The following is a 288,358-nucleotide window of genomic DNA, read 5'->3' on the forward strand; positions in this document are numbered from 1 at the left end:
TGGTGGAAAAAATGGGGTGTACTTGAAATGCATGGGTGTTTCCCAAAGGTGGGACCAAATCTGAAATTCTAACTTAAGGACAGACAGGTGAATGTGACAGTGAGTACTTGGTATTGCTGTGTTTTTCAATATTGTCAGTAGGGTCAAGGGAATCAAAATCCATTCTAGCTGGCAACAACTTTAACTTCATGAGAAAGATCAGGGCTGCTTTGGCATTAGACTTCACTTCATTTGCTAACTTAGTTTAATTATGAATCTAGTCTCTAGTTCTTTTAAATAAGACAGAGTAAAGTAACTTTTATTCTGTGTTAACTGCTCTGTGCACTTTTCATCTTGAGGACAGAAGTTAATTCTTTTCCCTAACACACAAGTGAAAATCTGCAGTAATTCTGACACGTCCCAGCATTTCTAGAGTCATCCTACGCAATTCTGGAGGTGAACTAGGAGTGTTTGAGCAGCAATTCATGCCAAACTGATTTCCAGCCGTTCAAGAATGTGTGTCTCTTCATGTAAGCCTTTATCTGCTAGAAGAACTCTTCACCTTGACTCTGGGTTTTCTGCTTTGTTTTGTTATACCTACACATATTATGAAAAGTCTCTGCATTGAAGAATCTTTTTAGTTCACTGCAGCTCATACATTGCTCACTATTCCCTCTGTCATGTTTCTTTTTTCTAATGTATCAGTTTTGAGCTCCATCAATCACACTGACGTGGAAATTTCAAACACGTCCAGTATTTCTGTAGTTAAAATTAGTACAAAAACATGAATATTCCTCTTAACTCAAATTAGTTCTCTGTCGTGAATGTTAGTAAGTATGCCAGAAACTTGAATAATGCTTCTGGTAAGCTTACAATTTATAACTGCAGTTGATCACTTTTCTGAAATCAAAGGCTTTGAAATAATTACCATCAGAATTGAGGGCGAAGTATTTGCCGCTTTGCTCTTCATTAAACTGAAGAAGCTCATCTTTTAATGACTTATCTCCTTGGTTTGATCTCTATTTGAAGCTGGAAGAAAGCTAAGCTGTTAGATTTTTTGAGGTGTTATCCACCACCTTTCTACCAGTAATGTTGCAAAAATAGTATGGTTCTTGGCTGCACTAAATATAGTTAGAAGAGGAGGGAGCAGGGAACTTCCATTTCAGCTTTTTTATATTACTTGTATTGAAGGGCTGAATATATATATTCTAGAAATATTTTAACAGTCTCTAAAACAGTCAAGAAACAGGGGAGTGAAGGAGTAGCTGCGAGGCATTCAAAAATCAACCTTCAGTTCTCCATTATGAATAATAAAAAAGCCTAGTGAAGCCAGCTTTAATCTGGACTAGTAAAATATTACAACTCGCAGAAATGTGTCGATAGTTGTAAACATGCACCGATAAGGTCTTGCAACTTCAATATTGTTTTCTTGGCTCCAGCGTATTCCTAACGAAAAAAATAACATTGCTTTTAATCGGAGAGGTTTCTGATTCAATTTTTCTATTTTTATAGAGTAGGTGTTGAGATTTTCAGCCGGATGAATGTCTCTATTCACAGTATGTCCAAACCTGTCGTCTTTAATTGCTTCTTACTCTTAAAATGCTTACTTGCTTGTTCCATGATTTTTAGGTTAGGTGCTGAGAGCCCTGTCTCTGTGTACGCTCTGCGCATCTTAATATGTTGATCATGTCTAAAATCAAAAAGAATCAAGGAACTCATGCCAAGCCTTCAGAAAGAGTTTGTCTGCCTTGTTCTGTACTGCACAGGAGCACTCCAATAGTATTCAGCTTCCTATAAAGTAGTGAGTGCTAAGTTGTGGAAGATACGCTTCTGAAGTGAGGAAGGATTTGAACTGGAGTCATCCACGGCCTGCTCAAGGGCTCCAACCTTTAACTTTCTTCACGGGGCAGGGAGTGGGGAGTGAGGGGGAAGCATCAACATCACTGTGTTGTTTGCCATCCTATAAGAGAAATTTTACCTTGTCTGGCTCCTTTAAAAAGCCCATTTGCACAGTCAATTTGCAGTCTATCCTGAATGGATAGTGGTTCATCTTCTCAGGCTGAAGAACTAGGAAACATTTTATACCTTTCTGGTATTTAAGTTGCTTGTAAAGACTGTAATTTTTTAGTACATGAGTTTCCTGGGGTACAACTTTGAGGAAGTACAAGTTCTTTATTATTTATTGCTTTTTTTTCTGTTAGGTATGGCTACCTCTTTTAGGACTATGGAAAATACAGAACAGGGGGTACAATGTGCTTACCTACTTGTAAAGCACCATGCAGTAAATTTAGTCCAGGCTTGATTATCAGATTTTGAAGTTTGGCCTATACTGGAATTTTGGGTTATGTAAGTGAAAAGCTTTTTAATTGGCGTCTCTTTACCTTGTTGTTCCATCAGTTCTTCAATGCTGGGGTAAAAAAAAAAAAAAAGCCAACAAAGAAACCCTAACCTCAGAACTCTCTCTCAGAAATTTTGAATTCTTATCAGTATGATAATGCTGATTATGTGGTGCTGATAGCTGCCCTTCGTGACCACAGTAACTGTCAGGCAGTCTGGGTAAGCTGTTTTCTGTTTTCCAGGTCTCTTCTTGTGTAAGGAAAGATGACATAAATAATGAACTGAATTGCACCTTTCCTCTCTTATTTCATAGCACGGGTTTTGATCTGCTACAGTTAACAGTGTAAGGAATCTATGCTGTGTAAATTTGGAAATTCAGGAGTACTTTACGTGAACCACAGTAACTCTGAAGCTATTTTTTTCAAGTGTGCTCTTGAGAGTTTTGCATATGTTTTCTCTTCTGAAATTTTTATGTCATTCTTATGACGTAATAGGGAAAGAAATGTTTTGGATGGGATGTTGAATTAATTTCCTATTAAAATACCTGATCCCAAATAGTTTATATTGTTCTGGCTCTTTGAGAAGTGGAGGAAAATATTCCGTTCTCGGATTCATGATGTATTTTCTGTCTCAGTTAATAATTTCTCAGTGTTCCTAACGCTATGTTGGGTAACCATGACAGTTGCTCACCAGTCCTCATACATTTTACATTGTAATGGGTATGTTACCCTCAAGTATTAATTTGCATTCAGAAACCTGGCTACATCTTATTTTCGTTTTCCTTTGATGCAGTACATGGCTAATGAAAATCAGATCATTAGTTGGATTTATAGACCAACAGCTCTATCTCTTAAGGCCAGAAATAAATCTTTCCACTTGCTCTTTTGAAACCGGGTTCTCTCTGAGCAACTTGAGTACACTCAGCTAAAACTATCGATGGAGATGACTGGTCATCAGGCTTCTGGTTTAATTTTGGAGGTTGTTACTGAAATAGTTAAAACAGACTGATATCTGAGAAAGCATTTCAGTACCCTATTGCTAATATGGCAGTTATTTAAGTAAAATTTCATGGTGGCAGCTTTCTGTAAACGAATGACTCCTACATCTATATTTATTTTAAAGGAGTTGAAGGTCTTGTCCAAAGCACAAAAAAAGTTTAATAAAATAAAGCTTGTTTTCCACATCTGTAGTTAGTCCTCAGCACATCATGAGTAACAGACCAAAATTTGTTGCTGTTACTAAAGGACTAAAGGTGCAAGTGTTTAGGAGGACTACATGCTGAACGTGAATCCTTCTAATGTGTCATAGGAGGGATCTTAGTGTAAGAAGGAAAAAAAAGTCATCTTGCCCACTTGCATGCACTTGCATTTGTCAGTGGAAGAGCTGAGAGTAGAGTTGGTAAGGATTTCTCCTACCTGACTGTACTGTGCTACATCATTCTTGTGGGATGGTACTGAAAAGCTGCGTGTTTTAGAGGTTGTAAACAACATAAGCTAGCCCAAAGTTGGCGCAACTCTGAATAAATAGCTGCGTAAATTAGGCACTGATCTAGCAATACACAGATGGCAAAGGATACCAGAGATGTATTTTCATACTGGTCCATGGACAATCTGGATTCATGTGCAGTCATCCATGAAGTCAAAATTAGGGTTTTCTTCTTAAGTTCTTCAACATTAAATTTTAGATTTCTTGAAATACCACAGGTATGCATGCCAAAATAATCTTTATTTAGATGTTACAGAGCAAAGGCAGGATTGCAATGAGATGTTTGTCTGTATATAATAAGCAGCGACAGTGGCTTGTGGCTTAAGTTGTCGGGGGCACTGAATTCACAGCTGGATTGTTAACCCCCTGTGCAGCAGGATGATGATAATGCTTTTGAAATATTGTCTTTGCTACTAGTAAAATGTGTTGCTAAAGTCAAGTTTTCCACACACAAGAATAGAAAGATTTGTGTGATAACTTGGCAAAAAAAAAGGAGTGTTAGCCATAGACAGACTGAAAAAGCTCCTAGTATCCTTATACATAAGATTTCTGAGGAGAATAGCAACTGTTTTCTAGGCTGTAAGGAAATTAAGTGACTAGGGTTGTCTATCTGCTTTTTGCTTACCAATGCATTTAAAGAAGTAACTGCAAGATGAATATAATTGGATGGCATGACAATGATATTCATACAGTCACCTGACAGATCAGAACATGTAGTAAATACTATAGACCTGATATTCATCACCTAATCTGGTATGCAGATCGCTGACTCTTTTGAACGCTCTTCTGATTTAATGTGACCATTATTGTAAATAAGATGAGGATAGAATTATTACCACCACCAATTTTAAAAGATGCTATCACATGAAATATCACAGCTGTCTATGTTGTTTTGGTTTTTTCTATTTTCTCAAAGTTAGAGAGGCTGAAAATCTTAACTTATTTCAAAAATTAGCTAAACTGAAAATATATGCTAACATCAGTCTAAGGTATGTTCATGGACTGATATAATCCTATTTCTGTAGGGAAGGCAAATATGCAGTATGATATCAGACAGAATCAAATATTAATGATGGAATTACTCTATATTAAAACTGCTGTTTCTATCTAGAAAGACTCTGTACCCGAATAAGGCAAATAACTCGCACTGACAACGTGAGAAATCTGTGCCTAATCAAACATAAAACAACAAAAAACCTCGATATGCCAGTTTTTGCAGGTAGAAGAGAATGGCTTTTATAAAAGGATCTTTACAGGATCTGAGAGAAATTATTAAATTGCAACCTGGATGTTATGAAGGTCTATTCTGTAGGTATTAACAGTTATAATTTTCCACAAAGGAAGTAGCCCTATACTTTATTCTATCACTTGAGTCTCTATGTAATACACCAGCAAGTATCCTGGTGCTTCTTGTAAAAGAATCCATGCAGAATGGGTGAAAATTGGTGCAAAAATGGGAATTCAGCTTACTGGGTTAATTTCAAATTAGTATAGCACTTCCTTCTTTTTTTGGAGGTGAAATGCTGTTAATAAAATAATGAACAAGGAATGGACAGTCCAAACAGTTGAGAGGAATTTGTGAGAACCACTATTTCATGATGCATCTTTAATGCATGAATGTTGTGAGCCACATTACTAACGTGGTCACTTGCAACAAATGACAGAAAGCTGCTTAGAGCATAAGGTAGAGTGATGTTCCAAGCAATATCAAGTGTCTCTTGAGTTCTTCAAAAACACTTTCATTGTTTCTCCAATACTTCAATAACTATGAACCAGTAAGGTTGAAGGAGGAAAGCAGAACGAAGTGATGTATCCACTTCACAGATGAATAGGCACAGCACTAAAGAGTACGTGATGTACTGGAGAACCCTGTACAAGCTGGTACACGGACAAAGTTGTTACACTTGGGTTGCTAACCATGCTGCATCTCAGAACTACTTGTTCTTAGCATGGAGTGTGGGTTGGTTCTTTGCACGTTTTTTGTTTTAAAAATTATATGGTCTCCCAGTCTTTTCTAAATAGTTGTAGCAGGATTATACCCTCTAACGTTTCTTCACAGTGACTTATTATCTTTTCATTATTGCTAGCTGTCAGTGTTGGGGTTTCTTTCCATGTAGCTATTACGCTAGGAAACTGGCATAGTGTAGGAGCTTTAGATGCTATTATTTTTATGTTAGAGTACATAGATGCAGTGTCATGTACTTAATATCTTTTATTGACTCTGTCTTAAACCCTAAAATTGTTATCTGTATAACTAAATATAAAAGACTGTATTGAAATTCAAGTGTAATAAAACCTGGCAATCTAAAAATTCCTTCTTCCTGACTGAAATACTTTATCAGATTATCTGTAAGAGAAATAAAGAACATCCTCTTGGTACTGCACTGTGTAGTGAGGGAGGAATGACTAAAACTGGGAATGTCTAAGAGTGGTTTTTGCCAACACTAAGTACTCATTTGCTGCGATGGTAGCTACTGCATGCAGTGCAAGGTACTTAAAAAAAAAAAAGTAAGAAATGTACTATACAGTGCTGTATAAGTTTGCTCTCAAAAGCAGCTTGATGCTTCTTAGGGAACAGTACTGCAAAAGTGGCTTCTGTCAACAGAAATGAAGCAAACCTGAGGGACAAATGTGGGCCCAAGTAACATCAAGCAAAGTCCTGGCTATAGCTGAAAGCATTGTAAGGTGGGCCTTGTGCCTAACTGCTGTGCTTCTGTGTAGCTAGCAGCTCCTCTCTTTGATGGGTAGTCAGGGTCCATCTCGCAATAGGTGACTGCAGCGGAACTAGAGTAAATGGAAGCATAAGCAATACCTGTCTTGTTGGAAAATCAATCCAACAAGGATAAAAGTCTGTAGGTTCAAGGAAGCCCTGGAAAAGCTGTTGCAAGAGAAACCCAGTGAGGGCCATGTAAAGACCTAGCAAGTCTGTTCTTCCCAGCTTTCAGTGGCTTGCACTTAAGTTGGGGGAAGTTCTTAAGCGGTCCTTCTTCAGATGTCCGCTCCCAATCGCTGTCAGAAGCAGGGATGGGCTACGTGTCTGTGGAACTACCCTTATGTTTTCATGACCTGTTTTGTGTGCTGGATTTCTGTGTTATTTAATAAAAAATGAAAGCAAAACCCAACCCCCCCCTAATACTGAGTAACTCACGGAAACATAGAAGTGATTTAAATCCATGAACAGGCAGTTAGTCTAATGTACTAAAGTAGTACCGAAGTAGGAGTGGAACTAACTTTGGATTTCATGGAAGAGAAACTAATTTTTTTTTAATCAGAAAGTGTAATGAAGTGATTTGTAGCAATTTTGCAAGAGTTAATAGTCGTTATCTACTGTGTTACGACACTAAGGTTTTTTTGGGGGGAAATGAGTAAATTTAGATAGTGTATATTTAACTATACATTAACTATATATATTTAACTTGATTTACACTTTAAACACTCCATAGAAACATGTTAGAAGTAATTGTGCTCTCTATTGTTACAACAGTTTCTTTGCTTTATATTCAGCTTTATTAAAGTGAAGTCCTCTATACATTTTTGTGATCGACACAACTTAGCAAGTTCTGATCTTAAATGACAGCATTAGTAAATCAGACCTTTCTCTATAGCGAAGAACAATTTGACTTTTTTTCAATGACAGGAGGAAAAAAAAAGTTCCTCTGAATTGCGGAAAAAGTAAATGAAGTATCTGTGCACTATGGAATCAGTTAAAAGCACAAATTTGATCTAAGTACTCTCTGATCAACTGACATAGTATACAACAGATGAGTTGAAAAGTATGGGGTGTTTTTTTTTTGGGGGGGGCATATTGAACTTTTTCTTTCTTTTCGTATTATTGAATATATAAGTTTTTTCCCTTGTAATTTGTTGGGTTTTTAACTTAATCTACGGTAATTAGCTTTGAATGAAAGATAAAATTAAATTATTCACACTTTTTGAAAAATTGTCAATGGAAATTTATAACTTGTTTCTGGTTTAGTGGAAAATTTTTGTCATGGACTGAAGTAGTGGAGGAAAGACATTTAAATTCTTACTGTCGTATTAGGGATGGGAAATTATTTTCCAAGCCAGCTGTACTGCAGTACACTATAATAATATTTCTCAGAAGTATGAGTAAAAGAGGATGACTGAAATGGCAAAATTACAGCATTTTTAATGCAGAGATCTCAATGTTTTATAAAGAAATCTGCTTGGAAATAAATTAAATGTAAAGCAAGGCTTGCTCTAAGATGTACAGGAAGGAAATTCTCTGCTATTCTCAGTCTCAAGAAATCACATCTACTGAGTCTCTGTTGAATTAACTCTGTGAAGGACTTGATTCTGCACACAGACTCTAACCGCACCAAGATGCTGCCCGGTAACTCGAATAAAACCTGCTGCCTATTCTATGCAAGTTTGCCACTTACACATCTGATGACTCATCTACACTACATGGAATGACGCATCTGATGATGCATGCATCTGATGACTTAGTCACATCACTTGAGTGTCTCTGTTGTGCACTAGCAGACTTTATGTGAATGCCTCCAGCTGTAGAATTTGGGAGTTGCAAATTCCCTAAGCATCCTGATAGTGATTCATGCGGTTAGTGTTGGTACCCTCTTATAGAACTTCATTTCTAGTGTCTAGCTGACTAATATATATGTATCACTGGGAGCCGGGGGAGAGGGGTGGGGTGGTGGAGTAAAATTGCAACACCTTCTTTTATATCAAGTGTTCAAACATAAAGAACAGTCCCTTTTCTGAAAACTTGAAAAATGTATGGGAAGTTTCAGACTTTTCATATCAACCTCAGTGCTCTCAAGCCAAGCTCATCCTTGTTTTATTTGTGGATTGGTCAGCAGGGATTTTTATTCAAGATCTGCCACCTAGTTACATGAAATAAAATATAGAAAATGCCATAACTGAAGAAAAAATGTTCTGCTTTTCCCTTCCTTCTCTGTGGAAATAGTAAAGGGATTAAGGTTATGAGGTAAAGAGAACACATTGAAACTAGCATTTAATTTTTTTTGCTTTTTTTTTTCTTGTGAAGAAGCTGACTATTGTACCTTTAAATTGCAGTTTGCAGAGGTTTAAGTAGTAGAAAGCTTCTGAGACTTGGACAGGAAGTTAGCATTGTCACGTATGGTTCACACTGTTGTAAATTAAATAGACTTCAGGTTTGTAGTCATCAGCAACTTGATCTAGTCCCCGTGGCAGGCAAAGTGCATGAGCAGAGCTTCAAAGCTTTTCTGTTGGCACTAACTCAATCCGATCCTGAATGATAACTTGAACAAAAAATAAGATACTTAAACAAAACAAAAAAATCGAAGGAAGTATCAGCTTGGAGCTTGTGCTCTCTTAAGCAAGGAGGCTCTTTTGAACAACTCCCCATGGCCCCCATGGCAATGATAAATTTCAAAATATCCAAACCCACTTTGTAACTTTAGATTATCTCCTACCTTTTGGAATATGAATATCCTGAGTAACAACTGCTTCTGCAAGTCTCTAAGTGCTTGCGATTTCCTTAGGCTGATTACAGTTCGGTGATTTTTATTTATTTATTTATTTATTTTAATTTTTTACCTGATGACTGGGATTGCTCCCCCAGAAGAGGGATACGTAGGTGGAGAAAGAGGAAGAGCTTACTTACAGCAAAGAAATTTCTCTGTATTGTTTCAGGTTACATGATAATTGAACCAGCAATGTGCATTTATTTTCAGGCTAGTAATTCAGGTGTAATTGCTATTTTTTCCAAATATCCACCCTGGATATTGGGGAACAATTCTAAGTTGGCAATTCTTTCTGGTGACTTACTCAGGTTTTGTGTTAGCTGTTTGCAAGAGATTGACAACTACTGGAGCAGTCGAGAGCCTGTTCCTTAATTGCTCTAGACTGCACATTAGAAAAATTCATCACTAGCTTGAACAAACTGCTTTTGGAAGAGAAGCTGCTTATCATGTCTCGTTGTGCAACAACACAGCAGCGCTAGAAGTGATCAATAGTGAAATACACTGTTAAATAAAGCCAATTAGAACCCATTAAAACATCATTTTACAAGGAAAAACCTATCGGTATTTAAGTGACGATTGGAGGTTTCTTTCTTAACTGGAGCATTATTATTCAGAAGGAACAGAAACATATGAACGTAGTTCCCTATAAAGCCTTCAACACATGCATGCACAAAACATTCACCTGTATTGGAGTGGAGGTGTAGTTTAACACAATCCACTAAACATTTCTATTATACAGGTATACAATACTATCACATAAATGAACCTGTAAATTTGTTGGCTTTCCAAGTCTGGCGGAGAACTTGATTTCTGCTGAGTCTTCAGGTTGTGTTACTTGTATACAAGTTGCATGCTGTGTGGAGGTTCAGGTCACCTGGGGGTGGTGGTTATGTTTCAGTGCAGCAGAGGAATGCTTCAGGTAGTCTGATGCAAAACAAGGAATCTAGCATGGAGAGACATGTTTCTAAGAGCGATATATGCTCCTACAGCAAGGTAGATTTTGAAACCGCTTATGCAGACTGCTCTGTGGGTGGATCTGAATAGATTTGATGGTGAACCTGGATAAAGGCTGTCTTTGGAGGCTGTGGAACATGTGAATTGATATGTCTGGTACGTTCTAAAAGACAAGCTTCCCAGAGACATTTGAAAAATCTCAGGTTTGGGAGTGGAGTGCCTCTACTGAGATCTAAACCTAAATGGTCTTGTCTAATCCACTGCTCAACAAAGTATCACAGAGAATCTTTTGGTTGCAGACAGTCTGTAGCTAGTCTTCTACTCTCTCCTCTCTGTGAGGAAACGAGTAATGACATAAATTTGTCATAGCGAATATTCTAGTAATTGCAGAGGCTAAGTGGCTGAATGTTTTAGCCAATGAGATAACTGAGGGGCATGCAACTTTCTTCTGTGGATAAAATTTAGTGAGTAGTTTTGTGATGCTGTGGTTTTGCTTTGGCTCACTGCTGAAAAAATGATATATTTAGAGTTGGAAAATAGAGTACCCTTTCCAGTAAACATTAGCGATTCCATCAAACAGATGTCAATAGCCATATGTAAAGAATAAAAATCTTAAAATGAATGAATAAATTATCCAGCCTCATAATGAAAGGAAGTCGTTACTTCGTTACTTATTTTTTCTTTGTTGTCATTGTCTGATTTGTGGTTGACTGGAGGTGTAACGCTTACCTGTTTTGACACGTAAACCTGAACTTACCTCCTCAAATGGTGGAAAAAGGAGAAATACGAATCTACTTCTGCTCTTGTGTATGGAGAATAAATAGAGATGAGACAAAATCCAGTGCGCTGTGACTACCACTGTAAGGCATGATGAAGCAGTAATCCCTGAATTAAAACTTGTACCTGTAACATAACAAAATCTTTTAGATCAATACTGGAAACTATCAAAAACATAAGACATGATCACTTAAAATAATGGGACTATTGCTCTCCTTTTACAGTGAGAAGTTGTCTGATGCTTAGTTTTTGTTGCCTTTGCCAAAATGATACCTCGGTTATTTTGTCAGTTTAATTTTAGCAAGAATCAGTATGGGGACAGGGTAGCCCTGAGGTCAGCCAGTTCTGCCTCCAGAACTTCCCATCAGCTTTATACAATAGTTAACTGTGCAAGTGTTTATTCTACCTTGTGGTGGCTCTTCTAGGCACAACAAATGAATTCATTTGTTAAGTCTATTGAAAACAAAACTTTCATTCCTTCTTCTTTTGAAGGAGCACCAGTTAGTCTTAGTCGTGTTGACAATATATGCAAACACAAGATTAAAAACAAGGGGTCTGGTGGTGTTTAAAAGGAAGAACTGACATGAGGAAAAAGCTGGTACATCCATTAAGTAAGAAAGAGGATGAAAAGGAGAGTAGATGATAGATTAAAGAATTTATATGCTTTTAAAAATGGAGCCAAACACTTTTGTTAGAATGGCATAAAGTTATTTGTAAGTTTGAAATTCTAACTTGGAGAAGAAGTACTAAGTTTGGGGGTATCAGAAGGTGAGGGATGAGTTGTCTTGCAAAAATGACTCAGGGATAAAATATACTTTACATATCTCTCCTAATCAGACAATGAGAGTCCAGATGGACTTGATTACAAGCAGACTATAAGGTCCTTTTCTTAACAATCCATAAACAATGAGCAGTAGCTGTTCTGTCACCTTTCCACTTAGTCGCACATATCTATATATGCATGCATTTCTAGCTATAGATAAAAATGTAGACACATTAAGAAAAAAAATTAGAGATATCACCCAACTATTCTTTCAAAAATAATTCTGTTTTCTTAGGGTTTATAGGCATATACTGCAACACCTCAAAGCAAAATACAAGCTAGAAAATGGTTTCATATACCTATGACGTAACAGATCAGTAAGTTTTTGAATTTAAGTGTAGTTGCAGCAGAAAGTGCTTCAATAATCAGAGCAAATGTTATTATTGATTGATGTTATAACTGTAATTTCATGAAAACGTTTGTTAAAGATTTTATCAATTAACTTCAGGAGACCAGGCAGATTGTTGGTCTCAGTTAACCAAAGAGTTTGGAAATAATTACTTTTTTTTTACATAAGATGTCTGAGACTGATAAAGTACAAGGAAAAAATACATCACTATGTGTCAAAGGACTTGGAATTTAATTAAAATGAAATAAAAAAATACAGAAATAGTAATGTACTGAAACTGAATCCTGACAGCAAACTCACAGTGGTTTATGTAGCCATGAAAGAAATCCACATTCCCTTAGGGGGGGGGAAAAAAGTGGTATGAAATAGACAAGTCACTAATAGTGAAGCTTGCAATTGCTTTCCACCTACTTTTGTGAAGTCCACTTGATTTCCATATAAGAATTTAGAGGGAAAGATATCTCAGAAAGCGAAGTTTCAGAGGCTCTTTTTTTATCTGACACTTCAGTCATTTCCTCTATAGAACGGATGTTGGGTTACTGTATTCTTTTTAGCTGTGTGGGTGAGTAATATAGACTAAGTCAATGAACATATTGACATGTGTTATGATTCTGGCTCACAGTAGCTTTTCTCCATTGGGTATCAGAGAAGCTAATGCAGCGCGCCTTACAGGGCCTTTCAGTCCTGTAAGAAAATCGAAATAAAGGATGAAGTAAATTGATGGAGTAGTTTTGACAAACTTAGTCTGATGTTTTCTATGCTTAACCTTATGAATAAGTAGCAGAAGTATTTTTGAGAGCAAGGCCAAATGTTTGAAAACTAGAAATCAAAGATAAATTTTCTATAGAGACCTTTTCCCCCTCACAGGTTCCCTTTGGGTTTTGAGCACAAATTCTCCATTAATTTCAGTAGGCTTAGCTTCTTAGGGCTGCCTTCTGTTCCTTTTTAGTAGCTTCCTGGCTAAGAAATGCAAGACTTCTTGAGCCCAATGGTAACCAACAAAACCCTCACTTGAGATGCTGGCATTAATCATGTGTTTAAAAAGAAGACTTTACTGAAAATCATATTTAAAAAATCTTTACAAAACATTTTAATTTGAGGCTAAAGCTACTGAAATACTACTATGAAGAATTTTCTCCTTTCTCAGGCAATTTATTGTTGAAAGAAATAAAGTTTGAGGTTTTCAAGTGAGCTTTAGGGTAGGTACTTCCCTTAACCTAAATTTTAACATGATTGGAGCAATCAACTCCTCTGAAGTGCCAACAGTGTCCTAGTGTAAACATAAATGATGAGACTTTTAAGCCCTCAAAGTCTGCTCTGGACTAGGACTATAGATTTTTCAGGGAGAGCGTGAAGCCAGCTACTTTATGGCATTAGTAGCATGGAGTGCAACAGGATGGTAACAAAAAAAGCACTAAACCTATTTTTCTGAAATTGTTTCTTGTAAGGCCAAGCACTGTGTTCGTCCAAGCTAACTAAATTACAGTTATTGTAAATGTGTCCTTCAACAGCATTCACTGACTGCACATAGCAGTCTGGCTACCTCCCCAGTTGCAGGCATCCCAAAAAATTAAGTGGATTCACCACAAACTAAATCATAAATTTTAGTCCAAAGTACTCTAGAGTGTTTCAGGGGCAGCACTCTTTCCCTCCTTTCTTTGAAATTGAAGATGACATTTTCTTTCAGACATAAATGACTCGTTTCTTCTTCCAGTTATTATCTTTTCTCATGCACAGAAAATGAGGATGTCTACCTAGGTTTCTAACCAGCAGAAGATGAGAGTGGTTTTTTTCATTTGGGTGGGTTTTTTGTAGTTTTGGGGTTGTTTTGTTGTTGTGGTTGTGTTTTTTTTTCCCTTCCCTGCTTTCTGGCAAATTCATGGGAGTGAATCCCCAGCATTCCTCTTTGCAGTATGATGGTAATGGGTATAAGTAAGACCCATGAAATGGTGATCAAAGTTGTTATTGGAATACCTTAGATACGTAACATTCTCTGCAGTGTGCCATCTGTGCTTGAAAACCATATACCTGATTATTAAATCTAATAAAATGCATAATGGTTATGTTTGTATTGTGTGACAAGGATCAAAGTAGCCTGTGCATGTGTGAGCCTGCCAGAAATAACAACCAATTAAATTTTTTATAACACCTTGTAGATGAAGCATGTTGAACTAATAATAAAATTAAGTCAATAAAAGAAGCCTGCCTAGTTCTCTGTAAACATGAGTCATATTAACCTTGTAATTCACATGCTGTGAATTACTGATCTTTTGTCCCTGTATCTAAGAATGGGTAAATTAATTTTTATTATTGGGTTTGAGAATTGCTAGAATAATCAAGAAAATACCTTTTCCCATCTCCTGACGACTTAAGGTAGACTGAGAATCAGGGTTACGAAAATATCAGGAATGAACAGATCCTACTCTTCTTCCACTGAATAGCTGTGGCTCATGAATACAGACGTGACGCTATTGGAATCTGTTATCTTTTGAAGCTAAATATCCAGCACTGCTGCTAGTCACCACAGCTTCGTGAAATGCTGATGTATGTTTCTACAAAAAAGAATGCTCTTAAACTCAAAAGCTATGTTTGAATTAATTTTCAGAGGTTTTCAGTATTAGGAATTTAGGGGTGTTTTACAATTAGCAGTTTTTTGTCTTTGCATTTGTAGGAAGGCATTTGCAAATCCTGATGCGATAATTCGTGCTGGGTTTAAGGGTGAAATTTAGTATGGTAGTCAGCCTAGGAATTTTAAGTCATGTCACCTTTTGGGGGCTATTTTTTACGTGATTCAAGGACCTGGATCCTTCAGGGTCCAATACAAAGGATGATCATCTCCAGAAGACGCACTTGGAAGACAGAGGCAGATTTCCCTCTTCCTCCTAGCCCTCTTGCAGCTGTCTCAGGGTCAGTAGGTGGAGAAGTCATCCTTAGCATTCTCCCCCTGTCCTGGGCCACTCTGTATTGCTCAGCCACAACATGAAGCCAGTATCTCTATTAAAAAATAAAATTTTTTTAAAAATTAGATAAAGTAGAAGATAAATTATAATCTTAATTTCTTAAAAGTGTTTGGCAAAATCCCTCCAAGTGGCTTCAAAGGCAGAAAAAAATGAATTGACTTTATGTGAGAGGTAGGTAACTTACATGGATCAAAAACAAGCTAAGAGAAGAAGACTTTATAAAACCGAAGAGTTGATTACAGCATGGGAAAAAATATTTTGGAATAGGACTTAGAGCACAAAGATAGATTTATTAATGATTTAGGAAGGTGTATTAATTGGTGGTAGAAAAATTGTCATGGTGGGTGACAGACCATTTGGAAAGAATGGGGAAGGTATTCTAGAAGAACTCAACAGAGGCACATGTCTAGCAGATTTAGGGTTGAAAATGGAGATCAAAACCTGGGTGGTAAAATTGTATAAACTCATAAGTAGTAGGTCTGATACTGACTACCAGAAAAGGACATACTGCTACTGTAAGAGAGCAGTAGTTATCTCAACCGCTCACCAATGCCCCTAGAAAACAAGGAATGGGTACAAATGGAGGGGGGGGTGGGGGTGGTGGATCTAAATAATTAAAATTACTTTATAAGAATTATAGTGGGAGTACACCTGTGGTACTCCTTGCAATAGCATAAGAATAGTAAATCAAATATATTTAAAGTCAATGAGTTTAAGAGATGAGTTTTAATACTCATTTAATTAATTTGTTTTCTTATACAAACTTTTTTAATGGAACTGATTTCCGAAGAATGTCAGATGTTAAGGAACCGATTAGAGGGGGGAAAAAAAGGTCTGAGCACAAATGAATGTAGCTGTAACCAGATTAGGTTTAAAAAAAATACAAGTTTTCAAGTTTGTTTTACTTAGACATAAACAGTAAGCTGAAGAAAGGAAATTAACTGTTGACTGAAATTAACCTGCCTTGGAATCTTGCATGGGGATTCCTGAATATGCTGCAGTGATACCTATGTTTTTAAGTTCTATTACAATACATTATGCTCTACTACAATTTCAAGCTTGCAGAATCCTGGAATAATTGGTTCAATTTGATTTTCATCTTGCATGTGTTTGGCCGTTGTGAAGTGCTGAATATGAGCCAGCAGTGTGCCCAGGTGGCCAAGAAGGCCAATGGCATCCTGGCCTGTACCAGAAAGAGTGTGGCCAGGAGGAGTAGGGAGGTGATCGTGCCCCTGTACTCGGCGCTGGTGAGGCCGCACCTCGAATCCTGTGTTCAGTTTTGGGGCCCCTCACTACAAGAAGGACACTGAGGTGCTGGAGCGTGTCCAGAGAAGGGCGACGGAGCTGGTGAGGGGTCTGGAGCACAAGTCTGATGAGGAGCGGCTGAGGGAGCTGGGGTTGTTCAGTCTGGAGAAGAGGAGGCTGAGGGGAGACCATACTGTTCTCTACAATTACCTGAAAGGGGGGTTGTGGGGAGGTGGGTGTTGGTCTCTTCTCCCAAGTGACGAGTGACAGGACAAGAGGAAATGGCCTCAAGTTGTGCCAGGGGAGGTTCAGGCTGGATATTAGGAAAAATGTCTTTCCTGAGAGAGTGGTGAAGCACTGGAAGAGGCTGCCCAGGGAGGTGGTGGAGTCACCATCACTGGAGGTGTTCAAGGAACGTGTGGACGTGGCATTGCGGGACATGGTTTAGTGGGCATGGTGGTGTTGGTTGATGGTTGGACTTGATGATCTTACAGGTCTTTTCCAACCTTAGTGGTTCTGTGAGATGTTATATAGCATTAGATCTTTTAGATTTATATATAGAATATATTTATATAGGTATATGGAATCCTCGCTAATGGTTACTTTCTATGTTTTTACAAAGTAACAAATACTTTCTGTACATGTTCTAAGATGATCAAGGAAATGTGTTCTTTGCAAAAATCTTCCTGGGAATTATTTATCTGCTGGGGAGGGGGTGGGGGGTGGAACAGGACACACATGGACAGGATGAATGGAAGAGGAGAACAACAGAAGAATTGACAGGCAATTACATTGATGTTTGATGGAGCTGTATTTGTGTTAGTACAGCCTAAAGAAAGCTAAATTGGAGTGGTGGGGGGGAATAAAACCTGTATGCTACCCTGATAGTCTAGTTACACTAAAACATCTGTCGCTTGCCTAGATGCTATTTACAATGAGATTTTTGTGCAGATGACTAGTACAGAGCTATGCCTCTTCTGAGGAAGTTAAGCAGCAGTGTTTATTCATCACCACCTGCTGCTTTGTGAGCAACAAGATGTATAGCCGGTACATGTCTGAGGAGAACAAATCTCCAAAAAAGAGAATGACTGAAGAAGGAGGGGGGAAGGCATAAGTCACACACACAGACTTACCTTCTGTCATCAGTAACGCGTCATTGGATTTGGAAGGTACGCTGCAGGGCTGTATGGAAAATATAAGCAGCATCACCTTGTTGAAAATTATGTTAACTTCTGCAATCTGCATTTCTATACAGAGCTTAATAAGTTAAGGCAAAAAGTGCCAAGGTTCTACATAATTTAACAATGGTTACATACGGAGATCACTGGATTTTGCTATAGGTTGTTTGGTTCTCTTTTTTTAGCTTTTTTTAAGACTTTACTTCAAAATTTATTCCTTCAAGTCTTCTTTTGTGCCCTTGGCCACCCCCCTCTTAATCACTTAATTAGAAAGCTTCTGATCTTTGGCAAAGCTGAAACACTCTTGTTACGAGAGATACTGTTCATGAGTCTGATAAATGGCATAACACTGCCAATTTTTTTGTTTGGAATTGGGGCTGCTAGTTCAATGGATGCTGTGGGGTACGCTTTTTTGAAGTAAAGAACTTGTAGCTTTGCAGCATCTAAAGCATGTGTTAGACTTTAGATATTTTTCAGCCCTGTCTGCTTCTAGCAAGAGCTGTAGACTGAAATGCAGCATGAGTATCTGAATTCCAACGAGGTACTGTTCTGCATGTGATAGAAAATAAAGTTTAGAAAACCTCAATTTGTAGAAACTTGAGCTAAGTGGGTAGGTGATTTCAGAAAGGGCTTTCTAACTGGACAAAAGTATGCAGGAGTCTCAAACCTAAATTACAAATGCTTGTGTTAAAAGCAATATTCATCTGTGTTCTGTGTATGACCTTCTTTGCAAAGGGCTAGATCACTTGTCACTGCAGGTTTCGAAGTTACAAATAGTAACTCAGGAGATCAAAGAGCTACCCAATGGAGCTTAGTTTATTGTGTTTTTACGTTAGTTTATTTTTCTCACTTGCTTCATAAGAAAAACAGTGAATTTAATGTAAAAAATGTCACTTTTTATTAGAGTGGAATTAAGTGCTGCTTTAAAGTAGAATAGTAAAATAGCAGGGTTGAGCTGTTTTGTTTTTAAGGCGTTGTAATCATCCTCAGTGTGAGTATATTTAGACAGATAGAATGGAAAAATGGAATGAGTACACTAGTTCTGTCTCCTGTTATATAAAAGCCACTGTGGTTACCTCAGCTATCTATTATTTACTTGCCTCAGAGCATTTCTGCAATCAGGCTCAGCCAAGCCTGCTGAAATGGTGGTTCTAAAGGTTTGCCCAAGGTTGGGGAGAAACAATAACATAGTATTTGCATGTTGAAGATAATCTGTAAGCGTAAAATGCGTTTTGAAGACTTCTGTGTTCAGTATTATTAATGATTCTGAAGGAGGCTGAGGAGTTCCTCGTGTGGAAGGATGCAAATGGGGAGAAGTCTGTGCTGGCTTTGAAGAGTCCCAAGGTCAGTAGAGTGATATTTTGAAGGCTTCGGTATAGAAGGGCATCTTCCCCAGAGGACAGCAAACAAAAAAACAGAAGCTAACTACCCTAAATCCTATATATTGTGCTTCTCACTCATGTAGTCCGTTATCAAATTAACTTTTGGGTGGGCTTCACCTTGTCATTTATAGTGCTGTACCAGATTGTACAATTAACATTTTTGTGTGACAGGCAGTTGCCAGAGAGCTGGGGGTGGTAGGGAAAAGCAGATAATTGTATGCCTGCTTTGTGACCTGCAAAACCTCTTCTTTCTGTTAAAATCTATGACAGAATCAAGCCCAAATTAAGAAACTACAATAGACTTGAAGCATCAAACATTAAAGGTCATTTAGTACAAAACCATAAATGTCAAAGAAGACACAGGAATGTTGGTTGGAGAGAATTTGACTACTTGATGTGGGATCTTTATAAGTTGTGATGTTTCTTAGGGGAATGAGTAAACTAAAGAGGACCACAAGGTATTAATTTGCATTTTGTAGATACGTACCAATTTTTAAAATTATTCTTAGCTTTTATGGAACTTTCTGTGGTTAAATAATGATTTGAAAAAATTAGCACTTTTCTACATTAGCTTTCACTAGCTAATGAAAAGTGATTAGCTGAAGGATTATATAAAAAATTCTTCATAAAATAAGATGTAATTTAATAGATTTCACAGGGTATCTGGGGTGAAGATTTTAAATGTCATGGTTTGTCCTAGATTAATAACAAAGCTCAGTAGAAATGCTCAAATAATATATTGAGTGAGTTAATCTTTCAGTCACGCCTGTTCTGTTATGGGTAAAAATCACCAGCCAAGAAAGTCTCTGTACAGTATGAATTACATGCTGATAATTCTTTTATTCTTCAGAAATGGTAAACAAACCCTTTCATCACTTCCTATCCCTTTATCGGACAATATTAAATACTAATATATTGCTGCATACTTTGATTTGCATGAGCTTGATAATAGACTTATCTTTTGGAGAGTCACAAAATAAAAGTCAGTACTGATGACAATTTAGCTATAAGCTTGATATTTGAGAAGGGATACAAAGACCGTAGTGTTTAATTTTATTTTTAATCCTACAGTAACATGTTACATCAACCTTACTCTCCAAGAATCTCAGCCATCTCCTTCCCGAACTGCTGCCTTGTTTAAAAATAAAAAAAACCAAACCCTAAAATGAAATGCTCCATTATACCTTCCAGCATAGACAGAATACAAGACTAGGAGATGAGCAGAAATATGTCACAATAGGTTTGCAGACAATGTGATCTTTTACTTAAAGATGTTATTTTAAAAAAATATAAAACTTATGTTACTGTTGGATCTTTTTTTCCTGTTTTCCTTAATTTTTTTTTCCCAGGTTCAGCCCTCTTCATATAGGCCAGCCTTATGCTGGCTACCTAGGCTAAAAAAAAAATGAGCCCCATTTTTGTGGTATGCCTCTTGCTTTACCAGTCTCTCAGCAGGTTATTTAAAAATATGAAACAACATGCTGCCTTAAATTCAGAGGGATCTGCCCTCTGAGAAAGACGCAGAATACGACTTCGGAAAGATGAGGCTGGAAATGTCAGCGAAATGGCTGGTTTCTTTTCCTGTCTTCTTAGTGAAGGTGGTGTTAAAAAGTGAATATAATCACAAATTCGGGTGAAAATGTAGGAGCAGATGGTTCTGAACACATGATTTCGTAATTGTATATTACGTATTTAACATGTGCAGAAGCTGAAATGTGTCTTTAAGCAGATGTTTAGGAAGATCAGTATCAGTGGGTTTAGCAATGGATTGTCACATTTGGAGTTCTGCCTGAATGCATTCGGTCTCTATTTTAGACAGAGGCAGCTTAAATGTCTCAAGTGCCCTCAATGTATAGTGCTCTGTGTCATGGTAGGTACTCGCTGGTTTTTCTCAGCTTAGGCTAGAACAAAGACTCAGGTTTTTTAGTGAATTACACAGTACAATGCATTTTCTAGAGAGTTTTATTGAAATGCCAGTGTACTCGGGGCCAAATCATCCTACCTCATGCAGAGTTCAAATAATTGACTTTTAACCAGAATAGGTTCTGTGGAAAGAATGGGATTTGAAAGCTGCGTAGTTACGTGTGTAGATGCCATGTTGCATGCTGTGCTTTGATGCTGACCTTCTTTGCATGAGCTTTTTGTGACCCGGTTCATTGCTTTGACAAAAAAGTCATATCCCTTCTCCAACCTTCTTGTTGAATAACCACTGGCTAGAAGAGCTGTTAGATGTATTCCCCATTGCAAGAATCCACATTTCCTGAAAGACAAGTGGTAATGCACCCAGCCATAAGGTGACTGAATAGAGCTTGACTTGTAGCTCTGTGCTCTGCCGGACAGTCCTTTGTCGTTCTTTGTTCCCCCCAGTTGAGCTTTCCGGCCATTAGTACTGGTACCTCTTCCTTTTACTTCTGCTGGTAGAAAACTAGATGAGAGGGAAGAGATGGGAATGGACAGAAGTTCTCTAGAGACAAGTGTTGTTCCTGTGTTATTGTTCAGTGATTCACCCATGAATGTTTTGATAGATATTAGTCCTAATATCTGAAAAGACAGCTCACCAACAAGTGCAAACTCATATTTATGAATGGAAGTAATAAAGTGAGAAGTCTGTTGCTCTAGAAAGAAAATGTGTCTATCTAGAAGAAGAAGAAAATCTGTCTATATATCTATCTAGTTGGCTGTCACAGGGTTTATGTTGCTGTCATTTTAGCATCCATTCAAGCACAGGAAATAATTCCAATGGGATTTTGGAAAATATATCTGAACTCTGCTTTTCATATCTTGCCTACTTTGATTGTTTAAATTTTCACAAAATGAGTGTGCATGGGATGGAGCCTTTCACATTTCTGAATGTGTTTCCCTTCTGTCCCTGCAGGAATCTCTATGTGGCAGGAGAGGGCTCTTCTCTTTTGCTTTTTTTGGTATGTTCATTCACGTCAGTTTTTCAGCTACCTTAAAAGCAGACTTATTAAATCTTCTTTTTAAATTACATTTTTGCATTTATAACAGGTTTTGCATTTATGAGAACATAATTTTGCATTCTGCTCCATCTAAAGAAAAGAAATTGGGAAACATGGTTTGGAAGCATGTTCAAAACTCCCATATCACTTCGGTGGCCAAGTGAGTTGGAAAAACAGAGAGCCTAAGGATTGCAGTTTTAGCCTCTGGGCTCTGCTGAGATCCATTCATTGTAATCGGGGTCTATTTGATGCTAGACTTCATAGGTGACATATGGCACACCCTATACTTGACCAGATTCTTAGTAACGATGATAAAACGCTGCATTCTGTGAAATCTAGTAATGATATGAGAAGGTGAATAGAACAAGAAATCTTCTGTTATGCCATTGCTTGGAAATCCGAGTTGATTGATTGCTTTTGTTTAAAGATGGAGAAGAAATTCTTGTAAGGTAAATAACAAATTAGGGCTAGTATAACTTTTTGTGGTTTTGCCCCTTTTGGTAATCAAAAATGCTGCAGTAAATGTGAACATTTTGTGGTTATTCTACACAATTTTAAAACTACCTTTTTTCGCCCCTTTGAAGTAGCCTTTTTTTTAGTGGTGTTGAAAAATTGCACCAGTGGAAGATTCTTAAACAATCGTAATGTTTTTTGAAATTAAAAAAACCCCAAACCATTAAATAATGGAGAGTGTTCAATTTTTTGTACTAGTACTTTTTTTAATATGGTTAGTGTTTGCCACTTAGGTGTCTAATTTGATACACATACTGGCTTTAACTTGAAACTGCAGATCAGTGAAGAAAATATGAGATAATTATTAAGTATTATGAAACCTTTTTAGGACATGTGTTGAGAAAATATAAAATAGTGGTTTCTCTGAAATCAGTGGAATCATAAGCGTTTTTGTGAGCTCAGTATTTCAGCTCTGAGCTTAATTTTTTTTTTACTGCGTGTTTCAGTTTTCGCTGTAGACAGGATCACAGATGGCTGTGGAGAAGTACAGATGCTGTTTTCCTACTGTGATTCCCAGCATTGTATGGGGAGACAAAAGCAATGAGTTAACATCTGAAGTTTTTCAGGTAAACAGAACAAAAGTCTCCTGGTCATACTTGTTGGCTCTGCTTGACCGAAACTTTACTCTGTTCGTTACCATGCATTTGTGTGGATGGTACATTTTACACCATAAATGAGACGGGATAAAATGTATATACAATTAATATGAAAAACAAATGTAGTGACATGGTAGTCTGACATGACTGCTTCAGACTACTTACTTTGTGTTTAAAAAAAAGTGCAATTGTTCCATTGTAATGCAGAGATCTGCAAGATTTTCAACTATGCAATTATAACATAATATTAGTGTGACAATCTTACTGTTGATATAATGTAGCAATTTTCACTGAGTTCCCATTAATTCTGTATTAATGACATATTGATATGATCTTGATAGCATAATCCTAATGCATGTCATATCTAATAAATTTTGAATTAGACCTGCACTTCTGCGAGCTTTTAAAAAAATTAGGTTTTTAAGAGGGCATAGCAGAAAACAGTTGAAAATACTAGGAAATTCTCATTATTTCATCAAGGAAATCCAATTATCAGTTAAAGCCTTACATTCCTACTTTATGTTATGCATATGTTACTTTATGTTATGCAGACTTCTTTATGCAGAGGGGAAAAGGCACATAGGTATAACCCTGGTGTGAATAAGAGCACGCAACATCTTCTTTTGGTAGCTTTGTAAAGAAACCGTGGAACTTTCTCCTTGGCTCGCAGTCTCTTACCATAACCTCTGTTTGGCCATAAAAACACTGTAACAACTTTTGTTATGAAACAACACAGTAAAGCAGGCCAAGTATAGAATGAAGTGGAAAATGTATTTATGACCATCATAAATAGCTATAGCAGTTTCAGAATGACACGATATAGCTATGGCTGATGCGTGTATCTCCTGCGCTACTTGTCATTATATTGCATGTTACCTGACTCGCCATTTACACTTTTGAGACTACTCCTGATGCTGTTTAACGTGAAGTCGGAAATAGTTATAATAACACAAGATTCCTTATGAAAAGCTTATTAACAGTCGCTTCTCTGTGTGATTTCCACCCAACCCCACCCCACCAAGAGTCTCAAAATATTTCACACCATAGGTTCCCAACAGGTAAATGGTGATCAAATTATATGTGGATTTATCAAAAATGCTTGAGTGCTTTGGGAATAGGAGTCCGAGAAGTATGGATACCAGCTCTGGTATTTGGATCATCTGGATTGGGATGTTTGTAATGTTCAAGACTTGAAATATCCTAATGACTTTGTTGTAATAATTTACTCTTGGATCACATTCAATCTCATTATAGCTGTAGAAGGCCAAATGCTTTACAACAGATTTAATTGGATTTAATTTCTTTTGACACATGGATCTTTTTTTCTATTTTTTGTTTTTGTTTTGAAAACTGGTGGTTAGTTAGGATCCAAATATATTGGGAGAGCTCATCAGCGTTACATCTAAGCATAGTTACCAGTCTACCTTTACTGTTTTAAATTAAGGAGGAGGAAGGAGGGAAGGGAAGCAGGGAGCCAAGTTTTAAATGACGATAAAGTTTTAAAGAAAAACATTAGTTCATCTTTTCAGGGGACCTTTAACCAGTGTCTCATTTTCTAAGGGAAAATTTTTGGGTGCTCTAATGAATTGACAGTAACAGAATTGGTGCTAAATATACTATATTCTGACTAAGAGGAAGGAATTCTTTCAAGACTTTTCTTCCACAAAAAACCCTGTTGTTGTTATCAGACAATTTCAGCCTTATTTGATGTACCAAAAAAGCATTAGAAAAGTCCTCTTGAACGCCAAACTGATTTTAAAATTTAAAAAAAAAAAAGGACTTTAAAATGGAAACAAGTCCTTAAAGCAATTTTTAGCATGCTTCTGAGGTCTGTTGAACCTGATACCTGGAATAAGTCCATCCACTGTGAAACCAGTGAAACCATTCCTGACCTCTCCAGGGCTACTCAGATGTGATGGGAATTTGTTATTCTTTTCTTGTTTTGTTAAAAATGTTATTAAAATACTGTTGCCTAGCCTTTTTAGTTTTTAAACTGATTAGTCTCACCGAAATGGATAAAAAAATCTTTTCTGAGACTTGATTTTTATTTTGTCTGGGAGGATTATCAAGTAGCTTTTGTTTTATAGAAGTCAAACTTATCCAACTTAACACAATAGTTATTAAATTAAACAAAATATTTCACAGTTAAACAGTAAATAATTCTTTAATGGACTTGTATGTAGATTGTCAAACCATCTTGCTATGCACATGTTCCTTCTGCCTTCAGTTTTGAATGAATGCTGACTTCAAGAGCATCGAATTTCGGTATGAGAAGTCAGATTTGCCCTGAGGTGTCTGCTGGATATAAGGAAACCTCAGCTCTGAGATGCTAAAAAAGGCGTTTTAAAGTCAATGACTGCTGACTGAAGCACTGTTTCTGATGATGTCCTAACTTTTTTTTTTTTCAGTGACCTTGGTGAACCTGGTGGCAGTTTGATTTAGGTCTTGGTTTGTGTGGCTGCAGAATGAAAGAGGTCTCTGGGAGACCTTGGACTTGAAGTGCTTGGTACAGTGGAGTCTAAATAAGCACCACATGTGACAGCATCTACAAGTTATCAGGGATGACTTGTTTTAGATATATAAGGAGAGACGTTTGTAACAGCTTCTGAATTAGAAGCTTCCACAAAAAAGTTGTTTCAAGTTTCCTAATACCAAGTAATAAACTGCAGGTCATTTGTAGATGTTGAGGGTTGGTCTGGTTCTTGTACTTGCACAACTTCTGCAGCAAGAAGTAGAGGATCAGATTTCCCTTGTACTGTTTTCTTCTCCTCCTCCCTTCCCTCTATCACATCCAAATTTAAATGTAAATTTATGGATGAAGGTCTTCAGCACTGCTGCCTCTGTGGTCAGTATAGGGAAGTCCTGAAATTCCCAAGTGAGTTGGTTTTCTTGTTCTGTTTTCTGAGATCCTAGAACTGCTTCTTATTGTATAGTAGTAATTGGATCAAGTTTTCTTGTCAAGACCAGAATTACTGCAGTTGTAATATTACGTAAAATGCAGGCCTTTGGTGTGGAATGAAGGCAGGTAACCCAGATATGTTAAACAATAAATACATAATTACTGCTGGTTTGGACTGTGGAAAAAAGAGGTGATTCGCAGAATGAAATCAAACTTTTTTTTCTGTAATCACATGCTCATGAAATTGCTCATTACTCTGTACTTTAACAGCAAACCTACGTGGGCTGCATATATTTGCTAAAGGTTTGAACAATAATTTGAATTGGAAGTCTAACCTGCTAAAAGCAGGTTTAACAATGAGGTTAAATTCACTTAAATTGACTTCTTTATTATTTTAATGACCTTGCTTCTGATTTGGCTGGTTCTTAAATTTAAAAGGGGTTACCCTGGAAATCTCTTACAAAGTTTAAATGACCTTCAGAGGGACCTTTGCAGCAGCTTTTACTCGACTCTGATGTTTAAGCCATAATTCGAGCACTGTGGTAGCTAGGATTTTTTTTTTTTCTTTTTCCATTTGTTCTTGGTACTGAAATTAGTTAGGTGCTATTCTTTGGGCAGTTGCATCTTTTTTTTTTTTTTTTTTTAGCTGAGTAGAAGTGAATATGATGTATCTATGCATTGTGAGCTAGTACTGTAACGCTGTTTTGTTATGTGATATGGTATTTAAACTTAATGCTAGAAATTTATTTTTTAATTCTTAGAAAAAATTGAGATGATGGCACATCAGACATCCTCTGAGATGCTGTGAAAGTTGAATTGGCTATGTGATACTGAATATTTCAGCTATATGCATACTTGTAAGAGGTAATAATAAATATTCTGTCTCACCTGAAAAATATACTTTTAAATGGAAGTGTACTCTACAGTCCTAAAGAAGAAAATGCCAGAAACTCTTCCACACTTTTTGCACACTTTTGCCATTCATAAACTTTCCTCTGCCATGCGAGCAAGCCTCCAGGGCTTCACCATTCAGAGCAAGTGGATTCCTGCAGTGTTTATAAAAGCATGCGAGTTGAAGATTGAGTTGGGAATCAGTCACCTCAAACCTATTATCTCACAAGGTGGTGTTGTTAATGTGTCAGGTTTCAATCAAGAACAGTAATAAGCTGCATGCATTAAATCTATGTATGTGTTTATGCTGATTGCATTTGAAAGTGTAGTTATGAAATATTAGGCTCAGTATATTGAAATACTTCACCCTGAGACTTATGCTTTGCCTTCCTATTTTGGTAAGAAAGTTTTGCTCTTTAGAAGCTTAACAGATCTGTTAAGACTTTAGTTAAACCAAGGAGCATTTCCAAAGGCAGAGAAACTCTCTACTGGGGGGAGAAGGAATGAGAAGAAGGAGCGGGAGTAGCATGAGAAAAATTGGGAAAAGGAATGCTGAATCTATTTTCAAAGTTCAAGTGAAATCTTTGAGGGGAGAGAGAAATATGAGTAAGAGCTGAAGAAGGGTCTCCTGTAAGTCACTTCTCCCTTCTGCTCCTGCTCAACCAGTACCGTTGTCTCAGAACTACACTTACGCTGATCTTGCATCATTAACGTCTGCAACATTAACTAGCTCACAACAATTATCATGTGGTTTTGTACTCCTTCCATTATTTGAGATGCCACTTATCATACTGTATTTCAGAGATTATGTTATTACTTGGGAACTCAGTGTGTCTGACTAGCCTTTTTAAGTCATAGAAATGCAGTATGTTGTATAGAGTGTAATAATGTATCAACTTACTGTTCTAGTTGTCTATAATGGTGCTACAATTCAACAAAAGTATATATACATGTACATTTGTATGTCTGTATGCATACACATATACACACATGTACAAAAACATGTTAAAAAGGCTGGCCTTCTCTGCACTGCAGTGGTGATAGGATATCTGCGTCATAATGTAGTCTGCCTCAACAGAGCACTGGACGTAAAATTGGGATAGTTGAGTTCTACCAGTAGCTTTGCCTCAATTGTAGGGTTTTTTTCTCAAATAAAAATTTATCAATTGCATTTGTAAAGCATTCTGAAATAAAATGCATTATGTTTTTTTCAAAGGTTGTGCCCTTATTCTTCTGAAAGTCTTCTGTGCAAAGTCTTACGAAGGCTTCAACATTTAGAATCTTCGTATTCGACAGCAAGATATGTTAATGGTCTGCTTCATTAAGTATATTTATAGAAATTTCTCCCTATTAACACATATGCATTCAAAATAACTGAATATCATATACGCCATCATTTCATGATTCCTTTTTCCATTACCATTATTTCGGAAGAATGAAAATAGGACCACTGCTATAGTAGTTACTGTATAAATACAGGCATAAGTGGATGTCTTCCTGCTCTGGCAATCATAAGCTTGTGCTGTATTTCGCAAAGGGAGACAGTTGATCCATTTTCCTCTCTAAAGTAGGCAATGATATTCCTACACTACCAGTGTGTTTACCCAAACTTGCAAGAACCTCTGTGACAACTAGTGTATGAAATGCCTCGGAATTTTGCATTAATAGTTTCATTGTTTTCTTCTTATTATATTTTCTGAGCATGGCTATTTGTAAAAAAGCATATATATTCACCTTACTTCTGCTTGCTAAGCTAGGAGTAATTATTTATTTAGTAAGACTGTCAATAAATTTGAGCCAAGAAGTGGAAAGCCTGAAATTATAAGAATGAAAATACGATATTTCTCAAGAGTTCCACATGTTTAATGTGTTTATATGGAATATTTCTATCCAAGGTCTTTGAAGATGTTATACATTAATATTTGATCTCGCTTTAAGTGTACGCAGCACTAAACAAATTAACTATACAGTCTAAGTCTAAGAAAATCTGCAAACAATTATCTCCCTTTTTTTTGTATAAATGTTATTCTTTTCTTAAGATGCGCATTGTGCTGTTAAAATACATCTCCTCTAAAAAACAAAACAAAGAAACCCCAAACGCTTCAAAACAATAGAAAGCTCCAGATCAAGGTCTGTTAGTTGAATATGAGGGGAAAAAAGGATTCTGCTTTTTATGTCTTTGGGCAAAGAGCTTGAGCACCACCAAGTCTGACAAGAGTAGTGTTTCAGATTAAGTGCCCAATCCTTAATTATAGAAGTTTGCCCCTAAAAATGCATGTTTTCCTTTTGTCCTGCCTGTATTTGCTGCTGAGCATTTCTCTTCACAGTAATACAATTTTATCTGTGCATATCTCAAGATTTAGGGTTGCAATTGCTGCAATCCCTGCTTAGCCACTGCTGCCATCTCCGAACGGCCTGGCTGCGAGCAGGCTCTGCCCGAGTGGAGTGAGAGCCCCTGCTCCCATGTCCTGAGGTGGGAAATCTGAGCCCTTGAGGTCTTCATACTCAAAGTGAGCTGTGACAGCCTTTATAGGGTATTCGCATCAGAGCAGGATTAAAGCAGCAGTGTTGGTAAGCATGAAAGCTTCCTAATTGTTCAATCGGTTCTGATCAGGATGGAGAAATTATGCCAAGAATGACAATATGATGTCTGGGTGACACAGGTCTAATGCTGCAGACTACCTGTACTGGGGCCACTCAACCGCTTGTGGAGATGTTCTCCCACGCAAGCATGGTAAAACACTTGAGAAGAAACAAAGAATTAGTAGCAGGCCTCGCTATTCCACCCCCGACCCTCCAAAAAAGAGGCAAAGCAGTAACGGAATTAAAAAATAATTCCTCACGTTGCAAAATTTCACGAGTGTTCTCAAGCTCACTCAGCATCATCAGGCATAATTTACGCCCTTGATGCACCAGTGCCTTCCCCCTCATTCCACCCTATGTGCGTGCACATGAAAGGACGATGCAAAAAGTATGAGCTGCTGATACACAACTGTGAGGTGCCTGGTAGCCTGGGAAGGTTGGCTTTTTCTGGAAGAGAAAATGACAAGCTGACTGCACTTTTTATGACCTTTTTACTATTCTATCATAAGTATCCATGGTAACATGCCTGTTTCTTTCATGCTGGTATGTACCATCAAAATAACAATAAATGCTGATTTAAATGAATGTGGTTGAATAGAACTTGCTGTCAGGTGCGCTGAAAAAAATACTACAGTTGGGACACAAGGAAGAAGAGTCAGAAATACATGATTTTATTTCTTTTTGGCTAGGTACATTGCCTTTTCTTTTTCTTCTTTTCTCTCCCCTCCCTCTCACTTTGTTACTGAAGAAAGTAACAAATTTATTGTTTCTATTTGTCTGCCATGTGAATGTCTTATTAAGGGTCAATACTAATTTCAAAAAGGTTTCTGTTCATTTCAAACAGTGCATTTCTGTTTGCTCTGGTGGAATCCAAAATTACTCCTCAATGAACAGTTGAATGCAATGACACACCGGCTTAACCGATGGAAACTTTTATTCTATGCGTGTGATGTATAATGTAGTTTCTGGATGCCTGCCTTATGACCAGACAAGCACATGGATGACCAAACCTCCTTCTTGTAATGATCATACTTCATTCACTTGTAGACAAGTTAACGGTTTGGTGGTGTTTTGGTGGTTTTTGCATTGCATACAAAGATGATTCTTGTTTACATGTTATACTTTCATATGATTTGCCACGAGATGAGCTTTGCTTCTGGCAAGGTAAGGGATACTTAGCTTCTGAAAACATCTTTAACCAACACTGACTTGTTTAAATCAAGATTAAGACCTGGTGCAATATAAACATGGGAAGCAGGTAAAACAGTTGTAATGGCTCTGAAGGTCTTGCCAGTTGCTTCAGGTGATGAAGGGCTTCTAGAGATGACATCAATGTTACAAAATACCTTTTTGGGAGCTGTTTCTGCTCTTACCTTCAACTTGGCGTGGCACTGGGGTGAAAGAATACCTAGCTGAAACGGTAACTTGTGAACGCGCGCTCTGGGGCAATGACACCTTTCCAGATGTGGTGGCTGGCTCACCTGTAGCTTGCCGCCTCCTTGTAACACTTCCCGCCTCTGTATCATCAATCTTGCCTAGATTCGCTTCCGCTGAAGACACTAATTGCGATATACCGGTGGTGTTTCTGTTGTCTGTTTTGGGGAGGTGTGTGTTTTTTTTTTTTTTTTTCCCTGCCGGGAGGAATGTCTCCGCTATGCTCTGCCGTAACCTTCGAGCGAAGCGCCAGGCTCCGCTCGCCCGTCCCTCCCTCCCTCCTTCCCCCCCTCCCTCCCCCCGGCGGCGGGGCCCGGCGCACCCCGCAGGACGCGGCGGGGGCCGGCTCGGCTGCGGGCGGCAGCGGCAGCTCGCGGTGCCTCTGACGTCCCCCCGGCGCCCCGCGCCCCCGCCGGGCTCCTCTCCTTCCTCGCTCGGGTGCCTGTCTGCCCCGCGGCGGTAGGAGCCTCGGCGGCAGGGCGGGCAGCTCCCCAGGCAGGGCGAGGCTCTGGAGGAAGAGGCGGGGAGGGGGAAAGAGCCGGTGGGAAGAGGGTAGTGAGGCGCGGAACAACGGAGGAGCTCCAGCATGAGATTCATCTCTGCTTGCTACTTGCTGCCTCTCTTTCCTGCACTGGTCTTCAGCGCTAGGTGAGTACCCAGAGCTACCTTGGTTAGAGTTCTCCTGTTTTGTTTGCTTTTAGATTCAGTGCTCTCAAGAGAAATAATACAGATTTCAGCTTTTACTGGGTTAGTAAGTTTAGAGCGTGTATCTTCCCTGATTCTTCTCTCTCCCCTTCCCGATCCTCTGAGAGATACTGAGTCTTATCTTGGTCTTTCTAGGCTTTGTTTTTATGATGTAAAAGAGCTGCTCCTGTATAAGTTGATCCACAGCTCGTGGGATGTAGCAAAACAATAACAAATATAAGCTTTATGTATACAGCAGTAAGAACAGATAGACTCTGCTTCATTAGAAATAAGGAAGCCAAAAGCTGAAACTGAGAACATGCTAACGTCCTCCCTTATAGAGCGCAAAAAAATAAATGCTTGAACAAGCTCATCTCATGAGAGGTTTCTATACCTGAACACGGACCGTGGGCTTACCTTTTTTTTTTTTAACTCTGAAATGCAGGTGAGATGTTGCAGTGTTACCTCAATGCCAGGAAACGTGTTAAAAAGTTGCTGCAATCTAGAAGCATTCCTTTCTGTGCAAGTATAATAAATCACTGCAGGAAATATGAACAAAATCTATTGCAGCTTAAAAATAAAGCCTGTTCTGACCATGCAGTGTTCTGATAAGACAATGTGTGCTGCTCAGTTGCTCACAGATAATATTTTCTCCATGCTGTAGACTTCACATGTTCAGCAAAGACAAGATAAAGCTGAGACACTCCATCCCGTTGTCTTGATGTACACAGATGGAAAGTTAATGCTGGGTACAGAGCAGATCTGTTAGAATGATGCTGCTCTCAGTTCAGACTTCTTAACTTCTAGTCCCTTACCAGAAAATCAAGCCCAAATTTTGACTGTGGTATTTCTCTGCTGTGTTAGAAGTTTATAGGGTGCTTAGTAGTAAGTCTGTAAAGCATGTTATCAGAGGATAATATGCGTGTACATTTATCCGAGAAATGTGTCTTTCCCCTTATTCTTGGTCGCTTCCTGTAAAATCAACACCGAAGCAGCTTTTTGCAGAAGCACTGCATGTTTTAAGCCTTAATTGTTCCCTGAGATTTTTAAAAAAAAAAAAAAAAAAGAAAAAAAGAGGCAGGGGGAAAAAGTGTGTGCCTGCGAAGTACTCCAAGTCAGGTACAGCAGGAGCACATCTCTGTACATACTCCAATACAGGTAAATAATAACTGAAAATCTTTTATGTGGAAAAGGCCCGAATGCAGGGAGAAATCAGGAATATCTAAATGCTTCAATTACTCAATTACTTCACTCCTTCGGAGGGGGTTGTTATTGGCGAGGGAGGGGTACCATTTTTTGGTAACACTTTTGATTTAGGGACTCTACAGTGCCGGTCCATACGAAGCACTCTGATGCTCTTTGAAATAGAAAACTGGGAGGAAGGTTGTGATAGATTGTGTTTCAGTAATTATCCCTTCTGATTTAATAAGTGGTCTAAGGAAACATTCACTAGCAGCTAAGTGTGAAACTTCTTGTCAATTCAGATTAATAATTTTACACTCATTTAAGAGTGATAGATTTTTTGCTAAATTATGCCAGAGTTAAAAAGGGGAGGAAGCACCAAGCCAGCTTTTGCAGATGCAGGTTTGGATCTTGTATGAGCTTGTGCAGATTAAACTGTAGTGAAGAGAGATCTGGAAAACTATTCTAAATTTTACTATTTCATTGGGTTTATGAAGTGTCTTACAACTACTTGAACATTCAGGGGATTAACTGGGACAAGGTATCTAGTGTAAAGCCCTAAAAGCAGGTGCCTCATCTTCTTGAGACAATATTACCTGTGTGAAAAATGAACTGTAGCTTATTCTTGATAATTGTAAGAAAAAAAATTCAAGTCCCTCCCAACCTTTCAAAATATAGTTGGAAAGAATATGAAGAAGTTGAGGTTGGCATGTGAATACTGATTATGAACAGTATGCACTGAGGAGTAGACATACTTTCATAAGAGTAGTATTTTGTGGCACACGATGATTTATGTTCATATGTAACTGAGGGATGAAAATGATCAATGTGAGAGAAATTCCAGTTCAGATTCCACCCAAGTACAGTATGTGTTGCAAAGTAAAGTTTTGCTTTTGGAACCAGATTGGTCTCCCTGTTAAAAACGAGACTGAAACTGTACTGTAGAGTTGGAGACTTATAAAAGTCCTGGACTACTCTGTTCAGCGGTTGCTTTCAGTCACTTGATTTTTAACTGGCTGTGTAGAACACAGTAATTTTTCAATAGCACATGATGGAAGTTTAAAAAATGATACTGCGCTATCAATATGCCATCTACTGGAAAGAGATTATGCTTTAATCTCCTTCAGCAGAAGGCAATGCTGTCTGTGGCAGTTAGTATTTCTTGTAAACATATGGTTAATTCATTGGTTGGACCCAAACAGAGTAGGCTTGCAGGAGCAGTCGTGTTTGCAAAAAGCGGGGTCTAATATCCTGCTGTGTGAAATTGCTTCGCTAAGGCAAAGCATCAGCCTTGCAGGACAGAAAGTTGTCTATCATGAGGATTTTATTTTATTTTTAAAGTTTGTAGAGAAGCACAGTATCTCCATTTCATACATTGGTGCTGAAATCGGTGAGCATCGCACTTGCTGCAGAGGTGGACAGCTGCTGCTTTTTGTTCCTCGTCATGTGGTGATACCATCTTCTTTGCATCGTGTCAGTGCTGATAGTTTTGGAAGATCTCAGCATACCTCCAAGCCTAATTGGAAACAAATGTTGAATTGATGAGTTGAACTATGTTAACACAGCATGTCGAGTTTTCTTATTTTACAAGTACTGTTAAAAAGAGGAAAATGCACATCTGTCACTTTTAAGACTTTGTTCATCATTAGCTTTTGATTTTCAGAACCATATGCAGCTAACTTCTCAGCATGGTCTAAAATCATATGTATGAACCAAACGCCTATCAAGTTGCAAAAAGTCACGATTTTGAAACGAACAACACTTTCTGTATTACCTAAACTTACTTTTGTTGTGGCTTTGAGACACAATGATGTCTCTTAATCTTATTTCCAGTTGGTTGTCGTGCCGAAGAAGTAACAAGATTGAGGTGTATTTGCCTGTCGAGTTAACTATGTATGTTTTGATGGAATAAGTAAGAACTGCTGCTCTAAACTCAGTCCCATTAAAAAGTTAGGGTGAACATATTTTGACGTTGAAATTAACTTCATAAAACTACTCTGAAGTTGGTGTTTTCCTGTCCGCTTTTATATTTCCTTTGCCTACTTGGTTTTAGCAGATCTAATGAGATGGTTATGTACATGTTACTTTTTTCATCCTACGCTTGATAGACCTTCTTCAGAAATGAGTCCCACTGTACTGAGTGCTCAGTGAGTGCACATAGCGTATAATAGGCTCAGGGTCTGATTTTGCAGCTGCCTGTTTGCTTTTGTGGCCCCAGACACCTAAATATTCTGACTAGAAACCTTTTTGTTAGAAGGGAATGCTTGCATGAAGTCAGTCATTGGCGTCAGTAATGAAGATCTGCGGTCTGGATTACCTTTTCTAATGACACTTAGCTGCTTTTAGCTAAAAGGAGAGTTTTCTGAATATTACTTCAACATTACTATTGAACAGCTGGATACTTTAATCTCTGCTCACTGGCAAAATAGCAAAAATTTGACTCCTTAGAAGCAGCTTGATGTGACAGCAAATTCCTTTCTGTCCACATGTGAAATGTGACAAAGATGCGAGACACTGACTACTTTGATTGAAGTAGAATTCTTTATAGCTGAGAACAGGACCATAAACCCAACAAGATGCGCTTCAATAGCGGTAACAATATTACTAGTATAGCAACTTATTAAATGGATGTACAAACAACAGGGCTGTAAAAGGCAGAACTTAAATTATTTTAATGGCAGAAAAATGGTTGGTGGTCATTTTTTCCAAAAGTGCAGTTCACCGGCAATCGTACTACTCTGATGTTAGCAATCTGCAATTCATTGGCTTCAGAAGAATGCCACCTCAGTGTTTTATACAGGATACAAGTAGTGTGCCCATTTCTGGTAGGTGGATGTTGCTTAATGAAGGTATTGGTTTTGATCTGGTGTCCGTCTATCGTTGGAAAAGTGATAGAAATATAATGAATTCACTTACCTTATTAAACATGAGAACCTGACTTCAATGCTTACTCTTTCCGTGGACGTATTTTCAAGGTCTACTGTTTTCTTTACATTTGTTGGGTTTGGTAATTATTTCTTAAGGAATATGAAAACACTAATATCTTTCTGTCCTCTCAGATAAAGATGTGTGAAGGACTCAGTATAATATTTGAGGAAGGATAAAGGGGAACATCTTTGACATTCTCATACTCATGGTGGGGAGGGAATGTTGAAAATACTTGTTTCTAGTTCTTAAGCTCTTTCCCATCGTAGAAACACTGTTTGGGCTATATTGATGTTGAAAGTAACTGTTTTTCATTTCGACCGATATGACAGTGCAGGGAACCCTGCCCCTTCCTAGATTTTGAGGTGGAAGAAGGAGGCTCACTGTGTGCTTATACCCTCGGCTGTAGCCACACCGTTGTTAGGTGCTCCAGCAGGTAGCCAAAAGCGATTGTCACTTTCGAGATCTCGGGCTGAGGTCCAGCAGTGTCCTTCCTTTTCCCCATGACTGAAGGTGAACTCTGTGCTGCAGTAGTAGATGACTACTTTAGCAGAGAAGAGGACGGATTTTTGCTGTAGGTTTGGTGGATAACTGACTGTCTTTTGGACTGTGCTTTCTGAATTCTTCCAGAAATGCAGGCGCATTAACGCTATCATTTGTCTCCTGCTTAGAATTCCTTTCACACTCACTTTTGCTGTCTGAGTTTTCTGGGCCGTGAAAGCTTTCTGATTTCTATCAATGTGGATGATGATGCATGTTTGGTTAATGGCTTGTAAGGACTTATGTTTGAGGTACAGAAGTGGCGTTTAGCATATGGCTTGCGACCTTACTCTACCTGAAGAAGCATTCGCTTTTTTGTGGACTGTGTTTAAACATAATGGGACAAATTTACCAGTGGCACAACTCCGTTATTTCAAGGAATGTGTTTAACTTGATGGCTTTATTCTGATGACTTATAAAGCAAGTGCCTAATACAGCAAACTAGAAGCTACTTGGTGAAACAAAACCTTTTCCTTCTTCTGGGAGAAAAGTTTTGAGCTCCAGTGATATATTTAAAGAGAACAAAACCCAAAAAAACCCAAAAACCGCCATTCCCCCAAACAAAAAAATCCCCGACAAACCAACCAACCAACCAACAAAACCAAACCACCAGATGCGTAGGCAGGAGGAGCTACATGTGTTTCTCCTTCTCCCCCCTGCCCGAAGCCCATGGCCTCAGGGGTGCAGGTGCTGGATTACAAAGCTGGCAACGGAAAAATGAGAGACCCTTTTCTTGGCATGAGTGCAGTTGCCAACCACACCGCCTTAGAGCGTGCAGCCGCGCTGAATCTGCAGGCTGTCGTATAGTGCGGAGATTTTCAGGGTAGCTTTGAAACAAGGTGGGTAGGGTACCTCTATCTTGTGTAGAAAAGTAGACAAGAGCCTGCTGTAGGTGGACGTCTTTGGCATCAGAGTGAGATTGCTTAAAGCAAGTTTGGGAATCCCTGTGCTTGAACTGCACTGTATATGCATATAAGAATACGTGTGTGTATATACACCTATATTCTTAATGCTAGCCTCACGTAATAGACTTGCTTCTCCGTGTTTGCAGCCCTTCTATAATAGAGCAGCCACACGTTTATTCTACCAATTTGTCTTGCACTTGGGTGGGGGAAGAAGTTTTAATTTTTGTGGGATTTTCTGCTATTATGATAGGGCTAATTTTTGGTTAAGCATGATGCCCTTGGAAGTGGTATGCTTGCTATGTTATCTTACTATCTGGGCTAAAACATTTACAAAGGCTCCACATATTTAAGCTCAGCAACCTAAATTAGAAATCCAAAAAGAAAGTCTTTCTCAGTTCGGCCAGAAATACTAAAAATAGATTCTTTTGTCATGTTTTGTCATTTATGTTTCTGATTTCTGGAACCTGTAAGGAAGAGGAAGAAAAAAAAAATGAGGGGAGGGGAAGAAAGAATGCTGCTAAAAACTTCTGTAACTTTCAGGAAAGACTTATTTTAGATTTGATCTAACCTATAGTTAAAATACTCTTGAAGTTCCATGTGATCTCAGGTAAACCTTGAGGTTTTCTAGAATTCAGTCTTAATGTAATAAACAGTTGGGATTCTGCTTGTTATGCTATGTGTAATGCATCTCTACCCAGGCGATTTGTCATGGAGTTAATTTTGACATTTTAATGTATTCTTTGTGTTTAGAGAAATTATAATGTTGATGCTTTCCTGTTTCTTTCTCATTTATTAATTTATAATTAGGGCAGATTATGAGGATATCTTAACCTAAACTTGTAATCCCTCTTCCTGCGAGATTGTGGGTTCGCTATTATTTTCTGTATCTAACAGAAACCTGTTCGCAGATAGTAATCCTTACCGCTCTCCAGACAAATAAATCTCATTTACGCCACTTGTCAAAAACAGTGTTTCTTCTCATTGTCTAGTTTTGCACAATGGGTGTGCCAGCTGTCTTGTAAGGGTCAGATCTGTAAATATTCTCTGTGTGGAAGACAAGTAATATGTTTGTCAGAAAGAATAAAGATATTTCATACCATCCTTCAATCTTAATATTGTGTGAAGGTTCAAGATGTGTGTTGTTATATTTGCTATTTTCAAACACATCAGAGTGGCAAGTACCTTTTAGAAATGCTGAAGAATAAATACGACATTACATCAAACAGCAGTTTTTGTGTGCCGCTATAGATTTTTCTCCCTTTCCTTCTTGTGCTATTACTTACTCATCTTACCCCTTACCTCATATCACTCCTGTGTTTATTAATCTTTACTTTTACTGCGTATTATCTTAGCAATGCTTTTTGTAATGCTCCCTCTGAAACCTCTGCTGTATTTGTTGAAACAAACAATGTTTCGGTGAATCATGAGAGAAATCAATGTGTGTGACTCTTACAAGCTGAAGAAATGTATGTGTATAGAATTTCTCAATATCTTACTTGTCGATATTGATTGATAGCTTCTATGGAAAGGAGTAGAGAAACGTCAAAAATTCTGGTGTGTGTTGTCTCCACGTGCTATCTTAGGAAGATAAGGCTGGTATGCTGCCAGCTGGTGCATTTTACCCCAATTGTTAATTTTTCCAGCCGTTTACATATTATTATTGTTGTCACTTAAGAATGCTTATAATTTGTCAGTTTATGGTCACAAAACGGATTTACCCACTGTTGGACAAACTGCAGCACTTAGAAAACCAAGCGCGTATTTGCTGAATCCCATCGAATCACAGAACTAACACCTTTCCCTTTTAGTTGGAGATGAAGCTGCAACAGAACATCCTTCTAACTTCTCCATATGAGCTTCTTCCAGGCCACCACACTTACACCCAACAATGTGTGTTATCACTGGCTTTGCTACTGTCTTCTCACCTAGAGAGCGTCAAAACACCTTCTTCTGTGAAAGGGCAGGAAACAGAGGTTTGTGATGGGATACAGTCTCTGTAATTTCACTGTAATATAACCCTTTAACATATTTCTAGCAGCTGTTAGGGGTCTTCACAAAACTTGGTTTGGTAGTAGGAGCGGGGAAAGAGAAATTTCCTGGTGCTATAAGTGGTAGGCAGAATGTGGTTGTTTACTAGTACCATATAGTTGTTGGATTCTCAATAGTTGATAATGCTTTTCAGGTGCTTCTGTGATTTTGTTGACGTGAATGACTACAGAATTAGGAGCTGTGACTTCGTACCTTGGAATTGCTTGGCGAACCGGGGGACCTAGGGTGACGATAACCACAGTAACGCACTTTGTCCACCTGATGGATGCCATCCTCATCAAGTCTGAACGATTTTGCAGTCACGGGTTTGTTTCAGACTAGCCTATGGCAGCAAACAAGGAAAAAAAGGAAGGAAGTGAGATTTTGCTGAAATGTGGAAGAGAAAAGGAAAAAATGTGTGGTAAAATTGAACTGACAAGACTGAAAAGCAGCTGTGCTCTGGGTGGCATTAGATTGTTGAGGAAGTTTCTTCTTCCTGATGCAGGGTAATGAAATGTGTGCTCTATGTGCAAAGAGAGAATGTCTCTCTCGAAAATGGAGAAATAAAATCAATTTTACTGCTGTTTCACTTACAGCTTTTTTGTAAAGAAGTATTTTTTCAGGATGGGGTGAAGCTCAGCCAGGGTGCAAATCAAACAACTGTGTTTAGTAAGTAGCTGAACCTTTGAGCTGCTTTGCTGAAATGGATCAGTTGGTGATTAATTCTTATTTTCTGTGCCAAAATATGCAACATAGCCATTGTATTCTTACCGCTTATTAGTGACTGGCAGAGTCCATCAGCCCCGCTGCAGATCTGCCCCTCTAGTCTGTGCAGAATACACAAGTTCCTGGCATGTGCTCCTCTGAAAATAGGCACTGTGGCTTTTTTGTTGGTTCTGTTTTGTTTTCTTCTTCCTTCCGTGAAGGGAGCCAAGGTTTGCCAAGGGACCAGACATTTTAGAAAGGCTTAATACCTATAATCTGCAGTGGATTTTCTTTAAGTGAGCCGAACGACTTTAATCTGATGCTTTTTGAATTTCAAAAGGGGACAGCATGTTGGCTGCACTAACCTTGTGAAAATCTGAACGTAAACGAGAGCTATATGCTTTTAAAATTAGACTGTTATTTAGCTGCTGCTGTGTATGGGGGATACCGAATAGTCGTGATTGTTAGCAATCCATCCTGACCTCTTTTAGAAAGTCTAGCCTTGCAGCTTGCTTTGTTCCCCTCTCAGTTGAGGAGTAAGGTTATTTGGCTTCATGCAAATGGTAAGGCTTGGGAAATGAATCTGTAACCATGGTGCCTAGATGACAATGGGACGAGGGGGGGTCAGAACCCACGGCAGCGTTGCTGCTTCCCTTCTGTTTCCTTCACTAAGCATCTCTAACTTTGCAATCAGTGCAACCCGTGCTATTTAATTTGGTGAAAAATCAGTCTCAAATACTGCTTTCTGTGAAATCTCTGCATTCATACATGAATGATGTATCGAAGAAATAGACTCCTCAATTGCGCAGACAGTGAATAGAGACTTCTCTGCAGTTGCTTTTTTATTTACTTGTCAAACAACTCTCTGCTGTTCAGTATACACAGATGTGCTGTATTTGGCTCAGGAAAGAGTATGAAAGCAGACATTTAAATTAATATCTTTCGTTAACTCATACTGCTCCTTCTGTCCCCATTTCAAACATCCTCATTCCTTCCCTAATTTCTACTTGGCTGGAGCTCTTTTGGCTCAAGGGAAGATTGTTATCTGTTCCTGGAAACAGAAAGAATTAAATTGCTTTAAAAACTAAATAGTAAATTTTGTTTTAAAGAAATAGTAATCAGTTCATCAAAGGGACGCAAAAACTTGCATTTCTATCTGTTTTAATGTGGTAGTATGTGGTACTGCCTGTTTCATATGTACCTAGACTGACAAAATTCAAATAGCTTCTGAAATAGCTAGGAAGAAATACAGGACACATATACCAGAACGAAGTGTTTAGGGAATATATGTTCCCTTTGTATGAGCTAAATCCTCCGTCACTGGCTTATAAAATGTAATCTGAAAAGCTTAACCCATTTCCATCAAATAGGTGATGTACAGAAGTTGATACTGGGTTAAATGTTATAACGTTCACTCTTCTTTACTGTAGGGACATCAGAAGTTTCTTTGCTGCTTAAGCTTGATGATTGTACCACATGTTAAAATAGTACTTTTACGTGTAATGGAAAACCTTTCCCAATAACATTTAGTCATTACAGGAATATGAAGTTTTTGTCACACTGGATCAAACCTGTAGAACAATGTGCTGTTGACAAGAATGGTCGCTACCAGAGGAAGGTGAATAAACCTTGGAAAGCAGCAGTATGGAATAATTTCATCTGCCTTAGATCTTTCCACATTCTAGGGAATGAAATGATCCTTAAGGTAGCATGAGCCATTCCTGTAAAAGCATATTCAGACAGGTAACAGGATCTTTGTTCTTGTGACTATTTGCAAAGACCCATCTGGAGAAATAAGTAGGTGTGTTTTCAGGAATTCAGTTGGTGACTAAACTGGAAACAAATACACATAGCCGAGCAATCCCCCCAACAACGTGATTTGCAGGGAAACTGTTGGGAAGTTTCACTATACAAAGTCAGAACTGAAAAATTGCCATAGCCATTCTGCGATCTGATAAGATGAGATGCGATATCGGAGGGAGATGATGGGAAAAGAGGCTAGTTTTTATATGTTAGGAGGAGGGTAGATAAAAAGGGACATTAAGTGGTAAATGAATAAATTGGGATTATTGATACTATTCTGGAGATACTCTTGTTTACCTGTACCTTACCAGAGGCTAGCTACATCCAGGTGCTACTCTTTCTATACAAAGATGAAAAAAAAAAAATGCTATTTATGTAAAGTGTGAGAAAACATTGGAGGGAGGGAGACTTGTTCTGCTCTGCTTGTAACTGCTCATGACTTAGAAATTATGGTATTGGTGTAGGTTTAATTTTTTAAAATAAAAGCTTAAAAATAATTTAAAAATATGGCTTAAAAGTCTCCTAATAAGAAAGCAGTAACAAGCTAGCACTTTTGCCTGAATTGTAGGTCAATGGAAGAGATTCCTCTTGTGCTACAGATACCGATGCTCCATATACTTTAAACAGGATAAATGATGTACACCTAATGCTAACTTAAGGGTAAATCTTTCGGTGTTCTACAGCTAACGCTGTTTTATAGAGAGTGTGTGTGTGGAAATCTCCTTAGTGCTCATTACTTACCACACGCTAACAAGGATGGAGAGAATTCTTACCTGTTTCTTGTTAATTTAATGAAGAAGAGCGGCAGTGGGAAGGTCTCCTCATCTGGAGTAGATGCCAAAACATCATTGTGGGTGCTAATAAAAAGAAACTAAAGACTGCAAAATTGTATCCAATTCCATTAGGGTATTTTTTTTGAATGTAAAAAGATCTCTTTTGCTCAAGGGAAAATACATAAATATGTATAGCGTATGTGCCTCTGTGTAAAGGATTTCTACTTGTAGACACATAATGAAGTATGCAGAATTGATTTTTGGCTATCTTTTCTCAGTGGCTTGAATAGATATGTATGCTTCTGCTTGTATAGAATGAAATGCTTCGAAACAGCTGCATTTTTTCAACAGCTAAGGCATCAAATTTGGATACACCTTTTACAGATAAAAATATCAAATTATTTCTACAGATAACACAGGGCTTTAATTTTTTTGTATCCTGCCACTTCCTTCAAATGCAAGAAGTTATACTAGAGACCAGCACTGTTCCTGGCAAACACGTTGATCTGGAATTCTGCTAGCTTCCACTTTTGCAGGCTTCTGGTTGGACAGTCTCGTGCTTCAGTGTAAAAAAGGTAAAAACTTTCTGTAGATTCCTTGTATTTCAACAGAACATTACGTTTATGTTGATAATGCCCGTTGGTTGCTGCTCTTATGGCATATAGGTCTAACACTGCTGAAAAAGTAACTTCAGAAATTGGTGTTGCGGTGAATGCTTACTCAGCAATCTGTTATCTCGGTGGGTTTTTCCCAGCGAGGCTGAGTTATCAGTGCAATCTCCTCTTGCAGCAGCATCTGACACATCCTGAGGGCTGTTCCAAGCAACTCCCTTACCTACGTGAAACAGCGGGTGCTTTTGCATATGCTCTTCTTAACTGGCTCTGAAACTTTTGCGAAGTTTGCATGGCAGGTACCCCTCCAAATCTACTTCAGAGAAAGATCTGAACCTTTTCAGGCCTCAAATCCTTTTATGAACTGGCAGCATTTCACATAACCTCTAAATCCATGCTTAAAATGTTAGTTGTGCTTTTGAAAATGGCTAGGCTTGTAAAATTGGATTTCAAACATGATTGGACCAATGGGTGGGATGAGCAGAATCCTGCATCTGCTTTTGAGTAATAATAAAAAGAAATAAACTGAGGTAAAATTTCTAAAAAAAAAAAATAAAAAATCATACTTACACTACTTGGGGTAGCTGGGCTTCAAGGTGTCTCTGTACGACCTTTGATAAAGAGTGAAAATGTCAGTCTTCATACAACTTTTACGTACAGAGATGACAAGGCATTAAAAAAGGGATCTGCGATCATAGATACAGAACTATATAAACGACAAGGCAATGGTATGATGGGGAAAAAACGGTTAATAAAATTTAGGCAATCTATTCTTTTTTGGACAGATATCAGTTGTTATAAACTGGTTAACTCTACACTTAATCAATATGCATTTCACTACTTATTTGCTTTCTTGAGAGTTGCTGCTTTTACCATACAGTAATCATACTATAATTACAGAAATAGTAACTTCCTATGATTAATATGTTTGTATTTATGCTGATTTATAATGGCTGAGGATTTAATACTGTCTTTGAATGGATGTTTTAATGATTATTTTCTCGTTGCAGTACTTTAGCCTTTTGACCCATGTTATGGCACACTGTTCCTCAAAGGAAGAGTGTAAAGTAATGGAAGCTTTCAGTCAGCATTTAGGATATATACTTAACAGAATCCACTGGAATTAGAAGATCTTGATCTATAAAATTGTATCAAACAATAGCAGTAGTAACTTCTGCCAGACAGGTGACTGGGGCAAAGAACAGTGTTCATTCTTTTACCATCATTACTATGCCTTGCAGCATCGTTGTCAATTGAGATAATTTGGAATTGATGAAGTGATCTGTGTTAGGTTTCAAATTTTTATTTCTGTGGAGGAGAAAAGTGGGAAGACTTCTTTTTCTATTTGCTTTCCTTTATTCTCTTTCTCCAAAAGCCTGTGTGGGAATTCAGATACAAAACTTGATTTAAGTGGAAAAATGGATGGAATCCTGCCTTCATGAAAAGCAGCGATGGGTGGTTTTAGACATGGTTAGAGTCACTACTGCTTCATTTGATTTGGGTTTTCAGCTCGGCACTAGTCCAAGGATCATTCTTAATATGCTCACGTAAATGCCTGTTTCTTAAAATATTCAGATCATCTGGATTTCCGTTACAGCTTCATTTGGAGTATTGGAGAAAATGAATGGTACACAAACAAATGAATTGGTGGTTTTGGTGCATTTCTGGCTAAACTAAACAGAAATTCTCCCTGGTTAAACCTGTATAATGAATGTTTGCTGCTCCAACCTAGGATATTTATAAGGAGTTGGAGGTTGGTTTTGGAGGTGCAATTGCCTTCCAAAATAACAGAAGAAAATAACTCTTCCAGTAATGTGTGAAAGCATATAGATATTCATAGTGAACATCAAGGTGCAATCTTTTGAAGATTAAACTTAAAAAAAAAAAAACCAAACCCACCCCAAACAACAAAACAAAACCAAAAAAACCCCAACAACTCACAAAGACTTCAAAAATGAAGTGATTACGTAAATGGAAATTACACTGTTAGAAACATGTTCATTCTGTCTCACCCTTAATCTTTGTTTGCTTAACAATTGCTTAGACATTTTAAAACTTCAGGCCGTGTTCACAAGACCACTGTGTTCACAACTATAGACCTCTTCCCGTGTGACCATGGCATACTTTAACAAAATCGATTTCAGAGTAAATAAACTTTCAGCCTTAAGTGAATCCATTCATAGACCCTCACACCGCACCGGTCCTTTGCCCAGTTGTGGTTTGAATTACTATTTTTGTGATACTGAATAAAGGACTTCCTTTTATATATGGAAACCATTTTGAGCAGCTAAAGTGCCTGTATTATAGTGTATGTAAGGCTGAGCTTGATACCTGGTTTCAAAATACTAGTGGAACAAACAATATAGAACTTGTTCTGTTATAAGAAATAGCAACAGATTTCTAAGTGTGTCTTACCAATGAGGGAGGACCATGGACAAAGGTATTTTAGCTTAAAAAAAAAAAGCCACCAAAACTTTGTTGTTTCGCAGTCTTTATGGGTCAAGGTTATAGAAGTTTGCCTTGTTCAGCAGGCACGTAGCCCTGGGAATATTAACTGGCTTGGCAGCATTCCACTGGAGTAAAACTCCTAACAGACGTAGCTTTAAATCAATTATTTGCTCACCTTCAGTAATTACTGACAAAACCACCCATTTGACACCTTTGGGGTCATTGTACCATTCACTGAGTTCACTGAATCACCATGACTCTTAGGATAATATAAAGCTCCCAGAGGCATCCTCCTAGCACGTATGGAAAGAGAGTAAGAAATTGGCACTCAGTTTAGCAAAGACAGAACCAAGACAACACTCAAAGATTATTTTTTTTTTTTTAGTGGAAAATTCTTCTTTTATTTATAGACGAGATGGTTACAGGTTATTTTTCAATTTGTCCTTTGATATTTAGCTCTGATTTCCCTAAAATAGGAAATCTCACTGGGTTAAGGCTTCTTGTATGAAAGATGGTCAGCTTTTTAATTCGTGTTGTTTTCATTTATCCCCCACTAGAAGAACATAAGTATGAGGTTGTACTTAAATTTGCTTCATGATTTAGATCCTTGAAATACTGACATACAGTGAATCCTGTTTTTTTTTCCTTCTTTAAGCCTTTTTTTTTTTTGCTAATGCACACCTGATTTACTACTCACTTTAAAGTCTATGAAACCACAGTAAAGGAGGAATACATAATATACAGATCAGTCTCCTTTTTTGTTCAACAAGTTTCTTGTTTTACAACCTGCTAGTGTATTTAGTCTGCTGTTGTTTGTTCAGCACCTATGGAAAAAGCTCATGTGTCTTGTTTACTTGATTCTGGGGCTATAAGGAGAAAAGGCAGACTCTTGGTATGGATCAGAGTGACTGTCACTCTTACTTGTGGCATGTTTGGTATCCTGAAGGATACTGTTCTTCAACAGTTTAATAACTTTCTGTTTGACTATAAAGTACAGGAATTAACTTTGTGGCATCCTGCTGCCAAACACACAAAGGCGCTCAGGTATACTAAGCGATTTTTCTTAACTTCCTTTTACCTTTCTCTGAGAGCCGTCTAATTCTGTGAAATATAAGGCGTTCTGCTTTCAAGTTTGTGGGGTTTGTTTTTATTTTCTGAATTATATTTATGACTGTCTGATATGTTTGTCCTTAATGGGTATTGAATGGGTATTATAGTAGTTATGAAACACCTATCAAATCTACAGCGTCCCAGATACGTCTATAACAACTCTAGTTTGTTTGTCATTTGAATATTTTAAGCCTTTGATGCTTTAAAAGTTGTTTTCCTTTTGTTTTTCGTAACGTTTGCTACTGAGAGTGGTTCATAGGAATATTGTTAGTCCTCTGCATAACATGTGTAGTGAAAATGATGATTGAAAGTTCCGGCACTTGTCAGATTAGTACTGATCAACTTCACAATGCACCTTCTAACGTGCAAAAGTGAAGAATGCAGGCGTGACATAGGCTGTACTTCAATTTATCTTAGAATTCAATAGGCAACTCAAAAGAATAAAGGCTGTATCTGTAAGTAATTGGACGTTGCACGTCAACAGGAAGAGCTGTACATCATAGCTGAAGGATGGCTCTGTTGAAAACAGAATCTGGATATTTTATTGTTTAAATTGTGGCTGGATCTGTGCCACCAAGAAAAGAAGAAAACAATGCTCCCCATTTAAGAGCCACTGTCTGAGGTCAGTGACTACACTGCAATATAAGAATCACTGTAGTCCCTTCCAATGTATAAGAAAGAAACGCAGTACTGTGTTTCAGAGTGGAACTGGCTCAGATCATTAGCTGGCATCTGCAACTTTATTCCAGCTATGGATCTGGCTACTAACCAAATGGAGACATCTTTTAATTGTGAGCGTTGTATCTTTGCCAGTTCAATTAGCACTTCCAACGTTTTGATCCAAATCGGTATTTAAGACTTGATTCTTAGGCTGAGCTGGGTAAGAACAGCCAGTGTTTAACGTCAAACATGAAAACCAACAATGTTAGATGACCTCTTCTTTCCAAAACTAAACTAGCCCCTTTGAGTTAACTGTAGCGTATAAAACAGAGCTCCCTCCAGACTCTTCACGCAGGAATATGTTCTAGCCTGTGTGCAGTTTTCCACCCTTCCAGACTGGACTCACTTTGTGTGTTATTGATCGGTCTACCTGCCTTCCTCCCTACTCACCTACACAGCTCCTTCTGAAAGGTTCCATGTTTCTTCTGCAGCAGGCAGAAGAGATGGAGAAGGAAAATCAGGTATTTATGTGGGGTATAAGGGTATCTAATACATATGCTTCCAGTCACTCATCTTTCACTAAGAGAGAAAATTTGTGCTAAGTAAGAGTAGACTGTTACTTTAAGTAAGCTGTAGTAGCTGAGAGTCTAGTTTTGTGGGTGTTTTTTTTCCTTTAGCTGCTTAAATTGAGAGGTTTAAATATTTATAAAAACTGGAAGCATGATTAAGCTGTTGGAATTATTCCCTGATGCTAAATCAGTGGTGAAGATGGTAGAAAAGCACTAGGAGCAAGTATTTCTCCTGGCAACTTTAAGGTGATTTGGGGTAGAACTCTATTTCTGTTTATTCCAGCAAATGATATGAAGACTTAGAGATTAAGAGGAATTTACTTTATAACCTCTTATTGCTGTTACTGTTTTTAATATATTGAGCACTAAAACATATTCCTTAGTGTTTTCTGAACTTAGTCTACACATGGTATGGAATGCTTAATGTTCGCTACTAATGAAGCAGTGACTAAACAAGCAGGGCTGTAGGGGTCTGGATTGAACGTGGTTTGAAGCTAGAAGCAAGGCTGTGTTTTAGCACATAGTGTTTTACCCCCATACTCTGGTAAGTTCTCCCTTAAGGTTCATATCTTTTTAGGCTTCCTGTCTTTTTTCCTTTGTATTCACTTCGTCGCCATTTAAAGGAGCTAATAGCATTTCTTTCTTTTTCTTTGAGTGAATTGTGCATGCTTAAGCTTATAAGTATTGCCATCAGTGGGCTTGTGCCATCTTTTTTTTTTTTGTGGTGGTGTTATGACTGATGCTGTGTTAGTTTTCAGTCTGATGTACTTGTAATTGTTACCATGCCTGCCCTTTGAATGTCAGGAAAGACAGTATACTCTTCAAATCAAAAACATTGCTTTGAGTTGCCATGTGAAAATAACAATTTTCAGATTTCCTCTACTAGTGTCAGAATGTATACAGATATATCGGGGATAGTGGAAAGTAGATGCAAGATGCAATGCTTGAGGGGAAATAAAAGGTAGGATGGAGGTAGTTGAAACGTAGTATATAGTGAAAAATGCTGCAGTACTGCCTACGGTACTACCTTTTGTGCTACCTTGCAGCCTTGCACAGCTCTGTGCTGTATTACTCAGATTCAGTCTGCATGCCTTTGCCTTCAAATCTGGCTTTGGCTAGGAGGAAAACATTTTTTATGGGTGGTTTTTTTTTTTTTTGGTGGGGGGGCGCCCCCCAGCCCTGGACAATATAGTAGGCATTATTGTCCACTTCAAGTCCTTGGCTCTTAGAAATGTACAGGAAAGAACTGCATCATTAATCATTAAACTAACTTATATTCAGGGAACTGAGTTGAAAATATTTCTGGTTTAGCTTTCATTATAGGAGGAAAGGAATAGGGATAGAAAATCAGTTCATCTTCAGGAAAGAGGAAGAGAGAAGGCAGGTGACGGAGTGAGAAAGACTGAGATTGAAATCCCGTTTATTTCTCTAACAGTGCTATGACACTCAGTGATGTCATATGTATTAAATACCAGTGTCAGGAAAGATTCCCATGGTTTCACCAGCTGACTAACATGTTGGACACACTGCAGTAAGAATGAAACAAATGTTTTTCTCGGAAGGCAAGACTGTAACTTTGGATTTTAATTCCTGCATGAGCTGAAGCATGACTTGTTGAAGAACTCAGTAAATGAAGCACAACTGAAACGATGGGGATGCAAAGGAATGTGTCCTGTTTGTTGCTCTCCCGTGGTTTAAGCGTGGTGGTTTATGCAGCTCTGAAGAGAAACAGCACGTCTAGGACCTGTGCCTTTGGAGACTCTCGCAGGGGGTGTGAAAGATCTGCTCAGATGTTGCCTGGAGAAGGAAGTGATGCTGAAAATGTGACTTGCAGAAATACAGCTGTTGTCAAGCAGTGGAATTATTTCCAACAGGTAACAGAGACAAAGTGCAGTAGCACTTCTGGAGGAACCGATAAGTAGTGAAGGATGAAGAGGAACATTGCTCCACAGAAAAATAGAGATCTGGAAACAAGTGACTTTGTAAAAGACTGAGTTATAGTATTGGAGTTTCCTTTGAGACTGACCATAAAATTTATAGGAAGAGTTGTAGAAATAAAATAGAGGAACAATTGAAACATGAAGTCATATGCATGTGTTTCTCTAATTCAAACAGCGGAGGAATAAATGCCTTGAGTTTTCCAGTAAAATGGCAGAAAAACCAGTTTATTACTTTCTTATGTTTACCTTATGAGTGTTGAAAATTAGGTTAGAAATGTACTTGCCTTAGCTATAGAGCATTGTCTGGATGGATTTCAACCCAGGATCAGAATCATGCAAATACAACTGAACCAAGGGAACTGGATCTTGTACCCATGCATTTGTTTTGCTGTGCTCCAGCTTGTCAGATGGTCTTAAGTTTTGTCTGTTTGCACTAGAATCCCTGTTATCCTTATGGTATTTAATGTCATGCTGCTATTTTTCCCTCCAAAGGAACTTCTGGAAAGGGGACAGGGAAGAAAGGTTTTGAATGAGCAGAATGTATGATGGAAATGATGGACTCATCATAAAAATGCTGAGAGGGACATGCTGATGAAAAAGAATCCTTGTTTTCCTCTTGGATTATTCCACTGGCCTTAGGAAATGACCTTTCTAAATGTTTTTTTTTGGTAAATGCTTACAGAATAATCTAAGCAGTTTCATTAGAGCTGTGCTTTGAAGTATAATGAGCAAAACTTGTAGAGAGCAAGGCATCAAAAGTTATGCTATTTAGAAGCAGAAAAAAAGAAAATTATGCTCTTGTCTTTTGAGATAAAAACATCAGGGAGATATGATCTGCAAAAATTAACAGAGGAGCAGAGAGATGCTGCATTTTAAATGGATTTTGAATCAAACCTACACAAGATATTGTTTTGGAGTAGTTGTTACTCCATGACATTTCCAACAGTTGGCAGTACTGTCCAATTAATGCCTGCCTGGGTGAAAGAGGGAAGAAGTCACTTGCTTCCTTAAAGGTGGTCAGTGTGCGTTTGCCTCCCTGTTGTGCTTCTCAGCATTATGCTAAAGTCAAAAGCCGCTCCAGCTCCAGTCTCCCTGTACCCTTGCACCCCCTCGCCCCCCAAAAATCCAACTCTCTCAAAATCCCACTGTGACGAAATGGTAAAGAAGCTGTTGTACTTCAATTACTTTGTCATGAGAGCCTGTGCTGTAATTGAAGGACATAGTTTTACCGTGGATGCAGTCCTTTTCAGAAAGCCTTTGGACCAGTTGAGTTGGCATTTTTTGGAGTGTTGTAGGGGAAATGCTATGGCTGAAATGTTGCCTTTCAGGTACTGATGTGTCTTTGTAGGAAATATTTCCAAGAAAACCTGTTTCTCTATTTTATAATGCCCTAACTATGCTCAGCTAAAATAAGAAGTGTTGCTGTTGACACTGATGGAAGTACAATCAGCTACCTGGTGCTTTTCACGGGCCTTCCTCTTGAAGGGCTGAACACGTTGAAGTTAATACTTCTATCATATAAAGTAAGAGATTGCAGACACTGAAAACAAACTGTGGTCTCCAACCAATACATTTTTAAATAGTGGTCGGTTAAAACTCATTGGGGGTGGGGGTGGGGGGGTGGGTGGGGGGAGGGAGGAATTTAATATTATGAACTTAGAAATTTTAACAGTATTAAGAGTCTCTTATTTTGTGAGTATAAAATGTAGTATGAATACAGTCATTAGCTATTCCTTAAAAACAGTATTCCTCAAGAGGTGTTTTCTTTGAGTTACAAAGAATTGTAGGAGAGAACTGAAATAGGTTTTGAATTTGCCCTTGTTCTTCCTGAAGAACATTAGTAGACTTTAGATTGAAATGAGGTGGATCTTTCTGAAATATATATTGCTTACCTCATCTTTGTTTCTTTCTGTCACTTTATATATACACAAGATAGTGTAGTATTTGTAGCTTTGGATCATAATTTATGTTACGGGGTTATGATATTTAACTTTGAGTAACCAGATTTTTTTAAAAAGAGAAATCAATAGTTACCTTTTCCAAGTTTTGATAATCTGATTCCACTGAAGTAGGCAATAATGAAAGAGCAGCTAATTTACATTTCAAAACAAAAGGCTTTTTTTCCTTCAGCCCTAAGGATTTTTTTCTTTTGAGGTATTTTTTTTTTGGAGGTTCAGTAGGAAGCTGAGGCACAATGACATGTAGTGACTTGCAGCCTGGCGTAACGCGCAGAAAGGACTGGCGCCCATCTCTTCTAATCAGTCGCAAATGTTTGATTGTTCACTAGTTCATTCCTGCAGCCTCCAGTTTAAATCAGTGGATTGAAATGGTTTAATAATACATGCCTTTACAAAACACTGATGCACAACATGTTTTAGTGAAATGTGGTTTCTGATGAAATTCAGTGGTAGTAGGTTACTGCTGAATTCTTTAATAAAAAGCCATGGTAAATATTTCTTACAAAGGAAGCAATTTTGCATCAATTAACATGCAGCGACATCATGTAACTTTTCTACAGCTCATCAGTTGGAACTTAGAGACATTTTAGATTAGGCATATAATTTTCAGGACAAAATATTGTATTAGAATTACGTAATTATTTTTACTTAGCTAGTGTATTTGTAGAGACTGGTAATGTATTAGCTGCTGCTTCTTACAGTATTTCAAAACTGTCCCTGGAGTTTTGTAGTTCAAAATCATATTTCTTTTAAGCTGTTATGAGCCTATTATAAAAAAAATCACCCTTCTTGTCTAGCTACTTAACTTGATTGCGAACAATTCAACATTTCATTAAACAAAAGATGGTCTCAAATAAATATGTAATAGAAAACTGGAAATATAAAATAATAAATGTGGTTAAGAAAGCCTAGGAAAAGGTAGGACCTGATCCTGTATTGAACATGGCTTTGTTATTCTTCGTTTGTTAAATATGATCTGTTTGTACTTTTAAAGCGAGGTGTTGCAGTTGTAGTACGCATTTTAATTTTCTCTTTATAGGCCCTATGGTGAAACACTTACGTTGGTATAACAGAAAGAGAGGATCATGAAGTATTAAACTATCATATTGGTACAACTCTTAAGACTTCATCACTTGTTTCTTTTCTGTTGCATGATTACTTGACTTAGGAAATACTCTGCCCACCCTTACCGAGGGGGAAAAAACAACAAACAAAAACCCAAACAAACCAAAAGCTTTGGAACAGCAGTAACTGGTGATGTTTTGAATTTGGCAGATTAATAGTTTTTAGAGAGACTCTTATGCCTCTGATATAAGCCCTCATATATGCATAAATAAAACCAACATAAATAATGAAACTACACTATTACAGTAATACTTTGGTCTTACAGTTTGTGGACTGAATGTTGCTCTTGCTTGAAATCAGAAAGAAACCATGTCATTTACTTGTCTGAAATCAGAACTTGTTCCTATTACCGAGAACTGTGTGTAAACATTTATTGGATGAATCCTTCCTGACAACACTTGAGAGTAATAGCAAAATAGAAGCTTGTTTCTTGTTTTACTGAAGACAAAACAAGGTTTCTGCTTCAGTGATCGAGTTACATTGCAGATAGTGAAATTAGACTTCTCCATCAACTTTCCTGTTGTGAATTAGCATCTAGATGTTCCAGGAAGTTGGTACATAACTAATCTCTAAGGGAATGTTCAAATAAATACATTTTAAAATGTGCTTTCCAAAACAGCAAAATATGGTTACGTTTGCTATTAACAGAAAAGCAAGCACGTAGATAAGAAGTAGAAGTACTACTATGCAAATTAATGTTGAACTGCGTTCTGATGCTGTCGTGGATAGAGTGAGAGTGCGCTTCACTTGCAAGAGAGAAACAGCAATAGGTTTTATTGATACAAACCAGTGAGTTAACAAAGTTCAATGGTAAATGCGACAGTGGTTTATCAAGATTCGATGGCAAGGTACACTTGATTATTTACTGAATAGAGGACAGGGTCAGACAGAACTGTTAGGGACACCCTCCCGTAGAGTTGTGAGGTTCAGAGAGGGACCCCCTTGTGTTCTAAACTCCTTTTCAGAGAGTAGTCTAGGTGCAGCTGGATCCAGACTTAGTCCCAGACTTGGTCAACGGTTTATGTCTAAAGGATTATATATGTGCAATCAATCCTTTATATCACCTAGCTAAGATTACAAAATTCAAGCGCGCTTATTCCCAATTCACCTATCGAGTATCTGATGCGAAAAGAATTCTCTCAACCCTGAGGAGTAACCTTGAGAGGAGTCCCTGTTCAAGTGGAGATTCTGGCATGCAGCCCGCTGCCATGCAGGAGAGCTCAACGGGCCCTGAGCTGTCCACTGTTTATGGAGTAAGATGGTTGATTTGTAGTCGTATTTGCATACCGATTACAGATGTTAGTTTCTTCCAAATTTGACTTGAGTCGGGCATTGACCAGCACTGTGGTTAGGTGGGCGCATTACTCAAATTAGCCCTTGGCTGTTGTGTTGTTACTTACCTGTCTCCCCCGAATCCACTTGGAGCTGAGTGCCACCATCACAACCAGGTGCATCCATTACAACCACCACTGGTGGTTATTGCTTAAGCAGGGTTATGGGAAATAAAGGTCAGGTTGGGGTGGGGGGGAGCCCACTGTCACAGATGCAAGTCATGAGGAAAGTTGATATGTAAACTTTATTGCATGTAAGAGTCCTACCACAGTTAGGAAATCCCGGTTACGGTAGTAAAGTTCAAAATGAAGAATATTTGCAACCATTCCTAGTGAAAATGGAAAAAAAAAAAAATCTTTACCCAATATTGGTAGATCAAGCAGGCTGGGGACCCTTGAGTGCAAACATTAGAAAGGTGCCATCAGTCTTGACAACTCTTGATGTGAAGTCCAAGTGCTACCTACAAAGTGTGGGCATGTCTGATTGAGACAGAGTTATCATCCAACTGACTCAAAAAGAGAGGTATAGCAGGTCTTACTTGTGATTCAACTTGCTTGAATTACTTGTACCTTAAACAAGAGTAAACCTATCTCCAAGGTCTGTAGAGACCCTCAGTGTCTCCTGTTATATCTATATCTAGCTCATAAGATATTTTCTGAAGGTGATGGCATCAAGAGAAATTTGGTTATTTGGAGTCTTGCTGATTTTTTTGGCTACTAGTTGTATATAGTCTCTGAGCGGGCAGAGACCAGATCTGCTGAGACAAAGGTTTATTTTTACTCATGTTATTGAGAAAATCATGATGTTCCTGAACTGGGGAAAGTTATCCTAACTCCTTTGTCTGTTCTGTCTGTAGTATGTAGCAACCTGAGATAGTTTCCAGGTTTATCTGCACAATCCTCTGCTAAAAATCCTAACCAAACTTAGTTTCTCCTTTTTTAAGAGATTCTGTCTATGACTGTGGGCAAATTTACCGGCTCTGTTCCTCAGGTTTCTGACAGTAAAATAATGGTAGGAAGTACCTCTCCTTCTCTGTATCTTTTAAATCGGAAAACCTGTCTGATAAACTCTTTGGTAACTGGTGTTTATTCTGCTTCTACAGTCGTCAAGTCAAGAACTCTCCTATCACATGTAGTTCTATGTACCGTAGAATGATGTGAAATATTTTTGTAAAGTATTGTTTAGAATGCTTACAGTTTAAAAATAAATTTATAAATATTTTTTTTACTTTGATACTATGATGTTAAACCAAATGGTTAATGGTCCCATAGTGTAGCCTTTTTGACTTAATGCATATTCTTCTGGTGGAAGTATAAAATTCATTTTAGTCTTTTGTATATATAACCTCTACCATGTTGTAGTTTGACTACAAATCTCTTACGAAGTTATTTATTTAAAAAGTAACAGTAAATAGACCTCAAAAATCAGCATTAGATGAGAGAGATGTTAATGTTTGAAAGAAAAATAAAAAAATTGACAACATACTAGCAAAGTTTGCAGATGCAATTGTCACATTTATGCACATAGTCTATGTAATTTTTTCATTGATAGTATAGTATTAGAGCTGTGAAATTGCTACGGAGGTCAAGTCAAGGAAAAAAAATAGCAAATCAGTCAAACTCTAGTACTTGTGCTGTGCATTTAACCTGCACAGAATTCATGCAGTAATGAGGATGGGGTAAGCCTTTTAAGTGAGTTCACCATGGAAAAGTCTGCCTTTTAAACTCAGAAATCCAATAATTTTTAAATCATTCACTCACCTGGTTAATTTTAATGCAGATAGATCCCAGCAAAATAGCCAGCAGTCAGAAAAGATATCTTTTCAAGCTCTATTAATATTATATACGCAACAGTATGCATTATACAGCTTCTCCGACAACACGTAAATGGAAAAACTGAGTGACAGAAGCAGAATTACGCACTGTGACTTTTCAGGCTGCTATCATACAGAAGAGTAGTTCAGACCTGCTTTCTCAGGTTTTCGGCATAAATTAGGAGCCCCTTGGTTTTGGCCATGGCGTATGGCTAACGATCTTTGATGTTAGCAAATTAGCTTTGGGTTTACTATGTGCAGTGCAAGTAATTGGAATCTTTTTTCTAGTGAGTGCAATAATTCCTTTTCTTAATTTAAAATCATGACATCGGTGTCTGTCCAATGGAAATAAAGGAAGGAGTAAATATGAATCATTTGTTCTCTCTTTGTTACTTTCTAATGTCACATCAAAGCTATTTTTCATCTCCTTCTTTCCAGATGTAATAAATTCAGCTTGAAAGAACCATTAAGGAAAATGTATTTGTATTTTCTTGAGTAAAATGCCACTAGATCGATGAGTTATATTTGTTCGGTAGAAATGAATAGTTACTATTTAAAGGACTGTATGAATCAGACTTTCTTGCTTCTTTCCATTTCACTGCAGACTTAAATGATACTGTACAATATGGTATGTGTTACATAAAAACCTATTTGGTCACAAGAATATCCAGCTGATACTTGGGCAGAGGTTTGGCTCTAAAATTGAAGTTGATTTGAGGTAAGACTTCAGGTTAAGAATTCATGGCAAGAAAAGTATTTGATTGTTGTTTTGACTTTCTTTTCCGATAGAATGCACAGTATAGCAGAATACTCTATTTTGTTATTTTTACTTGGTATCTTGAAAGTGTGTGCCTAAATCTATTGTATCCGCCTATATTATTGCCTAAAAGGAAACTGATTTGTTTTCTCTTCAGAAACTACATTCCCATTTTAGAAAAAGAATCGTTTAGACCAACTGAAATGAATAGCTATCTTTTGCCAAAAAGTGTAGATGGCTTGTCTGTGCTGATGGAAATTTTGAAGTATGTCTAGCATGAATAGGCTAATGTAAATGTCTAGTGAATTAGGAAGTATAAACCAATTAAAGCTAGTACAGATTGGTCCTATATCTTTCAAACGTGCATGGTTCTTATTTTTAAAAATAACCTGTTGGGTACGAGTATACCAGATGACTGTTCTAAAAGGATTGCTTCTTATTGATTGCCAGGAACGCTAGCAAGTAAAATAAAAACAACAAACAGTAAACGCAATTTCATTGACTTTCAACCCCATTATTGTAGCTTTAGAAAACAGGTAGAGAGTGATAGTAACATCCCATACCAGTGACAGTTTGCTTGATTTTTATCTACTGAAAAACACTAACTTCAAGGAAGACTAATTTTAGTGAGTGATAAGTGACCTTAAAAATAAACTTTCTGTTTGGGACTTAACCACAGTCTTCTGTGTTGGCTGTTTAGCAATTTGGTCCCATGTAACAGCTTTAGTGGCTCACACAGTTAAAGCAGAGAGGATTCTATTTTCTTTCTTTCAGCGCATTATTCTCTGTGGCCTCTTCCACTGGCAGTTGAAGCATTTGAAAGGACCTTTTCCTAACTGCAATTGCCAAGTCACAAATATTGTGATCAAAGGTGTTCAAATCGTGTCAGACTTATCTGGCCTCACACATTTCTGTACAAGATTCATAATAGGCTTTCGGGAACAGTGGGAGGAAGACGGAACTTGATTTCAGCTCCCAATAGGAGAACTAGACTGACACCCAAAATATATCAAATAAGAATACTTCTCCTTCATATCAGTAAGAAATGATAAATACAGAGTTTTGCAATACGATTTTTACTCCCTGTGGTTTCATTTATGGATGGACAGAGCCCGTAAAATACACACGTACACTTCATTCTGTGAATTGTTAAATTAATTTTCCTCAGTCAAAATTACTGACGATCACCTTCTTATATTTTTTGAAATTATTTTGTAGAACTATTTTTACTAGCCCTAATGCTTATAGATAACAGAATTCACATTTGAATATGCAGAGGAAGTGAATATAAAATGTATTCTCCATGAACATTTGCAGCAGAGAGTAAGAGTAAGATTATTCTACTGCGGTCAGAAGGGAAGAAGTCCTAACATGAATGGTTTTCTCTTGGCCGAACTGTAAACGCACGTGTGCGTTTACTGCATGGAGAAAAGTGGCGTCATGGTGGTGTGTTAAATAAATGGGTCTGACTATCTCCGAGAAATAAATGGACATAGCAGAAACAAGGTTTCAGCTGTCCCTGAGGGGCCTCTCACATGCCTGTGACTGTGAAGGAGAAGGTAAAAGTGAAGGGGTTGGAGCGTGCAGGACTGCGGAGGCTCTGGACAGCATCGTGGGTTGTTATTGTGAAAGCGTGCGTTACTCTAGGGATCCCAAGAGACCTGAGTTGGGCTGGAGGCTCCGCTAGTTCATGGAGAAGACTCATTAGGGAAGGGAGGACTCTTTCAAATCATTCATATGGGACAACCGCATTTCAGTAACAGGGTCCAGATTCTATGTTGCAGATTTGAGAGTACATATAAGCACGAAACAAAGCAAATGAACTTTTATTGGTAACAAAAATGACGACATAAGAACAGAATAATAGTTGAAAAATACCGTATGTACAGATGGAAGTCCATTTCCTGTATTCCACACTGGGATAGATATTTTGATGATGGGATTCGGTAATACTTCATAGGGATGCTGGTACTTGTGTGCTGCTGATGTCGAATGATGGTCTTCTGTTGCTGCTGCTTTTCATACCAGATTAAGTTTTGTTCAGACTTGTTATTCTCACTGCATATTCCTTTTCTTTGTCCTAAAAACCTAACTGCTTTCCTCTTCTGCCACTTGTCTGCTTCACTTGCGATGCCTCTGTTTGGTTATTCACTAGTTAGGCATAATAAGGAGAGGCTACTTGTACAATCTTAGGCAGCTCCTTTGAAGGGCTCATAACACATATAAGACAGAAGTCCAGCCAGGAGCAGACTTACATGTAGACAAGCACGTAGAAACCACGGATAAAGGCAACTGGCAGATTGGATGGTTTTGACAAAGACAAATCATAGAATCATTAATTAAAATGATTATTCATAAAACATCAATTAGATGTTTTATTTCTTTTCTTGGGCTTGGCCTTGAATAGTCGATTTGGAATTTTACAGAGAGTTAAGAGGTTTGCTTCTGTAGAAACTATGGCGTGAATTCACATCCTTCTGTTTTTTTAATGTCAAAGATATCTTGTAAACCATACTTCCAGAATCATAAAGTATGTTACGAGCTATTTGTACAGTCTTAGGTGACTTATAACTTCATATGCTGTAGCTGAGATCAAATTACTTCAAACTTTTTTCTAAAACTGTTTCAAAGTAGGCTTTTAATTTTGTTTGACTCTTCCTCTATTGGTGCTGTTGTATAGGAATGCTATGTGATGTGCACATGTAGTTCCTCTAGACTGCTAAAACTAAATAAAACTAATAAAAGGTATAAAAAAAAGCGCAAAGTGCAAAAGAACATTGTTATACTTCATCAGACTCGTTTGCATTAAGGATCATTTAGGAGTAGTTTCAATATTACCTGAGACTCAGAAAATGGTTAAGAGAGTTCTAGTGTGCATTTTATTAAGATCTAGTTACGATTTTAAGATCTAGATTTTTATTAAGTTCTATCTAGAAAAGCTTTATGTAGATCCATTCTCACATAAATATGCACTGGAATTTGTACTATAGCTTTACCATAAACATCTGCCTGTCTCAGTAGCTGTGGCATCTTCCTTTCAGCCCTGTTCTGGACTGCCTCTCACCTACTAGTTTCACGTACTGTGGGTGCTGGTGGGTCGCACAAACATTACACGCGGTTAGCAAATGAACATGAGTAAACATGTCACAATATTTAATGTTGATTTTTCTATTAAAACTGTTAACCACCCAAGAGCCAGGGAAAACAAATCTCCAGAACATTACTATGTATTTATCATTGTGCTATTTAATACAGAGCATAATGATTTCAGCTTATGTGCACAAGGATAAACTAATCCTCAGGGTTAAAGTCACATCATTGCCATACTATACTTGGTATTGACTAAGCAGTTACATTGCCTGCTTCTTCAGCATCAAGCAGAAACAACTTGCTAGACTTAAAAGTGTGTATCTCAGTCGATTTTTGTTTAATACATTTTGATTATTAAGCAATTACCAAGATTGTAGTCTTTGAAGGATACCATGAGAGCATGCCTTACTTTGAAATTTGATTTAGACTGGGAGACCCATATTTATGAAAACAAATTATGCAGCAAGATTCCCCCCCCCCCCCATACTGTTTTCGTAGTAGACCTCCTATATTCAAGCCTTTTTGTCAGAGGGAACAGAGCAACAGATGATTTTTGTAATTTCTAGGAACATGTTTGGCTAAATGTATTTATATCTAGAGAAGAAAGGATTAAATATATGCAAATTCTTGAAGAGAAATTATGGAGAGTACTTAAAAGTTGACGAGAGAAAATATGAAGACTACATAAAAATTTGAAGTTCTATTTGTTGCTGTTGGGTCCTTGGTTATTTTGGTCAGTACCTCACTTGTCTCAAATCAGAATGTTGCTCTTTGTGATCCACAGTGGATTTGGCTGCTGCTTTTAATAATCACTTCTGAGGGCGGGGTTATTAATCTTTCTTCTGCTTTGGAATAAAAATTTGTCTTTAATTTTGCCTATAAAGGCATCCATATTGAAACATTTGTGCTGAGAATTAAAAAAACCTCAATTGTTTGAATTATTTGAACAGTTGATAACTATTGATTACGTCCCCTTGTAACGTTTTATTAATGCTCTTATCTGTAGTGGGAGTAGCGATACTGACCTGAAAACGAGAATAGATGTGCAGGAGTTTTGTATGCATTAGAAAGCATTTTTATTAATCGTATATTAGTAACAGTATTAACTTCCAATGGGTACTTGGTATTCTTTGTGTTTTTTCATAAGTAGGTAATGCAGATTATTGTTGCCATGGTGTAGAAATGCATCAGTGCTGCTTTCCTTCATTGCAAAAATGGGTCAGCTCTAATCCTTTTCCTGTCTAAGTTGTAGAACAGGTTGACTCTTGCAAATAACATGCATCATGTTCCTCCGTTCCTATGTTTCTTAAATAATCAACCAGTTTTGGAGGAGAGAGGGCAAGGAAAAGGGCTCAGTTGTCAAATTAACTGTCTTCAGATAGATGCTGTGAGGCTAATAAAAGTTTAAATGGGGATTCTGACTTGGCACGAGAGAGGCATGATGTAGATAAACAGCTTTATCCACGATGCCTTCCTCCTTTCCATTTAGTGCTTAGTTGTTTGGTCGAGTAAGTCTTGCTTGTTTTCAGAAGTGTTTCCTAGTTACGATATTTTTCTCTAAGCAAAAGAAGGGAATTTTTGCTGGGTTAATGAACTTTGAGGATGAAAATGCACTCACTTCAGAATAAAATACAATACACAAAACTTGGCAGAAACTTATACTCTGGTGGGTGAGTAGAGTATTATTGGTGGGTTTACCAGTGAGTGGGTTTTTAGGTTGGTTGTTTTTTTGTGGTTTTTTTTTCTTTAGAGGGGGTTGTGTTGTTTCTGGCTTTTTCGGGCTTGTTTGGAGGGAGCTTTTTTTGCTGTGTGGAGGGAGGGGAGAGGTTGCTCTCTGGAGGGTTTTTTTTGTTAAGGAATTCTTATAAAATGAATGGCTAACAAAGACAATGATCTCTGAAAGTCAAATATTTTTTCTTTTTCTTCCTTTTCTGCAAAGGTATTAATGCAAGTGGTTTCTGGAAGTAATGTAGTTCTCTGAAAGTCCGTTTGTGAGTTAGTATAAGGCCCAGTATATTTAGGGCCCTCACTGAAAGCATAAGCAGCTGGACTCTTTTGAATCGGTGAACTTATGCTAGAAAATTGAATTGAAACAGTTCAGGTACTTGTGCTGTTTTGGTACATTGGAAGTACTGGAAGTGTTCAGCAGTACATCTGTGATTCTCTGGTGGCACCTGCTCTTTCTTTGGCTTTCTGTGTGTGTGATTTTATCTTGTTTATGTTTTCCATGTTAGCATTAATTTTACTGTAAGAATACTCTATTAATGTAAAATATGCTTAGGCTTTCAAAGTCATATATGAGAAATAATAGAAGGCCAACCAGCCAGTTCTGCTTTTATCTGTTTCATTCTGTATGCTCTTGTTCTGCACTTCTTTTTAGAAAACCACCTTGGACAAAATTAACTTCATAAAGGACTGGAAGCATTTTAATCTCTTGAGAGAATAATACAGTACAGGAAAAATATTAAATAGTACACAAAACAAAAATTAAAATGATGTGGGATTTATTACCAATTCTACTTAATTTTGTTCTATGATCTTAGTAATATCGCTTTTGGTTTTGTCATACTTCTGCTCTCGTTTCTTCAATCCTTTAGACTATGTCTCTGAAAAATATTTGAGGGTTCAATAGTGTTAATAAACTAGCCAAAGTGCTTCACAGAGGAGAGGACACGGGTATTTTAGAGGTAAAACAGGAGCTTAGCAGGCCAGTTGAAAATTGAGCTATGAAACTACCTGAAAGACAGTAGGCTAACTGCAGAACTAGAAGCTAATTGCTGCTTGGGTCAGGGGTTAGTCTGAAGCTCTACATATGACTGCAAAAAAATAGTAGTTACTGGTCCAGAATCCATTCCCAGTACTTCTAGAATACATCTGGATGGAAATAATAGTGAGAACATAGTGTACTTGAGCAGAATGGTCAGTCATTTTCTTCATACAGAACAAAGTAAGAAAGCAAATTCCAAGAGGCTTAGTGGTGATTTCTATGCACGATTACCCACCTTGCATAAAGCGCATAATTATGCAAACCAGTGTGTTCTAAAAATGAGGCCTATAGTGTTTTCCATACAAATGTGTTTTAAAGACCTTCAGAAAACCAGTTTGCTGAGTAGGTGGAATTATTGCTCAACACTACCTTCAGACTTAAAATTTAGACCTTATTTTATTCTCAACAAACTTCAAAAATTAAGTTTTGGAACTCAAAGTGGTTTTGGTTAAACATGAAAAGTGAGGTTTTACTTTTTTTTATAATGAATGTTAGTAGGGAATCAAATTAGTTATGCTTTCTTAGCAAAGTACTCAAACCCATACAACAGTTGGTTTACTTTGTATATGTATATTGTATACATACGTGAGAAATGAAAACATCAAACCTCCAGAAATTGATTTTGCTCTACCCATAGCAGCTGGTGCAATGCTTTTTACATTATAATAGAAATACATGAAAACTCCAAGCCTAAAACCTTGAAATGAGAAAGACCTTGGATTTTTTTGTTTGAAAATTGACATGTTGAGTACAAATTTGATTGTGGAAGCCAGTGAAACATGTTGAGTCAAAGAAAAAAAAGGCAACCTCTTATGCTTTACCATTGTCTTAGAAGAAAACTCATTGTCAAACTGAAGGTGTCACCAAATCGGTCATAGCTGGTGTGTGTTTGCAGGGATTTATCTTGTGCACTGGTTGAGGACGGTGCCATGGTGAAGAGATTAAGGCAGAATGAGGAGACATGAAGATGATCAATGCAGGCATCAGAAGAGTAATAACTAGGTCCGGAGCCTCAAGATGAAGCATGCGTTGCTTTGAGCAGTAAAAAGCTATTTCCAAGTATTTCTGGCCCTGGACAAGCCAGTTCAGTTTCCTAGTGTTGATTTGCTGAAATGACACTGTGAAGCAGTTAGAAATATTTAAAATATGGAACAGTACTGCTGTCAAAACCAATGGATATCATCAAACCATCCCATGAAATATGCACGTTGCAAGCCGCCTTCCACAGTTCTACCAGCTGAAGGATATTTAAGTAGTTTGTGTGTTATATGAATAATGTATCCCCCTGTGCTAGAAAAAATGCTAAAGCATAGAAAAAAGTTAATTAAAAGTGACAGTGCAGCAATCAAAGTAGAAGTAACTTCTTGCACAGTTGTTGCTGTTGACAGCAGGAAGTCTTGATGAAATAGAGCAGACTGCTTTCTAAACTCCTCTTGAATAGTGTAAAATCTGTATTAGAGAGTCAAACAAGAAAGTTGGAAAACATAAGAATAAGATTTATGTGGCAATATTTAGCAATGGCTCTCTATGAAGTACAAAAAATACGAAGTGTAAAGCTATGACATTGACAGTTTCAGGGAAAGAAGTCATTAACTATCTAAAATCAATAATGCAACGGAATTTTTTTCATTTATTAATGAGCACATCAAGCCAGATGGCATGAGTAATGACTACAAATATAAATGTATTGGTCAGAGACATGCTAGATTAGAGACAATCACCTTGACTGTTTTCTTTGATTATGTTTAAAATTCAGTGTGCACTTGAGATCTTCAACAAAAGAAATTGGCAAAGGAAGCTAAAAGTACTTAGATTAAAAATGTTGAGAATGTGTACTGTAGAACATAATAATTTGTTGAATGTTTATACTTAAGAGGTGATTAATGCAAAGTAAAAACAAATCCCCAACCTCCCCCCAAACACATTAATTTGTTTTAAATGTTGAATTCCTGCTTAGTGTCAAGTTGCATTCTGAAATCTTCCGTTTACAAAACCTCAGCTAACGCAGAAATCTACTTAAAAACCCGATTCATGTAAGTGTGCACAAACCCCGCTTCACTCTGATCGTTGCTCTTCAAGCAGAAATTTTGTACCTATAGATGTTATAAACTTGTAGTGCAGGTAAATGTTAAGATTCAACTACTACTTTCTGTAACTAGATGTGAAAGATGGAAAATAAGTTTGAAAGTTCATTTTGAGAGATTAATCACTGTGTATTTGTAAGAAACTGAAAAAAGAATTTTGTTGGAAATAGAAAGATTTGGTAACAATTTGATTCTATACTTAGAATTTACTGGATTTGCTCTGATTTAAGTGTGTATGGTCACTGAACGCAGGGCTTCTTGAAGTGGACTATTTGGCTCTAAAAAAAGAATAAATAAAAAAAATTTAAATCATGCTATTTATTCTAGCAATGTACCTCTAAAGTGATGTTTCGGCTTTAATGTGCAAATGAATTATGTTCTAAAAAATTTCCCAAAAGCTGGAAATCACTCAGTTCTGTGGTGACTTTAGTGTTGTAATATTAAATATGTATAGTTGAATATCAATTCTTTCTGGTCTCTTTCAAGAAAGCATACTTAACTTATGTGATGCACAAACACTTCGGTCTCTTCTACCCCTTTCTCCTCAATGAGCACTTAAAAAGGTGTATTTGTAGGTTAGATGGAGCAAACTCCTTAGAGCGGTGTGCTCTGGGTCACAGGGCTGTACGCTACAGAAAACGTTTATTCTAGCCGTTCAGCCAGCTTATCTAGAAGCTGCAGCCAGTCCAGAATCTGGAAAATAGCCAGGATTTTGTGATTTAGTCTGAGGTAAAACAGTAACTTCATTTTTTTTGTCCAGCACAGCTTTCACTTAGAACTTCTGAGAAGTACAAGTTACTTTCCAATCTAGAGATCTACAGTGAGGGCATGTTTGACCCTTGAGCAATCGTTGTTCATGAACCATTAAGGGGGGGAAAAAAACCCCAACAACAAAAGCAGAACAAAACCACACAAAAATCAACCCAAAACAAAAAAAAAAAAAAACCCAAACAAGCAGAGGAACTCATAAAAACTAGATGTTTCTCTCCTGGAGTATTTTGAGATGCCAACTAAATTTGCTTGTTATTTTTAAGACATAAGCTTGTATTTCAAGTGCAGTATTAAAAATTTTGTGGTCTGACTGGCGATTTCAAACGTCTCATCTTTGAAAGGCATCTTTTATACACATTACTATTTGTTTTTATTTGTTATTTTTTCCCACCCAGGAGGTGTCAGATGTCATGTCTGTACTTCAGTAACTGGTATTAGCATATTGAACAGTTTAATTAGGACCACACATATATATGTGTACTAGATGGGTATTTGATTACATGTATTGGTTTCCAACTCTTTATGGCTTCTGTGGTTCATTGTACTAGTAAATTATATTGCTTGGCCAATAAAGAGGGTCTTTATTGTGTTACTGGGTTTTCTGGCAATAGGAAGTCACAAATACGAAGGATGTACTGATGGGAGAAATCATTAGAAAAATGGCACAAGGACCTATCTGTTTGTGGAATTTCCTATGCTCATGCTTTTGCTTCTTCTATGAGGGTGGAAGAGTGTAGCAAAGAGTGAAGATTTCAAAGTAAACTATTTGCAAATGCTTGCCACTCTATCCCTATTTTGGGCACCAAGACCTTCAGTTTGTGTGACCCTGTAGAGCTAAATACAGACACACAAAATATGCAAGCACGTTGGATCTTTTAGCAGAATTATTTGTATGGGCAGTAGCTGAGCAGGTTTTATCTTTGACTACCAATGTAAGTAGACCTTTAAGTTGAGTACAACTTGTCAGGAAACTACTAGGTATGGATGGCCTGCCACATGACTAAACTAGAAAAGCCCTATGCTAGCTCTTTCTCCAGGGGGGTGGAGGAGTAGAAATATCTTGTAACTTTGGAGCGCATGCGTAGTAAGGTTTTGCAGCTATAAGTAAATGCCTATTGTAAACACACACAAAATTCCTAGCCTGCTTGTTCACTAGCACATCTCAAATGATGGGTTTTTTTCTGTCTTCATGCTGACAGAGCCTGTTAGGGGTTACAGGAATTGTACTCTGTGTTTTAATAAATAAAACTGTATCCTGATTCTAACGGTGCTACACAGAGAAGTGAAAGTGCTTTGCATTCAAAAGACTGTCTAGCAGGCAGGAAAGTGAGTATTGCTGAAATGGGCAAACAAATGGCAGAAAAATCCACACAAGCAGTCTGCCTATTCAGTGCTGCTCTGTAGGAAGGAATGAATAATGTTAGCATTTGGCATAATCAAGTAGGTTTCTAAATCATGTGCTACTTAGGAAAGCGGACAAAACAAGAACTGTAGAAGAAAAATAAAAACACTGGTTGTGTGAGTTGACACCAAGGGTTTTTTGACTTGAAGTCTGCACTGGGATTGTATGCCATTTAGTTTTTTAAAACTTGTTATTCCCTGACAGACAGTCTCAAAGGAAAAGATAATCTGTTATTTCCTCAGTTGCAGTGAGAAATCTAATTACATGAACCTGTAATTAAGTAGGAGAGAAAATACTTCTCATGGTAGAATAAAATAGGAAATAAAAAATGGTCTCTACTTTCCTTTGCTCAGGTTTGTTTTTATTGACATCAGTGGAATTGTCCTCATCTACAGGGATCTACATCTCTTTACCTAGTACCTGCATTACAGGCGTGAAGTACCACGTGAAGAAACATTAAAACAGGATGTTAAATATTTTTATTCCAGCCTCAGTGAAGTAGAGAGCGGAATGCCTTTACTAACAAGTACAAATCACAGCTAAGAGAATGTAAGGTTAAAACCTATATATAATGTTTACACATCCATTTTTCATTTTATGTTTTAGCCTTTGTAAGGGGAATAGATTCACAGAACTGTACAGGTAGGTAGTGCTATAAATCAAACAAAAGCTAGGAAAGAACATTCTCAGAAATGCTCAAAACTTCAGAATCTGTTTTGAGATGACTCTACAGCAGTTGCAGGACATGCATTACTCCTCGATTATATAGCTTCTACACGTAAAAGCTCAAACCATGTTCTGTGCAAAAGGCATTTAGGTATTAGTATAGTTGGACCCCACAATCTTTTTTTTGGATAGATACCTAGACTTGTAAAGGTACAGCTTACCCCAGTATAGAAATGTGTCCTCTTATGTACGACACAGCCAGCTTCATATTTAAGTTACAGTTTCATGCTAGCGTGGAGGTTTTGTCCAAGTACCTTACACTGGTAAAACCATACTGAGCAAGCAGCTGTGCTGGCTGAGACACAATACCTAATTTCACCTGAATATCTTCTAATAGAAAAGCAATATAGGTAATTTGGGCTTCCAGAAATTTTGCCCAGATTATCTTTATCTCCTTTGTCCTTGTTTGTCTCAACTTCCCTGTTTCAGATAAAACCTCAGTAGCTATTAATACAGATGTTAGCTTTCAGGTAAGTAGTACAGCTATGCAAGTGAAGTAACTTCTTCTGTTTATCTCGTGATCTCAGTGGAGTAGCAATATTCCTAGGTACTAGTACAGCATCTGGGGAAACCCTGATCCTGGGTATAATAGCACGCAAGATTTCCATAAATAGTAGTAGTAATATGTGGGGTTGAGAGAGAGAAAAGAATAGCTGGAGATGGAACTTGACTTGTAGAGATAATTATATTTTTTTGTTTATAATTGATACGCACTCAAAGAGAACAAATTAACTTTCCTTTGTAACACTAAGGTCTAATTCATACAAACCCGCCAAATAAAAAATTAGCTGCACAATGGAATACTGACTTCCTTAGCAAGGCACATTCTTTGAAGATTAGATTGCTAGTAGAGAAGTGACTACCCCACATTTTCATCACTCCCAATATTATTTTGGGATAGAACTACAGTTGTAGCTATATGTTATGTACATGATTTAGGAAAGAACTGTAATTTTTATACCTGCTTTATAAAAGAGAAGCCTTCTTATCTGGTGGAGCTGTCGTTGCGCCATCAACTTTCATAGGCTGCGTAAAGAATGATTACTAATCATAAGCCCATTGCTGAAATGTTTATCTACTTACCAATAATTTCATTATAAAAGGGACATATTCTTTTTATCACACGTGATCAGCTTATTGTAGTAAATAGGGTACTCCAGTTGATAGCAAGAGACCTGATTCCTACTCTTAGCTCTACTATGGACCAGCTCTCTGACCTCAAGCAAATTACTGCACTTGTGTATGCCTCTCTTGCCCCACTGGCAATTTGTGATTTTTCTGTTATGCAATATAGGACAGATATAGTTACTTTTCATAGTATTTGGATTGTGCCTTTCACATAAGGGCCTCAATATCAACGTCAGTATTTCAATCCTCTGGGCACTACTGTTACACAAGTAAATAATAGACTATAATAATAATTGAATTTTAGATGGTAAAGCAGAAAAAAATACTTGAGTTGTTAGTTTTTAGCAACGAATGATAATGGAGCCTTTATCTTGCTTCTGCTGTGAATATTAGAAGTAGTTTTCTTCCACCTGTTTATCTGCAAACCGTGATTATAGGAAAAACAAAATCAGAAATTAATAGCTTTAATCTCTAAGGCTTGGAAATAACAATACCTTTATTAATGGACACCTTATTCCATTGATGATTGCACTGCATTTGTCCAATTAGATTTTCCTTATCTTTTGAAACAATGCAAACTTTGCTTATCTTAAATCATAAACTAGACGAGCGCAGCTATATTACAACTGCTCCTTTTTCTCAGCGTTATGAAACACAAACTCTTTAAAAAACATGAAAACTCAGAATACGTTTTCAGCATACACCGAACGTTTTCTTGCTGTATTTGTCTTCAGCAGAGTATCCTGAAAACCCTTTGACTTATAGCAAGTGCTTGTTTTTTAAATACAAACTGTTTGGTTGGTAAGAGTAATGCGATAAGACTAGTGGGAAGTAGTTAACCACGGTATTTCCTCAGTAACAATTTTGAATAGAGTTTACATAGCTTACAAATTAATGCGACTTCCTTATGGATTTTTCCCAATTAAGTTCCACCCCTGTTTTTCCGGGATCTAAATGTTTGAGTGTTACTACAGGTAATGCTGTTTCCCAGATAGTAGAATAACACTGATTCAGTCACACTTATAAAAACAGATTTAATTCTACAGGTGTGTAATAATGTAGAATTATACTGTACACTCTTCTTAAACTCAAGGTCTGTCCTATTTCCTCTTTATTCTACTGCATAGTCTGTACTGTCTGCATCAAATTAGTCATACCAGAATTTCTTAGAAAAAGCAATCAGTGAGTGACAGAAAGTCCTTGTTTACTTTGAGGTGCTCTCTGATGTGCATTGTCTCTCTCTGGGGGATGTCGTTAGACACCTGCATAAGCACACCAATACTGCAAAGTCTTTGGTCACTTTGTTCTTGACGTTCTTGAGTGAGAGCAGAGGGAAATAACATACGCAAACGAAATACAATATGGTAGTGAAGAGTCTGTGCTACCTGTCACTTAGCTGACAGAAAACTTCAGCTTAAAGCATGAAACCCATGCAACACAAAGAAAAGATTTTCATTCACAAGCAAGATGATCTTCATAGGTGGCTGAGACTGCTGCATGTTTCTGATCCAGCATGGATTCTAAAATGAAAAAACCAGCAGAAAAATGAATTTAGTGTGACAAGAGAAACAGCTTCCAAAACCCCCACATAACTAGCTCGTATTGCTGACCTGTTAGTGATGCTGGAAGTTAAGACCAGTGCTCTGAGTAGCAGAGGTGAAGAAAGAAAAGAAGCAACGGAGAGCTCAGAATGCGGTGTTTCATGAACAGTAAGCAATTAATGAACAGGATGGGCTTTTAAGAAAAAAGCTACCTGAGAAAGCCATGATGATGTCAGAATAGAGCATCCAGGACCAGACACTGCCAAAAGTGACAAATGCAGGAGTTAAACTGCCTTGGCCATCTGAAGGAGGTGTCTGAAGAGAAATTACAATTCTCATAATGTACCATCACCCTCCAACAGAAGAGAGAAGGCATCAGTTTATTACTGTAAAAGGGTTAAAGGGAGCTACAGATCTTTGTCATATGTATTATTTAGTGGAGGTAATATATTCTAGTTAGGGATAATGTGAATATCTGAAAGGTTGTCACTTGCTGAAAGTCAGACAATCTGGATTTAAAAGCATAATGCTTTTTTCTTTCTGTTTTTTTGTGAAGGATAACAAAATTGAGTTTGACCAAAAGTTAGTAGTACACTAGCATTATCAGTGTCTTAATTGATTTTTGTTTAAGAATATGTAAAGTGAATAACACAAGGAGAGGGGAAAAACAAAGTGAAAAGAGAAGTCTGTCATGCTAATAATCACACGCTGCTGTAAACAAGGATCAGGAAAGTTGATATTGTGGAAAGAGAGATATAAAACTGTAAGCATAAATGTATGGTGCTGTATAACTATGAAAAGCATAAACATTGCTAGGGAATTTATACCAAACTACCAAGTAAATATTGCAGTGTGTCTGTCATCCTTCCAGTCTGAAGACTTGTGTTGTGCATTTTTCATGAATGCTTATTAGTCTCTGAAAAACATCACTTACTAGGTGGAAATCCAACAATAATGTTTTAATCACTTTGGCAAATTATAATTATTTGTCTTATTTCTGTACGTGCCTACTGCAAAACGCAGCTTACAGAGGGTAAGCAAATTGGAACTTGTGGACTATTTCTAGAAACACTGGGTCTCTTCCAAAGGTCCAATTTATTTAATTTCAAGGCATGATTGACGATCTCTTTTTACAGGAATGCCTCAGCGTCCTCTAAAAGCTATTCTAAGAAAAGGGTCGGACACCCTGTCCGACCATCTATGATGCGTGATAAAATTTTTCTGTGGGTAGTGTAAAAGGGAGAGGAAGCTTGAAGAGATTTTGCGGGCTAACAGCATTTTCCCAATGCCTAGTGTTTTGCCCCTACTCCATTTTGAAAGCTGGAATCACTGTCATCTTGTAGCAAGTTTGCATGAAGCCCACAAAATCTTAGTAATTTTGTAGTTTCACGTAAAGGTGATGTGTAGGAGAAACGCAGTAAGCACATCCATGTGCATTTAACATTTAGCAGGTATTGAATGAGTTTATTCTGAAGGGAGTGGAGGACTGATCTGGTTGGAAGATATTTTCATTAGTGAGGATGGCTTTGAAGTATTGTCCAGCTGATAGCAATAACAAGGAATAATTACCGCAAGGTACATCAATTAACCAAGACAACAGTTGTATTTATAAACCTGAAAACTAGGCAAGCAGCAGTTCATCTCTGCGTATTCAAGTTACACGAAGCATGAATTCTCAAGTTTAGCACAGTAATGTATTTTTTTTTTATTTTAATTGTGAGTCTGGCCTTGAACAGGTCTCTGACCTTTCTTGAAACTATATATAGTGTATTCTTAGCCAAATAACTTTTTTTTTCTTGCTCATAAGCAAACATACAATTATTTTACCTTCTGCTGGTAACAGTTTTTGAAGTATATTGGCAGCACCTCATGTGGAAGTTAGGAGTTAATTTACAAAAAATTAATCTTTAACGATGGAACTTTAATAATTCAGAAGCCTGCAGGCTTGCTATATTGACTACATATGGAGATGATTGAGCAAACGTGTTATGAGATTACACTTGGCATCAATATCATAAAATAAAGGCAAAATTTAATGATTAAGTATTAATCATTTCAGATACAGATGCTTAGCTAATTTTTAGTCTTAATTATATGTTATTTATATCCTTACTAATATCTACTGTCAATCTAAGAGCACTGTTGGGCTTCTGCTCTCCTTTTTCTTCCGGTCATTCGGAAGGAGGGTGAGGAGCGCAAGAGATTTTATTATACAAAAAATTGACCATCTTTAATGTACTCTAAACTGACTGCTTTGTTTTTATTTGATTTTTTTTTTTTTTTTTTTGGTGAGAGGAGGGGTTGATTTCTCAAGTGAAAGGACAGCTATTTTGATTGAAATTACTTAGGTAGCAGCAGTGCTATTCTTTTGAGTCAGTAATTTCGTGAGCAGCCAGCACTTAATCTGATCTCAAAATAGTGTCATGCTTCTCCTGTTTTCAGATGTACATTTCCTTATATATGCATTAGTGTACTTGCTTATGAGGCGTATCAAGGAAGTGATCATGCTGAAGCTTTATTCGAACCCTGATCCTTGCTCTCTATGTGACTGATTGTACATAATGACTGGTGCTGGCAAGAACAAGGAGAGGGGGGTCACGTGGTGACCGTCTGTCTTAAACTTACTGCAGGGGAAAAAGGAAAGGAAAAGATGCTCCTTGCTGTCGTCTTTAATTCGCTAAGCCAGCCGACTTGACATTAAGTTCCACGTACGGAGCTGGCAAAAAAAAAAAAAAAAAAAAAATTTCCAGTGCTGCATATTGTGATGTATTTTATCTGAACTGAGAGAGACAAAAACTTTCGAGATATCTTTAGCGTGTTGTAGCTACTAGGGCATAGTCGTGTGTAGTATTATATTCCTCCTTTCTGTACCTGCTGCTGTGTTCGGCTGCGGGATCTCTGGGCACAGCAATACGATGTCTAATGTTGGTCGAGTCTTACGAGTTACCCCTTTGCATCTGCGTATGTGTGGCTTTGGTCTGAAACCAGGTCTGTTGGCTGCAGCTTGCATGTGGCCATAGCTAGACTGTTGTTGGGGTGGTTTCTTGATGGCGTGATGGTCATGAGCTTCTCTGGCGCCTCTGCTCAGTTACGATAAAGGGTGTTGGCAGTCTGCAGTGATGAAGCAGTTTTACTTTCCTAGATATCTCTTTTATGTGGGATTTGGAGCTCCAGTGGAGAAATTGAAGTAGAATTTCTAGACCTATGTTGTTAATTGACTTCATAATTTTTCGTATTGATAACTTTGAAAACAGAATGATATGGGCATTTGGCAGTTGCAAGAAACTTCGAAACGTGAAGGAACTTGCAACTGAGTTCATTAAACTTGTACATTTTACACTAACTGAATACCACCATCTAGATGATAATGCCCAAATAATAAAGGTTCACTTAGAGATAAGGTTTCATTTAGATACTCTACAGCCAATGTCTTTAGTTTTAACACTCTTCAGACGTGGGTTTCTAAACTTAAATGGATTTTTCTAAGGTTTCTTACTTACTAACAGTCAGCCTAACAACACTGAAATATGTGCAAATCTTTGGACTGATGCTGTCACATAAGCGAAGTATTTAGTGAGGGATTTTCTTCTTCTCACTTCAAACTGAAAGCAGCGTTATTAAAACCCTTTCTAATTGTTCAGAAACCTGGAAAGCTACAATTAGTAGTAAAAGACCTGTGTATCTGTTACACGCAATACTGTAAAGATTCATTTTCCTCCTCCATTATCTGTCAGCTCAAATTACCAGCCTGTTAGTTTATATATGATAAATGCACTGTATTTAATGCAATGGGACAGTCCCTTAATTTGAGCACCTAGCATGGTGTCAGCCTAAATCTCCTTCAGCTGATTTAATTAGCAAAGCTCCACGTTAATCAATTTGCAATTAAACTTTCAGACTTGTGCTAGGAAAAAAGAATCCCTTCACAAAACAAAAAATTAGAATCAGGCCAGTGATAAAAGTAATTTACATAGTTTTTTTAGTGAATGTGTTAAACAGTTGATGAATTATTCAACACTAGGTGTCTGTAACAGATTTACAGATTTTAATGAGCTTTCCTAATTTGACTTCCCATACTAAGTTGTACTATTTCTTGCATATTTATTAATTGAAAAGGATTCGTATTCATTAGCAAAATACATTCACCGATATATTATCTCTTACTAATAATGGCATTATTTTTTCCGTATTCAATGTCTTGTTACCTCAGTGATACAGAAAAACCTTTTTTTTTCGATGGGCTAAAATAATGTAACTAGTTTGCTCATTGCTTTTGAGGAGTAAAAATGGGATTACTTTGAGTCCTGTCTTCAAAGTTCTCGTCTGGATGTGTACAGTGTTCAGGAATATGGGAGCCAGTTGTAGGTGCTTCCTCTTGGTTGCTGCTCTTCCAGCTTGAAGATACAAAGTTCTTCATATTGCTGCATTGAACGATAAATTTATGAGGGGACAGAAGACCTTTCCTGGGATGATACTTCCCCAACGTAGCAGAAGTCGCATTTTCTCAAAACCTGCCTTGACTTTCTCAGTGAGACCCTCTTATTGTAACATCTAGGGACTACAAAGCGTGCATTCATGGGGGGGGTGTATGTTCCTGCACAATACTTGGCAGTGTTGGTGCTTTACTTTGCCCCCGGCAAATTCTCTGCCAGGCTGGAAATGGTATTTGCTGGTTTATTGACCTTTTTCTCTTTATTCCAACCTTTGCAAATTCCTCCCTAGGTGGGTTTTTGTTGCTTTTCGGGTTTATTTGCTACCTGTTGAGTGACTTGAATCGCTCTTGGCTGAAGTGTGCAAAGGAAGCTAATTCTGTTTGCTTTTCTGGAGATTCTTTTCTTTTTCTCTTCAGGCGTATGGTGTATAAGTCACATATGTCCACATATAGTTCAGATGAGAAAATGTCCATTTTAAAATGCAAATTCTTTGTGATGTTGGAAAGGTTAGTGTTGCTTTAATCCTCAAGTAAATCTGGACTTCTAAGCTTTTATCAGTTTCAGTAGAACTAATTTGAGAAACTTGCTCCCACTACTACCTCTAAAAGAAAATAAACTGCAAAGTCCTTGTGTTGCATGTGATTTTACGTGTTCATGGAAACATGAAATATCAAACTTATTAAAATAACATAGTGTAGCTTTTCCAAGTTCCACTTTGATCTTCCAGTTCAAGTGAACATGTGAAATAATCCAGCCCCTATATTATTGCATAAATTTGTTTCAGCAAGTTAGTAACATTTTGTAAACACTCCGTGTGTTTGTAAATGGTGGGAAAGGAGATAAGTGAAAGAAAATAACTCATAGAAAATAATAGAAAGAGATGAGAACAGAACCAGATTTCCTCTGACTGTTCTGCATCCTCTATCTGGTATAGCCTGTCTTTGTTTTTCAGCATATGTTCCTCTAACATTAGGGCACTCATAACTACTAGGATGTGCCACATCGGAGAGGTGAATTAAGGCAAGCTTGTTGCGTGTGAATAGTGCTGATATTTGGAGAGCACACAACTAAGCATGTGCTAACACGGGATGTTCCAATAGATTAACCGTATGCTTATTATTTTGCTGATCTAAGATTTTGTGTGAATTGTTTGATTGGGGATTTGAATATAACTTCGTTTACAGTCAAAATAAATCCACTCTAGTTTAAAGACTGCATGTGCACGTGTAAAAGATGAGATTTTTTTTTTTATTTCCTTAAAGGATGACTGTACGTACGTATCTGAAATATGAAGAAGTAGGCTAAATGTATACAGGTGTGAAAAAATAAGATCATTTGTGCAGCTCATACAGCTGTACTTGCTCAGGTTTCTTGGCTTTCCTTGGATGTATACAAATCAAACTAGGAGCTTGCTTGTGAATCAGTAGTGAGAATCAAAATCAAATAAAACACTACTCCTAAGATTTCCTGCCATCTCACATTTCACCGCATCACTCAGATAAGCAGATTTCCTCACTTAAGGTTTATATCTCTGGTTTGCGATTGTTCTAAATCCAGGGTTCCCTGTGTGGTGAGCAATGTTTCCTCATGAGTTGCCATGATCTTTGTCCCCTTCCTTAGATCTTGGTGGGTTTTTTTAATTTTTCCTTTTGGCAGGGGAGTGGAAGGGGATCTCTTAGACACATGAATATGCTGGTAATACTAAGCAATGCCTTCAAATAGGTTATTCGTATGAATTCAGGGAAAAAGAACAGGAGCTCAGCACTTTTCTGGAGAGTAATGAGGCCCTGTTTAGAAACTCCTTTCTAGCCTTTTACAGCCACATGGGTATTTCAGGGGTGTCTGTCCTCTCCCCGCCTCACCCTCCCTTCTTTCTGATACCTGTTTCTGATATCTTCTTTTCTGATATCTGTTTATCACAACTGAGGATTTTAACAATTTGCAAAATACTTAAGACTCTTCCTGTTTCTGGAACTTAATGGTTTTACCCAATAGCATGGGTGGATGAGAAGAGGAATAGTAGGCTAAACAATGATATTTATTAATTGAAGTACTGTAGGTGCAAAGTCTTAAAAACTCAACCCTGTATTCTTCTTGTACTGACTTTAATCGTTATCTGAAGTTATTGTTCCTTCTTATAAATATCTTAAAGCTACCAGGGCTGTTTAAGGTCTTGATCCTGTTTGGATGGCATGAGATCAGATGTCATTTTCATTGAACACCTAGCTTCAAGCTTTATTGTAAAAGAACAATCATTTCCTGTCTTCTTTTTTTAAAAATTAAAAGATCCAAACATCTCCTATAATATTCTCATCAATGTAGCTTGCTTCATTCTATTCCCAGTATCGTGCCTGAAGTACAAGAGGAGTTTTGTTCATTAGAATTACAGCCACTTCTGAAATACTCCCAAACCAGTCCCGATTCTTGTCTGCGAAGAGATTTTATGTATTCACAGAATTATTCACATACTTTTTTTGCTGTGTGAAATGCACATCAATGGTCCCAGTGCTATATTTATAATGCTCAAACTGTAATGCTTTATTAGTCTGATCACTTCTTTTTATAGGAAGTAGGTTTACGTGCCCATTCTAAAAGGTCCTGGAAAGTTGGGACTTTCTATTTTCTTTGTGTGTTGTCCGTCTTTTGCTATTCGTGTGGTTGTTAATTTAAACTGTGTGGGTTTTGTTCCCAGATTGCACAGCATCATTAGGGTAAAGATTAGAATAATTAACTGTGGTTGACAAATGACACAATGTTCTATACAAATTTTGAGAAAAGTGATGCTCTGTTTCAAAATAGTGTTTCATTTCAGAAAACATTGTTCTTCAAAAATATTTGTACCTGTAGCCTCCAGGTGCACAGGTGTTTAGAAAAGGAAAAGATATAAACTTTAGCAAGAGGTTAAATATATCATCTTAAAGCAGAAAATGAACGAAACATCCCAAATTGTTGTGTAACAATAATCAAAACATGTCTGTCTGTCTTCAACCAAATAGACACTACTTTTCTTTTCATGAAAATAATATACTCCAGATATCAAGAGCTCTGAGACTTTATTTTTGTTAATATAAGTCCTTTTTCACAGAATAGTAGTATTCTTCAAGGCCACTTTCCTAAGGTTTGATATGAATTTTTTTAGGCAACCTAAGCCTTTTTTCCAAAGCTCAGTATTTTTAAAAGAATATTATTTTTTTTAAGCTAATAGATGAATGAGGCACTCCTACAGTAATGGAAAACCTCTTACTACATCTCAGTGCAGTCCTTGAAAAAGGAGATGGATGCTTGAGCGTGCTGGAGAGGAGAGGAACTGCTTTCATGTTTTCTTGAAAGTTATGGGGCAATCAACTTCACAAAAGTATACTGAAGTTAACATTTAGGAGAAGATATACATTTCCCCTGGAATTATCTGCTTGGAAAGGGTGAAATCTGAGCTGATTATAAAGTAGTACCTACTTCAGCAAAACTTGAAGTTCTACTGGGTGTTCTGGAACCATAGTCAAAGACAGTCTCAGGCAGTTTGAGATAAATACGCGGGATCAAAACGTGGGGTGAAAACAGCCCAGGCATCAGAGCCATTTCTCTTAAATACTGATCCATTGTTCTGTTCAGATGGCACCATTATTTCCTTTTCCTCCTTGAATTTACTCTCACTTCTCCATGTTTCATTCACTTGCACACCATCAGACGAAAAATGAAAGCAAAATTCTGAAACCAAGACTCCCAGAAAAATAACATTTCCCTGAGATTAAAAACAGTAACTTCTGAGTAAACTTGCTCTTCTGCAGTTCAGACATGGAAAAAGAAAATATGAAAAATAAGTGCCTGGGAATCAGAATATAACTAGCTCTTACATAATAAAAATGAATCCTGTTGAGTTCTGAGCGCGGCGGTGGCCTGACTGTACAGAATTTGCATTAAGCGTGGAGAGGACACAGGGAACTTCCAGTTCTGTCTTTGTTCCCTTCAGAATTCAGAGCACATGCTGAGGCATCTCTTCTTTCTAATGCTCTTTAGATACTAGCTACATAGGAGAAGCCTGTGGATTTGCTTTGAGTCATCACAGTTTGCTGGTTATAATAAGTTTTTTTGCCTAGACTGTATATTACTTGGATGAGAAAATGAGGCAGTTTAGCCACCAATGCCAGTTTTCCCGTTTTTTTCCACACAGTTGAGATTTTTCAGAGTCAGTTTTTCAGAAGAACTCAGACAGAGCTATCTCTCTGTTCAGTAATCACAGAATCACAGAATCACTAAGGTTGGAAAAGACCTGTAAGATCATCAAGTCCAACCATCAACCAACACCACCGTGCCCACTAAACCATGTCCACAATGCCTCAATGCTCAGTATGCAGCAGCTACAGTTATAGAGGAGCAAAGCTGATGGATGCTGACAACAAAATGGGGGGGAGAAGTCCCAAATGCTGATTCTGAGACGCATCTTGCGGTGGGTAGGAAGGTGCGCTTCCTCCTTAGTAGGCTCGCATGCTAAAATGAAAGCATTGAAGATATTCTATTGTTTATTCCATTGATAAAAATGACAGTGTGTTTAATTTTTTCTCAAAATGATTTGTTGCTCGCAAATCCTTAGCTGAAGTTCACTCTTAGTTTCTTTTCTGATCTCAAAAAAAAAAAAAAGCCCATTTCATAAAAGCCCACCTAGTAATATATATCATGCATTGTTGAAATTGCTGAAATTTTACTGCAAAGTCATCACTAAAACTAGAAGATAATGGCTGGAAGCACCGTAACTGACCTTTTGGCTATTTACCTGTCGTGCTCATAGCACGCAGAAGAGAGGGAAGTGGTGAACTAGGAAGCTCCCGTACCATCCCTTTTTCACTGAATCAGTGACAACAGCCTGTGCTGTGACTCAGAGCATTGTGCATCCACTGAGATAGGTCAGTTATTATCAGAGTAGTTTGATAGGGTATGCTTCTATATGTAGTAATAATGTTTTTATCTTAATAATAAGGTTTTTATCTTACTACTTAAAATAATGACTAGAGCAAAGTCAGAATGAAGTCACATTTGTGCTAACTACTGTGCAAACACAAAGTAGTAGCTTCTTCATCTGTCTGCTCCGAAGCGAAATGACAGAAAGAAGGAAAAGAGGCAGAGCAGCTAGCAGGATGGTAGTATCATGCCAAAAATCAATTCTGCTATTTTCTTGGAGGAGGGGGGATAATTAACTTAAGTGATATAAGAACTCAAAGAGACAGTGTACCACAGAAGGTAAGAGAGGTAGAAATGATGTTAGAAATTTAGGGATGTCTTATCTGTGCTTTTATACAAATGATTCTGTTCATGTAAAAGAAAGCACAGTTCTAATGATTAGGAAGTGTTTAAGAAATTTTTATAGGTCCAGGAAAACTTACGACACTGCTGGAATATCTTTCCTGTATAATTTTTTTTATTTGTATTCATTTAATGAAAAAGCAATTAAAAGGCTGAACCCTGCAACTGCTGTTTAAAAAAAAAAATAAAAAATAGGTGGCAAATGATAGTCGGCTATTTCTCTCGCTTGCCATGATCTTAATTTTCTTCTCGGGTGTTAGAACATGAACAAGCGAACAGAGGAGCTAGTTGTGGATTGCAAAGACGTGCTCTAAGTACGAGGCTGTATCGAGGCCGTAAGACTATCCTGGAAAAAGCAGTTAGCATGGTATGTTGAGGTGTTGATCGGGAAGAGTGCTGAGAGCAACGCAAGCTTCCTGATCGTGAGTCTCTGTCTGCTAGGTAGGACCACATTGCAGCTACCAGCTGTGGGTCGCATAGGTGTGCAAACACGTACCAGAGGGAAAGTTTTGGCTGTTACTGACCCTTGCTGTAATTTGGATCTGTTTCAATGAGGCAGAAAACCATTTTACTCTCCCTGGTGACATCTCTGCCATTCTTTTTTTCACTTCTTAAAACTGTAGCTTTTGAGAACTAGTAGAATATACCCACAAAACAAGATACAGCGTAGTGTCAAAACAACAAAACCAGAAGGAAATAATCAAGAGAACCTGAGGGGAAATTAATGCTTGTTTTTGCTATGTGATAAAACAGTGCTGCAATTCCTAGGGAACCTTTGGAACCTGTTGTTTGAGGGGCAGGGATGCTGACTAGGGTGCGGTGCTTTAGAAACCACGGTCCTTATATTTGCGTGGTGTTGTATGCTGTTGTACAAGGTCTGTATTCAGAGCTTATTTGGCCATAGGGATCTAGGCAAACCTTTTGAAGTCTTGTGCATTATGTGTTACTTGCCTTGCTTCTGCCCTCAGGGACCAGTAGCCTGCAGTCTTCCCTGTTGAGGGCAAGTGGGATTGTGCTCTCGTTGTGGAAATATTGGCTTTGACGGATCTTTGTGTGGGTGCCAGAGTCTAATCTTCTGACCAGGTTCTTCTAGATATTCCATATGCAGATGGTGTACTGTTTAATGTCAAATTTACTTATGTGAAAATATTTGCTATTACACGGGATTTTTGATTTGGCAGAATGATACTCCGATATACAGAAATCACAATACAGGCGTAAGTTATACTTAGCAAAATACAGCAATTGCAATATATAGGTTAATCACAATACCAATGTAATCTCTATTACCGATCTCTATAATATGTTCACTGTCATGATGCTGTCAGTCCCGTCACTGAGAATGCCTTTGTGGGTTGAAGCCAGCTCAAGCCCTTTCCTCCTTTTGAAATTCTTTTATTAGTTGCTCAGTTCTTATACTCCGTGTTGGGCTGAGCCACATACTCGCTCCCCCCATGCTGGTCTGGCTAACTCAGGCATTCACATACTTTTGATGAACTCAGGGAGAAACATTTATCCCACTCAAATGTGATATAGTCAGTTGATCCACTCAACTGTTGATAGCTGTTTATCTAAAACAGAAGACCACCCTCTAGTCCCCCTGGTGCTATGATAGTCGTCTCTCTTAGCAACAGCTATTGTCAGTCATACCCATATTATTCCCTGAGCTTCATGGGTGCATCACCCTTGCCCATCTCCTCTGGGCCTTCTCTCATTGTATGGGTTTATTGTACAGTCACACTGAGTCAAGAACTATTTTCAACCTGCACTCTTATACCTTATTAACGAGAAATAGTATGTATTTGTGTTTTCCTCTGCTTGTTTGGTTTTGCTACAGTGGTTTAATAAATGCCAGTAATTGAAGAGGTTGATTCCATATTTTTCATGGTGTTTCTGTTGCTGTTCTCTAGCAGAAAAAGGAAATTCTGCTATCATTTTTATGGCTGGTAATAGAGGTGAGGTCGAGCTCTTGTTGATAAAATTTGATTTGAAATTTCCCTAGACTGTAACTTCTGATTTAATTGAGTCAAGCCACGAAAAGCACAACCCTTTACTCCTCTAAATTATATTAACGTAACTGAAGAAAAGGCATTCATTTTCTCAAAAGGTTTTACAACCTATCTTCCTTTGTACTTTATACACTTAATGTATTTTAATTATTCATTATTACTGTTTTAAATTCACTTATAATTTTCAAAATTACCTAGGTATTGTGTAATTACATTACTTTTCCATTTCTTTGACGAAGGTTGTACTCAGATGATAATACAATTTTTCCAAACTGTTCAGGAAAAATAAGTTCCTAAATATTGCAATGAAATGTAAGTTGGAGTGTAAAGTTAAGTTTACAACGCTCTGACACAGTATTCAGTTTTTTTCCACTTGTGGTAAATGGCACTGGGAAAACATTAAAGGAGGCGCCTGAAGGTTGTTGTAGCTTTCATGGTGCAAAGTGTTTTAGGGACACCTTTGTGCAGAGGGAAGTAGACCCGTTCCATCCACGTGGCTTCTGCAGATAAAAAGGCTCTGGATCTCCTGGAGTTTCATGTATTTAGGGGGAGTTTTCTAGTGGTACCTAGAGACCAAGTCAGTCAAGTGAGCCAACACTTCTGAGCACATTTTCCCATTCTTATTCCCTTGCTAACACTGTTGACTGGCCTTACATGATATCAGAATTAATCAGATTTTTGTTATCTGCACTTTTATGTGAATAGCTTGGAAATGTTAATGGAAACATGTCCTGTTGGGGAAAAGGTTAGGTGCAAGTTACCATCACTGATAAAGCAGTCGCTATAGAACAGCAAGTTGCTAAAGTAGTATACCAATAGAGACACTTTAGGCTTTGTTCCATTTTTTTTTCTCTGTCTTTATTTTTAAACACATTTTTCATGAAGATTTGACCTCTTTTAACCATTCCTGTATTCCTGTGATGTTTTCCTGTTTCATTTGGGGTCAGTTATATTTGTATCATCATCTGTTTTGGTAGTCAACCAAAAAATGGGATGTAATTAGTGAGAGAGAACAGTGCTGCGCATTCCTGCGTGGAAGAAAGAATCATCTTCAGTATTTTCAGGGTGCTCAGGACCTTTTCTGAGCTGCTTTTCTTCTCTGCATCTATGGCAGAAATTAACCAACTAAAAAAGTTCACGCCTGTTTCCCCTGTAATTAGCTGTGTAGAAATATGAATAACTTTGCTTTTGTTTTTGGCTTATGCAGTAGCTTTTCTTCTTTCATTCTCTCTTTAGCCTTCCTACTGTTTCATTACCTCTCAGTCTTTTTTCCGGTAAAAGTTGCTTTACTTCTCCAGGGACATGTAGGTCATGTTCCCACCCAATACCATGCTCTGTGTTCTTGGCACCAGGGCGCTCTATTCTTTTGGCATACCTGGGTACCACGTGTTCTATGTCCAGGGACTTGTGGGAATGTCGTTACTGGTTTACAGACAAGTACCTGAACGGGCACCCAGCCGTAGGGCAAAAGGCTTGGACCATCCCATTCCAGAGCAATATAATCAAACCGCTGCTTCTTTTATAAAGCAGCTGATAACGGGCATGTATATATTTGCATAGTGATGCTTACAGGAACCAATATTATTGGGGGGATACCCTCTCTGAGTTTGAGAAGAACATCAAGATGCCTCCTACTTTCACTATTTTTATTCATGTCAGTCAAACACAAACCATTTAAACCTGAAAATTTGCCAGAAAATGCACACAAGTGTAATTATTAAGCGTGAGAACATGGAAAAAAAAATCAAACTTCCCTCCCTCATTTTGTTCGTTTGGCTCTAAAACATATGAACATCCATGGTCATCAAAAATTGTGTCTAAAACCTAAGATTTGCTTACACTGGACAGCTCACTATTTCTGTTTTAGCTTTGTCACCATTTCTGGAGTGAAAAGAAACTAAACTAAAGAAACTGAACTAAAAAGTGTCATGAAATGCTGAATCAGAAATGCCAGAAATTTTACTTCAGTATTTTTGATCAGAATGAAAACCTTCATTCAGGTGAGATTAACATTCATTATGTGTGGCTTCCTTGCTTTGATACCTTTGGGAAATGAGGTTTGGGTTTTTTTTTTTTCTTGTAAGCGTTATTCTGCTGTTAGCTCATTTAGCTACTCACCCAGAACTATTAATTCTGGGATAGTTGAGAGCAGCAGGGTGAATGAGATGTCTCATTTTATCTGTCGATGCTGGTATTACACTTCAGCTGTTGTTTTCTGGAAGAGACTGCAGTCATTTTTTTAGTTTCAAATGAATCGGAGAGAAACGTCCATCATCTATAGCAGCTCTGCTGCTGTATGTTGCTCCACAGCCCTGCTTGAATTCATTTTATATGAAAAGGGTTAAAAAAAAAAAGAGAACAGCAAAAAATACCCAATAGGTCATATGTAAGGTTGATAGCTCATATTTTGGAAGAAAGGCAATGCTGCTATGCTTGGACCAACATTATTCTTTCTATATTTCTAGTCTGAGATAAAACAGTAGTTATGAGCTCCTCAGATAAGATCTTCACTTAAAATTTCTTATGTAGATGATAGATTATTTTAATAATATTATTTTTGGTTTTTTACCACTTTTTTATGGTGGTGTGTATTGGAAGGTGTAATGATAAACAAAATTCTATAAAAAAAGAACCGGTACTTCAGGAAAGAGGTTTTTCACTTATACGATGCAGTGAGGTGAGAATACCGTGGCGAGAGAATGTCTGTATCTTGAGCTACTTGTAAAACTTGCATCTTTGAATTTATGCTGAATGCTTTTTTTGTGGGGTTTATTTTCATTGTATTCCCTTAGTAACCATTTCTGTTTCCAATATGGCATCCCAGTTCTGTAGAAGAGGTATCTGTCTGCAAAAGACACATAAGCCGTTTCAGACCCATACCCAAGGACCTTTTCCTGAGTCTCTTCAGAAGATAAAGTGGACAGTGCTGCTCATTCTGATCACTTAGCTCTGAGAAGTATGAGCAAGTATGCCTTCTGTTAAAGTTCAAGTTTTGGCTATATAACTTCAGAGTGGGAGAGAATTATTATTATAAACCAAAAACCCTTTCATGAAGCATTTAAGCAAACTTAAAATGTCTACCAATTTTCAGTGAGATGTGAAAAGAAATTCATTATGAGTCTGTTTACTTCCAGTGTTTTGCTTTTTTATCCTGTTCTGTGGAAAAATTTCTCGGAAGCAAGATTAGAGATGTGAGTGTTCGCTGAGAGTGGAAATAAAAATATAGCACTATGGAATATTTTCAAAGCTTTCCATTTGAATCAGGAACATCACTTTCTTGATTTATTTTCTTATCCTAGTTTTCTGCCTTGCATATTTTCTGGAATGACTAAACGTTGAAGACGGCTGTTTTTGAGGCAAATTCTATTTTGTAGTCATAAACCCAACACTTTTAAAATTTACAGATATTTAATGACTAAAATCTGTTGAAGGGACTTGCAATTCTTTTCCACTCTCATTGATCTGTTACTGTTTCTCATTTCTACTGCAAATTCTTGGAAATGCTGATCAACAAGATGAACAGGATGGCAAATGAAATATTTGTTTCCTGAGGCATTACCTTCAAATTTCTGCATCGATGAGAGATACGTGCTTGCATAGGAAAATAAGTTTCAAACCCCCCAAAACCACAAGAACCCCTGAAATTTGTCCTTTAGAATGGAGCACGATGTCTGTGTCTCTGTTTTTACTCTCCCCTAGCGCTCTTTGGCATTGCTGTACTGCTCGATCTGTGTTACCGTATCTGCATTAACTCACTGGCTGTCTTTAAATGGCAATCCTAATCAAAGATGAGGTTGAATTTTTATAGCTTCTGAAAAGTAAAAATGTCTATTTTTGTGGAGATGATTTCTGTACTTATTTATTGACTCACTGTCCCTTATACTTTACCTTTTAGTTATAGTGTGGTCATGTGTATCAGAGTATTTAACTTCTACTTACTTGTGTGTCAAACATCTGGTACTTTACAACTCTGACCTCCATTTTTGATACTGGATCACGGACTGTTGCTGCAACTATGCAGCTCATGCATATGTATGATCTAAAAATAGTTGCGAGATATTGTCAATTATGTCATTTTCTTGCCCTGGAAAGAATGGGATTTCCTATGTATTGTTGTTCTTCATTGACTTGGGTATAGAAGATCTTTATCTGACAGATAAAGAATGTCAAAGATCCCTTCTGCTTTTCCAGGTGATAATTTGACAAGGTGGTTATTGTCCTGTATGTATATTAATTTCAACAGGAATTTATAAATATTGCTATGAAGTTCTCAGGTTATGATTAAAAAGTTAAATAACCAATTAAAACCAAAGAAACCTTGGAAGCTTGTTTCTTTTTTTTTTTAAAGATAATTCTGTGGGTATTTTTTCTTTTTTTGCACATAGGAAGAATAACGATATTTTCAATATTGTCCTGAAACTAAAAAAGACAGGACAGCATTATGTTTCTGGTTTATTTATTTAGTATAACTACAGATATTCTGACTCTAGTTGTTCATAAAATGTATCAAAGCTTTTCAATACCACTGTACTACTTTCTATGGCACGTACTCCTAGATGGTGCTATTTTTAATTACTTTTAAAAATAATATGAAAATATGCAACCATCATCATTGGCTGAAGGACATTTGTATACATGCCATCCTCATACTGCAAAAATCAATATCCAGCTTTTAATTTAAAAAGCCTTAATGAGAGCTCTTCATGTGGCAGGGTTTTCATTATTCTCTCTCACATGCCCATCACTGTGCAAATAATGTGCAGGCAAATTCCTCTTTTGGCCAATAAGCTCCTTTTTATTAAGAGTAAATTCCAATTAGTATTCAGAATAGGCATATCACTAGAAGTGAAAACAGATTGTCTTCTCTAAGATGTTATTTTGCCCTACTGTTACTGAAGTTCTGTCGAGACCAATGCGAGAAGGATAAGATGTGTCAGAGCAGTAATTGCTTGTATTAGTACTTCTGAAATTATGTCATGTACAATCTGACATACATCTGGTGTGACTAGATGCAGAGTTGGACCTTACGGACATTCGGAGATGTAGACATTAATCTAGATACTTTTATGGTACGATCACCGAGCAGCTCAGTATAGATCTTTACCAAAGTGATGAGTAATTCCATATGGAGATCTCTTGCGTGTCTAGAGATAGCGAACGTATTCAGTTCATGGGATTTCACAGTAACCAGAGCTTTGCAATTTAATGTTTCCTTTTAAATGGATGCTTACTTTGAAAACAAGGAAAATGTAAACAAAAAAGCTCAGTACTTGTGGTACTTAGTGATATTTTATTAAAAGCTATGCTTCTGATGGGAAGCTGCAGCATCATACTGTTGTGATAGCATTGTCCATTTACATGGTTAAAGGATCTACATAAAAAAGGGATTTATTACCTTGGGCTGTCAACTGCATTAAACTAGTAGCAGGAAAACGTTCTTTAATGTACTGTCATTAATTTATTTAAGTGTTACACAGAACAGATTTTCTTAGAATTTGTTTTCTGCAACAAAATATTGTTTAAAAGCCAGAATCGTTACGAAAGTCACAAACTTGGAAAATTTGCATTTTCTTCTTATTGTAATTTATATTTAGTATGGAAAGTATATCTGTAACTTGGTTACATATGTCTTTATGCATTTTTTGCTGCAGTTTGTTTTTAAAGTGTTGGTGAATATGGTCTAATGATAGTACTTCAGTAGTGTATATGGGTCAGTTGATGTACTTTTTAATACATGTGAAATTGAGGGTTTTATAGCTTTTTGGGAATGCCGTTATGAAACACAAGGATTTAATTCCATTCTATTCTTGAAGTTTTATCTGTGCCATTACTTCCACCTTTGCTCTTCTATTGACTCATTGAACTTACTTTTATTAAAATGAGAAGAACGTAATTTCAGTCTTAATATAGCTTACAGAGTCACTATTGACTTCTGCCTGTAACGGCTTTTGACGGAAATTCCTCAGAGCGTAACTTTATTTCCTGGTGGTATCAAACGTTTTCACTGCTTTTTCATTTTTCAAATAACAGCTTTGATGCCTTTCTTGAAAATGGAAGGAAACGGATTTTGAGCCTGTTTGTTCTTATATAGCACTTCCTATCCTCCCTAAGGGTGTTGTGTCACTGCCACAGTTGTTCTTCTTAGGAGTCACAAGTTGTAACTGCTTGGAGTAATACTTTTCCTATAGGAATTTGCTCTCACAAGAGTTAAAGATTGTTTCACCTACTCTTTTTTTTTTTTTAATGGAAAAGTAAGTGTTAATTTTTCCAAAGGTTATTCATTTCCATGAGCTTACGATGGGTGAATGCATCTAACCTAAAGGGATAATGTCACAGATTGAAAATAACCAGCCAGAACGGGAATATAATTGCTTTGATCTGTAAGGAATTTAAATAGATGTCTGGACTGTAGCATTCTCTGGGCTTGTTACATAGTAATTTTATATTTGGAGAAGCAGGTTGCCTAATGTTCCTCAAGCATTCTGCCATATCTTTAACCCATAGTGTTACAAGACATATAGTATGTTGTACACAGAGTGGCATGTATTGAGATTGTCATAAGCTTAGCAAAATTAAAGGCTGCTGAAGTTAGAAAAGTAACCCCCTAAGCACTGAAACTCTGGCTAGTCTATTGTGTGACTTGAAGTATTGTAATAATAAACAAAGAATATAGCTTAGACTCTTCTTGAGTGTTAATAAGAAAACTATCAAAGCGTTCTTAGTTCAGGCGAGTGTTTTTCTGTTTGTTTTATCCAGCATGCATTCAAAATTGTGTTAATGATTTCAGAAGAAGCTTTAAGAAATGAATAATGCCAAATAGTAAATGATGCAACTGGTTTTGTGCTGTGGCAACTCATAGTGCAAGAGTGAGATATGAGCCAAAATGATTAACTCTCAAAGCAGACGCGGCTTTACACTGACTGCATTTGTTTAACGTAAATAATGAAATGCTAGCTAATGGATGAAGTAGCTGCATTTTAAAGAAAATGTTAAATACAGCAAGAAATATGTCTACTGTTGACATCCAAATTGCTGGAAGAATATGAACTTATGCCTAATACACAGTACTTGGTTTTTAATTGATGAAAAGGCGGACATTATGATCTCTCAGATTTGTTTATCTGGGAAAAATATAAAATACTGCATCAAAAATGGAGGAGTAGCAAGGGCACAAGTGCATGTTAGCAGTCCTTGTAAATGTGAAAACTATAGGGACTTGAGAAGCTTTAAAGTTTACAACCTTTATAGGTATTCATTTTGATGATATTTGGAAATATTTGTTTAAAACCAAGAAAATAAACTAGGTTCTTAACAGGAGACAAAAAAAGGAAGTTGATGAAACTTCCATTCTAAAGATATTCTACTATGTACCTGTTGCATTTCGGTATAATAGTAAAACAAGTTTAACTCTGCAGAGGACTTAGTTATGAAAGCAATGTCATTAAGACATTGAGAGCCATCTGTCATTTAACAAAAAATAGCAGAAACCTCTTGAGTAATCATCTGCATCATATTCTTAAAGTCTATTTTTCGAAGCAAGTGGGACAAGACTAGGAAAATAGAAACAAGCTTCCAAGTTGTAGGATCTATATGTGGAAATGTGTGCGTTTAGGTGTATACCTAAAGAGATGATCAAATATCAAATATATACCTCTGGGATGATCAAAAGACTTAGGAGTGAAATTCTCAATGCACTTTGTCTTCTAGCCATTTAGGTATTTTTGAAATAATAAAAGTATCCTTTCTTCATTTATAATACAGTTGCAGTAAGTATTGGTGTGAATTCCTACAACTCTCTTAATTTGTCAAATCACACTAGAGTTTTATTTGCTTAAAAATGGATCATTGACTTTTAGGGTGTCAGGATGTTCTGATTGACTTTGGTTGTTTCCTGGGTATAAGGCACCAACCAGCTCAAATATAACCTTGGCAAAGAGCTTGAGAGTGCTACAGCTCAGTTGTGCTTGGTGAGCATCCTAGGAAAAGATCACAGTTTATAAATAGCTCCAGATATAATTAGCACACCTTTATTTCCCTAAGAGGAGGAAGTAGCGTCAGTATAAAGTAATGTTGTTGGTTGTGTGGTGTAAGGCTTGGTCTGTTGAGGTTGTCACTGGCCAAAGTGTCAAAGGAAAAATATTGGAATCATGTAAAAGCTGTCATATACATCCTATTTTTTGAGACTTGCGGGGAGTGTTAGGTTGAATAGCTGTACTGAAATGTGTGTGAAGATGTAGACTACTATCTCTACGAAAAAGATATTTAGAGATATCTATGTACAATCTTGCTTTTAAAAAAAACCCCAACACCACCACCTTTTTGGGGCTCTTAGTTTAGTCCCTGGTTTTGATTTAGTCCCTTTCTTCTCTTTACTTTCATTTCTTTATCTCTTTTGGGCAAATGGTTTTTGTTACTCAGGTTTTCATGATACAGAGCTTGGCTGAACCATAGCAATGTTGTTAAAAGTTCTTCATAGGCCTTCCTCTTTCATTTGCCTTTAGAGAGTCCTTTAAAACTTGAAAAGTATGAATACCCCTCTCTGATCAAATCTGAAATGTCAAGTGCAATTTCATAAATCACACTTCTAAAAGACTAAAAAGGGGAGAGAAACTTGAAAAAATTAAAATCAGTAACTCCAGTTATGTGTATCTGCAATTTGTTTCTCCACATACATGTTAGAATTGTTTGAGGTTTTATGAGACTATTATAAATAGTTGCAAATGCTCTGTGCAAGGACGTCTTTCTCCCTCATAGTCACATTATCTTTTATAATTGCTATTAAAGAGAATCAGGGGTAGCGTGCATCTGGAGAAAGACTGGGTCCAGCACAAAACCTCTGATTTGGAAATAGTTATAGCTTTGCTTAGCTTGCTTGAAGTGTTTGAATAGTGAGGATGACATTTGCAATGAACAGCGTGATTTTCTTAGACCCTTTTTCAAAGAGGCATACTGAGCTAAAGCAGACCTCTGTCAAAGTTGCCTTGAAGTATTTGGTGGTGCTTTTATCTGGGGAGCAAGCAATGTCAATTAAAACATACATGAAATTTCTGACTTAAGATCAGTGTTCCATTTAAATAGGTGAAAATGTAGTGCCCTAGGACGATTTCGCTGAAGAATTATGTAAATGCAATACTTACTGTGACTGTATCATGCAGAAAGAAAAGATACTGTCATTATTATTTGAATAATATAGAATAAATTAGTATATTGATTTAAAACAGTGTGTGTATTATGGGTGATAACTGCAGGCAATTATATGAACATGGTTGGCTTATATTTGCAGTAAAGTCAGTCATTGATGGAAAATCACTTTCAAATGACCAAGGTCTGGCATTTCTGTATATTTTCCGTTTTGCCAAGTGTTTCAGGAAGATTAATGTATCCTTTATTAACTAAATTGTCATATTCAACAAAGTGTCGTATTTTTTTTCCTCTCCAAATGAGGGAAAACTGCCAAGGATTTTTTCAACTTTCTCTGCAAAATTACTTTTTTTCCTTTAGGTCAGGAAAGTGTCTGTTTCTGTACAGATAAAAAAAAAAAAATAGCAAGCAAAAACTTTACCCCCCCCCCCTTTTTTTTTTTTCTTCCTCAAGTATCTAATTGTTTTCTCTGTCTGTATTTTCTGTTTCATATCTTGGCTCTGGGTTTTGCAGGTTTTTTATACAAGTGAAAATCTTGTCATGTCAGTAAATTCCATCAAAATAAGTTGTGTAAGAAACTGATTTCCTACTGCAGTAGAAATAAAATTTTAATCAAATGTCTTAAGCCTCTTTCAATTGTCTTTTGTGGAAGTATATCTGCTTAGTGAAACAGTGCATAAAAATGTAATGAGTATGGGAACCCTCAAAGGTAAGGTTCTGGGCATTGAAATATATGGAGGAGGGAACCTTATTCTGCGAGCACTACTTCAAACTCTGCACGTGTGTGGAAAAAACAGGGTGCATGGCAGTAGAAAATCCCTTCTTGAATTTGTCTGAGTTGCTGTGATAAGCTCTACAAAATCTTGTGGAAGCTGGTAAATCTTTATCTCCTTGAGAGTATTCACAGAATCACAGAGTGGCTGAGGTTAGAAGGGATCTCTGGTGATGGTCTTAGTCCAACCTCTCGGTCAAAGCAAGGTCAGCTGGAGCAGGTTGCTCAGGGCTGTTTGAGTATCTCCGCGGATGGAGACTCCGCAAGCTCTCTGGCAACTTGGTCTCTCTCACAATTAAAAAGCTTTTACTTATGTTCAGCTGGAATTTCCTCTATTACAAGCCGTGCCCGTTGCCACTTTTGTCCTGTCACTTGGTACCGCCGAGAAAAGTGTGGCTCGGTCTTCGTTACACCCTTCTGTCAGGTATCTACACACGCTGGTGAGATGAGCCTTCTCCAGGCTAGACAGTCCCAGCTCTCTCCGCTTCTCCTTCTATGACAGATGCTCCAATCCAGTGGAGCCCTTTTCTGGACTTCTTCCAGTATGTCCATGTCACTCCTGTACTGGGGAGCCAGAACTGGACCCAGCATGCCAGTTGCATCTCAGCGGTGCTGAATAGCATCGTCCTGCTGGTGACGCTCTCGCTAATGCAGCCCCAGATACTGGTAGCTGTCTTGTGCTCCAGGGCACATTGACAGCTTGTGAGCGACATTTGGTGTCCATCAGGACTCCCAGGTCTTGTTCTGCAAAGCTGCTTTACAACCATCTTCATAAAAGACAGGAAATCCTAAATTTTGATGTTCCCTCTTCACATAGCTATTTTCCCCTTGCTTTTGCTAAGGATAATTTGAGTATGCTATGAGATTATTAATCTAAAGTGCTGCTTATCAAATCTTGAAGAGGCTGTTTCTCCATTCAGACCCCCACAGGCCTGGGCTCTTCAGCAGACTCCGTTGCAGAACTGATGACATTTGCTTTGCGTTAACCCTAACCGCCAGTTCTGCAAATCAGCCTTATAATAAATCTGGTTGATTCTTGCATTATATGAAATGCGTTTAGAAAACATTGCAAATGTCTTCTAAAATATTTCCTCACAATAATAAATTTTTATCCATTTTCTTGTTGTAATTGCCATATAGTCGCTGACCTGTATTCTTCCTAGGGAGTGAAAAATGATTCCTGCAAAAGGGCTTAAAGAATACTAAATCTCATTTTAGTCAGCATTGATAAATAGGGCTTGTATGCTGCACTTGTCAGAGGTGTACCTATTAATGCAGCCTCTGATGACTGTCAGTTATGGTTACCTCCTCAAGAGGGTCCGGTAAAGGCACTTAACTGGGAGCTGTGAATCCTGAAGTACTTGCCTTCATACTTTTAGGCCTGCCCCCAGCATGTGTGCTCTACTAGGTCTTGTGATAGTGTTTCCTATTTTCAGCTCTCTTTGTAGCGAATCAAAGAAGTTCCCATGCAAAGTTTGTTCTGGCATTTCTAACCACCTCTTTTTCTGAATATCATCAGTATATGATTAGGCATCATTGAATTTAAGATTATGTATTTTTTTAAAAATGCTATGATTATTACCCAGGTATCTCGATTACATTTGGATACTTTGTTGATAATGTATAGCACTTTCTTTAGGGAATGCAAGTATTAAGAACTGTACTTCAATTCTTAATATAAGCAAGAAATTAAATCAGATGCTAAGCATGTTTTATATGTTCTTGACTTCTGCACTTGCAGCTATTGCTAGGTTATGACTGTCGTGACACTGATAACGAGTGTAATGTATTGACATATTAGGAAATGTTAATTGCTAATTTTTAATTGTTTTAATTTTTAATCAGTGGAATAATTACACCCTTAATCTAGAGCTGATCATCATTAAGTGCATATACATATAGGAAATACAAAACAATTATAGATCTGAGCATCTGTGTAAGTGTCACCTTGCAGTCTCTTCTAAAATTCTGGCCAGAAGTCCCAGGTGCTTGTGAACTCTTACTAACGTAAGAAGGTAGAAACTGCCGTTCTGTAATGATGCAGATGCATCTAGTCCTGTGTTCTCGATTTCAGCTACTTCAGAGGAAGGAGTATCTGTAAAGATATGTAGAATAAAATAATTGTAATAATCGCTATTATTTTGAATTTAGATGTTCTAATCCATTTATTTATCTGTATTTTTGCCATTCCGTGAACTTTCAGGAACATCGTAAAATGTGAGAGAAAATATGACAAAAATAGAAGCTTGCAAAGTTCTGAGTAGAAGATCCCTTTTCCACTCTGTAAAACTTTACACACTTTTTTTCTTAAAGCATGCTGAACCAGCCTAAAGCAATGGTCTCTTTCTCTCCAGCTTTCATTTTGAAGGCAGGTGAAATATGTAGAATAAGCGGGCATTTACATTTTGCAACTATTGTAAATTAATGAGTCAAAGACGATCTTGTTGATGTATACTGGTGGAATAAGTGGGGGCGGCGGGGAAATCAAGAGGAATCTTAATTTCCTTCTAAATCTAGAAGGATTTTATCTTTCAGAGAAGCTCTTCCTGCCCCTGTCAAGAGAAGGGGGAGGGGAAAAAAAAAAAGATAGGGGATATTGAGAGTTCAAAAGAATATATTCTAGGGTTAATCATTACTTGCTTAATTGAAGCTAGCATGTTGCCTTGCCTACTGGGCAACGTGAAGGACTTCAGGAAGCTCTACCCAGTGCCTCTTATTGCTTTAACTGGTTGTGTGGGACGTGACCTCAGTTTGCAGCCAATCTCTGTAGCTTCTATTGAACCTCTATAAACCAAAGTAGCAAAATGCACGTTATCTCTTTTATTATATTGTATTTAGTCTGCTTCAGAGAGACCTTATGTGTCCGTATGTTTAAACAAATGGCAAACCTATTTCTAGTGAATATTTATTAAACTCTTCCCAACTTCTCTGGGCATATTTGGCAGGGTTTTGGTAGAAGAGCTGTGCAGGAGTGCCCTGCATGGGAGGAGGTCATGAACTCCTCTGTGCTGCTTTTGCTGGTTCTAGTTATCTCCGAGACTGATGTAAACACCCCATCACATGCCAACACTGCAGCCTCTTAGGGGAGTATGTGGTGCCCCCGTTCAGGCGTATTTAAGAAAGAGGGGCAGGAAGATGCTGTTGAAGATGTAGAGGAGATGGTCTTGGAAAGTTCACTGTTGAAGATGAGCTGTTGTAAAAGTGGCTGGAAATGTGCTCTTGGAAGGAGGTGTTCAGTGCCAAAGCGGGTCGCTTCTGAAGGGACTATAGCCATGCGTCACCCACGCTAAGGCATGGACCCCCTGAAGGGATGGCAGCCTGTGGGCCACCCATGCCAGAGCAGGGACACCCCTGAGTGACTGCAGCCCGTGGAGGACTGATGCTGGAGCAGAGAAAAAGCACCGAGAAGCAAACAGCAGCAGAGGAAAACTGCTGCGTGCTGCCCCATATCTCCTGGGATGGCTCAAGAATAACCTGTCATGCACGTGAGGAAAGTTGAGGTGAGGTGTGGGGGAAAGAAGGTGTTTGGTGGAGGATGAGTGTGGGGAAGGGGGAGGAAGAGTGTTTACTGAAGTAGTTGTTTGATTATTTTTTTCATGCTCCCCTCTTTTACTAATACCCAAATCGGTGATCAGAAGTTGGTGCTGATGAACAGTAAACTAAATCAAGTAAAAATTTTCCAAGTTTTGTCCATGACAGACCCTAGCAAAAGAAACAGCAACTCTTTGATTCAGTTACTTGAGAAGTGGAGTTCCCGGATTCTCTGCTGAACATGCAGATCTTCCTGACTTAAACTTAGATCTAAGCAAGAAAATTATTGATACTGTGGTACCTTTGAGAGCTGTAGAAATGAAAAGCCAACTTCAAGGTCAAGCTTTCAGTTCAATTTCTGATTCAATTTATTTATTTAACCTGAAGAAAACTCATGAGATGTAAAACATTTGACTTCTAATGTGCTTCTTGAAAGACGTGATACATTTATACTTGTACAAAAACATTCAATACAAAGGGCAGCTGTCAAAAAACTGTTATGTAGTGAAACCAGGTTTAAAAGGAAAATTCTGTGTTCAAATTCAAGATCCCAGTCCATTTAAATGACAAATACCCTTGAACTCAATGGCTTTTTCAGTCAAGTCACCTTTCTGGAAGTTCTTAATTTCCATGACGAAACACAAACGTGTGAAGTGATGCTCAAAAGTACAAAAAAAAGTTGTGTAATTCAATTTTTTCCATTTAATGTGTATAATATTTTTACATTGTGCATGCATTTTTATTCTTGCATTATGGTAAGTGTCCTTGCAATAATGGTGGATCAATAAAAACAGTGGATTTTTTTTCCAAATGGTTCTTTTTTTTTTTTTTGAAAGGGAGGCTGTTAGCAGGCATTTGTCTTTCATTTCAGAATTGCAAACAGAACAGCTGAGAGAAGTATTTTTAGCTAATAGGAAAGTCAGATTCAGGTCTATCAAAATATTTATTTTTCTAAGTAAAATTGTCTTGGCTATATTCAGTCTAGATGCTTGTTTGGTGTTTACCACATCTTTTAAGGCAAATGTTAAGAAATGGATTTCACTTAAATACGTAACTTCAGTTGAAAATCTGGTCCATTTCTTGCTTCTGCCCTTCTTAGAAATTTCATAAACAAGGCAGTATCTTACCCTTTGTGTTTTCAAGGAAGGAGTGAGTCATCAGGGCTTGTGAGATCATTTACTTGTGCACGAGGTGGTTCATATATGTCTGAAAAGATAAATAGGTGTGTAGAAATGACGGTTCAAAGTAAGCAAATGCTGAATGGTTGCTTGCCTGAAACAGCCAATATGGTATTTGCTCTAATTTTTTTAAACTGTAAATAGACATACAGGAATAATAGGGTTATAGAAAAAACATTAACAGTACCTGACCTTCTCTGGCAGAAGATAGGGAACTAATTTTTCTGATATCTGCAGACACACAGCTAAGTTTTTTGTTTTTTTTTTTTTTTTACTTGGCTTGGTTCTACTTTAAAGACTCTGAAATGCTTCCTCAAATACTGTAGCGTTTTTTCTTCTTTTCTAAATGCAGAATGAGTGTTTAAAAGCCAAGTCTTGTATTCCTGTCAGCAAAATATGAACTGAGAATACTCATGAGGTGAATAGCAGGGTAGCAAGTGAAACCATCAGAACTTTACAAAAACTGATTTACTAAAAATGCAAAAAGCTCTGAGGGATTCTATGATGTACCTAAAAATCAATGCAGAAACAAGAAAAATATTTAAGACAGTTGGATGGGAAGTATGCGATAGCAACGGTGACGCTTCAAAAATACTTTAAAATTCTTTGGCATAAATGTACATGTACATGCAATTACTTGTGTGGTTTCTTCTGTATGTATACACATACATATATATATATATATAAAAAAAATCTGTGTTACCTGGTAGGGAAGAAATCAGGAATTACAGGAAACACCAGTGCTTTTAAAGAGGCTACGTGAACTATCATGCATTAAATGTTCAGAAAATGCACTAGCTGATGAATGGGTGAGCCAGTTCAGAATAAAAATAGGAAGAGCTGGATTTTCTTTGTATGTATCTTTATAAGCAAAACCCAGTCATCCCCTATTTATGGACCATTAGGAAACATGTTTTGTCTTCACTTCCAGATACTGTTTGAGGCCAGTTCTTCAGCTTGTGAAGATGACGATCTTTTTTTTTTTTAGTGCCAAGTTGAAGTTTAGTCCATTGAAATTATTATTCAAGGTTTTGAGTGCTTACTCAATTAAAGAGAGTTTGATCTTTAACCCCTTCAAAAGTTTGCTCAATACAGTTTTTTGTTATTGAATTTCAAAGAGGGCTTAAAGGTGGGATTGCAGCATTCAAAGGGAACGCTGGCGTGACTGTAGGGTCACGCTGGGGCTTAAGGGCTGAAGGCAGGTCTCTTTTAGTGACTTCAGGGGGGTCACAGGATTTTATAGCATACAATTTTCTGAGATTCTACGGCAGAAAAAAAGCTTTTATTTTATTACGTACTTGATACTCAATAAATTTGAGTGTCGTCATTTTATTTTTTTTTTTTTAATTGGGAAACCATTTCCTACTTTCAGAAGCTATGTATCACTTGTACATTTTGTAAGAAATAAAGTGTGTCCTAGCAAAAATATAACTGTCATAAATACATACCAATGCCTGAACGTTTATCAGTCTTAGTAGCCATATGAAATTCAGTAAAGGTAAGTTGCAGCTATATATATTAGGTGCAGTTTTGGTGGTGGTGAACTCGGTCAACTCATGATATCAGCAAGCTTTAGCATTCACCATGTGAAAGAAAAGTGATTCCAATCAGAATTATGGAATATTTATAATATTGTAACTAACTTTTATGTCATGCTGACCACTCTTATCAGTGGTAACATGGTTCCAGGTCTTTTTGAGACACAGATGACAGTCCCTCTTGTAAAGTGCTTGCCTTTCATGTAACCCATCAGGAAATGGCCAAGCACAAGGGCAGCCTTTCTAAAGGCTTGTTTAAGAAAAATGAAGAGTCGTCTTGTTAACATTTCTGATTGATGATTTCTGACTGATTTTTATCTTGTTTTGTTTCTGTACTAAACTGTAAAAGTGCTATTAAGTAGTGGTGAAAGATGCTGTTCCTTTATGTGGCAGTGATGAGAGCAGAAGTCCACAAGACAAATGGAAATTTTGAGGGGGGAAGAAAAAGACACATGTAATTTGGTGTTTAGTGAACACTTTATGCACTTCTCAGAATTGAAGACCATCAATGACAGAACAATTCTTGCTCACACTTTACAATCAAACCTGAGTCTATAAACTTTTTGCTAAAGTAGAATTTCAAAGTTTAGTAAAGCAATTAATTATTAGCATATGTATTTCTCCCATGCCATCCTGCAGAACACCCTTCCTAGAGGTTGGCAGTAGGTGGTCATGTTGAATTCAGAATGTCAGCGTACTCTAAAAAAGGAAAATTAGCGAGATGGACTGAGTACTTGAAACAAGATTCTTCTGTGGAAGGCCAGAATATACATAAGTAGGGTATCCTGTTAATTTGACTAAAAGAAAAAACGCAACTGTTTTATGCATATCCAAATGATATATTCATAAGTGAGAATCAACATAGGCGAACTTCAGTACTTCTGACAATGTGTTCATTATTGAATTTGAGAGTGTTTCTGCTTCAGTGTGTTATTGAATTGTCCAAAGAGACTTCAGTTTTCAGGGGCCAAGTGCTGTGTGAAAGTCAGTTTTCTTTGGGCTTTTTTAAAACCTGATTCTTTAATAATCTGTACAGTAGGTCCAGGTCAGTTTTATAGCTCCTAACTTTACAGCTATTTTCAGAACAGCTGTTGCTGTTGAACTTTCCGTTCAACCCCTTATCCTCCTCTTGCTGTTGCAGAAATGTGGAAGGATTGTTCAGGGAAAAGTAACTGTTCATATACATCTAATATTGATATTACTCATGCCCATAAGGGAAATGGAGGAATGGGATATGATAATTTAGTGATGATGAAGTATTACTGGGGTGTCTTTGGTTCTTAAATTTATGTAAAAGGATAGTGAAAGGTGTTACAAGACTGGTTCTTATGTATTGAGGCTTAGCGTGAGGACTTAAATATTTTTGAGGTGTGTGGTTTTTTTGTTGTTTTTTAAAGCAGCTAACAATTTTAGCTGTCAGAGCAAATATGTGTTGGTTTATGTAGCTTTGTAGATTAAACTTCCCTGTGGTGGTTTGGTGGGCTTGATATTTGTATTTACAAAAAGTAGATGTCAGTCTTGTATATGGTCTAGTCCTGATTATCTCATACAGCAGTTTAATTCTGGTGCACATTCACTAACTTAGTAGTCACTTATTTCATTCTAGCATAGAGCAGAACAGAACCAGGACAGACTTTTTCCTTTACAGCTCACTATAAGAATGTGCTATCAGTATTTTGTCATTTCCAGTGGCATGTCAGTTCTTCTGTACTTGAATGTAGCTCACGAGAAACTACCATTCTGGCTACTTACTGAAGTTAAAAAAGAAAAATCAATTGCCTGATCAAATCATGCCTGATAAAAAAATGGATAAATGGAGCAAATACTTATTGACCTTGCAACTTTGTTCTCGGTTTTCTCAAAGGCAGTTGTTTCCCCTCATTGTTTAATTGAGAGAAATGAGGAATATAAGTGACATCACATGGGTATTATAAGCATACAATTGATTTTAGAGTGATAAATGTTATGAAAATAAATGATTAGTGTTTTGGGGAGAATTTTTGAACAAAAACATTTTCAATAGGTGAAAGGGGAAAAATACGATAGTGGGAGGAGGAAATTAATAGGGTTTCAGTTAGAATTCATTGAATAAAACTTTATATATGTCTGTTCTGTATAATTTCTGGACCAATTGAATTCAGAAGCTAACAAAAATCTGTTCATTTGTTTTAACGGTTCTAGCACAGTCCCTGAGGGTTGAGAGGCTTGGGGCAGAGGATAGTGCTGGATGTCAAACTTGGTACACTTCATCTGGTTCTCTTTGAGGTTTATCATATCTTTCATAAGGGGAGACCTCATCGCTCTCTACAATTACCTGAAAGGGCGTTGCAGAGAGGTGGGTGTTGGTCTCTTCTCCCAAGTGACGAGTGACAGGACAAGAGGAGATGGCCTCAAGTTGCGCCAGGGGAGGTTTAGACTCAATATTAGGAAAAAATTCTTTACTGAGAGAGTGGTAACACACTGGGATAAACTGCCCAGGGAAGTGGTGGAGTCACCATCCCTGGAGGTGTTCAAGGAACATGTGGACAAGGCATTGTGGGACATGGTTTAATGGGCATGGTGGTGTTGGTTGGTTGATGGTTGGACCTGATGATCTTGCAGGTCTTTTCCAACCTTAGTGATTCTGTGATAATCAGATCTACTCATTAGGAATAGAAAGGGTAGGTGGTATTTGAAAGAAATTGATAAAATCTTATGTTTGTAAAGGCAACTTCTTACTGTGGCATCTGGCAAGGCTTTGAAAAGCTTGACAAGTTAAGTTGCTTCATCTAATTCTAATGAACTTCTTGAGCTAACTAATCAAACCTCAGTGTGCTCTGTGTTGTCGGTTTTGGTTTGTGGGTTGTTTATGGTTTTTTTTTCACTCTAGTGTTTCTCTATTTAGATTGTTCATCCTTTCTTCTGCATGTCAAGTCCTGCCATATGAATTAGTGTCTCATTACAGGTTGGAGGGTGTGCAAGGAAAGCCTCACAGCAGGTGGCAGAGTGCCCTCGAGCAGAGTTTGCTGTAACGCTGCCAGTAGTCTTCTTAGGTATTTTAATAAATGAGGGTTTCCTCTGTCTCTTGCTGAAACACAAGGATGAAAAGACTATAAATAAGGAGAATATTTGTACTCTATTTTGGTTAGGAGACTTTGCAATCTCTTGAAACTTTTTTGGGTGAGATGAAACACTTTTCCTTTTAACTAGGTGTTAAACCCGTTATTCTGCTCCTGCTTCTGCCTTCTTTTAGTTTGCTTTCTTTTATTTGATTACCTGATAGATGCTGCTCCTCTTTCCAGTTAATAAGTACTGTGTTTATTCAGTATGGAGTAGAAAATAAAGATTAGATTGGAAGATAGATGGTATTTTAAATGAATGCTTCTAGGTCAATACTGGGATGGAGATGGTTGTTGTTACAGGTTACAGATCCGTAACAGAGTAATTGACAAATCTACTCTCCCCTTAGTTCAGAGTTTAGGTATGCCTTAGAAATCTGCTTTATTTCAGTAAAACTTGTTTTCCTTGATCAGTGTAAGTGCTGAGTATGACTGCCATTTTAGTGATGCTTGTCATTGTTAGATCTTCATTTTTATTTGGAAACAAACAGGTTATACCACTCTTTTTTTTTAGAGACCGAAGTAATACTGCCTACATTTCTTCCTGCTGCCAATCTACAGTTTTCTAAGTTAAAACAACAACAAAAAAAAAGATTGAGAATGATACAGATGTAAATTTCATACCTTGTTCCCACCGTAATCTGTTGATCTTAAAGCAAGCTTATAGAGTCATAATTTGCATGGTATCACATTAGTCTCCTTGGTTATGTTTGGTATTTCTCTGAAGGCAGGATTCATTACCACGGAAATGACAACATAGTCTGTTTTCAAGCTAATTGCTGTATAGAACTTAAAAATAAGTTCCCTGAGGTTTAAATCGCTCATACAATTCATATTGGATGTCGATCTATGTTTGCCCAGTGTACCTGGAATACTAATTATAACAGGAATAAAAAAGATCTGCTCGTACCTTAGGAGACAAGCTGCTTGACTATCAGGAACCTGCAGGCTGAGAACATCTGGAGTAGGCTTATGTACAAAATATTAGACAACCAGGGTCTGGATGACAGCATCAAAAATTAGCCTTTGAGCCTTTCAGCATAAAGCTAATGATAATAAATTTCTAGCTCCTGGGTAGAGTGCATTTGTATTTTCTGTTTAGCTGCTGGAACCCTGAGGACAACTAATTTCTATATACATTCCTTGGTAGTGTTATGTACCTTCATGAGTGGGCTGTGGACGGCAGAGCACGTGCATGACCTGAGCACAATAAAAAGAAAGCGCAGAAAACCTGCTAAGCGCGATGATCATCTATTGGTCTTTAAATGTATCTTTGGGATTGACGGCAGCATTGCACTCTGGGGCTTATAAAATGAAAATGGACCATGTTTGCTAAAAAGAGCCAGGCATTGCATTGTTTTTTAAATGAGGATTCATTTTTCTCTTTTTTCCATGGTGTTTACATCAGTGATTTGCCTGGGTACTCACAGTTCTGCTCCACTGGTGTGTAAAGAGAGTAGCTGCAAAAAAAGACCCCCAGGCCTTAGAATTCTGCTTTCTGTATGTATCGTCCTTCTGTGTACTTTAAATATGATGCTTTCCCTACCACTTGACAGTTTTCACCTTCCAGAGAAAGCATTTTTAAAGAAGAGGATAGGAAAGCACTGTGGGTGTGGACTTACTTGGCACCGGCTGCTTCACTGGATTTGGACTACTGTGGAGGTCCTGTGAGTTCAATTTTGCAGGAAAAGAAAATAGATTGTAAGCTTAACAAGAGATTATGGGACCAGGGATAGGTTCTGTCTTGCATTGGCATATCTACATGTGACAGAGCAAATTAAGCTTGCTATTTGAGTTTGATCACACAAAAGCAGTTTCTATGGAAGTTATTCTATGTTAAGGTTTCACCGTTAAAGCCATCAGATCCAGATGCTTCTTCTTTCCACTCAGTTTTGTGTGTTTAATGTAAATATTTTTCATCCTGTTCTAATTAAAAACCTACACTCCATAAGGTAAATAGCTTTGCCAAAGATAGCTTAAGCATAAGTTGTAAACAGGCTTTACAGGGCAAAGCTTAAGTACGTAGAGGAGGATATTGCAGTTATTAGGGAGAGTTTCAGTTAACTAGACGACTAGATTGGTTTCTGCTGGAAACGATTTAAAACATAGCTCCCTGCCTCCCCCCACCAAAAGAAGAACTGCAGAAGTACTAGTTTTTCCTTTACTTTTCTTTCTTTCCCCTGAACCATGTTTGCTGAAGAGCCTTAGCTTCACAGGTTATTTCAGATATGCAGTAGAAAATGATGAATTAGACATCACTTTTTGAACACCTAGGGTCCAGTGATCATAATTTCTTCAGTTTGGCTACATTAAAAATAGTAGCCTAAAAATACATAAACTAGGCTATATGAACTTAATACTGGACTTTATCTTTCACATTAGAGTGAGTATTTAATGGATGAGAATTTAATAGATCCTTGGAAACTGGCAGTGGGGAACTATTCAAAGACCTCTCAGGGAAGCATATAGGCTTTCTGAATATAACACTAAAGGAAAGGTTATAAGACTTGGAAAAAAATACACATGACGTTAAAATAGAAATTAACACCTTACAGTTGTCTTCCTCTTAAAACAAGACACTCTCCTACACCCCTTCCCTAATTCTTGCACGTGTGATACCAGCCAAAGGTACCTTCAAAGTGTTAAGGTATGAAAATCTGATATTAGTGAATCCCTTTTGTGCAGTCTTTATTTAAAAATGCTAGTATATCGCTGGGAGCAGAGTGCTCATGACAATCGGTGTCAGCCCTTCCTTCCCCAAAGAAATCTATATGCTGTATAAATTATGTTGGAGGAACTCTCTAAGAAAATGCATGTGAGGGACTCATTCAGAATCTTTTACAGAAGGTGAAGGTTACTATTTTATGGCCAATTCTGAACTATACCAAAATCTGGATTGTGGATTTTATGACAGACATCAGCTTCAAATATTGCTCTCCTGTAGCTGTTAATTGATGAGACAATTTGCTTTCTAATTTGTAGATCTGAGTATAGAATAGTGCCTTTTGAGCCTAAACACTTTATTTCCTGATGTAGGAGAGAACTGTGTTTCACTGGGAAGCTTAGCAGAAGCTGGAGGTGTCCCACAATTAAAATCCGGACATGAAGAATACTGTTTTGCATTTGGTTCATTCTCAGAATCCCCTTGTCTGTCAGGGGTAAATGCATGCCTGGAACATCTTCAGCATGGAGCTCTTCAGTGCTTCCCGAAGTTGGGAATAATATAGTAATTAAAAAAAAATTTGACAAGAAGATGGACAGAAAAATAATTTTTATCTAATTGAATTTTCTTTTAAATTTATTATCAGTATTTCATGGTTTTGCAAAGGTTTGTCATAGTAATGGTGAGTAATGAGAAATCTTTGCAAGTGACCCCATAAAAGCAGTGTGTACCAAGAAATCGGCTGCAGTTAAGGAAGAATTCTTGCTTCAGGCTTGTGAGCATAGATAGACATTAGGCTGCAAACACTAAATAATTGACTGCTCCCAGTCCACCTGTCCTTTCTCCTGCCTAGTCTTCTATAGCTAAGCAGCAAAGGGGAACTCATTTGAAAAGAACCTAGAAAATGACTTATCTTCAACAAAGAACTTTTTATCAAATTAAGTATGTGACTGCAGGCGAGCAGATGTGCTGCGTGCCAAACGCATTCCCTTCGACAGAACTGTGCCGTCTTATGCTAGTGCATAGACTAGGCTTAAGGGCTGGTGTAAAACACCAGCAGAAAATGCCCAAACTATCATTCTCCTAGCGGTATGTCTAGTGAGGGTCCTAGGGAGGAATCAGTATTACTACTACGCTTGTTTCTCAAAGCAATGTTAGCAGGGCTCTGCATACCAATGCAGTCTGCCATTTTAACAGATGTGTTCTTAGGGAGCTGAGACTTCTTTCCACTTTCCTCAGAAGTATTTTGCAGGATCTATTGTGAGTTGGCTGTTGATTTCATAAAACTTTTATCCCAGGCTTACTTGCCTAAAGAGAGAAAGGTAATTGAGCCCAATTCTTTATTAACCAAAAAGTGACATTCATTTTTCTTACCCTAAAGGTGCGTTGGACTCTTGACGTTACCACATGCAATGAAATGAATACATTTCTAGGGTCCTCCTTTCTAGGGTTAGGTTTTTTTATGAATAATAAGCTGTATTAAGCATCTCGTATTTTTAAACGTAAACTTCTGAATAGGGCTTCTGAATATGGCTCAAAAGTGATGAGGTAGAATGAATAGTTATTTTTTTTTATTCAGTTGCCAAACAATAACAACATTGAAATAAATAATATTTATTTTTTCCTAACAACCCCCTCTCCAATGTTATGAAATCCTTGGAGTGTTCTCTGTGTTATGCAGGCTGTTGATTTGTACTACCTTTGAAGTTTAATATATAAAATATGAAGCTAATTAGTTACTCTGAAAGGTGAGAAGGTGGAGTACCCATCAATCCCTTTATTTACAGCTGGTTTACTTTGTGTAAAATAGGCTAATAAATTGAGAATGGTTTTATTTTTTTCTTTTTGAAAGCATCATTCACATGAGGGATGGGATCATTGTACTCCTAGCATGATGAATACTTAATTCTCTATAAAGCATGAACAACATCAGCGAGAAATTCTGTGTCACCTCTATGTGCTTTAAAACCTGGTTGCTTTACCTTGTTGTCAGAGATAAAAGCTAAAGTAGTTGGAAACACGAACCAAACTCACGTACTAACTGGTCTGTTGAATATGGGGGATGTTGTCCTTCCTCCTCTGATTCTGTAGATTTGTTGCTACTTTTTCCTTCCAGCAAGAGCCGCTTTGTAAATCAGATCAAATTAAAACAATTTTGAAATTATTAAAACTGCATTATTTAGTATTGTGTTCTCCCTCCTCTCATATTTTTCCAGTTTGAAGTAAAAATCTAGGTAACTTCGGAAGATGGCCTATTGAGTGCAGTATGTAGTTGTCTTTGGAAAATTTCTAGTGATCCAACATGGCAGAATGTTGCATCAGTCCCTGGTTTCGTATGCACACGCAGTTCTAATAATAGTGAGAATGGCTTTAGTAACAATAGGACTTCTTCAGATATAAATAGTTAGAAATTAATAGTTGTCCCTTTAAGAAAGGACATGGTGGTTTAGGCTGACGTGCATTAGTTTAATAGGTTGTGTAAGGAAAAAGCAAGTGAAATGCCCTCATGTTTTGGGTTCGTAAAGTCAAACCTGTGTAGCTGATAGAGGAAGGCACACTTCTAATGACTATTCCGTGTCATGAAGTGCCGTGAGGAAAAAAGTGAACGAATATTAAAATTACCACTGTTTTCTCCCTTCCCTTCATAAAATTCATCGCAGAAGAATTGTGAAAATAAGAAATCAAAAGTGTTATTTATAATATAAACAAAAGATAGTAAGATAAACAGCAATCAGAGTTGTGTAATGGCTACATAATTCTTGATAAGTTTGCTACTAGGTTTATATCATAAACACTAAATGTTACATTACCAAACATTTGGATCTGTTTCACTGAAATAGATTTCAAAATATACTGTCCTTTCAAGCCTGCAAGATGTGTATATAAACTTCAGATTGTCTAATTTTGTTACTGGAAAACTACAGGGTTTTATACATAGCGTATTTTCTGTAGAACTCCATTAAATATTTAGAATCCTACTGCTCCTAATGTGTTGAATTATCTGGGAATTTTCTTATCAGAGTGGAAGCTCTTGACTCATATCAAAACATTTTCCATTACAATGATTGCCACAAAATATTTATTATGAGGGTGTGTTGCCCAACCAATTTGACTTTCAGGCCTTACTTTGAGTATTACTTAATAATCAGTTTTAATATTAAGTGAACACAAATTTTTGACATGTAAGTATTCATCCAAACAGAAGGATGTAGGTCATTATATAGCTCCTAATGCAGTTTCCACTGAGGTCAATGTGAACCACTCTGTTGACGTAACATTAAGTTGGCCTCTTTGCTGTAATTAATGTGCTGCTACTCTCTCTCCTATTTTCACGTTTGCGTAGTCTTTGAAGACCTGATATATGGGTAAGGACATACTGTATGCAAATAAAAATAGTCTCTGTTTGTCCAGAGAATAGTCCTGCTGGCCTGGGATGGTCTGCCACCTGTTTTTGCTACTCTTGTGCGGCAGCTACTTGATCTTAATAAAGCCTCAGTAATTGAACTGCATGCCATAAATAAGCTCTTACAGACAAGCGCAATGATTACTTCCTGAAAAATGTGGGTATCGGCCAAGTCTTGCAACAAGAACAGGGAACAAAAAATACAGGTGAAAGACATGTTGGGCTTTGAGCAAGGCTGTAAGAATTCGATTCTTCAAGTTTTGATTGTAATAATGCTTTTGAGTTCACGTCTCCGAACTCTGGCATTTTTGTGCGTACATGAGGACACAATTGTGCTGGGTGTTGCTTGTAGCATAAATGGATGTGTGAAGCTTGGGAGTTTGAAGTATGACTACCCAAAGTCTCTTATCACAAATATCACTTTCGATTTCTGAGCTACATAGGAATGCGTAATTTTGTACATGCAGGCATTTTTTCTAAATTCTCCCAACTGGGAGAGTGTAAATATATCATCAAGGCTCTACATCACCTCTGCTTCTCCGAAGTTACTGAAATAAATACAAGATTCTTCCCATGATAATGATTAGTACGTATAACTAGAAAAGTGTGGTTTGGTAAGATTTCACATGTTTTAAATTTTGTCCTCAAGAAAAAGAAATATAGAGGAAAGTATTGTATATTGACTTGGTACATTTTTGGATATAAATATGTACTCTTGTACGTGCAAAGGCTTTTTTCCCTTGTATACAGTTCCTTTCTCACTTTCATGTAAGAAGGTGCACCAGCTGGAAGGAGTAATTGATCTGAAAACGCAACTGTCACTTTCTGATTTTTGGTTTTTTTCAGAATAGTAAACCATTCACTGGGGGAGGGAGCGAACGATGGTAGAGTTATCAGAAAGTCAATACTCCAGATTTTGTAGTCAGCACAAAACATAAAATGTTTATGTTAAATACAACTCTCACCCCGTAAGCGACTAATCCTTTGTCATATCTAGTAATAGCATAATTCAGTATAATTAAAATCCTTCATGCATATTTACTTTAGTTAAACATCTGGGTATAAATACTACAAGGTAAAATACATCACTGCAAAAGGGTGGACTTGTCCTTGATAAGTGATCTCATATTCTAATTCCCCTTGAGAAAACCATTTTACAGTTCAGGTACAAGCTAAATCAATAAACCCTTTAAATTGCTGTTGGGTTATATAGGTTATACTAATTTTCTAACCTTCTTGGAGTGTGTAGTGGTAAATAGAAGTGTCTCCTTTACAGCCTCCTGAAAGACTGACTACTGTTCACTTTTATTGTGGGAATTTGTAACTAATCTCTGCTAAAGCTTGAATTGTTTCTCACAGTCAGACTGCTCTTAAGTGATACTTCCAAGTGTAGTAGGAAAGGTTTTTCAAACCAAGTACTCGTACTGGGGGATAGGATCTTCCCCAAGAAGATGTCTGCGTTATCTGAGGCTCAGCAATGCAAAAAAGCTCAGCTGTTTTAAGTTCTCACTGTTTCCAGAAAAGCAATTAACATTTTTAGCTCCCTCAGAACTAAGCCGCTACCAGAGAGAAGTTGCGTATAGGTTCAAACTAACCAATGTAAGTTATTGAAGTTACTTAACTGACGAGAGATATTTAAGTGCAGTTTGACCTTCACCTTTTTCCCTAATGTAGGTAAATCCTTGCACACTTACTGCACAGCAGCACAGTTTTCAGAGAGATGAGAACACATGCAGACTACCTGTCTTAGATATTTCCATTAGGTATTTTCCATAGATATCCATAGGTATTTTTCTTGGGTAAGGAATTAGGATTAATTTTAAATTGTGGCTAGAGTTGTTCAAATGTTAATTCCTGAACAGTTTCTGAATGGAACTCTTTACTTTTTATTATATTAATTTTATATGTGAAAACAAATAATCATCTGAATGAAATGATGAAATCTGATACTTTGGACATTTAGGAAAATTTAAATTCTGCAGTAATATTTGTAGACTGGAAGTTGGACAGCATACATGTATTAGTATGCTGATAACCTGGGAAGTCTCTCCAGCAGGAGATGTGTGAATTTATGTGATGATAGCATTGCTATAGTAGTGCTGCAAGCCTGCTCTTTCCCATTTCGCTATGCTTGTTTTTCTGTCCCTTGAGTGTGGATCACAAAAGACAAAACTTATAAAAATGTATGAAAGTCATGCTGATAAAAATTGCAAACGTAGACGATTTCATGAAGTTATGTCTGTCTCAGTTCTGATCTAGTAAAAATGAGCTGAATACAGACTGAAGTAAGCTCTTCTTTAGGAGAGAAACAATACCCAATACATTGAACCATCCTCCTTGGTTTGCACATATGGTGAATTACAGGCATGTTCATGTACCATTCTCTAAAAGGAACTTTGATCTCCCAAAGTGTATTGAGGAAGAAGTTAGCTATGCAGCATTTTCCTCCATTGATCTTGAGGAATCTGTGCAATGAAAATGTCATTCAAAGCAGATACGGAACGAGAGGAAAAAACGAATGTGTGGTCACAGCTGTTCTATGTCAATTAGATATTCTCTGAGCAGATTTAGTTCACATAGTTCTTGATGCAGCTGAAGAAGTGCTTATATCACTGGGAATCTGATAAAAATAAAAACTTTGGAGTGAAGTTAGGAGGTACATTTTGTTCCATCTACCAGACATACCAGGTGCTGGCTGCTGACGGAGGCATATGCTGAGGGAAGAGTTAGTATCTGAGAAAAGGAAAGTCTGTAGGAAGTGAGAGGGGCATTTGTTTTCAGCATTTGCTTTTTTTATCTGCTTATTAACATAGCTGCATTTCAGCAATCCAGAAGGATTTTCTCAACAGCAAACACAAATTTGCATGAAACTTGATAAGAATATTGTTCTTTACCACTTGATTTGCATTCTGTACGTGGTAAATTTAGCTGTTTCTTCCCTCCTCATGTAATTGTCATTATGATGTATTGAGAAAATAAGTATTTTCAATGAATTAAAAAGATTATAGTGGGAAGGGATGGAAACATTTATATCTGCACTTGATAATACTTATTATAAACTATGCTGTGACCTTTGAAAAACCTCTCCAATATCTGTAGTTCCCAGAGAGTCTTTAAAAAACAAAGGGAAAAGTTGTGAAGTTAGTGATGTTTTTGCACTGTTCCAAGTCATTTAAAGATTAATCTGCTATGGAACCAGTGTCCAATGGAACGTACTGGCATTCCCCTGCAGTTTGTCTTCAGTTTTTCCTTCCTCCTTGTCACTTGACCATCATGACCTTGTCTTGATCAAGAGTTGATTAACTGAGTGTAGTGAGCCCTGGCAAACAGGACAATTCAAACAGGAACGGAGTGTGACGAGCCTTGGTATGGTCTGTGGATCGACAAACGACAGCAGAGTAATACCTGAAACTGCTGGAAGGTATGCCCACAGTGTCATCGAGGGCTGACTTGATTGTAGGCTTGTACTGACACCCGGCTATAAAACCACCCAGTAGCAGAGACTGGGGGGAGGCAATGTAAAAAGGAGGGGGGGAACTGTCGTGCGTTGGTGCCCGTTGCCACCCAGCACACAACACTGAAGCCCTTTGGAGAAAGTGCTGCATTTTCCTCAGGTGCGACTGTGCCAACTCATTGGAGTGACAATTGGGGTGCATCTCAGGGAAATGTATGGGGTGTAGGTATGGCTGTGCGTGTGAAGCTTGTCCTGACGCAGTTGGTCCCTTGCTTAGTCTACTTAATAAACTGAGGTTAGCACTGTCTCGTCACCCTGTGTTCCTTTTTCTCTTGTGGCGTTCTTGTCTGTTCGCTAAGGACGTTTACTCCAATGAAAAAAAAACCCAACCCAGTCATCATTCTGGATCATTCAGATACTAAAAAGAGAGACGAAAATAAAAAAAAAAAAAATCACATTTATGGAGTGCTTTAGGCGTTGGATGAGTAAACACATTGGGAAGGGAGCAAATTGCCTGAATGTTTTGTCATAGACCCTAAGTGTTTTCTGAAATAGAAATGTTAAGTGAAAACCACCAAAGATTTCATTAAGAATTTATCCAAATCTCACCAAAGTCCTACACACTAGTAAGAGAAGTTTCAGAATGGATGGATGGCATGGTGATTAGTAAGTGTAATTCCTACTAACCTAAAATTTCTATTATAAACATAAAATTTTTATATTCAAGCTTTTGGAAATACAAATTTGTCTTAGAAGAAAGTATATAAGTAAACCTAATGCAAAGAAGTAAAGCATGCCTGTTTTGCTGATCTATTCTAGCGCGTTATCCATTGGAGTCTATCCATTCACACATTATTCTGTTTTTTCAGCTATATTACTGATGAATCATCAAGCTATAAATATCACAGGCAGGTTTTATTAGACAATTACTTTTTATTAAGCTTAATTGTATGAAGACTAACTTCCTACAGACTTTATAAAGAGAAAAATCAATATGGTTTTAGGTATTGGTCCAATGGGAATAGCAGCTGTTACTTAACTTTTTATGTATCACTTTTTTTTTTTCAACTTGAGTTTCAGTACATTTTTGAGGGAAACAGGAAGAAGCATTTCACAGGATAAAGAAGTGTTGAAAAAATATACATAGCTCTGTATATCATCTGTTAAAAGGAGAGCCACAAAGTAGATGGATATTGTGACATATTGCAATGTTTTCTGCATACAGCTATTTCTGGATAACTTTCTGTGGTTGAATTTGAGAGGACTGTATCTCTGTTATACAAATTTGCAATATTTTGGTAAGTGCTAGATAGAGAAATAATTTTGCTTTTATGTCCCTTTCATTTATTTTGCATTTCTTGTTCTTTAAAATCTACTTGATTTCTTTTTTTGTTTTCAGCGTTTCTCTTTAATGTTTTGGAAGTTAACATCTTTTTGAGATTGCCAGTTCTCTTGCTTCCGAAGTACTTGTGTCTATTCCTCATAACTTGTATTCACTAGTTGTTTTACATTTTGTTACTCCAAGTTTCCCTGATGTAAATTAAGCTGAAAGCAGTATTTTGTTGTTAAGGGGTCAGAGACACAGCAGTGGACCTCAAGTTCTTTATTTAGCCCTCTTCATCGCTTACCCAGGACATGCCAATTCTTTTGAGCTCTTCAGATATTTATGACTCTCGTTTAGATTTTGGTTTGCTCTTCAGAACTTGATATTTATTTTCTGCTGCTTCTACATCTTCTTTTCCACTCGATGACTTTTGTAGAAAGACAGAAACAGGACAACCCACATTCTCTCCTATGGGGCCATACCTTGATCCTTAGCAGATACAGCTGTATTTTTTTCTCTTTAGCTTGCCTGCCTTTCCTCTTTATTTTCTTTTTTACCTGATGATCATATCACATTGAGCAATACAAATGAAGTGACATTATGGCTAAAGTCCAGGTAACAGGTTTGGTTGGTTGGTCAATACACGACCTAACAAGCAGTACATTTTGGGGCTACTATTTAATTGTATTTAAAATAGAAATTCAGTGCATCTGTACAATTCAAGAAAAAAGCCTAATATAGTAGCAACAAAACCAAATTAAATTGCTTTCAATAGACTAGGGGCCTCCAGTTAAGTGCAGCTTATAAGAACATGGATTTTCATCCCGAACAGCACTTATACATAATTAGGATTTATAAGTATTTTAAGCAAGTGTTTGAAGTTTAGTGAGGACAAAGTTCAAGATGTGGAGAATAATTTTTCAAAGTTTTATATAATCAGAAGTGAAAAAGACATCCTGAATGTGTTAGTTGCAACGGCATCGTCACTGTGCCAATACAAACAAAAAAGTAACAAATAATTATTTCCATTATTTTTGAATATATTGAAGATCCTAAAGAAATGAGTCGCGGCATGTGTGGTCCTGTTTTTTGTACAAGCACAGGATAATAGTATCCTGAGATAATCTGTTTTCATAGTGGAGTGAATGAAGTTAAAAGTGGTTTGATACCATAAAGACAAATTTAATGGTAAATTGTTCAAAGTTGTCCTTTCTGGCAGAAAATTAACTATACAATTGCTTCTGTCTTTTCTGCTTATTGTTCTAATGCCACTATAAAGGGGTGAAGAGCAGGCACAAGGACAGACCTGCTAACAGAATTGCTGAGCCGGTGAATTATCCATTATAAGGAGCTTGGATTTCACTTTTCTCATTTTGTGCCAAATGGAGTAAAACAAGTATCTAGAAATCCTTCTGCTAGGTAGAACAGAATATTCCTACTGTGTTACCTTAAAAAAGCAGTCTTCTAAAGGGATTTGCAGGATTTTTCTTTTGTGTAATTATCTGGCCAGATGGATTAAAAAAAAGAAAAAGAGGAGGTTTACTGCAGGCAAGCTACCGCCAGATAGTTTTGAAAAGTTTACCAAGAGTCCAAGAGAGATTCTGGTATTCCCCGGGATGAGGCTTTAATATTGTAAGACCAAGGATGCGATGTCAGAAGAGTCAGCTAAAACTGACAAATTTTCTACTGCTGTCTGGGATACGGGATAAGAACTTTTATACATTCGGCATATTATGTGGCTTTAGTAACAATTTCTATACAGAAAAAGGTGGTTTTATCAGGTTATCGATATTGTCTGTTTGAGACGGACACACGCTTGCTTTGCTACCGCTCTAAACTAGTCAGAAGATGACTTAACGTGGTGCTGGCCGCCAGGTAATATGAGGCAGTCCTCAGAAGAGCTTGGGCTCAACGGTGTGCTATGATGCCTTTTTTGGGGGTTTGCCAACAATGTGTTGATAATATCTATGCTAGTCTTATCCTTTATTTTATCTTGTTAATTTAGTAGCATCGATTATGCAACAAGTTCACCTCATGCTCTTGATGCTTTTTTTTGTTCCAATTCTTTCTTTTTATAGTTGTCGGACATCCATAATGTAGCACACTTGACACCCTATCATTTGGGAATCATATAATCAATATGCAATTAATTAATATCTTGTGGTAATAATAGTTTGGTTTGGTGATTAATTGACATCTTGAAGGAATATTTTCAAGTGAGGTGTCCCGATTGATTGGAAAATTGAATGAAAACTAAGAAATATTCACCTTCAAAGCAAATGATATGCAGAGCTACCATTCTGTGATTATAACTGAATAGACTCAGTCATTCCAGGTCAGCCAGGTTCAGTAGCAGATAGGACTCTGGTACTGGTGATATTCCTTCATCTCAGATGTCAAAGTGCATAAACAAAAATCTAAGTATTAAACTAGCCATATGGCTTGCCAACAAGACACAGTAAGAAAATAAGTTGTTTACATTTGATGCCTTTCTAACCATGAGGTTTTCCTTACTCTTTATGTGCCTAGCGTATTTTTATTCATAGCACCATGAAGGGGAAAAAGGAGACAGTAAAATTGGATGTGACAGATTCGTTGACAAGAGTTTCTATGACTCAGGGGGAAAAAAGGGAAAATATAGGCTGAACGTTAGGAAACTTTTTTTAATATTCTGATTTTGGTCGACTGTGGAAATACCTCCCGGGGTGGTGGCAGAAGATCCAAGGCTTTGAGCCATTGTGAAACTTAAAGGGCTGAAACACTATAAACTGTACAACAGAGAACAGTAAGGTCTCAGCAGGAGAAGTTAATAGAATATTCAATAAACTTTTTCTTCTTGAATTTCTAAATTTCTATAAGAATGTCTGGAACAATTTTAAGCAAATGGAGGGGGTTTTCCTTTATTCAGTTGAAAAATATTAGTATTGATTTTTTGTAATGATCTAAGCTGAATCACTTTAGCAACAAAGCATGTGGAAGAAGAGTGGAAGAATTATACTGAACAGACCGTTTTATTCACAGTTGAGCAGAACTAATTGGAAGTTAGGATGCAATAGCCATTTTAAATATTTGGAAATTGGAAAAATGAATAATTTGGAAGTTGGGAATATTTGGGAAAAAATTTGGGAAATTTGTTGATACAAGACAAACCTAATATATTAATATTTTGTAATGGTAAGAGTTTAAAGAGCAAGGAAATTTCTTTCTTCCAAATTTTAACATAGATACATCTCTGTGGCTAGTAACCCAATTATTTTGTTAATAGCTGCTATCTCAAATGTGTGAGACAGATGGACTAGAAATGAAGGTGCAGATACATCCTCTCTAAATTCTTAAGCAGGGTAAGGATTTTGAAAAATCTCTAACTAAAGTTATGTTCAAAGGTGATGCGTTTCTAACAAGTCACTAGGCTTTGGCAGCAGAGGCTGCTCGGCGTGAGTGTGCCCGCATTGGCAGCCCTGGTGTGAGCGGGCAGTCTGCCATTCTTCATCGCTATCGCCATTCTACTGTCAGTGCGACAGCTATGTCTGTTGGTTTACTGTTGTGACCTGGGTATTTGTGCAATTACTACTGCCCTGGCTGAATTCAGTTGTTATATTCAGCACCTTTGTTCCATCTTCAGTCTTTCACAGCAAACATTACCCTGATGACCCTTGTCGCTAGGCTTTCTCCACAGTCAGTGGGAGAGACAAATCTTGCTAGAGAGTGATTCAGTCCCGAGTCACTGCGTTCCCTGTCTGAAGGGGTTGCTCCTCTCCTTCAAATATCACAGGCTATAAGGGGGTTAGCCCATGTCAGGCTGGAGTTAACTTTTGTGAATAAGCTGTGTGAATGGGACAGCCTTGGCGTTGAAGGTCTGCAGAGGCAGGCGGTCTGGGCTGCCGTGTTTGGGAATCTTTGTGGCATTCACTTCAGTGAAGGGACTTTAGATTTCCTTAGCAGAAATCAACTATTTTCTTATTACTGTTTATATTATCAATACAACTTCCAGGCCCTCCCAAGTCTCTGTAAGTGCAGAAGAACACTTATTTTCACACTGCTCATTGCTTTGGCTTTTCTCCCTGCCCTAAGAAATATTCCCAAGATCAGCACTTGCATTGTCCGTAAACCAGACAAATGCTTGGTCACCAGGCCATGGATTCAAAGTCGTCTTGTTCTGTTCTTGGTGTTTCTGAGTAATTTGGCAGTGTCAGGATTTAATTTCTAGTAGCACAGAAGATGCTTAGGTGCTTGTGGTGCTGGGTAGCAAGTGGTGAGGAATTTAGGATCTTATGACCTTTATCCTGAATTCTTAAGATGCTAATTTGAAAAATTATGTACTTATATATTTTAAAAAGATCATGATACGGTTTATTAATGCAATAGATCTAACTTAGTAGTATTAGATTTTTGAGAAGTGCCACGTGACACAAGGTGGGTAACTTATCATTAAGACAAGTCACATTTATTTTTAAAAATAGAGCAGGGGAAGTTAATTTAGCTAGCTAACCTTATACCGTGGTGTTTGCCCTTCCACAGCCAGTAGAAATGTTGAGTGGAGAACTCTAGATCACACTGCCAGGTGATCTCACTACGCACGTTCCTAGCATGATTATAGGGTTCCAGCTTGAATTTGAAAAGAACACTCCTGTGGCATGTCTCTGCCTAGAAATGCGTTAGCCCTAGGTTTATACATCTCATTTCTGTGCACATTTATATATGTGTACATTGTGTGTGTGCGTGGTTACGTATATAGAATCAAATGATCTGGGACTAATTTCTCATCTTGTTGCCACTGGGTTAATTAAAAAAAAAAGTTTTACAGGTTCCATTTCTCAAACTTCATTATAGCTGATCAGTGAACTTTACTAAACCAAGTTATTAAACAGTGAAATAGACTTTCAGAGGATACCCATTGACACTTTTGTCAGGTGAAGTAGAAATATTTCCGTTTGATAGCAACTGACATAACAGCTTAGAAAGAGAGAGTGAAATTTCCTATAGATGTCATGATGTTGGTAGGTTCTTTTTTTAATTAAACAGCAGAAATAAATGTAAAATTCCAAAACAACAATGAGATTAAATTATACAGCTAGCTGAGACAGAAATATTAGCCTGTCTGTATTGTAAGAGATGTTAGAAAAAAGGATTGCTGGTTATCTGAGGAGGCTAGTGTAACAGTGCTGTATTTAAGGGTAATAACATTGAGGTCATAATCAAATGTTTTAGATATGCAGTAGAAAATCAGACCAAAGGCAGTATTAAGGACATAAATGATGAAGAATATCAGAACTGAAAAGGGTAATGTTAGCTATCACAAAAAGAATGGTTCTGGGGTGAATGGATTTCCTATTAAAGACTAAATCCTGTAGAAGTGATGTGAAAAGTCAACTCTACATACAGAGGACAAGTCTGTATTTATGCAGTCTATATTTGAATAGTTGTGAAGAGTTTAATTAAGTTCCTTTTCAGAAGATATCTGTTCCATAGTACAACTGTATAAATCCAGTAAGGATTCATTGCTCTAGGTAGAGTGCCTACTGAATGATAGCTTGAGGAACAAAAAAAAGGCTCATCACACCTTTTTGTATGTTTGTGAGGAGGGGTTATTTTTCTGTGGGGTCAGTCACAGGGTTTTGTACGGTCCTTCCTCATGATGATAACTCTTTGCTTTTGTGCCTGTGCGCTTTTCAGTGGATGAATACAAATTGTTATTTTCAGTATCCCGTTATGCACGATGATTCGACTTGCTGTGTCATCTCCCAGGGCCAGGTATCCACGCCAGCTGCAAGTTTTCAGAAATCTCCTTTTGCTCCTTTATTCATTGATGGGAACTGACAGTTGCATCTTTTCCCTGATGAGTCATTGATTCTACAACACCAAGAGTCTGCCAAAAAGATGCTACATTGTTTTCGTTTATTTACCATGAGTGCGGTAAAAAGTAAGAGGGAATAGACGCAAAGGGCCTGATTCTCTAGCTGCTAGCTGTGTAGAAACCAAATAAAATGCACCAGCACTGCTACCATTTTGTGGGCTATTGAAGTTAGAATAGGTCAGGCACTTAAGTCTACTTAAGCGGTCATAACCTGCTATAGTCATATAAGTACTGACAATGTGATTTTTATTTGAACTGTTAATAAATCAAGCCTGGACCACAGGATCATACATTATTTTCAGTAGCTAGGGGTGAAACATTCCAACGAAGTATTTTGCAGAAATTATGAAGGTCAGATAAATAAAAATTTTCCTCGGCTCTCCCTAAATCAAATATAAAATCAAATCAAAATACAAACCACATAATGGAAGTGCCATTTGAGTACGGAAAATGGTTATATCTGACAAAGGCTGGATTTCAGCAGGAGCTTATCTGCTGATCAACTTAATGCTTATATGATTTTTTCCAAATGTCATTGTTAAATGAGAATTGACTGAAATCAGATAAAATTAGGTTCGATACTATTATAGTGTATTTTACATGCAGACACTATAATTATATATAGTATATATTGTATACTTTATTTAGATAACCTGATCATTCTGTTTGTTGATCATTAATAAATGACTTTCCTCCTACTCAATTTCTAGTTAAAAAAATGCTCCTATTTAGAAAGAGAGAGAAAAAGCAGCATTGCAATGCTCTGTTATCATTGTCAATGATTTCTGTCTCATTTACCGGTTTTACAACTTTAAAGATTCTTATCTTCAACTTCCAGATATGTTGATTTAGAATCGTGATGAATCTTTTTCTCACTTGAATGTAAACCACATTCATGTGTACACATCTGCCGCCAAGAATATTTTTAAAAAATTGCTTGAGAAACGCCTGGGCAATCATGCATTTTGCAAGTGTACTTTGTAAACAGAATTTACTGTTTATGATGCATGAAAAGAAAAGAGTAGACTGTATTCCTTAACTATTGGTGCTTTAAAAAATAGCCAAACCCATGAGGCTGTGACCTTCTCATCATTTCACCTAATTTTCTTAGAATTTACAGTAGGATGCCCTAAGAGATTACCTGCAATTATAGCACAAAAGTTTTTTAAAAAGAGTGGTTTGAGGAATATAACTGACAGCAGATTTGCTGAAAGAGATATCTATCAAAATTTGTCTTAAACTGCAGACTGTATGCCAATTTTCCCTTCTGTTTATAAGGGTTGGGGTTTTTTTCAGTCAGGGACGTTTATGTACCATAAATAATTGAAATCTTTATAAAAGTTTTATTTCAAAGACAGGCTTTGTAAACCTAGTGGGAAAACAATATCAATTTTACTTTGTCCTGACATAGTACATATTATTCAGTGAGAAATAAACTCAATCCTTATTTTGAAGATGAAAAGCTTAACTTCCAATCTTTAAGGAAATAGCAGTCAGAGATGGAGTGATCCCTGGGGCACGAGTCTTTCTAGTTACCAGGCATTTGTCCCTGTTGCATTACTGAAAATTTGAATCTGTTGAAATGTTTACTATAATCTATTAAATCGTGTCAGTAAGAATAATAGAAGAGTCAAAAGAGCTGACTAAGCTTAAAACTCTAAGTGAATATCATTCCCTGAAAACAAATGGTATTGGAATTTACGCTGATGCTACCTCAATAAGCTGATGGTAAAAGCGAAACAACTTGCAGTCGGAGTACTACAGATGACCTCAACATGCAGAGTATTGCTAAATTGTTCTGTTTCATAATGAACATTTGTAAAAGCACATGCATTTGCTAAAATGATAAATACACATTTTAACCCCAGGTGGATGTGCTGATAAGGACGCTTTATTTAGCAGAATGGTGTGACTGGTGTAACCTAATATTTGGAGGACAGATTTAATCTGTGTATAATGACTTATTGGAGTTACCTAGCAATGGGTTTAACTTATTTTGGCCACATATAATTATACAGCAAAATGAGTAGAGAACCCTGACAGTTTTTGAGGATTGGAAGATTTCAGAAAGTCACAGGGATTTGATGATGTTTATGGCAGGGTGGCACAGTGTTGAGATGCCACATTCACCAAGTCAACGTCTTCCAGAATTGTACTGTAGTACAAAACTGGTATCCAAGTTCAGCATAAGCAAATTGTTCAGCTTAGAGCTTGTTTTTCTGGCTGCAAGAATCCACTCTCCCTCCACACCCACATAATTTGTCATTAAGTTTAACATTTCACTGTTTTCCTGCTAAAGTTCCTTCTCCTCCTTTCTCCCACATGGTGAGGGATGATGCCATCCTTCTTAAAGAGCCGTACATTTCATTCCGGTTCCTAGATATAAATTAGGTGTTCTTTCAGTTTAAGTCTTCTCTGAATTCAGAGGAATTCTGCTGATTAAGTCTTGTTGATATCTGGTCCAGTTGCTTTACATCTTGCAGTTTTTTTCTTAATTAGACAAATAATCTTCTTGTTAGTTAATCAAATTCAGAGGAATATGCTGATGTTCATCAGGACAAAATTCTGTATTTGTGACTATGTATTTTGTGATATATATGTTTTCACATATGAAAGGAATATTGCTATGTCACAATGGAAATAATGTTTTACCTAACATGAGCTTCAGAAAAAAAACCCTATTCTTTTAATATAATAGCACAGCTGCAGAGTGTGGGCATGCTGATGTGGAAAAGTGATTTTACTTCTTCTAGAACAGCTTATCGATGTCCACTTACAATTATACTGCATACGTGTGTGTGAAACTTTCCAAAGAGTGCTTATCAAATGTTTGGGTCTCCCAAGGTTTGGTCCAAGGGAAGAATAAGAAAAACAATAGACTGTGGATCTTTCCTTAAACCCAGTCCTGAGAATCTTGTTAATAGTAAAGAAATGTAAAAGTGAAGATATATGCAGTTTTGTGGGAGAATATGAGAGTTCTTGAATAATCTAAGTGATTCGTGAATAGACCACCGTATTTACCAATTTACCTTTTTTCACTTGAATTGCACTTTGCTGGTCTAAATGACACATGTTTACAGCTTAGAAATGGAGGTCACTAAAACAGACGGGCTAATCTGAGGGTTTGCTGGCTGTCACACAGGCGCAGAGTTGAATTTTGTTGTCTTCAAATACATGGGCACTGTGCTTGGACACGATGCTAAGAGTGAAAGCTTGATATCAGAGATGATATTGTTCAGAATTAAAAACTTTTGAGGATCTAATAGTTAATAGACCTGATAGCTATGTCTTGTATCTTCATTCTTCTTTCCTTTTTTTTTTTTTAAACTATCTTCTGACAGTTCCGAGGGTTTGGTTTCTTTAGTGCCTCACTGTAGTAAGTTGGTTGTTGGCTTGTCTCTTCCTCCCTGCCCAGTGTGTCATAAAATATAATATGAAGGAAAATATAAGCGTGTGCATAGTTTTATATTAAACTCAATTTAAAAATTCGGGAAGTGCCCTAGTTTATGCAAATGGCTAGATATCAGTATTTACAAGACAATAGAGGGAAACTTGTGCCAAGTGACTACCCAAGGGGCAGAATAATTGGCTGCTCGGGACAGATGGCCTTTAAATGCTTAAGCTAAACTGGAACTGGGCTGCGGGTGTTATTTTCAAGTTAAGACAGTGTTACCAGTTGCAGGTAATTTTTTTAAACGCAGGGTTTAACTTTAAACAAAAGCGCCACATTTCAATGGCAATTGTGGTTACTTAAAGAGGAATGGAAGTGATGACCTTGCTGAAACTACCTGATTACTTTTAGCAGGAGGCAAATCCTACTTGACCTCTGTTCATCAGCAAATTAAAATGGGAGTATTCTCTGAAGCTTGTCAGGCTGATTGCACATAATGTCGTTACTACCACTGAGGTGAGCCGGCTCTTTTACAGTGATGTATACCTTGTTTAAAATCACGCATAGCTGGAGTGGTAACAAAAAAACCTATAGGTTTTTCTATGTAAAACTTAATGCAGTGGATTTTATTTGCATTGCATGTAACAACCAGAATGCTAATATTTATCAGGTATTCTAGCACTGGTTAGATTTAATTCCTACAACAGTAGGTTCTTTCATTCCGTTTGATAGAAAAATTTGAACCAAACCCTCCATGTAAATAGTGCTAAATTCTGGAAGGTTCAAAATCCTGGCATATGGATTTTCCTCTAATACCATGATGAGTTTGACTATGTGACTTCTATTTGAGTTTGTTTGGTTTTTTTAATAACATTAGTTATCCAGATTACTTATGAGTGGTCTTCAGTTACTAGTAGGTACTCATAGCTGAGTCCTGGCATTATCGCCTTACACTGACTTTACCCCATATCTCTTACAGTCGTTCTCAGAGGCACTTCTTGTTCCCCCCCTAGATCTGCAGTTTTTCCTTTCCTGTGGTGGATCAACATAATCGAAATGGTCAGAAACCACAATTTCTTGAAATAAAGTTCATCCACAAATTGAAAGAAAAAGCAAAATTTATAAAGGGAATAAAATACTTCACTGACAGCTGGGCTTTTTGTCTACCAGCTACAGAAAGCATGAGAAAGATTGTAGTTTTTATTTTACCATCCTGGGAAAATTTAACATTTTTTGATGTGTGCGGGTGGGGGGTGGGGATCTCTCTCCTCTTTTCCTTTTCAACTTTCCTCTAAAAGAGAACTTCTACTGTAAAAGGAAACAGTTGGCCGAGCAATTGTGCTGAAGATCTTCACTGAAAGTGTTGCGTGCTGCGGTGCAGACCAAAACATCTCAGTTCTTATTTTGCAACAACAGGCAGAAATTGGAGATGTTTTGTGTTTCGTTAGAGATGCGAACTCAAAGAACTCTATGCTTTTTAATTTGCAATGTTCTGTCAAAGCTGAGTATAATTATTGTGGAAACTTCAATATAATGTTAAAATTCTTTGCCTAAGGTCTCGTGTTGATGAAAGAGATGTTTTATTCACCTTCATCTCTTCTAGGTATCCAAAGTATCATTTAATGTAGAATGAAAAAAGAAAATTATAAGTCTATCACATTCTGTGAGCTGTCTACTGCTAAAATAGATAAGGCTGATATTAGCATATTTAATTTGCTTTACTGAGTTGCTTTGCTGAAGTGTGTATTCAAAATCCATTAAAGGAGCATTAAGATTTCTGTTTAACTTCAAGGTTTTGGATCTGATAATAAAACAGTAATGATGTGTTGCAGAATTGAGGTTCTTTTTTTCCCCCTTCTTAGAAACAGAGGTACAGCAAGGAGGAAAAAACTGAAGTTGTAGAAGGAATGAATGTTTCAATTTGCTGATCAGTCTCCTCAAAATGACCATTTTAAATGAAAAAGTATGTTGGTTTAGAATTAACTGTAATGTTTGCTTTTTTTCTGAAAAAGGACATGAGAGTTTGATCTGTATTTCATTCAACCTAAACCAACATGCATTGGATTTATTTCATTGTGGGTTTTATAGAAACTTTAAAATGTATAGTTACCTTCCAAGTAAAAATTACCATTTTGAAAAGGATAGAATTCCAATTAGGAATCTATAAAGAATGTTGGAATTAATTAATTTTGGATGAACTAAGACTGCTTTCAAATGCATTGAGGAATGTTTTGAGAAGATCTCATGCTTTTATTTTCTGTCTTAGGCAGGGCTATGAAGAACTGGAAAGACAGCTGAAAGAAGTCTTTAAGGAAAGGAGCAATATCCTTCGTCAACTGTCGAAGACTTCTAAAGAACTTGAGGGAATTAAAGTAAACCTCCAGGTTAGGTTATGTCTTGGTTTCTGTAAGATTAATTATCTTGATTTTTTCATATTGATATCTATTTATTGCAAAAAAAATGGGTTGGGGTTTTTTTTATATGTGAAACTATTATTTTGTTGATCTTATACTTAGCATAAACCTGATGTGTTTATGGAATGTAATCCTAATAAGTTGGGCCCTTTGTCCACTTAGTCAAAAAAATAAAGAAGATATGAAAATAGAGCATAGTAGAACAAAAAAGGAAGGGAAGGGAAAAGAATAAGCTGTCTTAGTGGAGTTACCACACATTTGTCCTGGCAGCTACTATAAAGGATTTCCTTTGCTGTTGCAGGTTGCATCTTTGCTGATGAGTTACATATACTCAGCCTAGTTTAGCTGCTCACTTTACCTACCTGACGTGCCATCTACACGGAATGACTGCATTTACCGCAGGGCATTACTTTACAAGTTTAGCTGACAAATTGTGCTAGATGAGCCTGCAGCTAGAGCTGAGACACCTCTGCATTTAACTTTTGGGTGTCATGGGTAGGCTGAAAGGGCAATAGTCAAATTAACTCTGGAGTCAAATTAGCTTCTCGGATAAAAAAGTAGATTAAAAGTCCTGCTTTGGATTTGAGGTCCTTAAATCACCAGGTGTTCATTTAAAAGTCTTTTTCCGGATAATCTGTTGGTCTGATAAAAACATTCAGACTCATCATTATCATATATGTCATGCCATTTTAAAGGATGGTATTTTCCTGATGTTGCGTTTTTATCGTCATGTTGATGTAAGCTGGATGGGAAAAATATAAGGAGTAACATCCCTATATCTGTTCACAGGAGAATGCCAGTACTGTCTCTCAATACTGTGCTATGTTTTATTATTATATCATCTTATATTTCAGACTTCCCTGGTTCTTATTAATGTGAACTGGTTCTAATTAATGTGAATTGTGGCCTATTGAGCCTTTTTCTCTTTTTTTTTTTTTTGAGTGCTTTAGCATTCATTATTATTGTAGGGGTTTTCTTCTTTTTAGACAAATGTGCTTCTCCTTGTAACAAAGTTATTTGAGAATGGGATTTCTTATGCAGCACAGTTGAAGGTAGTACTCGGCAAAATTATGAGTTATTTTAGACTCAACGCTGCAGAGATCCACATATAGGCAAAGAGCTGTAGTATTATCTTCTGTATATACACACCTATCTTTGTCATACAATACTAATGCTTTTAGTCATTTGTTTGTTTCTAAATCTACTTATTTGATCAGCTCTCATTTAATATTTGAAAAACCGCTGTATACAGTTAGCTGTGCTGAGTTATGGTAAAAGAAAAGTCAGGCTATTCCTCCGTTTCTCACAAGTGGTAATATCTGTAATTCACCGGGAGCCTTTTATGAAAGAGGACCAAATTAATCATTTCACAGATGAATAACATTAAAGATCTCTTTGGTAATAGATTTCTTCCTTTGCTATCAGTCTTTGAAAAATGATGAAGCATCAGCCAGAAATGATGTGCAGAAGCTTCTGGAACTGGGCCAAAAGCAAAGGTAAGACCCCACCTCCTCCCTTCTCTTTCAGTTTCCAGACTGAAAACTGTCATACTAGGAAATTCCATCTTTCCTTTTACTTTAATCTATAAACACTACTGTCTGTACTCCAGAGTCTGCTGATTGTAACAGTAAGATAAGGGCAGGGAATGCTATTTTAGGAAGTATTTGAAACAAATGACGTATTAGCTGATATTGGACATGTGTTAGGAAAAGATATTAAAATGCTACAGGGAGACACCTACTAAAGAAGGGGGTTTTGAATTTCTCAGGAAGGTTTAGTCATGAAATTTTCTCTTAAAAAGAATAAAATCAGAAGTTTTAGAAAAAGATTAGTGGTTGGTAATGCCCGGTTAAGTAAATTATTAAAATATCTCAATCTCTGAATTTGGAGATGATATATATTTATTCAGGCCTCTTAATTAAATATTCATGCATGTAGACACTCAAAAATCACTAGTCATTGTACAAATGTAGGAATACTTGCACCGGCTGTCTGTGAGGAAGGCAACTAGGAGAGAGAAGTATTCACTTCAAATTATTCATTGAGCACTTAAGAAATAATGAGTTTCTGTGGCTGGGAATGGAAGTTCCCAGCCTAGCCCTTAGTCTCAAGGCCCCTAGTGCTTCGTTGCAAATAACTCTCTTCATTTTGCTTCTCTTAATTCTTGGAATTCAGACTAGCAAATAACATAATCAATACAGTTTTAATAACAAGACAACGTAACTGATAGAGGGATCACTTTTGCTGAAACAATATTATATAATGATGGATGCATCTATACTATGTATTTTTCCTTAGGAAAAAAATTTATTTGAAAACTTAATAAAGTTCATACTTCTTTCATTGTTAGAAACGCAATACTTTTAAATCCCATGGCCATCTTATTGCTGATACTGTATTTAAGAGAAGTACGTATGAAATTGCATTGCCGTAGAGAAGGCTTGTGATAAAATGGCCTTCAGTTCTTCAATACACAACAAATCAGATGCGCAACACAATACCCATAGAAGTTCTCATTTTTACTTTGATAGAGAAGGGTCAGATACGTAAAGATCTTTCAGGTATTCCAGACAAACATATTAAATGATCAAAGCAAGACTTGAGCTAATATCCTATTTAAACACTTAGATAGCTTGGGTGCAACTGAAGGTATACATCTGAGCATCATAGATGCCCTTGTCACAGACTCCATCCTTCATACATGAATGTGTTTTTGTAGTGGTTCAATTGTTGTGCAGCTTTTATGAAACAGAGAGATTAATTGATTAAAAGTATTAATGGACTATTTAGTAAATAGATCTTAGTTGCAGATGGGAAAATTGAGACTCTAAGGGACAATTTTATACTACATACTACAAATATTCTTCCTAATCTCCTTAAATCACCCCTTAAGGTCTCTCAAGGTCCACCCAAAAATACATGTTGACTTTTGCTTCTAAGGAATTCAGCTATTGAGTATACTGCACAAGAGCAGTTCCCAGAGACAGACTCCGGGTCGGTGCAATACACAGTATGCTGCTGAGCAGCCCTCACCCTCCTTCAGAAAACGAAAGGCTTTTACAATATGCTCCAAGAAAATGCCCTGGAGCTACTGCAGGTACTTGGCAGCTGTTTACAGGCTTACTGGATTTCACTTCCAGAGAGGTGTGGAAGTTCAGTGTAAGAAGGAAGTGTTAAAAATGTGCCAGGGAATCTCCCTTACAGCATTTCACTAAGGAAGGGTCACAGTTTATTTGCCAAGAGCCTCAGGCTGTACTTCATCTGCATTAAGTGAAGAACAGTGAACATACTGTTATGCTTAAATCTATTGTATTTGAACCAAAATTCAAAATATATCCCAATATTAATCTTATGATCTTCCTTGGACAAATGTGAGCTGTGTTTGGTCTGTGAGCACTCCTTTGATTATTCTATGCAACGATGGATGATACAGTAAAGTTTAGAGTGCTGGAATCTCAGCTTGTCTAAGTACATGTAGTTCTGCTGACTTCAAATTAGATTTTTTTTTTTTTTTTTTAATTCCCTTTTGTGTGAATTCTTCAGTACTTCCCAAGTTGGAAGTATAACTTCCTCACTTACTATGGTGCCTCAAGTTTTGTTCTTTCTGTGCTCCATCAGCACTTTGGAATGAGTGCATCTGTTTTGAACAATAAGAGAGCTGTATTGTGCTGATGCTGCATTGGTTTCATGCTCTCAATCACTATTTCAATTAAATCTCTTCTGTACTCCAGTGTTCCCAGAATTGTTAAAAGTAGTAGAGTTATCTGCCAGCAAGAAAGATGATCTAGCAGGTCACAAGTTCTGGTTTTGTATGAGCTGGATCGTTTCCGTTCCAGTTTAGCTTTCACTGGGCTACATTATTATCTGTGTGTGAACCCAGGTCTGTGCTGGTGTTCTGTGAAGGTTTATCCATGCAAGCAACAGCCCTGAAAAAGCTCTGCAGCTGTTCTGAAATACGTCACTCTTCTCCTTTGCCACAGCTCCGAAGTGCGTTGTATGCTGTGGGTAGAAAGAGGGGGCCAGCAGAGGATCTCAGCCTGCTGCAAATCTCGCAATTGGAAGATATTCTCTGACTGCATCAGTAATGCAAAGGATTTTTTTTATTCAGATAAAGCCCAGTCCAAACGATTATCCTCTTGGGGTTTGGTGTTATTTTTTTTTTTTCCTTGTCCAGTTGTATGCCAGAATCCTACTGAATTTTCTGTTGCTTGTCTCCAGAAAGAGCCAGGTGAAGGTTGAATTTTATCAGAGCATTATTTATATATTTATTTTAAAGCAGGTCTAAACTAGTTCTTATTGGTAATAGCGTGGTTCAATTTTGGTGTGTTTTCAGTAGCCCACTTTCCTCACTTTTTTGGTGCCAATCGTTTTTGCTAAAAATTATCCGCTGGCAGATGTTTTGCACAGCCGGCTACTCAGTAGATGTAAAAGGTGGCCGATTTCCATCATAGATAATTTTTGTCTTGCGTCGGCACTATAGTTCCTGGGGTCATTATGATTTTTACTAGCAAGACTCATAGACACAGGACATCTGTCTGTTACTCTGAATAATTAAAGGTGCCTTTTCTTGAATCTGAAGAATTATTTCTTAATGGACACTTGTGATGAAGTTTGTGTTCTGTGTTTTCAACAAACTAGGGAAGAAATGAAATCTCTCCAGGAAGCCTTTCAAAAGCAGCTTAATGAGGCAACTGAGAAAGCAGAAAAGCAGCAGGCTACCGTGAGTGATGCCCTGTCCTTCTTTCATTATTTCTGTTTGTTTCTTCTGTCCTTTTTTTAATCCTTTTGCCTTGAGAATTTGTCATTAGCTCAAATAACTTTGCATGTAAAAAACTTGGATTTCAAGTATGTGTTAGTACTCTACAAGCTGCAGAAGAAAGGAGCTGAAAAAAGTTTGTAAGTTCAGAAGCGCTAAGATCCCTGTCTTCTCTAATTTCTGTGGGATTTATGTGCGCGTATACGCTTTTTGAGATTTGGGCCTGGAGTCTTGGACTTAAGTCCTTTCCCTGATGAAGTAATCTTTAGGCACCCTCGTGTCTCCTCGGTAGCAATGTACACTGTCATACATACATTGACTTTTTTGGAATCACTACCAATTTTCAGCAACAAGATAGAATCATAGTAGAGTGTCTGATTTTGACCATAGTAGATCTAATTATCACTGTAGGAAGGTATTAAGTCCATTAAGATTTCATGCTTTGATGAAATTCTGTTTCTGGATAAATAGTACAATTAGTTGGATTTTTGTGTAGCACTGTAATGCTGTGGGGCATAAATAGCCACATTTTGTTATTGCAGAAAAAAAAAAAGTAGAATCATGTTTTCTCTTTAATTCTAAGATGTAAAAAGGAAATTTTTCCTGTGTTGGTTAGTAGTGTTCCTATAACACGAACACTACTGAGCATAAGGTGACTAGATAATCTCTAGAGGTTCCTTCAAACCTCCAGTGTTCTGTGATTCTAACTCTGGACTTGAAAACAAGATGCTAGAAGGGTTTATAGATCTATTTTTAGTTTCATATAGGATAATTACTGGTTTATTTAGTAGTATTTTCCTGTCTTCCAGGCTCACAAAAAAAAGGGTTTCCTCCAAGGCAGAGGTTTAAAAATAATTACTAAATTTAGCAAATGTTTACGAATGCCTTATTTTGTATGAATTTGATTCGTATGTGGCTTTATGCCCTTGGTGAACAAGATATGAGTTTATGCCCTTGGTGAACAAGATGTGAGAGTGCATGTTTTACATGCTACCTTCTAATTAGAAACAGTGTAGCTTTTGAACTAAAGTATTCCTTTTGCAGGTTTCTTTCAATTAACGTGAATTTTGAAAACGCTTTTTTCCCTTTGTTGCTCAGAAGACTGAAGGGTAAAGACACTGTTTTACTTATTCTTGTGTCCCCCACAACATATACTTAGTGGATTTTTGGTACTTGTAGTTTTGTCTAGAGAACAAAAACCCTGTTCTGTTTTTGAGGGGAGAAAGGAAGGAAACTGAATGCTGTACTGAACTTGAAAAGAATAACATATTTTTGGGTCTTTCTCAATAGCCAGGGCAGCACAGATTGAGAAAAAAAAAAAACTGCACTTATTTTAAGATGGTTTGGTACTGAGGCATGATATATAGTCTCGACATAAGAAAAAATGAGAACCTAGTTGTGTCTAAGTACTCAGAACATGCTGGTCAAAAGTTGTCTTTCTTCAGGTCCGCAGACACGTTCCCACTAGCTCTATCGGCACAACGAATTCTAGTACTACAAATTGCAGGTGGAAAACATATTTTGTTGTTTAATCTCTGTATTAGATTTTGATATTCAGTGCTAATTCCGCTGTGGGTTAAATAAATCTCAGACATAGTGAATGGATTATTGGCTGTGTTGTTCTTTGTGATATAGTGCTTTTTTTAACTTAGCAGCAGCGCCTTGTGTAAATGCAGTCCACACCCTAGCACTGGGGAAGAGCACAAGTTTTGTTCAGCACAAGTCAAACAAAATCTGCTGTTAACTGTAACCAAAATATTACCTAGTGCAGAAACCATGAAAAAACCCTCTGAGGGTTCTAACAGAACTCGGCTTGGAGTGGTGTCAGCTGGTTAGAGAAACTGAATTCTTGAGCTGTATTCTAAAACTTGCCAATTATAGAATATTAAATTTGCCACTGATTTTAAGGAAAGCAGAACTGTGTGCTTGGTTTGTGGCATTTATTTCTTTATGCCTCAGGGTACAATGTACATAATGAAGCTCACCAATACAGTGAGACTGAATGAATATTCAAAAAGTGCTTCAGGATCCTCAGATGAAAGCTGCAATAGAAATGGAAATAAATATTATTCCTGTCACACAGGGTTACTTTACACCTGGTTTCTCCATGTGTTTCATGTTTTTTCTGAAAGCAATATGAAGGCAGTGAAAGAAGGTCTAGGTACTTTGAGGCAAGCCTAGCCAGAGAAAGGGAGCTTGAATTGAATTCTGATTTAATGAATTGTGAGTCTTGTTTCTAATCCAATTTAAGCACATTTTATTCTACAGGATTTGGTGAAGTAAATCTTGATTTTCATCAGAGTAAATAAGAATAGCATTACATTTCTCAAAGCCAAATGAATAAAACACTTGGGGGGGTGTTGGAAATACATATTTCTTGTCTGCACTTGCCAAGGAGGCATAGTACAATGCTTACTGTATGTTAATTGGCTGTATATATTCAACAGGCAACGCCTGCCTGAAGGTGTTCTTTATTAGGTAAATGCAAAAGTGTAAGAATTTACAAGAATTAAGTCAAATTACATGAAAAATAACCTGGAAAGTATTCAGGGACTCTGACCAAACCAAAAGAAAGGAGACATCACAGCAAAACATTACACTTCACGTCCAACTCTTGTGCAACGTATGGCAAGACTCTTCACTATGAGTTGCACAAATGATTGATTAATTAGAAACAATGTTATCAATGTTATTGTGCATGCTTTTTTTTTTTTTTTTTTGACCCTTTAAGACTAGAGAAGCCAAGAATGGTAGGCTGCAAAAAAGTTGCCGTTCTGAGGATCTGCTGTGGTGGGCTCCGTCTCTCAGAGAGCAGCCAGTGGAGCTGCTGCTAGGTGGTAACAATGTTCTGAGGGTAGAAGCAGCAACTCAGGCTTGAGGAAACAAAAAGGAGGTGTAAAGACATTCCTGTCCTTCACAGTACTAATCATACTGAAGACTGATCTGGGTGCCCTTAGCAGGAGTGAGCACTCCCTTTCTGGGTCCTTTCTCTTCCCCATCTGTAGCGCTAACGCATGAATAACAGCCAGCAGTCCGTCTTGGGACAGGTCTTTTCTAGAAAGTATGTAGCAGACATCAGATAAATTTATGCCTCTTGTTGCAGCTGCTCTATCCAGGATGGTAAAATGTGTAGAGGAATACTAGTTATGATAAGGATGGTTTAAATTTTAGAGTAGTCCTGTGTTGCAAAATTCAAGGTCAAATACAGTCTTCCAGAAAGCCTTGGGTTGGGAGGGAGTTTCTCTACAGACCATCTCACACGAGAACTGTGGATTATTTGTATATCAAAAAGCATTTCTTAAATAGAGAAAGCTTGTTAGTTACAAGCACTATACCGGGTTTAGGTATACTACATGTATATAAAATGCGTGAGACATCATTCCAAGTAACCTGTTGTCCTCCTTAACAATCGGTAAAGGTTGACAGAGCTTTTTGGTCTGCATTCAATATCAAATACCTAAGCAATTTATAATAGGTTTTTATGCAGTGAAAAAATGTATTAATAATGTCAAGCTATATCTCTCGATGTGAAGTGGAACCACTTCTTCCAGAAACGGGATTAGGGACCATGGACTAATTTGCACTTTTGTTAACAAAGAGGCAGAGGACAAATGACACATGCAACTAACAAGTGGGTTTTTTTCAGTTAATTTGAATAAATAGGGTAAGTAATGATTCTGTATCTCTGCATTAGGTTAACAGGCTCTTGGAGCTTTTTGGAGGAGGGCTCTTCACTTGACTGTGCTTCATGCTGACTACTTGTATCTTAAGAAATAGTTATTTTTGTAGGAAGTGACCTTGAGGTTTGCAAAGTTGTTTCCCGTTAACTGCAATTAAAGCATATAAAAAGAGCTGGATAGCTTTGGGTGAGGGAGAAAGTAAAGAAGGAAACAGAGAAATACTCAAAAATAGTTTGGCTAAGTTGACTAAGCTTAGTCTGCATTTTACATTTTGTTCCTGTTGTTATTTTATATCGTGCTAACAACTTTTAAAAAGACATGGTGATGGAATTGTTTGACAATACAATTATAGTACAGTCTGTCAAAATAGAGGAGAAAATATGTCTGTGTAAACTCCTTTTTCCCAGTTGCTCAGTGTTCACTATGAAAAATGAGAAATAAGTGACACATTATGCATGACTTGTAAAAATAAACAATAAACAACATGGTTATTTTGAAATCAGTAGGGTTTTTCTCAGTAATAAAAGACTAACAGAATATAGGGAATTTAATTCAGAGTTACCCACCGCCAAACAAGAGTCTTAAGAGCCATCACAAACTTGTGTCTGCAATATTTTAATAAAAAGATCAAATGTTCATTTTGCTTCAAAAATATTTATTTGATTTAGTAACAGCCCTTATGACATGTCCAAAAGTCCTAAATGTCTCTTTGACAAAAATCTGTTTTATTAATTAAAATATAACTTACAGCTTAAAAGTTACATTCATCTAAGAAATCCTAGTAGGTAAAAATATATTTAGGTTTGCTTTCGGAAGTATTTAACACTTTGTAGAGCACTTTTTTCCAAAGGTAAGAATGTTCCCTCTGTTTTAGGTAATAGCCTAACCAGTTCTCTCTGGCTTTTGGAGTCAACTCCTACACTACAACTTGAAATTTAGACCGTGAAAATTAATATTGAGTGCGTTAGGTTTTCCAGATATTGCCAAAATAGTTAGGTGTTAATGACTGTATTCCAATCCCATCTTAATTGCTCATGTCTTAGTCCTGACCAAGATACAAGAAGTCTGGAGGTAAGCAAAGAACCATACAGCTGAGCTTTGACTGTGTGGTAATGATGTTATTTTGGTATTCTTCCATCCTTCGTCTGTAGTGAATAACTAACTATTGTCTGACTCTTAGAATTAGATCACCGCCATCTGCTAAAGCATTCTGTATTTCAATGGGGGAAAATTTAAATTGAACATTTCAAGGTCATAAACTGCTGTGAGTAAAGGCCACTGGATGGAAGCTGTTGCCTTTAATAAATGTAATGAGCTCTGAAACACACAAAGCCCTGAGTACCTTGCATGTCTGTCTCCAGGAGACAGAAGCAGTGTCCTTGCTTAATATTGCAAAGTTCAGCCTTAGAACAATATACTTTCATTATGGATTTTCATAATTACAGCAAGATAGTAATTAAAGGCAGCCAACATTTGGAAAGAGGTGAATGTCAAACAAGAACAAAGAGTGGGTAGAAAGGACGAAGAGGTGTAGCAAGTTTTTTAGTTTCAATTTTTCAGTTTCTATGCCTTTTAATTTAGAGTTGCGTATAAATGTCCATTCTTGTTTATAATGCTCTCAGGATTTGGTGACTGAAAGTAGAATTTTTACATCTCTTTTGGAAAATGGTATTACGCCTTGTCCTTGGGACTGACTGAAAGCATCATGCAAATGGCCTGATACAGACTGGTCTGCCTTAAAGCATGAAATTATAGGCACAGATGCACTTAAATGGTTAGCTCTATATTAGCTCCAGTAGCCAGGCCATATAAATCCCTCCTATGTAGCTCTCTCTAGTTATACTTAATGATTAAGTGGCCTTTCAGCTGCTAGAGATTTAGTAGAAACACTTTTAAAATGCTGCTATAATATGAAAGCAAAAATGAATGACTTTTTAATTAATACTGGTATTATTTTTAAAAAAGAAAGGGATTTTTTTTATATTATTCAGATAAGCTAAAACGGTAAGTTTGCACTATTTAAGATGTCCATATCAGTGACATCAGATGCGTATGTATGTTAATAGTAATTAACAAAAATTACCGGTTTAACTAACACAGATTGCAGGTTAAATTATCTATACTGTGGTGTCTTAAATATCTCTCCACTAGAAGATCCAAGCTGATACTTACAGGCTATGTGTAGAGAGCACACAGACAATAATTTTGGTATCGTGTCTCTTTAATTATTTCATCTATATTCAGATTTAGAAGTGAAGTCCTTTAAAGGAATATTAATATTCTCTTGAGACTTAGGACTAAGAAAGGGAACACTCTTTAACGGAGGTCAGTATATTATTTTTATCAGTATTTAATGGTAGCTGGCAAATATTTTGAATAGCTGAACAACCAAAACCCACTATGTGAATAGTTATTTTATTTTTTTCCCCCAGTTAATCTTGATCTCATATTTTGAACTTTATTTATTGTTGTACAAAGTCTTCGTATTTATGATACAATGTACATGAACTAAATTTCAGTATTTGTGGACGTGATTGCTAGGCAAGTGCTGAATATATTCATTTTCTTTTAAAACATCACCCTCAGTGGTAGCTGGATGTGTAGTTAGTATTTCCACAACCAAACCACTTGGACAAAATTCTGGAAGAGTTTGCAAAAGAAGTGACATTTACGCATGTCAGTTGGGACTAGTCTCATGGACTCTGTACCTGCTTTTCTCTCTCAAGTGATGACCGTGTTCTCTGACTTCTCTTTTAATACAGATGAGAGTGATGTCAAGTCCAGTGACGGTTTTTAAATTACTGACATCTGTCTACTTGAGTGTGGACGTGATTCTAAGAACAGCTGTCATATCATGCAGATTCACTGTCATTTTTTATCTGCATGGCATCCAAACCATTAATCTCTAGGTCAATGTCTCTATAATCTAAGTCTGTTTTCTTACAGAGGTTTTGTTTTTCTTAACAAGTCTGCTGCACTGTCAGATGAACTGTAGTTTCTCATGAACGTAGGTAGGCTTTTGTGTCAATGGGGGAGAGAATGCGGCATGGGGCATTGGGTATATAGGGATGAGTATTTTACTAATTAAGGTATCCACAAGCATCCTCCTTCAAAGTGAAAGGAATGTATTCTTTTAATCCTAGTTGTTATAATTACATCCTTCTTTCTCCCATTATGTTCCATAAACCAGGAGGAAAGCTCAGTCCTGAAAGAGATTTAGACTGATTTGTAAATACAATCTTTTAAACTGTGTTTGATTAAATACAATCTTAAAACTAAGATTGGAATATCTACTTTTGAAGGCAAGTCATTGAATTAAATAGGAACTAAAGATGACATTTCAATGCTTTTACATCTGATACACTTTATTCCACAGGTGAGTCTGATCAGAATCAAGGGGTTTATCTCATTAGGACCAGTACTGTAGCATTCAAATCAAATAACTGTATTAGAAACCTACTGTGATAGATGTTGTATTCTTAGGGGGTTAAAAGAATTTTAGATCATAAAATCAGTTAATATTGTTGTAAAAATCCTTAGTTCTCTGAAGATCCCGTGGGACTTCATTGGGAAAAATAAACGCTATCTACTGGTGCAAAAGTAAAGTAAGCCTATTGATGTACAGCGATCTTCTCTTGATTATAAGTTTTCCAGTAAATATCATGCTAAATGTTTGTACCTTTAGCAAATCCCTAACTGTGGTCTATACCTGTTTGGTAAACAAGCAGAAGTTTTCTGAGATAACTTATTGCTAGAAACAGATGTAAGGTGGTTTGGTTTTGGTTCTTTTTCAAAGCTGTGAGTAGAGTAAAAAAAAAAAATCAATGGTTAAACTCATGTTTAGGTACATTTCAACAACTCACACTCAACGTTTCTTTAAACTTGTAGATTAACTTTCTGAAGACTGAAATGGAAAGGAAGAGCAAAATGATCCGTGACCTCCAAAATGAGGTAAGAGGAACATTTGATTGTCATCTCCATTCAGAATTTACATTGAAAGAGAATCACGGTTTGGCTTCATATTTAAAACACATGTCATTGTAGTAGAAAGATAAAGCTCCAGTGAAATACTCTAAACACAAAAGCAAACAAAAATGACAGTGTGCATTTAGAAAGAGTATTTTATTGAATGCAACTGTTGACTCCTTGCTACCGGTGCATAGGTCCATAGCACACCTCTGTAACTTTTCCTTTACTTATGAGTTGTGCTTTTTCAGAAAGGAATACTTAGTTCAGTTCTACAGATTATTGATGCACTGTGAAACTTCATCCAAATTGTTATTACCTGCTTTAAAAATAAACAGCAAGAGGAGAAGAAAGGAAATAAAATCTCAGAATTGAGTTTCTTAATAAAATTTTAAAACCCCACATTCCTGAAATGTTTTCTTGAGCTTTATACGTCATGAATGTTAAACCCAAATTGATTCCAAAATCCCAAATAAAACACAAAACATGTTATATTTAATTTTTTGTTAGCATTAAACTGAATTTATTTTGACATTTGATCTTGGAATAGAAACTTAAAACATTTGAGCACCGTCATATTTTTTTCCTCCTTATCTTTTTCTCCCCAAACAATTTGTCTAAATCAGGATATAGTTTCCCTTTCCATTGCTTCATTTTGCAAAGAACTTTGCACTTGAAATTATTTTATTCAGATGATCTCTTGTGCTCTTACCAAGCAGGCTTTTTGTCTTTATCAGTTCTGTTCAATTCTTCCATTTTGCTTTTGTAAACTATTCTGAATTTGATGTGTATGAAAATTTGATCTCCTTAAAGCACTTAATTAAACAGAGATCTTTGCTGTCTTTGGTCTATGAGAGTGTATGTATATATATGGTCAATCTGAAAAAAGTGCACATTACTTTTTAACTTGCAAAGGAAATACTGTCTGTTTCAGTTGCTCACGTTATCTAAGCCACGTTCTCAGTTGTCTTCATCTACAGTCACAACTGCCTTGCTTTCTTTTCCCACCTGTGATCATCGGATGCTTTGCAATTGAGCCTGTTAATTCTAATAAATCACATCCATCCGATCCTATTGACCAGCTGTAAAAAATCCTGTCTCTTACTGCACAGAAATAAGTACTCAGTTAGTTAACATTCAAGCCATCAGACTGCTAATGATTTTCTTAGGTAGGTTGGTATACTTCTGTAATATTTAATGTACTTATCGCACATTTTAGAAAAACTGCATTGAAAAGAATCTTTCTTTTTGGCATCAAAAGTACTTGCTTCTCAATTTAAAGATGGAGTGATTCAGCAACTTTTTATTTCCTGATATGCTCCTGTCTGAAGTTGCAAGAGCTGACTGGGTAAACTGGATGTACTGATGTTGCAAGTGTTTTAGGCCTATCATGGGGCCTTCCAGAGAAACATCTAATTTGCATACCTACAATTTTCTGTTTCCAATTGTGTGTCAGTCTGCAGGGTGACTAAACATCTCCATCACTACCTAAACTGAATGGGCAATTAAGAATGCTCAACATTCCTTCGATTCAAAACATAGGTATATTGACTTGGACACCCACAGAGGTACCAGTTCACACACATTTTACATCTGTATTTCTCTCTTCCTCTTGGGGGCGGCGTGGGGGGGGAAGGGAAGTCAGGTGAAATTCTGGGGTACCTGAGATCAGTGAAGGTAGTTGGAAATAAATTCAGGCCAGGGGCAAACCCCAGGAGTCACCATGATCTGGTGGATGGCGCTCTCGGTGTGGCACACTAGTGTGACTCCTCCCATCTTTTGAATTACAAGAACATAAGAAATGCTCGACGGTCCATCAATCTCAGTATCTTGTCTGTGACAATGGGAATACAAACCTTATTAGGGCAGAGCACGTGAGCCTGCATCACTTCCCACAGCACGTGCAATAACTGGGTTTGGGCTGTTAGACGATGTATCCCTGTCTATTCCCTGTAGCATATGTTTATGAACCTGCTGTCCATTATTTTCTCTAAATCCTTTTTTGATATCGGATACCTCCACATCTTCTTACACTGTTGAATTTCCTTTTACTTCACTGTTTTTCTTTTTAACATGTTTTCCTGTTCTCCTCCTTTGAGCAAGTTGTTCTAAATTCTTAGTTGTTCCCTGTGTAGCCTTCTTAGCTTTATAGAGTCATTCAAGGTTGTAGGGGCTTCTAATACAGCATTTTTTTAACAGCTTCTAGGCAATTTGTATGTTTTTTGGTCATTTGACTGTTCCTTTCAGAATTTGTTACTATTTGCCTTACTTGTACATAGTACTCCTTCATGAGATTGAATGTCTGTGTGCTGGATTTGTGTGTTTTGCTGTCCTGCCACAATAGTACTTCTTATGGCACTTTGTTAGCAGTTGCAAACAGTCTGCCATTAGTTCCTCTTGAACTCAGCCTAGCGAAACCCTTGAGAACAAACCAGGATAATGTCTTTTCTTGGGGGCTGCAGGGCTGGCTGCAGTCATTTACTGTGCAGCTTCTTTCAGTCCCATTGCAGATGTCTGGCACTAAATGAAGCTGGGGTCTCTCTACGCTGTATGAAGAATGAAAAAGATTATGATTTCTCTTTAATATCTTTGCAAAACCTTGGAGAATAGATGAACACACAGGGGAAAAGTATAAAAAAAAAAGTATAAACTTTTTTAATATAAAAAGTGTAAAAGTATATAATTTTACTTATAAAAGTGAAAATGTAAACCGAGTGGCTGACATTTATAAGATCATAAATATTTAAGGAGTGCTTTTGATATGTATCTCCACTATCCTGCCACACATGGTTGTGATTTTCTCTGAGTTTTTAGGGAAGTACTGTGACTACAAAACAGCAGAGAAGATGGATAGGGGTTTTGTGAGTCACTGAGTGAACAGTTTCTGGAGTCCTGTATAAATGTTGTTTGAGGCATCTGTGATTGAGGTTCTCAAAAAGCAAAAAAGAAATAGCATGTTGAAAAATGGTAATTAACCTTAGAGGTAGACAAATTATTAGACTAGAAATATTGGTTTAGATGGGAAGTAGAACACATCAAGCAAATAAAACAAATTTCCAGTTTCCTGAGGCCTTCAGTGATGTGTGTTCTAGTCTAGCTTACCTGCTTCTTCTTCCTCCTCCATATATCCAAATTACATAGGAGTTAACTGTAATTAAAATTTTCCTGGAATTATTCAAAAAGATCTGTCTCATTTTTATTACTCATCTCTTCTAGGTCATAAAATTAAAAAGGCGGTGGGGGGAAGTTTTACTGAGGAGAAGAAAAAGGACACATTCTTCTCTAGGGAAATAATGGATTAATGTCTAGATGCTCTAAATGAACTACAGAACCTTCCAGTACTTTCTACAAATGTTTCAAACTTGATGTGGGAAAAAAAGGATTAAATCTTCCAGAAGGACTATAATAACAAAGACATGATTGAGGGAAAGAGACTTAACACCATATGCAGCAAAGAGGAAATGAGGTGTAGGAAAAATGCAATAAAGATTTTGTCTAATAGATTTTCAAAATTGCATGCAAAGTGATAAAGGCCTGTTTCCTACACCCCCAAATGCCCCCCTCCCCAAGCTACAAGGGTTTTTGCACACCTGTATATTTAAGAGCAGCAATGATATGTAGCTAAAAAAAAAAAATAAAAAGGCAGGAAGAAGTTTGAGGCAAGTAGTTGACAGTGCTTGCATTCAGGTGGTATATCTGCCATTCTTTTATTACTACCCTACCCAAACATGTTCACATAGATAAATACTGGAAAAGTCGGCACAAGTCATCTGCTTCTTGTTTGTTTCTAATTTAATCAAATTACCTGAAATATTTCCATTTTTTACACTGTCATCTTGCAAGATGTTCCGAGAGCTGTAGGAAAAGACTGTGGGCACTGTGTATTTTGCACGTATTTTAGGAGGAAACGCAGACTAGTACATGTGATTACAGAAGCAATACGGTCCTAGCGTGCCCTGGAAATCAGAAGTTTTAGCATTCTGTTATTGTCTTAGTCAGTTAAACTTGCCTTGAGAGAAATTTGATTTGAGAGCATTGCTTAGTTCTTCTGTGCATCAGCTACTGTGTGGAAAAGGAACCAATAGCTGTATACCTACCTAATGGCTTTCTATTAAGCTTCTATACTATGTTTGCCAGTTCGCTAAAAGTAAGTCCACTAATACCAGTTTTTCTGGAATTTCAGTAGTTGTTTTTGAGGGTTTCAGTAAGAACTTAATATTTGACAAAGATTTGACTGAATTTAAATAGTATGATTTTGAGGAAACATTATGCTATCTAGGTCCTGCCTCCGGTGCAGTATGCTTCTCAAAATCTTGTTTGTAAGATTGGATATGCTGTATATGTAAATAATTGATAGCATTTTATATGTATTTTAAAAAGTGCTATCTGCATACAGATATATAGAGACAGTTAATGAAAATGGAATTCCTTTCATAGCTACTTTTGTCCTTTCAAATATCCCATCCACCCTCAGTTTGTATTGGCAAATTGTGAATTTTGCAACCTCAGGCTCTTCCATGACTGTAAAATAATTTCCTATTTAGTTCTGTTCTTTCAGCACATGCCCTACTGCCATTCAAGTCTGCAATTCAGAGATAGGAATAGACAACAACAGCCTTCCAACTGAATGCAGCAGCTGTGATGTAGTGTATGAGGAGAGGATGTTGTACAGAAAGACAATTTTCAGGCTATTCAAGGCTGTGGAAAAAAACAGTTAACAACAAAAATAGTCCCTGGTGTGGAGGAAAAAAGTGCCAGATATGGTGCATAGGGATTATGTGTCTGAAAATCCTGGCTTTTTTAGAGGTCTCCAAGTGTTTCCTGCAATACCAGAAAAAATCTGTCAGACTTCCAGCTGGAACATCGTGTGGATTGTGTTAATGTAGTTGAATAAAGGATTGACATGTAAACAGATAAGCTCTTATTTTGATAAGTTGCTATTATGGACAAAGAAACCAAGAGGTTTGGAAATTCAGAAGCACTGGTGGAGCTAAGAAACTTGGCAAAAATGTAAACTAAAATAGAATATGTATAAAATACATCAAAAAATTTCACTTTTGGACATGGCCTGTCACAGAGTGAGCAGCACACTTCTATCATGTCAGTCATGTACCAATTGTGGAAAATAATGCTAAAACTGCTCTAAAAATGAAGCTAAAGCAGGATGCATTAACCCTTGTTTATATCAGAAAAAAAAAAAAATTGCCATTTTGCATTCAGAGCTGATCGTTTTGGGTGCAATTCTGAATATGCATATAGACGATGGATTAAGTTCTTAAATGAAAGCCTTTTCTGTGTTGATGTGTGTTGTGTGTTTTGTTAGTTTTTAATTCGTTTCCTACTGGTACACCTATAAAAGCCATCTTCAGTTAAAGGTACATGTCTGAGCTGATGTACACTTACATGCAATTTCCTGGAGATAGACGACTCAGGAATGTTCCCTAAAAGTTAATAAATGGTGTATATTCTCTACTGAAAGGTAGTGTAATCTTATTCAGTTTTATCCCACATTACAGTAGAATCAAAAATTGTTTAGGTTGGAAAAGACCTTTAAGATCATCAAGTCCAACCATTAACCTAACACTGCTAAGTCCACGACTAAACCGTGTGCCTATGTGCCATGTCTACACGTCTTTCAAATACCTCCAGGAATGGTGACTCCACCACCTCCCCGGGCAGCCTGTTCCAGTGCTTCACTGCTCTCTCAGTAAAGACATTTTTCCTAATACTCAGTCTAAACCTCCCCTGGTGCAACTTGAGGCCATTTCCTCTTGTCCTGTCACTAGTCACTTGGGAGAAGAGACCAGCACCCACCTCCCCACAACCCCCTTTCAGGTAGTTGTAGAGAGCGATGAGGTCTCCCCTCAGCCTCCTCTTCTCCAGACTGAACAACCCCAGTTCCCTCAGCCGCTCCTCATCAGACTTGTGCTCCAGACCCCTCACCAGCTCTGTCGCCCTTCTCTGGACACGCTCCAGCACCTCAGTGTCCTTCTTGTAGTGAGGGGCCCAAAACTGAACACAGCATTCGAGGGGCAGCCTCACCAGCACCGAGTACGGGGGCACGATCACCTCCCTACTCCTCCTGGCCACACTGTTTCTGATGCAAGCCAGGATGCAACTAGACTTAGAATTGTGTTAAAAAAAAAAAAAAAAATTGTTCTTATTTAAATGTATTAATTACATTTGATTAGATAAGAAATGACTGTCTAGCTCATCATATCTTTGGGCAAAGCGTTTTACAGTATCTCTGCGTATACCTACATTAAGGTATGTTAATATCTTTACAGAATCGATTTGCAGCAATCCCATGTATTTATGAAGTTGATCCAGTGGTTTATACCAAGCAATATAGTTCTTTGTTGTTTAGGCTGTGGCAGAACTTTGAAAAACATGAATTACATAAAAGATGTATAGTAGAATAGGCAATACAAAGTAAACCAGGAGTGGAAAATGAATTTGACTGTAGCTCTCAGTAATATGTGTTCTTTTTGCTAAGAAGCACAGTTTTAAATAACTACCTTGTAAACAATACTTTTGCTCTATTCATATATAAAGTGTGTTTATAGCTTTAGTGTCGTGTAAATCATCCTAAAACAGAATTTTCTCCAATCTCTCTGTGCTTAGCTGCTCTAATAAAAGGTAAAGTCACAGCAGTTTAAAGTCTCTCCTGATCTATTGGGAATTTCATGCCCTGCAGGGTGAATTCAGTCGAATTGCATTGAATTATGGTGGGGAAAAAAAACCCAAGAAGCTTCCCTTAGTGAAGCAGAAATGAAATTTTAAGGCTTTGAGACTGTATGCTGATAGTGTTCTATAAAGGAGGATGTTGTAGTTCTTCACCCTCCATACTTGGCAGATAAAACTAACAACTAACTTTTTTTGCTAAGCATAAAAGCCTGTCCCCCTGAGAAGAAAATTGGCTCAAGTCCTGTTCCCTCTTTGGGTACAATTCAGAAGAAAACCTCCACGGGTGTCAGAGGCAGGGGGCACTGCCCAGGGAAAGGTGAGCGAGCAGGAAGAGTGCAGGAGAAGTTTCGGATATCGTATGCTGCTTTGAATTCAGTATTGTTTCTTGATTGAGTACACCTTCTTTTAAAGTAAAAAAAAGTCCTGTTTTAAAAAATAATTTGCTTAAAATTGTTCTAAGAGGTTTTTTAACTGAAATTATAAGGAAAAGGTGGAAACGCAGTTTAATCAGTTGAAAATGGCTCTTAGGGGACAGTATATCAGATCACACAGAAAACAAATCCTACTGCATCAAGATTGTTGGAGAGATATATTTATAGTGACACAGTAGCAAATGCAGTGAATGTTAGATAAAGCTTTTGTTTTTAAAAGTTTTGTTTTCTTGATCGTGTAGACCTAGGAGTGTAGGACACGTTTTCTCAGTTGCTGTTGAGTGATAATCAGAATCAGAGCATCAATTGAAGGAAAATGATGGATCTGCTCTGTCTGGACCCTTCTCTCCTAGGGACCACCACGTTGTTGGATTCTTCATTCTTTAAATCTAGAGCCAGGGTTTGAAGAATCTGATTTACATCCATGAACTATTACAAAGTGAAGGAGATGTTCAAATAAGAATGTTTAGGTAAAATGTATCCTTAATGAATGAGAAGATGAAAAATGAAATGTATGCCTATTAGGGTTCTCTTTTCAACCTGTACTTAGCCAAAATGTTTAGAAAACTGCCTGCTTGGATTTTGCCCGATATTCTTTGTCTGTCATCTTTTCAATTAACCGCAATGTTGAAAATCATAGCAGTGTTCTTTTGTAATCTTGCTGCAGTTATTCTGATGTCTTTACTCAGTTTTCCCATGCTGTCCAGGACACTTTATTAAATTCTTACTTCTGACATCCTCCTTCATTAAGTCCAAAGTTCCAAAATGGGACTGAATTCTTTATTTTTCTTACTCATCTAGTCTCAAATCTTCGTCACAGGCTTTTTATCCCTGAAGCTTAGTCTTTTTCAGTTGTCATTTTTAGCAAAATATCATCCGTGGAGAAAAGAGTGAGTAATTGCCAATCTGTGCCTTCATTTCCTTGCATAGAAAATTGCTACTGGTAATTAGTGCTCCTGGATACTGATGCTACGTAATGTGGTACTGTGTAAGGTAAACTTCTGTAAGCATTTCAAGGATCAGATTGTATAGGCCTTTGGGATAAGGGAGGTGCTAGAGTTCTCTGATGATCTATTTAATTTCATTTTATGCAAATATGACTGGTATGTTTGAAACTAAGGGTTAAGAATAGAAAGTCCTAGTGGTTCCTTCACTACATCTTATTTCAAAAAGGCAGCAAAACATGAAGCATAAGATATTATTTTGAAAAGTACAGTTTAAAAGAGCTGTATTCTCTCCTTTGCACACACAACTCTCCATGACATCTGTTGCAGCTTTACCAGGCAGCAGGGGCAGCGTGAAACCTAATTAAAATCTTCGATTTTTGAACTTGGACAGAGAGTTTTGTGATTCTTGGTGTTATCCAAATCAGTGTTTTCCAGCATTAGATCTCAAGGGCAAGGTGGCTCAGAGCCAAGCTCCAGAGAACTTGAAGCGTAGATGAAATTTTATAATTAAGTAAAACTTTCCCTGAAGCTAGTGTAAATTCTACCAAACAGGCAAAGGAAAGTGCTGATCTAATTTATTCATGTTATGCAGACAAGTGGAAAAGTTTGCTTTTAGTACCAAGATGTTAAAATTACCTGGTGGAAAGAACACTTAAAAGGAAGTAACGATGGGTGTATGTGGTTTAAAAAAAATCCTGAGGAGACACTGCTGATTTTTATCCTTAGATGAAATAATAAAAGAGCATTTAATAATCAAATTTCCATAGTTCATAAAGAAAGAGAAGGTGAGCTGTTGATTTCATCATGACACAAAACGCTATCGATTACTGATGTTTGTCACTTTAGGATCAAAAAAGAGGGATCGCCCTTGAGGAGCTCTGAGTCATCCAAATTCAGTATCGGAGTATTCTTTGCCTCTGAAAACACCACACAGTACTTAATAGCATAAGAATTTGTAAAGGTATATTGTGACATGAAAATGTACTTGGCTTATTAATTTAAAAAGTTGCTTGATAAAGTTTTGTTGCACCTGGAATGCTCCTGTCCGGGCCTGAGAGGTCTCCAGAGGCTATGAAGCTCAGACTACTAGATTAGTTGGCAGGGACGTGGCTCTTGTAGTAATAACTAGGTTTCCATGAAAGTCAGTAAGAATTTAGAGAAGAAAAGACCGGTGAGCCCCAAATTGATCATATTATGGTACAACATACAAAATGCAAAACTTTGATTGATTTCAAGGGAGAAGGCTTGGAGAGTTTGCATTTTCTTTAGTATCATGCTGTTGAATACAGATGTTTATTTGCTAAGTTCAGTGGGAGGAGAAAGTGAATTTTAAATATAGTTTTTGCTATTTAGAAGTTTAAATTAAACTGGACTGCTGTTGTTCTCTAGTTTTTAATGTTAATCTAGATGAAGTGTAGCTGGACAATGTCAACTTTATATGGGGAAGTATTTTCAACTGAAAGTTGATAGCATGTGACTTTTTCTAAAGGTTATAGTCCTCTCCCGAGACTCATTATCCTCTAGTCTTAATTTGATCAAACTAAAGACAATATTTGGAATTATAATTCCAATTATGTATGGATATTCAAAGAGGATAAAAAGATAATAATAATAAAATACTTAATTGAAATTCATTTTAGAATTATTCTAGAAAAAAACCTCACGTAAAATTCCTAAGTTGTCGGTCATGTTACTACTACCTGAGCTAAGGCCTCTGTACAAGCTGTTTGGCTGTAATGTGACCCCACCGTGTTGTTCTAAAAGAAGTAGAATCACATGAAACTGTTTTTTCTTGACAGCAAAAGGAATTGATTCTCATCTACTTTGCATCTATTTCGGCCTGAAACCTTGCAATATTTTCAAATACAGACATGTATTTGTCCCTGCAAAAAAATAAAGCGGTCTTAGGAGGGATGTTCAAAGTTTGTTCAACACGAATGCTTATGTATCACTTTTCCTAATTTATATCTCAGCCTTACTAGGGAATTGCTTGCCTTAAAAAAGTGAAAACATTGATTGTGCAGTGAGGTGGAAAGAAAAGACTCTCAAATTTGACTGGCTACTTCCTATAAAATCACTGCAGTAATTCACTATGTATTACTCTAGTGATAGCAAATAGTTCACCCTCAGTGTCCAGTCAACCTCATACTGAGTCTTAAATGTAGAAATTGTGCTATTCTGGGCCAAAATTGCCAATTTTTTGTTATCCAGAAACATTTTAAACCACTTAGTTCTGGAGTCTTCTCTTCCACACTCCCTTTTGAACACTGTTCAACCATATTTAGGGCTGCAGATGTTGTTGGAGAAGGAAATAGCAAATAGATCAATTGACTTGTCACTAATTTTAGGCATAATAACTCGAGTGAGTTGCATTGATTTTATTTAGTTGTTGTTTAAGTACTGTACTGACCTTATATAGCTATGCTATAATTTAAAAATACAGTTTTCATTAGACTGTCTCAAAGTGCCTTTGCCATATGGGTCCCAAAAATTTTGCCCATTTGTCAAGTTTACCCATGTAATGAATCTTCTGTTCTTCAGAATTTGATTTCACAATTTTTACAACCAAAAATGTTTAAAACAACCACGGATAATGCTTGAATTATTCCTTTTTTTAACTATCTCTGTCTTGTAAACAATGTAAAACATGCATTGTTTGATAGATGTAGAAATGTTTCTTGAGTGAAATTACAAGGGTTTTATCAAGCAGATGTTACTTAAAGTATTCTGGAAGGTGTTGTCTTAATTTTCATCTGTAAATAAGGATGTCTGAATAGTGTTTTGTTTTATCAAATAGGTAAATGAACTCAGGAAAGGTCTTGCGTGGCTTTAAAAAAATACTTGTAAAAATGTCAGATTTGTATGGTTCATCCACAAGCTGTGCTGTCCTTTAATGTACTGTGATTACTTTCTTTCAAATGTAAAATATTTATTCTATTTCAGACTATAGATTTAGTCCTGTGTGTCAGGTGTCCAGTTCTTGGTCGTGTGCATGTGTGTTTGTGCCTGTATTTTTATGTATGTACTTGTGTGTACATTTAAATCAAAAGCATTCTTTACATATAGATTCAATACATATTTATGTGTGTACAAGAACAAAATGTGATGTTAAAAAATAGCTTGAACGTACCGAAATGCCAGCAGTTGATTCACGGAAGACTCTAATGGCTCGGTTTTTCTGGATCTGCCCAGGAAACTTTTCTCTTTCTAGTATTGATTTGCTGATCTTATTTCTTGTATCAGAACTTCAAGTCTTTCCATGTCACTCTTAAATTATTCTGTTGTGGCAGATTTTTTGGTCCTTATGTAAGATTATTTTTCAGTTGATTTCAGTGGAGTTTTGCTCATATACTGAGGGAGATAATTTAATCTTAAATTTCAAGTACTTCAGGATAGCACAGAACTAGAAAATCTACATTTTCTAAATTGCAATTGTCTCAAGTATTAATCTATGGAAATGTATCCATTTAGTCTTTCTTAAAGTGGTATCAGCCTGCCGTCCTTAATTTTGACAATGGATAGCTGATATTCTGCAAGAACAAGTACCTTGAAACATGAAGGATTTTATGCCAGGGCCCATATTGAGAAGCAGCTTACCGGGACAGGTCTACTTGCACACTGAAATAATGTTTCAGTGGAAGACCATGGGATGTGCTGTGCCACGGTGGGCATGGTACGCTTCAGCAGTATGGCTCTGGGCGCTGTGCCAAGGGGAGGCATGAAAAGGTATTTGGGGAGTTTCACCTATGTAGAAGAACCTCTGGATACAATAAAAAGCCAAAAATTGAAGCATCTTTATAAGAAGTAGAATAGCTACTAACAACTTCCTTTTGTTTGGACATGTGTTCTTTTTGGCTGTTTACTTGTGTTTTAAAGGCCGTATTTCGGAACAAGCAGGATGGTAGAAAAAATGATGATGAAAACGAGGATGTTTTCCTGTTGGGGTGAATGCAGGCGGTAGGATTATCGTTTGTTAATTTCCAATTTGTCAATTTCTGATGAGAAACAGCTTTCCATTTTAATAGATGTACATGGACAGCAAAAAATATTGGATATTAGAGATAGTGAAAGAGTTGTGTAAAACAAAATTCCCAGGAGACACATGATGATGCCTTGCTCGATGGCTAGGTATGGCTTCAGCTTGGCCTAAATGAACGAGTAGGCGTAGATGGACGGTTGGCCAGCCTCTCTGCTTGTATGCTGCTGCATCGCTTCAGTAGTCACAGAGGCGAGATGAACCCCACTAAGTTTCTGCGGTAATTCCCATGTATTGTCTGTATTAAATCAAATCCTTGCTATGCTATAAATTTCTTATTTTTTCTGCTGCATAGAGTCTGTAGGCAGATTAAATTTAATGAACCTTTTTTTTTCTCCCTAAATTCCCAACAGCATGATTTGTGCTTTTAAAAAAATCTTTTCTTGCTGTGCATTTGAGCATTACGACCATGAGCTTTAGTGTATTTGGTTTGGCCAATGTAGGCACTCATCGTTTAAACTGTAGATTTTATGCTGATGAACTTTAAGTCTTAGGAGAAAAGAAGTGGAGATCTGGAACCTGAGAGTTAGGACCTCCTCCTTCATTTGCTGAAACAATGGGCCTAACTAGATCAAGTAAATATTAACACCCAGGCATGGAATTCGTATCCTGTAGCTGTTCAATGGATGCTGATTACACTTTTTACCCAAAACTAACCTCCTATTTACCAACGCTTCCTTCCTATAGTGATGTCTGTCTTCGTGAATCAGAATGGGGATTCCCTAAGATGCCTGATGAGGCAGCAATTAATTATTATGAAATCCATTTTTTTGTTCTTTTTACAGTGCTGTCACCTTATTTCAATTCATAAGAAGCTAAAATGTAGCATGGAAATTCATTGCGAAGAGCACATTATTTTTAGCAGAAATGTAAATAAAATGGCATAGCAAAGAACCGGTAAAACTCAAAACTGCTAAGACAGGTATAAGGATGCAGCAATTCTATAGTCTTCATTAAATGCTTCTGCAAAGTCCCCCGCCTCCTTGGTATACACTACAGACTCTGAATTTATTTTTTTTAAGCTCCGTGCTACTCCTTTAAGCATCATTTCAACAACACACAAGAATTGGCTCACTGAATTGGCTCATACGATTATAGTTAATCGCATCCTTTACTGGGTCAGAGGGTGACTTTTTCTGCAGCTGCAAAAGGAGAAAAAATAAAATTTCTTGAACTTTCTATTGCTGCAACAAGCAAAAGCAGATAGAGTTTGATTGCTAAAATATGCATAGCTAAATTAGAAGCGGTGTTATGGCATTGCATTTCACCAAAACGCCTGCTTAGGTGGAAAACACATTGTAAGTGTTTTTGTCTTCATTGATGTAGATTCCCAGTGACTGTTGCCAACTCTTGTTTTTGTCATTTGGGTAAAGCCCCAACTTATTTACATTTGAAAGAGGCAAGCGTGTGTGTGTGGTTCATAGTAATCTTATTTGCACTGCATTGCTTACTATGACTTACATCCTCTGCACAGAGCGAGTACAGTGTAGAAAACAATCAGTTGGGTAGCACTTTGTGTACTGCAGATTGCATGGTTGCTGTGCATACTTTAAAACTGTTGTAAAATAGTATCCGATTGTTATGGTGGTTTGAGCGCAATGAAAGATGTAGAAATCAGTAATTTTAAGTTAATTATATTTAATCATTAAACAGCTCACATTTTTTCCTTTCGAAAATGTTTGATTTACCTTTAATCAATCTGGTCTTTCTAATGTAACTGGAAGTAGTCATGCAAGTGTTAAAAGGAAAGAAATTAAAATGCAACTTCGCCCTAACCTTTGCGGTTTTTCTTCCATTACTGTTAGTGATGCTTTAGAGTGTGTATTTCTAGATCTAATTCAGATTTCTTTTGAAGCTGGATTACATATACTTTTAATACAGCCCAAGTGATATTACTTTGTTCCATTCAATTAAGGTTGGCTTTAAAATAGTGTTCTGTTTTTTATGCTGTAACTCTCTTACTTGCAAAGGCGAGCGGAGGAGCCAGATAGGACACTCAACACTGTAATGTGAAGCACTGTCGGTCTTTGCAAGCTTATAAGCGGAACTCTATATTTATGGAGAGAATTCATGACCATTTGCTTAAAATAAATAGACTATTGCTGTTTGGTAGCTGGCTTAGAGTGAGAAATGTGTTTCTTTTATAGGGGCTGCAGCCTTTTTTTTTGTAGAAATCTTAATGACAGCATTTTGCATTTATTTTTTGATTCCTGAAGTAAATGTTTAGCTTCCACTGTCTTTTTTTGGTTGGTTGCTTTTGGTTGTGTTTTTTTTTTTTTATTATCAGTTGTGTTAAATATAATAAATATAATTGGGAATAGGACCTCATACCTGCCTGGCTTGGCAGATTTAATGTCTACATCACGATTATGTCATGTCCTGACTGTTAGCATTTCAAAGCATAGTTACTCATATTTGCCAGAAATGTGAGTCTATGAATCTATGAATTTAAATCCTGAACTTACGGGAATTTGGAATGACACAGCTTTATCATCAGTGTGGGATTTGGATTTTGAGAAAGAATTATGGATTCCAAAACATGCAGCTGTTGAGCAGTAGGTTCATTAGAAAATTGCTCCTCTGAAAATCCAGCTGCATTTGGAAATATTGAAATATATTTTGCCGATAAAAACATACCACTTTTAGATAGTATGCACAGTCAGCTGTAGCTTTAAGAAGCATTCATGAGAAATACACCTTCTATGACCGACAGTCAGATCTCTAAGACAGTTCTGAGAAGTATATGAGCATAATAGTTATTAAATTTGCTGGGCAGATGCATTACTTAGATTGCCTGCCTATGACTGACAGACCAATATTCTATTTGATATCATCAGATTGGGTAAATTACATTTTTACATCCTTTCTTTCCCAAGACAAGTATTAATGTGAAATCTGCTGACTGTCAAATTTGTTTTCTTGTCCAAACCTATTAATACTTAGTTTCAACTAAAATAAAAAGGAAAAATCTAATAGGAATCGAAATATAAAGTATGGTTGAATTAAAAAAAAAAGAAAAGGGTGAAAAATTAATCCTGCACAGATTTTCGTGGATACTCTCTCAGGAATAAGTGTCATGAATGTTTATGTATTTTGTGCAAAGTGGAAAAACCTTCATAAAGGGGATTAAAATGTCTATACTTTTCTTTCCATGACCTTAAAATACCAAAAATTCTGGGATTAGAGCATCCATTTGGAAAGATGGCTATGTGGGTATTGGATCTGCACTCATTAAGAAAGAAGCCATGCTTAGATCTTCCACAATCTCGGTGAGACGCAACGCGACATCTCTCATGTTGTGAGTGTGTGAGGTAAAGGTGAGCTGCTGAATGCTGAGACCTGCCCAGAAGCACCCTGTTAGTCATATGAGGTTTTGATACTGTGGTTTGAAGGACTAGAAAGTAGAGAGAGAGAAGATGAAGAAGAATTTATGTATTTAAAGTCTTTACCTGTGTGGTTACAGCTTTTTGTGTGTGACTTGTTTGCAACTTGGATTTTATACAATGTTGAAAAACACAAACCCTAGTAAGACCTGTTGTCTGACACTTGCTTAGCGTTCAATCAATGTAATTCAGTTAAGTAATTTCAGTTAAGCTACCTGCCTTTACAACAGCTAGTTGGATTCCTATTGAAGAAAATGTGGATCTCTTGCACTGGTTTTGTGCTTGTTGTTTTTTCTCTGCTCTTACCAGTTTATTTCACTGTTTTCGTGTCACTCCAGAATCTGCACCTGATGAGCACATAGTTGACACGCTTGGCCTTTCGCTTTCTCTGTAAGCCTTTTCCTCTTACGGGAGCAGTAAATGGTACTGGGCTGTTCTACATCATTCACCTCTCCCTGCCTTTGTAGAGTAGGTATCATTCATGTGTTTAGCTTCTGTGCGTGCACATGGGTTTTCTTAATGTATTGTAGGGATAAATAATGTGTATTTGTCATTTATTTTGCTTTGCCGCATTTCCTGGTACTTTATTCAGATAGCAGACCCCTTCAGGATGGTGAAGCCTTTGATGTTGGGGGAATGCTACAACAACGTTCTCCATGGTTATCGCTGCATTTGCCAGCTCCCAGAGTTGAAATCTCAGGCTGAGTCATAAATTTCATGCAGCTGCATGAAAATTTCAGTGTTCGTTAATTCGAGGCTCTACACAGGAATGGTGAACCTGGTGCATAGTCTTCTTAAATCACCAGACAAATTAATTACTTCCCCTCTCCTCCTTTTGGTCTCTCAGTTTTGTTTTGTTTTATACATAGCTTTGTCATCACTTACTGTGTCGGCAGGTACTTGATGTGGTGAGCCAGCACTGCTAACTGATGTCTGGGGGCAGGGGACGTGTTCAGCTCATGAGTGACACTGCACATACTGATGCAGTCCTCAAAAAGGTGGACTATCTGGCTGAGTCTCTTCAGGTATTCCTGGTCGGTCTTAGGATAATTTGCCTTCCTCTTTTTATCTTGGGATGTGCAACATTTTAGTTCCAACCAGATAAGGTTTTTAAAGCATTCATGGTAGTTCTCCAGGTGCATAAACTTCATTCAGTTTTTCCAATCCCTCATCATGTAGTCCATCTTAGTTCTGAATCCAGAAGGAATCTGGAGAAAGTGCAGTTAGGCACTCATTCTGATGTAATTTTATGCATTGGTTACCATGTTCAGCAAAATATGTTGCATCATGATAATCTCAAGCAGGAACATAAACATTCCTTATGCACATACATAGTCCTCTGAATATTTTAGCGGCTTTGACGTTGAGATGGGAGAAGTGAAGAGCTATCGCTTTCTTACTCCACAGATTTTTTTGGATCCATTTTTAGCATTAAAGGTCCTTGAAGGTTTAGTTGAATCAGTATCAAAATAATTGCTATTATAATTAATATGCCTATATTCTATCCAGCAAAATAACCAAGATCATAAAACTAGAAAATGGCAAGTTTCTGTTTCCCCTAAAGGACACTTCCAGTCCTAAAAATACCTGCCTAAAAACACCTTACCAGTACATTGACTGCACTTAAGCTACAGAAAACACAGCCAAACAGATTTTGTAAATACCATTTATCAAACTATTGAGTTAAATACAATTTTGAGTGATAACGTATTGACAGTTGATACTGATCTTTTTGCAATGATCGAAGTAAAAGGAAAAACAGACTTATAGGAAGTTTCCATCTGCAAACCACTCTCCTGTGCTTAAAAGACAGAGCAGTCTCTAGCCCAGAAGGTAAGAGGAGAGCATACTTTTACTGGCTGTATTGTTTACTAAAGTATGCTTCACGTGCTAAATATTTCAAATTGTGATGCCATTCAAGGACAGATGTAAAATCATGCAGTTCCTTTCAAACTTGTTCAGAGAAGATTTTAAATACTTTGCTAACACAGCTTTCAAAGTCAGGCCTTGAAAGCAAGGTCTTTTCATTGCTACCTGATGTAGAAGGAATAATTCCTTAGTCCTACTTGACAGATGCTGGCTGTTGTCAGGAAGTGAAGACTCAGTAAATCCCACAATTTCCATTGACACGTATGTTCTGTTTTCTGCTATTAGGTCTTGCCATGCTTTCCAAATGGCTTTCACTTGGATATCTGAAGCACGGGTGAAAAAAACAGTAGTCTCGGGGGGAAAAATCTAGACTCCGTTTCATGGCCACCATGAGCAGCTGCACATATGGGCCATCATTGGTAGACAAAGTATCTGGGAATACTCAGCAGTCCGTTTGACTAAGTGGTGGCTCCCATCCGAAGTGTCTGAGTCTTCCATTGGTGAAATTATAGCTTGGAAACAACGTGATTTATACGCCCTGTACAACATAACCATGTAATTGTAAGATTGCAGATTCAACTTCAGATTATTCACGACTATGTTTGCTTTCTATTTAAAGCCACATTTTGTCTTGACACATTTTGACCATACAGCTCTTTACATCTGTCAGATGACTAACACATGGTCTGTGAGGTTAAGGTAGGCAAAGCTTTTCCCATCTAGCCTTTCCTTCCATGTGTGTATGGAGTTGAACGCATGCAGTTTATCATTGCTATCATAAGCTTGTTCTTTCTTATAATTCATCGTTTGTCTTTATTACACCATTTGCAGTGTAACTACGTACGTAACTATTTACAAAATGCAGTGTGTACGTTTCCACTTGATGTGTCACCAAAGTAAAGCTAGTCTAGTAGACTGGCTGAAACATTGTCTTTTTATTTTGGAAATTTCCCTAAAAATTTAAGTTTGTGGTCTTGTCAAGACTCGTCAAAGATGATCAAAGGACAGTTAAAATAGATCAGAATGAAATTCGTTCTGCCATATCTCCTCTGCTTTGGGAAGCTGAAAGTATGGTAAAGAAAGGCAAGGTGCTGGTTTAGGGATGCTAATTCAACATGCTAAGCATTGCAAAATAGCTGGACTCATGGCTGAGGTTCTGACATATAATGCTAATAGTACCTTGAACTGGATGGATTACGACCTAATTTATGAAAATAGGTTTAGAGGAGGTTTTGGTATCAAGCAGCCTGAAACTTGTTTTGTTGCAAAAACAATATGGAACAAAATGTGAAGTTAATCAAGATTTATAGAATTTTTTTTTGACATTTAAATGTAGTAAATGGCCCCAGTACTTTGAGGCAAATTACTTTTTGCAGCTTGCACATCGATGCAGCTGTTCAGAGAACGTTATCAATAATAGATGACGTTTGGAATGTGCTCAAAAGCAGGATGCAGGGAGATAACAGTAAAGACTGACAGTCTGGTTAGAAATGAAAAGACTTCTTTTGAATACTGCTTTACTTTTCAGTGTATACTAAAAAATATAGCAAAGTACTAATAATGCATTTTTCTGAAAAAGGAAGCATGTACTTTTCTTGTGTAGGCACAGTTCACTGCCAAATTTTGGAACTATGTCTTTGCCAAAAGTTGTAACCTGTTGGGCAGAGATTCAGAGTGGAAAACAGCATGTGTACTTCGATACTTTAAATATTTGGGGTTTTGTCCTTTAACAGAATTCAGAATTGGGGTCTGTGTAATTTCACAGTTACACAGTACAGCCTCTATCGTTTAATTATGTGTTGTCTGAGGTAAACAATTAACAAATTCCCCTTGTCCTTTGCTGAATATCAACACTGAATCAAGTCATCAACATGAAAAAATGTGATAGTTTATCTACAGAGAAATATATTTTCTGGGAATAATTTCAAAGAACTTTGCCTTATCACATAAAATACTTCTAAAAATAACTGAGAAAACATTTATTTTGTAATACTAAATTGTTACCATTGTAGGGCATGACCCCAAGTCTCACTGAAACCCTCCCTTGACTTTGAGATATTTGCTTAAGTCCATATTCATGGCAGCATTAATAAAAAGGAGATATTCCTGTCAGAAATAGGAATTGATTAGCAGATGACCAGGCGGATCACCTTCTTTTCCAGGTGTTCTTAGAGGAAGGATGTCCCATGTCCTCTTATAAGTACTAAGAAATGTTGTTTTCAATTTTTTTTATGATGGTCTTTAACTTCTTCAGTTTTTCACTGAAATATTATTCATTGTTTTTTTTTTTTTTTCTGGAAATATTTGGTTAGTTTATAGACATATGTTATTTACTCTCAGAAACTAGACAAACTTAAGCTGTAGTCAGAGCCTCTTTTATTTTTTTGTAAGAACCCTTAGGAGCCCAATATGAAGTACCTGTATCTTATATTGCTGTACTGAGCTTAAATAGGGGGAAACACTTTTCAATAACATGGAAAAATAGCTCAATGAAAATAAGGATGTACTCCTTTCCTCCTCCCTTCCCAAGAGGAGGGATCCTGGCATAAAAAGGTAAGTCAATGAAGAGATAGTATTAATGGCTCAAAAAATGTCACTTGGGTCCTCTGAATTAGATTCCACTCCTGACTTCTTTTCATCTTGCCAAATGACTTTTAGGAAATAATTGAAGATTAATGATGATTTGATTAAAGTTCTGTGCCAGCAGAGTAAGAATACCCCTAACTGCCTGTGCAGACTGTCCCATGCCTAGATTTGCATTATTAGGGGAGCTTTTACTTATTTACTCCGTGCTGCTTATAGATGGCACAGTCTCCCTGCTAATGCAACTGGGCCACTTCAAGGCTGAAGATATCTTATGTCCTGCCACCCTCAAACATCGGTAGAGCTTGCGTTGCTGCCTGCAGCTGATAGAGCAGGACAGCGGATGGTGTTTAGGTTATGTGTCTGATGTTTGGAAGACACGTGTGTGTGGCTTATGGTTTTGCTACACATATACTGATTGTGGTAAGTTGCTACTATGATTTGCTTACCAAGATATGAGACTATGAACTCATTTCTGTTTCATCTGTTCCAAAGATGGAGCCAGCATTGTATTGCCTCCCGATATGAACTCTGCCCTTACAAAAGTCTCAGCTTCCAAACCCTGTAGCACTGATGATAATGCCTGCAAGGAATTTGTGAGTTTAAAATAATATTTTAGAAAATGATGAAATATCCTAACATGAAAATTACTATATTTCTGGAAATTACTTTGTATTGTATAAGCGGGGATAGACCATACTGGGACAGAGGTAAGAAGAAGGTATTATCTAGTACCTATTACGTAGGTGCATATCTCTCAGTATATTGAATGAGCACAGCATGCTGGAAATTTGTTTAGTATGTAAATCAGTCCAGTAAAACTGCCTCAGGGATATCTATTTCCTGATTGAAAGGTATTGTGGTATCTTCTTCAAAACAGCTGATGTATAGTTTAGATGTCTGTAGATGGTACTCACAAAACTTCTTTTAAAAATTAAATATATTGGCCGAAAAGTTCTGTAACAACAAATACTCAGTTGACTGCTACTGAGAGAATTCAGGAGACGGAGCCTATTAATATTAAAGTGAACCTGAAAGATATGACTCCACAGAGAGCAGCATAAATGTATTCCTTAGTCATCTCTTGCCCTTCTCCTTTCATAACTATGCCATTTATGTTTTAAGACAGATGTTGACAATTCTGGGATGCAAATGTGCAAGGATCTAAAATATGCTTAATGCAGCATTTCATTCCCGGCTGCTGGTACGGCAGAAAAAGTGAAGATGTAGAACAGAATGTAACCAGTATGACCCTTCACTCTTCTAGTGGTAGAGGAGCTTGGTATTTTGAAAGTCAGAAATGCATTTTATATTTAGAGTATTTTTATTTACATCTTCGGTCACATTCAGCACGCTCTCTTCATTTCTGTCACCTTGTTTGAATAGAGCTTTCACTGATTTTTTTTTTTTTTTTTTAAGCCTAACCTGCAGCTTGCAGCAGCACCGGCTTCTTTTCACCATTCTGTTCACAAACATCGAACAAATCAAAAGAAGGAGCTTTAGGCTAACATCTACCTAACTCGGTGTTCTGCTCTGTTGATCCCACAAACCATTCCCAGGGCACTCAGCCACCTCTACCGAAGGGAAAGATCAAAGAATTGTCAGGTTTCTTCTCTAGATAATCCTGCGTGGCACAGGCAATTACCCTTCGTTTCAGATACACATTCTGTAAAATGGGATTCTCTATTTAATTAGCTGCTATGTTTTTAATTAGCATATCTGACACGGAAAGAATTAGAAATGGCATTTGCTTTCCCATAAGAAAGTCCTGTTTAAATGACAGAAAGGTGTAATGGAAAATTAAAACAGTCCAATAAATATTTTTTGTGTACCATCTTCCCATCATGAGCTATCTTTACTCAGAGATAAGGAAAATAAATGGCCCCGAACCCTTGCAATCCAGAAGCAAATAACACTTTGGAAAAAAGAATACTTGGTCCAGTACACTGATTTGTAGCTGTAACATAAAAATCCACTGTTTCTGAGTGATGAGGGATTAGGCGATTTTTTTTTTTTTTCCCACTGATCTATTTAATACATGCATAGAAAAGATTGCGTGTACCAACATTTGATATTGCATCCTAACCCTATGAACAATAGAAGTCATTCAGGAATTTGCTTTATGTTTTCTAAAAATAATTTTTTGTCTGTGGATACATATTTGCAAACTCTGGCAGAATATTAATATTCAGGTGCGTGTTTTAGCAAGTGTGAAAAGTTGCCAAATTTCAGTTATTTCGGATAAAAAGAAAAGCTTTGAATTAAGGAAGAGCGAAGCAAGTTCCCAAGTGTTAAAGCAAGTTCCTTTTACAGCGCAGATCTGTCCCAAGAGCTCTCTTTATTTGAAAATAATTTTATTTAATTTTATTTACATTTATTTTATTTACACGTGGAAATGGAATGAAGCTGCTTCAGGGGAAGTTCAAGCTGGATATTAGGAAAAGGTTCTTCACTGAGAGGGTGGTCGGTCACTGGAATAGGCTCCCCAGGGAAGTGGTCACAGCACCAAGCCTGTCAGAGTTCAAGGAGCATCTGGATGACGCCTTCAGTCATATGGCTTAGTGTTGACACGCGGAAACGAACTTCACAACTCACACAGAGTTATAAAGCAGGCATGTTTACTGCGGCGCCGGGTGCAAGGGGATTTCTCCACAAAGCTTGCACACCGGGTTAAAATCATGACAGGTATTTAAAACAGTTAACAAAGTTAGTTACGCCTACTGGTGCTACTCCTTAATAACTATTGGTTAATACTTTTCTTACTTCATCTTAAAGTTACAGTTCTCTTTTAATTCACCACGCATGCTCAGAGAGGAGGGGGCTAAATTGGGTTGGGGCTTCTCTAGCTAGGAGGTGTGTTTTTTAGTATTAAAATGAGATTATAATGAGACAAGTTAATTCTAGGGCACTATTTTGGCAGTCTTTTCTATTTTTCTACGATTCGTCCTTGCGCTAATCATTATTGCTAGTTAGCAGAGAGTCAGTGAAGACAAACTTTATCAGCAGAGACTCAGTGGAGACAGTCTTTATCTCTAATATGTCTAAGTACCAGGTGCAGTTGTTACAAAGTATCTTCTCTAAACTTTTCTTTCTTACTTTTAACCCTTATTTCTCAAAATGCCCTGTAACAGTGTTAGGTACTTCTGCGAGGAGCAGGGTATTGGATTTGGTGATCCTTATGGGTGCCTTCCCACTCAAGATATGCTATGATTCTCTGATTTTTTTTTATCTTATTGGTACATGGAGGTGATAGCAGGGAGAGACAAGCTGCTTACAGGTCATAGTGAAGACTCTAAATTCCACCTGGCAAACAGAAGGAGTGAGGATAGCTCTCAATTGACTGTTCACCATGAATGAATTGCAGCGTTCTGAGCAGGCATCATTCTCTAAGTGATTCTAATTGTGAGGACTGGGCAGGAGCTAAATCTCACCTTAGATGAGAGCTGTAGAGCTAAACCTATTGTGATTTGGAGACAAGCAATTCAAAATACAGGCTAAAAGGGATGAAAAACAAAACCCCACATCTTTAAATGTAGTGCAAATAGTTTAAATATAGTTTAAACGTAGTAGTCATTACTAAAATTAGTGTCTCTAATTTGATCAGAATTTTTCAAGAGCTTTTCAGCCATTTTTTTACCTGAAGAAGAGCTAGTCCCAGAGGCTGCCCGATAGCTGGTGACTGAGTAACTGCATTATGAATTTCTCTTGAATTCAGAGCACAGGTACTTCTAATAACAATCATGAATGATGGAGTCCTAAAGTGACTTGATTCCTTAGATCCCATGGCACATTTTTAATATAAAAGACTGCTATGGAAAATCAGCATCTTAACTCATTCTGTAAAAATGTTAAATTTTTAAAACATAGCAGCAGTTCTCTAATCCTGCGTAGAATGATAATGCGTTGTCAGCGAATAACAAGGGAGAACATCTTAAATCCAACTGCCTTTGAAGAGTACTTAAACACCTCATCTTGGGCAGGGGAAGATAGTCTCACAGTAGTCTGATATTCCTGTGCTTACCTGTGTTCTGAATGAACTTTCAGACACAAGAAGAGCTACAGATCTATGGATGACTGAGGTTTGGTATGCAACTGGTTATCTAGGCAACTGAGTGATGCAGATACTAACACTCATGGCAACTAGACTGTGAATTAAACCTTCCTATTACGTCATTAAACAAGCATTTTCAATGCAGTCTATCAATGATATGTGCTTTAGAGACAGAAATCCCACTTAAACCATTATTTTTTGTAGGGATGAGGTTTTATGGAGAAGTCAGTGTTTAGACTGTCTGTGTGAAAACATTAAAAAGTTGAAATATATGAAAAGATTCTGAGAAAAGAGCTCGTGTGTGAGGAAGGCTAGGTCGAAGATGAGTTACTCTCTGTTATACTTCCAAGTTTTTTTACACTATCTGGTAGGAATGTGACTAAAAATTTACTGTCTATAACAGATACAATCCAACCTGCTGCAATGTGTTACCTTTTTATGACTTTAAATATATATATGTGTATTTATATTCTCATGTTTACATTTAGAGAAAGAGATAAAGAGATCGGAAAAACCCCAACCCAAATATTCAAAATGTATACTTTTCTTTTTATTATTCTTGTTATTATTCTATCTTCTATTTATTCTATCTTATTATTATTATTATTCTATCTTCTTCTTATTCTATCTTCTTGCTCTGGTTCATTTAACATTGTGCTGTCATTTTTACAGCAACCATTTTATGATACAGCAAAACCATGGTTGTAGCCGTGGCTAAGAGATGTCTTCAGACATCCTCATGCTGCTTCACTAGCGCAAAACAAACAAAACTTCCTTAACGGAGAGATCTGGAGGTGATGCACAGCCATAGCAGAGGCCACCCACAACAAACTTCACGTGAGGCAGGACTGGAGTAGCAGTGGTGCATATGGAAACAGCTGCCTGAAGTTATCGGTGGTGTCATCTGGCAAACGTGAGATAGCTGATAAAGTACAGATAGAAGATAGTGGCGTTGCGTTTTAGTTGTACACTATGGGATTATATGGGGCACAGCTGCAGGACATACTGTGCCTCAGACATAAGGAATTGCTTATTTGTTAGAGCAGAGACTTTCATATACAGTTGGGCAATTGCTGTGCATAATTGACGTATATGCACAAAGATGAATAAATAGTAACAAAACCTGTTTTTCTCAGGAGGGAGCTCTCTGTGCCTGGGTGTATTTCCTGACTCTGCCCACCCTTTTCTCTGTGTACTTCCCCGGAGCACAAGTTATTCCAGGTTACTGTTTGGAAGAAGTTTTGGACACAGCACTTCTCAACTAAACGACGGAAGTCTGTGCTCAGTTCACTAGAAGACTGTGTTGGTGTCTGGGCTTCCCCCGCGTGCCTGGGGATTCATGTAGTGTACTCCTAAGTAGTTGTACCTATGTCCTGTGGCACCAGACGCAAAACTCTTGCTAAAAGCTCAAATAGAAGATTTTTGTGTGTTGCTTATCAACTCCTGCAGTTCAGTTGGACTACCTGAAATTCAGGAGAAAAAAATAGCAGCCTCTAGTATTAAAAGGTATAGATATGTAGAGGAAAATAAATGTATACTGTTTGTTTGCGGAAGCTTGCTCTTACGTGCGTTTATCTGTAATGTAAGAGTGTAAGACAGGGGACAGGTTACAGAAAAAACCCAAACCAACAGAACAGGGCGTTAAAAGTCCCAACAGGTCTAAGCTTACAGCAGCAGCCATGCGACGTGTGTGCAGGGGTTACCCAGTTCGGCTGTCAGCTTCTGGGTGTTGCATGTGCCTCCTAAATACAGCACAGGCAGAGGTGTCGGAGGGATTTCTGGGCACGGGGCGGCTGAAGCCTGGCCGTGATGAAAGAGGGCTTTTCCCAGGAGTTCAGAGCTAGAAGGACAATGGTGCTTTTTCTGAGTTTAGATCCAGACAGATCTGAAAAATGTGCAGTTCAGATATGTGTCACCAATACTCAAATACACTGATGGGGCAGAGTCCGTCAGCTGTTTGACACACTTGACCACTGAAAAACTGTGGGGAAAAGAGACTCAGACATCCTCAAGAATATCGAGGCAAACTCCTCCTCTTACAAAAAGTCACAGTGTCTTCACTGGCCCTAAAGGAAAGGTAGAACTGCAGTTCTTAAGGTCTTATCTGAAAAACCTCACATAGTAGAGTGCAGGAAACTCAATTTATCTGTCTCAGAAAGATGAAGGGCTGAGCCAATCCTGCTGGGATTAAAGCAGTCATACTGTTTCATGCTATATAAAACATTTTTCATCATCGTGAAATACAAAGCTAATACTCAAAGCAAAATGGGTACCAATACATTGTGATATCAGATAAGCCCAGATACTTGATTTTGGTCTGTCACTGTCTTCTGATTCCCCTCCTAAGGGCACAGCGAACGGCTTTGGTTTAACAGGAGATGGAAAACAGTTCATCTTGGCAATTGGCCCTCACACTCCTGCTGAGCAGAGTCCAGGTTTTTTTGTTGTTCTTGGGTTTGTTGTGTGGGTGCTTTGTTTTGTTTGTTTTTTTTTTTTAGCAGGATGCCCATAAGAGAGAAATGTTCCAATGATGAGCAGGGGCTCAGCATGGTTTGATTTGCGCTATTCATCAAGGGGAGGCAGAGCCAAATTTATCTTGTATACAACAAACAACTGCTGTCAGACCTCAGATAAAATGTCTGAATTGAAGTTGATGGCTGGGAATAATCTTCTGAGAGAGAAAGTGATTTTCTTTCCTTGAACATACTTTGTGTCCTCATGCTTTCAAAGGCTAGTAGGCAAACTAAACTTGTTTTGTACTGATGATGTCTACGTTGTACAGTTTGTTCATCCTGGGTTGAGATCCTGATGTGGTTTCAAAGAGGTAATATGTGTTTTTCAAATTATGAAACATAAATATAAGAGTATTAAAGCACTCATCTCTGTGGCCAGAGGTCAAGATAACCTAACGTAAGAAATGACATCTGAAAATTTGTGCCTTTTACATTAATGGCATGATTTTACCCTTCTGTAAGTAAATATATGATACATCAGATAAATGTTAATCCCCATAACTTCAGATTTACAATGATAATAAACCCCTTTAAAGTGCACCCGGGGGTAGTTTGTCACATTTAACAATGCCTATAAACCATGACTCCTGCCTCATGAGGTGTTTATTGTATATGCTAAATGAGGAGGAGGTATTGTGAAAAATACAATATGTAGCTACATAATTAATGATTTTAATAAAATGAGCTTGCAGAAAAGGAAAGAACTAAAACTGCAACTGTAAAAGCACTTCTTTTGAGCTTTTAAGAGTTTAGTTAGTGATTTTCTTTTTAAGTCTTTGTCCAAGTTTTCTAATACGGAGATGGGAATTAAAAAAAAAAATCACTAAAAATACCCCTGTTTTCCACCATTGTGCATTGATATTGCCGGTAGAAGGAGATAAGAGAGGGAAGGAGACCTGTATTTTACTGAGATAAAAGTTAGTAAAATTCTTTAACAATATGAAAAGAAAGGACCCTTGGTTTCATGGGTATTTTTTTCTAAGCATGCTGAGGTGGTCACGTCTCTCCATAGTTTTCTTCCCTCTCTCCCCTTTCTCTGGAGAGGTGATGTGCTCAGTCTGTCACAGTAGGGATTGCTGCTTTTGTAATAATGTGGGTGCATCTCTTCAGATGTTTGGTGATTATTTTGGCTGGCTACTGGCCTTTGATTCAGGAGAATAAATGACAGAAGTAAAGGGATTAGTTTCAAAAGTTAGGAATAGAAAGGAATATATACCCCTCTAGCCAGCAAGCAAGGGGTTTTTTTTCCTTTCAGGTTCCAAAGGCACACAGGCAAAGCAACTGTGATGCTACAGCTTCTCCTGTGTGCTTTTATATCAGTGGGAGATCTTTGGCAACCTAAATATAGGGTTACTGTCAATATACATATAGTGAATCCAGCTTCTGTTAAGCCTGGTCTCACGTATTGAAAATCAAATCAGAACTCAAAAAAAATATTCAATGTTATGTCAGTATAAGAGGAAAGGGAAAAAAAAAATGCCCAGGGTCTGAGTGAAAAATCTATTTAGGAATGAGGCAGAAAGCTTTTTATTTTCAGTATGGAAGCTCTGTGAAGAATATGTCCACAAATCTGACAAGTTGTCATTGAGAGCTCTCGCTTTTTTGAAGAACACTGATAGCCACTGTACTCACGTGTGGTACTATTTCTTTAGTTTAGGTACCAGGACAGTAAGAATCGACTGCATGGGAAGAGACAAGAGGTTTCCAACTACTGACAGCATTTTTCTGCACCTGAATTTAGGCAGGCACTGAAGCTACTGCTGCAAATGAGTTGAAAGATTTAGTGAATGAAGAATTTAGATACTACAGTAACTTGGCTTAATGATATGATTACTCCAGCTAACAGTTAGTGCTATAAGCTTTCCAAGATGTTAAAATACATTAAAATACCTATTTAGTTTGAATATAATGGTATCCTTTCTCTAAATCTAAAAGGCCATGTCTAATTAAAATCATTATTCTATATAATTTTAAAAGAGGCTATTAAAGACACGTTTACAGATACTTAATTCATTCCTTAAACTTTTATTGGTGTTTAAACTTGAAGTGTCCAAGACCTTTTCCATTCAAGTACTTCATAACAAATAAAATGTTTGAAATAAAAAACTGTGTAAAATTCTACTTAGTTAAACTTATTTGTTGTTGTCCTTTGAAGGATGCTTAATAGGAAAATAAGAAGCATCGTCTTGAATCCTTACCTAAGACTCGTAAGTCAGAACTTCTGTCCTGACTCAACAAACATTTGCAACCCAAAAATCTCATTGATTAATTGATCTGATTTTTTTTAATAGCCCCTTTCTAGCAAACTTACAGAGCATGGATCCCATCAGACTCTTCGTTTTGAAACATTTAATTCAGAATCCCAATCAAATCAGTCTCTATTATACTGCCCATGTTTTTACTGGTATTCTTCACATTCTGCTATAGAAATTTATCACTATTCATCAGGATGCAAAGCTATATTTGATAGTGACAGGTGATTTGCGAAGTAACATAAACACTCAAATTGTAAGCAAGAAGTTGTCATCTACCTCTTGACAACCTCCTACTTATTATGCTCTTAATAATTGTGACCTTTAATGCTTGCTCTCATTTCTAAAAACATTAAGTGCAGATTAAATCGTGACTGTTTCGCTTGCATTCTGGTAACCCTGTTTAATTTGTTGCTAGTAGACTGGATCATGAGACAGTATTGGTAAACCCTGTTAAACCTAGCTAAATCTGCAAAACGGAGTGCATCTCCTAACTTAAAATGTTTTCATCAAGTTTTGTTTTTGAACTATATTCTTTTGCCAGGCTATTTTGGCACAAAATGTGGAAATTGTGACAACCTTCTGATACAACGTGTGTCCTTTCGAGGCGGTAGGCATTCGGTTCTTCACATTCTGGGTTACTGAAGGGCCTTCTCAAAACAGCATGTGTAGAAGTTACTTGCAAACTGTTAATGTGTTAACAGAAGTATTTTTTGTAGTAGCTTATGCTTGGCAAATGGAAGATAAATGAGTAAAAATGTAAGGATTGCAACGTATATTTACTTTGGTCCAGAAACGTTGACAGTCTGTTACCTAATCCAGCCATCGTGAGGCTGTAGGAGGACTGGAGGATAATGAAGCTGGTTAGTCAAAACAAAATAATGACTTGACTTCCTGGGTTAATTAAGTGCAGTTCCCTAATGAAGCAATGCCTTTGGCACATCTGTTTGGCCATCAGCCCAAGAGGTGATGCTGATCTTTTACGTGAAACCAATCACGTCTACTGTGTGATCACAGTACAACATAGGTCTTTAGATGTACCCCTGGTGAGAAATAGATGTGTTGGGCGTGCTTCATCTCTTTGGTTTCTATTTGGTTTATCTTTGTTCATCTTGTATCTGCTACCCAATTCCCTTTGTGCCGAGCCAGTTGTCTCGTTCTGTATTTCTGCAGTGGTTAGTACAGTACGATGCTGCTCTGTGATGAGCTACGACGTCATTTTCAAATAGAGAAAAAGTGTAATCGACTGTGAGACTTAAGAGAGCAACATTTGTTCTCCCTCCCCACACACCCAGCCCTTTGCAAATCATCTTTTGCGAGGCAGAATCTGGGTTGTCTCGTTCAACGTAACATCGCAGTTCCTTTCTGTTGCGTTACAGAACTGTGGGCACCCATGTCAAACAACTGGGAAAGATTTATTGTTTCTGCAGCAGTGTGTATTGGTGCACGGTAGATCGCAACACTGAAATGTGTGAAATGATGTCATATCTTCTCCTTATTTTGGAATTGTGCAAAGGAGGTTTCAAATGGAGTTTTAGTTTCTTTGCATTTGCTTTAGTAAGACAGGGTTTTTTTCAAGAAAAACTCCCGAGTTTCTAATTCTGGAAATAAAGCTTCCAGTGTTTCAATGGGATGTGGACCTAAATTTGAACTGATGTCCTGGATGGAATTACCCTTTTTTCTCTAATGCCAGTTTGTTGTTGTGCACAATAGTCAAGGAAGATTCCTATTCCTATTCAGTAATAAATGTACAATCCTGAAATGTAGCATCTGTGTGTATGTTTACAGTTCGTTAGCACAGGAGATGTTGGTTTTGGTGTTCTTTTCATTTCTTTTTAGTGTAAGCATGTCATGTCCAGCACTTGAAGATCTGCTTATGGAATACTTATGTTTCTGAACAGTTTTGAAAGATGTCCACACTGCAGAGAAATCTTTACCTTGACTGTCAATTATGGGATAATATGAATGAGGAGTGCTGAAAGACTTACCAGAGTATTGAAAATTCATTTTATCAAGGTTTATTATTTTCCCTGAAAATGAGAAGAAATACATTTAAAACTCCTACATCAAAAGCATATTGAGTGGGCAAAATGCTGTCAGGTGGCTAACCTTCTAAAGTTTTTTGATTGCTTGCAGTTTTAAATTATGAAATTTAGCAAAAAAGACCCCATGAATTTGATCATCAAGGTCTAGTGATGAGATCTTGGCCCTATCACTCAGTTGTTATAATGATTTACTGAAAAAGATATTGAGCTGTGCAGTTGACACCAGGCAAGGATTAGAGGGTTTTTTCTTTCCTTTTTTACCTCAGCACATCCAATCTAAATTGCTTTCAGTTGCTAGACTGTTTTGGAAGGTTTCTATGTGCAGTCCTGTTCTTGTGAAAGCAGCTTTTAATGAAAAGTCATAGCCTTTTAGAATTCTGTAAGAGAGGATATTGTGCCATGATGCATCTATCTTGTCTTATTTGTGACTTTGCTGGTGACTTGAAGGTGTTATCCATCTATCAAATAAAACCAGTATGATCAAATATTTAAAGGGTCCCTTAATATTTCAGTAACTCTCAGTAATAAAACTGTTTTGGGTTTTTTTTTTCCCCTCTCAGAACAAAAGCCTCAAAAACAAGCTCTTGTCAGGGAACAAGCTTTGTGGGATTCATGCAGAAGAGGTAAGTCAGGTTCCTCTCTATTCTAAATCTAACGTACCCAAAGGAAGCTTGCATCAAAGTCTTGTGTACTGAGGTTCCGGTGTAGGTTATACACTATACATGTATGGTGAGTGTTCGTAAAGCACTCTCAACTCATTTCTGTGACGTCACTAGAAGCAACTCAAATGTATTAGAAAGCGAGCTGCAAACTCAAGTTTTAGACAAATAAAATAAAGTTTGGGAATGCTTATGAAAAGTGTATATAGCTCTGTAGATGTATATTATACATCTATAACATAGATAAACTGATTTCCTTTCCATGATGTCTGTGCCTAGACTAAGACAGAAATAGCTAAATGCCTTTTTAAAAATAATTTATAGAGACAGGAGAGATTTATTATTATTGGTTCCTAGAATGTTTTATTACTTCAAGGAAAAAAGGGTCGCGCTATAAAATACAGGCAATGAAATCTCCCCTTTACTGAAGAGTGAGCTAGCAAAGATAGTCGATGATACAAAAGCCCTATTTTTTTGTAAATACATAAATGTACAAGTAACTGCATTCATGCGAGCAGTCCCTTTAGCTATTTAACTTTCCATGAAAGAGGATATGACTATATATGAATCTGCTTTACTCATTTACATGAGTTCAGTCATGTTTTTTTGCATGTATAATTTCTGTGAAAGTCATTGCACCTTGCCAGAATGAAACAGAAGCACAATGCTTTTCTTCTTGACTAGAATTTTCTTAATTATGGTTGAACGTGTTTTCTTCATTAACGACTCCACTTTTTAACTTAGAGGTCAAAACTTATGAGGTCAAAGTAGTCATTTCTAGTTATATTAGCTATTTAGCTTAACTGAAGATCTGCAACCACTGTTTCTGAGAAATCCTCAATGGCAGGTAATATTAGGGGTTTGGGTTTGGTTTTCTTTTCTAGCTTGTCAAAATCTATGTTATCTTCCTGTATCACCATTGTTGCATTCAAACATGCCACAGTATATGAATACAAAGATATTTTCTTCCCTTATTTACTGCTTAAAAAATTGTCAGTGTGTGCAGCGTAGCTTTCTGTTTTCCCCTTTTTTTTTCAAGTTTGTTTTTCCTAGCTGCATAACATCTAGAATGTTTGGTAATTGACTTGAAGATCTTTTCCCTGATTGTGTCTCCTGTAATATTTGCAACATAAACATCCTTAAATTCAAGGGCGAAGCCTAAGGTTAAATTGAATGTAGCGTAGTGTGACAAGCCTTGCTGTCAGAGAATTTCAGAAAACTAAACGTAAGATAGCTAACTCTCAAGGCAGCAGATTGTGAGTGTATTTTAAACCTTAAGAATCTCAGACTTTATGAGTCATCCTGGCAAATTTGTGGCTTTTAAGTTGGTTAGTGCCATTAGAACAAGCAAAAATGCTACAGAAGCATCCTTTTTTTGTTGTCGTTTTGCCAGTTAGGTGGTGTCAGCCAGAGAAACGCAGTGTATTTTCTGGTCTTTAATTAAAATACTACGCTCGCCAAGCGTAACAACCGTGTGAAATCGGTATCCTTTTAGTTATTAGATCAGATAACCTTCATGGATAGAACTGCCTACCAGAAAGCTCCTGCTTCGTTCTGCTCTCTCAGGCTGCATGCAAACAGTTTTAGTGAGTCCTGTGATCCTTCTTGTCCAGTTGCATAGATGGGAGCATGCTTGTGATCTGATACGGTTTATATGGCTGGGCTTTCTTCTCCAGGAATTCAGAGCCCTGGAGAGAGGAAGGCAGGGTGGTGCAAACCTCGGGCTTCCCAGGACACGGAAAGGGGCATGTGCCAGGGAAGTATCCCAGATGCTGTGGTTTAGAGATCGCTCGCCCTAGAAGCACAGAAAAACCGCAAAATAACCAAATTTTATCGCAAAGAATTGTGGGTCATATATGCACTTTTGAGTCACTTATATTACGCTCTGAATACATTTAGCTCCATAACCCTTAATTTCATCACAGGTTTGTGATTTAGCAAATGAACGATACCTTAATTGTATCTCTTAGATTCCTCTATAGCCATTTTGGATACCTTGTATGTCACAGAGACTGTATATTTTCCTAAGCACAACTCCTAGAAGAATTGAAGCTGGTTAAGGTTTTCTCACTGGTCTTCAGTTGATGTGGAATATATTCCATAGCTCTACTGATTGCATTGTCCCGATCAGCAGCCAGTGCTATTGGCACTTTCTGCTGCGTAGATGAAATAACAGCAGATGTAGATGCAGAAGAAAGAAGAGACTTGAACTGATCTTGGCTATTTGTTTCAGATTTTACGGAATGCAATAACCAATTTGGCCTTACTTCTTAAATATTTAAAGCAAGTTCTAAAATTTTATCTTTAGATTCATTCATCCTTCCCAAAAGTCTGTCACTGAATTTGACTGCACCAATTGGAAAGACGTCAACTCTTTCTAAGAGCTCTAGTTTATGAAAGATATACTACCATCTGTAATATGTTATGTTTAGGGATGTGCTGTTTCAGTAAATGCGGAATAGACTTCTAATCCATTCCAAGGAGTTCTAAACTTTTGGTATTAATTAATGAGAGAAAACTTATTGAATATCAGTTGAGGCTGTGGATTTTATTAAAAAGAAATTATTATTTTGACAGGATTCTTAGATAAAGGTTCTTTTATTCTGAAATAATGCTCCTTGGATATTGGGTGAGGTATAAAAAAACTATTTATATTATATTTTGTTTAAATAAATAAAAGAATTTATAGACCATTACTTAAAATTAAGTTTAACAACATGTAAAATAAATATCAGCCTCAGCCTAAGCTGATCTAAATTAGCATAACTATGCCTATTTTAGAGGATATGGTCACAAACTGAGAACCTGTTTCATTTGGATGCTATCTGGAACTCCCTGGTCGTTACAAAGAATAACCTATGCAACACCATGCAAACTTTTTCCCCTCTAAGAATAAGAATATTCTTTACTTTGAGGGTGATGCCTTCAGTTATGCTTCATGGAAAATATTAATAACATCTCATGTCTAAAATGTGTAAGCTAGCCGGTTATTCACAACGCTAACTCATGTATGCTCTTTAGGTGAGTGCCGTTTTACATTTTCCTTCATGCTTTTGCTTGGTTTAAACATGCTACCCTGGAAAAGCAATTGATTTTGATTATTTTTCTGCATTCTAAAGCTGATCTAGTTTCTGCTGTTGTCAGAGCTTGCTACCTTTTTTTTCTGATCTTAAAAGTAAATATTAACCCCCATGATTTTATTATCTTTGTTTTCAGTCAAAAAAGATCCAAGCCCAGCTGAAAGAGCTTCGTTATGGGAAAAAGGATTTGATTTTTAAGGTAAGTTTTATTTCACTATAGTTAGCTGAAGTATTAGAGTTAATATAGAATTGAAGCAATGTAGGAGTATGATAGCTGCTTTTATTACTGTAGTTCTAAGGAATTATTTCCTTCTCACCATACCAAAAAGAGCTCAAAACACTGAAGACAGACATAATACCATAATGCAGTTTCAGAAATATCATCTATTTTTGTTGCTTTTTTTGTTGGGTTTTTTTTGCAAACCACTCTAACAGGGACAGTGCTTTTTATTAAATTGCTTTCTGGGGCAAGTAAGTGATGATTCAAAGCCTAAAAAGTTGTCTGGTGTCTTTGTTTTTAAATAGACAAAAACAGTGGAAAGTATTCAGTTTATGGATATCTGTATTTACACACTCACATAAAGCAATGTTCTAGTTTCCTGCTGGTGACCAAAACCTGTTGCCCTGTGTCATAGATGCTGTAACACATTTTTCACCTTTCTAACTGAACAATAGAATATTTTACAGTTGGTTCTTGTTTTGTCTTTGATTAGCAGTCCTCCATGGCAATGTCAATTATTGTTAACACTTAAAGCAAATCTTTGTGATAAGCTGGAGCAATGGAAAGTTCCTTAGGTCCTGCATCCCAATTCCTGTTATAGGCTGAAACATCTGTACCAAAACTGAAGCTTCTAGGGAAAAAAATAAAAAAAGAAATGTCTGTGGCTTGTACAGTCCAAACGAGTAGCCTGCCTAGCTAGCGCATTTAAAAAAAAAAAAAAGAAGGGGGGGAAGGACAAAACATACCGACATGTTGCTGAAGGGCAACAAGTCCTTGTTAACACAGGGAGAAGTTAATCCCTGTTAAAGAAGGAGGAGAGAGACTCAGGTCACCTGACTGGAGGCTGCTAATTGAGAAGTGCTTTTATTCCCGGCATACAGGACGAAGATAAGTAGTCATCTTCAAAGTGACTAGAGCTAGAATTACTTACAAAATAATTCATCTCAATATGAGGTCCAAATTGCCTTCTGGAAGTATTTAACTCTCTCTACTGTCTCTCTATTGTATGCACAGTACTGTAAAGATGGAATAATGTAGGCCATTTAAAATACGCAGTGTGAGCTGTGTGATTTTTGTATTTGTTCTTTTTTTTTCCTTTTTTTCATGCATAGGTTGATTCCAAGGTTTTTCAGGACCATTTATTTCTGGTCATCATAAGACCCAAACCAGGGGAATAGATCTAGAGATAAAACCTAGGCATATTATACATCTAGGCAGTTAAATTTTACTACCAGCTAGAATTAACAAAAATAACACGTTTTTTCTTCAAATTCAGTTTAGCTATATTTGAGAGTTTGAACAGAGGGAAAGATTATAGCTTCTAAACTTGCCTGGGTGTGAAATCTTGTTTTCTTTGGCTGAGGCAGTAGGATTGTTCAGTACTACTACCTACTTGTTGTTTTCATTATGCTAATATGCAGTGATCCCTAAAACAGATCTGAATTTTTAGGTCATGCAGTAATGATTAGCAAGGGAACACTCCTCCCCTAAGCTGCGCACCTGAAAACAGCTTACAGAAGTGGAGAGGGAACACATGAGCATGAAGAAGTGAACAAATGGGAAAGACTGTCTGGCAAGTCACTGGCATACATAAAATGAAATCCACCTTCCCTCGATCCTAGTTCAGTAAACTATTTAGAGGACTTTTCCTCAGGAGTGACAATTTAGTGGTTACGGTATAGATGTGAAGATCAGGGTTTTGTGGTGGAGGAGAGGGAGTTTACTTGTGTTACAACACGTCTAGTGTGAATGGGAATAGAAGTGGGTCTTATCGGACTGGGTACGGATGTCTGCGCTGTAGACTCCATTTCTAATCCTTGGAGAGTTATTCAGTACTGCTGTGGGAGTCTGGGAAATACAGCTTCTCCTAAAGACTGTGTCTACGTTTGGCCACATGAATTATGCCTTAAAGTCCTTGACCTACATTGAATAAACACAGTTCTTGATTATGAAGGAGTACTAGGACTGCCAGCTCAGATGTAGGTCCCAAGTTACGTAGGGTGAGTTCTGCTCTGAATGCACTTACTTGCAAAATAGTGAAAATGTTACTTGCCTTTTAGGGAAATTATGGACTAATGTAATTAAAAACACTTTGAGAACTTTAGATGGACGATATTAATGAATTGTGAAATGGATTCCAAAGTCCCATGTACTGGGAACTACACACGCAAATACCTGAGACGTCTCTTGACTGTGTGCAATTCTGCATGTGACTGACTGCCTGATTTGCTAATTTGATATATCCTTTATGTGTAGTTAGAAATATTTTTGTAAGGTTTATTTGTCGGTGTTTTTCCTGACTAAAAGAAATTTGATTTATGAAGAAAATGGAACAGCAAACTTATGCTATCCTCCTAAATAATCATGTGAGATGTGGTTCAGTGTGCTCTTTTGTGTGTGTTACAGGTCTGAAGACAGACAAACTGAGTAGAGTAGAAGCCATTTGGTATAGGGCAGAAAGCTTTTTAAATATCTGTCTGATCAGAGGGAGGCTGCTAGGTTTGGGCAGGAACAGGTGGTATGTCATTTCTAGTTGCTTTGATAGTAGAAACTAAACAGATTTCATGTTATCATTGCTGTGGGGGCTGTTTTGTGAAGCTCTGATTCTTTCTGATAAAAGATCAAAATGGTAATTGGATAGTCTTCTGCCAGCACAGAGCATGAACGGTGTGTGCGATAATGTCCTGGCTGCTGGTTATTGTCATGTTACAGGACTTACACCCTTTTCCCCCTTCCACCGCGTTCCCAGCCCGTTAAACCTTGTTTTCTGTCTGCCTTACTGAGGACTTCAGGGAATTCTGTTCTCTGTATAGCTCTGAACGTTGCAAGCTTCTGATAGCAGTTCACCAGAAGGATGTAAACTTAGGCGATTAGATTTCTAAAGGGCATGAGGGAATGCTTCTGTCCGTGCCCATTAAACTGTTGCTTTCTGTGGTGGAATTAATTGTGAAGATACATGTGGAGTAAGTAGGGGGTTTTTGTTTGCGTTTTGTTTTGCATAATCAACTTTGAGAAACGAGTTCTCACATTCTGGTAACTGTTATTGTCAATGACTCTGTACTGACTAGAGCTGTGGGGATTAAGTGGGAAAGGAAGATGAAGGGGGGAAAAAAGAAAGCTTTCTCCATTAATACTCCAGTGAATTGGTAAATTCTATCTACTTCTAACAATATGTGACAGTAAATTAACAAGCGGTCACAAATAAAACATGAGTTCATCATATTTGGCGTGCATTTACTCTTCCTGTGTTTTCAAAGTGTTTTGTAATCTAGCTGATTAATTATGTGGCATAAGTGTATGTGTATCTATATTTTTCTATCTCTCTCTCTCTGCGATATAATGCCATACGAGACATAAGCGGTGAGAGTCACCGAAGTTAAGTGATGCGCTCAAGGCTATAGAGGTTGTTAGTATCTCTACTGAGATTAGAATTTGAGCTCCCATCTCTTTGTCAGATTTCAGTCCCTTAAACCACGCAGTGTAGTATCCTTAAAGAGTTGACAAAAGTTGAAGTTTTCTTTGTATTATAATGAGAAAAATAAGGGATGATCAATAAAAATTTTCACTGAAGCTTCTTAATTTTATAGCTGCCTTTGTAAATAGGTACTTACTAGTTCTGAATGAGTCCACTCTTAGGACCATAATTACATTATTGTAATTAAAACCCTGAAGTACTCTTAAGTTTAAATGCTTTGCTAAATGGAATTGTACGTTTGTTTCAGGCATTCATAACCACTTGATTGCAAATTACTCCTCCTTCATTAACTGTCTTCCCACCATTTGACTGTATTGTCCTAGAAGTAGTCACATGTTTTACTAAATTAGAAAAGAATTAAAAATAATTTGGTTTTTTGTTCATGAAACGCAAACATATGTGTGTGTCTGATAGGAATATGAGAAGAAGAAAAATAAATTCAGCAATAACTTTCCTTACCAGTTTAGACAAGTAGCTTGTATTTTTGAAAGAGTTCTTTTAAATGTGTACAAGGTGAGAATGCTTCACTCTTATGGCTTGAGTATGTCTTTGTTTACTTTTTTGTGATGAATTTCTAAGGATTCTGCTTCAGAGTTTCAGAAGTATGAATTTCATGTAATGCTTAATCTGTTTTCCCTTTTGTCATTTAAATTAAATATATTGATAGATAGTCCTAAAAAAACCAAAAGAAGTTCGAATGTGAGCAACGGCTAAATAAGCCTAGCTTAACCAATGTACTTTATCATTGTTCCATAGTATAATTTAAATTTAAATAAGCAAGTAAATAGCATCAGCCTTACAACAAATTAGGTAATTGCTAATAAGTATTCTGTACGTGGTCTTATCGTGAGCCACCGGCTGCCCAGGCAATAGAGTCAAAGTAGAGGATGTCTGAGAAGACAAATGCAGGGCTGGGAGATGAGGGGCATCAGGCAGCGGCAACGACGGAAGTGCTCAAATAGAGAGGGGAAGGAGAGGGCAGGTGGGGAGGTTAGTGGGGGTGACTGGGAGAGAGGAACAGGGTAGGAAGAGAGGGAGGAAGGGGAGAACCTAGCTCCCAATGCTTGACAACCTCTGCTGCTCCTCACAGTGTCTAGCTTGTTTCCGTGGTGGCACTCTTGAACCCACATCTTCACATCTGTGAAGTGCAGTATCACAAATTAAAAGCGAGATTGTAATTTACCTTCAGCTCTCTTTTATGCTCCTAAATACTGTTTCAGGTACTGGGTGCTCAATACCTCCAAAGGACTAAGCAGTACCGTATCAACATCTCCAGTTTAGGCTTGTCTTGCAACCGCTTACACAGACTGATATAAAAAAGAGAGGCAGGTTTAAAAATAATGGGTTTTTTTCTTTCAAGGACTTGTTTTGAGAAAGTATTTCTTTCTGGGAAACACCTGAATTGTCTTTATATGTGAGGGGCAAAGGAAGCCTTTTAAAGACTTACCTAACTATGTACTTAAAAGTCCGACTTTTATAGTCAAAACTATTTTCCGAATTCTTTGAACCACATTGCGATACACCAATCAATTCACTATTTGGATATGTGAATATCATTTTAAGCCATGCATTTGGTACTGTAAATAGCGTCACAGAAAAGCAAAATTATGTGAAATTGTTTTCACATCATACGGACTGGATGTGGTAAATATTTATACCATTCCTCCCTCTAAAGTAAAATTGATGCCACCATATGTTTTTTCCTCCTTATTAGCAGTAGTTAATTACATGCCACAGTAAACCTATTTCCCTGACTTGCAAAGTATTTATTTCTGTGATGCAGACTATGAGATTCTGCATTCCCTACAGAGAAAGAGGTGAAATGATTCAAGGAAAATAAACAGAAAAACACCACAAAACCACTGAAGACCTAACTTAGCAGAGAACTTGTGTTAAACATTGAAGTATAAATGACCTTGTTGTCTGGGCTTGAAATAATTGATTACATAATTTTTAATCTTTGATAACCGTTTATAGAAGCGCTACCTGTGCTTGCACATGTATGAAGATGCCAGAGTTTCAGGTTTGCCAATACAATTCTAACTATTTGTATAGAGGCGGTGGTCAGGTTTAACCCAAATCCAGCCATTCCATAAATGTACATCCGCTTCCCCCATGGTTTGCACCTGCTTCTATTAAAATTGTTATCAACTGCAGAACTCACCTGACCTTGCATGTTTGAAAAATTAGTCCATTTTACACATTTTAAAGGATTCTTCGTTATGTTCCAGGTACCATAAAACAACTTTTTTCCTTGAAGAAAGCTTTCCAAAAAGGCAACAATGTTTTTCTTAAACTTTATTTACACACTGATTTATTTAACACAAACAGAATTGCTTTTACGTTGCCCTGTAACGCTAAATGTAACTTCTGTAGCTCGGTGTTAAAAGATAAGAGAAAGCTGAGGATGGTTTCCTACGGGCCTGTCATATCAACTGCCCTAAGAGAATACTACAACTCGTCTCGCTTTCAGACAGGATCTCTAGCCTGTAGTGTGTTTATTCATCCAATGTCTTTCCTCAGCATCTGGCTCTTCTGTGACCTCCCTTGGGAAATTTAGCAATGCTGCTTAGGAAAAACAAGACAACCAAAAAGAGCTATTATAAAATATCAGTTATAAACATAAAGCAAAATATTAGGGTTTTTGGGGTTTGGGTTTTATTTTTTTTTTTTTCAGAGATCTGAAACCTACTGACTTTATTAGGGATAAGTTCCATAAGCTACAGGTTGACATCAGCACGTTGCATAACAGCTGAATAGAGTCTGGAAGAGGAGACTTACCGGTTATTACACATTTAATATATAACATATTATTTTGAGAGAATAACTGTCAAAGACTTCAGATAGGAAAATGTTCTCTGAAGAGTTTCCCTGGACTTTGCCAGAAATGACACAATGAATGAAAGTAGCAAACTTAACCTCCTCTTACCTATATTTTATTTATTTTATAATGTTTTCTATTTGATAAATTTAATCTTGTTGGCCTACTGTGGTTTGTATATTATTCTCTGATGATTTTATTAGCAAAAAAGAGGTTATTTTTCTTTGGATTGAGTTTATTTTTTCTATAAGCCTTTGCTTTTCTTACAAAAGGATGAAGGTGAAGTGAAAAGTGCCTGCAGTACAAGCAGAGTCTGATAGATGATAAAATGAAAAGTCTGAAAATATTCTTATGGACTTTTCCTTTTAAATGCATAAATAAGAAAGGTCACTTCATATTTACTGAGATGGAAAATTCTTATATGTATGTGGCAATCCCATCAGCACTGATTGAGTTTTGGCAAAAGCTGTTTTCTTAGGAGACTATGGGATGTTCCATATTCTCTAACTCCACAGAAGGTTCAATTATATATGTGTTATTCTTCCACAATGCTTATCTAATTTTTTATTTGTTTTTTTTTAGAAACCTGCAGCAGTTCAAACTCTATGTATTTCTGCTGCTTTGAACTATTCTAGTCTATTAGCCTTAGTAGTAGAAAATGTTTTCTTATATGTCTTGAATCTTCCTTACTGAAATTGAAGCCAATTAGTTATCATGCTATCTCCTATAGTCTTGGAGAGTAGATATATTTTTTTTTAAACCCCTTTCTTTAAAGCAATATTTTGCATATTTTGAAATTATTATTCTGCATTTCTCACAGTGTTCTTCTTTTTTAGATTAACATATGTAAAATGTTTTTTCCAGTACATATTTGCATACCATTAATGCTTCACGTTAGTCACATCTGAATTTGTTTTCTTTGATCCCTGTCTATTTGCAGTGCCCTAAAATGGACACTGAAGTCCAGCTGGACATTTTGCTCATGCTGAGCAGAGCAAAAGGATTTTTGTAGTCTGTACCCACAGTGTTCTTTGCCTTTTCTACAAAACCATGGCATATTCAGTGGTGATATCATCTTGAGTCATTCATGCCTACTGTTCTATATTCTGTATTTGTTTTATTGATTATTCCTGTCTGTATTTAGCATCTTATACTTGTCTTTAGTGAATATCATCCTATTTTTGCCAGTTTGTCAGAATAAATTTAGATAAACCCCATCTTCTATGACACACAGAGTTCTGGTTTGATGTCACCAGAGTATTTAATGGTATATGTTTGGTTTGCTCTTTAGTTTATGAATGATATATATACCAAATAAAACTTTGTCCCCTAGAGACATAGCCTGATTATTGTTTTCAGTGCTTTTCCAAAAATGGATGTTGTACTGATGGATCTAAAAGTCATGACCTCTTCAGTTTTGCTCTTTCTGAAGATGGGTATCAAGCATTTTTTTTTCCAGTCTTCAGGTTCTTCATCCACTCACTGCTGAGTCTGTAAGGAACTGAGATCTTAGAGCCTAATACCACTTCCTAAAGCAATAAAAATTGATGATGCACAAACATGACTAATAGAAAACAATCAAGTGAAAACTCTTACCAATCTGTAATTGGATTTGATGGTTATACAAGCAGATCAGCCCAGAACTTATGGAGTGGTTTGCATTTCATGCTCTGGTTCCATTTGTATACATTGGTTTATGCAAAGCCAGCTAGAAAGATTGATGACATTTTTCTTTCAAAGCATTTTCAATACAGAGTAATTACAAAATCAGTGAAGTTATATGCTTAATAGCTTAATCAGTAATTAATACTCTTTCACAGAAGTTGCTGTATCTGGTGATGTATGACAGCCAGGAGCACGTTGCTAGGGAGAGCTGAATTTTCACGTTGCAGTGTGATAATGTACAGATATTACTTTGATGACTTGCTTGAAAATAGGTGTGTTATCTTCAAGGAGTATCCTTGTTTGTCAAAAGTCATCGGGATGGCAGGAAGAAAATTGTAAGTATATTCCTCAAAGCAATTGCATTGATGGCTGAGGGGATGGAAGTATAGTGTAGATTTTATTCACGTTGGAAGTTGTTGCTATATGAAGATTATTTTACTTCTGTGTGGATTTCTTGAATGTGATAATTTTACAGAATTCAATTTTTGCTGTTTTGAGAATAATAGGATTGAATATGAACTTTGTGCCAGGTTTTTTTGCTGACGAATCTGGCAAGTCGCATCCTGAGGTGGATGACTGATGGGGTAGGCTGTGCAGGGTTTTATGGGTTAATGTCATCATTGAGAATTGATGTTTTCTTTGTGTCCTAAGAGTTCGTGGGGTCTTCCTTGAGGTATTTCTGCTCTGTAGTATAATGAGTGTTGGACTTTGTCTTCATGGTTTAGGATCCCTATAGCTCTTGCTGCATGTGGTAGTTCAGTCTTAGAAACTGCTGGATTTGTTTTTCTTTCCAAGTGAGAAGGCTTATGATGGTTTTTCTGTTTGTTTTGTTTGGGTTTTTAAAGCTTTTGTTGATTATTCACATTGGCATTTTTTTTCTTGATAAAGTCAATATGTTTGTACATTTTTAGATATGTAGTTGGATGTTGCCCACTGTTGGATGTACAATTTTGGTTTTCAGGTTATCAATTATACTACTTATTGGATGTAGAAAAATGCTTTAAGACAGGATATTAATGAGTTGTTTTCCTCAGTAGAAGCTGAGGCCCTTGGGAGAGGCAGGAAATTGAAATTTGCTTAGTTGATTTTTGTAAAATATATTAGGGCTGTTGCATAAATATCTGTGGTTGATGTTTGGGTGGTAAGAGATACCATGATTACTTTTCAGATAGCTATATTTTTGAGATAATATAGGAGAGGGACCATTTTCTCATCTTCTGTTACATGGTCTTATATCACTGTGTGATGAGTGAGTACTTCTTGTTTTCATGAAGAACAAGATAATTTTTTTTAATTTGCTTTCTTTTGTAGTAGGGTGTTTGTTTTTTTTTTTCCCTGAATGGTGGTATAGTGTATTTTCACAACATTGACAAAAATGTATTTAGAAAGTCTTATCTAGATTATGTGTGTTTTGCTTAGGATGTTGATGCCGCTGTTCACCTTGGCATGTTTTTCCTGGTACATATTTTCTACTTCAAATTCCGTATTTTAGCATTTTTTATGTTGTTGCTATGATGTTACAATCATTAGTAATGTGTTAATGTTACCAACACAGGAGGGACCTGAAGATCTAAATAGAACTGCCTGCTGAATAATACTTACAAGCTATTTGCAGACATGGGAATTTTTTTAATACAAAGAGATAAGTAACATATAAGAAGGTAAAGGGATGTCATCGTACTGGTGAGGACATTGGATTATGTGTTAACATAATTCATTGATATCCTTATTGAAACAAATCTCCTTCTACTATTCTGTTTTTTAATGGTTTCAGGCAGTTTTGGCAATTACAGATTTGTGAAATGTGAGTATCATTCAGTAATTCAGGTCTGTTAGTTTATTGTCAGTACGTTTTTTACAACACAGTTGTGAGCATGAAAAATTGTTGTGACTTTTTTTAATGAACTGAAAAAAATCCAATTTTAAAAGTTTCTCTATGGCCCTGAGGATGTGGCCTTAAGGATATGGACTTGCATTAGACAGTAATGCAGTCTTAAATAGCTGGTCTGAGTTACCGTGTGAGACAAGGCTAGTCAATAGCCGGCATGAGACAAGGTTACTTAAATCTAGCAGCAGCAGCTCCACGTTTAACTGGCAGCGTACAGCTATTCAATCAAGTTACAGACCTGGTCCAGCTCCCGCTAAAATGAGGAGAGGTTTACTATTGATATCAAACTGAAATTGATTGGGACTTCGACATTTTCCAAATGGTTTAATTACAATAATGACTTTGAGTGAGCCCAGTAGGGTTGTAAAATTTAAAAACTTTGTCGTGTAAAGTATTGAAAAATTTAAAACTGCCCAAAGATCAGAGAAAAAGTAGGACTGAGGGAAAGACATATAAGAAGCTGAAAGATGAGTCAAAACCTCATCTTGTGTAAACATGTAGCAGGAAAAAGAGGGGATATTTCCTATTCCTGCTTGCCAATGTGAAGCCCATCTACAAGAAGGGCCGGAAGGAGGATCCAGGGAACTACAGGCCTGTCAGCCTGACCTTGGTGCCGGGGAAGATGATGGGGAGGTTCATCTTGAGGCCGCTCACAGGGCACGTGCAGGACAACCAAGGGATCAGGCCCAGCCAGCACGGGTTCATGAGAGGCAGGTCCTGCTTGACCAACCTGATCTCCTTCTATGACCAGGTGACCCGCCTAGTGGATGAGGGAAAGTCTGTGGATGTTGTCTACCTGGACTTTAGTAAAGCCTTTGATGCCGTCTCCCACAGTATTCTCCTGGAGAAAATGGCGGCTCATGGCTTAGACAGGTGCACTCTTCGCTGGGTAAAAAACTGGCTGGACGGCCGAGCCCAGAGAGTTGTGGTAAATGGGGTGAAATCCAGCTGGCGGCCGGTCACAAGCGGAGTCCCCCAGGGCTCAGTTTTGGGACCGGTCTTGTTTAATGTCTTTATCGACGATCTGGATGAGGCGATTGAGTGCACCCTCAGCAAGTTTGCAGATGACACCAAGTTGGGCAGGAGTGTTGATCTGCTTGAGGGTCGGAAGGCTCTGCAGAGGGATCTGGACAGGCTGGATCGATGGGCCGAGCCCAACTGTATGAGGTTCAACAAAGCCAAGTGCCGGGTCCTGCACTTAGGTCACAACAACCCCATCCAATGCTACAGGCTTGGGGACGAGTGGCTGGAAAGCTGCCTGGCGGAAAATGACCTGGGGGTGTTGGTTGACAGCCGGCTGAATATGAGCCGGCAGTGTGCCCAGGTGGCCAAAAAGGCCAATGGCAACCTGGCATGTGTGGCCAGGAGGAGTAGGGAGGTGATCATGCCTCTGTACTCAGCACTGGTAAGGCCGCACCTGAAATCCTGTGTTCAGTTTTGGGCCCCTCACTACAAGAAGGACATTGAGGTGCTGGAGCGTGTCCAGAGAAGGGCGACGAAGCTGGTGAGGGGTCTGGAGCACAAGTCTGATGAGGAGCGGCTGAGGGAACTGGGGTTGTTCAGTCTGGAGAAGAGGAGGCTGAGGGGGAGACCTTATTGTTCTCTACAATTACCTGAAAGGGGGTTCTTCTCCCAGGTGACTAGCAACAGGACAAGAGGAAATGGCCTCAAGTTGCACCCAGGGGAGGTTCAGGCTGGATATTAGGAAAAGTTTTTTTACTGAGAGAGCGATGAAGCATTGGAACACGCTACCCAGGGAGGTGGCGGAGTCACCTTCACTGGAGGCATTCAAGGAACGTGTGGAGGTGGCATTGCAGGACATGGTTTAGTGGGCATTGTGGTGTTGGGTTGATGGTTGGACTTGATGATCTTACAGGTCTTTTCCAACCTTAATGATTCTGTGATTCTATGAAAACTTTGGACCTGGATCCATGTGTGCTACAAGTCAAAAGGGGGCAAGATGTTGGATGAGTGATGCCAATGCCAAAAGTACACTTTAAGAGCAACTGTTTTGGCACAATCATTTTTCCTCAACATTTAAGCTTCTGCAGTGGTAGGTGCTGTAGAAATTGCCAAGAAAAATGTCTTTTTCTGAAGTATTAGAACTGAAGACTTTTTATTCTGAGGACATCGGGACACAATGTGCTGTCAGCCTCTCTGTGCACTAAGGGAAGGAATGGTCAGACAGAAACATGAAAAATTGTGAAAACGAAGAGCAGGCACCAGACACGGTGCCCATGTGCGTTGGCTTTCCCTGGAACCAGAGAGGCCGGAGGGGCAGCCAAGGTGGTGCCTTGGGCACCAGGTCCTTGGTGGCACCTGGCACGCATTGAAATCCAGAACCAGCTGCTCTCCTGGCCCTGGGGCTCCTTGATGAACCATGATGTGGGGTGATTGCCTGGGAGATCACCCAGCTCCAGGCAATCAGCATCTGGAGCACATTGATGTGTACGTCCCAAATTGGGTGTGCTTCCTAAGAGAGGCAATTTTGAATACCTGGGCGTTTGTTCCAAATCGGACAGAAATAAAAATGATTTGAGGGAATAGTTCTGCATCACTTAGTCTCCCCCTTGCTTGATGCTGTTCTCTGGGATATTGCTGATAGCAAATTCAGAGCCACCTACATGATGATCTGCAGCATGAAGTTCTCAAAATAAATACAATAAATTTCATCTGCATTTTTGGAGGTTTTTTGAGATTTCTGTGTTACTTATTGATTTGGAGGCACTTTGCAGTAATGAATTTGCTGGTGTTAATGAATACTGTATGTGTTGGATGTTATAGGTTGTACTTCATTCATCAGCTGAATATGAAGTAATGTTTTTGAAATGGAAAGTTTTAAGAAGTTATCTCTTCACAAACACTTTTAAGCTAAGCGATATTGCCAGAAATACTAGTTCTGTTTTTGTTGTTTTGTATTTTCCTGGTTGAATTCTGCTCTTGACTGGAATGGTCAAATCTTAGAAAGAATCACAGAATCACTAAGGTTGGAAGAGACCTGTAAGATCATCAAGTCCAACATCAACCCAACACCACCATGCCCACTAAACCATGTCCCGCAATGCCTCGTCCACATGTTCCTTGAACACCTCCAGTGATGGTGACTCCACCACCTCCCCGGGCAGCCTGGTCCAATGCTTCACCACTCTTTCAGTAAAGACATTTTTCCTAATAGCCAGCCTGAACCTCCCCTGGTGCAACTTGAGGCCATTCTCTCTCGTTCTATCACTAGTTACATGGGAGAAGAGACCAGCACCCACCTCACCGGAACCCCCTTTCAGGTAGTTGTAGAGAGCGATGAGGTCTCCCCTCAGCCTCCTCTTCTCCAGACTGAACAACCCCAGTCCCCTCAGCTGCTCCTCATCAGACTTGGAGCCCCCAAGAAGCCCCCAAACCAAAAAGTTGAAGCTTTGGGCAAGATGTGAACTAATCGTCCCTCAAGAAACGAGGAAGTAAATGTTTCCAACACACTACTGACAGAGGTGTAGAGCATAATGCCTAATGTGAATTTTAAAATGCTTACACCCTCAGTGTTTTTCTCTTCCTGCTTAAATAAACAATACAGCTGTTTAAAGAAGACAGACTTAGAAAAGAAAGAGTAGCAGGCTGTTGTAATCATTGGTTTTCCATCGGAAATAACAAGTGGTGCTAAAACGTAAGGTGCTCTGGCTTCATCTGAAGGGAGGAAAATCCCGTAAGGGAGACAAAAAGCAGACCAGGCACAAATGTGGGTGATGTGGCTCTTCTCTTTGTGCAGAGAGTCTGAGCCTCCTTCTGCAGAGAAATGGTCATTTTCCTTTAGTTAGAGATTGAGTGCTTTACTAAAAAAAATGTAGCGAACTGCTATTTTGCTTCCATTGTAAGGAGTTTTATGTGAAGGAAAAGCATGAAGGGTGGGGAAGGAAAAGCGAAATTTCAGCTAACAAAAAAGCACAAAGGTCTTATTTCCTTTTTTTAATGTACGTCTAGAAGAATCGCAAATGAGAGATAAAAGCATTGTGGCAGTAATGAGCCTTAAGAAAGTGTACAAGCTGTGAGACTTTGCAGTAACGATGTTTTTTACTGACTTTTCTTCTTGTTGTAAGTGCTTGAAATATTATTCAGATGTTGCTGAACGTCTGGTTTTGGCTGCACGTCTGCTTAAATGGAATAGCTGCCAAAAAGTGTTATTCTCAGTTACATTTAACACCTTGTGCTACAGTAAACAGTACAGTCTAGAAGCACAAGTCTCTGTTTTTCTAAGACACAAATAATGCTTACAGAATAAGCAGGGTAGAATACTGCTCACCAGATAATTTATTCAAATTTCTACTTAAGTAGTTTTCAATTAAAAAGTTGTCCTAGTTGGAAAATATAATCAATTTTAAAATAAAAAGTTGTCCAGTAAATATTTTATCTTTTTGCTTAAACATTTATTTAAGGCCTATGTGGGGAAAAAATAGAGTTCAGACTATCCAATCTATTTAACGTGTAATTAAACATCGCTTAGTCAATAATGTTTTCTGATTAAGGAGAATGTGTGATAATTTTGTCCTCGATAAACAGCAAGCCTTGTTATGAAATACAATAAGTCTTTAAAAGTTTTGTAATAACCAAATAAAATCCCAATTTATCATGTCTTGTACTGAAGAAACCCCGTCATGACTATGTCTATCTCTGCACGTGAGAGTAATCCTAAAATGAAGCCATAACCTAGCCTTTTCTGGCAAAAAAAGCCTTTGAAATTTTGTATAAGGAAAAGAAAGGGAGTGGAGTAATTTTTTTCCTGACTATTTTAGGCAGTTACAAGTTAATAAAAAAAAAAAACAACAAAAAAACAAAAAAAACCCCAAACCAACCAAAACCAAACCAACCTACCAAACAAACAAAAACCGCCCCCCAAAATCCCAAGCAAACACAAAAAAGCCACCACCAGCAGCAGAAACCATTACTATATACTTTATATTCCACATTGACATGCAGTATGAAGTTTCTGGGAAAGAAACGCTAAAAAGCCTTTTAAAAAACATTTTTTTTGGCTGTGCTAACAAGCATGAAGTATTTGTAATAGCTGTACAGCCCTGTCACTTGCCTGACCTGAAACTTGACCCCTAATTATTCTGGGGCGGAATTCATGTCCCACTGTTATCGTGGAACAGATCTGGGATCAAATAAGACTGAAACGTTAAGGTGGGCACCACTCCCTCTGTCCTCCCTCTGGCCCATGCAGCACACGCAGTGTTTGTTCGTACTAAGGGGTTCTCTTTCTGTGACTTCTCAAAATGAAATAGGATTTTTTATCAACGAGTCATTGTGTTATTGGGTTTGTTAAATCATACACAGGAATAGGATCCCAGCCTGGTTTTGCTGACCTGTACCTTCAGGAAGAGTCTAGTAACTCACCTCAATGGGTGAGAAGCTTTAGGCTTTGTCTGACTCCTGAGAAGAAATGGGAGGACTTGGAGGAGGACATGTCTGTGGAAAAGCCTATGGACTAGCCAGGTTGGGAAGAAAGTTTAGATCTACCATTTCAGGGTAAAATACCAACATGAACACTTAAAGGAGCTGTATTTGGAGCTTATTTGTGAAGTACCACGTTGTTATCAACAATCCAGAATCCAACAGTAATTTCTTTATTGTATTTATGGGGGTATGTTTGTCCCAAGAAAGTTCATTGAAAAGATTAATTTTTTAGAAATTAATTTAGAAAAGTTGTAACGTCTCCAAAGGTACGCAAAAGACCACTAGTGAATGGTTTTTTCCTTCTAATGTGACTAAGGAAGTGTGAGAAGTGTAACGCTTCTAGCCACTGTCTTTCAGATTACAAAACAACTCTCTCACCCCTGCGTTGTTTCTTTTGTGTGACTTTGAGGAACGAGAACATCTTAACTACCTATATTATATTGATATGGTATTTATAAGTTCTTGAACATTCAAAGTCATCATCCCAAAGGCACATAGGCATTACCTTCTTTTCTTTTTATTTATATGCAGAAATTCTCTCTGGTCTGAATTACTCGTTATATGTCAATTTGGATTTCTCTCTGTCTACTTGAAATCAGACTAGTCTTTCCTTTTCACTTTTTATTTTTATGCCTGGAAGAGTTTAAGTATGGACATTTTCTGTAATGTAATTCACAATGAGTAAAGGTAAGTACATTCATTTAAGTGAGTCAGAAAAATGTACCTCACTGACAGTAGTTGTGCTCAGTGCAGCCTTTCAGAGGATGAAAAAATGATTTATTTCACTGTTTCATCTGTAAGACCTGATTCTACAAGAATGCCTAAGAGAAAATCAATATTTTTAAGTTTTTCTAGGCTATGCTTTTCAAAGGCACTTTACTCCTTATCAAAATTGGGCTTGTGTAGTCCTGCTGGTATTTTGTCCTTTTTCTTTATTCAGTATCCAAGCCACATTAATTGAATTAGGCTCCCTAAAAAACATTTAAATTAAAACAGCAGTGAAACTACTGCAATATGAATTCAGCCTTGATAGAAAAAAATTTTCAGAAAAAAAAATTATTATTCTGCAATTTTGCGATAAATATCACTACTTTCAAGTGAGTGGTTCATCAAAAATGGATTTTTAATGCCAGGATTTTATTCTCACTTGATGTCAGTTGGATTGATATCCCTGGCCTATTGGTTCAGTAATTTGTGAAATAAAATAAATATACGTGAAAGTTACAGAAAAAGTTAGTCCATCAAACTATGGCAATATTACCAAAAATAACCATAAGGCTTGATAAACAATGTATTCAGAAAGACTTTACTGGTACATGTGAGCCTATCCTTTGGAAGAATACCTTTTCACCATAAACTGAAAATGTTTTACTTGATGTGAGCAGTGTTATTACAATATGTTAGATTAACTAATTCTTTCTAATGGCAGGCAGCAATTAAAGAAATTAAAAACACTTCCTCTAACTTGATTTTTGATATGGCTGTAGTTTCATTGAGTACAATACATTATATAGCACCAGACATTCCCCTGCAAGGAAAGAAGCAGCAGTCACCTGTAACCACCGTTACCTGCTTCTTATCAACTAAAATCCAATTTCCAGACGCCTACCTCCTGCATGTGTTGAAGAAAACCAGCCATCCTGAAATTCATAGCTTTAGCTCTGGTATTCCACTGATTTAAACTGTAACGCAGATGGTGCTGAATGGAGAAGTTGCCTAGTTGTCTGGCCCACACCATGCGGCAATCCATCGTCTTCCATGCGATTCTAATCCTTTAGCAATGCACCCTATCAGAGATGCTATCCTGGCCTCTCATTTATCACGTAAATGTTATTTTGTATGATTTTCTTTTTAATGGCAATTCAAATTATTTAATTATATATGCTGTTTTTCAAATCTTGGTTCTCATTACTTGAATATGTATTAATTTGTATAACTGTACTGTAAAAATAGTTTAATAAGTAGCAATAATTAAAATGTTAATGATGTGAAAAATTACTTGGGCTACTTCAAGTATCTAATGAGATGCATCAGATAGAGCCAAGCTTAATGTTCAGTCTTTCAAATATTGACTGGGACAGTGTTTATTGTGAGTGATATTATGTACTACATTTAGTAACAAATGCAAATTTTACGGAACTCTAGAAAAATTCTTATATGTTAGTTTTTTCTCTAATAAGCCAGTGATAACTCCAGTTAAATTTTGCAAAGTCTAATGAAATGGAAGGATTCTTTCTGTGTTGGATGGTCTGTTGTCAGACTGAGGAACCAACAGTGGTCTGATCTGTGTGCTCTGTGTGTGATAGCGACTGGTATCAGGTGTAAGAAACGTGATGCAGTGGAAATTAAGGACTGCATTCACAAGAGACTTCCCTGCATCTGAGCAAGCAATTGACTTCTGCTTTGAAGCAAGATTGCCTAATCGTACATGGTTTTGACTAATGAAACTGTGGCTGCTCTGATAAATCCATAGATAAATGCCTAATCCTGTTTTAACATGCGACTAAGTAGTTCTTTACGTGAGTAGGGAACTGAAAATGCCAGGCTTTGCCTAATGCTAACAGTTGTTTTATGCCTAATGCTCATAAACATCACCTGAAGTGCCTGCCAAGGACTACAGGCTTGCCTGAGCTAATAGACATCGGCTATGATATGTGCTGGAGCTACTGTCATTGCCCTAACACAGAGACCAAGTTAACCGTGTTTTGTGGGGTTTACACTAAGCAGCATTTACGTTGTGTGGCTATACATTAAGCTATGCTACAGTCAGCAGAGTGCGTGTGATCTTGAAAAGTCCTGCAAGAAAATAGTATCTGGCTGGGGATGAACTTCAGAAACCTGGTGAGCATGGGGTGGTGCTGCACTATTTGGTCAAAATTAAAATGTGTTGCTCTTTAAATGAGAACTTTATCCAATTATTCTGTATGCGCAAAATATCCATTATCTAATCAGAATTTCAGATAGAAAGGATAACTGGTTAGTCTGGTGCCTTTCTCTATGGTTCCCTTCATAAACAGGGAAAACGACTAGTGGGCTGTTTTTGCAAATACGACAGTAAACGAAACCCGTACCTTACTCCTTTTGATTGCATAGTAATGTCCTCTTAATGATGGGGCTGACAACTGCAGAAATCTGGCAGCTCCTGCTTCCCTAAAATGGAAGCTTCTTGCAGAGAATGTATTTCCCTAAAGCAAGCAGTCTGAGTGTGTCCACCTCCTAGGAAAGGGGAGAGAAAATCGTTGTCTTTATTTACTGAGTATTTAAAAGCATCTTCTGAACGCCTGCACTCAATACATTGCACATGCATTGCAAAAAGCCAGATCTCCTCCTGAAGGACTACGCAGGAAAATTAATGTTATGTCATATAAAAAGCCAACAGTCCTTCTGCACAGGGTGCAGGCTGCTTGCCTGACCCTGGCTTCAGAGGCAAATCTCCCCAAATGCCTTCTCGCTATGCAGTTGCATAACCAGCTATTCTTGTGAATTTTCCTTTGGTATCTTCAGGGAAGGAGATGGAGAAACAGATCTGGAGTTAACCCCTTGTTATGCCAGCAGATAGTAGCATTTCATACGGTGTCTACACGCATGAACGTTTGGGTGTTTTCCAACTTCTCTGTTTATGCCAAGTTACATTAATGTTAGCATTTCAATGTTTAAAATTGCAAAACGGTGTTTCAAATTACAAGCAGAAGTTAGATAAATGAACAAAATAATAAAAACTGTTTGAATACTTTGAATTTTCCAAAAGGATATTATGGCGTAATTCTAAATACTTTATAGTATGGAATTGCTTTTGCTACTGACATGGAAATTAAGGAGTAAACTTGCATTCGCATAAAAGGAGCAGATTTGAGCCCAGTTCCCACATAGAAATACACTTTTTCTCAGGAAAAAAAAAGAATCCCTTGAATCTTTTTGCAAGCAATTCTGACCCAATTCCTATATATTACTTCTAAAATTTATATCCTTTCCTGACTCACAGGCACTGTATGAAAAATTATGGGGAAAAAAATGCATTATAGATTGCATCAGCTTTTTCTTCTTTATTTCCACAGGCACAACAGCTAACAGATCTGGAGCAAAAGCTAGCAGTTGCAAAAGATGAATTGGAAAAGGCAGCCCTTGACAAAGTAAGAAGCGTAATGTAAAGTAAGCATGTTTATCTCTCTCAGCTGTGAATGTTTCAGTGTAATTTGACAAAAACAAATGAAAGTCTCGCAAAGATTTAGATGCATACTTAATTGCACGTGCCTGGGTGTAATGCTACTGAAGTCAGTGGAACTAATTATGATGCATGAAGTTAAGTACAGCTGCAAAGTTATTTAAGAGGGGGGCAATCAAATTAGAAAGAAGCATCTCAAAAACCCACAGAAAGCAAAATGCTACAATGATTTTTGTGCAGAAGTACACTAATGAGAATGTGCCTGTAACGGAAACAATTTTTATCTGAGGTTTAGTCATAGTTCCAAGTAGGATGCAGTATAGAAATGTGTCAGTCTCTTGTTAGGGTGGGACAGATGTGCCAGAGCTAACTCTTCTGCGGGCAGAGGTGCCCACTCAGGGCAGGGAGGCTGTGGGGCATCCCAGGAAGGGGACAAAGCAGGACACGTTCACTCCTGTCAGCTATGCAACAGGGCAACTTTCTTCTGGATTTAGGGTAGATGGGATGAAAATATCATGCAATAGGGAAGCAGTTGATCAGAAAGGAAAAAACTTGAGCACGATAGCAAAGACTACTTTTTTGGTTTGGTTTTCTAGTATTTTCAGGTTCCCTTAAACATTTAAAAAAAGTATGTCCCTTGCACTAAAAGCATTTTTCTTTAATCTTCAATATTGCAATCCCTGAAATCATCCTTGTGAGTGAGGATTTGCATCCAGCATTGCAAAATGTCGTCTATGTAAGCACTGCTCACAGTAGCATTATTCAAACCTGTGTGTGCGTCTGGTGATATATCATGTGTTTCTTGTTAGTACACTGAACCGAACTGCTCCATGCATTAATTTAAAAATTAAGCATGTTCCTTCTTTGCTCATATAACACTCAAAGCCATGGTCTCTCACTGGTGCCAATATACTGTCTGTGGCAATGGGAAGAGAGCACTGCTTGCCATAAATATCTTCTAAATGCAATTATTCATTATAACGGAGACAGTTGTGAAGGAGAAAGCAAAGAATATTTGACATCAGGAACTTTTAATGAGAATGCTAGTAAGGGATTCTGTCTGTAAATTAAAAGGGGGGTTGCAGCACACTCAGCTGCTTTCTCTGACCCTCTGTTTCTTTCCTATTAAATATTATAAAATTTTAATTTAGGGCTCAGTTACGGTTCTGTAGGCTTACCAGAAGCCTGGTGTTGTCATCTTGCAAATCATCATTGAGAAAGTCTTTGGATGGCATCGTTGCTTACATGCTGCAAAAGTGCAGAGGAAATGGCAAGCAGGAGTAAAAAAAGCAATGCAAGAGAAGGAAAAAGTCAAAGCTTGTGCCAGTAAGAATTGTGAGACAGTTTTATGAAACTAGAAATACCCATGTTTGACTAGGTCTAACTGCAGAGTAATAAGACCATTGAAGTTGTAGGTACCTTTTTCCCCTGGTTAAGAGCTTTTCTGTATGAACTATGAACTGAAAAGAGTTAGAGACAGCCAACAGTCCATCCATGTCTTCAGTGAAGACTTGGCCTTAACTGTTTTGACAATGTTAGCACGCATAGTTTCAGCTAAAGGAATGGAAGCCATGTGTCAAGCAATGTGCATTTTTGGAACATGAGCTGTATTTGAAATGAATAATTGAGTGATCGAATCTCAAAGTGTGCCTATAAACAGGCATTAATTTGTATTTTTCTTTTGGGAGGGTATCGGACTTTCCTATTAAATGTTAGTTTGTGCTGACAGTGGGCTTAGCGTCTCTTATAAGTCTATTTACACTACAGCACTTTTCTAGTTCCCATGATGGACCCTTGGAAGACTGACAAATTTTGCATTACCACAGCCCAAATTATTCTGTATTGAATCCAACCACATGACAAGAGTATAATAAACAGATCTGGGAAATCTGAAGACATGCGTCATATGTTGGCAGTATTTTGACCAGCAAGCAATCTATTTTGACCACAGTGACATCTATGCAAGGTTATCGAGACCTTTGTCGAACGACATTGCTGGTTCCAATAGTGTTTCCTTAAGTTGTACTCTTGTGCTGCCCATTTATACATCTCCTTTCAGCAAAGTCAAAATTTTGCTACCCACAGGATGAAAACAAAATAACCAGTTTTGGTTTTACCTTTGGAATGGCAAAATGGCTGGCTGTAGCCAAGGCAGAACAAGCACTGGATGGCAGGGATGGGAGATGAGAGGATAAGAAATCATCCAGAGGGATTTCCAGATGGGAGGAGCGTGGTTTCAGATCAGAGTGATTTGCAGGGAGCACTAGGGTCATATAGTGCTATAATGCCTGAGTCCGTATCTTCAAGCAGAACTAGACGGTCTGCTACCTCTGCCAGTTTGGTGTCTGAGCTTATTTTTACTATGTCGAATGGTGATTTATGTTCTCTCTGCAGTCACTTCTTGAAAAGGTAGGGGAAAAGACATATTACCTGAAAAGAAGTGTGCGAAGATCTTTTGTTGTCAATTAGAAATTAAAAGATCCCTGAGTCAGATGGGTAAAGTAATCCTGTCCCTTTTACACTACCACTAGGTCAGAGACATAGCAGTCTGACTCAAGGTTCATACATTTTAATAAGTGATTCATACAAAGTGCTGTCATCTTTGATGATAATCTAGCATTCCTCCTCACTGCACACATCTTAAGGGAAAGACATTCAATTTTGTCTGTTTGCAAACAAACCAAACTCCATTCCATCTCCTATTTCTTTGATTTTCCTTATTGTGCTGTGCATGAATAGTCTTTTTATGGTTGTCTTTGATCCTACCGTTGAAATGTACCCTACTAACTGGTTGTGTTTGTTTATTTTTAAAGAAAACACTCAGATTTTCCCAGTTGTGAGATACATGCCCTGGTTACAGTTCAGGGGAAGTTTATCTGATGTAACACATGGAATATTGGTCAGGTTCTAAAAAATATTTGTTTGGCAAATAAACTAAAACAAGGTGGTGTATGCCAAATGCCATTGCTTAGGATTTGTATAACTGAAATATATTTATATTGTACATGTGATAGTTCACGTACGTAGTATGTAGTGTGTAATGTTACTTATACATATATTTTCCATCAATTTTTGCCATGGTATACCTTGATTTGTGTATCTTCAAAAAAATCTTTGAATGTAGAAATGTGCTGCTGTGGCCTGTGTTTACAAGCACATTCTTAATATAAAGAATAAAAGCCATATTATTTTTTTTTTTAAGGCAAAATGCTGCTTAACAGCCCCTGAAATGAGTTTAAGGAAGTTACCTCAATATGTGACATTTGACTCCAAGTGTCTTGCTGTGGTGGAGCAAAGATTTGGAATGAGATTTCCTCAGTGCTGTAGTGATCTCACTGCTCTTACTGTCTCAGCTTGTTTCAGTGACAGACTGCTGTTTTCATTAATACTTCTATCTGTATTTCTGTGAGTAAAATAGCAGTGTTCTAACATGAGTTGAAAGCACTTCACCACTTGAAAGTTTTAGTTTGGCTTGAGGGACAGTATTGGATCTGGACAATCATATCCTTAACAGGTGACAAGACCTATGGTTTATTTACTATACACTGCAAAACATAATGTGCTCATGAGGGAAGTCATCTTTCTGGGATTAAAATCAATCTTTATAACCCATGGAAAAATACCAATTATTCTGAATGTTATAAACCAAATTCCATGCAAAGTCTGCATCTTTGCAATACTTGTGGATATTTACTTCTCTGTAACTGTTATATGTAAAAGTCTGGACACTGTGTGATATTTGGTAGATTGTATTTTTGTTTCTTTTCAGATAAAATAATATTTAATAATTATTTGCAATAATCAATGTGGATAAAACTGCATGGAGGAAAGGGAAGAGTGCAATGACTTTCCAGGCAGTTTGGTGTGTAATGCACAGTAACCGAATCATATAAAAAAAACTGCTTTAAACAGCCTTAATTTCTTCCTTTAATAAGAAAAAGCAGCAGCTGCTCATAAATGTTTGGCTTAATACAGAGAGAGAAAGCAAGCAATTCTGTTCATAATAACACATCTTAGAGAACTGATGGTTTCTTATTTTCCCCAGGAGTCACAGCTGAAAGCTCTGAAGGAGACCGTGCAGCTTTGCCTGTCTTCCGTTCTGCGCAGTCAGCCTCCTGCTACAAATCTAATCCCTTCAAAACCAGCTGAGAAGCTGACATCCCCAGTTACAAAGGGCTCAAAAGTTCCACTTCAAGTGACAAGCACCAAGGTACGGTTTCTCTCTCGTTTTTTTTTAAACATCTTTGAAAGTTTGTCCTGTAAGAGCATCAAACTGGAACTAAGGAGGATTTTAAATTCATTGAAAGATTAGGATGAATTTTGAGGATCATTCTAAGCCTGTTTCTGATGTCAATAAACTTTTTTTAAAGTTGGGAAGTAGCTACTTTTTTTGCCGAGGAGCAAAATTCTGTCTATCACTTGCTAAATGGACCGTGTCTGCATAACAAATCTACAAGGAAGACGGATTTGCGTCTAAGATAAGCGAGGATGCTAATTCATAGGATTATTTACCTGTCAGGTACTGATAGTGGGTTTGTGGTAATATAGCACTAAACAGTAAGACAGTTTTTGCGTATCGTGGCTTTTTAGTGAAAAAGACAAATCTAAAACCATAAAATAATCTGGGACACCCAGATCAAATTGCCAAAAGGGATCTATGGAATTGATAATAGGTCATAGGGAATATTCTAATCATGCAAGATGGAAAGGGTGGTTTAGGAGAAAGCATGAGAAAAAAAATTTGATGAAAAGTGTTTTGATTCAATAGATTCAAGCATTTTAATACAGTCAAGATTTACAGCGATTAACAGCTGTCCTGATAATGTTCATCTCCAGGGTTGCATTTTGCTCATGTATTCAACTGATTGAATAGATCTAGAAATCTGTGATTTCAATTGAAAAGGAAGTTTTACAGAAGAATGACTGAAGGACACTTTAATGTCCTTCTTAAATTCCAGAACTCTTTCCTAAAATATAAGTAGGAATTGCTATCTCATAGCCAATTTGTAATTTTCATATGGCAGCCGTTGATAATTCACTATTAGTACAGAGGCTGAAGCCAAAAATTAGTAATCTTTCTGTATGTAATGAAAATCGAAACACAATTTCAGAAAGCAGAATATAATTATAAAACTGGATCTCATGTGCTATTCCTACAATAATGATTGTCAGCTCCTTTAACTGTTTTACAGGAAGAAACCTTCATTCCCAAAAATTACCTCTGGAAACAAATCACTATTAATTAATAGCAGTGCATGGGGATATTAGTGCTCATTTAGATTAAGATCACTGGTTCTATGTTCTGCAGGAGGGTGGATTTTTTTTGTAGGTCATGCAGGCTGAGCTTCACTCTGGGATCTCAGGAGCACAATTTTCCTAATTAATGTGGCTGTAGAATTGTCTGTCTTGCTCTTATTGTCCTCCTCTTCAGGGTGGAGGTGTTTGTGCCTCTGTTATGAAAGCAGAGGGGTACGGAAGGATAAGGCCCAACAAGGCACTACGCCTGTGTTTAAGATTGGTATAGCGTCAGAGCCTTTGAAGCGTTTGAGATCTCCTTGGTTTTACAGGTATTACTGTAGCGCAACGAAGGAAATGGGAATACAGCACAGAGAATAGAATCAGAGTTTTGATATTGGACTGAAACAGCGAATACTCTTCCTTCTTTTTTCTGTGATCATATAGATTTTGTGTTTAATGTTCCTGTTTGTAAAATGTATCAATATTTCTGCGCTCCAGCCTTTTGAGAACCAGCATTTAGTCCTCTGTATCCAAAAGTGCTTGAATAAGTTATACTGCCTCTTTAATAGACATTGCGGATATTTCTCTGCACTTGGCATATGCCATGAAAAAGGCTGAGAAAATAACGGTCTGCAATCCTCTTCTGCCACACATTGACACCTCATTATTATAAATCTGTGCATTTTCTGTGATTATAAACCCACTGAAATCGGCTACTGTGAAATAGGTTGTCAAGGAATCATAGTCAGTCCAGAATTATGCCCTCTGCATTTGAGCTTTGAGTATTATAGAAGGCTTTTTTTTATGGTGACATCCTTTCCTATGTATCTTTTCCTTGGCTTTTTCTTCCTCTTACAAACCAACTAACTCTAACTACAGATGTATAGCTTCCTTTTTTTTTAATTAGATTTGCATAAACATTTTGATATAGCAAGCTAGTATTTTTAGGCGAATATTAATGTGTGTGATTACTCAAATATGTTTTTGTATGTAAAAATGGGAACTTCAGAGGAGCAGCACTTAGGCATCTTGTCATGTCCGATAAGCAGCAGTTTCACCTTCAGGAAAGAAATGATGATTTGCCTGGTAAATATCTTATTTCAAAGTTATTCTCATCCAGCCTAAAAATAGCTTTCTAAAAATATCAAACTTATTTTAAATCCACTGAAGGGTACATCAGACAGTGTATGATACCTGTGTCACTTGGGGTCAATCTTCCCTGGGACTGGGGTGTTTCCTGATTAAAAAAATAAAATAAAATAAAATAGAAATGTACAATTAAGTAGGTTGTATATTTGTATTCATAATTGGTAACCATAATACCTGAGTGCTTATTAGAGATGATATTTAACACAAGAACATGGTGTAGAAAGGATAATTAGGAAAGCAAATCACCAAATTTCATGGGAAGGTTCATTTTAAAAATTGATTTCCTAGTGAGGTATTTTGGTCTTTTTAGAGCATTTGTTATAAAGAAGCATAAATCAGGTTTAAAAAAAATCAGTGCATAGAAGTGTCTGAATCAGTGCAAAAAAGTTGTTGTTCTGGATACCTCAGTAATTTGGAAGAGTGGGTAGTAATGTGAAATTCTTACACTTAAATCATAGAAAACGTTCCCTTAAAGTGATCAAAAGCAGTGTCAGACTGAGGTGCGTCTTGTGACGTGTCTTAAACAAGTTAATATTTACAATGTACAAGAACGTAAAATACAGAATTTACCATCTGAATTGGCACTAATATTGCAGACCAAAACCATTTCACCTGTCATGAACCTGTCATAACACCGATACTGGTGCTGAAAGCATTGACCACTACAAACGGATTTAGGGCTCTGTGTGTACAAGTTCAACGACATTAACAACTAAAACCAAGTTTTAGTTCAAGGCTGATCATTAATCCTGATCTATGAGGTCTTTAACTTTCTGGATTGTTGAAAACTATTTTTATTATATAGTTTCTTTTGCACTGTGATGTAGCAACAATAACCATCTGTGTTCTGACAGTGGAAAACGCTTCCAAACTAGTTGAGAGTTGTCGCGTCTGTCTTTTGTTGCAGCAATTTCCTTGCCTCATTCCCATTACAGAGGTGGTGAGGAAAGAAAAAAATAAAGAGAAAGGAGGAGGACTGAAAATCTGCTTTCCTTTTTAATCTCCAGATGAGTGCCTAAGGACCTGGGTACTTAGAGTGTTGTTAATGGATGGAAACTGTAAAATTTACTAGGCTACCTGCTGTGGGAAATGTAGGTTGGTATAACCCATGAATCAGAGCACTGGTACTGTCTTCCTATTGAGGCATTTTCTGCACTTACTGTATCTTGACATAACAAACGACTCTGTGAATTTATATGGAGTTTGTAGATGGACCGTGTTCTTCCTCCATTTTTTTAAATTCCTCTTTCTGAAAAAGGTTAATATTATAACTTAAAAAAATAGAAATTATAATAGCTGTCATTTAAATATCTTTGGTTGTGCAGTGTAAATGTACCTGTGCTCTGAATGCAACAAAATGAGCTTTAGTAACACTGTAGAAAATTAGTGGCAAACAAAATCAGAAGTGAAACAGAAGAAAAGTCTATTTCCAGTAGCGAGGTGGAATATACAAATGATGGGGAATACAGTGACACAGATACCAGAATAATAGTGACTAGCTTGCTCCATAGTGGTTTTGCCTATTGCAAAAACATTGTTTCATGTATTCCCCAAATGAATTCCTTCATTATAAATGCCCTGTGGTTTCTCTATATTTTGTGAGCTGCACTATTTTAAGAGTGGAAATACACATGTATTTCAAACTGTGAAGAATAACATCCCCTCCCATATAGTACATAGCATAGGTGGAAAGACCACCTACAAATGCCACTTCAGTGTCCTAGTCTTGATGGAGGGAATACAGGCTGAATAAGAATGAGAACTATCCTTCTGTAGAAATGTAGAGTACAGACCGAAAAGGGAATTGCCACTCCATTTTTAAAAGATTTAAAGATCTCCCAAGAAAATGCATCATTTTTGTGGTAAAAACTGCTGCAAGGGGCTGTCGCTTCTGCCTTATATATATGAATATCGTGGATACCTTGGTCAGTGTAGAAATTCAGAGAAGTTAAAGAACTGTGGGCCATCCTCCTTTTATTTGGAAAAACAGTACTTCGTTCATTCCCCGTTGAAGTGAGCTTGGGGAACTTTTTATCTTTATTAAGCCTAAGAAAGTGTTCTTGTCGGAGCAGGAATGATGAGAGCTTGTGAGGCTGTTCAAAGAAGGTGAAAGTCTGGAAAGTTGGTGAGGAACAAGGTAGACTCTGAAAAGCATTTTGAAATGGCCATATAGGAAATCAAGAGGCTGTGTTTTTTGTGTTGGCACAGAAATAATGCATTTAGGCTAAATTTAAGCTCGCAGTTATTTTGAGTGCATGGTTACTGAGAATCTACTACAGACATAGAGCAAGGCGGCTGAAAAAATAAGATGGTCATAGTGTCGAGAGTCTTAGCTTCTTCACTAATTTAGTCAGGGGTTTTGAATTTTTTTTAAAAAACCTATTTATAAAGGATCTATCATTTGTCTAGGAAGCCAGAATATTTCTTACGCTCTAGACCTTATCCATTTTATTCTACAAAAGTAGAAACAATTGATACAAAAATATATGTAAAATAATAATATAATAGTCAATTATTTGTACTAAATATTAGTTATACAATTATTACCATATTACTGATAATACTGTAGGATATTATAATTATATAATTGACTAGAAATTTGAAAAATATTGTATGTGTACATTTCTTCAAAATATACATACACATTTTGAAGGAATGAAGAAATATTTGGAATGTGTAGGTTGGACCCCATCCACGTTTCTGAGGACTGAGCGAAGTTTTTTTTAAATTGTCTTTTACGAGTGCTTTTGTAGATCCTAGGAAGCTAACAAAATAGCTTCAGATTCATGAAAAATTAACCAGCTGAATGTAGCAACGTATCATCTCATCTCTCTCCCTTTGTAGGTCAAGAAAGAAACCTAAATAGGAACAAATTACTTAAGGAAATAATTTCTGTTTGCTAAAATCGGAGCTATTACTGCTCATACAATTTATCGTATTATTCCAGTATGAATGAAGATTCTGACCCTTTGAATGAAGCAACAGCAAATTCTTTGCTCAAGAATCTATGAAATAACACAAATATAATTATGGAATTATTTTTGTCCTTACAGGAAAGATTAAGATGCTGAAAGTTTTTCTGATGTCTCTGAATATTTTTACTCAGGGTGACCTCTGTATAACATGCTGAAAACATAATTTGGAAGTTACTTCTCTTTAGGCATTGCATTTCATACTGACATTATGGCTTTATGGCAGGAAGCACCTATGTCTTGTGTGTAATAACTCCACCTGAGAGGCAGAAAGATGGGCAAATGGGCTTTTGAAAAATAAAAGATGCTAGTCTGAATTTAAAAAGATATTAGTGAAATGAATCTGAGATCTGAAATTCACAATATGTATATGCTTTTTGGTAACATAGTCTCTTGTTTGAGGATTTGGAAAACCAAAGCTTTAAAATGCAAAATATTTGTGCCTGTTCTTTTCCAATCTTTCACTGATTTTTCTTATGTACTTCCTCGCTGTTGCCTGAATCATTCTCTGCATATGTCTGGTATTTCAGACCACGAGGGCAGAGAAAGGCTCTAGTAGTCAGGATTTTTCTCCTATTTTCCCGCTTTCTTTCATTCTCCTGTTCTTTGTTGCTAAATACTCCCCATAATTTCTCCTAACTTACTACCTCTCAGCATCATTCTCTCATTCTGTTTAGCTGAATATTCCCTTCTGACATCTATCCCTTCCGTAAGAATAATAAATCTTATTATGCTATTTCTTTTCCTATAAAATGACCATTCAGATCTTAGAGAACAGTGGGACCAGTGTTGTCTGAGGCAGCTTTGTTAAAGGGTCTGTTTCAAAAAGATCATAAAATATAAGGTCAGACCTGAAACAGTGATGGGTTTTAAACAAAAATTAAGCCTGTTTTTGTTTCCTGAGATCGTAAATGAAAATTCTGTGTAATTGTGAAAAACACATAGAGCAAAACTTCATTTCGTTGAACTCTAGCATAATACAAACCAATACAGATATAGCATTGCATGCTCGGATTTATTTGGAAATTAACTGTGTGTTCACAGTTGAGGGGAAAAAAATAATGTGTATCCTCATAACTTTACCAGAGGAAACAGAGGTTGAACCTAAGGGCACAAAATATAGTATCTGTGGTCAGCTATAAGTAAACAGCAAGAAGGTTGAGGGCAGTGAATAGATTTGTGCTCCATTAAAGCCTTAGGAAGCTGCCCTCTGGGGTACCTCAGTGCTTTTCTACTTTTGTTGCCTCAAACTTTGCTTCTGCCAGAGTTAATGAGATATCACTGACACCTGCAGTTTACGTGACCTGTAGATCATTGTGTGCAGCACAGGCATTGGAAAACTGTAATTAAAAAAAGAAAAAGGCTATTACTAAATGCAGAGTCAGCCACATTTTGTAATACACAGTAATGGCATACAATCATATAACCCTTTCCTAACACATAAACATTATGAGAATAAAATAGCATTGAAAAATGACACTATCCATTGTTTTAGCATTTAATTTCAAAGAGAGTAAGGAATATATGTCTCCTTCTAAGGTACTTAGCAGAGAAATCTCAGGTACTATGAGTATCTGTAAGGCTAATGTAGTAAGAAATTTGTTTTTAAAAAGATAAAACGTAATTTAATTGCAGAAGCATGACTAGCATGACCTACTTACTCATGTAAGTCTCTCCTGTTCTGTTTTTTATAGCTCTCTTTGGGCTTATAGACTTCTATTCTCATTATGATCGATTAGATGCCAACTATAGTCTTGTATTATTTTTAATGATGATGTATAAGAGTTTGGCAACTCTTACTCATATCTTTTATGTCCAGAATTTGCTTCAGATTGAGTATTTTTTTGCTGTTGCCTCAGAAAGCTTCCGTGGAACTTTTTCTAGAGCCCTTTTTCTTCAGTGGCTAATTTTTAATAAAATTTTATTACATGCTGGAAAACGTTTAACACCAGAGATCATTAAATTGAATGCTGAAGCTCTTTGCTTTTATTACTTACTTAAAGAAGTCTTCATTATTAGCACATTATCTTGATAGTAAATTAGTTTTAGAGGTTTTTTTTCAACTGAGTACAATCAAGGGAAATTGGAAAAAAAGCAGCTGGCATCTCTTATTTACTTCATAACCCCAAAACAATATCATTCTCCTTCAAGTTTTAGTGACATGATCTTTATAATTATCTTTATTTCATTAACTATTTGACCTCACTCCTCTTTGTTGCAGGGTATAAGTAGCTGGACTGGCCCATTACCCCAGGGTTCAACTCTGAAATTAGCAATGGGCTAATGGGCTGAGGAGGTAACTGGTAACCATTTATTACTGCACTTTTTGTGGCTGTTAACTACAGGTCAGTTTGCCTGTGTATGAAAAATACTCCAACGTCTCTCTCCAAATATCCTCTTTTTTAATTAATGTCTTCACTCATCAGATGTTTCTATAAAGTCTTCCACAATCTAGTATGTAATATGTCTCAAAAATACAGTGGGTTACCACTTGACAGTGGTTGAGAAGGGATATGAGTATCAAATTTAAATTTCTTAAGGGATATTTTAAGTACCATGAAAAAAACAGATTGTTAAGTATAGCTAATGGTCTTGCGTGGACCTGGAGGTTAGCATGGACAGCTTACATCCATCTTCTCAAATTCTGCTTCAGTCTAATACCAGGCCCCCGTGCTAGAGCAGCCTCAGGCTTGCTGTGACATTCAGCAGCTTTGTAGACAAGCATACTTGTCACCTTCTCTATCAAAAGGGAGAAATTACTTTTCAGATGTTGTTACTTTAGAGATATCTTTCCTCACCTACTCACATCAAGTGATGTTTTTTTTTTAATGCTTCTCTCTCTTTTTTCCCCCCTGGTGACAGTGGAGATGATTGGGGAAATGATCAGTATTTCTAATTTTAGTTAAAGTTGCATTTAGCAGAGAAATAGTAACACATGGTTTTATCTTGTGACTTTCCTAGCTGACGTGTTTGTTACATATTCTGTTAAACAAATATGCCTATGTGAGCAGTGAAAATGAAACTGAATTTATGTGCCTTTGCAGTCGCACGTTAGTAAACCTATTTTAAGATCTGTTAATATTAGCACTTTTGTCTACCAATGTTACGTGTAAAAGAAGAAACGAAATGTGCAGAGGATCTGATTAGTCATTTTAAGTGGCTTACAAGCTTGAATGTGGATATATTAAAGATTTATTTGAAAATTATTAATGTGGTATGCTGTATACAATATGTATTATTAATCTACTGTTACAAAGTTTCACTTGATAGGTGTATATGGAGCCAAGTGGGAAACATTAGAGGTAGTTAAGTGATCTTTTTCTTTGGTTTGAGCAAAGGCGTGATTTGGAAAATATTCAGAAAGAAAATATTGATTGACTCTGGGCATTTTGGCCACTAATAGGAATTCTCTAGCAATTTCATTAAAAACATTGCATTGAACCATAAAGCGTAAGAAATGCAGAATGGACTGCTGATAAACCCAAGGCATTCAAGTTCAATTTAGTCTAGAGCAATTTAAGAAATCATCTACTGGCCCACACCTGAAGTCTCATCATCTTCCAGAATTGTTAAGCTCACCCTTATTCTACATTTATTATTTTATGTTAAAATAATAATAAATAAAATGTAAACCAAAAAAATGTAAATAAAATGTTATTTTATTGTCAATAAGAGAGAAACATAGTCTGAAGGAATGTGCTCTCATTTAATGGAAAAGTAGACATTCAATTAAAACAAAAAACCTTTTAGTATATTTGTTCAAATCCTTAAAAGTTAAACGGGTGGTGCTTAAATTGAGTTTGAAGCAGTGAAAAATGGAGTCACATAATAAAAGACTATTGAATACTGAATATTTTGAGGTAGTTTACAGATTATTTATGGAATCCTATTTTCTCATATCTTTTGAAAAATAATAGTCCTCATCTGTGTTGATGGAACTGCGGTCATGATGGTAATCATATTGTCAGGACTTTATAAGAAGGGACTTAAAGAAACAGACAATTGGAAGCAAACAGGGTTTATTTTGGAAAAGCTTCCTCTGCCAAGATTCCTACCTTTTCTTAAATCAATAAGAAAGGCTCTTTTAGGGCATAATTGGGGGGGGGGGGGGGAAGTCAAAGTCTCAAAAGGAAAAGCATTTCTCCAAGTGACCTTATTTATGAAACTCAGCTCATGGTTCAGAAGGGTTCCAGCTTCACCGAGTTGGTCCTCCTGGGGTCTGTAGCTCTTCGAGGGTTGGGCACCTTTGGCTTCATCTTCCTGAAAATACTGATGTTCATGTCTGTGACTGTAACTTCAGTAGCTGCTTTGTTCATCTGGGAAGACTGTAATTGTCTGTAAAGCGTATTCTGGTGGTGTGTATTATTGCTGCTCTGAAGTGTACGCAGTGTTATACAATGTTCATTATCCTACAGCTAATTGCTTTTTCGTTTGTGATGGCTGTAGAAAATCAAGCCTGTTACTGAAGGAATGTGTTTATTTGGTTGTTTCAGTTTCTTAAGTATTATAACATCAAAAAAACCCCCACCTTAAGATGTTTAAGTATATTATTAGTATTATAAAAGAAAGTTTTGATATTTTCTCCTCTTCAGTGAAGGATGGCCTGTTTTTAAACTTTAGAAATGGTGGAAAAATGGAGAGCAGTAGAAGGTGTATTTCTACATGTAGTTGTACCCCTGCGTATATACCCATCTCTCCAGCCATCCTTGAACTTTGCATACTACAAAATATTAGGTATTCAAACTTGCCCACTCTATAGGAAAAAATGGTGGTAAAATTTAGGTATTCTTAAGGGAATGTGAAATTATAGGTTTAGATATAATGTAATATAGGTAATTGACTTGTATAAACTTATTAACAAGTTTTTTCTCTAATAATAGTTTTTGTTGGCTCATCATACATACAATAACTTCTGTTTTTCAAACCTAATTAATTCTATTTCCTTTTCTTGTTGTTTTAGCTACAGATACATTTACAATAGACATCTAGAGTTACTGCTAAAAAAAATGGTTATTAAAAGAAATTTGAAGTGAAATGATCCATATCAAGTGAGCTACTTAGGTTCTAGCATAGACATAAGTGTTCACGAGTAACTAGGCTACTCAGAAAATAGTCTTCTGCTGTCTACCCACAGTCTCTGATACCATGTTGGAGTAATATTTTGGCATCAGTGAAAGTTGCTTTACACTGTGAATTTATTATATCGTCATACTCACTAAGGGCAGAAGAAACCCTTGTGGACATCTAGTCTCACCTGGCATAGTATTTGCCACAAAGGTTTTCTGTAAAAATTTTGATGCATACCTTGAAAATTTTATTCTACCAGTTTACCACTTGTATAAAACCTCCTTAATAATGCTTTCATCCATGTCCTCAGTACCAGAAATTCAGCAAAAAGGGGTTATAAACGCATAAGTCAGACCTTCTTTCCTATCTTGCATGTTGTGATCCAGTGTGTCCAGATTCTGCCTGTTCTTACATGGACATTCACTAGAAGAAAAAAATCCAGGTAACTCTCCCTCTCCCTCTGTAATCCATAGTTCAGCTAGGCAGAATTATAACCACCCCTTATTCTCTATTACCCTTAAGCGTATTTTGGGTTTTAGATATTAGATAAAATAGCTGAATAGACAAAATCGAGACCAGGACAGTAAATTTCATTACACAATAATTTAGCATCTGACATATTGTATCATCATTGCTGAGTGCTTCTAGAAGCATTCTACTGCTTTGAGGAAAATGCCACCTGAGGCTCTAGGTCTTTGCTGTCCAGCCCATTATTATTTATTATTTAAATTGGACTAATGTGAGTTAAGGTCTTTCCAAACACACGGAATGGTGCTTTTTGTACTTTTAAGAGCCTGCATGAAAATATCTTTCCCTGTCGAGCCAATACATCATGACCGACTCCAGTGCAGCCCTGGCAAATTACATACTGGCATGTAATCCAGGCAGCAGCCCAAAATGATGAAGAAAAAGGACACAGATAAGCACATGACATAGTACTAAGTCAAAAGGTACTAGGAAAAAATGTGATTAAAGAAATGAGGTGGGAACAAATCCATGCATTAGTAAACAGTATGTCCAACAGCTGCCTCTTTCCCTTGTAAATCCTGCTTGGTCTCTACTACAAAGATTGCCACTATCTTGATGAAATTTGGATTTAGACTACCTTTCATTATCCTAAATTATTTGCTGTAGGAATCGTTAGGCAAAGGATCAAGAATTATGGAAAACTTTGAAAAGTAGCGATGTCAAAACTTAAGCTCTTCTCATTAACAGTCCTATTTTTTTAATTTTCATTTTTAATTTCAGATTTTTATAATGGCAACTACCTGCTTAATATTTCACCAATCAGTTCATGTAAAGGGTCCTAGGAGTACTAGGTGATTATGTGTATTTTGTAGAATGTCTTTAAAAACACTTCGTATTTATGGGAATATACATCTCTGGTGTTTATAATTTGTCAGAAAACACACTTACCCCTCCAGAACAGAAGCGCTATAAGCAACAGATAATGGGATTCATCATGGCTTAATTTATCTACAAGTACTACTCTGCTGTTTATTTGGGCATCATAATACTAACATGACCATGTAACAGTCAGTTTGGAAATATGTGATGGCATTCTAGCAGGAATGCGTTTTCTGCAGTTTTAGTACCCTTCCAATGTTGAGAAGGGGACTGAAATGTGTAATTCATAGTACACTGGCATAACTGTATAGTAAGGAGCTTACAATTCTTATTTTTATCTTCATAAATTTATGTTCCCGTTACAGTAATAAAGTACAAACAATAACTCCCGGTGCCTTTAATTTAGCTGTCCTGAGCATCCAGAGCAGTCCAGCTTCAGCTGATAGCAAAGACAGCAGAGACAGCTGAAGAAGGCAGAACGAGCAGCCTCGCTGGTTTAAAGCAAGCTCTGTCTAGCCCCAGCGACACACCGCACAGTATTTGCTGATTCTCCTTGCTTTGTAGGCAGATTCTGCAGCCTTTACTGTTTCTTGGTTTGTTTGTTTGTTTTTTAAGGACTATTTCCGATTTTTCCAGTAGTTAGTTACTTGATTAGAAAAGCTCTCAACAGGAATGTAGATGAATGTTTGTGATATCAGCAGACCTGTGAGAGACATATGGCCACATGCTCCAGGAGCAGATGATAAACTATGCTTGCTCACAGGCAATAAAGGGATTAATTTCTTTTAGATAGGAAAGCTTCTTTATATTTGAATTAAACAGTGCAATAAAAAACTGGATGCATTTCTAAAATGCACGTTCTTTGATAGCAGCACACTTATATCAAGCAGACCTGGGAATTACGATGCAAAACCCAACAGTGTAACATCTGTTTCCTCTATTTCCCCCGCTATATTTGCCATCGCTTCCTCCACCCCGGTATTGCTAACATTGTTGTTAGTGCTTCTACTCTCTTTAAAGAACTCAAATAAAAATACAGCTGCAAAGTGCATCTACAACCTCTACATCCATCCTCATCTCTAAACGTCTGTGGAGTACTTGAAAGATTTTGCCTAATACCTTTAGTTCCTTTACTCCATTTTACGGTGAGGTTACTTTAAGTGCATGAAGTATGGGCTCATTTAATTATTTGAACTTTTTATTTATCACATCTCCTATACTGTATCTCTTGATATGAAGTCCAGAAGTATTCATCATATTTCTTTCCTGTTTATTCTTGAAAATACAGGATTTCTACTACAATTTCTTGTCACAAATTCTGCCATGAAGGGATGTCTGTAATAGAAATATCAACCACTAAGTTAAACTGAAATTATTTGGGCTTTGAACAGACTAGTGATTCTCTATTTTTGTACTGCAAGGTCATATTCCTGCTCCAACGTAAAGGTTGTCTATTCATCGAGTTACCCAGATCTGTCACCAATCAAGTTGTACTTAGAAGAAAAATACCAATGGTTATATGTGTGCTTATACAGAGATAAGTTTATCACTATATGCACTTACCGACAGTGATTTTCTCTTTTCTGATCAAATAGACTGCCTTTCAGTAACCACTGAAAGTTCACAATCCATTCCTCTGTGCTTGTATACAAGCGGCTTTTTCTGTGCCCATACAGCAAGCAACATCAGTGATTCATGCGCAGCACAAAGAAAAGCTGTCCTGCTGCCAACAACGAAGTCCTCGTGAGTTTTTGTTCATGGCTTATCTGGCAGAAAAAGTTAATAAGAGGAAAATTTATTCAGTCGTTGTTATTGATACTTATATTGTGAAACTGTTTTAATCGATGAATGTTAGAGAGGCCTCATGTCTGGGTCATAATTCCATTAGCTGCTCATTTAATCCAACACAGAAGAGCAACAAAATGTATTTGCAGATGGGATTGTGATTGCTCATACAGGCAATTGCTCAAATTTATTCAGTTACCTGAAGAAAATCTACGTTCATATTCAGCAGATCATCGAGTCACAACAAAAAAAGTGATAAATACAAACAGATGAACAGATTGTATTTCATCTGACCCATCTCCAAATCTAAACTTTGCTTTAATCTTGGTTTACTGTGAAAAGCCTGTACTGAATGATAAAGTGATGAGTGATTCAGGGAGTTAAAAACAAAAAATAATCCAGTGTGGAAAGAAGCAAAATAATCTTGATAATTTAACACTGGGAGAGAAACCTTTCAGCTTTAACGATGCCTTTGAATTCAGATGGCTCGGAATGGTGTATAATTCAGAAGAAAGCTTATGTGAAAGCTTGGGTTTATTATTTGTAAACTATTTTGCATATGAAATGATCAATGTGGGTCTATGGAATACCTCATCACTGAAGAAATGTGAATGGGATAAGGAGTAAATCCTTCACGAGTGTAAGGCAGTGCACTTCCACTGCCCTAAATTGCCACTGATCCAGCGTGTGTGCTTCATTTGTAGAGAGAAAAGAGCTGTTCTCTCCTTGTGCGGTGTGTTCCAAGTTGTGTCCTTGCTCCCGCCTTTCGGTGCTTCTAAGGGAGAGCCCATAAGCAAAGGAAACCTGCTCCCTCCTGTTCTTAAAAGGGCAGGAAAATAAAAATTGAGGGTAGTCCTTTCTCACATTTAGCAGTTTTATTCTGTCAAATATTGGCAGAATATTAATGGAGAAGCACTGATGTAGACACTTTCGCGTGTATCGCGTGCCTTTCCAATGCGGTTTCTTGAACCAATGCCCCTCTGTATTTTGTGCCTTGGGGTGTATGGCACCAGTATGAAGAGCTACTGAAACGTTTTGGATTAAATCTAGTTTCACAAGACAGGATTCTGATGTTCTGCACCGCATCCGTTTACATCTATAAATGCTCTCCCTACTAAAAGAAGTGTAACCAAAATCCACCATACCTGTTATTAAACTTTGAGAATCACTCACAAATTTTCCCCTTGGAGGAAGGGTATATATGACTATTATATTTTTTTAGAAGTTCAGGTCTTGACCTTGTGCTCATTATTTACTGAGCAGACCTGTTAAAAATTGATTACAGCCCTTAAGAATTTTTTCTCCTGTTGAGAACACAATTTGCGGTGTTCCTTTTCCATGTACTCCACAGCCCTTTGAACGTAAGGGATTCCTCAAATGATTTACACTAAAACCAGAAATAGTCTGACAGCATTTGGAAGAATCTTATATGCAATCAATACTACAGGGGTGTTTTATCCACATTGAAGTGTTACCATTTTAATATTTTATTTCTTAATTTTAAATTTTCAGTGAGATTTCCAGTTGTTTGAGAATAGCTACAATTGATTGGGTCTTACAGTGTGGTTTTGGACCATTTTCTAATTTTGGACTCATTCTGAAGATGCATTAGAACTGCACAGTCCGTGAACCTCGTCCTTTCTTGATAGCACATCTTACAGAAACGCAGTCCAGCTTCTCAGCTGATTCGTATCGATAAGTATGCTGATTCATATCAATGTTCCTCTGTTTAGGTGACTAGCTATTTCTTTATTAATATCAAGGATCCAAGTCAGAATAACTCATGTTTCTCACAACTCTCAAGTAATTGTGCAAGCTCAAGGTCTCACTGGGAACAGAGTGGAAAACCTATTGCATTTCTGAGACCAATCAGCTGAAAAGGTGGGGAGAGAAGAAGCAACTTTTGATTTGTCTGTAGTTGAGAGTTTATAGCTGCTGCTGTTTCCCTTTGAAGGTTTGAAAGGAGGTATTTAGTATCTGTAGTAGCATGTCACCCTCATCAATTTTTACAGAGTTTAGCCAATTGTCTTCAGCAATTCATTTTAAATTGCGGTACTGTTGAGTGAACACCAAAGGCATGCAGGATGATACAGTGACTATAGAGTACCTTGCAAATTAATTCTTTACATGCTGGCATCCTCTGCTGTCCAATAAATTATAGATGCCAGAGTACAGAGAAGTACTCTTAGCTGGAGTACTTCTAGCTCATACTTGGGCTAGAACTTGAGCTCACTCGTGCAAATGTTCACCCTGAGGGAACCAACTGCCTTCCTCTCCATTTCCAGTTGTGAATGTAATATCATAGTTTGGACTATCACGAAGTTTAGCATAGCTGTAGTTCCAAATTATGAGACATTTGAAAAAAACATATGTGATTTGGTAATGCCGTGGTTCACCTTCCTTCATGTTCCTGTCGCGATGTGAGAGAGCACTGGTCTAGAGAACTGCGAAGACAGAAAGAAAAGGTCAATGTCTACCTCCCACTGAAAATCAAGTGGGAGAAAAAAGTGAAAATGCAACATCTTAAATGCATGATTTTAAGATTCACCTAGCCTCAGTAGAGTTGCATAGAATGGTTTCAGTATGAGTTTATAGCCAAAAATAGCGGAAGCACATTAGCTAGCTTTTGTTGGAAGTAATCTGCAAGAGAAAGTTACTTACTTGCAAAAAAATTCTATTGAAAGGCAGTAAAGTGGTTACGTAAGTGCCAAAAGCAAATAAACTTGGTCGAGGTGTCCTTCATCCTCAAACAATAACACTGTGCCTAGATATTTACAGTATATTCAGTGTACCATATCACACATGCTGATGTGAGATCTCCAATCACAGCAAGCAAGCCTAAATCTCTATTAGGAAGACATTAAAAATCCAGCTTATCTCCAGATAGATCATTTAGAGATTAAAATGTATATATGATTTATTGAAGAAGCTTTGGTAGTTGTTGTTTTATTTTTCCTCAAACTGCAAATTAATAGATCACTAGGAGCTCTAGGGAAATGTGGAATACTGATGTGGTAGATATCTTAGCACATAATACAAATGAAAGTCCAAATCCATCCTGCTATGCAGTATAGTGCTTGTATAAATGATGTACAACCTGTGCTCTGCAGTTGGATATTTTAAATGTTTTAACTTTTTAATATAGCATATTTCTCAAGTTTTGATATTCCTATGCAGAATGTAAACTGTAGTTTACTTGCCAGCCTGATTTATATCTGGTTTTACCTTTATATTTTAAATGCATGTGAAGTCTCAGGAAGCCTAAAATGTGTTCACTCACTTAACATGTTTAGGGCCTAAAAGAATACTTGGAGATGGAATTATTTCTCTATTTTGCCACGATAGTCTTAATTTTGATGGACTGTTATTTCACTTATTGTTCCTGTGTGGGGAAAGCCGTGTAAAATGCAGTGTGGGCAACTGCATGAAACGAAGGTCTATTCTTATTATTTCCACTAATTAAGTGGTCCTGCAGTTTTCCGTGCGGTACTTCTGTTTTGTCGTCTATGAAATAAGGGGCACTGTCTACTGCAAAACACAGTAGGAGAGCTATTTTGAGCATGCTGTTTGTCATCAGGTCCACACTTTTTCATTGTTCCAAATAAGTTGCAATTTGTGATGTGACAAGCAAGAACTAAAAATAGGGAGATGAGATGGAGACAACCTTGCGTGAATAACTCTATCTGCTGTTGTTAGTGACATGCAGGCACATTATCAAAATATAGTGTATTTGCTCTTTTTTTACTTATCATTTGTCTCTAATGCCTCTTTCTTTCTTTTTTTAATATTATACTGGTTGCCTTTTTCCATATATGCTTTCTGACATCTTGTCCTTAATTTCTGGGTTTGGGGGGCTGGTTTGTGTTTTTGGGGTGGGGGGTTTTTGGTTTTTTTTTTTTTTTAAGGAGCAGCACTACCTAGGTGATGAATTTTCAGCTACCCTAAGGCTCTGATTTGTATACGTCAGTCAGATAGTGCTCTGCATCTCTCTGTCTTTCTAATCCTTCAGCTACTCTGACTCCTAAATTGCTTTTGAATCTGGGTTGGTCTTCCCAGGTGACAGTACAAGTAGGTAGAAAGTGTAATACCCAGAAACGGAGCGAGTGTTCTGGCAGTACTGCGAGGAGCTGTAGGGGATTCTGCAGTCTCAACTTACATTCTCAGGACTATTGTCTTCAAGGTGCGCTGGGGAAAAACATTTTAAAATCTGTTGTTTATACTTAGCAAGATCTCGTAGAAATAAAGTTCATGTAATATGTTGCCAGAGAGTCATAGAAGACCCTGAAAGTCATGCTGAAGATTCCTCTCTCTTTCTTGGAATTCAAAAATGAACTCAAAAATAAGATTTGAAGGACACTTTTGTCAGTGTAAGGCAGCAAAACGTAGTAGAGCTAATTCTGCCTTTGAAAAAAATCATGAGAAAAATATTGATATCTAAGTGCTTTGTATCAGGTCTATAGCATAGATAATATTCCACAGAACTGATCCTTTGAATAATTATGGGATATGAAAAGTAGATTTAGCTTTTACTATGTACAAACCCAGTTATTTCTCAAGTTGCCCCCAGTTCTTTTGCTTGACTTAGGGAAACAACAAATTAAAACTTCACAATAGAAATACAAATGATTAATGTTACGGATGCCAGAAGTCTATTACTAAGTCCTTTAACAGCACAGTAATTCGAGAAAGTCTTGACATGCTACATGACAAATCCAGTCATATTTCTAGGCCTTTAGTAATAAATGTAATTCTTTCCTTGGCCATTTTAGAGGTTATTTTACTTTTTGTTGTATCTAGGTAATATTGGTTTAGGTGTACTGAGTGCAATAAAGTGCCTTGAAAGCAGTTTAGCAATGATATTTTTATGCTCTTAAATATATCCAATGACATATACACGCCTATATCATATAAATAAAGGGTTTAGGATCCGATTCTCTTGAGATACTTACGCAAAGGCTGTCTATAGACCTTAACAACAGACTATCGGATGAGTTATAAAAATGTCTGCAGCATAACTTTATGGTAACCTAGTGACCTAACTGTGGTGCCATGAGATCTGAACTCAGGATTCAAATCCTGTAGTACTACACAAACATTTTCTTTCAAGTCTGTGACAGAATAGGAAATTAATCTAAGGGAAATCTCAGAACAGAAAGGTCATGGAAAAAGGCTGCATTTGGGGATTAAAAAAAATAGAGGCAAGGGATGTCTTAGAGGAATCCCACCCTTTTTTGTAAGGCACTGAGCCTGCTCAGCTTCCACTGAAATTGCTGCGGTGGTGCCTAGGAGTTTGCAGGACCAAACCCCTAATGCGTTATCAACAGCTTTCCCACAGCAGTCAGCTCTCCTCAAAATACCTAATATGTATGCAGCTCACGCTTCACTACATCGTTAGAGGCAGCAGTAGTCTTCAGCAAATGTTTGTATCGTTAGCCCGGTCGACTTCAAAGAAAGCAAATTGTATAGCAATGGAGCACTTCTCCCACCTATGAAAGTCAGGATTAACAAAAGCTACACCTACAGATGCAATAGATCTAATAGGACTTGTTAAATTTCCTAACTGGGTTATATGAAATGTAATTTTGCTTTTGTTCTTTAAGGCACAAACTTTCATATTTTTGCATATGCTCATAAAATAGGAGACGTTTTTCAAAAGATATTTTTCTTCTCTTTGCATATCAGCCAAATGATGACAGTGAGACAGAAGCTGTAGACAGCTGTGGGAACAGCTACCTGGTTACAGACAAAATCCCAATAGACAATCATACAAAGCAAATTTTTTAGCATTTCCACTGGCTTCACTTACGGAATGCAGTGTCACTTGCTGATGATAATGCTGAAATCTTGCATTGCTTTTTACTGACAAGGTGTAATTTCCATGGACTCGTTTTATAGGTTCTTATGTATAAACAAATTTTAGCCCAATATTTATGTTAGGATACTTTGTTTAAGTTTGCTATATGGATAACACGTTTGGATATTTTTAGCAAAGACAGACCTGTTCGGTTATGGCAGAATGTAAGTCAAGTGTCCTTTAAATTCACTTTGCAATTATGTTCTCTACTAAAACAGAGCATGTAAACAATAGACTAACTTACTACAGGTAATAAATCAGAGATTACGTAGACTCATGATGCTAAATATGTTGCATTTTTCATTGGATTACCATAAAATTTCTGGGCACAGGTGCTTTTGTAATTGGGACTCATTTGGAAAATGTTAGCGTTCGGTGATCCTCAAAGTTGAATAGCTGGGTTTTGTGGTGTTATTATGATGCAGTGACATTTCAAGTAATGTTGGAATGCCATCTGTCCTTGCATGTCAGTGTTTTTTCTTGCATTACTGGGTTATTATTACATCTGATATAGATCTAATGGGAGTGATGAAAAATTTCCCTGGCTGTAAGAGTCTTAAGGAAATGCTGTCTGATTAGTTCTAGACGTTGGGATGTTCTTTGGCCGGTTGTGATTTTTCTCTACCCTATTAATGTGAAAGAGAAGTAAAATTAGTCTCAGCATAAGCTGTTTAGGACCAACAGTGTTTTGGGCAGAGGTGGTATATGGAGGTATTCACAGCTTTAGAGATAGTAAGAGATGTAAACTGCAATACACCATTTTATTAAATGTTAAAATACCTTAATTGCTTTAACTTTCTTTCAAATTTTTGTCATACAAAAGATTCTAGTAATGAAAGACTGAAGCATAAAACACAAGAACATAGAACCGCTACAGTGAACCAGTAGAGACTAAAAAAGTGTGGGTAATTAAATAGCTTTTAAAGCTCCTCTCTCAGATTATTACATATTTATACAAACTCAAAATGCATTGGTGTCAATCCTTGACTTCCACCCTCTGCAAAGAGAGGAGTAGAATTGTCATTCTTTTCTCTGCTTTATTTCTATTTAGAGCACTTGATGGCCTGGGCATTATACACATTTACTTTGGAAAATACTGTATAGGCTATTTGAGGCATGTACAAATTTAGAATGGAACACGTGCTTCACAGTGAATAGTTTATCTGACTAATTTTTCTGTTTTTTCCTGTTAGCCATCAAGAACCATCTACAAGTAGTTTTTTTCTTGCTATTATTATTATTAGGAAGTATTCTAAGACATAAGGGCCATTCAACTCCTGTTAAAAATGATTTTTTTTTTTTTTAAAAAGCAGGAAGTTGCTTCCTTACTGTCCTTTGTGCAAGTGAATGTCTACTCTGATAACCAGAGTACTTGAAAATATAAAATAGGTACCGTCAAAAAAATCCCCACCCCCCCCCAAAGAATAACACAAGCTCTAGAGAACTTGCAGTGACCTTCAAATCTAAACGTATCAGCAAGCGTAATAACAGTTTGTTCAACGTTAACTGTGTTTTCTGGAAGAAAATGTAGGAAAACATACACAAAAAAGAACAAACCCATCACTTTCTCTAACTCTCATGAAATTGTCACCTTGTGGGACTTACAAAATGATGAGACTGTTTTTTTCTTAAGTACTAGGAACATACCTTTTAGTATCATAGTTTACTGAATTTTCTTTTATCTTGTCAGTTAGGAAGAATAAGAACCAGGACATTAGCATGACCTGATTAAAAAATGAATTTTGTAATTAGTCTGGTGATATTTAATCTCAATCTTGCGCTATCTCTCACGCTTGTGCACACACATACACACACACGCAATTATATCTAAATTAATATTTATATCTAGATAATATATCATGCTATTTATTAGATATTATAAATTATATATAAATATATGTGCACACATGTGGGCTATGTGTGCACTAAGCACTACTTAGAACTACTTAGATTCTTTTATGATGGTCATTACTGATTAAAATGTTGTTTAGACTGTAAACGTTTAGCCTCACTAGATTCCAAAATTGTATGATATGGGCTTTAGTGTTTAATTTTCCTGAACAGCCTACTCAAGGGCTGACTCCACTAATTTCAGTTTTGCATTGTCTCATATGTTTCATGCAAACATATGCATGTCTGCTATGTGACGAGGAAATGGTGATGTTTTGTCCTCAGCTTAATATAGATTGTTATTTATGGGTTCCACAAGGAAAAGTATTTGTAAATTTTGTTTTCAGTTAATTTAGGTAATTTTAGTGCGCTCTCTCTTATAATCTTACCAGAATTTTGTTTTGCTTACGTTTGCTTAATCTTCTCAAAACGTGACTTAGATATCCTCTATCTTGTTTGCAGTTAAATATAAGTAAATACATCATTTTGACTCTGGCTTGAAAACTGAGGTACAATGGATCATCACAGAGCTGCTCTTATTGATCCTGAGAAAACTGATTGCATACATTTTCATGAGGGTTTTCCCCCCCTCAACTGCATGGAAATATAAATAAGAAACTGTAGTTGTCACAAGGAAGTGAGGCAACTGAAAATGTTGGTTTAAGGTTTTACTAGAAAATGTGTTTAAATTATCTGAAATGTGCAACGCTTTCAAAATAAGCTGTATTAGAAAAAAACAGCAGAATTCAGAGCACAATGATAAACACATGTGGCTTCTTTTTGTTACTGCATAACTAGGTGTTTTGGGAATTGCTTTAAATTGGTGTCTGTTGCCTATTTAGATGCCCTAGAACAGTTCCCCAGCTACTTCTGTAGAAGGGCGCTGCTCTCCTGCAAGTCCTCTCTCCTTTACCAGCCCCTTGCAGCTGTCTTGGAGGCATTTGGGTAACAACTTAAACATGCAAATACATTTTGTACATTACCAGAGGAAGGTGACCTATTATTATTTTCGCTTTCTGTTTCTGTGCTTCTTTCTTATCTTTAAGCACGTTTGTGAGTTTGCTGCACGTCATGCTGGACTCCCATGGAGAGGGTGCTTTGCTCTGGTCTCTGACAGCAGACCATCGTCCTCTAGCTCTTTGGAGTTCAGGGGGCACTGTACCGGCTCCTATGTAGAAAGGATGTTCAATTTAGAGATGAGTTCCACTGGTTTGAGGCAGTTAGTAACTATTTTTTTCCCAAGGAGACTGACTTTTAACTGGAAGAATTATGTAGTAGGAAATACTGCAAACAGCGCTTGAAAATTTCAAGATATCTTCCCTAGCTCTTGACAAATGAGACTTTTTTAAGTAATTTTTTTTTTATCTTCTGGGGTAGGTTTTTTTTCAAGAAAGGAAGGACCCCAGAACACTTAACAAAAAAAATTTAAAAACTTTAATGTTCATATTATGTCCAACATAATATACTGCTGGGAGGAGGCTGCATGTGTGAGGGAAAATTCTGTACTCGTAGTAATGTTATGAAAAGGATGATTCAGGAAATTAACATCTATATATGTCATCTATCATCCCAAATGATCTATTTGAAAGAACAAGTCCTTTCTCTCTGATGAATGTTCAGCCATTTGAGATTATTGTGAATGTTCATCTCAGAGGAATTCCATTACAACCAACACAAATGCATGTGAAACGTGAAGAGAAGAAAATGTGGTCTTTTGGTTAAAGATGTCCTAACAATTTTCACTTTTAATGGCAATGAGGTTGTCCTAGATTCCTTGCAAAACTTCTGATTGTTGTGCTCAATGCTCGGTGTTGGCATAATGCATACCAGTAAGCAGCTATTTTCCACCTTAAAGATATTAGAATATAGTGCAAATAAAATAACAAAATATATCAAGGGAAATTCTGTTTACCTAAGAAACCGTATGTAGATGTTTAAAGATTTGGTACATTGTAGGATTTGCAGTCCTTTGAGAAGAATTGCCCTATATAAATGTAACTCTGTAGATGCGCATTAAATAGAAATGAAAACTGAGCTCTCCCACTTATTGTTGAGTAATATTGACTACGTAATAGAGAAAAGGTAGCTACCTCTGCTGTATACACAAATACATGTATATACATATACAATGACCATCACTGTTATAGAACTACAGAGGGTGATTACTGTTATTAGAATTTGACTTCTCATTTATTTCTGTATGTGAGTTAAACTGTGGAAGATTTTAAAGTCAGGATATAATGAAATGTGATACAATCATTTCCTTTATACTACATATAGATATTAATACATATTTACCTGCGATTTCTGTTGTGAAAAGATATAATAGATACTCAGTTACTTCAAAACGTCTGAAATGGCTAGGAAAGTGAGTCAAAAGTCTATCACACAATCAAAAAAGCAACTGTGCACTTCTGAACAGTGCTACTCAAAAAAGAGGAGAGAAGGAAAAGGTGATAGGATTGACAACTTCTTCTTGACCAAAATAAATATGTGAGGCATTATGTGGCAGTTGGCCTGTGTGTGTGTGTGATACACAGGCAAATTCCCTGGTTTCCAGGAGCAGTCAGACAGAACTGACTTTGGAAAGGAGATATTTCTGGCTCTTGCACTACACACCTTGCCCAGAAAAGCTCTGACAGCTTCATCCCCCTGCTACATACAAAACTGCTCTACTTTTTCACAGTAAGTGCTACAAATCCTTGAGCAATTTTGGATTTCCTAGACATGCCAATAAGCCATTTCTATCCCAAAGGAATAAGAAATCTCCCCGAGTACAAACTCTTTGAGTGCGCGGAGAAGCGGGGATGACCCAGGCCTTGGTTCTTTCCTATTTGTAGGCTATTTGCAGACCATCTCTTTAGTCACCTCACTGGAGGTGGGTGAATAGGAGCAGCCCCCCGCCCGGGGGGTGTCCTGGAGATTGGCCTCACTCAGCGTGCCAGGCGGATGTCACGAAGCGCAGCCAGGCACGGCAGGCGTGCCAAAGTCAGGCTAGCAAGCCTTTGCTGTAGGTAGTTTTTGAACGTTTGTGGATTGGGCCTTCAGTAGCAAAAAATGTCTTGCTGGGCAAATGCCAACGATTTCTGCATTTAAAGTTTATCAAAAGAAGCTATGAATATGCATATCAGGACATTGCCCATCATTAGAGAAACATCATCCTGGCTGGCATAGAAATGGGGGTTCTTTTGGTCCTTGGGTATCATGAACTTGCACTCTGCCAGGAACTGCTTAGTTTGTTTGCTCATATCCAAAATGCCACGCAATCTTCTTGTTAGATTGGTATGGCTGGTCATCTGGCAAGCAGTCCTGTCAATAGCACTCCAGCATCTCACATGAACAAACACCCACTAGAGAGAGTAAGAGTTGCGCAGTCGTGCCAAAAAGCCATGTGGGAAGAAGAAATATCTGGTAAGACTATTTCTAATATAGGAAAGAATTGAACTACATAGCAAAGTCAAAACAGGTTATGAAAGATGGAATTCAGTTGACCTAGCTTTGCAGTTTTATTTAGCAGTTAAGATGAGGATATTATAATAACAATGCATGCTTTGAGAGGAAAATTTGTTTGATATTAGAAAAGAAAAATATATAAAGCATAACTGAAGGAAATTTCAAAGGCATGAAGCAGAATTGGGATCTGTCATTTATTCCAGCGCAGACTTTGGAAGAGAACTCAAAGAAATAATGAGTTTGGCTTGCTTCTCTGTTATAAGTATTCTGCAAGTTTTGCTGCAAGCAAAGCACACACCAACGGAGTCTAGTTTCATCTGCAAGCATATACGTTAAACGCATTGTAAACAATTTTGCTTATTTCAAGTACGTGAAATGCAAGACTTGGTTTTTAGTCAAGCTTGTAAGGTCTCACCAGGAAGATGCTGTAATTTCTAAATTATTTCAAAGAAAAAAGATAAAAGGGTTGATGATCCTTGAAAAAAATGTTCTCATGTGAAATCCTGTATTGAAAAGCTTTGAGGAGGGTTCAGAAAGCTTTAAGCAAATTGGGAGGGAGTTCAGAAACTGTTTCCAAACCATTTCACTCTGTAACACTTGATGGCATTTTTATTAGGTAAGCTGTCAGTCTAGTAAATAGGCTTCATTCAGACAAATAATAGCATATTCATTTTTTATTAGGAGAGATTATTTTTAATAACAAAGGATCTTGTTTGCAAAGTCTACCTCAAAGACTCTCACATCACAAGCAAACAGATAAGCCTTCAAAAACATTAATTATTATTTTGCTTTTTGTTGGGGTTTTTTTGTTTCATTTTGGTTTGGTTTTTTGTATGTAAGAAGTCAGTCTTAGTATCAAAATGTTACAGGTTAAAAGCACCTGCGTAAGATGCAAGAAAGCCCTGTGGCGTTCTGGCCAGAAGGCCAGAAGTGAAATCAGCCATCAGCCTGACAGAACTCGTGACCCAGCCGTGGCCTGGCGAGAAACCTTCTTGTCCTCTGTTTCGCTGTCCTCCTTTGGCCGCTGCAAGAAGAGCGGTGGGGTTTTAAACTAGAACTCAAGACGTGCAGATCAATGTCACCTTAGGGTAACAATATGAACAATAATTGGAGATGATGGTTGTGCCATAGCTGAAGTGATGCAATGTTTATCAGTTAAAAACCAGCCAGGGAATGAAGCAGACCCGTCGCTGCTCCCTAGCTTGGCTAGCGTCTGAGCAGTGCAGCTGTGGCAAGTGATTTTTAAAGGCTGTTGCAGAATCTGATCCTACTGGTTAAGGCAATTGTATGAAAACTGAAACACCTTGAAAAATGTTATATTTGGTTTTGGGAGAGAAAAAAGGGGGGGACTTCTAGGGTATTATATTGCACTTGACTCTCTTGAATATTAAAGAGGATGAGAATTGGAAATTTTCCTGTTTTCCATTTTCCTAGAGGTAGGAAAAGCTGTAAGCATTTGAAAACGTGGCACTGGGAAAGTGTTTTCTTGATGACAGCCTCACCTAAATATTCAAAACTTCCTCTTGTTCTGTACAAATGAGTACAACATGCTGAGAAATTGGGTATATGTGCTGCGTGCAGAATTTGCTAAGGTACAATCTTGAGCAGGAATCAAATTCTGAAACTGGAGGTACTCTGCACAGACATTTATTCTCCTGAGTTAATAAGGCTTCAAGCTGGCTGGTTTTCTTGGCATCCCATGTGGATTTACTGTTTCAAGTAGTCAAGAAATCAGGTGAACGTGTGTACTATCATTCACTGTACATATGCCCCTCTTATTCAATGGGAAGAAATTTAAGTTTGCAAAACTGTAATAATTCTTTCAGTCCAAACAGGCAAATCACTCAATACAGGTATGAAATGACATTCATTATTTAACAAAACAATTATTTATATTGGTCTTTTTAATCTGTTCACCTCCTCATCACTTTCTTTAGTAGTCAATTGGTCCATAAAACGAACGATTCCTCCCTGAAGGGGAGGAGTCTCTGTTAAACGGAGACTATCTTGCAAACCAGCTAGGTCTGTTCTCTCCTGTTCTCCATCATTTCTGAAAACTTTCTATTCATTAGTAATTCAATGCAGTATAAGTGACATGAGAAAAGGACAGTTCAAGCTTTTAAAACTATGTCTGAAGGTCTAAGTTTTCTTTGCAGAGGAATTAGTTCGATATGTTCCCTGTCCTCATTCCCTGAAGAGTTTCAAGGTGTCTTGCAGACAATTTGATGGAAGCCAAATCCCTAAGGATAGTTACAAACTCTTCCTGATCCGAAACGTAAAACAAAAAGAGAGGCTCATCAATGCTATATTTGAAATTTGATCACTTTCTGGGAATATATTGTCTCAGACTAAGAATAAGTCATTACGTTTTGATTTGGGATTTGGGGGTTTTGTTGTTTTGAGGTTTTTTTAGCAAACGTATATTTTGGAAACACTTCTAAACCTTCCGTCACTTACATTCCTTCCATGAATTTCAGTGGACTTTGAATTAGACGCTGGAAGATAAATGCTTTTTGAACAAATAATTCTGCGGAACTAAGAATAACAAGGTGGTCATAACGATCATCTCGTGACTATCAGCACATTATGGTGCATCCAGCTGGTTTAGTTACTTTTATGTCTCAGCAGCATATGCAGTTGTGGTGTACAGGCAATGACACTTGTATCAGGATATCCAGTTAATTTAGGAACACATTTCCCAGATTTTATGGATCATTTCTTTTCGAAATAATTCCTTGTCATGTTATGCCATGGTCTAGTATTTAAGGCCGCAAAATTGTGACGTTATCAAGCTAAATTAAAAAATACTGAGGTATAAATACAGTGCAAGCTCTATATAAAAAAAGTGGTGCATATTCTTCTTGTTCACGTCGCTTTGAATCTTAAAAGTTGCAAGAAATATGGAAAAACATGCCTTAAACGTCCAGTATTTCAGTGGAAGGAAATTCACTGCATATAGAAAGTGATAGCCTGGACTGTAGAGTAACTGTCCCGTATTGCAGTCCGTTTTGAGTGTAAGGAGGTAAGTGAAAGGCATGAGATGGAACACATTTTGCCAGCTCGCAATGACGTGAGGTCCCTGCAGGGAGAGACTGTAGACAGCTGAAGTAAGCTAAAGCAGTTCATAACCAGCTTCAGCTCAGGGCCTAGATCTTTCCCAGAACCCACAAGAGTCAGAGAAATATGAGTTTTGAAAAGGCTTTCTTTTCCTTCTTTACCACCCATCCAAATCCTTGCACAAAAGAAAACGTAGTTTAATTTGTACTTCATTTGTTTTTGCTTAACATACCAAAAAAATACACCATCAAGTCATTTTTGTGTGGTCGGTTTTCAGGTAGGAAGTCTTGATATGAAAGTAATCCTTTAGAAGGGAGTGCTTTAATGAGAATAAATATTAAAACATTCCCTTTACAAAATTTGCTGAAAATGCAGTGTATAAAGTAATGAACACTTTGCAATATCTGACCTCTTGGTTTCTTGTTGTTATCCTGATTTTTCAGATGTGACTCTTCTGAAATTTTATCTGTATTGACTGTTTATTTTATCTTTTTTTCTTTTTTCCCACATCCAGCGAAATGCCTCAGCGGAGAAAGAGAATCTTCATGTGGCCTCAAGAAAGGAGGAAAATCGGAGCATCCAGGAGTGCGATTCGCAAGATGTAAGCTTAGCTCCCGTAGAAATCAGGGTCTAATCTAGATTGTACAAAAACTTTCCTGCCTTAGGCGATTATCCACGTGACTGACTTTTCCTAGTCAAGCTGGTACACATATTTTATAAGCCAGCTATATTCTGCATTAGAGCGCTGAGGAGCAAATGCTCTTCGCTGTCAATCTATGCAGGTATACGCTCTGGGTTTCTTTCTTAATAGAACTTGTCGAGCTGTTGTGGGAAGAAGGGCAGTGGAAAAGACATGAGTTGATGTTTAACCGTTTCAAGAATAGGCTTGTTCCTGGTTGAAGAGCTGCTGCATTACAGCGAGATGCAGAACCTTGTTTACGTATTGTTTCCACTAATAATCAGGCACAGCTGTCACAGATGCTTCATTTGATAAAACAAAACCTTTGGGGAGATGTAAGAGGTGACAGTGTAATAGTTGAAAGAATGTAATCTCATCCGCTGCCAGTCTAGGAAAGCCGCAAGCTGTGTTTTTCTTATGGCACGTCTGCCAGAAAGCTAAGTCTGCTGCTTTTGCTGAGGCAAAACTCTCCTTCAGACAGCATGGTGGGAGCTGTTAGCAGAAATCCCAAAGGCATGTGATATGGCTGCAATTATAACGGAACAAATAAACCAGGAAAAAACAGAAAGAATGAGCGAGACAAAATTTGTTGAGAGAGTGTATTGGTTGCTCAACAGTCCAAAAAGTTAGCGCTACCTTGACTAATTTGTGGGTGAAATATAGAAGACGGCAGGAAAAAGCCTGTCACGGCGGCTCTTGAATGAACTGCTGAACACGTTACCTACCTCCAAATAGAACAAACTCCTCTGGAGGTAACTGGGTAGCTTGCTGGTAGCGCTCACAGCAATGTGTAGCAATCTGATGAAAAGTTTGGAAAACAAATTTTAAATAATTCAGTATCCAACAATTTGTAAAAAGCTGTATATATATAAACGTGTTATTAGTTTTATTAATTATCAGTTATAAGTGGCTTCCCCTTGCTGAATTCACTAGAGGGGCAGAGACAAGGAGAAATTGTGTATCCAGGAGAAGAGTGCATGACCTGCTGTTGCACCTTTCTTAATGTCTAAAGTTGAAGGAAACTTCATTTCTTAGTAAAAAAAAATTGAAGGAGAAGAAAGAATAAGACGTAAAATTCTGAAGTCGGAGTGAACTCCATTTAGATTATGACTAGAGGTCGGTTGCCACCTGGGAAAGTTATGGAAAGTTGGAGGGAATATAGGTCACCTTAGGTAGAGGCTGACTTTATTTAGGCTGAATATTTGTGGGAAGAGGTTCGAGAAACTTTTTTTTACAGAACGGAATACGTTAAAGAAGAGAGCAAAAAAAACCTTGTTAACACGTTTCATACATCAAGAGAGTATTTAATTTCTGTAGCAAGTAATACAATGAAAGACACCTAAAAGATGCATTTTTCCATAAAATCAGACATTTAGTTATTTCGATTGGGGGGGTGTCTGCTTTTTGTGCTACTATTTTTAGCCATTTAGTCAGCGTGGTATGCTGCTTGGTACAAAAAATTTGTCTAAGAAAGCAGATGATGACTCCAACTGGAATTAGAAGTCTCGAGGAGTCGAACTATTTTTCATTAGTCAAGTTAAATTAAAATCTAACCCTATTCCCTGCCTTTGTCTAAGTAGCATTATAATTCAAAGGAAAATAAATTAGGCTATATATCTAAATTTGAGTAATAAGATTAAGTTTTATATCATTTAATCTCTCAATTATCGTATTTTAAGACCAATTCTATATTCTATGGGACCCACATTTCCTTTAAATTTTAAATCTTTAAGGTTTGTTAAGTCTCTATTTGACAAAAGCTCCTGTGTGGAGGAAAAAGTAGTAAAATTAGAGAAAGCATACCGTAGGGGTATTCAAATTCACTGTGCCTTGCTAGATAATGTTCCTTACTGGAAAATTAAGCAGGCAATGGTTTTATCAGTCTTATCTTGCTTTTAAACATGTTGCTCCTATAAATTAATTTTCCAGCTAAAAAATGGGTATTATGTAATATTCATAGTTCCATTGTGTTCACGTTATAAAAAATCAATCTAGGATTCACACTAATACGCAAAGATTTCACTGTGTTGTGCTTTCAGTGTTCGTTGAAGGAATGGTTTTGAGAGCCAAGTTACAAAACAGACTGTTAGGACAGCCACAGCCCCAAGCAAGGAAGCCATAAATAGTGTGGTCTTTATCCCAATCAGAAGGAGAATCTCCAGTGCAATTAAAAAACTTCCAGATACGGGAAGACTCGTTCTCTTTCCATTAAGTGGGACTTTTAAGGTATATCTTTTTTTTATTTATTTCCATGTTCAATTGGAAATAAAAGTTGTTTGGTTTGTTTTTTGTTAATATGAAAACAATTGATTGGTGTGATTCAAAGAGAATTCCAGGAGTGATACACAACCAGGAGCTATCTTGAAGAGTAGTAGCCTACATAGTGAAGCAGCATGCAGGACAAATTGCAACAGTCTGGTCTAAAAGTGCAATAGTAGATCTACAAATATAGCTCAGGTAATATACAATATACATAACATTTTAGAGAAATACTTATTTTCAGATTGTGGCTGCACTCAACGTACTGGATTTTCTTGCCAGAGGGGCATTACATAATTCTTGGAGAATTTTCTCCCTTTCTATGCTACCATCCCCACGCTGACCCGTGATGTTTTATGAGAAATCCGTCTGCGCTCCCAGGATTCCACACTTGAGTTTTCAACAACCACTCATTTGGAGCCTGTCACGGGCGAATCAAACATCTTGTTTTGTCAGAATGGCCTAATTTCACTTTAAATACCGGACAAACTTGAAGAATGAAAACTGGGAAGTTTTCTTGTAAGGATAGATTAAAAAGAGGAAGTGAAATAGAGAACTAAAGCATTAAAATATGTTTTCCACAACTGTTCCAACTATTTTACAAGTCTAAGGACCTACCTCGACCACTTATTGTCCTGTGGGTTGCTCACAGGAATGAGTGATTTTCCCAGTTGTTGTTTAAGATGAAACTTTTTTCTTTCTCTTACACACACTGTCCATCTGAACATGGGCTGCATGGGACATAAAAACAGTGCAGAAGATGACATTGGAGTAGCAACCTCTTCCCACATTTTATTACTATTTTTCATATCTTACGTTAACAAATATATACATATTTAGAGACAAGGAAGAATTCAAACTAATTAGTTATGAGAAATGAAATAAAAATGTCTCTTTCCACAATTAACCCTTACATGATGACTTTAGATATATCACCTTCAATCCTGAAAGAACTAGAAGCAATTTATTTTCCTCAAGGTTCGTATTACTTCAATAGTACAAAGCTGTGACTTGTATCTGTGATTACTATCACTTTGAGAAAATTCCAGACTTGGGAATATATTAGAATTTTTCTCCTAATTTTATCATTCTTTGGTTGTGTGTGTTTTTATCAGAAGTTTTTACAGCTGCTAAACTCCCAATGAGGGACGTATAGGCTGGATGACAGCTTCTCATGTGCCATTTGATTAAGAAAAATAAATGAAGGTTGATGTCAAGATAAAAGACTAGGACCTTAATGAATATGCTTATAACTAAGGTGTTGCTTAGAAACCTAATAGTGCAGCAAGACTTTCCCAGAGCTTTGCAAAGATCCTTTGATATTGTCTCTGATTAAAAAAAAATGTGATTTCTGTTTTGGAAGAATTACTGTAGTGTAAAGACTGACTAGAGAAGAATGTGCAATGTTTCAGTTTTTAAGGCAAGAAACAAAGGGAAATTGCGAGTTGCTGGTCTCAATCAATATTTTTAGTCAGTATGGCTAAGCACCCTTCTCTCTCTCTCAAATTTGTAATCCCACTGCAATTTTTTTCTTTATAGTTCTATGCATGTTCATAGTCATTAATGTAGTTTACACTGGAATGAATACAAATGAAATTTTTTTTACGAACGGGATACAGGCAGGCCAAGTTATATCAGCTGATTTTGAAATTAGATACTGCTCATACCTTTGCTGCCATGAAATTTGACATGGGACCTGTAGCAGCCAGAAGTAGGTACGATATCCTGTAATACGACGTCTTGATTATTTCAAATCATCTGAAATTTGTCAAAGACTAAAAAAATCTTAACTTCAGTTTTCTTTTAAAAGTTTCCATTATTTAGATTATTATTATTTTATCAGAGGAATCTTGTCAATACTATTTTTTCTTAGTCTTGTCTGGAGATGTTTTCCCTATGACTGGCTCCTGAGAGTCTCTGTGCAGGACTGGAGTTCTGCAGAGCTCTTTTCCCTGTATCATTTCCATTTTCCCTCTTCCCAAAAGCTTTTAGGAGCTTTTTCTGGGTTTTACACCAGAATGTACTTGGTCCCTTTTTGATATCAAATAATTCTTATGCATGTAACACATTTAAAACCACTTATTTGGTAGTGCTAAGACATCAAACATTTTATGAAGTGATTCTTTGTTCTCTGTTCTCATCTTAGATTTCTTGCTCTCTGTCCTTGTAGAGTCTTCTCTGATAAACAAAAGCGATAGTGCTTTTATTTAGTGCCTTAATTTCCTGCAGTAAACAAACACTGCATGTTCATTAATCATTCAGTGACAAAGGACACTGAGTATTGGAGCAAAACTTGTACGTGTTTCTAAGCAACCACAGCATTTTTCTTCATTTTTCTCTATCAGTTTCAATTGCAGAGCTTTGATCACATTGTACTCTCCCGTCCCTTTCCCAAGGGACTAATGAGAGAAAAAAGAAATCATAATTGTAAAAAAATTTCAACCTGATAAAATTCTTAAAGTGAATTTGGTAATTGTGTTCCCTAAATGAGGACTGTGAAGACCGTAATAAATTACATCATCTAAGTTTAACCATCCACTCAGTACACTGTGCTCTAAAATAGGAGAGGGATATAAAGAACTGCAGAGGTGCCTTACGAAAACCTATATGCACACTTCACATACATCTTGCTCCGTATCTTTCTTCTAAACAGTGAGTACCAAAGGAGATTGAAATACAGATCTGTTATAAATTCATGAGCAGATCTGATAAAACATGTCCTCGAGTAAACTGTGGCCCTAACTTGGCTAATGATGTTATTTCTGCTGCAGAATTACGTTTTAATAGAATGTCATCTGTTCTGCTTATATATAAATGGTAAATGTAAAAACAAACTATTAAGGAAATGTTTCATGGAAGTATGGGAATTATTGTGACAGGAGAAAAAAAGAATAAAACAACAAATCACATTCAGCAGTGGGTGTAACTTCCTGCAGACTGCTGATATCACTGAAGCTGTTTGTTATGTGGCAGCACAATATTGTCATTTTCAAAATCTCGGTTTGGTAACAGATCACTTCAGAAACTGGAAAATTTGTATTATGGGTGGGGAGAAGAAATATAAAAAACCGAAAATACCTATTCGGTGTGAGAAGGAAAAAAACATGTCAGAGAAGTGTGTACTTCATGTAGTAAAGAGCTAAAAGCTCATGATCCAAAAAATTTTAGTCATTCTGGACTGTAAGTAGTAACAATTTGTTATATGAACAAGTAGAACTTAGCCCTCTTAAAATGAGAGGTCTGCAGCACATATAGTAGACCAACAGGCACACACGATTATTGGCAAAGTAGGGTTTAATAACAATTCAAACATCAAACTCATTGCAAAGTTGGATAGAATTTGTAGCTTTTGTCTAAGGAGGAAATATAGCCTTTTCCTATTTGAAATACGAATTATTTACGTTCTTTCACTTTTAATTAGTTACAATTTGAAAGTTTTAGCTAATTTTAACCAAGTTTGTTTATGAAAGATTTCAGGTCATTTGAACCAATAATACAAGAAATACAGAAAGATCTGGAAATGCAAATTTATCTGAATCTAGTTGCAAAGAGATATCTTATCCAAGCATCGTCAAAATTCAGTGGTGTTAAACTCATTTTTCTGCTACACGAGTTATGCTGATTTAAGCTAAACTGTGCCATCATAAGAGAACAAATCGTCATGCTCCTTTTGCCTATAGCAGAGCCAGGGCTTTGTGGAGCTGAGGACGCTGACTTGTGACAGCAGCAATGCTACAGCTGAGTACCACTTTCACTAAGATATCTAGTTTGTCAGTTGATCTAATCGTGCCATCCTTTTCTCCTCTACCTGGTTTAGTTTCTTCAGAACTAGGCCAGTCCTTTCTCCTCCATCGTACTCTGCAAACATCCCGCGTTTCTGCTTTAGTGCCCACTGAAGCCAAAAGGAGGTCTGTAGTGATGTGAAGGAATGCTGAAGCTGCAACGTTTGGTCTACTAAATCTGTATGATAGCCTTTAGCAGCGACGGAATTATTTTCTAGCTGTAAAAGCTGAATATAATATCACTTAGTTAAACGTCTTGATTTCCTGTCCACTTGTGATGCGTTGGATGATTTTGAGCAATAAAACCAATTCTTACTTGCTGCGTTGATGCAGTGGAATACCCTTCTAGTTACATTGTTCAGCAGTTTGCGGATCAAATTGCATAGTTTAACAGCCAAGGGACATGCTGAATTTTAACTGGTTTTTGAAAATTCTTTTTGAATGAAGGTGCACACTTGGCTGATCCACTTTTATAATTTATACATCCAGCTGTGAACCTCTCCAGCTCTGCTGTATAATTCACTAGGTGAACTGAGTACCATAACTTCTGAAATTTTGCATACTTTACTGATCAAGCTGCATATTTTATAACCAGAATTTCACACAAAGATACTTTGTTAATCAAACTGCACGCTAAACTGATAAAGGCGGCACAGTCTTTCAAGACGTATGCCCCACCTCAATTTTCCTATCTTGTTAAATTTCTCACTGTTCTAGATATATCTTTTTTAACTTGTATATACAATATGTATTGCCTAAGGCAAAATGCACTTGTTCTGTGAAAATTTTATTTTACAAACACAAATAGATGGTTAACGCGTTTCTTAGAGTTTATGTAGAGCAAGTAACAAGCGTTCAACATAAGTAAATTTGGTCTAACTGCTTCTCTACCATGTAGAAGAAAATCATAATAAGTCTTCTGTTGTGCTGAGTCATAAAAATTATAAATGTTGGCCAAACTAAATTTTAAGGAGATGTTAAGAAGAAATTATGCAATTTGAAAAGAGTTAATAACAGTGAAAACAGTGAAATGGCATGGCCAACTATCAAACATACTTCAATAAAACTTTCCAGAATTTCTTTTTCCCCAAGTCTTTTCCTTGGGAAACATTTAGCTTTTACTACTTGGAATTCTGACTGCTGTGTGTTAGAGCTTTTAAAGTCGAGCGTTCAAACATTAGATCCTTCTTGATGATATTTGATAAAAATACAGCGTATGTAATTTAATTAATATAATGTTTGTCTTACAAATATTCCCATAATTACAAAACGTATGGCTGACATACTGGAAATATCAGTGAGAGCAATTTAATGGGAAGGTAAAGAACGCATCCACATAAAATATAGAGATGATTCTGTAAAATTAAGTCATTCATGGGTAGAATTCTGCAATCTGTCACTAATGGTTATATACAACATATTAAATTATAATTTTTATTAAAATAAGGAAATATTGGCGAAGGGGAAAAAAGATAGAAGGCTGGACTCTAAGCTTCGGAGAAATCCATCTTTCTGTCTTGTTTCACCGCTGTGAGTCCTAACACTACTTCAAGGACTAGTCATCATTTACTTAATAACCGTGCACTTGGATAAGTACTGGCTATGGTTAAAAGTATTGAAGGTTTGCTTCCCGAATCTAGAAAAAGGGGGTTGCTTGTGTGGGCACATGCTAATGAAGCTAGGACGAAATGTACTTGATTGAGAAGTCTTTAGGAACTGAAGAAAGTACCTGTAGCAGAATCCCTCTTCATCTTGGATGAACCTGTAAATGTGACAGTTGCAGTTAAAGCTTTAATAAATGTTAAGATTTGGCGCGTGAGGAAAACAATGAAATAGTCCATATGCTTCTTCCAGCCTGTGGAGGTAAGCATTGTTTGTGGCCAATGAATAGAGCAAATATTAATTGAATCTCCAAAACATCAGTTTAAAGTATAACAAGAAATTGGAGAATTGAGAATTTAATGTAAAACTGCATTTAGCTTGCACTGTGTTTTAAATGCCCGTAACATCACACGGGCTTTCTGTGAAATATTTGGAATTGCAGTAGTGTATTGATATAGGGAACGTGGCGATTGTGCTTCTGAATGAGACCAGGAGTTAATCTACCATCCCCACTCTCTTTGAAACTGCCAACCTCAGGCTCCTTAAAGGAAGGCAGAAGAAAGCATGGAACGTAGTTAAGGACAAACTGCCTGTTTTGTTCTAAATGCCAATGGCAGGGAATAAACTTGGGTAATGAACATGGAACTTGAGAATATTATAAGCTTTTTTGCTGTTGGTTTTATAAGTGCAAAACAGCATGCTGAATTTTTTATAAACTTGTATGGAAAGTTCACTATAAGACATCTTTTCAACATGCTAACAATAATTTGCACTTTTTAAAATGTTGCAAGATTTTGGTCACCCAGTGTTTTTCAGCTAGATCAAAACATGTGTGTTGAATTATCTTCTCCTTAAATTATAGCTTCCCAGGTATTTAGTCTTGTCCACCTCTGCCATGTCCTCTGCCTTTTGATTTGTATTCTTTATCTACCTGTCACTTCAGGCACAAACAAGAAAATAACCAACATTACTAAGTTGCATTATTATGTTGACCCTAGAGTCACATATTACACTTCTGGATCCCTGGAAAGACATTAGCTGAGGGACAAAGGGCAATCATCTAGATATATGGTGTCTTCATTTTCCCCTGGGTACCAGAAATTCTACTTTTTTTTTTTTTTTTTTTTTTTAATTTTTGGTAGGTAGCTTATGAACCTGGCTGAACTTCTCTGGAAGCACTGAGAAGGGAGACAAGCAAAAAATTATTTCATATTTATTGCAAACTTTAAATCATTATGCTGAGGTTGAGTTAGGAGACTGCACTGCCTGTTGCATTACCTGGGACTTGTTCAGATGGTGACAGAAGAGTAGTGCCTGTTCCCTGCCCTCCCATGAAGCCAGCACAGATTTAAAACTTACCTGTGACCGATAGAGATCATGTGCAGACAAAACGCTTCCATACTCTGTGTGATGTTCCCAGTCTTCTCCATACAGCTTTCTGCACAACAGCCCATATTTTGACATGTCGTGTTACACTTGGCATGAAAACCAGAGCATCCTTGAAGTAGTGCTGACAAGATTTTAAATTACAACCTGCTTTGTTATGATGGTACAAGAGGAGTCAATAATGTTGCATTAAACTAACAAGACTGACTTGGGACCTTTTTTCTGGGACGTATTGCCTGCCTTTTTTTCTTTTTTTAACCTTCTGGATGTTGTTTCTACTTGGATGTTTTTAGTCTTTTCTTATAGTCTTAGCATTTTTATTAGCTCTTCTAGTAATAATCTTTCAAAAAAATGTTCTTTCTTTGGAAGAAAAGCAACTGTTCTTCTCTGAGAGAAATGGGGAAAGCGGCTTTTTGCCCAGGTGTGTGTATCTCTGTACAAGGATACGTTGGGGCGGGTATCGTTCTGTACCAGGCTTCCTCCTGCCTGGTGGCACAAGGAGCGAAGACGGGGGGTTACGAGGGGTAAGGGTGTGCTCTGCTCTGTTCCGTAGCGTTAGAGGGTTTGTGCGTGAGTAAGTGTCCTGCATAGAGGCTTTCACAGCTGGCGTCCTCCCCTTCCTCTCCCCATCCTCACCCTCACGTCTCCAAACAGGGCAGCGGGAATGCCCACTCTTGTGGGAGAAACACGCAGGTAAGAGTTCACCTTCATGTCCCTGATATGCTGAAATCTTGCTTCAAAGCTTGGCAAGATCCCAGTGTCTCTTCCAGCAGGCACTTCTAAAATCTCATCTCAATAAAATAGAAAAACCACGCTGGCAAGATTTCAACACCTTTATTTTCCAAAAGCAATTATTTTTGCTTTTTGCTAGTTTCCACTGTGTCAAGCTATCATTCTGTATTTTTGTAATTAGTGTACCTCTCACAGGAGTGAATCTGGCAGAAGGAGACTCGCACAGAAGAGCAAATAAAACAATCTTTCCACCACTTGGCATAGAAGGAACTAGCAAAAAAAAAAAAGTTTAATATTTGGCTTTTTCTGTCTGTACATCACTCATGGCTGTGAAAGGTATTCTAGTGCATTGGTTTTCTATTTCCCCATTTGTTTGAGGTGGTCTTTAGCTGAGGTAAAGGATGTGTGTGTGTGTTTCTATATTTATGTGTTTATATAGACATAGAAGTGCACATATATACACACAATCTGTGTGTGTATGTATATATAAGCATATAAATATACACACAGGTGTTTGTGTATGTATATATATGCATGTGTTTGTATATATGCATGAAGGTGTATATGTAGGGGATTCAGTTTAGGTTGTATTAAACTCAGTTTACATTTATAGCCCAAGATGCTGCTATACCCGTCTGTCTCAGCTTTAGGAAGTGAACTGACTTCAAGCCAAGGGCCAGTGGACGTACGCAGCTCAGCCACGGTGACTGGTTACAGTTCGGGCTATTGAACTGCTGTTGACTGATGGCATATTGAAAGTCAGCACGGTTGTTCGATCTGTAATTTAGTAGTTAATGATATGCACGGTTTCACTGTGACAAGGAATCAATAATGAATGCTTTATGCTTTAAAAACATAAAGACATAAGAGTTGCTTTGTATAGAAAAATGTCCCATTCTACTATCTTTCTCCACCAGTGATCCCTATGGTGTGTTACTAAAAAGGAAAAGAGCTGTGAGTGAACAAATATGAAATACTACAGACATAGATCTTTAATTCTGTTTTCCTACACAGATGACCTTTGTTATCTGGTCTATGAAAAGAGTATGAAAGATTAGTCACTTATAAAGCATTTTCACCATCAACTTTTATTTTCTCTAAGGCAACCATTTTTTTTTCTTCTTTTGTATATGTCTTAAATGATTTACCTATATTTTTATTAATTTCAATTAATATTTTTGGATTCCTATCTCCTGTGTATTGTCTTGGTGAAATAGGTTACCTGTATTTTTTTTTAGTATGTATAGTTAGAGTAAATTATGGATTTTTAAATCATGATATATTTCATTAGTGTTATTTCTGTCTTCTTCATTACACAACCTGAAATGCTGTTCCTTTTTTGAACTATAACATCTTTTGTCCTCAAGCTGCTCACCTAGAAGTCTTTCAAACCCTCAAATTTTTCTAAACATGACTAAGCTGAAAACACTTTTTCTTACCTAGCTCACTGGTAAATATTTTAAATAGATTTCTGCCAGGACCACACTTTTAAGTTTGAAGTACTAAAAATTTATTAAAAATTTCTACTCTTTGTTATCTCTTTGTTTAGTCTTTATCTAGAACATAAACCACCTGTTGTTACTTCATTTTTTTCGTAAAAGGAGGAGTAGGTGCTTTATGAATAGATTTTCCTTTTTGTCAATACTACACTGATTATTCCCTATTACTTAATATTAATCCAACTTTTATTAGCTATTGTGTATAGTGGCAAAAATTTGAAAAGGTGTCCTCACCATCAATTGCTTCAATTGCACCATCTCAGAGGCTCTCTTCAGTAGCCGAAACATGACTAAAACCCCCCTGAAGTACTATAAAATCCTTGGCAGTACCACTGCCAGGCTTTCAGGAGGGAGGCAGCTGTCCCTTCTCCAAGTCGTTTTCTTAATAACATGTTTCATTTTCGTATTCACACCTGTTCGTAGATGAACTTTGTTACAGGCAAGGGGCTGTCAGAATTTCTCAAGTGCAAAAACTTAATGAATTTTCTTCCCCCTTGTCAATCTCTTACTTTTTAATTAACTCCAATCTAATGTCATATCTACTGAAAGGATATTTATAAAATTTCTTGATATAATTTGCATGTTAGGGTGTTCATTTTCATTGTTCTCTGCTGAGTGAGGTAATTTTTATCGTGTTGCAATTTGAGCTGCTATAGGATGATTTCAGGTTTACTTTCCATTTTTTAAAGAAAGTCAGTCCAAAAAAATGCCTCGAAACATATAATTTAGAGATTTTTTTCCCTCTTTTTGCTCGTGATTCCCTTGCTCCCCTAGACACAAATAGCTTATTCTATCCTAGACCAATGTTATCAACCATAACATAAAAAAAAAACCAGTTGCAGAAATGCCAGCGAACCTTGTAGTGGCTATTATTGGGAGTTTCTTGTTGAAGGCATGTTTGCATTCATATTCCTATGAGCAAAGCTCCTGTCCATATACTAACGATTTTTTCACCTTTTTTCATTAATATGTTGGATTATGTCTAATGTGTAAAAAAATATTCTATCTAGGCTTAAATTAGCTTCTGAAATCTTTAAGGGCCTATGCTAAACAGGAAATATTTCAGAGGAAGAGATATGTTAAAATGTAAAATAAACAAAATTACTGTTATGTTAGAAAGAGTCTTGATGACTTAAAACTTTAAAAAAACCCTCATTTATTTTCACTCCATTTAAATGTGTCAGTTTTAATAGCAAAACAAGTAGAGAAATTCCAATGTGAAGACAATTTAAAGTAATGACCAAAGATTATCAATATTTTACTGTATTTCCCATTTTAATTTCTTCGTCTATGGCATCATTAATCCCACTCCTGAAGGGACTTTTAATTTAATTACAGTGAAATTTCAGTGCTGGATAAATCTCTACTTAAGACTCGTAACACAAGATCTCTGGTTCAAAAATCTACTGTGCACTTAATTTTATTTATGCTGTTCAATTCTGTTTTCCCTGATATTAAGAAGCATATTGGCAAAGGAAATTACATTATTGCTGGAATAAAATGACAATGATGAATCTAACAAGTTTTCCCATACCTTGAGAGTCACCTGACTTCCCCATTCAGGGAATTACTATGCATATCCCCGCTCAGGGATTGTTATACCTAAGAGATCTAGCAGTTTAGACAAGAGACTAGTAATAGAGAAGTCCTAACTGTAGTGCTATTTTTCAGCTGTTTGTTGGTGTTTCCTCACGCATAACAGGCAATTATAGATACTTATCCATTCCATGGGACTGCTGTAGGAATAAACTTCACTATTTGTGATGAGATTTAAACATGAAGAAAAAGAAGCTAGAAAGTGTTAAGTTGTTAAACTTGCGGCCACATTAGACTATTATAGGGATGATGGGAGTATGGGATTCTCTTAACTATGAAAACTTTGTTTCGTTCCATCTTAACAACTAGGCTAAAAAAAGCCACTGATTTTTTTGTTTGTTTGTTTGTTTTTGTTTTTTTGTTTTTTTGTTTAGGAAAGCCATCAATATTTTAGGAAAAAATGCAGAATAGTTGTCTCTGTCATTTGTATTTTCAGGTTGGCAAGACATGTTTGGGGAATCTCAATAATTCAACATCTCGTTTGAAGACAGAGACAGAGACAAGCTTTCAGGTATTCTGTTTCTGAGAAGTTCTCGGGTTTTGATTAATATGTCTTGTACAGCATGCGAGTACTTGAAGTATGTTTATGCATTCCACGGTAATGCTTTTGAGAGAGAACTGCTTACTCAGTTCAGACTTTCACTGCACCTGCTTTGAATTCATCTGTTCAAAATGGCTCTTGGTTGGTAATAACTTGCAAAACTTCCTAGTAGGACTATCCTAGTAGTCAACTTAATTTGATAACACGATGCCCATAGCACTGTGAACAGGAGAAGGGAAAGATTTCCGAAATAATTATATACTTGCAATTATGTGAAGCTGTATTCAGCCATGTTACCAACGGAAAAGTTGTACATCTAAGCTCTTCCTTTGATAGACCAAGAGAGGTAAAAATCACCGTGATTATAAAGCAGCATCAGACTTGTATGGTTTTGCACTGTCAAAGGTTGTTCCTTTAGTAGAGAACAGAATCCTTTTCTAGATGCAGTTGATGAATATCATATTTTGTTATAGTAGTTTAAGACTAGTACATCAGTTTAACAAAAATACAGCTCTGTGTGCACTATTGCCATGGATTTTTAACATACTTTTTTATTTGCTTATGTATGTGCATATCGTGTATGCAATGCTTACACCGATGCTATTTTCACCTTCAACAGAAGTTGCACAACCCTCCGTGGACTAAACCCGAAGATAAAAAATCACCTGAAAGAAATGAGAAAAAATTTGAAGAGTCTGTTAGTACAAAAGAAAAAAAACTCTAAGCACTACTAATCTACATTAAAATGCCCATCACTTGCTTCCATCTTCATGTTCTTTTTAGTCCAGAGGCATGAAATGTACCAGGTTTCTAAAGCATGCATTTTTCACTCTTTTATCAATGTTTGTAAATTAGTCTAGAATAGACCAACTAGTACCTTTCAGCAATAATCCAAAATGGGTGTTTGAGGAAATGCTTTGTAATACAGTCCAGTTTTCAAACTCTTGTTCTACCTGATCAGTAACTGCATACTATGAGTTTCTTTGTCAACAGTAGCTATTCTCAAGTATTTTCTCAGTCTGTTCTATTTCATGTACCTTTATGGCAGATTAGGTTTTAAATCAAGTTAAGAATTAAGGGGCAGTTAACGTGGGGAAAAAAAAATACCTGTGTAAACATAGCTGAAGTACAATATAACTCATAAGAGCAACTGTAAAAATGGAACAGTAGGGGTTCATTACCTTTCAGTAATACCATTTCAAACCTGCTTACTTAAACAATAAAAGATGTTTGGTTGGTTGGGTTTTTTTTCTAACTGCTATCGCAACTCGTCCATTTTTGGACACTGAAGCGTTGACAGAAATGCAGAGTTAAAGGGATGGAGATAGAGAGAGTCATGGCTTTTAGGATCCAAGCAAAAATTTTTGCAGGTGGAACTGAGTTCAAATTTTATACTTTGGGTACTAGTCATGGGAAGTCAGCTCCATCCCTTATAGTTGTGCTGATCTCGACAAGATAAATATACTTTAAATGGTGAAACCCCATTTTGTCCACTACAGGTGGCCCTTGGTCACTACAGCAGAGAGGATCATTTTGGTTCGGGTAAGCTCTGTGACTTCTAGGACCCTTCCGGTTTCTCATGGGTCATGTACCCTATGACAAGAAAGCAGAATGGAAGGGAAGAGAAGGAAGAGAGAATGCTTTTGCTTCTTCGTGTGTATGTCATTATTGGTCTAATTTAGGAATTCATATGCTTCATCTTGTCGAGATGCAAATCTTTCGAGAACTAGTGCCTTAGGAACAGTTAATGGCCTGATGCGATGCTTTTATGCTTTCCTCTTGCATCAAGTGTTTTAAGCAGTTGTAACTTGTAAACTCCCACCTTCCTCTTACTACACACAGCAGCTCATTACAACTTTTACTAGACTGAAAGTAGTTTACTTATATTAGTTTGTTTTTCCTCACTTTTGAATCAGTTTAAAAAGCAAACAGACAAATCTTTTATTTCATTTAGTGGTGCTCTCTGCTTCAGTTTTAACTTTCAAGATTTTACCTATCCTTCAACAGTCTCATCCAATAGCTGTCTGTTCCTCACTGGTGTGAATAATATTTCACCCTCACGTGTTGTATATGCTCCTCTACTCGAAGGTAGATATCGCAGAATGGTAGGTTTCTCTGCCTGGAGAAATTTCAACATTTTTGAAAAGAAAAGAAACTCATGAGCTGACCAAATGATGGCAAAGTACTGCTCAGCAAAGTCACGCTACTATCAAAGAAAAGATTATCCGTGTTAAGTGTCAAAAGTAGTGAAACCCTGACCACAAAAATAATCAAGAGAGAGATGTGTTTTTTCAGCTAACCAAAGACTTGTGATCCTGTCATATCTACAGCGGCTGCTAATTTCTAGTTATGTCAAAAACCAACTTTTCTTTGCATATGACACGCCTTAATTGAAATATCTGAGGTATGGGCTGAAAAGGTCACTGAAACTGTTTCAGTCATCAGTCTAGAAGGGACATGGATCTTCAAGTATGTATCCCAGAGGAACGAGGTAAGCTGTCCTACCTGGCACTCATTTCACCTTTCTAAGAATTCAGCGGTGCTGACAGTATTTCTGCTATTGTTATAACTGCTTATTACTGCTGTGTCAAGGGATGGCTTGGGGTTGATGTTCACAACATGAAAAAACTGTACGTTATAAATCAGCAACAATATAACTTGCTTTTTTTATTTTTTTAACATACATGAAACCAGTGAACGGTTGAGCGGCCCTCTGCTTTCTGGGAATGAGCATCATTTAACTGGTATTTCACCACCAGATAATTAATGTAATAAATCTGTTTACCATGAGAAAAACAACATGAAATATCAGGGTGGGAGAAGTGTTGTGAAGTTATTTTTTGTTTTGTTTTGTTTCCAAAAGGGTTATTGTCAGAAGCTTTTCCTCTAGCCATGGGATCGTTATCTGGGGTGTGTTTGCATGCATGTATGTTTTCACTTTTGTATGTCCATTTTCCTAAGTGATGGTGAAGATCAGGTGAGACAGAACTGAATAAAGCCAGGTTGGTGGACAGAATTAATCCTCCTGTTTTGATTAAAGCTGTAGAAATCAATTCTGTCTGGTCTGCGGATTACTTGAGTACCTTCAGATGGGACGTTGATTGCCACACGTTTTCAGTGCGATTAACTTTTTCACTTCTTGAAGATGATGACTGGGGGAATCCCTACTTGTCTTCATACCTGCCATTTTTAGAATAATCTACATAATGATACAGAATTAAGAAAAATAGTGACGGATAAATTAATCTTTTATTTGTATATGGTGTAGGTATAGCTGATATATTTTGTAGGTATGGCTTAACAAATATTGCTATTCTGAAGATTCTAGTCCTGTACCGAGAGGTTGGTACACATCTAAAGTGAAATCTATCCTTGATGGTTGTTCTCAGAGAACTACAGTTCAAAACCATATCAACATCTTTTCAGTTTGAGAGGAAACTTCTCTTCAATTTATACGTGGAAAAAAGAAAAAAAATATTTTAGAGAGGACATTGGAATGTATGAGAGTTTGTGTTGTAAAAGTCAAGGATTTTGAAAAGAAAGAAAAAAAAACCCCTCACAATAATGCTTCCAAGCATTAACATTGCTTGTCACTAGCAAAGGTGTGTATATTTTCCCTCGGTGGATCAATAACCATTCTTTCATTCCAGCCGTGCGAGTGAGTAGTTTCACATCCCAGTGCTAGGATGAAGCAACAGACCTTGCTTCTTCCTCTGATTTGTAGTTGCTCAACATTATAAAGATCATGGTCATAAAGGAACTTCAATTTATACAATTTAAGCCACAGTCCTACTTACTTCTCTCTAGCATACTCTAAAACTCTTTTATGATCAGGTTCAGAGAGAACCATGCCAGTGGCTCCGTGTCCCTGTGCGGGCTCATCATACCACAGGGCAGCACATCTTAAGGAAATGTTTCGTAAATCCGTGCAGTTGCCTGGCAACAAGATGATGGACCATATCCTTCTCTTTGCAAATAAGGATTACACATAAGGAGACAAACCACTTTTCTATTAGATATTCCAAAGTTTAGCAGTTAAAAGCAATTTAATTTCCATTTTAAGAGCAGGCCAAACATATTCTCTTTTGTAAAAGTATGAGATGGATTTTAGATCCTTTCAAACTTTAAACTTCTGTTTCAATTTTACTTTTGCAGACTAGACTTCTCTCAATTAATCTCTCTATCCATTTTCATCTATGTGCATATGTATTTATAAACATACATGCATGTTAAATATAAGTATAGATGTAAATTTACATGTAAATATACATATATGAGCATGTATAAAATTAAAAATTCTGGAGTGAAATTTCATCCATGGTCAGATATTACTTTGTGTTATAAAATTTGTAACTTAAGAGGTGTTCACTTTACCGAAATGACAAAGATCAAGGCAATGCCCTTACATAAAAATAGAACACTAAATTCCTCTCATATTCTTGTTGAAAAGGTATAGAAAGGTTTAAGCCTATTTGTGTTTAAAATGGGTCATTTTCTGCAGTAGAACACATTAGATCATTTTGCTAGAGCGAATGTACGTATTTCATTAGATTTCATTTCTGTTTTAATCATCAGGATGTCTCAGTGCTTCCCTGCTTAAGAATTGAAGTAGTGAAATCCAGTCCATTGTTGACCTTTCATACGGAATTTTATATACAGACAGCGTCTTTCAGTCAGTTATACAATAACCTGTGAAGTTTATAGAAGCATATGAAATATTAGCACTATTTTTTTGCTTTTTAAAAAAAATAATCAAATTCGATCTCTTAAAGGGAAGCTCCAGAAATGGGTGGATTTCCGGAAAAATCTCAGATGAGTTAATAATAGATAGAAATACTTATTTTATTTGTCTGTGGTTTTTCCGATGTATTTTGAACATTCCTTTTTCTATATATGTTGACAAGGTGTCTGTAAGAAAAAGTCCCATTTTGGCTCCACTTAAAAACACAAAAAAGAGAACCATTTCATGATGAAAATAGGTAGCAAATACTGCATTTGCAATCCTGCTTGGTAGTTGCCATTTAATTTTACTTTTACTGTTTCTTTTTAAAGTTGACCAAGCAGTCAACTGCAGTTGGCATACGTGTAATTAAATATATATTAAAATGCACTGCTATGCAAAAATTATCGATTTATTCAAATTAATAGTAATAAACCCCCCAAAACTTAGTTATTAGTCATACCCAGAGACCACTAACTTGTTCTTCCAAAATATTTGTAAAGGTGTTGCGAATCAAGACTATACAAATTAATGATCTATAAATGGAACTTGATTCTACTGTAATATTTTAGAACCTAATTTTTTGCCTTAATTCAAGCCATGAAACAGCTCGCATCTAAAGTAAATCCCATATACAAATTACCAGACCAACAAAACTTTCCTGACAGTCATTAACTGTGTTCTCTCACTGGAAATATTTTTTCCTTAAAGTTCTGTAAGTTATTTTGAAGTACAATAGTATTAGAGATTTACTTCAATGTTTTCACCTTGATTTGCACACTAAAACAACAGTGTCCCAAAATTCTTTATAGACTGACTCAGAAAAGTAAGAAAGATAATGAGAATTTTATTTTTCCACAGCACGTTCAACCTTGTGCTACAACAATGATTTAGTGATCTCTTTGTACTTTATCATGATTAATAGTTCAATTTTATAGATTCGCAGACTGTAATTAACGCTAATTGCAAGAGATTAGAATTATGTATTGGTATCTAGTGACCATGCTATGTTGAACTAAATGAAAGTAAACAAAAGTGACTGTTCATTTGAAATCATTGTCAGAAACGTACGTAGTGGTTGGGTGGGGTGGGGGGGAGAGCGTGCCGATTAGGTACAGATATGGGACACTTCACAGATGGTCAGAAGAAACCATTGACCCAAATTAGCAAAACATAAGAAAATATAGAAAATCATATCCCCTGAATAAGACACAACGAGCAAGAGTTTGAAAACAAGTCTGTTTGCTGCTGCTGTGTCTTCTCCTTTGCACTTGTCCTCAGCCCATGCCTTTTCCAACGATATGTGGGCAACGTGGCAATCTGGACAGCCGTCCTCTGTAGCTCACTCAGAAAAGTCTTCTGTCATCCAGGAGCCGTGCTGTGGGCTGCTCCCTGTGCATTGCAGCAGCCTTTTCCTGGGCTGCCCTGCAGATCGACTGCAAGCTCGCTAGCTCTCTCTTCTCTTGCTTTCCCCCAGCTGGCACTACTGAAGCTTTGCCGAGCTCCCTTCTCCTCTAGGAAAATGAGGGCAGCCTTTATTTCAGTAATTGTTTTAACTCTTCATGTTCTACAGTAGCATCACAAATGGTGAACACAAACAAAATCCACTTTGGTGGACTTTGATCCCACCAGCCACAGATTTCAGAATAAATTTTCCAGTCTTGCAGATATGGCAAAAAAAAGCCCAACATCATACTTGTGACAAAATATATATCCTTGACATGTTTGCAGTAATTACTAAGGTATAGAACTGAAAGGTCATTAGGATTTTCTAAATTATTTTTAATTCTGGAAAAAAAAAAAGGTCTGTTTTCCCTGAGCTTACATTGGGCATGAGTTAAATTGTTTTGGCTGAAACTAAAGGAAAGATTGTACCTGGGGTGGAAGTCCAAAATGGAAATAACAGTTCAAATACTTAAAGCTAGGAGCTTCTAAAAAGAGGGCCTTATAATTGCAAGTGTTGAATCCTCCTAAAATAGGCAGTTCTTCCACTCCCAAGGACGGAAGATTAGTTAATATCAGGTCTGCTGTTTTATTCATGCAGTCCTGCCAGTTCACTCCTGCCCCTGAAAACAGATGACCAACGCTCTAGATATGATGTTGCACATAGGTGTATATGCATGTTACAAACATATTACCTTGCTCTATACAATGCTCAGTTGGAGGGCATTTGACTAAAACTATATAATAGTTAGCAAATGCATGGAAACCTGGATATTTGTCATGTGCATGTCTCACTTTGTAGCTGTAACTTAATAGGAATGCTTTTGATTAACGCGATGACAAGCAAATAATATTTTGGCATATCAAGAAACACTTGGTTAAACATCTGTCTTTGTCAAATATTGACCTGGAGTATAAAATGATGTAACGTTCAGAAGAATTTCATGCTACGCATCAGATAATATCCTCTCACTTTCTTCTTCCCATCTTTCTGTCTTTTCTACTGTCAACCTGTCGGCTGAAGTGTCGGCTTCAAGGATTATGTTGCTATTAAATCCTGCTACGGTAGGTGCTAACACAATACAGTAGTCACGTCCCATCGACAAAAGACATTTTCTGCAGGTACATTTATTCATGTTCCTCAGGTCACTGAACTTGGACAACTGATTTGGCACAGACGGTGCTGGATGAGCATCTGACAGCCTGGCTGAGGTTTCACATCAAACTAGTAGTGTTGAAGCCCAGTGTCATCTCGGGCGCCGTGGCAGGCATACTTCTGAGGGAATACCGCCGTGGCACTTGTTTTGTAATGAAAGACAACGTTAAACAGAATTGGCTGTGGTAAGCCGTAGTTTCCATGGTGTTCTTTTCTATGAAAGCCTTTAAAATTACACCAGGCATAACTGCCTGTTTCAGAATTGTAAGTCTTGGCCAAGTTAACAAAAAGTGTTCAACGCACTTTCTTTAGTGCCTGTTAAACAAGGAGAACATACTTACACCTTCCCTGTGATATGGGAAAACATGCTGTTTAAAAAGTATTATTGACTTACTCTTATGGATTCGTAATTCATCACAGCCTTGGTTGCCGTTCAAGCTAGTGAATTGCCGAGAAATGCAGTGGAAGATACAATCTAAAAGAACAAAAATTTAAAAATAGACCAAAATTAAACAAAGCAAAAAATCCCCCAACAAAATCTAGGCTTATTGATGTCAAGGGAAGAGTTGATTACTGATTGAAATAGGACCACGGAAAGTAGGTTTTAAAATTCAACATTGTTTTAGGATCCCCGGGCCAGATTATTTCTTAACCGTATAATTTCAGTGAAGCTTCTGGGAACAAACATTGTGTGATGACCTGAAGCAAAGTACAAGCATTAGAATTAGCATTAACATACACGTATTATATTTATATACCCAACAATAATATATATTAGTATATAGTAATATAACATATATACTATAATACATAGTATTTATATAGCATCCACAATTTATATTTATATATAAGTTATATATTTATGATAATGCATATGTCCACCCATAGTTTATATTATCAGCAGTATATTCTGTTATAGTATATAAAATGTATTCTTATATAGTGTATAGCATCAAGAATTCTTTTCTTTATGTATTTGTATCTATAGATGTATAATGATGTATCTATTTCATACATATGTAGGTAGATATAGAAATAGATACATAAAATTAGTTTAGATGCAGCTGTTAAATAAAACAGCAAAAGCCATATACACAGGTTATTTATTCCTTATTATTTGGGAAAACTAATGCTAAGACTGGTTCAGAACTATTTCAAAGCTGCTAATTATGAGTGAGGACAAGCAAAGGCCAATATTTGGCATGTCAAGTTGATGATAATTTCTTTCATTTACATGAGTGAATGAGTAAATAAATCTCTTCCTTGCACATTACATCCAAACTCTGCTTACTCAGAATAAACAGGATAGGACACAAACCAGGAGTTGATTTCTGAGCATCCTCTGAAATAGTATTATTTTCACTATGAAAAGCAATTGTAAATGTCGGATCGCTGTTGTAGCTATTGCAGAACCCAGGGAAGAAGCAAAGAACAACGTTTCCGCTCCTTGGAAATTCACCACTGAGATTTTGATTTTATGTACAGAAAAATGAATTAAGATTCACCTAATGGTTACAAATTAAAGTTGCTACCAGGCAGAGTGGTAGTTTTTCAAACTGGAAAGTAGTTTGCAAATTTTTGGGTGTTTTTGATCATGCCCAGAATAAGTTGGCAGCAGCTTACAGTCTTACAGATTTTCAGAATTGTAATGAAAATGAAGAAAACATACTTTTGAGAGCAAGCAGTACCTTTAAAGCAAATAGCGTTCATAATAACAATTATTCTGGATTTGGTGCTATGATACTTTTTTCCCAAAGAAAGATTCCCAGTTCTGTGATTTCAGTAGGAACTTCAGGAGGATTTGGATAATGTGGAAGAGGACGCTCCTCTCTCACTTCGGAGAGGAGCCCTGAAGAAAGCTGCCACTTTTCAAAAACCTTTAGAAAAGAGAAGGGAAATTCCTCTGCCTCATATATATATACACACTACGTTTCAAAAAGAAGTATCTTGTCTCACAAACATTCGTGTTAGATTTACTCATACGTTACATGTGGGTGAAATGGAGCAAAACTGGATCATAAAAATGCAAATTCAAACTATTTTAAAACTATACAATGCGTATTAATGTGTAACATAAAAAAGATGGGGGCTTTACTGTTACAGATTAATACGTATGGGTTTACAGATTTTAAAAAAACCATTTAAACATCTTAGATGTTTATATCCCTGGATATGAGAGGTCTTTAATTTTGGAGATCTGTACATACTTGGAACCCTTCCTCATTTCTCTATTTTTCTTCATCATGGGTCACAGAAGACAGCGCAGGATTTCCCGGGTGGGTATTTTTCCATGTCTTACTAATATGAGCGGCAGAATTTAAAATCTGAACACCAACTAACTCAAAAATTCAATGTGAATTTGGCAGGTAGAGTTTACCTCCTGTTAATCACTTTTCTAATTTAGGTTCCTAAATTTCAAACCAAACAAATAGGAGACTCCTACTTTGGCTATAATTCTCTATTAACTGAACTATCATTTCCAAGACAGAATTTGTTAAGTAATGTTGCTTAATAGAATTAATTAATACTCACAAAAGGATCCCCAAACTGACCCCTTTTCATCTTAATTCCATTATGTCACTAATGAGGGAGACCAGAATTTTGGTAGTTTTAATTAAAAGTGCTTCTTAATCAGTGAACAGCGCAAAGCTAAATAATGGCTTTACAGCCCTGATAAAATTTGTGATTGCTAATAATAAAACATCCAATACTTCTCCAAAGTTAACACGCTCAAATATAGGGGCTTTAGCTGCTGATAAAACTGACCCATTTCTTAGGTTATTGACACGCAGAGTGAAGCCGTTATATGTTATTTGGGCAAAATCTAACACTTTAAAAAAGTCATCTTGCGGTGTCATTGCTCTGCAGATGTGACAGGCAAAGGCTCATTGCAAGTAATGAAATTATATTGCTCTTACCTTTTCCAGTGCAGATGAGATGACTGCCATCTGTAAGAAATTCCCCCATGGCCTAATGTTCAGCTAAATTTAGTGGTGCCAGCTGGGTCTGGTTCTCAGGGTATAATAACCTTCATATCATAGCACTGCCTTTGATGGGGCAAATCGTACTGCATCAGAAAGGAATTTCTCTTTGCCAGTCCTTGGTGCACATATGACAACTCTATCTTTAAAAGTCTGTTGAAATAAGCCTGATTTTTTAGTTTGTATGTTGCTTTGCATTTGCATCCTGCAGTACCCTGAAGGCGCTTTCTTATGCCTTTCCACCCTTCTCATCTCCTGATGGACCTGGGCGATCAAAAAGGAGGTTGAAGCTGGATTTATTTCATGCGTAATATGTGAGATCTAATTTCTTATTATTCCTGAATCAGGATATAATGTATTTGTTGGAAATAATGCAGTCAGTGCTCTTTAAAACTGTTCAGTGATTGATACATCTGTCTCGTTCCTTTCCTTACTTCCTTCTCCCTCTTTCAAATACCATTTTAACTAGGAAAAAATGTGCTTAAAAAAAGAAATTAACATCCTCCGGGAAACATACTGGTTTGAATTATTACGTAGAGAAAAATAATTCACTGACTCACAAAGGCCTGCCAGAGCAAAACCAAAAAAATGGCTGAGAAAATCTTTTTATTCCCCTGGGTTTGCAAAACTTTCACACATCCAAATTTTAATTGCTGCATGAAGAGGGAGAAGGATGTAGACAATGACTCAGTGATCCTATTTTTTTTAATGACTGAAATGCATAATAATGACTTTGGACTTAATTTATAGAGTTGTTTTGCCTTTTATCTTCACAACTGAAAGCAAGGAAAATAATTTGGACAGTGACTTTTGAGAAAAAGTACTTGTTTTGTCAATTGATATAGGTCTAGTCCTTCTAGCGTGCAGCCAGGTAGGGAGAATCCTACATCATGGCAACGAGGAAAAACAGTGTTAGACTTTTCAGCAATCTTTTAAAGTCCAAATAAAAAAGAAAAAGGAGGATATTTGGGGTTTTTTTTCCATATCCTTTTTTCTTAAGTATTTAAAGAAGGCGGGGGGGGGGGGGGGGGTGTAAAACAAAAAAAAAAACAAAACAACACCAAAAAAGCCCACAGTATGATGGGTTTGAGAGAGGAATCAGCTTGTATGTTTTGGGGTTTTTTTCCCAGGGAATTTCACTGTCTTCAGCTACCAGAGTCGGAAGCCTTACGAAATGTCTTGAGCAGGTTACACTTGGGATATGTTAGTCAGGAAGCAATAGATTTGACCTGCCATAGTAATAGGCTTGTTGTCAGTTGCACAGCAAAGAGGTAAGTCTCAGGGAGCATGCTGCACAAGGGCAGAATATAGAGAAGACAAGAAAAAAGTCAAAACAAAAAAATCCATCTCTGCATGGTAAAAAGAATGCCCCGGTTTTCTAGTCTGATACTTATTATTACTGTTCAATAAGACATTAAAACCAGGTGTCAAAGTACGGGCGATGTCTCTCTTCATATTCATTCTGCATCTTTGAAGAACCCATTTGATTCTTTTTTCACGTTTCTCAATCCGCAGAAGAACCGCGAGGTGATCCACGCTGTCGTTTCCCAGTACGCACGTACATCAGAAGCAGCTCCCCTGTCATTTTTCAAGGTGGTTTTAGGCACACCCTGCTTCTCTCTTCATCTTTCATCATCTCTTGTAGCTGGGAAGAGCTGTTTGAAATTGGTTGCTGTCCTAGCATGTATCTCTCCAAATTAAAGGATGGCTCAGCTGGCGGAGTGCTGCTGCTCAGCACGCACGGGGCACCGGCTTTCTTCCGCTTTCCACCAGCCCCACGCTGGGGAAGGGGGGAGAGGAACTGTGAAACCAGCCATATCTTTTGGGGGGAGTTAAGACAGCGGTGTGGAAGGCAGCTTGTGGCTGAGGTTACAATGAAATGTATTAAAAAGTCAAACCTGGTAATTTTGAGTGCCGACGTTCTCCTGCCACCTCCGATTGCATTGCTAAGCAAACATCCTTCGTGTCGTCTTGAGCAGAAAAAGGAAAAAAAAAATGGTTTTAATGTAAGCAGAAGAAAGCAGACATTGTCTCCCTGCTATTTTTCTAGCTGGCAAGGTTGAACAGCTCTAATCCATAATATCTGTAATATCTCATTAATTTAGGACTCATATTTCTTGTTTTTCTCCTTCCTTGCAGTCTTGTTAATTACGGTCTCATCTATAGAAGCAAAGAATATTCTCAAATAATGGAAAGGAACATCTTTTTCATGTTAATTAAGCAAAGGAGTGGGGAAAGAACGGGAAATTGCCATGTCTTGCACATACCAGGGAGGAGGTAATCGTGCTGTTGAAGAGTACACAGGCTCAGTGGTAATTCATGCACTCTTCCCTTTCTGGTGCAACAGCTTTTCTATTTTGTGGCAGTTAAAGGACCTGGAACTTGTTCTTTCTACTCCCCAAAATGGCATGTTCGGAGGACTGAGCTTGTCTTGGTTTACATGGGATTTATGCAACGTTAATAATGACGTTTTATCCTGTCAGCACTTCAGAGTCTATAGTGTTTGGGACTGAATGTGAAATGTTTTTAAAGAGAATCTGTGACAATTATAATAACCACCCATCTTGATTATATATTGGGAAATAAGCATTACATCTGTTATATTTATCCCTGTTCTCCTCTGAGCTCTAGATATAAAAATAGCTGTATTTCTATAGTGCAAATGTTAACAAAAGGATGACAGCACGTTGTCAGAGAGAACATGCACAGCTGTGGAGATAGTCTATACAATTTCCCAATGCACATATCAAACATTTCACAACAATTAATGTCTTGGCCAGACTGGCTGGGCCAGCAGCACTGGCAGAGCGAGGAGTTCTGTACACACACCTTTGATTTTTTTCAGTTATATTTACAGGATCCACTGCAGGGAGGGAAATGACATTTGAAGGAACAGAGAGCTACTATGGATTATCTTTTCAGCATCCTTTATTATCACAAACTACCATCGCTGACAAAAGATCATAATCAGATGCTTCAAAGAACAGGGCAACAGATTTTTAGATAGTATTTCTCTGTGGTTATTCCTACATTGTTAGATAATCCTCTGGTACCAGTTGTCAAAGATTTGCTTGGACCTTGAAATAAGAGTTAATACTGTTTCCAAAGTTCTCGATTGCATTTGAACTAAATTTTTAGGGGAAAAGAGGATTTTCTGTTATAACTGTGAGTATTTTGATTTTACTTAACAGTTTAATTGAATGCAAAGGAATACCTGTTTGTAAATACCAGAATAAATCTTGGTTCAATTACACTAAAAATTTTTACTTCTCAGATAGTCTATAAACATTAAACATATTTAATTTATTTGTTTAAATTTTGAATTGTCTATGTTTCCATTTCATTAAACATTTGTGCTCCTGTTTTATGAGATAACTAGTGCAAAGCTGTTTTCTTTGAGCTTATCTTTGTTACGTGGTAGTTTCTTAAGATTAAAAAAAAAAAAAAGGAAAGTGAAGAAATTAGAGGGTTTTTTCAACATTCTTGCTTTTCAGCTAAAGCATTTAAAAACATGAAAGTATTTATTTTTCTTATTTTTTTAAAAAAGTTTTTTAGGCAAGATAAGCAAGAAGTATTCAGTTGCCCAGGTATTTAGCTGGTTCTTGTGAGGTATGCTTTTTCGTCTCTGTACGTATCTGCTGAAGAAATTTTTGGTCCTGTTGGCCCATTTCAGCCAAATTTGTTGGAGGATGCAAGGACTCAGATATTCAAAGCTTCTGTAAGTGTTAGGAAAATAATCAGTTGATAGAGGAGAGAAAGTCTAAAACTGTTCGGAGGGCCTTGATGTGCCTCTTCCCCCTGAAATCTCTCAGGATTCTTCCAAGTGCCTCAAAAGAAGAGGATGTTACAGGAGAGTTTGCACCTTCTTGTACTCAAAAGTCAACCGGTTTTCAAATTCAGACCCCAAGGCAACCAGGCTTTCTTGGGTTTGATGCTATAATGAATAATTTGTTTGGTTTTTTTGAGCTGAGTTCTAGGGGTGGAAAGGGAAAGGAACATACAGAGAAGGGGAGAGAAGGCATGTGGAAGTCTAAAATATACACAGAAGTAGCAGAAATGTTTTCCTTTTGATGATCCAAAACCAAATAGCCAAACTTGAAAGCTTGCAGTAGAAAGTAATTTCTTACATAGGGGGAAAAATATTTGTGCATTATTTCAAAATTATGTCTGTTGTTTGGCTGCTCCCACTACAGTGAAAAATCTTTGAGTATTCTGGCAACGTTGCCATACATTTGTTTGAATATTTCTTTATGTCAGTTTGGTTTTGATCTGAAATAAGTTTTTGGGTTTCTCTTGCCAGAGTGAAATTAAGTTGGAAATACGAAGACAACATTTTTCTTCCATTTGACATTTCTAGCAAGAGCAAAGAGGGTGAGAGCTGGGGATCAGTTGCATCATGGATTGTTTTTACTTCAGTGGTCAGGAAAGTCAGACATTTTAGTCCAAATTCACAGAATTAATCATAGAATGATAGGGGTTGGAAGGCATGTCTGGAGATCATCTAGTCCAAACCCCCATGCCAGAGCAGGTTCACCTAGGGCAGATGGCACAGGAATGCGTCCAGGTGAGTTTTGAGTATCTCCAGAGAAGGAGACTCCACAACCTCTCTGGGCAGCTTGTACCAGTGCTCTGCCACCCTCAAAGTAAAGAAGTTCCTCCTCGTGTTTAGATGGCACTTCCTATGACCAGGTTTGTGCCCGTTACCTCTCGGCCTGTCACTGGGCACTGCTGAAAAAAGACTGGCCCCATCCTCCTGGCACCCACCCTTTAAGTATTTATAAGCATTAATAGGATCCCCCCTCAGCCTTCTCTTCTGCAGACTAAAAAGACCCAAGTCCCTCAGCCTTTCCTCATGAGAAAGATGTTCCAGTCCCCTAGTCATCTTCGTAGCCCTTTGCTGTACCCTCCCCAGCAGCTCCCTGTCCTCCTTGAGCCGGGGAGCCCAGAACTGGAGACAGTCCTCCAGATGCGGCCTCACCAGGGCAGAGTAGAGGGGGAGGATAACCTTTCTCGAACTGCTAGCCACACTCTTCTTGATGCACCCCAGGATGCCATTGGCCTTCTTGGCCCCAAGGGCACACTGTTGGCTCATGGTCATCCTGTCCCCCCCAGGACTCCCAGGTCCCTTTTGCCAGAGCTGCTCTACAGCAGGTCAGCCCCTCACCTGTGCTGATGCATGGGGTTATTGCGCCCCAGGTGCAGTACCCTACACTTGCCTTTGTCGAATTTCGTAAGGTTCATTCCTCATCTCTCCCCCTGCTATTCTTACCGTCTTGACCCTAATCGTTCTGCCACCTTTTACACAGTCTTTTCTTTGGTAATGTAAACAGGGACATCAAGCAGTTTGCTGGGGTCTGGTCTGCAGATCAAAATTCCTAACCATGGGAGAGTCCTAAGGAAAGGATTTCAGAGCATGGCCTATCACTATACTGTCAAATCAATTGCATGTTAAATGTTAATAGTGTAGTTCAAATGACAAGTCTCTCCAAGCAATTTAATTTTTTTTTCTTTTTATTAAATTGCATTTTAAAACCAGAGGATGTACATTTACTTGTCAGCTACCATGTTATTACAGATTTTTATTCACTACATAACTTTTTTTTGTCTGAGCAAATTCATAGGCATCAATGAGCAAAGGAAGTGGATGAATTTCTTTTATCCTACATTTCACTGGCTTATTATCAAATTATTATGATCTATTAATGACTCAGTGCTTGTGAAAAAAACCCCACTATATTTTTCACATTTATGCAGATGCCTTGGTATTCACAGTCAGCTTTTGCAAGAAGTTAATCATCAAAGGAAAATAATGAATGTTTACATTACCTCACAAATTCTTCCCAGTTTCCAAGCTCTGTTGTACTTGCTAATCATCGTGTTCTAAATTATAAAGTAAATTCTTTCCTTCAAACTTGTCTAAATATACCTCCCACAGCCAACTCTTGTCTTACACTCTGTGCATTACGGATTCCAGTACTTTCAGCTAGGAAACATGCAACTCATTCGTTGCTTATCCTCTGTAACCATGAGCTCCTACCGGCACTTTTCTTGTATTAGGGAGTTGGTAAAACTTGGAACAAATATTCCTCCTTCTTTTTCCATGCAAAAATTTTACCTATTTCACCCGAAATTGTGGTATACTAATGCTGGAAAAACACACACACTGGGATCCTCTCCTCTCCCTGCACTGTGCGCTAACGGGTGCCGTGCGTTTGTGTGTAGAAGTCGTCATTAGGTAATGTCACAGTCACAGGCAGGTCCACATCTACAATAAGAGACTTTGGGTGTATCGTTCCTGGGGTCCAGTGTGAAATTCCTTATGTGCCTGTTGCGTATGAGTGGTTTAGGCTGCTTAAAGAATCACTGTCAAGGGTATTGGCAAAAGCGATTTTAAGAGATTTTATAAAAATGTGACTTAACAGAATTCGATGGCAAGGTTCACTCTATTACTTACTAAAGCATATAAAGAAAAATTCAATTAAAATCAAATCAGATTGATTTATACAGAGAGATTGGAGAAATGAAAGGATAAAGAGGACCCTCCTGTTGAGTCACGAGTTTCAGAGAAGACCCCCTTGCTTTCTAAACTCCTTCTCAGAGAAGAGTCTGGGTGCTGCTAGGTCTAATCCTAGTCCCAGACTTGGTCAACGGTTTATATATAAAGGATTATATGTATTTAGCAGCAATCTAAGGTTCATTCACAGTTTAAGGTAAATCATAAGATTTTAGCAACATGTAATCATGGATTAGTTTAAGATCTACAAAGTGAGTTAGTAGAATGTGCTACAACCACAACAGTGGCTTGATTACAGATTTGGAATGATAGTGCTATACTTGCTATCGAGTACTCAAATTGATTCAGACACACACGCACACAGACACAAAGATGTAGACGTAGGTACAAAGGCACCTCTTAAAAATTCCCCTCGAGTCCCATGAAAATACTCAGTTCAAATGTCTCAGCATTTCTCTGTGGGCCAGGGTTGAGCCTCGAGGAAGAGAGGGTTTTAGCCCAGGTGCCGTCGTCAGCTTTCAGCAGCGGTCCTCCAAATTTCACAAACTGGAGAGCTCGCGAACTCTGAGAGGCATCCCGCTCGGGGGGGATGCTGGTCGCAGCCCGCTGCGGTCCAGGAGAGCTCAAAGGGTCTCACTCGGGAACTGCTGTTTACAGGTCCATAAGATGATTGGCTTTAGTCATCAGCAAGTTACTGGAAAGTTACTGGAATTCCGCCAACACCGGTACCGTTCCACTCAGACTGCGGTGCAGGTAAGGGATGTTCCAAGGCTGTCAGGGGATGACTGATTATTCCCGCTCTCGTTACCCGCCTCGAGTTGGGTAACAGGAGTGCTTGGTACGGTTAATGCTGCTCCCCGCCTCAGCCACGCAAGAGTTCCTGGTACGGTCAAGGGATGCTTAACCGCCCAACTCACTGCACAAAGGCCAAGGCCTAGCCGGAATTCCTGAGATCGTAGAGCAGCCCAGGAAAAAGGGGTGGGGGGGAGGAATGCACCACCACAGTGCTCTCTGAAGCTTTGGTACAAGCACCTGTCAAAGACGAGAGTAGAGATTACTATGCCAATGTTGGCATGACTTCATCCACTCTCGATGCATTTAAGGGACCGTATTTTGGATTATCTTTACCTGGTCCTATGGAGTGAATTCCCATCAGCAGCTTTGGAGAAATACCATGATTTAGTTTCATCCAAAATGAATCCAGCTGTTGTGTTTGGAGATGACGCTGCTATGTAAACTACACAGCATGAGGGCAGGTGATTTGGAGATTCACATTAACAATATAGTCCTGATGTGAACTAAAAAGCTGATGTAGATGTACCTAACGAGACACGTCAGTTGGCTCCCGCAGTAGGTGGCTAGCTATGTTCTTCAGAAAATAAGGAACAAAAGCCTAAATGGTGAAACTTAAATCAGATTTTTGAAAATTCTCTGGGAGTTTACAATCCAAGGATCTTTCCTCCATCCACTGAAGTAAATCTTTCTATTTAATGAGAGAGTTAAGCTGTGAATATTCTGTCAGCTGGATGTAGGTTATGTTTTTAAGATTTGCATCTACAATTAAGCAATATTTGTGCTGATTAAAAAAGAAGCATATTTATCTCTTCAACTTATCTTTGACAGCTAATGAAATTAGTTTATGAGTAGGTTCAATCCTATCAAATTTGGCATGTCATCACTGTTAAAATAGCCTGCTTTAGAGCTTTAAAGAGACTTGAAATAACATTTCTTATTTTGAAATGGAATGAACCAGTGTTGAACAAGAACTACTTTTAATTCAACTGCTGTGTTTAAGAATAATATAAAAGGAGAGTTTGAATTGTATGAAAACCATTGTCTGAAAATTAAGGGCTGCATGAGTACCTAGTGTCTATATTTCATGGCTGCTTTCTTTTTCATGCTCTGTACATTTTTACATTCTGCAAATTCTTCATCCAGTTACATGAAGGTTTATGCTGTATTAGAATTATTAGCAGAGCTCTGTCCCTTATCACCTTCTGGAAGAACTTTTATTTGCCTAATGTGCTTAGTGAGAATGATTTTGCAACCTAACACAAGGGAAAGGATGCAGACAGGTAGCATTAGGATATTTTGGTTGAACCCTCATTTTAAGACATCTAAACTACTTCTACTTTCATATTATTACGAAGGCTTTGGTAAAGGTGATAATTTTTTTTTTTTTTTATTGTGGAACTATTTCCTTTTAACTTGTACTTTTTAAAAAGCAGCAAGCAATTTGACTGTAAAATTCAGTATCGTTCACTCTGCCTTCAAAACAGAACAGACAGGTCTTTTGATCTGATGAACAATGGTGCAGAACAAGTAGTCTAACTTGAGTAATAAAGAAATGATCCAGCTTCAGGTCTTATTCAATAGAGATTTCCACTGAAACAGCTGCAGCTGTTTCCATGAGAATCTGAAATAAATAACCTACCTTCTGTTGCTGCTGAGTAGCATACAAAGTGAAGATTCCGGTAAGTCAGGACTGGTATTTTAACTTAAGATTCACATAGCTAAACTAATGGACAATATCCATTGTAGGAAGTTGTATCCCCATGCGCGAAAGTGGGTGAGAATTACACAACTGAAAATGATTCAGAGAAGCAGAAAATATCACAGACAAGGAAAACTGACTCAAAACACAATGGACCAATTTTGATATGATTGGTCATGATCAGAAGTAACTTCCTGGAATTAAATTATTCCTCAGAGCAGACCCAAATATATTCTGCATGCCTTCACAAACGCCTGAGGTAAGCTCACATCCAAGCTTTGTATAGTCTCTGGAAAAGGCGTGTGTTTTAGTTCTAGGGCTGGGTAACCCTAGCAGCCTCTCACAATAAAAGTGCGAGAGAAAGGAGAGGGGTGGATTGACCCAGGATATCAAATGGTCTGTGCAGCCTCTGTGCAAAGCCAGGCAGCACCTGGCAGCTCTGGGCCTGTGTGACATATGAGCTATGTGTGACTAAGGGTTATTACGTCTCGTGTGTGATTTGCAGAGCACTGTAACAGACCCAAAAACGTTGTGAAAGACATGTTAAACTGGAAGGCATCTGCTAAATGAAGAATAGAAGAAAGGGTTTGCAGAGGGATTTGTTCCCCAAGGCAGTCCAGCCTTTTGTGAGCACATGTTATAGACTCACAAGGCAGTATGAAGGGATCAGCTATATAGAGAAAGGTCTGTATATAGTATAGGGCTCACTGTGGGGTAGTGATCAAAAACCAAACCGTTGCTGTGTGAACTGCTCCCCCTTTCTTAGCTGTGTTGCATACTCATGACCCACGAGAATTATTAAGAAGCTGGAAGGTGCCTTCAGACGAGGTGGTAGAAGGGACTGTGTGGAAGTGATGTGATGAGTGCTGAAAAACAGTTTCTTTTCACAGGAAAAGATGAATGGGAGGCAGAGGGGAGCTGTGGTAGAACTCTTGAAGCTTTGCGTGAAGCTTATTCTTTGTAAAGGGAATCCTCCACCTAAAGGAATTGGGATTCCAATTAGAGTTACCCTTTCAGCAGCCAACATGTTTTCAAGTTTGCAAAACGTCCTTTTTTAATGTGAGACATGATGTGATGGCATCTAAATCTATCCAGCCAGCATCAGCAGCTATTAGGTGCAGGTACCTCCTGGCAGTCCAGCCCCACTCTGGCTCCTGCGCGCCCGGGTGTCCCCCGCCTCTCTGTACCCCTTGGCAGGTCTCTCGCACAGTTAATTGGGTCTGCACATCTCTGTTTCAAACTCAGGTTCTGAATGCTCTGCAAACCTAAAGGTCATTGTTTGTTGGGTTTTTTTTTTCTTCGGTGTACTCTTTCCAAATAATCTGAGACAACAAATAGAAACAACATTTGTCAGTTAATTTGTCCTAGAAATCAATCCAGAAATCTCTAGTAACGTACATTAAATGTCCTAGTTCCTTACTAGGACATAAATCTCTGGAATGCCATTAATACAAACAGACTACCTGTGTCAACTAATCTATTTTTCCTTCAAAAACATCAGAGATATTTCTCACATTCTCCACATATAGTAAAACTCTTTAGTTTCATTATAATCACATTCCTATCCCTCACCGCTGATTTCAGTGTAATTTATAGCTTAACCTGGTGCCAGGCAGAAATTGGTTTTGATAGTTCTATCTATATGTAGATGGGAATTAGCAGACCTTTATATAAATTGCAGGGAATATTGTACAAAGTTTTTCCGAAGTCAAACACTGAATATGATTATATACAGCAAATTATAAACTGATTTCAGACTGCAAAGTTAGTATGAAAAGTGTGCTATGTTTGTTAGAGTGTAAAAAACTCGTGAACTTAGTAATAGCTAGGTTTTTAGTGTTTTCATTTAGAATTATATCTCACTGGAAAGTCTTAAAAATAAATTGGAAAACATACAGAGTGCTTTCAAAATGTGTACGTGGACAGCATGGAGATACACAAAGACCTAATGGTAAAAACGTAAATGCAGCCATGAGGCTTCTCTGAACTTAAATCTGCCTAGGTGCTGTTTCTTTTCAAAATCGTTGCATATAGTTCAGCTTAAATTCCAGTTTAAAACTGGTTAATTAAATATTTATTCATTTTGGAAACTCAGGGTTTATTTTCTTTGCTTTTAATAAACCAGAAGCTCTACTTTTAATCATGCTGTGTTCTGTAATGAACATTCAACGCTTGTAAGCATGCCACTTGCAACTGTGGCAAGAAACAAGTTTCTGCGGAAAAACATAGGATGTTTCTTGCTCGGAAATTTTTATCCGTCTATTTTGAGAGGAGGAAAGTCATGATTTTTAGCAACAGTTTTATTTGTGAATGAGACAATTTCCTTCCCAGTTTATGCTACATTACAGTTCTATTTGATTATTTAAATATGCAAACAAATTATATAACACCAGGTATGTTTCAAACATTTACTTTCAATAGCTGACCTGGGCTGGGCCATACCAGTTTACTGTACTGGTATTTTGAAGGTACTAGCCATCACTGCAGCGATCAACACACTCCATGGGCCAACCTCCAGCCTTAACATAAAAGGTAAATATCACTAAAACTGTGTGTGCTTCTTCCATAACATAGCAGTGAAAAATATCTCTTTGCTTATTAACTGTAATGCTTCCTAAATTTTCACTGAAATAACTGAACTTTTTTATTCACAGTAACAGTCTAAACCTAATCCAGCATTTAAAGAGTATACGCACAGCGCATTATTTCTCACTGTGGAGGTGGTCAAGCTATGTGAACGCTGGATCATTTGCCAGAGGTAAAAGTAATTGTTAATGGCAGGTTCCCCCAGGAGCGTAAGTATTGCTGCATTCAGGGGTTTGCCCGAGACAGAGGTGGAGGGGGAAGACTTCAGAGGAACACAAACCATCTCACATCACTGCTCAGAACTGCAGGTAGGTCAAGTCTTTCCCACCGCTGAAGTCACAGATTTTTCCCTGTTTTGCATTTCTGACAGTGCCAGTGCTTTATGCTTATTTAACTTCTATCCAAAACTGAATTTTTTGATCCTGGTAGAAAATCGTAAATGATCAATGTGAGGGGATGATTCTGGCCCCATGGAACCGAGAAGCGTGCGGGTTCCCAGGGGCAGAGCAGAGCTGCCCGGCAGGGACACGTCAGCACTCCTCTTGGTACCCAGAGATGCTGACTCTCTCTTTGAAGATTTTGCCTGGGAAACTGCTACTTTACTGAAAAAAAGAGGGAGGAGAGAGGAGGGAGGAGGTTTCTAAAGACCTAAAAGTAACTGGATATTTGCCGTGTATGTTCATTCTAGAAAGAGAAGGGTGAGATGAGTTATTTACAAGACTTCAAAGATTTCTTGTGTTACTAGAGTCAGACAAAGGTTTGAAACGGTCTATTTTATGACCTTTTATGATTCTCAGACTTTTATTTCTGGGCACTTTTACAAAGTCATTTAGGCTGAGCTAGTCTAAGTAGTTGAGAGCTGTGAGCTGCTGACTTCAAAGGCAGATAGGGTGAGACTAAAATTTTGGGCCAGGGAGAGGAGGGAACAGAAAAAGAGGAAGAAGTAGAAAGGAGCTTGAGAAGAGGCAGCAAATATATAAAGGACATCAGGGAAAAAATTATGTATTTGGAGGAGGCATAAAAGAGAGTTGAGGCAAAAGTATTTTCACAGTATGTTTATGAAAGCAATGAGGAGATTTCTTATCCACTAGTGACTGTCTAACAATTTCTGCTGACTGCCATGTGCTGTTCCCTCTGCCCATGGGATGAAAACTCACATGTAAATTCGGTGTAAATCTAAACTGTCGTATGGGTACCCCTTGGCCTTTCCCATGAATGCACAAAACCCCAAAAGACATTTCATCTGTAGGGCCTGCAGCACTGCCTCACGTATCTCTATACCTGACATAACGACACAGCACCTTAATGTACACCACCTTGTTCTGTCTCATTAAATAAGTGCAAACTGAAAATAGAAGGAAAGGAAAGGAGGAGAGAGGTGTCTCTCTTTTTCAAAGAATATACCATGCGAATGGACAAAACACTCAGATGTGACCAGAACAAGGTAGTACAGACATGCCTTGAAAGCAGATTCATGCAGATCTAGGTAGACCCTTTCCTTGAAATACAAGGAAAGAGAAGAAAAGAAACCCCCCACTGCTGTTCATTTTGGTGTCTGATCCAGAGCATAAGCTTTTATCAAGTCTCGATAGAGCAGAGTATACTTAAAACCAGGAAATACGTAGAGATGTCCTTTGTAGTAGATGGTTGGTGATAAATTGTCCTGTCACTGGTTGGAGGCTCTTCAGGAAAAATTGTTCTGGAAGACACCCTAACTGCAGAAGATGTGGCACTTCACTCTATGTATTCTACTCTGCTTTGCAGTACTGTCCAGCACATTTTGCTCATGTCCTCTTCCTCTGGAGAACAGCTAGTGGAATTATTCATGAATTTATTCAGTCGGATAGATTCAGTCTTCCCCTGTTAGAGCCTAGCCTACAATCTTTACAAAGCATTGCTCAGGAGCTGAAGAACATTTTAACTCAGACTTTATTTAGAGAAAACTGTAAAGCTAGCCTAAAAAATAAACTAGGTTATAAAACTAACCTGGTAAATCTGCAGGAGTTCTCACGCAGCCCACCCTAGGCAAAATCTCCTGAGTCCCAACTGCTGCTAAGAGAGGACCGCAAACAGGACAGTCAACTGTCTGGGAAAGCATTTGCCCAAAAGTCATCCTTGATGAATGTCAGCCAGGTTAAATGGGCATGAGGGAAATGCAATTTGCTGAGTTGACACAAAGGAGAGGTGTGGGTGTGGGTCACAGGGCCGTTGGCAGTGGGGCGGGCGCGTGCAATGCCATGTCCCCCATCCGTAGCCCAAGGGATCCAGCACTGCTGATGGCTTGCTGGTAACCGCCCCGTTCTGGGGCATGTGTGCCAGCACAGCCTCTCAAATGAGGTGCTATGGGGCACTGAGAAACTGGCAGGTGCATATAAACTTTTTATAGAAGTCTAGCATTATGGATTATCTGTTGTGCTGCTGATAGGGATTGCAAATGTTTAGTTTGCTGGTTGCTGGTTAATTATGTCATTAATAAAGTGCTTCAGTATTGACCTGGTTTAAACTACAGGAACTGAGCAGATTTTACCTGTGATATAAATCCACGTATCAGTCTTTCGTGTTTGAGTTACAAGACACTGTTTCATAAATTTTGATTTGCATACCTGTGTAGGAAATTGTTCACAAATACCACCAAATGTGCTAAGGTGGACAACAAGAACATTCTTGAATTACTATTTCTTTTTGAAGCTGATGTGAAACTAATTCAGAGCTTGAAGGAAGAGAGGAAAAAAAAAAAAAGGAATGAGCTGTTCAATAGCTGAAAAAAACCTCTCTCGTCTCACATCCCAGCCGAGGCTCTGAACATCAGCCTGCCCTTCTTGGTGATCAGAGGAAGACCATCCAAATTCAGCAAAACACTGTCTGGATCTTTTTGGTAGAAAATTTTGTTTTACATGTATGAAAACACAATTCTCTGGTGAAATTGTGTTGGAATATGGGAGGCAATGGACTTTGCTGATGAATATGCACTAAACAGGAAAATTGAATTATCCTCTCTCATAAGCTGCTGGACTCTTAACTTCTGTAGCATAAGGCAGCTCTCAGTTTATGAATGAAAGGGAATTGCTTCCTGACATTCGAATGCAGAACCACAGGTCCAGGGGGAGGTAAAATCCGTGACGCTGAATGTCTGATACTGTCCTTAGGAAAACATTAAATCAAATGTTTCAGATATTTGCTCTGGTTTTGTTGAGAAGTAAATTGGTTTTGTATTTTAACTGGGTAGCATAGAAGGCGAAGAACACAAGGAAGATTAGCCTTCAGTGGAGCAATGAGATCTTGCCACCCTTTTTCGTGTTGAATCAGCCCGTCCTAGAGAAGGGAAGTCAGTGTCAGACTCTGGCCTTCATCTCAAAGGTAACGTATGGATAGCGAATTTACTTAAATCGCATCGGAGAGCACAGTGCAGCAGTGAGGTTAAAATCAGGAAAAAAAGGAAGGTCTTTAGATCAGAAAGAGTAAACATGGAAATTTGATAGCTGGTGTAAACCTGTTAGAAAATCAATTGCGAACTGTTTCAAACCAGGAACAAAATGATGCTCATGCTGGTTTTAGTGAATTTCCCCTTTTCAAAATGTGATGCCTGTGCACTGCTGCGGAGGTTGGGAATTCCCAGCGGCAGGGTAGGTCACTGCCTTCCTCTTACCTACCCAACACTTGCCCACTGAAAGGCAGCTTTTCAAATGTCAGCAGGAAAAGTCCTGGAGCCAAATGACACTTCAGCAATAACACAGTTGATGGGAAAAAAAGACGCCTCTGTACCTCATGTTTGTTATTTTTTACCATCTCCCCAGTGGGAAAATATGTTTATTCATTTTAGTGTGTCTCCTGAATAACAAGCAGAAAAGCGCTTTCATCGTTAATAATGGCTATTGTACTTTTTTTCCTCTGTGATATGTCCTGACTTTAACGTCAGTTATCTCAGAGATGAAATTATGGAAAATTGGGTCTGCAGCGTACGCAGTTTGCAGTGTGTGCTGTCACCGCTTTTAAGGGCTGCATTTCATGTGAAAGCTATGGTGTTTGCTCTCCCTGGAAAAGTGGAGCAGCCTCCTGTTGTTACACTCTGATCTCAGCATGTAGAGATTCAGCCATTAAGCTCCTATCAAGGTTAATTAAAGTTTTGAAGGCAAAGATTTGAAATGCAGACATGCTAGAGAGAAACACATTTCCTCTAAGGTTTAAATACAAGTCAGTGACCGGAGCTCTTTTCAGCTCCCTGTTAATTCCAGTCTTTGTCCAGGTGATTTTTACTCACCAAAATAAGACCTGAAGGGCTCAGGACACACACTTGGTGAGCTGGGACCCTAACTCTAGCTGAAGCCCCATAAATTAACCAGGAGCTGTCACCTAGCAGAACGTGATCAGACAAAAACGTAACAATAAACTGTTTAACAATTCTAAGATACACAGCAATGAGAAGGGAATTGAAAGTCGACAGAAATATGCGCTATGATCTGAGAGCATTTGCATAATCTCTTAAAAACAAACTAAGCACTTTTCCATTCAGGTTTTTTTTCCTTTGTTTGTTCAAATAGGGTGAATATTCATAAAAATCCTTTTTTCATAGGTCTGTTGCACCAGCTTGGTCTTTCTAAAATGAAACAGAAGATCCAGCGTTTGACATACCACAGGAGAAGGATATTAGCTAACTGGATGCTAACAATTTCATACAGATGTCTGCTTATCATGCAAATAGTTTATTTAGATGCAAAGACACATTAGACTCCACTGATCGGAAAGTGAAAAATGGTCGTCGCTTCATGTTGTCCCAGTGTATGTGATCAGAATTTCAGCGTGTTTTCTCCAGTACATCAGACAGCAACACTGAAATAAGCAACAAAAATGAGGGACACACAAACTGTGGATACAAAGGAGGCTTGATTTCTAATATAGTGGGTATTAATGGTAGATGATGGGCTGCAGAAGAACAGATGCCTTTAAATCAGCAGACCATTATGCAAACAGCTGTTAACAAGACAAAGCATCTAATTTCACCTACCGTACTCTTAATTTTACTCCTACCATGCTGATCATGTGCGGATTTCAGTGTGACATTTAAAAGGAGGTCTCAGCTGGTTTCTACATTACTTTATAACCCCTGATTTGCAAAAGGCCAACTGACTGATATTACTTTTGAGTTCCAGAAAATAATACAGCTTATAGCCTCCTGTGGAACATGATTGGGTTTTCATTAAATCTTAAACCTAAACTGCTTCTTGACCTTTCCTCAATATCACGGCTGTTATTTTTCTCTCTAAATGATACTCAAACCCTAAACATTGGTACATCACTTTTATCTATTACTATTCCTGTAGATGACTTAATCATCCTAATATCTAGTGTAAAGGTCTTGCTTTTGCACAGAGCTGTTGATAGGACGCATAATGAAGGTCCTCTGTTTAAGGATGGGTCAGACAATCGAGTGTCTTATCAGCACGTAGCCCACAGCACAGCACTGTTCTCTGTGTGTTAAACAGACCACAAAATGTTTCAGCTCCTGGAAAGGACATCATTTATTCATACTAGAGCAAGTTATTTCTGAAGGCAGTGGACGAAAGCAGAAGTCTTTTCCTTGACAGAGATGGGCTTTTGACCAGTGCAAGTACCTGCAAATAGGGAAAAAGCAATTTAGAAGGGCCTTTCTGATATTCCTCAGTGATTTTGCGGTGAGGGGAACCACTCTACGTGCCAAACTAAAGTCTATGGCTCACCGTGTTCAATATAAGTGTAAGAATTTTGTTTTCTCTTCCTCCTCCGTTATGACTTATCAAAGCTTAACTGATCATGCTGCCGTCGAGGGGTGGACGGATGCCCTCCTCCACAGCAGCCTGTGACCATGCAGGAGGTGACTGCTCTTGGCTGCCCATCATCAGCAATCGCCATCCAGGCAGCTGTACCGGCCAAAAAGGACGGCAGAGTCGGAGGCTGCTTGTGGCCACGTCCCAGCTCTGCGCAGCGCAAGGCAAAATGCGGGCGTTCTCCGTGTGTCATGTGTACCTCTGTAATGTTAAGAAGCATGTAACGTAAATGTGTAATTGCGTGCTCTCTAACAAGTTGCTATTGAAAGTCTGAATGTATGTTTTGGTCTGCTTTGTATTTCACTGATGTCAAAAGGACAAGAATAACAGATGGCGATTCATCCTCTGTGTAAATGGACAGTTGGGGGCTGAGCAGCAGAGAGATACCAAAGATAAAAGACTCATGTGATCAGTGCTATTTTTTCTGCTTTTCGGAATTGTTTTGCAGAGTCTCGGGCAGTTGCTTAGGCCTTAAGGTATTAAAGTTTATATATCACTACTGCAATTTTTTCTCCTTGAGAGTAGAAACTGCCAAGCGGGAAAAGAGAAAAGGTAACAGAATTGTGCTTTGTGGTCAGGTTACTTTTTATGGGTCCCTGTTGTTTATTCTGCAGTGTGCACCCAATATCAATTACTATAATCACAGTGGAGACTGTGTGAATCCACCAGAGAGAAAGTCTATAAACATGATAAAGCGTTGTCACATTGTCCTCGCTATCAGTTTATCTCTTTTTTTTCTTTTTACTCTCTCATAGGTGACAGTGGTAACAAAAAAAAACCTCTGAGGCAATGTGTTGTCCAAACCCCAGTTGTTCCTACAGCATATATATATGTTTAAGAAGTCAGTGGTGTCATCAAAGGGATGGCTGACTAAAAAGCAAGGCATTTTATTAGGGTGGAATAGAAGAATGTAAATTTTTATCTAAATTTTGTGTGTCAAAGTTTTGCATTGTTAGTTTAACCCTCCAAAACAACTATTTTTTATATATATATACTCTCAGCTTATTTTTCTTTATTTATGTTCACTGAAACCCTCATGGATTTTACTGGATTTGGGAATAAATTCCAAAAGTGTGGCTGTAATACCTGTTATTGATAAGCGTATGAACCATATCCCTCATCCAACATCTCTGACAGTACCAACACAGACAGAAACTTTTTTCAGAGGAAACAGATATTGCTCTCTTGACACAGTCTCACCCTTGGGTGCTGGTGGTGAGTGCTTGGTCTCTTCTCCCAAGTGACAAGTGATAGGACAAGAGGAAATGGCCACAAGTTGCATCAGGGGAGGTTTAGACTGGATATTAGGAAAAATCTCTTCACCGAAAGGGTTGTCAGACATCAGAACAGGCTGCCCAGGGAGGTGGTTGAGTCACCATCCCTGGAGGTTTTTTAAAAGACGTGTGGATGAGGCACTTAGGGACATGGCTTAGTGGTGGACTTGGCAGTGTTAGGTTTACGGTTGGACTTGATCATCTTAAAGGGCTTTTCCAACCTAAATGATTCTATGATTCACCCTGTGCATGAGTATAAATAATTTTCTGCATACTTTTACTGAGGAAGAGCTGTGCCTGTGACATGATGGAGTAGCTTTTGCCCTGGTGAGAATGTCTGCATGTAAAAGTGAAATCACAGCAGGAGGAGCTGCCTGCAGAGACATGATTGCCTCAGAATCATCCCCAAAACGTTAAAGTCCCTACTTCTGTCTTTATTTTAGCATCATTTATGTTTTCTGTTTCTATCTGGCTGTGCTTAGGCTGGCACTATGCACACTGCGACTGATTCTCACACAAGTGCCAGCTTTTCCTAGGTTGGGTGTGAAAATTGTGTCCACGGGATGCTCAGCTGATTTAAGCAAAATTGTCTGGGATGCCAGACATGAGCCAGCATCAGACCTGAGAGACACTCCATGTACATGTCCGAACCTTGCGGATCCCACCCTGAAAGCTGTGCAAAAAAAGTGAATATTAAAATGAGCACAGCAACCTCAGCCAGATTTTCAGTATGTGGTGTTAAATATATAAAAGAATGGCAACCGATGAGTATTTGGGGACACAGGATCAAAGAATGTATACCCTTGGAGAGGGAATGTTTCTCTCTGTCATTTCTGCTACTGCTGTTGGTACTTTTCATATTATACTGCACCTGCTGCTACAGTGACATTTATATTTTTTTATATATATATATAGTGACAGTTTGGAATTAGGACCCATCCTCCTGACCCACAAAGCTTAGGTTTAATTGAGATAGTGCAAACGGTCAATAAGAGAAAGGCCAGAGACAGATTTTGTAACGAGGTAATCAGACTGGTAGAGAGGTGGGGAAGCGTGACCTCCTTCTGCTGTCAACACTGCTGCTCTTTGGCAAACACTTTTCTCTCTTTTACTGCATTTGGAAATCATCGCCTAGACTTATGCTTGGGTTCAGTGCCTTTGAAACCTCAATGCTGTAAGTCACTACAGTTTTAATTGGTTTCACAATTTACATCAGATGTGCATTTATTTACTACCTGAGCCAACCAGCCCATAAAGAATCACATTTGTCCCAAGTGACCTGATTAGGAGGAGGGAAGGTGCTAGTAGAGACCAACAAAAGAGCTACTATTATCAGGGAGGCTTCTCATCAGGGCTTGATAGGAATCAGAAACAAAACACTGGAAGCAAATCGCTACAAAACAAACCAAAAATGACTTGGGTCTTTCCTGAGATGTCTCCTCAGGACTGGAGAAAGTACGTTGAAGACTGTGTTAGCAGTATTTGTTTGATATTTACTTAGAAAAGCTGGAAATTATTATGCAGAAGAGCAGCAGAAGTGTTTGCTTAGCAATTTTTCTTACAGTGATGGATTGGAGGGCAGAAAAAAAAAGGCAGAAGAGACACTCCCAGAAGGGGGACGGAGGTAGTTGCTGTACTCAAGGTAGGGGAAAGATACAATTCTTGAGTGACATAGCTAATAGAGGGTGGTTGAGACACGTAATTTTGCTTGCTAAGTCACTAGCCCCCTCCCCGGGTGATAGGAAAGATTTGGCACTTCTGGGATTCGGCAGCTTTGTGTCCTGGTCGGGCGTGACAGGTACGGTGTTTTGCAGTTGATGCTGTGAGATGTCTGTGCTTGTTTCCTCCTCCTTCTCCTCTGCAAACAGCTAAAGCTAATGCAGTCAGGAGCAACTCCTCCGTCGGCTGAAGAAGACAGTCATTGAGGAGCTGCTGTTGGTAGAAGCACATGGTTGCACACTCCCAATGGACAGTGGGAGGGGGACACAGCCCCACCTCCCTTCAGAGGTCATTTGCCCCACAACATTAGTTTGGACAGGATGACTTCAAGCTGTTCACGATGCAGTCTAGACACACAAGTAAAAGGCAAAACAATAAGCCACTAACAGAATGTGGTCTGTTCTGGAGGGTGAAAACTCTACTAAACTGGAGAAGAAGTGGGGACAGCGAGATCAAGTACTGCAAGAGCAGACGAATACGAAAACTCCTTTCCAAAGATCTCAGATTTCAGAATATAATCCCCAAAATCTCCTTAAATCACACCAGATGTAATTATCATGTGTCTCATAGGTCATCTGGGACCATTTCTTTTACCAGTTGAACCTCCCACAGAGTCATTTTCTGTATAAAGAATTTGCATTTCAATGCGGGGATTAAAAATAAGTTTTCATGCTAACCATGGAAAATAAGCTCCTATAAATGAATCCTTTGGTCCTTGAGGAACATTGGAGAAAAAAAGACATTTCTTAATGAAGAAAAGTGCTTACTGAACTCCAACCCCGAGAAGTTTCTCCTGTCAGCACAGGCTGAGCGTGCTGCATACATGCTCGTGAAAGATAACTTTGGGGCTGTACACAGGCCAACCAGGTTGAGAACTCATTAGCAAAACCTTTGTCCTGAAAACAGCCATTTTCCACAGCATCCTGGCCCCAAGTGCCGCTGAGGGCACAGGGCGAGGGTTAGGGTGGACACAGCGTTGCGGTTGTGTTGTGCTCCTGGGCCCTGCCCTCCTGCGTTGAGCCGTGCTGGCAGCAGGCTCCAGCCAGGGCTCCAGCTTCAAGTGGCTGAGTAATCTTGGAGTAAAAAGCCACCGCCGCTCAGAAAATAGTCTGGTACCAACCTCCAAAGTCACGTTTCAAAGCAGAATCAGCCGTAGGTCTAATTTCCAAAATATCCAAGACGAGTGTTCATCTTAAATATCGAAACAGCCAAAGCTTCAAAGCAAAGTCACAACTGCCTGACATCTCTCGCTGCGGTACGAGTGGGCAAAGTGAACAGAAATTAGGCATAGAAATAATTTGTTTTACGGATACTTACCTTATTTTACATGGAGAGAGCGAGATTCCCGATTCCTTGTAGTAGGACATCTCCCTTGAGCAACATGAGCCTGACCTGCTCGCAGCTGGGGTGCCCGCAACTCCCCTGCTCCCTCAAGTTGTACAGAACAAAAGCGCTTACGGTATTTCCTCCTTCCTATGGCTTTTATTTGTCCTGGTCATAATAAAAATCAGGATATAAAGGAGATGGATTGTGTCCTAACTACTCTGTGTATAAACACGCGACTTCAGTCTGCAGGGGTTTTCCTTTGGTATCCATCACACTAAGCACACAGTGAAGGGGCGAAACGCATGCAAGAGTAACCAAGCCAGTGACAAAGTGTAGCGGCTCATTTATTAAATTAAGAAATAACATACGAAGATTTTTTTTTTCTGGGAAACATGGAGCGGTGTTGGCTTCTGAAACTTCTTACTGGCACTGGCTCAGCAAGTGCCAACAGAATACAGAAAAAACAAGCTGAGAACAAAATGTTTACACCATTGGTTCTTTAAATTAAGAAGTAATACCAGCTGCAGTCTTCAATGTGTTTATAATTCACTAGTGCTTAAACAAGACACATCAACCAGGGCTTTACACATCAAATACAACGCTAAACTGTAATTTTCTATATGATAGGCTATTTAATAAAATATTTCTACTCTGTCTCCAGTCTTAATTAAGGCTGCAGTCAACAGAAGATGGAAAGCAATTTTGTTACTGACACATAAATAAGTTTTAAAGTGATTCGATATGCTGATTAAGTTATTCATAACAAAAGAAATGCATATATTTCTCATTAATTTTACCTCGAAGCACCAAAGTACATCCACTGGAGAATATATAGTATTTTGGTTTTATTTATTGATATTGCAAGGCAGTGCTATGAATGCAGCAGCTTCGGTATGAGCCATAAAACTCATCTGTAACAATCGATTTGCAAGCAGCTGTGGATGCAGTTTAAACTGAAAAACATACCATTTAATTATCTACATTATCTTCTTTAGCAATTCATGCTGGATCCAATATATGTAGACAGTTTTTATAAGAATTCTAGGAATTGCATATAAGGGCAAAAGTGACCTTATTTTTAAATATAACTGATCACTAGCCCAGCATATTTTCAAGGAATCTTGGAAAATTTAGGCTTGAAGAGCCCTTTGGAGGTCATCTGGTCCTGGTCGATCTGCAAAGCTGAGCCAATGTGAAAGGTGCTCAGGTCGCTCAAGGCATTATCCAGCTAAATTCTGAGTTTCCAAAATGGAGACTGCACAAGAGAGAAAGTCCTCCCCGGGAAACCTGTCACAGCATTTGAGGAATCCTTGTCATTTTGTGCATTTTTTTTCCCTTCCCTAACTGGAATATCATTTGCTGAGACTTCTAACCATTGCCCCGCATCTTTTTTCCCTGCATGTTTAATGTATAATATATAATGCTTTGCATTTTCCCAGAGCATTACATCATAGGAAAACATCAGTTAACTGGTTCCCATTCTACAGGTGACAGCATTTAACACCGATTTCAGATTGATTTCAGATTAGTATAGAAATCAGGTCTACGGAGCTCTTACATCTATTTGGTTGGCATGACTGGAGCCACATGGTTTTTTTGTTCTTTAGATACTGGATTGACAATGCTGTTGGCTGAATTAATTTTAATTCAATCGGAGAATATGATTTTATTTTTTGGCATGCTAGGTACTGCAGCATGCTTTCTACATCTTCATCTTCTTCAAATTCATTAATAGTCTTTGGTTTCCAAATCTATTGGTCTGGCTTCTGACGGACTTTTTGCAGTGAATCTTCCACCTCAAATTCTGCTGTACCCATAAATAAAATGAAATTGGGATGCAGTATGTAGGCCAATATAAGTTCTGTGGCTAAAATAAGTTTGCTGATGTTTTAGTGCCCTTAAAAGTTTTTTTCACCATTTGCTATGCAGAGGGGTGAGTAGGTTCACTGCTGTGGAAGGAAAGTATGATGATGGCAACAGGCCCAGAAAAAGGTCCAGACAGATTTGGGCTTGGAGCACAGCCAAGGCTGTTTGGTCCATGACCGTAGGTGCTCCTAGGAGGGAACACGTTCCTCGTTGGTGCTCCTACCCATCCCACTGCAACTGCTTTGCGTACTACCAGCCTGCGTTCAGGGCAGCTGCTGAGGATGGAGAAAAGGGAGCGGGTGAAGAAGTAGAGGCCTCCGTTTTTACAGGAAAATAAAATTGTATTCTGTGAGAGGGAACAGCTGGCAAGAGGTTATAGCCGATGGTGGGGTGCAGCCAGATTTACAGTTATGGTTAAGTTACAGATGTACCTGTGAATTTATATTCTGCAGACAAGCTTTTATTGGTCTAATGAGAACCCATGTACTCTACTGTGGAGCATTATTGTAATGTTAGTTATTAAAAATTGCATTGATGGTTCTTCCTTTTGCCTTGCAGTATGACTATAGTATTTTGCTTTTTGTTTAGCTATATACTTTGTCACTACAGTTGACATTGTTTGCAAGCCTGTTGCGTTTTAGAGAAGAAATTACGTTTGAAGAAGAAAGCAGCTCATTACCCATGGAACACAGCAAAACGAAAATGGTATTTTTTTTGTCTTGAGGCTTTTTGTATCTTAATTCTCCAAATGGCTTAGATACTACAGTTGTATAAAATAAGCCATGCTTGATACACATACAAAAATGGTTGCAGCTACTTCTTTTAAGCTATTTACTTACTCATGTCTTTTAGAAAAACTGGAAGAATATGTGCTAACTTTACATGAACTTGTTTTATTTAAAATGTCATGGACGTTTAGGAAACCACACTTAATTAATAAAAAACATATAAAAATGTGATCCAGAAAGAAAAGTAAAATAAAGTTGAAAAACCTGCTTAAAAAAGGAGTTAGAACTGAAATGTAGTTTAACCTAAGCTAGAAAATACCCACAAAAACAGTGGATGGAAATCTATTAAAGCCAAAATCTGTAAATCCATCTGGTTATTTTAGTAACCTAATAAACTTCAGCATTTCTGTCTGTGAGTTTATTCTGATTTAATATATCTGTCTTACCACATTTATGGTCTAATTTAACAATATAGCATCAATTTCTAAGAAAGATATGTGTTGTAAACTGAATAATTCAAGAACCAGAACACTTAAACAAGAAATGGCTTAAGGTTATTGTTTTCTTTTTCTTTTCATAGATTCTTTTCCCGAGATTGTGGATTTCAAAATTACAGGAAAAGTTTTTATATCTATATTTTTCATTCTCTGTTTAAAAACGTTAAGGTTTTTTTTTGAGATATAACAAGAGTTTTGACAAGCAATATCTTTTTCGTGGTGAAGGACTATCTCATAATAATATGTCTCTTCCAAATTGTGGTTTTGACACATGCTAAAAACCGACCACAGGATAGAAAAGCACAATAAATCACTGTTTATTTATCAGCGTGTCCTTTCAGTGAGTGACATCTGAACTTAGGGGAAGTGTATTTAAATTTCCTTTAGCGGTGCATTGTGTAGGGCTGTGAAAACCTACTCACCTCTGTCAAATGCACGTAGTGATTTTTTTACCAGCAATCCCTTCTATAATAGTACTAGTTTATCCACTTTTTTTTTCTTGGAAAGTATCTTATTTTGCAGAACTGAATCTCCAGAGACTAAAAATACAGTGGTTCCACAGAATGAGTAATTCTTTCATTACATTAAAACTGCAGGAATTGTTATACCTCCATTACACAAGGACATGTATTCCTTCAAGAATATTTTAGGCAAAAGAATTACATGTATAGCAAAGGATTAGAATGGAGAACACCTGATTTACTGTAATATGAGATTAGTGTGGACCAACTAAAGAAGCGTTATTATCTCAACTTTTGAAGATAGTTATAGGTATATGGATTTCCCAGGGGATTACAGGGACTACCTTCTCCATTTAGAGCAGAGCACTGCTCTAATTCTTGTCCATTGTGGCCATCCCAGAAAGGACAAACATTACTCTCAAACTTTTTTATAATTCCTCCAGTTTTCACTTGCCACTTTAAGTTTATCAAAAAATTCAGTTACATTTGAGTGCCTTCATCTGTGAGTATTTCTACAGCATTAACTCTTAAGTAGGAGCGATGTCGAACAAAAACATCCTGAAAGATTTATCAGAATGAGAAGCCTGCTCTCAGCAGGAAGAAAAGATCCATAGCTTTTTTTCTCCTTTATTTCACAATATTTGCTAAAAAAACTCCTTCAATGTAAAAGCCAGGCTGCTTGAGGATACAATTTTACACAATCTGTCATTAAGTTTAATTGTGATCGCATTAGCATTTGTAGTTCTATTCAGAACCTGTCTCTTCAGGCCTTAGCGATGCTGATTCCAGCGTCTCATGACTAATAATCTCATCATTTTAGAAACAATGAAATCTTAACAGGCAAAAGCAGCTGAACTGTGCTTTTCTGGGTTTAGTCATAAGCAGCTAAGAAGGCATCAAGGTCCAAGCAAAGTTCTACTATGAAAAATTCATCATAGTACTCTCTACAGCTTGTTTCTGCTGCAAGTACATTTTAATTATCTTCATCACTTGGTGAATTAGAATAAACTCTTTAGAAGGGAGGGAAGAAAAACACAGCATAGTATAGCACTCATCAGACCAAGAAATGCCTGAAAATTAACAAAGTTCTTCTTATCAGCTTTGAAGGTTAATGTTAAATTATTAACTTTGACTTATAACTGTTATTTAAAAGACTGAAAAAACCCCACATCCGTGCAGTTTATTTATTAAAAGATTCCATAGCAACTTCAGGATGCAAAACCTCTCTTTTAGAAGTAGGAAGTTCAAAGGTATAGCTAAGATCAAATGAGACAGATTGTTTTGAAAATATATATGCTATCATGATATGAAGACTCACAGTTCCTACATACAAGCTCTGGGAAATTCTGAAGGAGCCAAGTAATGACTTGGTGTTTAGCCTATGAGATTTTCAGCTCGTAGAAAGCTAGAAGAGCGACATCCTGAAAGACTGCCAGGAAACCTTAACCAGAGTGGCTTTTTTCTTAGTCTCAGTATGTTTAAAAGCAATACATACTGTACTGGGCCCAATACAGTCATCTGATAGATATTTAGCTGGGGACGTCATCCTCAGACATGTAATTTTTTCATAAGTGGCCAGTTCATGGGCTGATGGAAATGTAGAAAAATATTGAAAACTAAACATATGAATGCAAGCCAAAGGTCTTACCAGGAAAAAGAAAAAGAAAGAAGAAAAGAACCACTTGCTTTGTTTATTTTTAGTTACACCATGCACTGGTCTTACATGAGAGGTGAGAAAGAGAAGGCTTTTTTGGCATTGCATCGGATGAATTAATACACAGTGTAAATGCATCAGGAAGCACACATTGCTGTGGGGGCTAGATTTTTTTGTTTGTTTGTGATCACAAGTGAGCAAAATTTCTATATGGCTTGTGTGTTCTGGCACACAGCCTGGAAAAAGGCATTCTGTGAGTGCCCGCTCCTGCGAACCATACGGGAATTTAAATCGACATATTCATTTCTCTGCAAGTAAACATTATGTACTGGATTACTAGTTAGAAAAGGCCTTCTCTTCCTTTTAAGTATTTTGACTTAACTGGTTTATTGCTTAGAGCCGTGTGCATCCGAGGGTCCATACCGCATCCTGCCAATTAATTCTTTGTGACAACCACGATTTTTCTGAGAAGGTTGAGGCACTCGTGTTGTACTGTACCAGTCTTGCTGGTCATGGAAATACGACATAAGCAGGCCTGCTGTGCAAATTTCACTTCTTTTTTCTGTCTCTTCTGCTGGAATACATGACCCCTGATTTAAAGAAAGGTGTGTGTTACGGCCCAAAGATATGGGAGCTCTGGGAGTGAGATAGGAGGATCTGGATTCAGCCTCCCGTTCTGGCCAGGACAGAATATTGCCTTGAATCCTTTCTCTTCCAGTTCGGAGGAATACTCTGTATACTCTGCCAGGCTGAACCGGCTCTCCAGTCGTATCTTCAGTTTTGCTCTTCAAATGGTTAGAAGTTTGTCATATGTAGTCTTATCATGGAAACTACTTAGAGTTTAAGTTAATGTTAAAAATTACAATATTGATGTCAACAGGTTAACATATTGGAAAAAACAGATATTTTCTAATTGTTTGGGGTACTAGAAATTTATCTTATAAACGAGTAAAACAGCACCTGAGTACTTTTGTGCTGCACAACTCTAAACACAAGTCAGTCACGCTGCATGCGAGGGAGCAGAGCAGAATGACAGGCAAACAACACATTATCAGCCGAAAACCAAGGAATATTAATTGTCCCACACCCAGAAGACAGTATTTGATTAGATATTTTCCTTATCAAGGTGTTGGATGCCAGCAGAAAGGGTATAAAAAACGAGAGAGAAGTTATAATTTTCCTGCTGTATAAAGCGTTAGTGTGCTCATGACTTGAACACAGTGAGCAGCTCTGGACTTCTCCCATCAGGAAGGTCCCCATGGAGCCAGAAAAGGGACAGTGACATGATTTCAGGGATGTGCTCCACCCTGGTGAGGAGCAGGGCAGGCTGAGGGGGAGCTGCCTGAGTTCACGAAACCCTGGTAGCCATGGAAGCAGTGAACCAAATCACACTGGCTCGGTTTAAAACAAGTGAAAGGAAGTACACAACGTTGAACAAACTTCAGTAATTCTGCACCTAGGACAGGGTAATGCCAGGCACAAGTATAAATTGGGAGAGGGGTGGCTGCAGAGCAGCCCTGCAGAAAGGGGTCTGGGGGTGCGGGTGGCGGCAGGCTCAACAGGAGCCAGCAGTGTGCCAAGAGGGCAAACCGCATCCTGGGGTGCATCAAGCACAGTACAACCAACCGGTCAAAAGAGCTGATTATCCCGCTGCATTGGTGTTGGTGTGGCCTCAGCTTGAGTGCTGTGTGTAGTTCTGGTCCCCACAATTTAAGGATGCGAAGGTCCTTGAATGCGTCCAGAGGAGGGCAACAAAGCTGTTGAAAGGGCTGGAAAGCATGTCCTGTGAGGAGCAGCTAAGGACTTTGGGCTTGTCTAGTTTGTAGAAAAGGAGGCTGAGAGGCGACCTCATGGCTCTCTACAGCTTCCTGAGGAGGAGAAGTGGAGAGGGAGGCGCTGATCTCCTCTCCCTGGTATCCAGGGACAGGACGTGTGGGAACGGCTCAAAGTTGCACCAGGGGAGGTTTAGACTGGACATTAGGAAGCATTTCTTTACTGAGTGGGTGGTCAAACACTGGAAGAGGCTTCCTAGAGAGGTGGTCGATGCCCCAAGCCTGTCCGTGCTTAAGCGGCATTTGGACAATGCCCTTAATAACATGCTTTAACTTTTGGTCAGCCCTGAATTGGTCAGGCAGCTGGACTAGAGGAGGCCCCTTCCAACTGAAATATTCTATTCTATTCTATTCTATTCTATTCTATTCTATTCTATTCTATTCTATTCCATTCCATTCCATTCCATTCCATTCCATTCCATTCTAATTGTTTGACCTGGGAGGTTGCTGTGGAGGCACAGTGTCATCAGAGTCAACAAAGAGATTTTTCAGAGATACCGGAAAGGGACATTGGGGGTGCACTCTCTACAGCAATTGTGTACTGTGAAAGTATAGAGGGAAAAGGGATGGCAGAGGGGCCACACCCATGTGCACTGCAGAAACACCCGAGCACCACCACGTATCTCCTGTGCCGGGGACAATACACAAGCCTAGATGGACTTGGGAGCATTTCTTAAGTTCTTATATTTTCATATTTTCATTCTCCTAAGCAGCACAAAACCGGAGTGAGTGCATGCTGATTATCACCTGGAGCTGTGCTATCCAGGTGGGTGCAATGGTCCCTGCTGCCACCCCTGATGCAAAGTGCCACCACCTGTGTTGCCCTCTGCCCATGAAAGCTGGAGGCTGGGGCACGAGTCTAGTTTGGCTGGGGAGTAGGAGGTAGCTGAACCTTTTGTTGGAGTCTGTAGTTTTATCTCTGCTTTCCAAAGTACTTTTTTTTATGCTCAGTGTTCTTAGGCTTTCCTTGTACTGAACTGATGGAGAGCACTCTTCTGCAGGGGCTTGTTTTGGCTGCTCATCTGCAAACAGGTACGCCGTACTAAGCCTTGTGATGGTAATGGGGTTGTTTCTAGCGTTTCTGCTGGTGTAAAACCATGTTGTGTTCCTTTAGTCCTGGAGAGAAATTTACTTTCCTGTTTCCTGGGGGGCCTTTGCTGCTTTCTGTTAGTTCAGTTGTGACCAATTCCCTTTTGCTCATAGTACAGAGTCTGGCTTGGTTTGCTCTCCTTAATATCCCCGGTGCTTGGCCTTAAGTGTCTTCTTTGCTATGTTCCCCTGCTGCCTTCCACCAGATCTTCTTGCTATTGATATGTGAGCTTCACTTGTTTCGGGAAAATCTTGTAGTGAATAAATTGCTTTTCTTTTAGGTAGGCAAAGGAAGGGAGGGAGTGACCTCTCTTTCTTCCCCTCCCCCCCTTCTTGGTTAAAAAAAGACTTCAAGTTAGTAGATAGGTAAGTAGTAAAAACCTCTAGAGGAAAAAAGACACACTACAGAGGCTGGAAAATCAGGGTGTTCTATGTCTATATTAATTGATGAGGAGCTTGTTCTTACTAGCATGCAAAATGCAGGTGTGGAAATAGTAATAAACTGCCCACAGTCTGTCCCAGATGCCTCTGGTGGGGGGGTCTGATACCTGAGAGCAGGCTGTGCTGCAGCACCTTGCCTAAACAGACTTTTTTTTCTTCCTCTGGTTTTTTAACTGGCGGTTGTGATAGTAGAGATAGTGAAATTTGATTAACATGAAAAGCAAACAATGCGTGAACATTACAGCTGTGTAGTTTTGTGCATCAAAGTTTTATATTTTGAAGCAAGACGCTCTGTAGATGTCATGCAGAAATATATATTTGCCTTATCCTTCAAAACTTTGTATGGATAGCCTTTTACATTCATTATCTTCCAAGAATAGAAAGCAGTGGTATTTCATTTGCATTAACTGAAGGATTGTTTTTTGTTTGATTTTTCTCTTTAAAATAATTTTGCCTCTTTTTGTTATCTTGAAAATTTGTGTGGATTTCTGGTGATGATTGCTGCATCAATTTAGCTGTGCTTCTCTGTAAGTGCCTGCCTATCAAGCTATTATATTTAAAAATACCTAGCTACTATCTTATGATGGACAGCAGCATTTTATATACAACAATAGAATGTAGAAGTGTGTTTTTACGTTTATTAAGTGTTGCAATTAAAATTGTAATAGCATGAAATCATTTTGGGATGGGAAACACTGTCTATACTGAATTAGAACTGAGTATCATCCCAGGCAGGTGGCCTGGGATGTTTTATTGCAGGACTGGGTATGTGACTGACAGACTGTGTCCAAATGGCAGGTGGAAAAGGGTGATATTCATCTAAACAAGTGTGTGTTTTCAGACTACAAGTATACACTCCTAGTCCGCAGTGAATTCTTAGCAGTTATGCATCCTATCTAGCAAACATCAGATGAATTCCTTTGTTCTATTAGAAAACAAACAAACAAAAACCAAACCACACGTTGATCAGCTCGAATTTTACTTTTCCTCTAGGGGAGTATTTGCCTTTGCTGGCAAATGCAAACATTTCTGTGCAAAAATTTAATTTCGTAGCCTTGACTGTTCTGTGTGCCAGGTCTTTGTCATTATAGCACCCAGAAGCTTTGAACACACCTGTTAGCAAATTTTGATGCAGCTCTAGTGCTATTGGAGTATTTTCTTTATTCCTTGTGAACTGACTATCTGAAATGACCAAATAAACAGTATTTCCAGGTTTTGTTAATGTTCAGAGGGGGAAGATAAGAGAATTTTCATTATAGATCTTAGAGAATGCATTTTCAATATAAGTTGTGAAGCATTTGGAGCAGAAGCTGTGGGTGAATCTCATCGCCTTTTTTATGAGTTTATTTATGATTTGTCATGGAGCTTGTTCCTGATAATGTCATACTTTGTGCTCGCTCTTACTGCTGTACATGAGGGCTCTGTCAAGCAGCAACGTGGGCCCTGTGAGAGGCTCTGTCGGTGTGGGTCTGAGTGCTGGAGAGGGTCAGTGGGATTTGTGCTGCTTCTCAGAAGGTGTCCATGTGCTGATGTCTGTGTCTTCATTTTGTGTTAAAGGGTATATTAGTCTTCACTTGTGGTGCTGTGTGTATAGGTGAACTAAACTTAGGTGGTTGATTACCCTCTTTTCCATACCTCCACTTTTCACCTTATTTCTTCAAATAATTGCAGTCAGGTTTGTGCCACTTTGACAATATAATACTAAATATGTAGAGTCATGCCTGCCGAATTTTATTTGGGTCATACTGGCAATAAATAAAACTGCTGGGTGCTCAGAAGTCTCTGATCAGTATTAAATTTTAACATTTATAAAAGTATAGTGGATTTTTATTTCATAAGTTTCGTAAAAGACATATCAGTCTGAGGCTGCACATGGTAGGGAAAAACTATTTCAGACTTGCATCCCAACTAGCAATAGGAATTCACGGGTATTTTCTGAGATAGCGTTTTTTATCTTAGTATTTTTCAAATCCCTGTTTTTTATCAGAGATAAGCAAATCAAAAGCTCACCCAGACAGGTTAATTAGGGAGTGGATGAGATATAATTAATTAACTTGAATACAAATCACATAGAAAGTGGTGTTACTATCTGAACTAAAACTAAGCCTTGTCTCAAGTGGCCTTTCACCAATAGATTTCATTGAAAAAGTGTAAAAGCTTCTTGATAACTTTGGATTGAAAGCCACTCTCTCATTGAATGGACACAAGACAGCAAGTCACTTCAGTGTTCAAGTGTACATCATTATGATGGAGTTAGAGAATCCAATGTTTTTCATTCTTCTGTAGGGTTAGATTGTCTCCATGATAAGCCTGTAATGAAGTGCACTTCTCAGAAAGATGGAAATCTGCAATTTGCTCAGGAGAGAGAGTGTAAGAGCTGGTCTCATAGGAGGTGTGTAGGGACTAGTATTCCAGCAGGTTAATATTACAATGCAAATTGATAAAACAAAATGTTTCTCAGGTTTGACTAAATGAATAACTCTAAGCCTAAGCAAAATGATGGTTTGTGATTTAGTCATCTGCAGTGAAAAAGAAAAATCTGGTTTTCATATGTAACAATTCATGTGGAAAACACCTGACCAATATTGCTCTTAATTTTTATGATTTCTCTAGCGTAAAAGTACAAAAAATTACTGTTTAATATGCAGCTGTGATACAGGTTCCCTGCCTCATTGTTTTTTGCAGAGGTTTTTCTCTACCTGAGAATGAATTCTCAGTAATTCTCACAGATGGAGTGAGGTACTGCTCAGGTTTTCTCCAGGTGGTTTTAGTTAACACTAGACAACAGACTGAATGCATTTTACATCTGCCTTTGTTTTCCACTTATCCTTTTAATAGGACAGAATTTACAGCAATGTATAAAGAACTGTACAATTAAATAAAGCATCTTTGATGTGTTGTCCCACTTCCAAGGACAAAGGTTAAGGTATTCAAGGCTTAAATCTCTAAAATTCTTTGTTGTTAGAGGTAAACACATTTATTGTATAATTGGAACTAGTATATTTCTTCTGAGGGGATCTTTTTCTTGATTCTGGTTTCAATTTTGTCTGTAACTTCTGTTTTTCTTCCTAGGACATCCTTATCTTTCACTGTTTGTAAGTCATCTGTAGTTCCTCTTACCCTACTTTACATTCAGGAAAGGAACTCCCTAAATGTATTAGGAGATGTATTAATTTATTTTCCATTAGTTTATTCAAAGATTATTCTCCTTATCTTGTGAAGGTGTATCAAAGCTATCGGTTAACCTGATTTTCCTAAAGTGTCAGTTTTATTTGATACAAGTCTCCTCTCATGCTATACAGGAAGGACTGAGGTGGCTCTCTTGCATTTCTTGGGGCTTAGGTTTCATTCTGTCTCTAGCTGGAAAATGGTACTGGAAACAATTTCAAGCTCATGAATGGCAGTAATGTTAACTGGGAACAGAACGGTGGTAGAAAGTCCATATAGTAGTTGGTTACTACTGCCAATTTTCTGGTACATGTGCTGGGGTCAATGTTGCTCAGTGGCCTTAACAGCAGCGAGTTTGCAGACAGTGAACCGAAGGAGGGTGGTCAAAGTGCAGGTCTGCTGGCCAAAATGGGGTCTGCTGGTCAGAGGAACCCTGGCGGGTTGGAGAAATGCACTGACGTGAACCTCATGAACTTCAGCAAAGGTGAATGTGAAGTCATCCATGTGGAGTGATAGAACCCCATGTAACAACAAGTTACTGTCTGGGTAGGAAGCAGTTTTGCTGTAGAAAAGGAGCTGGGAGTTATGGTGAACAAGTAGAGCAGGAGTCATCAGTGCACTGTTGCAGGGAGGAAGGCTGATCACACATCGTGCTGTATTAGCCAGGGTGGATGGCAGGGATGTAGTTACTCCCGAATGTTCAGCACTTCGGAAACAGCACCTGGAGTACGGTGCCCAGTTTTGGGCTCCCCAGTGAGAGACTGACATATTGGAGCAAGACCAGACGTGGGCCACTGAGATGTTCAGGGGGCTGGAGCAAGTTACAGAGGAGGAAAGGCTGAGACAGCCAGGTGTCTTCAGCCTCAGGAAGAGAAGTATAAGGAGTGACCTTAGCATTGTTCAGTTTTGGGCCCCTCACTGCAAGAAGGACATGGAGGTGCTGGAGCGTGTCCAGAGAAGGGCGACGGAGCTGGTGAGGGGTCTGGAGCACAAGTCTGATGAGGAGCGGCTGAGGGAGCTGGGGTTGTTCAGTCTGGAGAAGAGGAGGCTGAGGGGAGACCTCATCGCTCTCTACAACTACCTGAAAGGGGGTTGTGGGGAGGTGAGTGTTGGTCTCTTCTCCCAAGTGATGAGTGACAGGACAAGAGGAAATGGCCTCAAGCTGTGCCAGGGGAGGTTCAGGCTGGATATTAGGAAAAATGTCTTTCCTGAGAGAGTGGTGAAGCACTGGAACAGGCTGCCCAGGGAGGTGGTGGAGTCACCATCCCTGGAGGTGTTCAAGGAACGTGTGGACGTGGCACTGCGGGACATGGTTTAATGGGCATGGTGGGGTTGGTTGATGGTTGGACTTGATGATCTTGCAGGTCTTTTCCAACCTTAGTGGTTCTGTGATTGTCTAATGCACTGTAATGTGATGAGGGACAAGGAATGTGACTTAGAAAATGGGGAAATTGCTTTTAGGTATAAAGTTTTCTTCACTATGAGCGTGATGAAACACCAGAACAGGCTGTCTAGAGAGGCTGAATAATGACATCCTCGGAGTTATTCAACACTTAGCCAGGTGACTGCTTGAACAAGCACCGGATGACAGACTAGAAGTGATGTCCATTGATACTTTCCAAACTAAATGATCCTGTAGTCTAGAATAGGTGAAAAAAGTCAGAGATGATCACAAACACCTATGAATACTGATTTTGTTCCTCCTGTTTTAAGGGGGGAGTTAATGGGAAATTGTTCTTTGTCTACAGAAATGTGAGCATTGTTGACCTCACCACTCATGGCGTATTTTTAATGTTGAATTTTAAAATTCAAACAGTAGATTTCTGAGGGGGGAAAAAATATTGTTTGTCAGCTTCTTTTCTTTCTCAAGTCAATACTCTGCAGTAAAGAAAATAATCTCTAACTTGGATTTTATTTCAAATTTGAGTTTCTGCTTTGTGGCTGGAACTGTATAGGAGAACAAATATCCTTGAAATTCAGAAGGCCTGTGGGTTAATTCTTTATGTGTCTGTGAAATTTGGACTAACTATGGAAGTGAAAGCCATTTATATTCCTTTATGTTTTTGATGTGGGACTGAGATGTAGAAAATATCCTCCTTTCTCCCCAAATGATTTCATAAAATGCAATTATGGCACAGAGAAGTATATATTTTCTAAAGTGTCCTCAGGAAATCCTGTTTGTATTTGTCAAAATGAATTTCAGAGAGCTTTATCTGATATCTGCAACTTAATGAGTAGTTGTTGCTAGAAATTGGTTTTTGGTTTGTAGTGGAAAATTACTATGTTGACAAGAAGTGCAATGCTTTGAAGTACCAATTTAAGGTTCCCTATAAAGTAGATATTCTGAAAATTAAACTTTTGGGAATTATTTCATGATTTTCCAAGCAGCTTGAAAGAAAAAACAACAGAAAACACACCTCAAGAGATCTAGGTTTTTTGTTTCTAAGCCTTGATTTTTGCTCCTCAGAAGTTGAAAAAAATCCATTTTTTTGTTTGAAAATCATCTCAAGAAAAGAGCTCTTGCTATTCATAGCAGATTCTTTGAGTCTAAATGAACACCCAAGGAAAGACTGCTTTTAAGTATATTTTCATGTAATCTGCCTTCTAAAAGTGTTTTTCCTTGCTTTGATATCCATCCATGGTGTGAGGTACACCTAAAGACCTGAAAAATAAGCTTAAAATTTCTTCAGTTAGTTATGATGTTACATTATCATTTTAGTATGACAGTCAACACGGTTTAAAGAAAACTTCCTGATATTGCATAATGTGGTGTGGTGATTCATTGTTGGGTCGCTCATTAAAAAGAAAAAAAAAAATTCTTAAAAAAAAAAAAAAACCACCCACCCCTGATTTTGCAAGATACACTTGAGCATCTTGGTACCTGGCATGTTCCTTGCTCAAATTTTCAGCCTGGACTCATGAATGGACAGCAATGTAAAAGCTTGTTTTTATTGTCTGAAAGTATACATATGTTTGTGTTTTGACAAGTCATTAAACAGCAGTAGAGATGCTACAAATGTTTAATCATTGTTCTGAGAGGGAAATCTCTTCTGAAACACTGTAGTTTCTTCAAAAAAAATCACTAAAAAAAGTGTATACAAGCAGTGTTTTTTATTCCAAGCATGTTTAGGATAAATCCTATTATGGTATTATCCATTATCCTAGTATGGTATTATCCATTATGAATGGGGAACTTGAGTTCAGTCATTCAGGTCATGAATAGTCCAAGAATGAAGTGTCTGACAGGTGGCAGAAATGGATGTTGACTGATCCAGTTTTATGAAAGCTGTTTTTAAAAAAAAATTTCTATTGTCTTATTCTGCTCCTGGAACAAGTTCATACTGAAGCAATATTTTACTTGAGGAGCTGTTCTCTGGCTCCATAACCATGTGAGTTTTATGCTTTTTAAGGATGTCTGGGTGAGATGGCTTCCTATAATTGTGTTTGATTCCCATTCGCTCTTCACCAGTAGATGCAGAGGACAAGACATAACTATTTAAGAGTGAAGAAGCTTCTTAAAGAAAGAAGGAACTTAGCTGTACCACCCTGGGCAGGGGGGGAAAGCAGAGAGAACTACCTTGCCATTCCCTCCTTTATTCTGGAGAGGGATGACTACGCTATTGATATTCTGGTGACCAAGCTGATGTCTGAAAGCTTCTGCCTGCCTCAACACATATCTTGCTTTATATATGCATTCAGAGCATCAGTTAAATCCATTTCATTACCCTAAGGACATCATAAATATTGTATGCTCTGGACTAGGGATATAATATGCTTTTACTCTAGTCTCATAAAACATTTGAGAGAAGTGAGGACTGTGAATATTAAGTCTGAGTAATCTACCTAAAGTGTACCTGACTGTTAGAACCCTGTGGTATAGTTCACTTCAAACACAAAGCAGACTTTTGAGGAATTTGGGGGTCTAAATTATTTTAATGCTCTCTTTTTTTACTTTTTAACACACACACACCACACCACACCCCACCCCCCCCCCCCCCCCCCCCCCCCCCCCCCCCCCCCCCCCCCAAAGTCAGCCCTGTTACTCTGATTTCACAGGAGCTGTGTCAAAGTGACTGTCTTGGCGTTAACCATTTGGTTCACTTTCTCTCTTGCAGGTAGCTGCTAAATGAATACTTGCCAAAATACTTCTTGTTTTTTCTCAGTAGGAGATCAAGTACTCTAGAAACTAGATGATCTATATTCTGGCTCATTTCTTTTAACTGTGGAAGCATCTTTAAAAAGCTGTGTGAGAAATATTTTTGTGCAGCAGCAATTTTCACAGATAGAGTTTCATGCAAGCTTTCCTTTTCTCTAACACGGTTTTGACAAATTAGTCAGATGTGACTGACATTCACTTTTCCAAAGACGATTTGTAGAGCACTTAGTGGGTGGTTATCCTACAGAAGTGCTTTAATTGTATTACTGTATTTGAAACCGGTACCAGAGGGGTGACAAGAAGATGGCATGTAAAAAGCTAAGTATATACGCTCTGACTCCTTGAAAGAAATTTTCTAATTTCATGAAGAAGTGTTGTGTGTCATTGGTTCCGAAACCAAAACTAAGACCCTGTTCTGAACAAGAAATTGGAGGGGTTTGTGGCTGTATCAGTTTCTTGGCGCTCTTCCTCTGCCCTTTGCTGCAGATATTTATCCGTGTATTTCTTCGCCAGGAAAGTGAGGTCTAGCTTAACAAAAATGCATAAACTTGACACCTGTCAGAGTGGATCTTAAGTTTTCCCTTTGGAGAAACTGTTATTTGTATGATGATTCCTCTAAGCGAAGCCTCAACAACAGGGGGATGGCTTTGTGTTAATGAAACTATTACAGCATGACTGGAAAAAAACCCAGCTGGCTTCGTGATGCACAGAGCATTTGTGAAGTGGGTCACCTTCAAGCAAGAATGGTGTTCTGCAGGGGGCTGTCCTAGATCTGCTTCTGTTGAATGTTATAGTTAATCAATGGAATGGGTGAAGGGCCAGGAGTTTGCCGGCGCAATGTACAGGCAACGCAAAATGAGAAGTCGCACAAAATTAAAAATGGGGGACGTGGCTGTAAAAATAATCTATAATGCCATTTAAAATGGAGAACTGCAAGATACTACTCATTTCATAGAAAGAGCAAGTTCAAATGGTACCTGCAGAACAATCTAAAAAGCAAGTGCAGATTGCAAGCAGTGAATGCTTTCTTTTTTGCTTTCTTTAAGCTGTAAAGAATTAGTTTTTAATAAAAGAACTGAAAGAAGGTCCATTTTTTAATATGCAGAAATTACTGCAGCACTGGCCCTGTAACAATATTTCCTCAGACAGAAGTTTTGTAGAAGAAGCAGTATAAAATATTTATAATAAAAGGAAAAAAGCAATTATGCTCATTGAGGTGAGAAGGAAAGAAGTGAGATTAAATACTTAGCAGGCATTTTAAGAACTTCATGCTAGTGTCTTTGAGTTGAGTGGGCAGAAAATAACTAACCAAGTAAATTGTGTTTTTAAACTCTTCTTGAATCAGTGTAGGCTTATGGACTCGTCAGAGGAGCGACACTGAAGACAAGTAATGGTACTAGCTGAATAACATCCTTTGCACAAAATATATCTGGGTAGTCTTGAAACTGCATTCAAAGAGTTAATTTGCAAGTCATGTGAATGGAAATTTTTGCTTCATTAATGATGTTTTTGGGAAAATTGGAGCGTGGCAAACTGTCTAATAAATACAAATGTAATGAGTTCCAGGTTTAGATACTAGACTAATGGGAAATGTGAGAGGAGATACTGGGTTGTTACTCAAGCTTTAGCCCATTTATCTAAACTGTAGACAGTTTTCAAGCAAGATGATGTCTCAGAAGATAATTAAGTGCTACTCTACTGAATTGTTTTCTACCCATACAGTCTAGTGTGCTTATGAACTTCATTATTGCCATAAATATCTTAGGTATACAAATCCAGTCACTTGCATTTTTTATATTAGAACCTGAAGAGTACTGAGAAATTGTGCAAGTTATAAATGATGAAAATATTGTCACTTTTTCATCAGTGCAATAAAGCACCTCCTAAAACCCAGCTACCACAATTTCTGTCAAAGGGTACTAGTGTAACACAAAATAAGCTGAGGTCAGAGTCCAGTTCCCAGTGAGGAAATAGTATTGAGCTTGTATTCAGGACGTGGATTAAAATAATGTAAAAATTGAGGGGGGGGATACTCGGGACATACACTAACCTCTCTATACTAGTTGCAAACTTTCTTTGGAAATTCTCCAGATTTTTATGGTTACAAAGCTCTCTATTTTTCTTTTTACAGTGTTTCTTCAGGTCACAGATAAGTTATATACCTCTGGAAATTATTAAGCTGTGGTTTACTTCAGTGATTAATTGACTCTAGTTATTTCGATCTTACTTTATGGCATCGGTATTTATATGTTAAATTGAATTTTTTTTGTGGTGTGTTCTTCACCCGTAAGATGAGGGCTTACCCAAAACAAGCAATAATGGCATTTTCTTCTTAGTCTAGAAATACAAATCAGATGTGTGTAACCAAAGTATAGACTGTAACATGAACAGGTTTTGACTGTTTCCGCTTCCCAGGCATTTGGGGATATTGTGAATGAATCTGTATTCCCTAGGCATTCCTCACTTGCAATGTCAAATTGTAATTGTTGGATGGATTAAAGGGAAAAGTCCAAAAGGTGTATATAATAAGAGTTAGACTTAACAGGGGAGGAAGGGAGGAAGAAATGGAGTGCAACGAACTATCTTTTACCCTTAAACTTCTTGATTTTCATTTTAAGTAGTGAGATAATACAAGTTTCAAACTTTTTACTATTTCCTGTGCTTCCTTATACCAAAGAAACCTGGTTTTAATTAAGAATTTAGAAGAACAAGCCCTCTGTCATCCTGATGCAATATACACAACTTTACTTTCTATTCATAGGACCTAATCTAAGATACACCAAAACGATTTAGACCTTTGGAAAATAAATAGGAAAGATATCATAGTGCGTTCCCACAAAACATTGTAATTCTAGCTCAGCACCCAATTCTTTTCATGGATTTCTTAACATCTGTCTTCTGGGGAAAAAAAATTGCGGTGCCAGTTTTCCATTGACAGGTATATTCTAATTGGTGTATTTTTCAGACATAAAAAGTTGTGTGACGGAAATGCAACTCATTTCTGCCTAGAACGGTTTTTATTGCTTCCCTGTGAGCAGCTGTATTAATGAAATGTGTCTTGGCTTACTAGAATTGATGCCGTTTTAGGAAACTGAACCAAATACTCTTTTGCGTATAACTACTAAGAGGTCTTTAAAAAACCTCAACAGAAGTCACTGTGGTCTTAACTGAAAAAAAACAAACTAAAAAAACCTTAGAAATGAGAGACTTATAAAATATTGTAATTCTTTCCTAACAGTGTGACTTAGGCTCTTGTGGGCTTAAGGAACATGTGAAAGAAAACACTTTCTGTATAGGTGCGATGGCTTTTGTACACACACATATGCATATCTCATCAAGATGCAGGCTGATCAGACAAATGTGCAACTGGGATAAAATGAACTTATTTAATGAACTGCAATTTCATCTCTCATCCTGAATGTCAAGCCAGCATGAGGCAATGATAACTGTGGGGGAGAAGACTCTGAGTGGGTAAAGTAAATCCTCCTGGAGAAAACAAGAAAAGAGACTTCTGTGGGAGGTTACCAATGTACAGTAAAAAAATACATGATGGAAGGGGAAAGCCCCGTACAGTAGTTTAAGGCATTGTTCTAGGAACATTATCTGTTGTGTTAATATTGATGCAACAGTAAGGAAGATGAGAATTTTTTGCGTAACAGAGGAGAGATGGGTCTAACTGGTGAGTTGGAACTACAACAGCCATTGGTGTAAATAAGTGGTTTCCTTTTCTACAATGAGTGTTTTATACTTACTTTTTCTAGCTTGTATGAAATTAGTCGATGTATTGAGATAGCAATTCTGTTTGATCTTAGCTCTTTATTTTGAGAGATCGTAATTCATTTGAAGAGCCTCCGGCTGTATCTGCAAGCTGGGGAAATCTGTGCTAGTTCACTTGGGAATTTAGGCTGATTCAACTGTCTTACTCTAGAATTCTTTCTTTTCTCAGTTTTCATCTTTAAAAGTGAAATTAGTCTATTCACTTTATGGTTTCTGTTATAATACGAAGGACTCTGAAGAGAGTTCTGCCTAACAATGACAGTAATGAACTTGGCCAATAAACTGGTCATAACAAAAAAAATTCTTTCCTTTAAAATCTCTCCAGATTAGCACTTGTGCTTTGCAGGTGAAACACATAAATCTCTTAAGCTAATGCTCACTGAACTGGCATGTGCTGTAGTAATCCTTTTGATGTTATACATAGGGATGAAGATCAGCAGGGCTTTCTCTACTGCCCATGGTACAAAT

At 37.6% G+C, this 288,358-nt stretch overlaps 1 protein-coding gene across 1 annotated transcript; it reads left to right on the plus strand.

The window, feature by feature from the left end:
- Positions 1 to 31,420: 31,420 nt before the first annotated feature.
- LUZP2 (leucine zipper protein 2) lies at positions 31,421 to 236,931 on the plus strand. Its single transcript, XM_059826019.1, has 12 exons — positions 31,421 to 31,482; positions 123,561 to 123,678; positions 125,134 to 125,204; positions 128,347 to 128,428; positions 136,033 to 136,095; positions 167,468 to 167,530; positions 170,783 to 170,845; positions 190,213 to 190,287; positions 194,365 to 194,529; positions 222,646 to 222,732; positions 236,103 to 236,177; positions 236,827 to 236,931. Exons 1-12 carry the CDS (start codon positions 31,421 to 31,423, stop codon positions 236,929 to 236,931), a joined length of 1,029 nt encoding a protein of 342 aa, XP_059682002.1.
- The last annotated feature ends 51,427 nt before the right edge of the window (positions 236,932 to 288,358 follow it).

Source organism: Gavia stellata, chromosome 17 (assembly GCF_030936135.1).
Source record: "Gavia stellata isolate bGavSte3 chromosome 17, bGavSte3.hap2, whole genome shotgun sequence".
Lineage (NCBI taxonomy): Eukaryota > Metazoa > Chordata > Aves > Gaviiformes > Gaviidae > Gavia > Gavia stellata.

Bases quoted from the DNA above. Each gene is read 5' to 3' on its own strand.
- LUZP2 (XM_059826019.1), top strand. From the start codon at position 31,421: ATGAGATTCATCTCTGCTTGCTACTTGCTGCCTCTCTTTCCTGCACTG. The intron at 123,679-125,133 runs GTTAGGTTATGT...CTTTGCTATCAG, and splicing joins GAATTAAAGTAAACCTCCAG to TCTTTGAAAAATGATGAAGC. The intron at 167,531-170,782 runs GTAAGTCAGGTT...CTTTGTTTTCAG, and splicing joins GTGGGATTCATGCAGAAGAG to TCAAAAAAGATCCAAGCCCA.